At 48.8% G+C, this 275,021-nt stretch overlaps 5 protein-coding genes and 1 long non-coding RNA gene across 13 annotated transcripts; 3 read left to right on the top strand and 3 right to left on the bottom strand.

Moving 5' to 3' along the window:
* Positions 1 to 1,965: 1,965 nt before the first annotated feature.
* LOC123861700 (uncharacterized) lies at positions 1,966 to 7,827 on the bottom strand. Its single transcript, XR_006795102.2, has 3 exons — positions 7,655 to 7,827; positions 6,189 to 6,262; positions 1,966 to 5,603 (listed from the first exon to the last, which is right to left on the bottom strand). It is a non-coding gene; the product is annotated as an uncharacterized LOC123861700 (long non-coding RNA).
* A 3-nt stretch (positions 7,828 to 7,830) lies between these two features.
* RAB15 (RAB15, member RAS oncogene family) lies at positions 7,831 to 31,255 on the top strand. Its single transcript, XM_045901044.3, has 7 exons — positions 7,831 to 8,211; positions 24,910 to 24,970; positions 25,793 to 25,853; positions 26,311 to 26,388; positions 27,050 to 27,139; positions 28,283 to 28,348; positions 28,522 to 31,255. Exons 1-7 carry the CDS (start codon positions 8,088 to 8,090, stop codon positions 28,678 to 28,680), a joined length of 639 nt encoding a protein of 212 aa, XP_045757000.1. The 5' UTR covers positions 7,831 to 8,087; the 3' UTR covers positions 28,681 to 31,255.
* A 1,590-nt stretch (positions 31,256 to 32,845) lies between these two features.
* On the top strand, positions 32,846 to 37,331 carry GPX2 (glutathione peroxidase 2). Its single transcript, XM_064571172.1, has 3 exons — positions 32,846 to 33,712; positions 34,082 to 34,324; positions 36,663 to 37,331. The coding sequence occupies exons 2-3, from the start codon at positions 34,103 to 34,105 to the stop codon at positions 37,011 to 37,013; spliced, it is 573 nt and encodes a 190-aa protein (XP_064427242.1). The 5' UTR covers positions 32,846 to 33,712; positions 34,082 to 34,102; the 3' UTR covers positions 37,014 to 37,331.
* A 3,794-nt stretch (positions 37,332 to 41,125) lies between these two features.
* CHURC1 (churchill domain containing 1) lies at positions 41,126 to 58,417 on the bottom strand. The gene is made up of 4 exons (XM_045901046.3): positions 58,260 to 58,417; positions 53,472 to 53,607; positions 51,950 to 52,020; positions 41,126 to 43,762 (listed from the first exon to the last, which is right to left on the bottom strand). Exons 1-4 carry the CDS (start codon positions 58,377 to 58,379, stop codon positions 43,670 to 43,672), a joined length of 420 nt encoding a protein of 139 aa, XP_045757002.2. The 5' UTR covers positions 58,380 to 58,417; the 3' UTR covers positions 41,126 to 43,669.
* Positions 58,418 to 83,847: 25,430 nt separating this feature from the next.
* Positions 83,848 to 206,905, top strand: SPTB (spectrin beta, erythrocytic). Of its 3 annotated transcripts, XM_045901036.3 has the most exons (37): positions 83,848 to 84,025; positions 141,519 to 141,717; positions 158,486 to 158,637; positions 159,835 to 160,008; positions 161,189 to 161,280; positions 161,665 to 161,745; positions 162,049 to 162,164; positions 162,592 to 162,704; positions 163,484 to 163,671; positions 165,274 to 165,391; positions 166,033 to 166,191; positions 166,888 to 167,190; positions 167,909 to 168,059; positions 168,979 to 169,849; positions 170,923 to 171,060; positions 174,694 to 175,450; positions 176,624 to 176,826; positions 176,938 to 177,028; positions 178,629 to 178,775; positions 180,058 to 180,321; positions 180,680 to 180,886; positions 181,289 to 181,378; positions 184,154 to 184,432; positions 184,900 to 185,030; positions 185,943 to 186,147; positions 186,396 to 186,770; positions 188,187 to 188,431; positions 189,552 to 189,690; positions 190,157 to 190,241; positions 191,074 to 191,270; positions 191,572 to 191,624; positions 192,121 to 192,199; positions 201,584 to 201,831; positions 204,121 to 204,294; positions 204,555 to 204,597; positions 205,193 to 205,295; positions 206,591 to 206,905. In XM_045901036.3, the coding sequence occupies exons 2-36, from the start codon at positions 141,570 to 141,572 to the stop codon at positions 205,259 to 205,261; spliced, it is 6,885 nt and encodes a 2,294-aa protein (XP_045756992.1). In that variant the 5' UTR covers positions 83,848 to 84,025; positions 141,519 to 141,569; the 3' UTR covers positions 205,262 to 205,295; positions 206,591 to 206,905. The 3 variants fall into 3 exon arrangements, with proteins under 3 accessions (XP_045756992.1, XP_045756991.1, XP_045756993.1); XM_045901035.3 differs by lacking the exons at positions 205,193 to 205,295; positions 206,591 to 206,905 and adding an exon at positions 204,719 to 205,126; XM_045901037.3 differs by lacking the exons at positions 201,584 to 201,831; positions 204,121 to 204,294; positions 204,555 to 204,597; positions 205,193 to 205,295; positions 206,591 to 206,905 and adding an exon at positions 200,238 to 200,305.
* Positions 206,906 to 209,197: 2,292 nt separating this feature from the next.
* On the bottom strand, positions 209,198 to 251,217 carry PLEKHG3 (pleckstrin homology and RhoGEF domain containing G3). Of its 6 annotated transcripts, none has more exons than XM_045901038.3 (19): positions 250,970 to 251,217; positions 224,847 to 225,236; positions 223,595 to 223,692; positions 222,298 to 222,367; positions 221,909 to 221,955; positions 221,650 to 221,800; positions 221,431 to 221,562; positions 221,007 to 221,189; positions 220,350 to 220,442; positions 220,029 to 220,115; positions 219,737 to 219,770; positions 219,320 to 219,418; positions 216,738 to 216,827; positions 216,234 to 216,272; positions 215,782 to 215,801; positions 214,937 to 215,290; positions 214,346 to 214,462; positions 211,268 to 212,663; positions 209,198 to 210,576 (listed from the first exon to the last, which is right to left on the bottom strand). In XM_045901038.3, the coding sequence occupies exons 2-19, from the start codon at positions 225,195 to 225,197 to the stop codon at positions 209,843 to 209,845; spliced, it is 4,095 nt and encodes a 1,364-aa protein (XP_045756994.1). In that variant the 5' UTR covers positions 225,198 to 225,236; positions 250,970 to 251,217; the 3' UTR covers positions 209,198 to 209,842. The 6 variants fall into 6 exon arrangements, with proteins under 6 accessions (XP_045756994.1, XP_045756995.1, XP_064427240.1 ...); XM_045901039.3 differs by having other exon boundaries at positions 215,024 to 215,290; XM_064571170.1 differs by lacking the exon at positions 220,350 to 220,442.
* Positions 251,218 to 275,021: the final 23,804 nt, after the last annotated feature.

Raw genomic sequence — 275,021 nt, 5'->3', positions numbered from 1 at the left:
ATTTAATTTACTCAAATGCCTGGTATTTTTCTAAATTGAGCTGTGAGTCGTAATTGTTTCTTTAAAAATAATATAAAATGTGGATAGTACTATTTTGTACATTGAAGAGCAAGGAAACAAGAAAAAAAACTAATGACCTAAATGAACCACTAGAGGTCGCTCCTGACCCTAGAGTAAGCTTACAGAGTAGGCTTTAAAACTGCTCTCACTGCATTACTCACAGAAGCCCATATGTCGGCATGAATTGTTTCTTTTAATATCTTCTGAAAGTATGTAATAATACACATCTTGTAAAGATTAGAAAATGGAAAGAACTCATCCATTATCCTGCTAGATAATTAATTTCCTCCCCACATTTATTCGTCTACCAACATCTGTGGCCTCCTATTCTGTCCTCCCTGTCCCTCCTCTTTCTCTGGACAGAATTACTGCCCAGCTCTTACTGAGAGCCAGCCCCACCCCCTCCCCTCATGCACTACCCGTGGATGTTACCCCAGCAATTCTCCCTTGTCTCTCTTAAAATGTCAAGTACATTATCCCTGTACTTGGTTATGCCCATCACCCTCAAACAGGCTACTTCTCCATTCTTGGGGGAAAAAAGACATTTTTAACCCTCTTGATTCCACCCTCCTGTAGCACCTTCCCATCACTCATTTCCTCCCAGTGTCTCCAATTCCTCTCCTCCAAATATCTCTTGAACCCATTCCCATCTGGCTTCCCCATCAGCTCTTGTCAAGTCCCTGTTAAACTCCATGTTGCTAAGTCCAAGGGCCAGTTCTCAGTCCTCATCTGTCTTCCTGCTTGACTTCCTAGCAATATTTGTTATTAGCAATTCCCTTCTCTAGAAATATTTTCTTGTAGTGTCCAGCACTAGCCTTTGCTACTTCTTCATCTTCCTGACACCTTAACTTTGGAGAACCCCAGGGCTCTGTCTACACTCATCACCTGTGAGCTCAGTTAGTCCTGATGTTTTAAATTCTACCGTTGGGTTGAAAACTCCTTCATTTATATCTCCAGCCTGGATCTCCTGAACTCTGAGTTCATATCTAATATCTAATATCCTGTTTGCATTTCCACTTACATGTCTAACAGGCAGCTCCACACCAGAGCTGCCAGCCTTCCCTTCCAAGCCTCTGCACTCAGTCTTCCCCATCTCAGTTGTGCTAACTCCATCCCTCCACTTGGAGTCCATCCCTGATGCCTCTCTTTCTCTCACTCCCCATAAATCTTGTTGAAGACATATCCAGAATCGGACCACTGCTTATTGATTCCACCGCTAGTGTCCTGGTCCAAGCCACCACCATGTTGCTTGGATTCTTACACTCATCTCTTAACTCCCTGTTTTTCGTGTTTCTGCTCTTGCCTCTCTGCAGCCAAATACAAGCTCAAAAGCCAGAATGAACCTTTTCAGTATGAGCAAAGTTACCCTTTTGCTCAAAGCCTTCTTCTCATCTCACTCAAAGTCAAAATCAAGGTCCTTAACCATGGCCTAGAAGGCCCCGACAACAAAGGCCTTTCCTCCTTGTACTCTCCCGCTTGCTCACACTGTCCCCCCCGCACTGGCTTCATGCTGGCCTCAGAGTGCTTATGCTTGCTACCCCCTCCCTGTGATGCTCTGCCCTCAGGTACAGACAAGATTTGTCCACCCACTTCTTGAAGTCTGACTCAAGTCTTTAGCTTAACTCAAATTCCTTTCCCTTCAGGCCTTTCCTGAGCTCCCCATACAAAGCTGAAATGCCACCATCTTGCACCAACACGCTGTCTTTACTTTTCTCCATTGCACTTATCACCAGCTAACAGACCTTACCTTTAATGTATTTATTTTATTTACAAAAATGTAAGCTCTCAGGGCAGAGATTTTTGTACTGGTCGTTGTTTATTCTTTGGCACATAACAGGCATTGAGTAGGTTAAATGATGTGAGTGATTTGCAGTCATTGTAATACACGTTTTGAGTACTCATTTCTAGAACACACTGTAGAAGATGAAGACAATGAACATAATACTGGCCTTACCCGTCAGGAGCTCGCCAGCTAATTAAAACAGACACTGTATACATACAAAATAAATAAATGTATTTAAGTAAATATAAAATAAAATATTTAAACACATATAAACAAAAAACATATACAAAATGCAGTGGGAGAATAGGAAAGGAGTAATTAATTTTATTCCATTTAATGAGAATAGCACCTTAATATGTAATATTTGTGCTTAGCAATACTTTCTTTTTTTAAAAAGATTTATTTATTTATTTCACAGAGGGAGAGAGCAAGGGACTGGGGGGAGGGGCAAAGAAAGCGGGAGAGAGAGAATCTCAAGCAGACACAGGGCTAATTCCCACGACCCTGAGATCATGACCTGAGCCAAAACCGAGAGTCAGATGGTCAACTGACAACACCACCCAGGCGCCCATTTAGTAATACTTTCAACAGAATAAATATTCTCTGGTAATAATTTTTAAATGACTACATTAGAATTTGGAAACTGTGAAATTTTATTTTTTATTCTTATTTCCTGTAGCACACAAAAGGAAATATAAAAAGTTTCAAATCATTCAAAGAATAGTTTTCTGAATACATGATTTTATGGCACAGGGAACAACTGCACTTCTCAGAAATCAGTAAATCATCAATCACACATACCTGCATTATTTTATTGTGTCATATATTGATACAAAATTTATCAAATTATATAGTATTCATCACAGATACTCCATTACTGAAAACCTGTCCAAAGTATTGACTCTTAGTCCCCTTTGATCATGGCAAGAACTATTTTACGAGCAGATACAAAATAGAAGCCAAATAAGGAGCACTGTTCCCAATGAGAAGGATGAGAAATGATTTTAAAAACTGTTGAGAGACAATGTCAGGGGTACACGCTCCAGAGCATCCCAGTGACTCTCAACCCAGGCTGTGCCTTTGAAAATACAGATTCTCCCAGTCACCAGCCCATGCCCACCGAGTCAGAATCCCTGGGGCCAGAGACCTGGCACCTGCGTTTTTTAAAGCACCACACGTGATGCTCATACACAGGGTTGAGAGCTGCCAGGAATCTTTCTACACAGCAGAAATGCTGGCTGTCCACCAGAGTTCTGTTCCCCTTCCAGAGCAGGGAGTTGCAGCTGGGCACTGGTTGCCCAGCAGCGCCCTTGCATTTAGGCAGGGCCTGGTGACTGAGCTCTGACCAGTGGACCACGGGCAAAAGTGATATCTACCAAATCCAGGCCTGGCCCTTCAAAACCTACTTGATCCTCTATTTCCTCTCTTCCCCTCTCCCCCAGCAGGATGTCAGTGCCCAGGGCAGCCCTCCACATTCAAAAGAACTTCATGCCCTGCGTTCTAAAAGTTCAAGATCTCAAGTAACAAAGAGATCTTCAGTGTTTTCTTCCACTGGACAAATGGCCATAATCCCTTTAGAGATTCCAAATTATTTTCTGGGCAAATATTGTGATCTCTTTCAAATGTGTATTATTACTACTTCAAATAGCCTTTTTGAAGTTTGCCAACTTACTTTTTTAAAGATTTTATTTATTTATTTGACAGAGAAAGAGAGAGAGAGCGCGCACAAACAGGGGGAGTAGCAGAGGGAGAGAGAGAAGCAGGCTTCCCGCTGAGCAGGGAGCCCGACATGGGGCTTGATCCCAGGACCCTGAGATCATGACCTGAGCTGAAGGCAGATGCTTAATGACTGAGCCACCCAGGCGCCCCGAAGTTTGCTAACTTAAGACAACAGGGTCAACTCTCCCCTCCCCTGTTGAGTGTCCCAAAGTTTCATCTTCCCTATAGAGTATCACGCCCCCCCCCCGCCCTCCCCCCCCTGCTGTGTACAAGGCAGTCTTAGAGGGGCGTCTCAGGGGTATAGTTAGAAAAAGAAAGCCTGTAACCTTGAAGTGTGAGGGACTGGAGGGTGGTATTTCCCAATCCTTGCTTGGTGGGCACTTTCCTTGATCCTTCCTGAAAAGCAGATCCTATAAAGAGCATGTCTTGCTTTTAAATTGAGTCCCACAGTGGAAGTCCTTATTGAAGACAGCAAAGCCTCTGCCACCCTGGGTGCCTAAATGACTTTGTAGCACAGAGCCACCCCCATTCCCACCTCCTTGCTGCCCAACACACTTTACATGAGAGGGAAGTCTTTATATGTGAGTGCCTGAGATTGAAGGGTTTATCTGTTACAGTATCTAACATTGCCTTAACTAATACATATAATGAATGATTTTATTCCTACATAGATTCCTAAGTATGGGGTCCCCACCCCACCCCCCAAACATAACTTTGACAGTAAAAGTCTGATATGACATACATTGCCTGGTTGGTGGTTACTAGTTATGTCTTCTCAACTCTAGTCACATAAAGGGAAGAATCTTCTGAGGTTGTCCCATCATGAAATCCTCCCATCGACAGTCTAGACCACCTATTAGGAAGCCACAGGAAAGGTTTAACTTTTACTTCCTATTCCAAGATAATGAAATCATTCCTAAAAACTATCTGTGCATAGGAAATATCTGATGAGGCTCCTGGATTTGTTCTTTATCATGGATTGAATTGTGTCTCTCCCCACTCCCCAATTCATACATTGAAGTCCTAACCTCTAAAGCCTCAGAATGTGACTATTTGGGGAGATAGGAGCTTTAAAGAAGTAATTAAGGTAAAATGAGGTCATATGTTTGGGCCCTAATCCAATGTGACTGATGTCTTTGCAAGAAGAGGAGTAGGACACAGAAAGGCATAGAATGTGAACAGGAAGATGGCCAGGTGGAAGGAGAGAGGCTTCAGAAGAAACCAACCCTGCCAACACCTTGACCTTGGACTTCTAGCCTTGAGAACAGTGAGAAAATAAACTTCTATTGTTTAAGCCACCCATTATGTGGTACTTTGTGATGGCAGCCCAAGCTAATCCAGTCCTGAAGGTGGTGGCCAGGATACCAAGGACAACCTGAAGTGGTGCTGTGGGTCCTTTTGTGTTAGCTTGACTTACCATCAGGATTGTTTCCTTTGGTCCCCAACCCCAAAATGCATGTGTCTCTGAGAACTTGCCTTCCCCCCCCTTCCCTTGTCATTTCAGTCTTCCCCCCTTTCTCTATTTATTAGAGATAGAAAGGAAAAAGGATGGGGGCACCTGCCTGGCTCAGTAGGTAGAGCATGCAACTCTTGATCTCGGGGTGGTTAAGTTCAAGCCCCATGTTGGGTATAGAGATTACTTAAAAATAAAATCTTAAAAAAAAAGAAAGAGGATATGAATGGAGGATAATACTGAGATGATGGGGGGGCGGGGTTCTGTCCTGTTTCTTCTAGTCCTGAAATAAGGTGGAACTCCTTCTACAAGGTGAGCATATCACTTACGTCAGTCAAGGTTGGAAACACAGGTGTGAGTCTGGAAGACACATAGAGTTTTGCTAATGAAGAGCCCCATGGTCCAGCTATGTTGGTCTCAGCAGTGGGCTGTCTATCAGCACATCTCTTCCATTATTCAGCTTTGGCGATGGCAGATCCCACAATGGTGCTCCTGCTGGCTGCTTAAACAGGGAGCATGCTCTGTGTTTGGGCCGGGGCGGGGGAGGGGGGGGGGGGTCGCAGGAAGCAGGGGCAGGCACTTGTCTCCCTGGTAAAAGAATGAGCATAACATAATTGAGAAACTGATTCTTGGAGGCTTCTTGTGGGAGAGACATCCAGCAACCATTCTTAGACATCTCCCAGCTCTACTGAAACCTGTCCCAGTCCAAGTTGACCTCAACTGGGGAGGATGCCAGAATGTCCCACTGAGTGCTGATGTAAGGAGGTGGAATTAGGTATTTCATTTATAAAGTCCCTGGTTAAAGCAAACTGTGTTGTCTTCACTAGTTTATATAGTTCTTTTGCTAACACTGTCCCAAAATCATAGCTCTTCCATCTCATAGTGTGTGAAACACACACACACACACAGACATATTTCTGAAAGCAGCTGAGTCAGGATGTGAATGGACAATCTAGATGTCTAGCTTGGACTTCTAGATGATCCCCTGTTGCTTTTCTGTTTTTAAAACAATGTAAGCTACTGAATAAAGTATAATGAGATATCCTTAATTTTTTTATGAGTATGAGTATTTATTTCCCCAGACTCATTTAGGAAACCTCACTTCTTTTCCTGTCTTGCCTAGGGAAAGCCATTTCCTTCAAAGTGAAGTTTCTTCTTGGACTAGGCACTTACCTCAGGTTGCATCTTCTTTCCTCTTTCTTGGACAGAGGCAAACAGAGAGCCACTCATGGTCCCACTAAGCAGGCCTGCAGAGAATATTTATCACTAGGATGCCAATCAATGGGAAGGCAGCTGAAGTGCCCAAAGGGGGTCAGGCTGAGTTGAACCTGCACTCCACACTGTATGTGGTAGTGTGGATAAGAATCACAGCAGGATGGCTTGAGTTCCTGGAAAACATCCCTGACCATCTGTGGGATACACTTACCATCCATGTATGCATAGGGAAAACATTACGTGGTTTCTGTCCCTCAGCACTTATTGAGTACTGTCAAGTGCTGTGTTAAGTCCTCTCCACACATTATATCATCTTTCCAACAATCCTGTGAAGATATCCCTATTTTACAGATGAGGAAACTGAGGCATGGAGGCATACAGTAACATGCTCAAGGTTGCACAGCCAGTGAGTGGAGGAGCTGTGGTTAGAACCCAGTGTGCCCAACTCCAGAGACCCCACCACGCACCTGAAACCCAGTGTGAATCCAGTGAAGAAAAATACACCTGGAAATCTGAAAAATGTTAATGGAATTCACAGGGTCCATTTTCTCAACTTTTCATATCATCAAAGTAGCTATCCGGTTCCGGAGTTTTTCCTCTTTATTATAAATTTAGACACATTGCCTAAAATACAACTCTTCAAGTGAAGAAGATGGACTTACTGCTTTCCTTAACCTACTACTGAAAAATATATTCTCTATCCAATACTCAGATACACACTTTTGACCACTTTTTAAAGATCTAATGAGCTGGGCTTGTTCACCCCTAATACTGTTTTTAGGAATACACAATTTTCTAGACTCCAGAAAACACGCATTTGCCTCTCTCTGGTGCGAACACATTCAGTGGTAGTAAATTACGTCTTGAAAGAGGCCCATGCGTTCTTTGGTGTCATGGGTGTACACCAGCAGAAATACTTAGTGGTCTGAAATAATGTACTGGCATCCTGAACATCCCGGCATCTAAGCCGCCCAGACCCAAAACAGATACTTTTGCCTGTCTGAAGGATGGTGCATTCGGATATGTTTTTATGATCATCTGTGCTCTCACCCTAGTGGAGGAGATCAGCAGAAATCTTACCCGTTTAAATTAAAATTGGGATGAGGGGTTGGAGGAGGGCAGACACAGCCACACAGGTTTATAGGCAAGCCAGATGGCAGAGAGAGAGAATTCTAGCAACACTCTCGAGTGTTCCTGGAGACAGCGACTTCAAGAATAGATGGGTGTTTGAAAGCAGACCCTGATCAAGGCCTTCCGACCCGGGGTGAGCCAAGCGAGGACCAACTCTGGGAGGCCCGACCCGGCTCGCGCAGGGGCGGGGTGCCGGGGCGGGGCTAGCAGGGCCAGGATCCGGATGGGATCTGGGGAGAAGTGATGAGACCCGAAAGCCGAGTTTGGTAGAGGTGGGCCGGGTGGGAGCTCACCTCAACTCCCGCATTCAGAACGTCCGCACCGTTTCCCCGGGCTCGCGGGTCCGGCACACGGAGGTGGGGAGGGGCCCGGGTTCCAGCCCCGGACGCGCAACCTCGGGCCGGGGAGCGCGCCCGCCTCGCCCCCGCCCGGCCCGCGCCGTGGGGTCGCCGCGCTCCGGCGCGCGCTCCCCGCCCCCTCTCCCGGGACGCGGGCGGGCGGCGGCGGCGGCGCAGGGGAAGGGGCGGGCGGGGGCCGCCGGCGCTCTCTCCTCCCACCCGCGCTCCCGCCGCGCCGCGCTCCCCGGCCCCGAGCGAGCGGGCCGGCCCGGCTTCCTCCTCGCAGCCCGCGGCGTCCGCCCGGCGGAGGCGCGTCGCGATGGCAGCGGCCGAGCGGGGCTGAGCCCGCCGCCCGCCCGCAGCCCCCCGGGCCGCGCCGGCCCCAGCCATGGCGAAGCAGTACGATGTGCTGTTCCGGCTGCTGCTGATCGGGGACTCCGGGGTGGGCAAGACCTGCCTGCTGTGCCGCTTCACCGACAACGAGTTCCACTCCTCGCACATCTCCACCATCGGTAAGGGGCGGTGGCCGGAGGGGCGCCCAACCCTCCCCACCGCCGCGGCTGGCCCGCGCCCCCCCGCCCCCGGCCCCTGCCCCAGCCCGGGAGAACTGCCCGCCTCTCCGGCTGGAGGCATTGGCGCGGGAGGCCAGGACCAGGGGAGAAATCCCGGTGAGGGGCCGCCGCCTGGGGACTTGAGAAGCGGGTCCTGGAGGTGGGGGCGTCCCTGCTGTGGTCCGTGATTAGGGATAGGTTCTCCGGCCTCGCACTGGGGAGCATGCGCATCGGAGCCGAGACCACCCGGGCGAGTCTAGGCCTGGGTACCCCGAGCTGGGCAGCGAGAATCCTAGCCACCGAAATGACTTCCCCACACCCCCAGGTGGAGAGGGGGAGGGGAAGTAAAGCCTGTGCTCCGGAAGAGGGGTTCAGGGTGGGGAGCCGCGTCACTGAGGCACTGGGTGCCCTCAGTTCAGGGGTGACCCAATGTGGAGCCAGGAGGGGGAAGACAGGAGGAAGGGAGGGGCCAAAGGGATTGAGTTTCCAGAGCACAGTTGTGAAGGTAAGCCACAAGATGGGACACCTGGAGGAGGGCAGAGACTCGGTGAGCGTGTTTGCGTGGGAAAGGGGCACTTACTAGCCACCTCCAGAAAAACAGTTGGCAAAAGGTTTGTTTTGAAGGAGGCTGAGGAGGATGGGGAATGTCAGGACTACTGTCCACACCTCGGGTCAGATGGCTGATAGGACCCACCTTCCAGTACATCGCTTTGATCTGGCAATGCTGGAGCCTGTGCTTTAGAGGGACAAGATCTCGTGGCTTCCCAGACTGGACTGTGATGCCATCTCTTGTTCTGGGAGGGCGTGGGTAGCCCCCCTCTGAGGGGGGGCTCTCCCCCTTGGGCCCTGAGGGGCCTCCTCCTCTGGGAGGTCTGAGCTGAGGGAATCCCACCACATCTAACAGCTTCCCCCACTGTTGCCCTGGAGGAGCCTCAGCCCGGCCCAGGTTCCCCCCACCCCACCGCCCCCAGCACTCAGCTCCCACTCGAGGGTGGAAGCCTCCCTCCCAACACACCTTCCCTGCCAAGAGAGAAGAGGGAGCAGGTAGAGCCAGGAGGGACAGAGACCCGTGGTTAAGAGGCAGTCTGTGTTGTCACATAGACCTGGAGACCTCACTTTGGGACAGTGTGACCTTGAATACCACTTAAGCTTTGGAGCTTGCATTTCTCATCTGTAGAATGGGAATAATAACAGTACTTACCTCCTGAGGTGCTGTAAGGATTAAATGAGATTATGTTTGTAAAAGCACTTAACACAAAGTTGGACATGTGTGAAGCTGGATAAATGCTAGTTATTATTGTTGTCATTGTCTTTGAGCTCCCAGGGTCTCATTCTCTCTTTGCTTCACTATCTTCAAGGGACTTAAGGTGAGAGAACAGATACATCCATCCATACAGGCTACTAGGAGTTCTGGAGCTCAGGAGGGGCCACTGCGTGGATGAGAGCTATCTATCTGGGAGGGATGGGCAGGGTACTGGCAGCCAAAGGAGGACTGCATGCCTCTAGGGAAGGCTCAGGGAAGAGGAGGCATTGGGGAAAGGCCTGGGAGTGAGCAGGGGAGGGGCTGAGGAACCAGATGGGATATGGGGACAGGTTGCTGGCTTGGGGACAAAGGGCAGCAGGTTAGCACTTAAGGGAACTTTCAGTGGCTATTTTATGGATGGGCTTGGCGCCAGGAACTGCTGAGGTATCACAGAGGGCTGTGGGCTGCTGGTGGCCCCCAGACTCTGCCTGATGAGCAGTTGTTTGCACGCTGGTGTTCTGGCCACATTTCAAGGCCAAGGAGTGACCTAGGTTTTTTCCCTGGAGCACTTTATTCATCCACCTCATTTCAGAGGGTCTTGGGCTCCTGCTCAGTGTTGTTAGGGGAGCTAGCCTCCCCTAGGAAATGTGTCCCCTTCTCCCACAGACAAATGAGGGAAGCGATGTTTCTGAAATCCCAAGATGGCCCTTCTGAGGCTTGTGTTTTCCTTAAGTCCCATGCCCTCAAATTGCTAACCACCAGCCCTTCTCCTTTTGTCTCTCCCACCTTGTCTTCTCCCTTTTTGGACACCTCCTTCCTGCCAAAGAGACAAATGTGCAATTTCCCCTCACAGGTCACAGGGTCGTCCTCAGAGTCCCCCTGGGGCCGACGACTTTAGAGGCAGTGAGTCAGCGAACTGAGTGGGGGTCTCTCGATAGCACACTCCCCAGCCCATCCCCTCAAGGCCCTTGGTGTATTGACCTAAAACCTGAGCAGGGGCTTCCTCTGCTTCTGATGGTTGGGTCCACCTTTTCCCAGGACGCAGAGGACTGTTTAGGAGTTTGGGTTCATGGGAAAGAAAGAAACCTGTCTTTCTTCCCACTAGCCTTTTCAAATCTGCCCACTGGGCTTCTTGACTGCGTTCTGTCCAACACTACCTAAGGCACTTGGGATTCTATCTGGTCTTGGGCATGTTTTTCAGTAAGAACTACGACGTAGGGACAGAGCTGGATGGTCAAGGAAAGCTTTCCCTGCAGGGTTCCAGAGAGTTTCCCACGGAGTTCGGAAGGGCAGCCAGGAGGCTAATCAAGGAGCCAAGAAAATGGGTACTACCAATTCATAGTCATTAATTTATCCATTCAGAAAAAAATGCCCAGGTCCTATAGCTGGGCTCAGGGCTGAGACCTGGAGATTGCAAGATGAATAAGACACGTCGTCACCTCTCTCAAGCTGCTCCATGTCTCAGACACATTCTTTTACCATGCTGGACACTGATCTAGGCACCTTTCCCGGAGCGACTTTGGTGAAATGGGGAAAACGAGGCATTTCACTAGTTATTGCCAAGACGGAGTTCAGATTCTTGGATCATGTTGATGTGACCTAGGCTGGCACCTTTGTGACTTACTATTGATGGCATTTGCTCTAAAAGCCCGTGACGTTCCAGAGAAGGGCCTGCCAGGAGCAGTGAGGAGACCTCCCAGGTCGGCTGAGGCACTGACTGCCCCTCTTGTTTTTAGTCCGCAGGTAGACAGGTGGCCGTGGGCTGGATCTGTGCCACAAGCCAGCCTTCCCCACGTGGCTATGCCGACCCAGACGGGGGACGTGTGCAGGTGGGCAGCCCGTGCCTTAATGGCTTTTGCTGACTCCTCACCTGTTAAACTAATTAAGGATTCACTGCAAAGCACTGTGCCAGGCATTTTAGCGACCTATTCAGGCCACCTTTTCCTGCACACAAGCAAAAAGAGCTAAGGCCACAACAAGATCTGGAAGCCCTTGGTGAAGCACTCCTCACATGTGGGGGATCAATCAGGATCATTGTTACTGTTACGGAGCTCTTGGGGGGCATTACCAGCAGCTAAATAAGGATGCCAGGGTGCAGGAGGCAGCCAGTGACCGGGGAGGGGACCGAGAGTGCTGTTGCTGTGACAAAGGGCTAGAGGAGGCCAGCCTGACTAGAAGTGGCAAGGAAGGCTCTAGAAGGAAGGGAAGCTAAGGGGAGGCCTTGCAGTGTGGGCTGCTTTTCCGTTCCTGGAGGGGAAGGAGCAGATGGGATAACAGGAGCAGAGACAACAGAGGTGGGAATCCAGGGGGCGTTCCTGGGATTCTGGGCAGTCTGGCTAGAACAGAAGGGAGTTTTTAGGGGAAGAGTGAGAACGTTCCTCTGTTTCTCTTTCTTTGTCTCCCAAACGCTACTTTAAGGGCGTGAGGGTAAAACCAAATCTTAGTCCTCTTCATTTTCATCATCCTGGTATAGGGCCAGGCTCGAGCTTCATACGTGTTGTTGAATTAATGGATGAATGAGGGCAGAGGGCATTGAGGGCCTGGCTAAGGAGGTGGGCCTTGGGCCTCCGCAGTGGAATAGAAGGTTCCTGGGCTGGGGAATGACATGGTGACAGTGGCACTTAGGGTCCTGGCTGGGAGTGGGAGTTAAGACCCGCAGCAGGGAGACCAGTCAAGGGCTGGGGTAGCAGCTCAGTTCTTCTCTCTGCCATACACCCCTCCTGTGGCCGCCACACCAAACTCCACAGTGGCCCCGATTCTCCTTTCCCTCCAGGAAGTGGAGAGCCGTTCGAAACCAGTCAAGCTGGCAACTTCTGAAAGGGCCTCATGTGTCCTGGGCTGCCTGCCCTGGCAGGGAGACTGTGTCCCAGCCTAAGGGACATCCACATGCAGGGGGCCTTTGGTTCGCTTTCTGCACGGTGGCCAGGAATGTCATGTGAGCCACTCATGAAGCTGAAGGAACACCATCCTTGCTCTTCCCGGAGTACATGTGTCACATGGCCTCCAGACCTTCTTGTTTTAAAGGCCACCTGGGTTCCAAGGTGGCTGCCAGGTGATTTTCTGGTTTGACCAGTTGAACCACTGCTGTGGCTTCAGGGCTGCTTCCTGGGGCTGGCTTTGCTGCTGCCAGATCCCCTTTCTCCGGAAAGTTCTGTCTGAGCTGGCTTGGGCTGCCTGGGGCTAGGGCCTCGGGTGACTGAGGGGCAGGGCCAGAGCCAGGGAAGGCCCCGGGGGCGTGGATCCTCCTGCTTGGGCATTGGGCGTCCCGGGGGGGGGGGGGGGGGTGCTGTGCACACTGCGGGCACAGGGTGCCTCACTGCAGGAAGGGGAGAAGCCGTGGGGAGAATGGAAAGAGTGCAGACTTGCACGAGATCCCCCATGGCCCTGCCCATCTCTGCCACCCTCAGACGCTTATTAACAGCTCTTTCCTTAGTCTCCACATCTGTAAACTGAAGAGGGCAACAGACTCTTTCTTAAAGGTCGTTGTGAAGATTACAGAGGCTAATGGATGCAAAGCGCTTGGCCGAGCCCTCAAATGAAATGGTAGCCGCTGTGATTCTATTATTATGCCCATTCTTGTTCTTATTATTTGTTATTCCTAGCTCATAAGAAAGTTGTAGAGATTAATATACTGTCAGTAACGTGTTTTGAGGCCAATCATTCATGCATTCGCTGATTTGGGCACTATTTACTGAACACCCACTGCACTAGGTACCTGTGAGGAGCCGGGGATCCAGCAGTGAACCAACAGGAGTCAGGGCACCAGCTCCCCTCTGGGGGTCACAGGAGTAGGCTGCGGGTTTCATGTTCGATTCTGTGCCAGGTTCCCACCCTTGCCCCAGCAGTGCGAGGCTCGGGGACGGAAGAGTGAGGTGCGGAGGAGGTGGGGAGACAGGTGGCCTGAGAGGATAGGACAGGGGGCTCTGTCTGGTGTCACCCTGCCTCAGGCCCCCCTTCCGCACACCCCACGCCCCAAGGATGTGATCCCTGAGAACAGCTCTGAAACCCTCGGACGCTTTCATTTCAGCTGCTCTGCACACCTGTGCCGCCTTCCCGGCTCCGCACAACCACCCCCGGCTTGGAGGGCCCGGATTCCTGCCCCTTCCCCCCTCCTCCCGTTCTCCTCCTGTTCTCCTCCCATCCTCCCCCGCTCCCCAGACATCTTGGTGATGAGCTTTATAGCACGAAAGTCGATATTTGGCCATTACCCTTCTACCCTGATTGCCAGTTCTTCTCAGAGGGCCTTCTTCTGTAATCTAATATTTGTGCCCGTTTCCTTGTAAAACTGCCAATTTTCTGCACAGGCGTGTGATCTCTCCTTGGCTCTCCTGCCTGGGCAGTGTGCTTTGTCGGGGGCCACGAAGCTTCCTGGACATTTCATTCCTCCCACTGAGGAAGAGAGGATTCATCATCAGCCTGGTTTTATAACAGGGGAAACAAAGGCCCCAAGAACACTGAGCTCACATCTTGCGTGCAGTTGGCCCAAACTTGAACCACCTCCTCTGCAGTTTCTCCAGACCGGCTTGGGGCATGCCCTTGCTCATCCCAGAAGACCCTTCCACAGGCTGCCAAGCGAACCTCTCTCCGGTGCACCAGTGGCTCTGGGACGGAGGGACGTTTGTGCCTCTGCTGTCGGCCAGGTCTGCCTCCTTGACATGACCCACTGGGGAACCGTCAGGGGCTAGGATTGGGGATCTGTCTGGGGGACCTTGGAGGGTGAGAGCTGAGTGTTGCCCTCCCATATCACTATTTTAAGAACATATTTACTGAGAACTCGGTGACTGGGGCCCCATAACCTGAAGAGGCTGACAGTAGGCTTCAAAATGTGGGTCATTCCCCCATCAGTCTCAAAAGTTTTTCTCCCTGATCTTTTCTCCTGGGATGTACTGACTTCATTCATTCACTCATTTATTCTCTCACTCACCCACCCATCCACTTTTTCTTTCCTTTATTCCATTTTGTTGAATAATACGTATGATTATATCTGCCTTCTGCCAGGCAATGGGAATGTGAAATGAATAAGATGCTGTTTTGCCCTCAGGGAGCTCGTAGTGCAGACCGTTGGGAAGTCAGGCATCCAGACAAGCAGAACAGTATGCAAAAGCGATGTCAGGATGCTTGGTGACAAACTCCTCCTGGGTTGGTTGGTGAAGGCTTCACAGAAGGAGTGACATTGGGGTGGTTCCTCAGGGGGCAAAGGGTGGGGGAGGAGGTGCTGTGGAGAACACCTCATAATTTGGGGCTTCTACTCTTCTGCCTGGCTGGGCCAGCTGGTAGGGGCGGGCCGTGGTCGTACCAGCTTTTGTTCAACTAGATCCTCGCTAAGAGTTAGCTTTTTGGCTCTGTGTGAAGGCAGACACATCTGGAGGCCCTGCCCCCTACAAGCCGCTTGCTCCTGAGGCTCCCAACCCCAGTCTTTTTCTCTGGGAACCTCTGCTGCCTGTCAACGTGGCCCTGCCTAGGAAGAGGCTCAGGAGGAGGGCGGAGGGGTGGGTGGTCAGTAGCTTGGCAGGTCTTGGCTGCCTCGGTGGTGCCCACTGACCACTCAGTAGCAGGCTCGGGGAGGCAAGGCCCGGGTCAGGCGTCTGCCAGAGGGGAGCAGGCCAGGGTTAGCTGGAGTGCACGGCACGTATCCCAGAGGCCCTATGTAGGTTTGTGCACGTGGCAGTGGGAAGGGGAAGGAGAAGGGAACTGGCGTGCCCTGAGTACCTACTCAGTGTACCTATATGTGCACAGGAACAGTTGTGCTTTACACATATGAGCCATTCAGTATAGAGATCCTATCATAAAGTGGGGGGCAAGGAGTCCCCAAGTTGGCCCCAAGTTTGAGAAGTTTCTGGTACATTCTTCAGGTTAGATCCTCCAAACAAGTGTATGTGTATGTATATGTGTATATATGTAAGTGTATGTGTATATGTATGTGTATGTGTATATGTATGTGTATATGCAGGTGTGTGTGTATATGCAGGTGTGTGTGTATATGTGTGTATGTGTACGTGCAGAGGTATGTGTGTATATGTGTGTATATGTATGTATATATGTATGTGTGTGTATGTGTATATGTAGATATATGTGTATGTGTATATGCAGGTGTGTGTGTATGTGCAGGTGTGTGTGTAGGTGCAGGTGTGTGTGCAGGTGTGTGTGTATATGTGTGTATGTGTATATGTATGTGTATATGCAGGTGTGTGTATATGCAGGTGTGTGTGTATATGCAGGTGTGTGTGTATATGTGTGTATGTGTACGTGCAGAGGTATGTGTGTATATGTGTGTATATGTATGTATATATGTATGTGTGTATGTGTATATGTAGATATATGTGTATGTGTATATGCAGGTGTGTGTGTATGTGCAGGTGTGTGTGTAGGTGCAGGTGTGTGTGCAGGTGTGTGTATATGTGTGTGTATGTGTATATGTATGTGTATATGCAGGTGTGTGTATATGCAGGTGTGTGTGTATATGCAGGTGTGTGTGTATATGTGTGTATGTGTACGTGTAGAGGTATGTGTGTATATGTGTGTATATGTATGTATATATGTATGTGTGTGTATGTGTGTGCACACACACAAGGCTGGGTCCCTCTGAGATCCCAGAGAAGGGAAGAGTCTTGCTGTGCTTCTCTTCCCACCCCCGCCTCCCCCTTGCCCCAGCCTTTATAACAAAGGAAAGAGTAATGTGGATCCCTCTTCCTTTTCTCTTCTGAGGAACTTCAATTTTGACTGAAGTATGTTCCTGCCTGAGGGATATTTCCTGTTTTTCCTGCCTGGGGCCCTTGTCTCTCAGATCTTTGTGATGGCACCTTCTTGTCACTCAGGTCTCAGCTCAGATGTCACCTACTTTAAAAGGTCTTCGCTGACCAGCCAATCTAAAGCAGCTTTCACATGGTTCTCCTCACTCTTTATTCCATTATTCTGCATTTGCCCCTTAACATCACTCTGAAAGTATTGATTAATTTGCTTATTATCTGTCCTCCCTGCTAGAATGGAAGCTCTCTGAAGACAAGGATCTTTCTGTATTCTTCACGGCTGTGCCTTCTAGTACCTAGCTCAGTTCCTGGCACCTCGTAGGCATTCAACAACAGCGTGTTTGAATGAATGCATAAATGAATGAATGAATGCACGCATGCATTTTCCTCGAGGACTTTTGCTCTTCCCGAGGGCAGCTGCAGCTAGTCCTGGTGACTTGGGACTCAGAGACAACGAGAAACTCACTATGCTACCCTTGTGTTTGGGACTGAGAAGAGGCAGAGAATTCTGCAAGGCTCAAGCAGTTTCCAGTAGCGTCTAGCTCTTCTGCTCAGATATGTGTCCTACGGGGAAGCTCAGACATAGCAGGCAGCCAGAAAGCATGAGCGGGGTACTCTTTGGTGAATGCAGAGATGAGGGGGCCGGCGCTTAGACTAAGGTCAGTATTGCCTGTCGCTTGGAGTCACTGGGGCAATTCCCATCAGCTCAGCCCGGCTGCTGGAGTGACTTCCAGGACCACCCCACTGCCAGGGGATCTGGAGTGGGGAGCACCTAGGGCTCAGGCAGTGGGGACAAGCATTCCTTCCAGCCTCATGGGACTCCATGTTCGACTGGCAAATCCTTCTCCGTGATAATAGCCCCTGGGTTTCTGGGCCCTGGGTTTCCAAAGACTGGCCCTTCAAGATTTTATGTGCAGGTGGTAACCTCTAGAATTGTCCTGGTCCTCATATCACCTCTGATCACATTGAGAGAGAGTGTGTGTGTGCATGCTTTTGTTTGAATCTTAAAAAAAAAGGAGGGTTAGAATATCATTCTGAAATCTGCAGTCTTTCTTGTGGGTGGCATCCAAATCAGAGCCACTGACTCAGGGTCCTGGAGGTTAAAACACGGCCTTGGAGCTCAAGGATCAGGATTCTGTCTGCCAAACACCAGGGCTGCCTCTTTTACTTCTGCCTCCCACCCCTCCCAGAGCGAGCGGGTGCGAATGCTGACTAACGCATTTGCTGAGAGAACCTGGTGCCTCTTCTCCCCAGAGCAAGGCCAGGGTGAGGGACAGTCAGTCTGCGAGTGGGTAAGAGGAGGAGGTCAGGTGGCAGCATGCAGCCCAGCAGACAGTGAGGCCGTGTCCCCAGACAGAAGGAAGAGGAACACAGCAAGTAGCAGGTTTGGGGCAACGACGCTCTCCCCTCTCCCCGCACCTACGTGGTAGGAGGGACTTTGGTGTGCCGGGAGCCTTTGTCTTGAATCTTCTCATGAGATTTGTCTCTTAGCTCACCTTCTGTATTGTTCTTGTCCCCCTTCTTCCCCTCATTTGTCCCTCAGTTAGGGGGACGATGGTGTCATTGGTCTCTTGGTGTTACGGGTTTTCTCTCCTGCCGAGAGAAGTGGGTTTTGAAATGGGGATCACTCTGATGCCTTGTTTGGGGTGGCACCTCCCCACAGGGTCTGCCTTTCCCCAAAGCTTGTTTTGGGGTTGCTCAGGGTGACCTCTTTGGAGGTGACCTCCTGCCACAGCCCACGTGAGCCCCACATGTGCAGCACATGCTGGTTGCCTGCCAGCAAGGGGCGGGGGGCCTTCCTGGGCCTTGGGCTTGGTAACCGGAGCCAGCACGGCTCCAGGGATCAGGTGTCTGCCTTGGGTTTCAGGTGTATTAAGTTGTTCCTGTTGTGGTGTCTCATTGCTAATGAAAAGGTTCGAGTCTCGCTGCTGGTCCTTTGGGCTGTGGTTGATCACAGTGATAACATTTGGCACCCAGAAAGAACCTTATTTCCACTTGAAACATGTGGCACTTGGCAGACAGGCAAGCTGGCACCTGACGTTGACCCATTAGGTGCTGGCCTGCCGATGGGCACACCCGAACTTTGCGGGAAGGGGGACATCTGGGCTCCATGGTGGGTGGCATTATCTCTTTTTGTTGGAACACTGTGGCTGAGCGCTGGCCCCTCGTGTCACCTCCCTGCCCTCCTCCTCCTTCCCAGAGCTCTGTCTGTCTGCCCCGCACTGTGACCCTGGGCTGCCTGATCTCCTCATCCCCTCGGGAGCTGACAGCTTCTTCAGCTAACATTTCATAAAACTCTGTGTGTCAGGCCCCGTGTCATGGGCTTTGCACCTTCTCCCACAACTGGGACTGTCATTCCCATTTTACAGGTGAAGAAACAGCAAAGAGAGGGTAAGAAGACCCCACGGGCATGCGTGGGAAAGGCGGGATCGGAAGCGAACACTGACCACACGCTTGTGTTCTTACCGCCCACGCCGCTCGTCCTCCATGCTTCCCAGGGCTCTCTCTGGAGGCCCATGGTGATGGGAAGGGGTGTTCTTTCCCCCCGAATGTGCCCCGTTCCCTTCTTCCCAGGCTTCTCAGCCCCTCACCGCCAGACTGAGGGCGCCGTAAGTGAGCTGCGGTGTTACCAGCCCCGGTGAGCCGTCCCCGCTGTCCTGTCCCTCTGTCCTGCTCCAGCCCCCAGGACCCACAGGCCAAGCTTGTCCCTCCTCCTGCTCTCGGACAGCGGCCCCGTCACCGCGCTCCACGCTCCGCTTGTGGCCTCGCGGTCTCCGGGGGTGGCTGCTGGAGAGGCAGAGGCTGTCCGGACCGAGCCACGGAAGAGCCGGAGGCCGCCAGCGTAGGAGGGCAGCACGTCCACAGTCCTAGCAGGAGGCACTGAGCTGAGGAGCTTTCCTTGCCGACGCCCGGCCCTCCTCATGCTCTCTGGGCCCCGCGCTCTGCTGGATCGGAGGCAGAGCTTTCCGGAACAAAAAAACATTGTCAGTTACAAAATATACTCTCTGGCCCTTAGCTACTCTACACCTGGTTGGGGCTAGAAGACAAAAACGAGGAGGCAGCACCGAGCAGGGAATTGGGGGGGGGTTCCTCCCAGCCCCAAAGTTGAAACCCCTTGCCCGCCGGCCTCGGTGCAGCTGGGCAGACACAGGCTGTGCGTCTCCAGGCAATCCCAAGGCGCCTTCAGGCTTCACTAGGGAAGGCAGGTGTGCTCTGAGGATACCCAGGAGCTGGACGGTGGGGTCTGTGCCAGGATCCAGCGCCCCCAGCCCCCACTCTGGCCAGCGTGTTCTGTCTTTCGGCATCTCTGCTTCTCTGCACGTCTGCCTCATGTTCTTCTTGTTACCAGCTCACCAATGCCCTCAGCACCGTCTGGAGGGAGCTGGTTTGATCAGCTTAGCTAGATCCCCTTGCCCATGGTGGCCAGGTCCCCCTGGGGGTCCCCAGCAAGCCCAGTGATGGACCGGCCTCCGGTGGTCAGATATCCACCTCTGGTCCAGTTAGGAGCTGCTTCGCCACAGAACACACACTACCCAGCCCTGCTTCCCTGAGCAGAAGCTTTGGGCTGGGCAGTTCCAGCCGGAAGAGACACCACGACTGGCACATCTGAGGTGCTGAGAAAAATGGTGAGCGGCTCACTGTGCTTTCGGTACTTGGTTGGCAGAGGGCCCCCTCTTCCTGACTTTCTCCCCCAGGGCTCCCCGCATCTTCAGGAAAGTCTGCCGGAGCGGTGTGGAGGCGGTGAGCCTGTTTGTTCACACCACAGTGTTCCCTGTGCCTGGGGACAGTGATGTGGCTCTGTGCGGGGTGATGCATCCGGGCTGAGTGCAATCCTGACCTGTCTCAGGGAGCCAGGGGTCCCCTGAAACCAGCCTATGGTGGGCTTGCTCCCCGAGTGCCCAGGGCCTCGCTTCTAGATGCCTCATCAGAGCAGAACAGGTATGAGGCATGCCAGGGCGCGACAGGAAAGGCGGTAAGGTTCTGCAGCTGCTGGTCGAGGGAGCGGTACCCGGGCGGCTGTCAGGAGGCCAGTCCTCCTCCGGTTCTGGCTCAGCCACTGCGTGTGGGAGCAGGAGGGAGTTGCCCGGCCTCCCTGTGCCTCCGGTGGTTGTCACCACTCTTCCCTGCTTCACAGGGCTGGCACGAGGACTGAGGCCTCTGGATTCCTTAGCTGAGGGGTGCGCGGCAAGTGTAATTATGAGGATCATAGATTGGGTGTGGTTCTGCCTTGAGATGGGCTAGACAGTGCTTCTCAAACTAGTCTGGGTGGACCTGGAAAGTGGCTTTTCTGACACACTCCCTGATGATGTTGATCTCTGGGTTGGTTTGCCCGGCCGCTCGCTGGGAAGCAGTTATTCAGCAGAGGGAAGGCAGGAACGAGACGAGTGCCTCCTACTGTGCGCAGGTGCTTCACATCCATGGCCTAATCCACAGCCCACAACAGCCCCGAGGAGGCCAGTGGTATTCTCATTCCACAGGAAAGAAAACTGAGGCTCAGAGAAGTTGAAAGTTGCCCAAAGTCACACAGCAAGTGCCAGAATCTGGATTCAGACCCAGGTCTTTCTGATTCCAAGGCTGACGGATAGCTCTTTCACTATATTATAGCTCAAACTTTCTTCTAAAAATCCCCTGCCACCCTGTTAAAAATAGAGGTCTCTGGCCCTTGCCCTCAGATTCTGATTCAATGGGTCTAGGCCAGTCAAGGTAGCAGCATTTAAAAAACAAATCAGCCCAGGGGATTCTAAAGCTGAGCACCTGCAAAGCACGCCGGGAGAATGGGAGCACGCCATGCCACCTCAGCTGGCACTTCCGGTGGGAAGCTTCAGCCCACATCTCGAACTGCAGCATGCATTAGAATCACCTGGAGAGCTTGTTAAAATGCAGATTCCCGGACCCCGGCCCCAGAGTTTCTGATTCCATCTGTCTGGGGTGGGACTCAAGAATTTGCATTTCTAACAAGCCCCGGCTGATGTTGATGCTGCAGGTCGGGGGACCACACTTTGAGAACCACTGTCTAGAAGCTGCATCTTAACACAGTCCCCGAGTGGTCTGCATGCACTTTGGCGTTTGAGGAGGGCTACCCTGGAGGAGCCGGAGTGAGAACACACAGGGGAGGGAGGTGGGGGGAGAGTATCTCTCCTCCTCAGCAGAAAGGGGCCAGACCGTTAGGACGAGCACCCAGAGGGGGCTGATGAGGGGCTGGGAGCTGAGACTTGGAAAGGATAGAGGTCTCTTCCCCAAGGAAGGTGACGAGAACAGAGGCTCACTCTGAGGAAATGAGGTGGGCCTCAGGACCGGCTTCATCAGGCAGCATTCAGCTCACCCCTGGAGAGTGGAGGAGTCCTGTTGAGTGAGTGGCACTGAGGAGGGGGGGCACGAGGGCTGAAGCCTTCAGCGAGGGGATGGTGGCTGTGGGGAAAGGAATGGGCACCCCCTTATAAATGGGGTATCAGCAGCTACAAAGGCCCCACTGAGGTGAGAAAGCAGGAGCCTGTGGGTGACCATCCAGGCCAGCATCTTGACTGCCCTGCAGTGCTCAACAGCAGGAGAAGACTAACAGCCACACAGATGGAGGGGCCACAGGTGGGCAAGGGCATGGTGGGCTGTGGATTGGTAGGTGCACACAGTGGGAGATCCAGGCTATGGGACCAGGGAGGGTAGAAAGAATAGAGTCCACTAGAAGATCACTGGACTGTTCATCTTTTTTTTTATTATTAAAGAAAAGTGGGGGCACCTGGGTGGCTCAGTCGGTTAAGCGTCTGCCTTCGGCTCAGGTCATAATCTTGGGGTCCTGGGATCCTGCATCAGGCTCCCTGCTCCATGGGGAGTCTGATTCTCCCTCTGCCTCTGCTGCCCCCACTGCTTGTGCTCTTTCTCGCTCTCTCTCTCTCTCTCTGTCAAATAAATAAATAAAATCTTAAAAAAAAAAAAAAAAGGTGGGTGGGAGAAAGAAAATCCCTCAAAAGGCCCAGACTTACTGTTTCTTTTTTTTTTTTTTTTAAGATTTTTATTTATTTATCTGAGAGAGAGCACATGAGAGGGGGGAGGGTCAGAGGGAGAAGCAGACTCCCTGCCGAGCAGGGAGCCTGATGCAGGACTCGATCCCGGGTCTCCAGGATCATGACCTGAGCCGAAGGCAGTCGCTTAACCAACTGAGCCACCCAGGCGCCCTTACTGTGTTTCTTGCTTAGTGCCTATGAATAGCCAAAATGGAAGCATTTTCTCCAAGCTCCACAGATTTTACTGGGTGGTCAGGAAGACCTCTAAGTTGTGAGAGGATGGGTATGGGGGTGCTCTGGGCCGCCCAAATCCCTCAGCCTCAGTCCCTGGCCACACAGCTAAGAAGTGAGGGAAGCAGGAGAAGGAATCCAAGCCCAGCACTCACTCCCAGGGTAGCTGCCTCTTCTAACACCTGCTTACATCCTCGGGTGGAGTCCCCTAGTGCTGGGAGCTCTTCCCTGGCTGGGCCTCAGGACCTACAGAGAAATCAGCATAGATAAGTCTCCGTGTCTCATTAATATACAGCTCTCATTGCCCTGAGAAGCAGTGCTGGGGGTAGCCCGGGCTCTGGCACCAAACAGGCCTGTGTTCAAATCTCTGCCACCTGCTGTGCTGACCTTGGGTTAGTTATCTTACCTCTCTGGTCTTTGTCTCCTTCCCACTCAGCTCTGTAAGATCAGGGATCCTATGTCCTTTCCACCACTCTGCACCTAGTCCTGTGCAGGGCACATAGTAAGTTCCCATAGAAGTGTATGGAATAAAGGGAAGGTAGAACCTTCTGTCTCCCTCCCTGCCACCTTGTGACCCCTCTTTGTAAGGCACTGCCCTGGACCAGGCCTGCTGGACTAATATGATAATGAGCTAGGTTGATTGTAAGATGAACCAAATTGCTGGTTCTCACTGTCCATGAAAGAATAAGAATTTCCTGATTCCCTTCTATGCCAGGGAGGGCGAGAAGCAAATTCTTGACAACCGTCTGTCTGAGGAGGGGGTGAGCACGCCCCTGCCCCCACCCTCGCTTTCTCAGCACACTCGGAAGAATGGCGGCCAGACATTGCCCATTTGGAAGAGTACAGCTCAACAACTATGAATCAGCTTGTGCAGGCGGAAAATGAATCCTGTCTGACCAACCTGGTCCAGTTTGGGTTGCCTGTTCAGAATCTTTCTCTCCCCTCTGGTTAAATGATGGTTGGTCCTGATGGGGAGAGGGAAGAACCTAAATTGGATCCGTCTGTATTTGTGGAAGCCTGGGGACAGGCCAGAGAAGGGGAGAAGCACCCCCATTGGTGAAGAACTAATGCTGAGGGGGACAGCGGGGTGGTGGGGACTCTGGTACCTGGGGCGGGGGGGCTTTGGGGCTGGGCCATGCAGCCTGGTGACTACGTCTCTGTCTGGAACTCTGCCTTGACCGTGTTCTCCACCTGAAAACGCGTTAATGCTGCCCATTCCTGATCTGTCTCCAGGGAGTACACTAAGACTTAAGCTTAATTAACCTACTCGATAGAGCTCCTGCCTCACCGGGCACAGTGCCCGGGCACAGTTGGAGCTGGGAAGAGGCGTGGTGATAAAAATGTCTCCCCTCCTCTCTGTCATCACTGATTCAAGCCTGCGTGCTGCAGCTGCTGACTCGTCCTGCAAGTTTCCCCAAATACGTTTCTGCCTTGGGCCGCTTTGCCAAATGCCGTATGCTTCCTGGGTCTTGTGGCAGCTGAGCTCCTTGAGCCCTTGGGCACATGAGCCTGAGAAGCCTGTCTGTCCTCCCCTCCCTCCCCCAGCAGCATGCTGCCTCACTGCCTGGTCCTCCAGTCACTGGTCGTCACTTACAAGCACCCACAACGGACAAGGACTGTACTAGGTTATGGTGGTAACTGCAGTCAGCTGAGTATCTCCCAGGTCCTGGGCCCTGTATCTCGTCTGGTCTTCTCATCCACCCTCTGAAATGATTGGTGATGTCCCCATTTTGCGGATGAGGAAGTGGAGGCTCAGAGAAGCAACGGGCCTGAAGTCATAGCTATGACCAAAGTGGCTGGAGTCAGGCCTGGCTTCAAAGCCCATGCTCCTTCTAAATAAAGGAGTACAGTGCCTTCTCCAGTAAGCGGGGGCTAGTCAACAGCAGAGCCACCAGGCCTTCTTGGTGGGCCTCTGCTAGGGTCCCTGCGCCTTCCCCACATTCATGACAGCACCACATCCCCTCCTGGTTATTAATAAGGCAGAGAAAGAAAGAAAAAAAAAAGACAAAACAGGCAAACTAGGTAGGTTGCTATTCCTAGGGGTTAGAGTTCCAGGGGGGGATAAATACTCGCAGTTCCCTCCAGAAGTGTAAATAGAAGACCTCACACTGAGGAGAGGGAGACACATTTGGGGGCTGAGTGAGGCAGTGGATGGAGTGGGTTCCCCCGTACTCACTCTGCCCTCCTCCTGTACCCGCTCCCCCTCCCACCCCTGCCCCTTACTGCCGGCAACTCTCAGGTCAAGGAGGAAGGGAAGCCCCATTCAAAGCCCCAGATACTTCCTTAGGGTCAATCTTTGGCTCAAGAAGGCCTTTACCTCATGCCATCTTTCTGCCATATTAAGCCATAGGGAATCCCTTCCAGTACGAGTGCCCTGGGCCTTTACTATTCAGTCCCAGCAGTACTCTTCCTAACCTCCTTGCTCTCTTCCTTTCCCCAGGCGTGGATTTTAAGATGAAGACCATAGAGGTAGACGGCATCAAAGTGAGGATACAGATCTGGTGAGTTGGGGAGGAGGAGAGACATGGGGCTGCTCCCCCAGCCACCACTGCCATGTGTGAAAATCCCGAGGCTGCATCTGGGATAACAGGCCACCTCTTCTACCAAGAGAAGCAAATGTCTCAAAGCCCATCTCCTGCTTCTATGAGCCTTAATCTCTTTTTCTTAGGAAACTTCATGGGATTGGCCACAAGTCACCCAAAGGCAGGAATTAGAAGGAATTGGCAAACTAACGAGTGTGGGTTTGTTTTAGGATGGAAACTTTGCCCCTGGGCCATGCCACAGTGCATGGGAGGGAGGGTTACACCGCACCCAGAGGATGGACCCTGGGGAGAGAACCCCAGGACGGCATGGTGCACTTCCCACCAGTAGCCACAGGGGGCCGCTGTGGCTCTCTGGCCTGAGGTTTCTGCAAGCGCGGCCTTCGCCAGCCTTTGGAACTGCTTCCAGTTTGGAGAATGCTATGGGCGTTGCCTTGAGAGGCCCCAGAGGCCCCACAGGGACGAGAGGTGGAGCAGTCCAACCTGTCTGAACACAGTGGCCCAATTCTAAAGAGAGTTGCCCAAGGCCCAGTTTTGTTTGGGGCTCCTGGCACTGATTGAGTTGACAAGGCCCCCGTAAGCCCTGTCAGCACCCGATCATCAGGCCTCTCTCCTGCAGAGTCGGGTATGTTCAGACCCCTTTGGGGATCAAAGCTCCTGATTTTTCACCCTGTAGCTCCCCAGTCTTTCCTGCAAGGGCACAGGGTCTCCCAGCTCCTGTTCACCCCTTCCCCTCTGGCTCCATGGCCCCTGCCCTTCTGATGGCCTGGCTTTCTACGGCAGGGACACGGCGGGGCAGGAGAGATATCAGACCATCACAAAGCAGTACTACCGACGGGCCCAGGTGAGCCACCATTTTCAGGGTCTGGAGGTGGGATGCTGCCATCCACACTCCCAGCTCTGGGCGTTTGAGGTATTTGTGCCAGCGACGCCCAGAATAGGGCCCTCGGAGTGCCTGCTGGGGAGGGTCGCCATCACACACTCCTCAGTTACTCTCTGAGCACACACCACAGGCAAGTCCCCCAGCCTCATCCCCACCCTCCTCCCTGGGCCAAAGACCCCAGTCAGAAGATTGGGTGCCTTCCTACCTCAGAGAGTTCTGTGGTAGGCCTAGGGCACAATAGCTTTGGGGGTGTGAGAGAGAAGGAGAAGTTTCCGGGTGCCGAGGGATCCTCATTATGCTAAGCAGGGAGAAGGGAGAGTGGGACCCAGCACTTAAGGTACCACACCTGCCTCTGGACCCATGCCTGTGCACTCTGTGTGCATCTCCCTCCCCCGTCTCTCTCTCCTCTCTCTCTCAGGGAATATTTTTAGTCTACGACATTAGCAGCGAGCGCTCTTACCAGCACATCATGAAGTGGGTCAGTGATGTGGATGAGGTAGGAGATGCGGCCTCACCGCTGGGGGTGGGGGAAGGGTGCCTCAGAGGGGAAGGCGATGGGAAGGGCCGAAGCTCTCGGGGTTGGTGAGCAAACACTCCCAGGAGACCTTGCCTTTCCCAGCCCTGGATGAAGACCTCTGGGTGAGTAAGACATGGGGAAGAAGCCCAGGCTGCCACGCCATCCGTGCCCTGCGCCCACCCAGGCCGCCATGGCTGCTTCTTCCTTGGAAATGAGTTAGGTCAGAACCTACCCTGGGACCATTGTCCTTCCTGAAATCTCAGGAGCAGGAGGAATCGTGAGACTGGGGTTCTAGTCCTGGCTCTGGAGCCTTGGGCAAGCCATCTGAATTCTTGGAGTCCCCAGTTTTTCATCTGTAGAATGAGGGGGTGGACTTAAGTGCAACGTCCTTGCCAGTTCAGATACCAGCTATCTAACCCCAGGAAGTACGGGGAGTAGCCAGAGTGTCTCCCACCCTAAGCTGTCCCCGTGACAGCCCTCCAGGCCCCCTGGGGTCAGCCTCGTGCCTGCACCCAGTCTGCCTGCTCTGTCCCTAAGGCTCTGGAGCTTGGTGCTGGTGTGGAGGCCAGAAGCCTGTATGGTGGGGGCTGGGGGGGAAACGCAGCACTCACTGGCGGTTCTGCCTGTCCTCTGTCCCCAGTATGCACCAGAAGGTGTCCAGAAGATCCTTATAGGGAATAAGGCTGATGAAGAGCAGAAGCGGCAGGTGGGAAGGGAGCAAGGGCAGCAGGTAAGTGGAGCAAGCTGGCCTTATCCATTGCTCACGTCTCCTGCGGCCAGGGCCAGTCCTGAGAGCTGGGACCCAGGATTCTGTCCCCGTGCTGAGGCACCCTGCACCTCCCACAGTTCCCCGAGGCTCCGGGCCAGTTGCCATCCTTGAGAGTTTGCTTTCTGTCCTTTGGGACAGTAATTTGGGGCCCATCCTAAAACAAGGACCTCTCGGGCAGCCCCTCTCCCAGCTCTAAGGGCCCCAGAGCAGGATTATCCTCTGCTAAAGAGGTCATCCCAGTGTTCGTGGGGAGGAAGGGCTCCAAGTCGCTGGCTTCCCCAGCAGCATCATGGCACGGCTGCTGTCTACAGGTACCCCACCCCTGTCCTGATACTGGGAAGGGGTAGGGAGGAAAAGCTCACGGTCGGAGAAGCCACGGAGCAGAGAGGGTAGGAAGGTGGTGCCAAGGGACACAGCCCTCCCAGAGGACAGAAGGATGGATACCATGGAGACGAGAGTCATCCACCCACTCTGAGGGCCTCGAGAGCTTTTTTCTCCCTCTTTCTGTCCATAGCGCTTAAAATAAAATGGATTTTTTGGTATACAAAAATAATACAGGATCACTGAAAAATCTGAAAGTAGAGGCAAACCCTACTAGAATAAACCCTCCTAGAATAGTATTTATCAAGCACTGTATGGATGGCAGGCACTAAGCAAGTGCTTTGAGACGCATGACCTCTTTCAGTCACTCCGTGACTTTGGTTGATAGACACCCTCATCCCCCTTTAACAGATGGCAGCGCCGGGCTTAGAGTCAGTGACTTGTCCAAGGTCGTCCGGCTGCTGAGTGGCATCACTGGCCTCTAAGGCTGGGTCTCTTTGACCCCAAAGCCCGGGTTTGTCAATTCCACCTCCTGCACAAGACGGGGATCTTCGTCTCCTGATGCATGTGTGTGCACCGGGAGGTGGCTGGGGGTGCGGGCGGGGCTTTGTGGAGCGTCTTCTCCGTTCTCGGCTGGCCTGTGTCTTGGAAGGAGCTCCCGCCTGGTCTGAGAAGGGACAGTTCAGCATGGGCTGTGAGGGCTGCGGCACAAGTGTGTGCCAGGTGCTGTGGGCACCTCCCTTCCCTTACTGACTCCCTTTCAGGAATGTTCTTTTCTTGCAGCTGGCTAAGGAGTATGGCATGGACTTCTATGAAACAAGTGCCTGCACCAACCTCAACATTAAAGAGGTGAGAGCCCCGAAGCCCCGCAGCCCTGCCTCCGGGGCCCAGTCCCGAGGAGCTACACGGAGCGGGGAGGCGGCGGGTCAGAGGATGAGCACCTGCCTGCCCCGGGGCGGCCACCGGGCTGCAGGGGGAAGAGGAGGCGGCACCCCACTCACCCGCCACCCTTGGTTTCCCAGTCTTTCACGCGGCTGACGGAGCTGGTGCTGCAGGCCCACAGGAAGGAGCTGGATGGTCTCCGGACACGCGCCAGCACCGAGTTGGCATTGGCCGAGCTGGAGGAAGAGGAGGGCAAACCTGAGGGCCCGGCGAACTCTTCAAAAGCCTGCTGGTGCTGAGGGTCCTGCGTGGAGCACCCACCGATCCCCCTCCCCTCGGGAGGCCTGTGGCAGACAGGGAGTCCGGGCTTTGCCCTGCTTCTCCTCTCACTCGGGTAACCCTGTGGAATACCAGTAGCTGCTACTCCCCTGCCTGGCCCTGAGAGCAGCCCCGCTGTCATCTCAGAGCAGCCTCTGCCCCCGCCCTCCAGCCTGGAGGGGCTCCCTCCCGCCTGTTTGCCCGCCACAGGCCCGCCAGGAGCCCCCGGTATGCTGCGGGCGCGGTCTCACCGCCCCAGGCGCCCAGACAGTGGCCCCCTCTGGAGTGAGGCCACTCCAGGGCTCCTTCTTTCTCAGTGCATCCTGTCTCTCTGCTTTTCCTCTCTTCCTCCCACCTCTCTTTCTTGTCCCCTTCCCCCTTCTAGTGTGTTCTGTATCAAAGCCCCTCACACCTCTTGCCCTCGCCGTCCTGCTGTGTGGCTGCCAGGGCAGCTTCTTTCTTTCCTTTCTTCCTAACCCTGTCCAAGGGAATGGACTCAGGCTCATGGGGATGTTCCATACTCTTCTGGGAGAACCGCCCCCCACCCTGCTTTGTGAAGGGGCCAAAGCCTACGGGGTGCTTCTTCCTATCTTCCCCACCCCACCGCCCCTTCCTGTGCCGTGGGCCTGCCTCACCAATGATCAGGGAAAGTGGAACATCAAGGTAGGAAGGAAACACCAAACTGGTGGTCCTCAAGACTGGGGCTGTCCCACCTTTCCCTGCCTGCCCCGCAAATCCCCCCCTCCCAGCTTTGGCCTTGCTTGGCTGCCTACCCACCTGCTTCTTGCGGAAAGTGAGCTCAGAAGCAGGTGCTTCAGAGAAGAAAAAAAATGTCGAGAGGAGGTAGGGATAAAGGTCACCTCCATTCTCTACCTCCCATGCAGTGTGTATACAATTTCTCCCCACCTGGGCTCCTGAATTTAAAGATGTGTACCAAGGCCTCAGGGCACTGCAGGGACAAGGAAAGCCTGGGGGAGGGGGGGCGGGTGGCGAGGCCAGTGATGTTGATGTTGACGAGCCAACCACACACCCCAGAAAGGGGAGTGTTTGGACCTGAAGGACTAGCCCCTGTATATCAGGTGAAAGCGAGGGAGAGGAGACCAGAAGGGAATATGGCAGCAACTTCCCTTTCTGTGTAAGAAGGGCGTTTCCCCACGACCCCCCTGGCACGTGAGAGGTGACATAACCACTAAACCCAGCCTTCCGTGCTCAAGGTTTTCCTGAGACTCAAAGTCTGTGGGAGAAGGGCAGGGGCTTCCCGGGGAGAGAGAAGGAAGGCCCCGGGTAGAAATGCTTGGTGCTGTTCTCTTCAGCCTTCTAGACAAAGCGCTCATCTTGCCCCTCTAGCTCCTTGAAGAGGAGCCACCTGCACTGTGGCTGCAGGAGGAGGGAAGGGGACTCCTTCCTCCAGAGCTCTTTGTTCAGGAAGAAGTTTCTTTAACCCCACATGGCCCAAAGGTGGCTTGAGGGAGGCGCTTTAAAGAAGGGGCAAGTCAGTGACGGGCCCTAGTGGGGTTCTTCCCCACCTTCCCAGGGTTGGAGGCTCCTTCTTAAGCTACATTTTAGCGGCATCACATGGCTCGGGCTGGAGCTAAAACAAAGACTCGAGCACTGAACATTCACCGACGAAGGGCCGAAGTCCAGGGCCCACACGTGTGAAGGATTAAGAGCCCTGCTTCCTTATTCCTCCAAAAAAAAAAAAAAAAAAAAAGGTGGGTAAGAAATCACCAAACCTTTCCTCCTGACTCTTAGAGTAGGAGAGGGTAGCTCAGGATGTAGCACCAGGGATAGGCTAACATAGTGGAAGGAAAAGGAGGGCAGGGATAGTTATAAATTGTTAGCTGATGAGAAACTTAGATAGCAGACTCTTTCGGATGAAGTCATGATATGGCTGGGATGCTTCCTTGAGGACTGACTCCTCGGGTGTCAAGACACGGCGTCACACCAGGGGTGGGGCGACAGTAACCAGCCCTCAGGGTGCCGGCAGCCAGGGGCTTTGGAGAGCAGATGTTTTGCTGGGCACTGGCTCCAACCTGTGGATCCATGTCACAGTGTTCCCTGAAGGTCAGGCAGAGCGCGCGTCTTTCTCTCCCAGCCCCCTCAGGACAGAGGGACTAATTTTTACTATACCTAGGAGTTCTGGAAGGGAAAACGCGGAGTGGAGATTTTATGAACCGATGAGCCCATCCACCAGGGCCACCGCTGGGGAGAGGTATGGGAGCAGGAGGGTTGGAGCTTTAGGGTCAACTACGCTCACCAGGTATCGGAGTCAGCATCGCACCCCTAAACTTGTCCAGTCCGGGAGGTGGCCTGGGATCTGGCCTTAGGCCCAGACTGTTGAGCAGACGCTCCTGCCTGTTTACTCCTCACCATCTCTGCACCTGCTGTCTTGAGACTCAGCCCAGCCCCAGGCATTCCACATGCTCCCAGGCCCCCACCATCTCCCTGTGATGGGTGAACTTCGTGTACCGTGTCTTGGGTCCAATATATGAATTGTGAGCAGGGTTCATCTATTTTAAACACAGATGTTTACAAAATAAAAAATATTTCAAACCACAGGTGTGGCTGCCTGTATGAGCCCCTAGGAGGAGTTCTCACCGGGACCTTGCCAGTTAAGGAGGGAGGGAGAGGCAGTGCTGGGAGAAGAGGCTCCAGAACCTTATAAAGCAACAGCAGAAGGATGACAATGGAAGCAGCAAAGCGTCATCCTTATTGTACCTTTCCCAACACCACCTGCAGGGGAGCCCCAGCAAAGCCCCCAGTGCTCTGTGGTGGGCCTACAAGTGCAGAAAGAAGCCTGCATCGCTGGGAAGGTGCTGAATACCTGTGTCTGAGGGAGTCTTTAAAGCCAAGAAGGTTCTCCTCTATCTGAGATGGAACAGTAACAGGTCTCCCTGAAGTCATGAGGAGGGATTAAATCTTTCAGAAGTTTGTCCTAGCCCCGCGATCGGGTACTCCAGGGAAGCAAGGCAGACTATAATCTCGGGGGCCTGGGGGTGCAAAATACTATCCTTTGGGGCACAGAGCTGATGGAAGAGGCAGAAAATGGGAGTCAGGATAGAATGAAGAAGGAAGGAGTCAAACAAGATGGCGCAATGGTAGCCTAAGATCTTAACCTGCACTTTACAGTTTATGGAAAACTTGCAATACTTTATCTCTTCCATCCTAACACTCCTATCTGTGCGAGATAAGGAGGGTGATTACACAAATTCAGCTGGTAAGGAAATGTGCCTGAGGGCCTCGGGTAACAGTGGCAGAGTCATGGCCCGAAACACCAAAACTGAAATCTCTGGAGGGAAAAGCTTTAGCGTCCGTACTTTAAAAAAAAATCTCCATAAGCAATTCTCCTTTGTAGCTAGAGTTGAGAACCACCTACCTAGACTTTTTGCCTACTAAGCCAGCACAGTTTCCAGAACAACTGTCCCTATGGAAAGCCGTGGGAATCCCATACCTGTTAGTTCATGTCCAAAGTAATAAGCTTCTGGAAAGTGGGCTAGTTTGAGGTCAAGTTGGAGACAGAGGTATTTTAAGAGAGCCCATCAGTTTTTTCAATCATGAAAGGCGAGAGCCTGCATGACAGAGGGTCCTAAGTTCTTAGAGAAAAGGGATGGTGTGGCCCTGAGGAAGAGGGAACCCCCACTTGATCCCCCAGCTCAGGAACTTCCATGGTCTTCCTGGACAGAGGCCCCAGAAGGGCAGCCAATAAGAAGTGTCCAGATGCCCGAGAGTCCTTGGGGAAGCTCTTGGCATGCAGGTGAGTCTGGCAAGTTCACGCTGAAGTTCAGCCCACTGTCAGGGCCAAGTTCTTCTGACTCATTGGCCTGGTAGGGACATTTATTGGCTGTTTCTAGGAACTCTACCCAGTCCAATCGGGGGACACACTTCATTTGCATTTCCTGCCACCTCTTTTAATGGCCAAAGATTCTATTCACCCTCAAGTAAGGGAGCTTGTTTTGAGGGAGCGGCCAGTGGGGACATGGGTTCCCACATGCTATGAACAGCCACGGAACAGGCCACAAAAGACACAAAAGCTGGGCACTCCCTGGTGAGTAGTTCCTCCATCTTCTCAGCAAATCAGATTCTCAATACCAGCTGCTCCCAAGCCTTGCTTATTCTTCGTTCTAGAAGACAGTTCCCAATGGACGCGTACCTGTGAAAACACTCTCTAATAAACAGTTGCATTGTTATTGAAATAACACTCCCAAAATCCCCAAGCCAGGTCAAGCCCGATTGCCAGTCTTCCTGATGGAGAAATCCTGCCATTTTTTTTTTTTAAATCAGATTTATCGAGCTGGTGGTGTTTGGAATAATGAAGTGAAGCACTAGGCCTTCCCTTAGGTCCTCAGCTGTCCCGCAGTACGTTCCATGGCTGGTGCTGAAAACCTGGGCGGCTTGGCTGGGTTTAGAACCATAGCAGCTTTGACTCCCTGCACACTCCCTTTGTAGGGGGGCGGGGGGTGGGCAATGAGCAGCACAAGCCTGCCAGGAGAAGTCATTGGGACCGAGCCTTTGTCTGAGAGGAGGCAGGTGCGGCACATGCCCTGGGAGTTACTCCCCTGCTCTGACTCCTCACCATCACCCCGGCCCCGACTGACGGCAGCCTCCTGAGCCTGTGGAGGCAGAGTGGAGGACCCATAGTACTGGAGTCGGTGCCATGCAAGGGCACCTTGGGGGCAAGGGCAAAGGTCCTCTCCAGCGGAAGTAACATCACTCACCGAAAGACTGATCACGACAAACTTCATCTCTGCAGCCTGGGGCGCGCTGAGCCACTGAAAGCCATTATTTCTAGAAAAATCACACTGTCCTCCTAAGGATCCCTTTGATTGTGTGCTTGTGGAAAACAACAGCCAAAGAAAACTATGTGCACAGTCATATGTATATTTCGGTTATGGTCTAGTTAAGGGGACATGCCCCCCAATTCTCTTCCTCATCTTTCAGATCTTGGCAGACCCTGACCTCTCAGTGGCGCAGATCAGAGGTTGGCCTTCAGCCGACAATACACGTCTGTGCCAAGTGAGAACGACTTGCTGGGGCTGGTCCGAGTCAATCCTGCATCCCTCCCTCCCTTTTTTCCTCCCCATTTGACCTTTGGGGCTCTAGTTTCCTGAAAGTAGTGAATTATTCATGTTTGTACATAGATATCAAATTGGCCCTTCCCAGGTTGCCAGCAGGGTGGGGCAGGTAGGTGGCTTTGTTCAGCGTCTGTAAATAGGAGGAGCCACCTCCCTGTTGAAATAGCACCTACAGGTGGGTGACCATTTTTTGCTAAGTCATCCTGGGGATGCTCAAAGCCCCATTGTGAAATCCTTCCTGTCCTTCCAGGCTCCTCCTTCCTCCCCACCCCTATAACAGACCCTGACGTGGGTTCCTGCCACTCTGCAGGCCTCGCTGTGTCCCTTCACCATGGCTTACATAGCCAAGTCCTTCTACGACCTCAGTGCCACCAGCCTGGACGGGGAGAAGGTAGATTTCAACACATTCCGAGGCAGGGCCGTGCTGATTGAGAACGTGGCCTCGCTCTGAGGCACGACCAGCCGGGACTTCACCCAGCTCAACGAGCTGCAATGCCGCTTTCCCAGGCGCCTGGTGGTTCTCGGCTTCCCTTGCAACCAATTTGGACATCAGGTGAGGGGTGCCTTGTAGTGTACCCAAGGAGGTGGGCTGCCGAAGCTTTGGTCGGCTAAGGGGAGGGGGAGAGGGACTGTGTGTGTCAGAGCGTCTGGAATTGTAGGTATGTTTTGTTAATCTAGGTCTTGGGTACACGTGAATACCAAGAGGAAGGATGTACGGTTCTGTCTGGGCTTCAGCACCAAGGGTGGGGTTTTGTTGTCTACCGTCTTCCCATTATGCTCCATGAGGGCTGGTACCGGGTCTGCTTTTCTCTCCACTGTGGAGAAAGTGCTCGTTAAATAACCGCTGAGTGGATGAGTGGAGGAAATAGAAGATCACCAATCAAACTAGGATGGAACTGACCCGGGAGACCTTAGTTCCAGCTAGACGTGGTTCTGCTATTCCGTGGCTCTGTGCCCTCAGAAGAGTCCCTTGATTTCTCTGTTTTAGTTTCCTTATCTGTAAATGGGGGGACAATGCCACTTATCTCATGGGATAATTGTGAGGTTCAGAGGGTAAGATACACAAAAATAACTTGAAAAATATAAAGTAATATGCAAGTGAAAGCAAAAGCAACTGTATTATTTAGGTTGAAGGACTTTGTTTTAAATCAGCCGAGGGGAGAGTGATTTTGGTGGAAGGCTCAGGGTTTGCAACATGCTCGGATCTCCTCCGGGCCTCACATGCACCCCTCTATCTCTGATTTTTTCCTTTTTTGGGGTATGTGTGTGTGTATGTGTGTGTGTGTGTGTGTGGCCCATACGGGGATCAAATCTCTGTCTCTGATTACTGGGTCAAGTTCTAGATCTTCAGCCCACACACCTCAAGTTCTTTTAGGGATTCTTCTATTTTCACTTATTATTTTAACAGCACCAGCAGACAGAATGTCCTCAAGTGAACCCTCTAATTATAACCCCCTCAGTTCAATTCACAGTGGCATGAAGGCAAGGAATTGGTTAGCAGAGAGACAGCAGGAAGGCCGAAGTGTCATTGGCTGTGACAAACGTAAGCCCAGACCATCCCTGCTGTCACCGTCAGTCTGTCTCTAGGCTTGGCCAGGGAGGGCGAGAGAACCGGCGAAACCCCAGAGGCACCTCCACCCTTACACCATCAGGCCAGCTAGTGGCTGGAGGGAATCCATTACCGGTAGCCAGCCGGTCATTTGCATTGAGAGATAAGGAGTCTAATAGAGATCACCTTTGGGCTCAAGATGTCATGATGGCCTGGAACTGACTGTACTGATTGGTTCTAGTAGGTCAGAGGCAAGAACTTTCTCCCACAGGGAGATATCTGACTCTTAGACCCAGGGGGAGGGGTGGAAAATAAGGGTTTCCATGGGCCTTTGGGGGTTGTCAGGGGTGGAGAATGCCAAGTGGGGATAGGACAGGGATGGCAGGGGGCAGGGAAAGACCGGTAACAGGCTCAGAGCTAAAGCTTTCACAGCTGAGTCCAGTGAGTGAGTGTGAGGAGTCTTGGGAGAGCAGTCTGGAAGTAAAAGGAATGATAACTACACATTTACAACCTTTATCACACACTTAACTTTCCTTCCCCTGGCCTGTTCCAGAACCCTAAACACTATCCTGTTTAATTCATCCCTGTTGGTCACTGAGCAATTCCATTTAGAGTACATCGACTGTCGTCTCTAACTTACTTCGCCTTTGTGGCACCTGAAAGCCAGACTTCCTTGGATGGGGTCTTCCTTCATCAAAGTTTCCTCCTACTTACACTTCAGATCTAGGACAAGGCAAGATGAAAGCAAGAAGCTATAAATCCTATCCCTCTAGTCCCCGATTTCACCCTTAGCTTGAGGAAATGAGCAGAATTGAGACAGAGGCTATACTCAACACTCCCGTGTAATTAGAAGCAACGGAGGCAAAATCAGGGCAGAGGGAAAAGAAGGTTGTGGCTAGACATGTGTGAGTGTGCGTGTGGGCAATGGAAGGGAGAGTTCTAGGTGGCATCACCTGAGCTGCCTTTTCCTTTCTTTCTACTGCCCTGAACTCAAGGTTCCTTGAAGTTTCAGACAGATACCCTAAGAACTGTTCAGGGCAGTTTAGAGAGAGAAGCAGCAGGTCGAAAGTGCTAAATCATTCACTGTAAGAACAGCCACGCTAGGAACTGCAACAATTTTCAGGAATGGCCTAGCAAACCATGAAACAATAACTGTGAGTGGGGAATCTCCAAGTCAAGAGTAAGGCAAAGGTGGTGAAGAAGGAAAAAGAAAGAACAGAGTCAGGGGAGGGTGGAGGCTACACAGAAAAGAATGATCCTGGGAAGGGAGGGTGAAAGATTTTTGTGGATCCTTCATTTCCCCCTTCCCTCTTCCATGCTCTTTGTCTTTTTCCTCCCCCAGGAGAACTGTCAGAATGAGGAGATCCTGAACAGTCTCAAGTATGTCCGCCCTGGGGGTGGATTCCAGCCCACCTTTACCCTTGTCCAAAAGTGTGAGGTGAATGGTCAGAACGAGCATCCTGTCTTCGCCTACCTGAAGGACAAGCTCCCCTACCCTTACGATGACCCATTTTCCCTCATGACCGATCCCAAGTTCATCATCTGGAGCCCCGTGCGCCGCTCGGATGTGGCCTGGAACTTTGAGAAGTTCCTTATTGGGCCGGAGGGGGAGCCCTTCCGCCGCTACAGCCGCACCTTCCAGACCATCAACATTGAGCCTGACATCAAACGCCTCCTCAAAGTTGCCATATAGACACGAGCTGCTCGGCACGCGGATCTACTCCATCCCGCCCCTGGTATCTTTCCTTAGGGTCAGGGTCTCCTGCAGGAGACACTGCTGGACCAAAGCTTCCCCCTGAAGAGCCTTGCCCTTCCAGTCCCCCTGTCTCCCTTCCTTCCCCCAGCCTTCTGGTTGGTGATTCTACTTGGAGCTCCAAGACTTGGGTGGCTCTGGGCCTTCACAGAATGATGGCACCTTCCTAAACCGTACGGGCGGTGTCTGAGAAGTGTGAAGGGCTTAGAGCCAGCCTGCTAGATGGGTCCAATAAAGGGCAGGTGGGCAAACGGCCAAGCTCTGTGTCTTCTTCCTTGATGGAGGGTAGAGGGATGGTACAAAGTCACAGGTGGGACAGAGAGCTGGCAGCACACAAAGGCTTGATAGAGGGAGGCTCTGATCGGGGGACGCCCCAATGACTGTTGAGAGCAGGCTCTGGCTAGGGTCTGTGGGTGCGGGAAGTGTGAATTGTATTATTACTTGATGGCTCCTCCAGAATGGAGGATGGTGGGGGTGCTCAGAGGTGGTAATGTGAGGTAAAGGAGAGGACTAGACAGTGGGCCTTTCAGCGGAGAGTCCTGGGAGGTTCGTTAGAGGACTCCAACCAGGAAGATGTCACTATCACCGCAGGTACTGGGCCAGCCAAGCACTAGCTGCACGTTGAGTTATTGCTGGGACATAAATTTGGTCAACTTTAACTGACAGCAAGGGTATGGAGGGTGCAGTTCCCGGGAACACAAAGAGTACTTATTTTCCTGGTCACCTTGCTGAGTCACATTTGTTTTTGATCCTTTGCTAGACCGACTCCCTCCTTTTCACAGTTCACATGCTACCCTTGTCTTTCTCAAACTCACATATTCACGGATCCAGGCACAAGACAAATCAGTGTAGGCATGAATGATTGATTTCATTTTTTCTTCCATGAGGGTGGGAATGGAAAAGGGCCTCCCTTTAGACAGTCTGACTATTCATAACCTGCCAACAGGACAGCCCTTCTCTGTGAGAACAGGTTTCTGCCAATTGGCTTTGTAAGGACGGTGACCCAGATTCCTCAGCAAGTACAGGCAGACTCCAAAGGCACCAACACCACGAAGGCCAGGTCCTATCATGTTCTGGAAAAGACACCTGCTGAGAAGCCACTGCCCTGTCACTTTGCCTCACAAACCTCTTCCTGGAAACTGCCCACTTCACCTTTCCTTTTTTGACCATTAGTTGGAACATTTTAACTTTCCTCACTGAAGCCCTGAAGGGACAGTTCTCCAAACTGGACACACTGCTTATGAACCCCAATGCTGAGGGGGAGATCCCTTTCCTGTGGTGTTCCCATAACTATTTTCCAAGCACCTGCATCATCTGAGAAGTCAATGTGGAATAGACTGTCTGACCTTCAACTAAAGCCATGCCTTCCATGGTGCTTTATTTCAAAAGGGGTAACCTGAGCATTACAGTGGGAATCCCCTGGCACCCTTTTGCAGGGCCTTCTGCTAAATTAAGGCTACCCTTAACTTGACTCTTGAAAACTCAAGCCTTTCAAGATTCCTGCTCTTAAAGCCAACAGCTGGGGTATGGTTTTTGGAGGGCAGGACCAAGCACTGATGTTAGAGCAGTAACTGCAGAGACAAATCACTTCTCTGAAGAAATGAAATACAGAATTCATACTGGATGCTAGCATGATTTGTTCACCATCTCCATAGTGCTAAAGGCTGTTGCTTTGTCTAGTAAGAGAGCAGCTGTCCTGGATGTTGGCATTATGCCACAGGCAATTGAGAGCTGATATGCCAGTAGATGTGTTGGGTCTTTCCCATGAGGCTCAAGTTGAAGGAATTATTTAAAGATTCCCAAAGGATCGGGAATTAACAGTCTAAGTGATTTTGCAGAGAGTCAACAAGGGCCATAATGCTAGGAAAAGGGCTCCTCACTTGGGCAGGGAAAACGCTACATGCTTCAGAAGGGACCTGACCAGTCTGGCTCAGGAGGGAACAGGGAAGGCAGGACTGGAGGAACTTCTTTTACGAGGACATTCGTTTTTACTAAATCTTTGGTTGTGCTGTTGTTAAAATGAAGAGAAGTGAGAAGTGTTTCCTTTATTCTTCATCTCGTTTGTCTCCCTTTACATCCTCAGAAGTATCAGCTTATGGTCATAAACAGACTTGGCAAAGCTTAATATAATCACCCACTTTCAATCTTTTAATCAAACTTCCCTAGGGGCACTCAGGAAGTAGGAAGGTGTCTCATCAACAAGCTTTTCCAGAGAGCTGAGATAATGCCACTCGATTTAGAGGAGGGACAGAGACAATCACTTCTCTGAGGGCTCTAACAAAAAATAAAGCTTGGGGTTGGGGCGCCTGAGTGGCTCAGTCGTCAAGCATCTGCCTTCAGCTCAGGTCATGGTCCCAGGGTCCTGGGATCGAGCCCCGCACTGAGCCCCACATTGGGCTCCCTGCTCAGCGGGGAGCCTGCTTCTCCCTCTCCCACTCCCCCTGCTTGTGTTCCCTCTCTCACTGTCTCTATCAGATAGGGGCGCCTGGGTGGCTCAGTGGTTAAGCGTCTGCCTTCGGCTCAGGTCATGGTCCCAGGGTCCTGGGATCGAGCCCCACATCGGGCTCTCTGCTTGGCGGAAAGCCTGCTTCTCCCTCTCCCACTCCCCCCGCTTGTGTTCCCTCTCTCGCTGTGTCTCTCTCTGTCAAATAAATAAAATCTTAAAAAAAAAAAACTGTCTCTATCAGATAAATAAAATCTTTAAAAAAAAATAATAAAGCTTGAGGTAAATGATTTTAGGGAACCAAGGTACACAGACTGAAATTTATTATTTCTATGACTATGTTCCCATGCTATACCTCCTTAGTTTCAGAAGCACTGAGCCAAAATCTAATTGATTTCAAATCTGATTTCTTATAATCACCATCACAACTGTCATCCAAACTATCATTTATTATTTACTACACTCACCCACTGCATAAGTACTTTATATATATTAGGTTACTTAATTCTCATACTGACCCTATGAAGAATTTTTCCCTCTGTTTAAAGGTAAGTGAACAAGACATGTGCCAAGGACAAAGGGCTCCAAGTAGCAGAGTTGAAAGTTAAACCCAGGTCAGTCGACTATAAAGCCTGTACTCTTTTTTTTTTTAAGACTTATTTATTTATTTGGGGGGGGGGGGTAAGGCAGAGGGAGAGGGAGAGAATCTCCAGCAGATGCCCCACTAAGCACAGAGCCCAACATGGGGCTCGATCCCACAACCCTGAGATCACGATGCGAGCTGCAATCAAGAGTCAGACGCTTAACCGACTGAGCCAGCCAGGCGCCCCGAAGCCTGAACTCTTTAAGTACAACACAACAGGATTTCCCTCTACCTCCGAGTTCCTTCAGAAAGACCACCGATAGCTGCCTGTACACAGCACTGCACAACTTAAAAACATTTTCACTTACGTTACATCATTTGATTTAAAAACTCTGTGCGGGAAGCATGATTATTTCTATTTTTCCACTGAAGAGCCGAGGTGCATATAAGTTACCTGCTCAATGTCCCAACACGAGCAGGTGGCAAAGCTCATTTCAGACCTAGGTCTCTTGGTTTCCCTTCTATCCAAACCATACTGTACCTCAAAATAGACTGTACTACAGTCAAGAAACACACAACCTAAAATGGAGAGCCTCAAATTCAGTGAAGTAACTTAACCTTGCTCACACAAAAAAAAAGAATCAAAGAATTCTTGATAAAGAGCAGCGAACATACACTTCTTAGTAATTCCTTGTAAGTAACGAACCATATCTGGTTGTGCCCACAATATATCATATATCAATTAATTAGTACTGGGAGAAGCCAAGACCATTTGAGAAAGACTGGGCCAGCTAAAACAACAAAACAAACATGCTGAGCTTTAACTCCAAAAGCCTAAGTATGCAGACTCCGGATCTATACATCATGGAGCAAGTAGACAAAGAACGAGGTGCCAGGACAAGCCCACTTTCCCAATTACATCTATAGATGATTCCTTTTCTTTTTTGTATCTCAGGAAGGAAAGTAAACTGATATTTTTGCCTGGCTCCCCTTTATTTGAACAGAAAAATTTGGATTCAGTAGAACTGGGTTCAAGAGGTCTTTATTTGATTAGATCCATAGAAGAATTCTAGAAAATAAAGTGTCACAAAACACAGCATAAAGTTGGTTTAATAATGACAAATGTGGATAGGATCTTAGGTTTCAAGTTTTGTAATATATAGTCCAAAACAGACAGATAATTATACAGTCTATAATAGACGAAGATATCTGTTGGGGCTTATAAATCATACTCTTGAGCTCCAAATGACTAAGTTGGAAGCATTAGCAAACTCCAAGAAGGGACCATTCAGAGGCTATAATGGGCTTAGTGCTGCTATTTAAAGTAATGAAGCATTTTCTCTGCTTTCTGGATCCATTTCACCAAACGATTTCCTCAGCAGGTCAGATATAGATTTGCAGAAAAGTGGAAAACATTTTCCAGGAATAACACAACTGATCCCTAAGGAGCAGATGACTTAACTTTTCTGAATAACAAATCTTGGTCTGACATGCCTAGATTCCTCAGAGTGTTGTCGCTGACATTCTCAACTTCCTCCTCACCTTGCCAGACCCTTATACTTCGTATGTCGTAAACAACAGTGTTGAGATGAAGTCACCGTACTAGTTGTGTGACCTTAAGTTCCTTAACTTCTTTGTGCTTTAGTTTCTTTGGCTCCAAAATTGGGATAACAATAGTACCTACTTCCTGGAGTTGTTAATGAGGATAAAGTAAGCGTTTAAAAAGGCCTGGGCACATAGTAAGTACTCAATAAACCTCAGCATTATTTTTTTTTTAATTTATTTATTTGACAGAGAGAGAGACAGCAAAGAGGGAACACAAGCAGGGGGAGAGGGAGAGGGAGAAGCAGGCTTCCCGCTGAGCAGGGAGCCCGATGCGGGGCTCGATCCCAGGACCCTGGGATCATGACCCGTGTGGAAGGCAGACGCTTAACGACTGAGCCACCCAGGCGCCCCAAACCTCAGCATTATTATTATTCCTGTTATATAACAAAATTTCCCTGTATCAACGATGGACATTTTACTCACTTTTTTCCCTTACAAGCAAAGCTTTAGTTTAGAATTTCCAAATTTCTTAGATATGAAGAGGAAACAATTTTGTATCTAATGTCTGACCCTTTAAGTTTTGGTCTTAGAAGAACTAACCAAAGCCATCTCATTGCATACAGTACTTTATATGCTTTCTAAAGCATTTTACATTCATTATTCATTTGGATCTTCTAACAATACAGTAAATTTTTATTAGCCCAATCTAAAAGAAATGGGACAATAAAGACGAGAGTTATGCTTTGCTTGATGGTTATACTGCTACCAAGTGGCAGAGAGAACTAAATGCCAGGGTTTCCGATACCCAAGCCAGTGTTCTTTCAACTATACAAGGTGAGATAGTCTAAGATTTCTTTGGAGCAGTTGAAATCATCCTATTTACATATATTGATTAAAGCCCACACTTTACTCAGATTTTGCTAGTTTTAACCCAATGTCCTTTTTCTGTCCTAGGACACTTCGTTACATTTAGTTGTCACGTCTCTTTACACTCTTTTTGGCTGTGTGAGTTTCCCAGACTTGTATTTATGGCCTTGACAATTTTGAGGAGTACTTGTCAGTTATTTTGTAAGCTGGACCTCAAATGGGATTTCTCTGATGTTTTTCTCATGATTAGACTGGGGTTATGGGTTTGGGGGAGGAAAACCACAAAGGTAAAGTACCCTTTCATCACATCATATCAAGGGTACATGCTATTATCGATAGGGTTATCATTGAGGATGTTAATCTTGGTCATCTGGTTGAGCTAGTGTTTGTCAGGTTTTTCCACTGTAAAGGCCCTTTTCTCCCTTGGCACACTCTACTCTTTGGAAGGAAGCTGCTATGCATAAACCACCCTTAAGGAGTGGGAAGTATCTACATATATTATTTGAAATTCTTCAGCATGTCTATTCTTCCAATCTTTGTATTTATTTTTTCAATCATTTATTTATATCAGTAATGACGCATGAATATTTACTGTTTGGGTTATAATTCAATACTACTTTATTTTGTTGCTGAAACCATTCCAGCTTCAGTCACTGGGAGCTCCTTCAGTCGGCTCTTTTGTCCCTTTGACATACTCCCAATCATTGTGTTTTATGGGTTTGTTTTTTGTTTTGGTTTGGTTTGGTTTTTTGGGTTTTTTTTTTTTTTTTTGGCACTTTCCTTGTGGCACAAAATGCTCCAAGCTCATCTTGTGTATTTACTGCCCCAGTCCTAGAATCAATCATTTCTCCAAGGAGCCCTGGTTCCTTTTATTGGAACTAAGACCTGGGCATTAGGTATGCTCCCATTCTAGTTTTATTTTCTAGCCACGTAACTTCTAATAGAGATTCTTCATTCTGATGTGAACTGGGAACTTTAGCAGAAGAGCTCAGCAGAAGAATACAATCCCCTAATTACGTTTTCTTTCAAAGGATAGTTAAGTCTAAGCAGAAAAAAATACGCAAAATAATTTCCATTATAAACAAAGTAAGACAAGCCATGAGGCATGCTGTATTGTGAACCAATACAACATAGTTACTACAGAACTGCAGAAGGATCCTAGAACAACAGAGTCATTTGTCGAGGGTCATCAGGGAGAATACTGATAGAGTCTTCAGCTTTGCCACATAACAGACACAGCATGGTGTACTCCTAGAATAAGATAAAGTGAATAATTACATTGAGGAATAGGGAGAAAGACACTTCATAACTTACTCTGGTAAAGCTATTCTCTACAAATTGGAACGGACATTCCTTCTGCACATTAGATCCATTTCTTCAACACCTATCAGGGATGTCTTAGGTTTATTCTGTGTATCCTGGAGTCTTTTGTTCATGTAAACTGAATACATGCTGATGTTCTATTTACTATGTACACAAGAATGTCATCTTGGAAATGCATGTTGGACTTAAATGTTATATACATATAAATGTTATAACATGGACTTAAAACACATATTGGGCTAGGGGAACCTGGGTGGCTCGGTCAGTTAAGGGTCCAACTCTTGATTTCGGCTCAGGTCATGACCTTGGGGTCGTGAGATGGAGCCCCACATCAGGTACAATGCTTGGCGTGGAGCCTGCTTAGGATTCTCTCTCTCCCTCTGCCCCTTCCCACCTTCCTTCTCTTAAAAAAAAAAAAAAAAATCCAAACACATACTGGGCTTGATTAGTGCTGCTATTAATTATTTGAGAGAGGGTGTGCATGTGCACATTAATGGGGAGGTGGGGGGGCAGAGGGAGAGGAAAAATCTTTTTTTTTTTTAAGATTCTATTTTATTTATTTGAGAGAGCGAGAGCACAAGAGGGGGTAGGGTTAGAGGGAAAAGCAGACTCCCTGCTGAGCAGGAAGCCCAATGCAGGACTCCACCTGGGACTCCGGGATCATGATCTGAGCCAAAGGCAGTTGCTTAACCAACTGAGCCACCCAGGCGCGCTGGGAGAGGAAAATTTTTTTATTGTTATGTTAATCACCATACATTACATCATTAGTTTTTGATGTAGTAGTCCATGATTCATTGTTTGTGTATAACACCCAGTGCTCCATGCAGAACGTGCCCTCTTTAATACCCACCACCAGGCTAACCCATCCTCCCACCCCCCTCCCCTCTAGAACCCTCAGTTTATTTTTCAGAGTCCATCGTCTCTCATGGTTCATCTCCCCCTCCGATTAGTCCCCCCTTCATTCTTCCCCTCCTGCTATCTTCTTCTTCTTCTTTTTTTTAACATATATTGTATTATTTGTTTCAGAGGTATAGATCTGTGATTCAACAGTCTTGCACAATTCACAGTGCTCACCATAGCATATACCTTCCCCTATGTCTATCACCCAGCCATCCCATCCCTCCCATCCCCCACCACTCCAGCAACCCTGTTTGTTTCCTGAGATTAAGAATTCCTCATATCAGTGAGGTCATATGATACATCTCTTTCTCTGATTGACTTATTTCGCTCAGCATAACACCCTCCAGTTCCATCCACGTCATTGCAAATGGCAAGATCTCTCTCATTCCTTTTGATGGCTGCATAATAGTCCATTATATATAGAGAGAGGGAAAATCTTAAGCAGGCTCCACACTCAGCATGGAGCCCCATGGGTTGGGGTGGGGTGGGGTGTGCTCGATCTCACCACCCTGAGATCATGATCTGAGCCAAAACCAAGAGCCAGATGCTCAACTGACAGCCGCCCAGGTGCCCCTAGTGCTGCTATTTAAAGTAGTGAAGTGGGGCACCTGGGTGGCTCAGTCAATTAAGCATCTGCCTTTGGCTCAGGTCATGATCCCAGGGTCCTGGGATCGAGCCCCGCACCGGGCTCCCTGCTCAATAGGGAGCCTGCTTCTCCCTCTCCCACTCCCCCTGCTTGTGCTAGCTCTCTGTCTCACACAAATAAATAAAATCTTAATAAAATATGGGGCACCTGGGTGGCTCAGTTGGTTAAGTGTCTGCTTTCGGCTCAGGTCATGATCCCAGGGTCCTGGGGTTGAGCCCCGTGTCGGGCTTCTTGGTCAGTGGGGAGTCTGCTTCTCCCTCTCCCTCTGCCTCTCTCCCTGCTTATGCACTCTCTCTGTCAAATAAATAGTTTTTTTAAAAAAATAAAATAAAGTAGTGAAGCAATTTGAGTGTGGGTCCCTAAGGACAAATTCCTATTCTAGAGTTGCTCCTTTCTAGATTATTTAAGACTACTAAGCAACAGAAATGATTTTTTAAAATGAAAGAAAGATCCCAAACTAAAACAACTATTTTTATCTACTCCAGGAAAATAAACAATTAAGTTAAATCTACTTGTATGTCATGCCTCATATTTAGATAGCTAGCTGTCTGGATTTGATCTATTTCAGGAGTTTATGCTTCTTGGGCTTAACAAATGTCCAGGCTGATAAAAAAAAAAAAAAAGAAAGAAATCTTGTCATCTGCAATGACATGGATGGACCTAGAGAATATCATGCTAAGTGAAGTCAGTCAAAGAAAGACAAATACCATACGATTTCACTCATATGTGGAATTTAAGAAACAAAACAAATGAGCAAAGGAAAAGAGAGACACAAACCAAGAAACAGACTCTTAACTACAGAGAAGAAACTGATGGCTACCAGAGGGGAGGTGGGTGGGGGAAAGGGGGATGGGGAAAATAGGGATAGGGGATTAATGAGTGCACTTGTTCTGATGAGCACCGGGTGTTGTATGGAAGGGTTGAGTCACTATCTTGTACACCTGAAACTACTATAACACTGCATGTTAATGATACTGGAATTAAAATTTTTAAAAATGTCCAGGCTGGTGATGGAAGAGATTTTGTTTTAGGGAAAACTCCTATGGCAAAGTCCTGTTTTTACAGTTATCCCCTTCTAGAATATTTAATATGGGTCATAAACTATACACACATATTTCCTTTCAAGCTTTTGCTTAAAAACTTTATCTTCTTTAAGAAAACAAACTTAATGCTAAATCTGTTAGTACTTCCACACTTTAAACTGAGATTGTTAGCTGTCTGGGAATTGGTCAGTCAAGGCAGTTTGTGTTTCATGAGTCTGGATAGTCACTAGACAAATGGTCACAGAGATAAACAATGACTACGGTTCAGAGACTCAGAACCCAGACAAGTGCACTTCTGTTTCCTAGAGTGAGTTCAGCAGGGGAGCTTAGTTGTGGCAAGAGAAAGATTGTTTCTTAAAGACCACACTTAATTTCAAGGTCTACTCCACACACACAATAGAGATAAATAGGGGCTAAAGCTCAGAGGACAAATACAGGTCTCATAAATTAAAAAATGAAATAGGGGCGCCTGGGTGACTCAATCAGTTGAGTGTCCAACTCTTGGTTTCGGCTCAGGTCATGGTCTCAGGGTCATGAGATCGAGCCCCATGACAGGGTCTGCACTCAGCAGGGAATCTGCTTGAAGATTCTCTCCCTCTGCCCCACCCCCCCAAAATAAAGAAATCTTTCTAAAACAATGAAATAAAAATCCACCCTCTAAAAGACCTGTACAAGGTCTTTTACTGCTCTCAAATACTTTTGCTTTCACCTGCCAGACATTACTAGTAGGATGTGAACCTCTCACTGGAAATGAAGAACAATAATAAAGTCAAAACGGGAAAATGTGTGAAGCTAGACAAACTTCTGAGTTTTCACCCAATCTATCCATCGACAAGTTTTTATTAAGTGCCTAAATGCTCTGCAATGTGCCAGGGGCACTGGCAGACATGAGAGAAGGCAAGGACAAGGTCTGACCTTGCAAAATTTACAGTCTAACTTGAGAGTAAGAAAAAACCTAACACGTGGTATAATCTGGAAAGGTTTTTAAATAAGTAAGACTGATTACACTTGAAATCTTTAATTTATAGTTGGTCTGGAATCCAAACTTCACTGTAGGTCAATTATTTGTAATTCAAAAGCAGTCTCCCATAGAAACAATGCTGTACACAGCAGTTAGGCTTTCCCCAGGAAATTCCAGGGAGTCTTTTAAACTCATACTGTATAAGTACTATAGAATCTAACCATAAATCATAGTGTTTCTGTGGGAAAACAAGTCTAGAATTCTAACTTGGAAGGTCAGGAACACATCCCCCTGTGCTGCCAGGATCAGGACACCTTTTATCAAAACTGGCCAAGTTGGGACAGTAAGAACTCCCCCCCAGGGCGCCTGGGTAGCTCAGTCATTAAGTGTCTGCCTTCGGCTCAGGTCATGATCCCAGGGTCCTGGGATCGAGCCCCGCATCGGGCTCCCTGCTCCGCGGGAAGCCTGCTTCTCCCTCTCCCACTCCCCCTGCTTGTGTTCCCTCTCTCACTGTGTCTCTCTCTGTCAAATAAATAAATAAATAAAATAAATTTAAAAAAAAGAATTCCCCTCCCCCCCCGCCATCATTCATGGAAAACCTCAAAGGCTCCACCTGGGCAAAGCCCAGGGATAGAGATTTGGAAGGAAAGGTGGAGTGTGTGGGATCACCTTTGGGAAGACCAGATCCTCTGCTTTATTCTGAGGGGCCCACGGCCCTTTTCTTCTATTACTACCTATTAATTCTGACCCCAAGTCCTCTCCTTCCCTAGTCCACAGAGGAACAGAAGGCAGTCTCACAGTTCCCCTTTGGTTTCCTGAGGCAAACACATAGTCCTTTCAGTGGCTTTTGGGGTGATATAAAAAATAAAGGATATCTATAATCATTTATAATGTATTTTCTGTTTAAACTCTGTACTTCTATCTCCCCCCCCCACTTGTGCCATCAGAAAATCTCACTTTAACAATGATATTGTGGTTATTTTTTTTAATTTTTTTAAAGATTTTATTTATTTGACAGAGAGAGACACAGCGAGAGAGGGAACACAAGCAGGGGGAGCGGGAGAGGGAGAAGCAGGCTTCCCGCGGAGCAGGGAGCCCGATGCGAGGCTCGATCCCAGGACCCTGGGATCATGACCTGAGCCGAAGGCAGACGCTTAACGACTGAGCCACCCAGGTGCCCCGATATTGTGGTTATTTTTAAAACAGAATTCTTATCTTTTAGAGATGTGTACTGAAATATTTACAGAAGTAGTGAGTGATATATTTGGGATTTGACTCAAAACAATCCTGTAGGGAGATGTGGGAATAGTGAGATACAAAATAAAGCAAACTGAAGCTGGGTGGTGGAGGTTAAAACACTGTTCTGCCTACTTTTGCCCATAAGACATTTAAAACAAAACATTAGCAATGTGGGGAATCCCACCTTGAACCTGAACTACTGCTAAAGTGAAAAAGGTGCTGGGGTAGGGTGGGGACGAGGAAGTAGGCTGTCCAAGCTGAGAACAAAGAGTTCTTGTGTCCCTCAAGTTGAGAAGGAAGTTCCCAAGCGGCTATTCACATGAGTCAGAGGCCACTGTAGGTACAAGAATGGGCTGGACTATCAAGAGCAAGGAGGAGGGGTGCCTGGGTGGCTCAGTCGTTAAGCATCTGCCTTCGGCTCAGGTCATGATCCCAGGGTCCTGGGATCAAGCCCCACATCGGGCTCCCTGCTCCGCAGGAAGCCTGCTTCTCCCTCTCCCACGCCCCCTGCTTGTGTTCCCTCTCTAGCTGTCTCTTTGTCAAATAAATAAAATCTTAAAAAAGGGGGGGGGCAAGGAGGAGATAGAATTTAAGTTCTGCTTCAAAGAGGTAAGATTTAGTTGACTTGAAGGTAGAGAAAGGAACTAGTCAAGTCAGGGAAAAAGCACGAATAAGGACAGGGATAGGGAAAGAGCAAGCATATCCTATAGGGAGTAGCGAGAGTGCAGTATGATATATTTGAGCAAGATTAATTTGACAGCAGTGAGTAGAACTAGAGTTTGGGGACTGCTGCAGTAATTCAGGTTTGAGTGGGTATGGTCCTTGCCATGAGGTGTGGCAGCAAGGCCAAAAAAGGCAAGAGAAACAAAGGAAGAAAGGAGGGCAGGCAGACTGTTAGTGTTAAAGAAATACACCTGGGAGACAGCTGATAGGTTTCAAGTGAGCCTGAGTGTGTGTGTGCTCACTATTTGAGAAAGTAAAGAGAAGGCTCCAGACTAGAGACCAAAGCTCAGGGGAAAATCAGTTAGGGAACAATAGTAAAGGAAACCAGGGAGAAGGCAAAAGAGGACTCAAAATGACTTAAAAAGAAAGAAAAAAGGCTGGCACTATGGACCTCAAGGGAAGAAATCCTTCAAAAACCACAATGGTTGACACAACCAGACCCAGGAGAGATGTTAAAAGAGCTAAGAACTGAGGCAAGGTCATAGCATTCAGTTACATTATAGGAGACCTCTGAGAGAATAGTTTTAGTAAAGTGAAAATGAAAAGCAGTTTGCAGGTGGTTAAGAGCAGCACAGGGAAATGAGGAGAACAGGGTAAAGACCTATTCAAGTAAAGAAGCAAAAGAAGGACAGAGATGATTAGAAGATGAATCACAGAGGTAACTGAGTGAAATGAAAGGATTTTTAACTTATTTTTTAACAAAAGAAGACTCGAGTATATTTACTGTAAGAAATATTTTAAATCCCAGGGAGACAAAGAAGATGCTGGGTAGAGAGGAGATTGGTGAGGAAATACAGAAAGGGTAGCCTTAGAGAGGAAGGAACAAAAATCTTCCTCTCTACCGGGATGGAGAGAAGAGTCTGAGGTTGGACAATGCTATGTGTGGTGAGCCAAAGAGACTAGTGGGAAAGAAGAGAAAGGGAAGGTGGCCAGCCCCATGATAACCCCGCAATGAGCAGGTCAGATATTACACTGTAGCTAAAATGAGCTATGGAAAGGCCAAAGCAGTGGTCTAAAGCATCGCTTTCAGGAAATGAATCTGATGGAGGGATATAGAATACAGGTGGAGGGAAGCAGATGTTGAGAGAGAAGATGAAGTGTAGAGCCCGGTTTAAGAGTTGGGTTTTTTCCCAAGAGAATTTCACTGACTAGGCATCGTGAATACAAGCCATCTTCCTTTATCATCTTCTTCCTACCCCAGAGTCATTTCTGGGGCAGCTGTGAAAATGGCTGTGTTCAGTCATAAAGGAAAACCAGCTAGACTTGGCTCACCCAGCAGTAAGAGACAATGGCTTCATTACAGCAACCTTAGTACCCATTTAGGGCTCTGAAAAACTCATGGCGGCTTCAGGAGCTTCTGCAAAATGGCTCTAAGCCTCCCTTTCCTCTCATGGAAGGACAGAGCTGCTCCTTTAAGTCCATGATATGCTCCTTCCCCTATTTGGCCACTACTCATTCACTGAGATCTTGATTTTTGCCCTAAGTTACACATAACATATAAACATTTTTCGAGGCATAATTTTTGGATGCTAAGATGTGGTCAAGATGTTGTACAGATTAATCACAACATATCAGACCAGATTCTGACAGGTGAATAAGTGCTTTCTTCTACACTAAAATATGAATGAATGAGAGTGGTTACACTGTAAGATCCTGTTATGGAAGATTATTATTTTTTTCTCATTAAAATCCTACCCAAATTTGAAGGACTTAAAAAAATTCCCCTGTCTGTTAAAAGCTCTAACATGATATTTATATCCTATAGATGAATACACAGTTCACTCTAAGTAAGTAACTCAATCTGAAAGCTTGAAAATGGAGGCAGTAAGGGACAGACACAGGTTCCAGTGTGTCCTTATGGTTTCCAGTTTACCCTTGGCTCTGCCCCACTGTCCAGCTTTTCTTCCCGACCATCAGATCTGTGAATCTTCAACAACTGAGGCATACAGTAGCCTTCTGTACAATTCTTCATGTGCTCTCACGATTGTACAAGGCCTCATCCTTATAATACTTACTCTCTACCCTTATGGTGGTCCAGCTTCTTTCCTCCAACCTTGATACATCCAACCTGTCATTTTACTTAATGAATTATATTAAAATGTCTTACCACAACTGAGACTACAGAGTAGCTCGAGTCTACATGTCTACAGGGGAAGACAAAGATAACCTCCTTAATCAGAATTTCCATGCTCAGCAAGTATGGGGGCAGTGGGCAGGTCAACACTTATAAAACCAACAACTGTGCAATTACATAACTGGACAGGGAAAAAACAGGCACAACTGTAACCTCATAAGAACCCACAATGTGCTGTTCTTCATAAACAAACAGGACAGGCCTAAGATATCATTTGTAAGGTATGCATCTTGACTTGTGACTCTTATGGAGACAGGTTTGAACAGATATACTCACGTCTAAAATGTCTCTCTTAACGTACACAAGTAGAAGAGAAGGATGGTCTCCTTTATTATTTACTAGTACTTCATTTATTAAAACTATATGTTTTAATAATAATTAAGATTTTAATAATAATTAAATAAGATTTGAGAAAGTATTTTTATTATTCCCCCTCCCCCACAATAACATACCACATTTATACATTTACCTGAAATTCATCCATGATACTGAATGTGTACTCATGCCTGGCTATTACGTGATGACAATTCTTACACAGATCTGCCGAAACACAGAGAGACTTAAATTATTAAGTCTTGGAAGGTGTCTTAAGACAGTAAAATTTCTATTTTCAGCATGGTATTGCTTTAAAAGAATCTTAACTGATATATTTAACACAGCAGCGGGAAACCCATTATAATATCTACCTTGATAAGAAATCCAAAATCTATCACATAGCAACGCTACATAATGAAGGGCCTCAACTCAGAGATTTAACAGGCATATATTAATTCTCATTCTCAGGACTTATAGAAACTGTGCTACTAAAAACAATTATAAATAAAAAGCCAATGCTAAACATTAAAGTGAATTTAATAGTAACAAAAGACTATAGTAAAAACACATAATAACTATGATTTATTGAGTGCTTACTGTGTGCCAGATACGCTTTTAAATACTTTTTGTCTGTTTACTTATTCTCAAAACCCAAAGAGGTAGATACTATTGTTACCACCTTTTTAAGGTGAAGAAACAAAGCCACACACCTTTAAGTAATTAGCAAGACTACTGAGGTAGGAAGTGTTGGAAACAGAATTCAAACCCATGCATTCTGGCTCCAGAGCTCTTGCTCTTAACCGCTATGTCCTACTACCTCTTTAAAATAGAGTTTAAAGGGTTATGCCTAAAATAAAGAAAAAGGATTATTCTACGTTAGAACATTTTCAATAGTCTGACTCAATTCTAAAGGCTTAGTATCTTTCATATTCCTTTTAAAAAATATCATTATTTGCACATTTATTCCTCATATTTCAGAACATACCAACATACTCAAACCAGGAGACAGGCAAAAAGGGGATGTGAACAGTTTGATTTCTTGTCACACCTGGGGACTAAAATGTACATATACTTAATTTACTCACAGAAATTCTTAGAGTGCCAACCTCAGAGCTGATTCATTTTTATTATACATAGTTTATTTGGTTCCCCAGTATTGAGGATGAGGAGCAGCAAATGAAGGTAGCACAGCAAAAGAAACAACAGACGGATGATGAGATAGGAGACAAAAAAGGTTATGAGAGCAGAAACAAGATTTAAAAAACCATAACATCCCAGGGTCATTTAGTATGGCAGCAAACAGCCCTAAACACTTCAGGAGCTGTTGGAGAACATCACTGTATTAGACTATAGTAAAAAAAGAAAACTAACACGAACGATCCTAAAAGGTTAAAAAAAAAAGTCTCTCTTGTTTCAGAAGGCATAAAGACTTTTAAAATAAACAAACAAAAAATGCTACCTGAATCATTAGCTTCAGTTATCTACAAAAGTCACTTATGCAGTCTGATGACGCTAGCATCATCTTTATTTTCCTCTTAAAAACCAAACTAGCAACTCTGTTGCAATACAATATTGAAACAGGCCTTATAAAACACAACATATCAGGAGGTACAAACTACTAGCTTTCAAAAGCTGGTATCTGCTCCCAGACTTGCACGAAAATAAAGTCTACTTACGATCGTAGGTAACTATTTCTTCTCCATCTTCCTCTTTCAAAGATTTATTTGTGATCAGCATAAAATCCCGCTTACTGCACACTGCACAGCCTGTAAAGTTCAGCAAGAAAGATCCATTCTCCAGGCAGATGTTACCCTAAAATATTAAAAATAGGAATTTAATTTTCTTCTATTTCAAAACCCTTAGTGAAAATAATTAATAGACTAAAATTTTCTAAAGGCAAAAAAACATGGCCAGAATTTACTTGCTTGAAGTCTGTACCAAGTAATTTTTGAAATTACTAGCTTTCCTCTAGAAGGCTATTTATGGCAAACAAAACTGAAGCAGTGTTAAGCTGTAAGTCTCTGAGGACTGCAACTGTGTTTGAGAGGACTAAATGCAAGTGGATATTTAGAAACCTAATGAAGCTTTAATAATATAAAATGTGAAAAGGAAAAATTAGAAAAATCTAATAGCCAACAATATTAAATGAGGCACAGCACAAAACTAGAATAAAAATTCAATCAAAATGGAAATACTGAACTAATGATAAAAATGATCTTTTACAATGTGATGCTCAGTTGATTGTTGAAATAGCATTTTCTGATGCCTTAAAAAATAACACAAAATAAGCAAACAAGAATAAACTCTCATCTCTACAGATGCCAGTCCTCAAGGGTATGTGTGATTCAGGCAAAGAAGATAAGCTCTGCAATTCATCAGACTGACACCATGGCATTCAAAAGAGAAAGGCATTTGCTTCATCACTAAGAAACTGTAAACAACTTATGCTCCTAGCTCAAGGGAGGTCTTTGCAAAGGCTTACTAATAATTGTTCAGAAAACCATTTTATAAATAATCTAATTCAACCTCATTTCTGACCAATACATAGAGTATTTTTAACAGTTGATGTGACTAAAAATCAATCAACATTTCTCCAATGCAGCTATGTGCCTGATACTGTGCAAAAGCACTGTGAAGGATTAGAGGATGAGTCACCTCTTTCCTCCTCCGAGGAGCTTATGAACTATCAGGAAGACCAGCTTTAAGTGATGCCACAGTGAAGTCTTCCTGGATTCCCAGCGCCACAGTTAACCTCTCCCTTTTGAGTGGCTCCTTGATGCTATATATGAAGGAAGAGATTAACTCTGTAGGGGCGGGGGTGGGTAGAAGCGAAGAAATCAATCTAACTATATAGTTGGGAGATACTAAATCACAAGCACATCAACTTAACTACTGAAGGGGAAAAAAGGCCTTAAGGTTAAAGTATAAATTTCCAGCTACTAAGAACAGGTGCTTTTCTTTGATTTTCTTAAAAATAAACATCACGGAAATGTAGCTCCTATATAATAAAATCCACACACTGTAAGGGTATAGGTGAATGACTTTTTTTAGGTATATATGTATCAGTGTAACCACTATCCCAACCTAGATATAAAAATTTGTCTTCCTAGGAGATCCTTCAGACTTTGCAGTCTGAACCCAACCCCTATCTCACCTTAGGCACCCCTTGATCCGATTCCTATAAAATTTTATATAAATAGAACCATGCAGTATACTCTTCTGCAACCAGTTTCTTTTGTTCTGTCCATATTAATCATCTATGTTGTTGTACTGGTAGCTCATTGCTTTTCATTGCCGAACAGCATGAATTCAGGTTGATAGACTTTTGGGTCGTTTTCAGCTTGGGGCTATTATGAATAAAGCAGCTACGAAGATTCAGTGTAAACATATACCTTTCTCTTCAGTAAACACCTAGAAGTGGAACTGCTGAATCAGATGGTAAAAATATGGTACATACAAACTTTGTAACTGCTTAGTTTTCCATTTTCTAGTCCACCAGCACTGTGTGAGTTCCAGTTGCTCCACATCCTCACCCACCTGAGGTACCATGTCTTTTCTTATTTTAGCTATCTTAATCACGTGGTATCTCACAGTAGTTTTTAATTTGTATTTCCCTCATGACTAATAACGTTAAGCATCTTTTCATGGTGCCTACACGTGTACCTTCTTTTGTGGAGTGTCTAGTCAAGTCTTTTGCCCATTTTTTGAAACTTAGGTTGTTTATCTTATCTAGTTGTAAGAGTCATTGAGTTGGAAGAGTTCTTTATGTATCTTAGATACAAATCCTCTGTCAGATTTGTATTACAAATATCTTCTCCCTATTATTGGTGTGCCATTTTTTAAATAATGTCTTTTGAAGAGCAGATAGTTTTGATTCTTGTTAAGTCCAATTCATCAAACTTTTTCTTCCACTATTTGTGTTTGTCTTCTAAGACTAGTATTCCTCATCTGTGAAAAATATCTACCACAAATCTCCAGAAAATTTTATGAAACCAAAGGTAATTATTTATTACCTACTCATTCCGCACTTAGAACTTCTTGATATGCTAATCCATTATTTTTCTGACAATTTTTTGGATGAGTACACTATACCTGCTACCATCATCTCACTGTCCTTTCCTTTGCTAAGCTCAAAGTGGCTTCTGTTCTTACTGCCCTCAGAAATATCACACGACTTTGAAAACTCCCAGAGTTGGAAGGACCTTTCAGATTTCAAATGATCAGTCTCTACTGAACAACGGGAAGAGAGTTCAATTTCTCCAAGGGTTGCCCATTCTGCTTTTGAAAATCTGTTAGAAAGTTCTTTGTTCTGATTCAAAGCCTCCAACCCAATAACATCCACCCACTAATGATTTCTAAATCTGCCTTCTGAAATTCCGGAATGACAGCCCTTTAATTATTTTGGAACAGAATAAAGTCAGAAAGAAGTGCCAATGAAAGGTACTTTTCTGGTTTCCCAATCACCTCAATCCTTTTCTAACTCATCTGTTTGAATTTCACACCGCAACTGCAATCTTGTATTTTCACTTGACTCCTTGGATGTTACATTCTCAATCTTGGATGAAACATGATAAAAACAATTTGACCATGTGCACCCCAATCTTTGTTCTCTCTCCCATATGCCTCCAATTTCTGTAATGATACTTCCAATTTCCCAATTGCCTAGATTGAAAACCCTAAGGTCATCTATAGCTCCTCCCTCCATTAAATTGGCTCAGTTCTAGTAATTCTTTCCTTGAGATGAGGTCTTCATTATCTCATGCCTACACTACTGTTGCCATGGCTCCCCAAATACCGTAGGGCTCTCCCTTTTACATTTCCCCCCTACCATAACCTAAATATACAGTCATAAGATTCATTCTCCTAAATAACAGATTTCAGAATTATTTCCCTATTTGATTTTCTTGATGGATGCCCAATGCCTGAAGTGTAGAATCTAAACTTAATACAACTTTTTAAGTCTTTTGATTAGCTCAATTCTTAAGAATCCAACCTAATCCCTTTAATACTCTTCACTACAAACACCTCCCTCGTGTGGTCTCTGTAAAGTGCAGTGTTCATTACTGGATTCATAAAAATTTTTTACACTTTTAAAAAAGTATGAAATAGAACACAATAAAGTATATGAAACATAAATAGTATAATGCCTCTACCTACTAGATGTCAGTCGTACCCCCAGGGTGACAACTAAAAATGTCTACAGATAGCGCCAAGTGTCCCTTGGGAGGCAAAATCTCACCTAGTTGAGAACCACTGCTCTAATTAACTCACTTTCATTATTTATTCATGGTGTTCCATTCTGTGACGGTATCACACTTTTCCAGTGTACAACTACAAAAATTGCTGTTCTGAGCATTCTTATACAAGTCTCCAGGAACATATGTAATGCATTTATTTCTCTAGAATGGGAACTGCTGGGTCATTCAGTATGCATATCTTCATTTGATAATGCTAATCCTTTTTCCAAGGAGGTTGTACCATGAGTGTTCTTGTTATATATCCTTCCCCAAAGACTACTTATTACTCAAGATATTAAGAGACAGAAACAACTATAGATTTTCTACCTTCCAATCATTACAAGAATTCTTGTTCTTGTTTTATTCCCCAAGCCTCGGGCTCCGCCTTTCCTTCTTTTCTACCCTCGTCACAGCGAGCCTTCAAGTCCCAAATGAAGTTCACCTTCCTTTTGGGAGAACAGCGCTATTTCTCTCCCCTTTCTCAGAATTCGAACAGAATTTATGAACTGTACTACTCATTTTTTGTTAATCACATACTCCGCAGGAGGCAATGAAAGCTGCCTATTTCTTCTTTGGTATCCCTTTCTGGCCTAGCAAAGTAATCTAGCTACACACATAAATGTTCAATAAGTATACCTTGAATGAATGAGAGTAAACAAGCTTCGGCAACCTCCCGAGCTTGAGAGGAGCCGAGATTTTTCAAAAAGTAACTGCCAGGAAACCTGAATTCTGGCCTTGGCTCTCCTGTTAAGAGAATGTGAACTTGGGCAAGTGATTTCCCCTCTCTGGGCATTAGTTTCATCTGCAAAACTGGGTTATAACATATGGCCTCAGAGGTCCCTTCCAGCGCTAGAATTCAGTAAGAATTTCACCAAATCAAGCTTGAGAATGAGACGGGGCGGGGGGGGGGGGGGGGGGGCGTGTCCCTTTGTCGTCGGACTGGATTGGTGGTGGTGGTGGGGTTTCCTTTGTTGTGCCCCCGGAGCTCAAGAGAAGCGCGGCGACGGCTGATGTCAGCCGCCAGGGTGGGGACCGGCGGAACGGACGGCGACAGGCCGCCCCCGCCGTCAAGTGCCTAAATACAGCTACGGGGTCACTGGAATGGGCAGAGCGGCTGGGTCGGCCCGCGGCCGGCCTCTCAGGGAAGGCCAGCCGAGGGCTACGAGAAGCCCCAGGGGCTGGCCCCGGGCCAAGGGGGCGAGAAGTTCTCGGCGCCCACTCGCTCACCCGGTTGGGATACTCCTTCTCCACACAGCCCCCACACATCCCGACGCCGTTCCCGAGGACGATCCTCCAGTGCTTCCGGGAAGACGAAACCTCGCGATAGCAAAGGGAAGGTTGCCGCATGCGCCCGAACTACTCGACCCTGGAGTATTCGCTCTCGGGAACCAACGCGAAGTCTCCGCCCCTTAGCCACTGTTGTTAGGGCAGGGCCTGGTCTCCTAGGCAACAACGCCAGGGCGAGGAGTGGGACATCAGAAACCTACGGAGGAAGAAGGCGGGACCGTGGACCCTGTGGCGGGAATGCGAAAGGGAGCTCCCACTGAGCAGAGTTCTTATAGGCGCCCTCCTGAGTCTAGGCTGACAGGCGAGTCACAACACACACGAAAGGGAATTGTTTCGCGCTGCCTCAGCTTACCCCGTACATAAAGCTGAAATTATAATAATTTATATACCTTTCCATATCAGTGAGAGTGATAAATCAGCTCTCGGCAGGTGAATAAGCAATAGCCGAAGTGTTGGGGAAGAGGCACTTACAGCTCTGCAGAGAATCTCCTAAAACTCCTAAAAAGAACACTTAAAATGTTAATAATAAATGACCATTATTTATCCCATTAGCGGTGGGAAACGTGTTTCTGTGTCACAGAAGCACCTCCGGGGCATGCACACACTATGCAAATAGAAAATGGCAGGTCGATCCTGCGGAGCTGAAAATGCTTTTGATTGGAGCCCTGCCTCTTCCTTTTCCTCCGTATTGAAAGCAACTTACTTTTCACCATAATATAATTCACCTGAATACGAATATCCACAATCTGTCTTTGTGTTTCTGAACAACCTGTCTTCATCATACCCAGCTACTCCAACGGAGATATTCAATAGGAGCATCAGTATCCTCCCTTAACCCTGCCTGTTGGAGTCAAGTCAGTGAAGAAATCAGGGAGCATATGAGACTGTGGGATCCAGATTCTTTAAAGAAGAGATTAATAACTATTTCAAAGTTCATTCTATTCTTGGAATAATTACAATGCCTTCCACTTGTATGACATTTTCAACCTCCCAAAGCGTCCTCATTTCAGCTTCTAATTTTACGCCTTTACAACCCTAGAAGAATGGTAAGAAAAATGCCTCCCCTTTTCAGATGAGGAAACCAAGAAATAAACGGTGAAAGGTCTTATCTGTGGTAACAAAACTGCTAACAGTCACCCAGGACTAAGACTTGTATTAATACAGTAGCCAGTAGCCACATGTGGCTATAAAGCACTTTTACATGTGGCAAATTTGAACCGAGATGTATTGTCAGTACACCCTAGATTTAGAAGACGGGATTAAAAAAATGTAAAAAATTGTAAAATGTAAAATATTTCATCAGTAATTTTTATATTGATTACATGTTACAATAATCAGGCTAAAAATATATTATTAAAGTTAATTTCATCTATTTTTAAAATCTGGCTACTAGAAAATTTTAAATTACTCAAGTAGTTTGTATTGTATTTCTGCTGGACAAGGCTGGTCTATACAATTCTCTCTCTTGATCCATTTTTAAATGTGTCCTCTGTTTTTAAAACCTAATGCTGACTTTTAATTTTACTAACACCTGTATCTATTTTATTCAATTCGATAGACATTTGTTGAGGCCTTTACCCAAGGAACTGTGTGGACAACAGGAAGATGAAAAAGACATCTTCCTGTTCTCCAGAAACTCACAATAGAGTGTGAGAGATAAGATGGGCGTAAATACCTATAATTACTGGCAGGTTGTGGTTTAAGAGTACAAAATGGAGAGACTGCTTCTAGGTGGGGAATGGGGAAGAGGAATTTGGGCGTTGAAGAATGTATAGGATTTCAAAAAGCAGAGAATTTTAATATAGGGATTTCAGGTGGACCATGGCAAGGAGTTTGGATTTTATCCTGCAGGTGATAGTGAGCCACTGGAAGTTTGAGCAGGAGGGTGATATCAGAGTTGTGGTTTAGGAAGATCATTTTAGCAGTGTTTTATTGGGAATGATTGGAGCTAGAAGAAATTGGACACTGAGAGGCAAACACTAACAGAAACCACAAGGGGGAGATGTATAGCTTTCTGCCTCATCACTAATAGGAACAATAATGATTTTAAAAATTAAATAAATTAAAAATACACTGCAATCAAAGATGTCAAAGAGTAGGTTCTTTGGCATGAAAGACAATCTACATGTTTACTTTTTTTAACTTCCCAGAGTGATATGGTATCTTTTTATTAAAATGAGCACCTGAATTAAAAGGTCATCTATTCTTCGGTATGAACTTTCAAGAGCTAATGGCTAGGGCGCCTGGGTGGCTCAGTTGGTTAAGCGACTGCCTTCAGCTCAGGTCATGATCCTGGAGTCCCGGGATCGAGTCCCGGGATCGAGTCCCGCATCGGGCTCCCTGCTCAGCAGGGAGTCTGCTTCTCCCTCTGACCCTCCCCCCTCTCATGCTCTCGCTCTATCTCATTCTCTCTCTCAAATAAATAAATAAAATCTTTAAAAAAAAAAAAAAAAGAGCTAATGGCTATTCACCCAATGAAATTCTCCATTCAAATCTAAAAATATCCAGGGCAGAGAGGCAGCAAATGAGATGAGAGGAGGTGGGCAGCATCAGAAAATGAAGTGTGATTATTCCTTTTTTTTTTTTAAAGATTTTATTTATTTGACAGAGAGAGAGAGAGACACAGTGAGAGAAGGAACACAAGCAGGGGGAGTCGGAAAGGGGGAAGCAGGCTTCCCACTGAGCAGGGAGCCCGATGTGGGGCTCAATCCCAGGACCCTGGGATCATGACCTGAGCCAAAGACAGGCACTTAACGACTGAGCCACCCAGGCGCCACAAAGCGTGATTATTCCTTAAGGGAATATGAAGGTTTCTGAGGTTGACAGGTGGAAGAAAGGAAAATAGAGGCTACAAAGCAGGAGATTAGCAGTGGAAAGGAATGACCAAGTAGTGGTGTAAAATAAGTAAAAAAAAATTACCAAAAAATCTATTTTCTTTTCTCTTACAGGTAATTATTTAAAATAAAGTTTGTAGGAATCATTTAAGGATTACCTTCTAATAGAATTTTCTCTGTGACAGTACTCTACCCATAGGAATCTTTAGTAAACATATGGTGTCAATAATGTATATTAAGTATGCCATGTGTTGCAGTTTATGCATGAGTTTGTTTCTTGGTAAAAAGAATCCGTTTAAGAAACTAGATGTTAAAACGGTTCAATTACATTTGCTAAACTACATCGCTGGGGCAGGATTACAGTTTTCCCTAAAGAGGTCAGTTTGAATCTTCTTTTAACACCCTCTTTCTAGTACCTTTTGTTTTTTATGATGCCTGAAGCCAAGAGGCTGGAAGGATGCAGTACCTAGAGCATACCTATCATTTTCATCCTTTGTTTAAAGGGGTAAGGAAGCACCCTGGAGCCTTTATGGTACCACCGTCAGACCAGTTTTCACAGATGGTGGGAAACTCATCTCCAAAGAGAAGTTCATCTGCTTAGTGAAGGTATGTGTTATTCTTTCCATTATCTCAAGGGAAGTGTGAAACAGGGGTGGTTGTCTTTACCTGGTTTCACCTGCCTGGGGAGAATGAATTAGCAGCAATTCTGGCGTTTCACTGTGAACACAGGTGAGCCTGACTTGGGGTTGGTTCACCAAAGCACTTAAGAGCTCAGAGCCAGCTTTTTTCTTTTTTTCTCTTTTTTTCTTTTAGTTCAGTGGCCAAGTTGGACTTTCTTTTATTCAGGGTTCTCATGGCTATTCAGATATTAAGCTCCAGCTTCCAAATACATGACATTTTAAAAAAAGAGAATTGCTACTGTTCCCCTTTGCCTCCGTTTCCTCCAGCTGAAATATACAGATGATTATTTCCATATACGATTTTCATAACATATATCAAAATCTCTGATTTTCTTTGGGGGAAATGTTATCCTTCAAATCTTATATGGATTGGGATAGATTTAATCCAAATATAACTGGGTTTTAGATATACTTTATTTTATTCCACGTCTAATGTGTGCCCTAACAATATAGTAAAACTCAGAGCAGCCTTTTGTTTTCTACCGCCTGTATCAACTCTGAGAGGTGAAGGAGTTTGGAATTTTCAGAGAAGCCAAAAGAGGGAGGAAATGGAAGTTAAGAAGCTCCTGTTTTGTCCTAGAGAATGGCCAGCAGAGGGAGGTTTACTTCAAGGAAATTCAGGCGCAAAATCCATAGGAATCAAGAAGGTTGGGTAGTTTTGAAAAGAGTAGTATGACTTGGAATGGAGAAAGGGTACCTAGAAGCTGCAAGGAATATTTGGGAAATAGTATGGTGATTTAAAGTTAAAATTTTAAATTCCGGGGCACCTGGGTGACTCAGTTGGTTAAGCCGCCAACCCTTGTTTTCAGCTCAAGTCATGATCTCATGGGTCGTGGGATCGAGCCCCGGGCGTCAAGCTCCGCACTCAGTGGGGCATCTGCTTGAGGTTCACTCTCCCTCTCCCTCTACCCGTCCCCCCCCTCAAATAAATAAATAAATCTTTAAAAAAATTTTTTTTAAATTCCATTCTAATTGTATCTTAGTAACAGGAGAAGGACCATAAAACAAGTCACTTATTGGCTGGGCTTCAATTTTCTCATCTGTAAAAAGTAATGACAATAATAAATATACCTATCTCTCAGGGTTGTTTTATGAAATAATACCCAATGTTTTAGATATATGAGTATATACATATGACTCAAGGATGCTAAGAAAAATAATTCTAGCCGTAAGCATGAGGTTACCACTGAAGGGTGGAAAATAAATTAGGAAAAGGGGATTGGTAATAATGGCTAATAGCCTGCCCAAGGTGGGAATCTGTGTCTAGCTGAACTGGATATTTTGAGTGTGTTCCTTAATTTGTATAAGGTGGTTTTGTGCATTGGAAAAGACTGAGTGAACATGCTGTCATAGAGAGAACACCATGGGGAAAGAGTTGTGTTAGGGAGGGAAAGCATGAGGTAGAGAGAGAGCAAAAAACCAGGCTCTTCTAGGAAGCTGACTTGGAAAATTTCCCAAAGGCACAAAGAGGCAGGGAGACTTACTTTGGGCTCCTCTGAATTACAGGTTCCCAGTCCTTTTTTTTTTTATTTCATTTTTTTAAAAAAGATTTTATTTATTTATTTGAGAGAGAGAGAGAGAGAACGAGTGGGAGGGAGGGGCACAGGGAGAGGGAGAAGCGGTCTCCCTGCTTGAGCAGGGAGCCTGATGTGGGGCTCAATCACAGGACCCTGAGCCAAAGGCAGACACTTAACCAACTGAGCCACCCAGATGCCCTGGTTCCCAGTCCTTCCAATTCCTTGTACCTTTTTCTCTTGACAAAAGGAAACTTTTGAGAACTAAACCTTACACACCAAGGTTTTAGGGAACTGAGGCATATTATAAAGTGACTATAGAAGACAGTGCCAAGAATGCAACAGTTACAATAAATCACGTTATGTCACTGCCTAAAAGCTCCATGATTCCATATTGCCTTCAGGAAAAAGACCAAGTTCCTTATTACAGTATTCAAAGCCTTTTAAAATATGGCCCCAGTCTACTTCTCCCACCTTGTGCCTGCTGCTCCCCCTCTCTCCTTCTGCTACCTTTCCTTGTCATCACACATTACCTATTTGTAGCCTCACCAAACTACTTATGGCCCTAACCTCACCAAGTTCTTCCAAGTCTTCTTTCTAGCTTTTTGTGTGCTGTTCCCTCTGCCCAGAATGGCCCTTTCTCTGCCTGTTGAGATCATATTCAGTCTCTCAGATATGGTTCCAAGATCACTGCTTCCATGAAGACCAAATACTAGTTTCCTATTTGAAACTCCTGTAATAACACTATTCTTTCCCCTATTATGGAATGCAGTCACCATTGACTACAAACTCCTTTAGCATGATGCTTGCTTCCCAGCTTTTAGCATTATGCCTGACACACAGTGGATGCTCAGGAATGCTTTTTGATTGATTATATAAGCTGACCACATAGTTTCACTCATGCCTCCAGCCTACCCCTAACTCCCCACTTTCATGACCTATTCACTCTAGGCCATTGCTTTCGAGGATTTTAATATTTGAGAAGCAAAACAAAACAAAAAAACTTTTAGGAGAAGGAGTTTTGGTTTAAAAAATTGTCTTACGGCCAATATCTTCTTTATGCACCAATAATCTATTACTTAGTCATGTCTTCATGCTGTGCCCACCAAAAGGAGGATTCTGCCTAAGGCATGGATGACTCAGCAAGAACAAGTACCCTAATATCATTCAATTTAACACCTCATTGCTCTCCAGGAAATGATCTGTAAACTTAGAGTTCAGCTTGTCACCTTATTCCTGGAAGTTTAGCAACAACTTCCTGACTCCAATTGGTTCTATATACTACTTTGTCTTTTTCTTTCATAGATTAATTGAATCCATAATGGTTTGTTGATTTGGATTGAAGTGGAGTAGATGACTCTTCTACCAGTATGGTTTCTTAGTCCTCTCCAACTCAGTTAATACTTGAGATGCCTATATCAGACAGTCTTTCATTACAAAATTTTAAATAGTGCCCAAAATGTAAATGAAGAGGTAATGTGAGAATATTAAAGCTCAGGAATTCAATTTGATTCAATTCATACAATGGTTGGAGTACCTGCTCCATGCTTGCCTTCAAGTAGCTTATAATCTAGGGGGAAAGAAAAACCAGTGATCACAATAGAATGTAATAATTACACTTAGGGATGTTACTGGGGCCCAGAGAAAGGGCAGGCATGTCAGCCTAGGAAAGGTTGGAGAAAGGAGGGATACAATATCAGCAAAGATTTTCCAAAAATTTGATACTTCAGACTTTAAGAACCGGTTTGACATTAGAGGATATTGGGAAGGGTGTTGCCTAGACAGGGGTACAGCATGTGCAGAAGTACAGAGGCACAGGGAAACAGGTTTGGAAGGCTGGTGCATAGAGTAGCATAGATCTAAGAAATGTCCAGTATTTTCATGAGAAGGATAAAATTTTGACCTTTGTGTCAGGGAGGCTAATTTCATAATTACGCCCAGGTGTGGTGGCAGTTATCCTGTGATGAACTTACAAATTGCTCAGTCTTCTTCCTACTATGTATCAGCATCACATTTTCCACCACAGTGGTTGCATGGAGACACACAGATATGGATCACATCCCAGCTCCATCACTTATTAGTTGTGATATATTGGACAAGGTATTTAACTTCTCTGTGCCTTTTCCCTCATTTCCAAATGGACTGAGTTGCTGTGAGAATTAAAGGAGATAATCCACTTAGCACAAGATCTGATATACGTATTAAATATTCCATAAATGGGGGCGCCTAGGTAACTCAGTCATTGGGCATCTGCCTTCGGCTCAGGTCATGGTCCCACGGTCCTGGGACCAAGCCCCGCATCTGGCTCCCTACTCAGTGGGAAGCCTGCTTCTCCCTCTCCTACTCTCCCTGCTTGTGTTCCCTCTCTCGCTGTGTCTCTCTCTGTCAAATAAATAAATAAAATCTTTAAAAAAAAAAAAAAAGGTCTCAAGGTTGTGGGATGGAGCCCTGAGTTGGGCTCCATGCTCAGCGGGGAGTGTGCTGGAGAGTCACTCTCCCTCTCCCTCTGCCCTTCCCCTGCTCCTGCATGTGCTCTCACTCAAATAAATAAATAAATACATAAGTAAATCTTAAAAGAAAAAAAGAAGACTGCTGATATCATGAGGGGCTCAGAAACTGCTGAGAGACTTGGCCTAGGCAAAAACATCAGGCTAAAGGTTTACAGATGAATTCTCTGAGAACCAAATTTTAGAGGAGTAGTCAAAGGCAAACTTCCTTGTATTATTCCACGTAAAAACAGATGAACACTGTCTAACTCTAGTCACAGGCTCGGTAGAAGGAATTTTAGGAAGAGAAGACCTACCCATCAGTAGTTTGAACACAATGGTTTTCCTTCCTGGAGCTTTCCAATAGCCATTCATACCATTTGATTTTGACTTGATGCTCTTTGGTAGCATGGCTCTCTGTTAAGTATTTACTCCCAAGAGATGATTCTGTCCTAATTCTTTCTTTCCCACGTGTCTTTCATTTTTCAGTTTGAGTTCTAGTTTATTTTCGGAGCCTAAGCTATCAAGACTGCCTGCTGTCTTTTTCTGTTTTTAGGCTTTCTTCCTTCTCCTTTGATTACTGAAAGTTTAGCAGGGATAATGCTAAGCTGGGGCCAGATGTTAATTAAGCAAAATAAGTCAAGCAAATAAAAATTTCCAAATATTTGGTTTCAGGTTACTTAGTCACAGTAGCATTTTTTTAGATGTGATTTTGTTTTGATGTGAGTTACATAAACCCTCTGGTTGGGGCTGTCAACTTTCTTCTGTGTGGTGTCATAGCAGAGCAATGGAAAGTGTATGCTGTCAAGACAGAGAGCAAGGACATTAAAAGTAACAAGGCAGCAAGGCAGAACCACATGCTAGAGGCTAAGACCCAGCCCCCACCAAAAACTTGAGGAGATTTTTGGATAAGATCTCTTTCTAGGGACATAGAGAATTTTTCTTCCTACCAGAATGACAATTGGGTGTAAAAAGAAGTTTGAAAGTTTATTCCTAGCCTAGGTTTCATTCCTAAACAGTAAAAACATCATCATGATGAACAAATAATTTTTAGTGTATATTATGTGTAGGACACTGGCCAGGCACCAGGTGAACAAAGAGGGAGAATGCATGATTTGTACTCAGAGGATTTACTGTCTCAAGAAGATAAGGCATGTACATTTAAACACATACATTTAACAAACAAACAAAAACTGCCACATGACACTGAATGTCAAATGAGTAATATATAGGTAGCTGATTATATGTTCCAGTTTGTCCTGGAGAGTCCCAGTTTATGCCTCTCATTCCAGAATAATTATGCCCCCTGTAATTCTCAAACATCACAGTTTGGATTATAAATTATGTGTTCAATTTATATACAGATCTAGGAATTAGGTCTAGGAATTAAGGGGAGAGGTTTTTTATTAATGGCTAGGGTAGTTGGTGGGGAGTTCATGGAGGTGATAGAACTTGAGATGGGCCTTGAAGGAAGAATTAGGGCAGAGGGAGCGGAGAGCGTTCTACGGAGTATATCAAGAACAGAAAGACCAAAATGGATGTGGGAATAAAGACAGTCATGGCACTGCTCCAGGAGACACCGTTCACGTTATGTTCTCTATGAATGGCGCCCCTTGGATTGTGTTAACTGTTGGCTCTAAGCATGTCCTATCTGGGGAGCAATTGGAAGATCGCATCAGCTGGAGAAGAGAATTTGTGTAGAGAATTTGTGTCAGAATAGAAGCAAGCATAGAACAGATATTGGGGGCTATTGAATACCAGAATAAGATTTAAATTTTATCCTGTAGTGGAATGGAATGTAACTGAAGAGTTTTGAGCAGAGAATGATGCTTACAACAAAATGCCTTTGGAAAATTAATATTCCCAACTGAAGTGTTCAGTGTATTGAAAGGAAAGAAAGGGGAAGAACTAGTTCTAAAAGTGTTGAAAATGCCCAAGAGAGAGGTGATAAGAGTCTACAGTAGTGCAGTAATAAGGGATATGAAGAGACAGACTTGAGAGAATTTGCAAAGGCAGAATTGATAGAATGTGGTAACTGGCAAGGAGAGGAAACAATCAAGAATGACTCGGGATTTAGAAACCGAGTACCAAGAAAATGATGGTATCTTTGATGAATGTGGGGGAGTTGAGAGAAGTTAGCTTTTGGGGGGAATAGATGAGCTCTCCCCCAGATATGATTAATTTGAGACATCATTTGGAAATGTCCAAAAGGAAATATTAAGTTGGAGCTGAGACAAGTGGTAACGGCTAGAGATGTGGATTTAGGAATTCTGTGGAATACTGAATGTTCATAAATATCATAAGATCATAAATAGTAGATAGCCCAAGATTATGGCTTAGGTTACAATTACATTTGGTAGAGTAGGAAGGAATACAGCTTGTAAGGATAGCAGAAGAGAGATTCCAGAGGTAGAAGGAAATAGGGCAGACAGTGTATAATCAAGAAGACCAAGGAAAAGAAAGTCTCAAGCTTGAGAAGTTAACCTACAGAGCCAAATGTTGGAAAGCAGTCAAGGAGGACTAAAACTGAGAAAATTCATAGTTTTTGGGTAGTGACATGAGTCCTTTGGAAGGTACGATTTTTTTGTAGTTGTAGAGGTGGGCTCCATGTTACAGGAGTTAAGGAATGAGAGATGGTGATTCAAGGGACATAATGAATGAGGGTTGATCTTGTAAGAAATTTGTCAGTAAAGGGAGGAAAAAAAATATAATGAAAATTCAAGGAATAGCAAGGATTAAGGAAGACTTTTTTAAAAAGGATATGATAAAGAATTTATGTTCTGTGTTAGACTGTAGATAGATAACACTTTATCACTTTATTTGCTTAGAATAAATCTTGATTTTTCAAATTGCTCATACTACCTTTTTTCCTCTGAATTCCAAGGGAGGAAGAAAATACAGCTAGGAAAGAAAAGAACTGATAAAGGATTCAACAGTTAGTGATCAACAGGTAATTAAAATGGACCTAATCTTTTCCATGTAGCTGGGGCTCCTTTCTGTTCAGGCAGAAATTATATGCATTTATAGCTGGGACAGACATTTAGGTTACAAGAGGACATCTCTAAAATATGGAGGAGGTCTTTGTTTGTTTGTTTGTTTGAGGTTTCTCTAAGTCCCCTAATCACCCCCCCACCCCCCACCCCCCCACTGCAGTTAAAAAATCATTTGGTGGCCTACGGATTTTCCAGCCTGATATCCATCCTGCTTTCCACTTCCTTGACCACCATTCTAGGCCCCAGTTACATCTGCCTTTTCACCCTGGCTACTGTAATAGCCTATCTCCTGTCTCTCTCCACTCCAGCTATCTTACCCACTGCTACAAGATTAATTTTCCTAAAGCACAGTTCTGATCCAATCTGTGCCTTGCTTAAAAGCCTTCAATAAATTCCCATTGGGAATTGAATTAGGTACAGTCTCCTCACCCTAGCTTTTCAAAGCCAACCACAACATACTTTTGGTTTATCTTTTCTGTCTAATTTCCACACTTCCTTATATTCAAACTGATTTACAAGCATGAAAAAGAGGGAGTCACTTGGTTCTTCTATCTGGAGTGGCCACATGAAATTTTCCTGTGAAAACAACAGGAGATTCACACAGAAAGGAAGGTAAAAGAAGGTATGGGGGTCATATTTCACATGCTGTTAAATATGATCTTGCTGCCTGAACCCTTCCCCCAAATATTTTGTTTGTAATTTTTATATGGCATTTACCAAATTCTGCATTCTATGAGTCATTTGTGTGTTTCTCCTATCTCTACTCTATTGAAGTGAAAGCACCTTGAAAACAAAGACCTTATGGTCCCCATCTTTGATCCCCTCCAGCATCTAGTACTATACTTTGCACAGAGAACATTAAATACGTTAAAAAAAAAAATCCCTGACTATATTGAAAAGAGGCTGTGGACCCTTAAATAACTCTGCTTCTGCCCACCACCTCTCAGCATGTCCTTACCCCTTCCTATGAGGATGCAAATGTTTTTATTTTTCAATGTAGCAGCTGCATGTCCTTTACATAACTATAATGACATTTTATGTTGGATTATAACTAACTAGAAGACAGGAACTTTTTTTTTTAAAGATTTTATTTATTTATTTATTTGAGAGAGAGAGAATGAGAGAGAGCACATGAGAGGGGGGAGGGTCAGAGGGAGAAGCAGACTCCCTGCCGAGCAGGGAGCCCGACGCGGGACTCGATCCCGGGACTCCAGGATCATGACCTGAGCCAAAGGCAGTCGCTTAACCAACTGAGCCACCCAGGCGCCCGAAGACAGGAACTTTTTATTGTTTAACCTAATGTGTATGTGATGCTAAAATATTTGTGTATATAAGTTTTTAATAAATGTTTTATAATAATTTTAATGATATCCATTTGTAGAAGGTTATTTTATAAATCAAGGGTTCTTTTTTTAAATTGCAATGTAATTGACATATAACCTTATTATTAGTTTCAGATATACAACATGGTTCAAAATTTGTATATATTGTGAAATGATCACCCCATAAGTCTAGTTCACATCTATCACCACATACAGTTACATAATTTATTTTTCTTATGATGAGAATTTTTAAGATCTGCTCTCTTAGGAACTTTCAAATATGCAATACAGGTATTATTAGCTATAGTCACCAAGCTGTATATCACATTCCTATGACCTATTTATTTTATGACTAGAAGGTTGTATCTTTTAATTCTCTTTACCCATTTCACCAACCTCCCCCCCCTCCCCCATCCCCCCACCCCCGGCAACCACCAATCTGTTCTCTGTATCTACGAGCTTGTTTTTGTTTGTTTGTTTTAGGTTCTGCATGTAAGTGAGATCATATCGTATTTGTCTCTAACTTATTTCACTTAACATAATACCTTCAAGGTCCATCTGTGCATTGCAAATGGCAAGATTTCAATTTTTTTAATGACTGAATACTCCTCCATTGTGTATATACCCCATATTTTCTTTATCTATTCATTTAGGTTGTTTCCATATATTGGCTATTTTAAGTAATGCTGTGATGAACATGGGGTTGCATATCTTTTTGAATTATTGTTTTCATTTTCTTTAGGTAGATAGCCAGACATGGAATTACTGGATCATATGGTATTTCTATTTTTATTTTTTTGAGGAAACTCCACACTATTTTCCACAGTGGCTGCACCAGTTTATGTTCTCACCAACAGTACACAAGGGTTCCTTTTTCTCCACATCTTTGTCAACACTTGTCATTTCTTGTCTTTTTGATATTAGCCATTCTAATAAGTGTAAAGTAATATCTAATTGTGGTTTTGATTTGCATTTCCCTGATGATCAGTGATGTTGAGCACCTTTCATTTACTGTAGCCATCTGTGTGTCTAGTGTTCCTAAACTAGGATGGAACTGTATGTAAAATTATGTATTAAAATGTACTTTTTTCCATTAAGGAGGGCATGTGATGTAATCAGCACTGGGTATTATATAAGAGTGATAAATCACTGAACTCTACCTCTGAAACATAATATTCTATATGTTAATTAATTGAACTTAAATTTTTAAAATGTCCATTTTTCCCTGGGGAGAGGGCCTATAACCTTCATCAGATACTCACATGGGTCTGTTGTCCAGAAAAGAGTAAGAACCATTCTTATGAAACAATACCATATGGAAACATTTTTCTTTTTCCCCATTCCTTTCTTGCAAAGGAATTTTTAAAAGTATCAGGAGATATTCCACAACAATAGAACCAGCACAGATAGAATCATTTAGAATAATTCCCAATGCTGCTTCCAAACCTCTACTCTGTCCCCACTTATGCTAAGAGTATTGCCTTTGGCTGGATTGAAGAACTGAATAATGTAATCCCAGATGTGGTATATAAGGACATCACCATCTGTCACATGCATCTTCCTCTACGCTCCTTTTAGTATTAGGAGGCCTCTGCTGTTTTCACAGGGGATTTTTACCCTGATGCTCACTATCAAAATTCCCAAGTGACTCCTTGTTTCTCATGCCAACACTCTGGCTGATTCCACACTTTCGGTTAAGAGTTTAAGAGGAATAAGACCTCTTTTAACAGGGTCAGTCTCAAACATGAGATCACTTTTCCTAGTGAACTTTAGAAAAAAGGAGTGAGAAATAAACTTTTCACTTATTATTAAAAGCCTGGGGCTCCTGGGTGGCTCAGTCAAGTAAGTGTCCAACTCTTGATCTCAGGGTTGTGGGATGGAGCCCCATAGCAGTCTCCCCACTTAGTGAGAGGTCTGCTTGAGATTCTCTCCCTCTGCTCCTCTCTCTGCTCTCTCTCAAATAAATAAATAAAACTTTTTTTAAAAAGCCTACTTCTTGGTTAATTTTCTGCAAAAGCTGTCTCTTGCTGATTATTAATGGTTTTTCTGTGTTTTTCTCCTTTCTCTGTTATTCCCTTTGGGATTCACTGCCCCCCAGTGACTTAATTTAGTTAATGTTCTAATTAGTGCAACTTCTACTCCAGCAGATTTCCTGGGCTTTCACATCAGTGCTTTTCCATATGATAAACTCCATTAACAAGTCTCTGAACATTCACAAAAAGGAAGCAGTTGTTTAATGCAATGGGCTCTACCTCATTTGCCCCCATCTTCTGGTCCAACTTTCTTGGCTGTCTTAGAGCTTCTTCAGCACATAATTCCATCAACAGAGAATTAGGGCTGAGCTGTGACATCAAAGCTGATGGCCTAACAGAATCATTTCTGAGTAAGTACTGTCCACGTCATCACTATAATCAAAAATATATTTTTATACCCAAGGAAGACACCATCCCTTAGAATGGCTTTTTTAAAATGGCATTTTTTCAGTAGTGATGTAGATTTGTCCTGATGCACTCATCATTTTCTTCTAACTTCCAAGGCTTCTCCAGATATGATTAGAAGTATAGTATAATCTGGGCTGTGGAATAAAAAAACTAAGTGAGCCACAACACAGTATTTGATCTGACATTCTGGGCAATGGTTCTCAATCTTTGCTGTACATTGGTAGCAACTGGGGAGCTTTTTAAAAAATTAACACTTGGGTCCCATCCTCAGAGATTCTGATTTAATTGATCAGGAGTATAGCATAGGCAAGTGGGGATTTTTTAAAAACTAATATAGCAGCTCAAGGTTGAGGACCAGCCCTCTAAAGTAATCAATAGGACCAACACAATCAGCTTCAATGAAGCTCAAACAGTGCTAGCTTCATGAGGTCATAATACTGTCATAAGACAGTAGAGGGCAGAGTTGACTTAAACTTACATAGAGATAACCGGTCTTAGGAAATAGCAAGTAGTTAATAATGTAATCTTAACTTTGTACTTTGTGGTCGTCTTTTGCCACAAAGCTTTTGTTTACTGCTAAAGCTGAATTGCCTTTTGTATATTGGAATTTATTAGGAGGCCCCTTAGTGATGCCTGATCAATAGGGTCATTGTGTAACTTGCACACTTTTGAGAGCGCAAGGGAATTAATGATTCTGCCAGGACGACAGGTGTAAACCAGGATTGCCGGAGGTAAACTGGGACATATGCTCACCCTATGATCACCATGTCTTTTGGGGGATCCAGGAGAAGAGCTAGAATCTGTAACATGGCTTTCCTAATTAACCCTTAGTAACTATGTACTTCTGCTCATTACTCTTCAGTATTATTTTTATGTATGCCCATCTGTCATTGTTCAGCATTATGCCAGGCACCTTGAGCAATAGAAAAAAGACTGAAGACATGCTTCTAAGTATCAGGCATTATGCAATCTAGCTGGGAAGAGAAGACTAATACATGAAGCTGCTCTGGTAAATAAAATGCAAGAACCTCCTCAAAATCCTCTCAGGAAACAGAATATGATAAATAAAATAAATGATAAATAAACTCGTAAAAAATACTACCCCTAATTACATATAGGCTGTCCTTGACTTAAAGTGATTCCACTTACAGTTTCCCACTGTGGTCCTTAAACACCTCCAGCACTTCCAGCAGGCAAATACCGGTTGACTTCCTGAGCTGCTGTGGGTCAGAACTTCAGAAATTCTCTTCTACGTGAGCATAGTTCCTCTCGCAGGTGCCTAGCTCCTGGATAGTTAACCCATATAGCCAATGGCCCCGTAAACTGAGAATTAAGGAAACTAATTTTAGCATATAAGGCATGATACATGATACAATTGATGACAAGCAAATAATATAGTAATTTCGGTAATTACTAGTAATTTCGGTTGTCAACAGAAGACTCCCTCAGGAAGAGCACAGCACAGGCTTAGCTTGCTTGGACTCACAGATATCTCATCCCACCCTGAGGTCTCTGCTGGCTGCTACAGCCACGCCCCACACTTTTTGAATGACAACAGCTACAGCGTAGGTCTGTATTTAATTTACAGCCTTCTGCAGCATTTTGTTTTCCTACCAAATTTCAAGTTGGGTCAAAACTATCGTTTTGTATTTAGAAAGCTTAATTCTTCCTCCTTTGCTGAATTATGTATGATTCCCTATTTGGTTTGCTTTAATTTACCTTCAAATACTTAATTCTGCATGTTTTCAAATTTGAGTGATAAGTGACAATTATCAAGATTGATTAGGCAACATTAGGAAACTTAAATAATTAAAGCACAGAGGAGTAAAGAACACAAAGTTATGGGATTAATCACGTCCTAAGATGTTAGCTTTGGATTGGATCCAATGGCCAGTCGGATGGCTTGACAAATCTTCTCATTGGGCATGGGATAAACTGGTAAGGGGAGCAAGCACAGGTCAGGCAAACCCATCTCCCAACACTGACCATAACTGAGATAACTAAGGAAACCAGATCAGCTGAACCCAATCTGTGTAACAACAGTTCTTTACTTTCAGGGCACATATTTATTTCATTATCTGAGTGTTGAAAATATTTAGGCATTGTTTTCCTTTAGGTCACTGCTATTTTGTTCTTGCCTTGGCCCTCTTATCTATCAAAACTTGCTCACAGGAAAGGATATAATATTTGCTATTTACGTTTTACTATATTTTTCCTAAATTGAAAATAACTTTGTTGTTTATTATGAAAATTTTCTCTGCTTATAAAATATCCAAACATTATACAAAAGTAGAGAAAGAAGTAAGAATTACTCTTAATCCCACCATCTAGAAATTACATTTTTAGGAGTATCCTTTCTGATACAAAATTCTTTCTTAGTCAAATTGAAATTAGTGGATGCCTACTTTATTTTTTTAAAAGATTTTATTTATTCATTTGAGAGAGAGACAGAGCACAAACAGGGGGATGGGCAGAGGGAGAGGGAGAAGCAGACTCCCTGCTGAGCTGGGAGCCCACGTGGGTCTCCATCCCAGGACCTGGAGATCATGACCTGAGCTGAAGGCAGACGCTCAACCATCTGAGCCACCCAGGTACTCCTGATGCCTACTTTTAAAAAAATTCAGCAGTATGTCATGGCATCTTTCCCCATAAATAAATATAAAACCACATCATCACTTAACTGACTACCTAGAATTTATATGTAATGTGTGTGTATGCGTGTGCGTCTACACCATACCTGGTTTAACCAATTCCATTTTGATGGACCCTGATTTCCAATTTTTCATTTTAATGAACATTATTATAATGAACATGCAGAATGTTCTTACTATAGGTGTAAAATATAGAGAGCTAGAGCTGTAAGAGTCCTTGAAACTAGCTAGTTCAAGGCCATCATTTTACAGAAGAAAAACTGAGACATAGAGAAGATAAGGGGGAGTAGAATCCAGGTCTTTTGACTATGTCTACTGATTTTTCCATTCCACCCTGCTAACTTCTTTTCAAAAAAATGCTGAGCTATTGAAGTACTACTAAGCGGCACTGACTTTTTCCTACTCCTGTAGCCAAAAAGCTGTACCTTAAAAGTGAACTCTGCCCAGGGTCATGTGCATTTTAACATTTGTTGTTAGTTACGAAATAAGTTTGCGGATTCCTATATAATCTTTGGAATGAGGGCATTCCATATGGTTTCAAGTACCTGAAATCATATGGGGCAAGCTCCTACTTATCAATTTCTGGCAGTATTTGGTAGAGGTAAGGAGTGGGAGTTGAGAAAGGTTTAGCAGGGGTTGGGGTCAGATATGGGATACTGATGTTCAGGCACAGCTTTGAAACCCTTCCAAAAGAGGGCCCATAGCTTTTGCTTTTTTCAGTTTCTGCTATGGAAGGTCCAGAGTGTATGCTTCGTTATGTGTATCTTGATGATTAAGATGATGATAGAATAGAATAAGCAGTATGGAGTTGCTGCTTGCACATGCTCAGCATAATTTGGGGCTAAATTCTTGACTTAATTACTGACTTAAAATATTAGTCTAGGGGCGCCTGGGTGGCTCAATCGGTTAAGCGTCTGCCTTCAGCTTAGGCCATGGTCCCAGGGTCCTGGGATAGAGTCCCATGTCAGGCTCCCTGCTCAGTAGGGAGTCTGCTTTTCCCTCTCCTTCTGCCCCTCCCCCTGGCTCATGCTCTGTCTGTCTCTCTCTCCCTTGCTCTCTCTCTCTCAAGTTAATAAATATTTTAAAAATATATTAGTCTATACTATGAATAATCTACATTAAATATCATGGGAATGTGTTAATTCAAAAACCATGAGATAGTGCTTCCTGGATAACTCTTTAATAAGCAAAGGATTTGGAGTTCTATGTGATTTTTTTTGGAAAATTACTTGAACTCTGAGTTTCTTGGTTTCTTTAGCAATAAGGATAATGATAGCAATTTACTTCATGAAATTGGATAAAAATGATTATATGGCATTTGGTAAAAAGAAAATGATAAGTAATCCTTTAAAAATAGAATTTGTCTTACACAAAGGAAAATGAGGAAAAATGATGTTTTTGATAAGAAGTAGTTATTCTACAAAATAAATCATGTTTGAGTTGAATCATAGTTTCTTGCAGACTTTAAAGCATTGAAGAAATATCCAAACAGAAGTTAAACAGCTGCAGAAATATCCCACAGAATAGAAAATGAGATGAATTTGCAGAGGTAATGAAGTCTTTTATTGCAATATCTTTCCAAACTATTGAAATTTTCCCAAAGGTCTTGGTTAATATTATGAAAAAAATATTTTGAATTTGGAAACTGCTCACTAACAAATAAAAGCCACTAAGACCATTTATGCTGGCAATAATCATCACATAAACAAAAAATTGTTTAATTGTAACTCTTACTGTCATTCTTTATTAACCAACTCAATTTTTAACTTATATTTTCTCCACTTGATTTGAGTTCTTGGCTTGATAAATATCTAAAGGAAAAGAACAAAGTTTCAGGTTTAGGCACTCTAAATTATCCACATACAGATTATACACTTAGTGGAGTACTCAAGATAAGAACGTTAATGTCAAAACAACATCAATTCACTGTTTATAATGCTTTTTGATCTAACTTCCGACGTTCTTAATCTGCACTCAAGGCTTTGGCCTATTGGAGCGTGGCCTTGCTCCAAGGATGAGGTCTGAAAATATCACTGAGAGGTAGGGCAAACAGAGACAAAATTCCATGCTGACCAATCACCACTGTATTTGCTGTCCCCATTATGAATGAGACTTTGGAAGACAGCAGGCCTTTTCCCCTGTAGGTGAACTTGGTGGTAGGTGTGAACATAAAACCTACTTAATTGGCTCCATGTCTCACCCATAGACAGTAAGTTAGGTATGAATGTGCCAAGGTGGCTGAGGAGCTGGTGAAATTCAGGCACAAATATTGCCAATTATTTCTCAGAGAATGTGAATTCATTTAAATAACCTTACTCAAACATAAATAGGAAAGTGGTTCTCCTGAAAAAAAAAAAATCACAAATACATATTTTTAAGCCAAATAGAAAAGACTTTGAATTACCTACTTCTTTGGCTGATCTCAACAATTGCAGCTCTCTTTTAGTTTCCATGATTTGTTTGCTCATTAGTTCATTTATTTACTCATCCCGCCTTTATGAAGTTCATCTTGTAATCAGGAACTGTGCTAGGTGCTGCAAAACTTAAAACTATATCCTGAAAGCAATGGGGAGCCACTGGATGATTTAAAGTAGTGGAGTGACACGATCAGATTTCCTTTTTAGAAAGTGTACTTTGGCTACTATATGGAAGAAGAATTGAAGGAGAATAAAACTAGAGAATGGGAGAGCAGTTAGGAGGCTTACAGAAGCAGTTCATGTGAGAAAAGATGGGGCCTGTGTTATGGGCTCAATTATGTGCCCCCCAAATTCATATGTTGATATCCTAACCCCCAGTACCTCAGGAAGTGACCATATTTGGAGATAGGGCCTTTAAAGAGGTAATGAAGGTAAACTGAGGTCATATGATTGGGCCTAATCCAATATGATAGTGTTCTCATAAGAAGAGGAGATTAGGGGGTGCCTGGGTGGCTCAGTCAGTTAAGCATCTGCCTTCGGCTCAGGTCATGATCCTGGGGTCTTGGGATTGAGCCCCATGTAGGGTCCCTGCTCAGCAGGCAGTCTGCTTCTCCCTCTTCCTCCGGCCCTCCTCCCTGCTCATGCTCTCTTCCTCTTAGATAGATAGATAGATAGATAGATAGATAGATAGATAGATAGATAGATAGATAGATTGATAGATAAATAAAATCTTTTTAAAAAAAGAAGAGGAAGAGATTAGGACAGAGGCACAGAGGAAAGACCATGCCAAGACAGGGAGAAGATGGACATCTACAAGCCAAAGAGAGAAGCCTCTGAAGAAACAACCCTGCCAACACCTTGATCCCAGACTTCTAGCCTCCAGAATTGTGAGAACATCAATTTCTGTTGTTTAAGCCACCCAGTCTGTGGTGAGTGTTACAGAAGCCCTAGCAAACTCCTACAACCCTACAGTGCAACTGTAGAAGAACATTAAGCACCTCCAGGCACACCCCAGGAGAAGTCTGCTATTATATCTGTACAAGCTGGCATCCCTTAGGTGACAATCTAATCCTGAGAAGGGAGGAAAAGCTCAGGATCAACTATAGAAGGAAAGATGCTCGTTTATTTCAAAGCCTGGCTAGGGCTTCCATGGAGGTGAAAATCTAATCCTGAAAAGGGAGGAAAAGCTCAGGATCAACTATAGAAGGAAAGATGCTCGTTTATCCCAAAGCCTGGCTAGGGCTTCCATGGAGGTGACAATCTAATCCTGAAAAGGGAGGAAAAGCTCAGGATCAACTATAGAAGGAAAGATGCTCGTTATTCCAAAGCCTGGCTAGGGCTTCCATGGACTGGTGGATGACAATATGTAAGCCTTGTTCTTGCGGCTCCTTTCTATTATTGGTGGAGGGAAGTTTGAAATTGGTGACACCTGCTCCTTCAGAGGCTGGTCAGTTTGGTATTTGCACACCTGCTGCAGGCTCTCGGGTTCCTTACAGTGACCATTTTGTTTGAGGCATCTGAAGGAGGAGAAGTTTGGTCCTTCATCCTCTATTTCATAAATGGAGGGCTTTTCTAGTTGGTCCTGGTGCTGCTTTGTCTTTGGGAGTTGGAGAGGGCATCGTTCCCCTAAATATTTCCAGAAATGGAATGGAAATTTTAGTTTAGTTTCATGAACTACATCTCTAGTTGGAAGGGTAAAGAGGGGAACTAATGTTTTTTTGAACTCTAGGCACTATTTTGAAGTTTTCTTTACACTACCATGTCCTCTCGATCCCTCCGGTGCTAGCAGGGGTTTGAATGAGTGGAACAACAGGTAGGTTCAGGTTTATTTTGTTTGGCTTTTCCTTTTGTAAGTAGCTTTCTGATATATATGTTCATTTCTAAGTCAAAGTAGTTTTAAATTTCAGGGGCGCCTAGGTGGCTCAGTTTTAAGGTTAAGCGTCTGCCTTCGGCTCAGGTCATGATCCCAGGGTCCTGGGATCGAGCCCTGCATCAGGCTCCCTGCTTTGCAGGAAGCCTGCTTCTCCCTCTCCCACTCCCCCTGCTTGTGTTCCCTCTCTCGCTGTGTCTCTCTGTCAAATAAATAAATAAAATCTTTAAAAAAAAAAAAGGTAGTTTTAAATTTCAAACAAATAACTTCAGTTCTGTGATTCAGTAAAAATAGTCTTTTTTAAAAGAGGTTTTATTTATTTATTTGACAGAGAAAGAGAGAGCACAAGCAGGGGAAGCAGCAGACTGTCATAAAACTAAACTATATTTAAAATTCTTCATCCTCTTCTAAATTTAGGATTTTATAATCTGAAAATATTTTCTTCAATTCTGAGAAATTTTATTCTACTTTCTCATTATTATTATCTCCTCTACTCCCTCTTCTCTTGCCTTGTATAACTTCTATTAGATGGATATTGGACCTTGAGGATCTTGCTTCCATGGCTTTCAACCATTCTTACAAACTTTCCATCTCCTTTTTTTTGGCTCTGTGTTTGGGGAGAATTTCTGTTCCCACTAATCTGCCTTTCAGCTTGGTCAGTTCTGCTTATCAGCTAATAAATTTTCAATTTCAGAAACCACTTTTTAAATTTCCTTGTTTTCTTATTGCTTACTTGTCATGGATGCAATATCCTTTTCAAACCTTGTTGAATAAAATTTAAATTCATTTTAAATTTATCTGTTTCCTTTTATTAACTTAGTTTCCTCTGATATGACTTCTTTCTGTTAGTTGCGTTTTGTGCTTCTCTTTCATGGCATTAGTTCCCCTACCCTGACAAAATCTTTGGTGATCTGGGTTGTTTGATGATCTTTCATTTGAGATTCATTTGCCTGCCCATTCTGTTTACCACAGTCTCTCTTCAGGGATTGTGAAGGAAGGGCACACATGCTATCAGGAGAGAGAGAAGGGTCTCTGTCATTTCCTCCGGTTCCAGGATCTCTGCTCACTTCCTTATCCCATAGGTAAACATCTGATACTTAATGCCAGCAGAGAGAGGAGGCTCCTCAATGAATTATTCTGTCCTAGGGCCCCCTCCTTCTCTTGTATCCTTTGACTCTTGCTTGGAACTTCCCTAAGCTATTCCTTCTCCTGACCTGTTTTGACTTTCTCTTATTTTATTTCTCTCTAGATTAGATCCTGTCTCTCTTTTCTGTATTTCAGAATTTCCTAAAAATGCTTAGAGAGTTGATCAGCCTTTGTCTTATTTCCCTGTGCTGTTAAATTCTTATTGTAAGACATATCCTTTTCTGAGATTTGGGACGGAAGAAAAGGTAAATGCATGGGCTGGATCCATCTTGATCTAATCTCTACCTATTATTGTCCTTATCTCCACTGATTACCCAATAATACAAGCTCAATGTGAAAAATTCAGAGAATACAGGGATAGAAAGTGAAAGTTCCCTGTGTCAGATTCTTCTGTTGCCCCAGTTTACATCTTCTTGTCCTCACCTATTGATATTAGCTGGAGCTGGGTAGGCCATTCTGTGAGTGCTTCCTCTCGCTTTCTGATTTACTGGCTGACAGGATCTAGTCTCAAATGCACCCCTTCCCTTCTGGCCCCAGCACAGCAGATCCCCTATTGGGAGCTTGCTGGGTAGCTTGGAAATGTGAAGTGTCAACATGGATGGGGGTAAAGGAGGTGCTGCCCCTGGACTAAAGAGAATGAGGGCCAATCTCCCACCCTTTAGACAATTCAGGAGGCATTACATACTCTTCTCAGAAAATTCCTGCAGAATTAATCCCTGTTGCCCACAACAATGACCTTGATTATGAACCCATATATTCAGCTTTTCCTTCTTACCTCTTCCTAATTTCTCATTCCCACTCCCTGGGATTTGCTATTTTTTTCCCCCTCCTTCTTTGACAATGCCCTTTCCCTGTGTACTTCTAAACTTCCCCTCTCCCTCAGTTCTGATTTATCGTTTCACTGTAACTCTATTAGCTGTAAAGCATTTGGGGATACTGTCAGGATAACAGGCTCTGTAGCAAATGAGGTTGTATTGAATTATTTAGCTTTCAGCTAAAGTGGAGATAACTAAAGCAGCTGAGCTGGTTTGTAAAATCCTAGGGTAATCTGTCCACTGATTTTGTACTTTTATCATATTAATTTTTCTTGTGGTTGAAAATTATACATTCTAAGGCTACAAAGAAATATGTGTTCAACTTTTCAGGTCGGTGCCACAGACCTATAGCTAAGGAATTATCTGTTTCGTGTAGTACACAATTATGTAGCTGCCGAGCTGCAATCCTCAGGAATCATGAATTTATTTAGTAAGTTTATTCACACAAGGCTTTTAAAAAACATAAATAATTTCTCACCATTTTTTCCTTTCAAAAACAGATCAAGGATTTCTACTTGAGATATATCACACACTCAGCTTTTGAAGTTGGCCTGTTTTTCTTGTTTCCCTTTCCAGAATTTGGTTCTTAAATAATTTTTTAAATGAGAATGATCTTTCTTTAACTTAGTAATAAACAAATGGATTCTTAAATGAATTTTTTTTAAAGATTTTATTTATTTATTTGAGAGAGAGAATGAGACAGAGAGAGAGAGCACGAGATGGGGGAGGGTCAGAGGGAGAAGCAGGCTCCCTGCCGAGCAGGGAGCCCGATGCGGGACTCGATCCCGGGACTCCAGGATCATGACCTGAGCCGAAGGCAGTCGCTTAACCAACTGAGTCACCCAGGTGCCCTAAACAAATGGATTCTTAAATGTTATCAGAAGAGGGGGCATCATTGCTAATCTAATGGATGACCACGAATATTCTGCTATCATCTTATATTACTAGTGTCTCTTGAGAAACTGAGGTTAATAAGGGCCCAGACATCAGGGGGCGTGGGGTGGAGAGTTCTGTGGCTTTGTAGTATCTGTGGAGTTTGCCCCACTTAGCACATCTCAATGTCTAAATGCCCACTCTCGAGAAGTGTGGCTGCAGCAGGAAGTGAAATATCTTTGCATCTATATATAAATGAAGCATGCACATCTGGCAATTAAACACCCTTTTCCTGGTGAATCCTGGAAAACAGCATTACACTCTGAAGCAAATACTCAGGAGTTAAGACTGTTCCGTTAAGAATACCAGGCAGTATCAAAGTTGTAACTCTTTTCTACATCTTTGTGTTTTGAATCTCCACTGTCATCCATAATACCTGAGATCACCTGGGCTGATTCCTGGGTGAGACACCGTCCTGGAAACGACCAATGGAGTAAAGGAGATGAAAGCTACAGCGAAGCGTACCACTAAGTGTTATTGAACAATAACCTTGTATCTTTAAGTCAAGAAAATGACATTTTCTTCTGTGAATCTCTCTCGGGTGACTCGGGAGATGCCTTGTCTTTCCTCTTTGGCACCATAGGTTCTAGTGTTTTCTCTGGCCTACTGCATGCCACCCCATCCAGGCTTGCAGTGAGGAAGCCCCTGCTCACCTGGAAAGCGGGGGCCGGACAGGAGGTGCCGGTGGGCTGGTGTGGCAGTTTGCCTGTTGATTACAATCCTTGCACTATGCGAGCACCCTGCGACTGTGGGCTGCGCCGGGTCAGCAGTGCCGGGTCGCCCCGACCACACCAGGTTTGCAGACAGAAACAGAGACGCTGAGCCCGTGGGCTGGGGGCGGGGGCCTCCCAGCGTCTGTTCACGCTGCCTGCCAAGTGAAGTCCGCCCCGGAGCGTGCTTTCTAACACACCAGCGCCGGGGAACAATCTCTCCTTCCCAAACCCGCCGCAACCGGGGCGCAGGGCCGAGGGCGCCCGCCTCGCCCACCCTACGGTCTAAGCGTGTGTTTTAATATATTTTAAAAACCGGAGAGTACACAGTGGGGACGCGGGGCGGGAAAGGCTGGAGGGTTCATTTTCGTGGTCAGGCTCGGTGCTCAGGGCGCACGAATTAGGCCTGAGCTGCGGAGTGAAACCCTTTTCCCGCCGCAGGGAGCTCGCGGTGGCGCGCGGTTAGGGGAGGTGAACGACGATGGGGGCGCTGCGGGCGGCTCGAGCTTCTGGCGTCCCGGGCCCAGGCGGCCAGCCAGGAGGCGGAGGCCGGCAGCGGGAGCCGGGGCGGAGGCCTGGCAGGTGCCCCCCAACGCGGAGGCTGATTGGCAGGTGCGGGAGTGGGTGGGGAAGGCGGGGGCTGGGCCTGGCGCTGCGGGAGGCTGCGGCCCCGCCTCCCCGCCCCCGCCGCGGGACTATCTAGTCCCGGCAGCAGCGATGTCCCCCGGCAGGAATGTCCCTCCTCAGATAATGTTATTTATATCTCTGGGCGGGTCCGCGGCTCGGCAGCACCAGGCGCCCGGCGGCCGCTGTGCTAGGAGCACCGTGCTGCCCTCTTTCCCCTGCGCCCCCGCCCCTGGGCTCGGGGTGGCCGCCGCTACAGCCCCAGCGCAGGTGAGTCCCGGGAGGGCCCAGCGGCCGGCGGGGGCTGGGTGCGGGTGCGGATGCGCGAGGCTGGGGCGCGCGGCGCGAGCGCAGAGGAGGCGCTGGGCCCAGGGGGCTCGTGACGCGCGTAGCCCAGGGGGCCGGGTGGGGGCTTAGCCCCGGGTGCGGGTAGTGGGGCCCGGGAGGCCCTGGCGGCTGCGGCAGCGAACATCCTGGGGCGCGGGAATCCGCGTGGGCTTTGGAGGCACTTGGCGAGTCGGGCGCTCTGCTTTGGAGAGCCGGATTCTGGAGCGTCGCCCCGGGGCTCTGGGAGGGCGGGGGCGGGGGGCGCGGTGCGTGTTCAAGTCCCGGGCCACCTCCTCCAGGACCCCGGCATGGGAGCCAAGGGGATTCTGCCTCCTGCCTGTCGGACCTGCCCTCTCTGCCTCCTGCCGCCGGGCTTCTCAGCCCGGAGCCGCTCAGATTTTCTTCTGGGGAACTTGTCCGCGCGCTCCCCGGGCAGCCCAGCGCCCAGGCAGGGAGGACAGGACAGGTCAGCGAAGGGGGCCTGATCCCCGGACGGTGGGAACGACGCGGAGAGAGTGACCGGGTGCAGACCCGAGGAGGAAAGATCAGAATGCCCGAGGCATACTCCAAGGACCTCCTGCCCTCCTCTCCCAAAGAGTTCTTCAAGCTGCTACGGTCCACTCTACTCTCACCTGCCTCATCAGTTCCTCTTTCTTTAATAACTTGGCCCTGAGAAATAGCAGAAAGTGGGAGAAACAACAGGAGCTTTTTTTTTTTTTTTTTTTTTTTTGAAACAACAGGAGCTTTAAAACCATCCCCAACTCCCACCAACTCGCCCAGACTTCCCGAGGGTGGGGAAGTCGCTGTGGGCTTGAGTACAGTTTCCGTGACAACGAGCCCCAGGTAGGGCCTTGATTTATAGCCTATTAATATCCAAACCACTGTTTTCAGTGAGCAATTAGAGGCGCCAGGAGTTGATGATAACGCGCTAAACTGGCTGAAGGGAAATGAAAATCCACTTATTAGAAAAAATTTTAGATACATCAGATTGGGGGTGGGGGGAGATAGTGACAGGATTTTTGTACCCATAACTTCTGTGAAGAACCTAGGCGGTCACCTCCACGTAGGAGGTAGCAATGCAAAACGCATAGCCTTGAGGTAGCCCTGGTCAGTACTTCAGTTTCTAGGGAAAATGATTCAGGTGGTTCCTGAATGAGAGGAGTCTGCAAATCAAAATTTTTAGGCATTCTCTCTACCGTCCCACTAACCTATCCTTAGCTTCACAAACGGCTCTGAATTTTATTCTAGAATTCCCTCTTTGACCACCCTATGACCCAGGGCAGGTTATTTCTTATTCCAGGGTCAGACTTTTACTCTTCTGCTAGGAGCCCTGGGTTCCAGAAAGTCTTTGAAAACTTTTTTTTAAGTGCAAAATGTTTAAGTGTACTGAATGCCCAACACCCAATACAGCTAGGTTTGTACTTGCCTGGAGGCTTTGGGCTAGTTAGGAAAAGGAATGTTGGGCTCACACTGAAGAAGAGCCTACAGCCTTGAAACCAATGGACTCCTCAGAGGTGGATCATTTATACAGAACTTTATCAAACTCTGAGTAAAGCACAGCTGAAAACCATAAACCCTGCATTATGAAAACATGGCTTTTAGACCCCTTAGCTGTTGCTCTTAGCTTTATCAGTGGCCCAGTCACAAAGACTGGGGATGAGCCAGAGCTGTTAATCCTAAATTCTCAGAAGACTCAGAGTCCGATCGTGGAATTGAAAGCACCCAAAAACTCCCAGGCATCCAGGACGTGTCTTGTAGCACAGGCATATCGAGTTTTCCTGAGTGGCTTATCCAGCTGAGAGCTGGGATACCACCTTTTGCTCTGCTTGTTGCTGCTCCCGAGCATTCTGAAGGTGTCCTCTGGCCAAACACCTGCTAGGTGATTAGCTTTGAGGTGTGTAAAGGTAAGGTGGTAGGTGCACTCCCATGTGGGATCATACCTGATTAACTACAAATGACGATTTTAGTCATGAAAGTTTTGAACTAAAGTCACAATTGGATGGTTCTGCCACAATTCTGGAAACAGACTATTTGGGTAAATAAAAGTAATAATAGCTTTCATTTTTTTCCCATCTTTTATGTACTGGTGCCTGACTGGTTGTGGACAATCTTTGTTGAATGAATGGGAGAACAAACAAATGAATGCTCAGAGGTGCCTTTTTTGTTGTTGTTGTTGTTGTTTTTAATCCTATTGTCACAGTAACTCTGCAACGTAGTTCATATAACCAGCATTTTACAAGTCAGGAAACAGCCTCAAGGAAATTAAATAATTTGCCTCACATCATACACAGCTGATGAGAGGTGGGGCCTGGATTCAAACTCAGCTGTTAGGTACCTACCTGCTTTTTAAGGTTAGACATTCGGCAGGGAATAGAAGAGTACAAGTTGCAAAGATTTGGTTGTAGGATGGTCTATTAGCTTCACGGTCTTTCACTCCCAAGGCCTTGGGTTATAATTCTGCATATATCAGAGAAGTCTTAAAAAATATTGCCTGAAGATGGTATTGAGCACTTCTTTGCTCAGAGGTGTTTAGCCTGGCCCATTATGTTCAGGTCATTCTTTCAAGGACAGAACTATAATTCTGGCAGTAGTCAAAGCATGGATTTTTTTTTTTTTTTAAACAGATTTTCCTTTCAGTCGTGGAAGTGGCCAGGAGGGCTTGATGATGCATGGGGACAGTGTGATAGGACAGAGGATGACTATAAAAAATTCATGAGGCAAACGCTATTGGAGTGGGAAGGGACCTTAGAGGTCACCGAGTCCAGCTTCTGTTTGTGTGGCTGGTTGCTTAAAGGGGAGACCTAAGTGCAGTTTACCTGGTCATCTCGGTACAGATATGGTACGTGCCTTCCATGTTTCTTATCATTCTTGCCCATTTCAGTCCTTTCTCTCTCTCAAGACCAATATTGGGTTTATCTCCTGGTTCTGCCTAACCAAACCACTGAAGTTTTCTTTCCTTTGAGGGAGATTTGTGAGCGGATATTTTTTAATCTTAGTACAATCTTAAAAAAAAAACAGGTTTTGGAGACAGGTGAGAAGACATCAGTGAGCATTAAACTCTAAACTGTTCCATAACTTTCCCATTGCTTGTTAGGCATAGAGATGTATGCATTTTTAAAGTTTTGTTTTTTGTTTTTTTTTTTTTTTGAGACAGAGAGAACGAGAGAGAGCGAGCATATGAGAGGGGGGAGGGTCAGAGGGAGAAGCAGGTTCCTTGCTGAGCAGGGAGCCCGATGCGGGACTCGATCCAGGGACTCCAGGATCATGACCTGAGCCGAAGGTAGTCGCTTAACCAACTGAGCCACCCAGGCGCCCGAGATGTATGCATTTTTATACAATAGGTTTGTACATTACTATCTTTTTTTTTTTTTTAAGATTTATTTATTTGACAGAGAGAGACACAGCGAGAGAGGGAACACAAGCAGGGGGAGTGGGAGAGGGAGAAGCAGGCTCCCCACTGAGCAGGGAGCCCAACGCGGGGCTCGATCCCAGGACCCTGAGGTCATGACCTGAGCCGAAGGCAGACGCTTAACGACTGAGCCACCCAGGCGCCCCATGTACATTACTATCTTGAGATAAATAATTATGTAGCATTTCTGGGGCAGTGGGGAAAGAAAGGACTTTGGGGATTCATTGGGACTGTCAGATACCTGTTTTAATCTAAACCCACTCACCAAATTGCTCTTGAAGTATGTTATTTCAGATTTTAAAAGCAAATGCAAAATTATACTCTCCGTATAAGACTTGAAAGTGTAGGAAACATGACCAGCAGGAAGTTTAAAGTGACATAAAGTACATTTCTTCATTATCCGTAATGGTTTGTTTTTTTTTTTTGTTTTTTTTTTTTAAATAACCTCAGACCTGCAGATTGATGTTTACCAATTGACCTGGGAGGATCAGGAATGCAAATGTGTGGGCTGATGAGAAATTTGATTTTATGATGAGGACTGGCAGGGACTGTTCATGGATATTGGGTTCTGAAACCATATGGATATTACTGGTCAGAAATTGCTGTACAAAGAAGTATTTTATCTTAGAAGTAGTTTGTATTGTTGTTTTTATAGATAGCTCTTTGGTTGCTCCTCTACTTCAGATAAGAGATCTGGGAGGAGGGATAAATGCAGTGATCCGTGGGCCTGAATCACCATGTAGCATTTGCCGGGTTTTCACAAAGAAGCTGCTTGTTTCTGCCAACCCCAAGAGGTGAAGTTCACCTGGTTTTGGAGTTGGAGATGGAGATGGTGATCGAGGGAAGGCATAGGAGGCAGGCAGAATTCACTGTCAGATCTGGCTCCAGCCAATGAATTGTCAACTCCCCTTGGTAAATATTTAGAAAATGTCATAGCATGTTTCCCTTTGTTGCTGTGTTTGTTTCTTAATTCGCAGCCAAGCAATCCAAGTTCTGCCATTTTCATCCAGCCTTAGCTGAATATCAAACCACCAGGGGATCCCCAGCCTTACAGCTCACACAGTTTTAGAGGTGGTCATAGACAGAAAATGCTTCCTCAGTGGAGATTGCTGGCTAGCTTATGACATTCCCAGACCACCTTTCATTTTTCTTTCCTTCTCCTGGGGGCAGGAAATCTTACAAAGCCAGCATCTTCCAACCTCTGTGAGGCCTTCTCAGGCTTTGCTATAATGTTTAATTTCTACACCATACTTGTGCAGAGCTGGACAAGGGTATAATTACAAGGGCAATTAAAACCCATATATCATGTTCCCAATGGGGGCAAAATGGGGCTTCCTTTCTTCCTTTCATGTGAATGCTATAAATTTAGCAAATGAAAAGGTACAGAGCTAGAAAAAAATAGACTTTGCACTGGACTGGGCTCAGATCATCCAGGATAGTTATGAAAAGACTAACAGGGCACCTTGGCAGCTAAAGAACAATAATTGCTTTGAATTATAGTCAATCCAGGAGTTTCCACCATCGTGAAGAGGAACAGAAACTTGAATAATCCTGAAAATGGGTAAGTTGAAAATCATTTCCATTTGTATTAGGGTGTGCCTCATTTGAGAATTCATAGCACTTCCAGTAAAACGAAGCACGCTTTAAAGATATAACTTATGAGGCCTGGAGAGAGGTCCCTAGCTTCATTCTGTCCCTCTGCTTAGTTCCAGCCTGTTTCCGGAAGCCCCTAGGAGTGGTCAGTCAGCGGCATCTTCCAGCATATTTCCTCAGGAGTAGAAAAGTAGGAGAAGCCCCTTCCTAATAGTGCCTCCAAGCCATAAGTCAGAGAAAGAGCTGGAAAGGCCTGAGAGAGTCATCTGAGAAATGTTGAGAGAGAGCAAGCATTGAACACCTACGTGCATTACACCACTCTATGCTGAGGACTCGAAAAAGGATCAGATGGAGACCTGCTGGTCTGGTGGGGAAAGAGTCTTGCAAACAAGCAGTGATTCAACAGGGTGCCTGAGAGAAAGCCCACGGGAGGAAAAGTCTGATTCAGGTTGGGGAGTGCCTAGGGTTTCTCCAACAGAAGAAGGGAGGTTGGGGGAGGGGCTTAGGCACATCGCCCAGACAGATGTGCGTAAAGGGGGATGAAATTAGGGAATGCGGAGCAATTCTGTGTGGCTGGAATGTAGGGCACAGCCCAGGAACGGGCCAAAATATGACTGGAAAGGTGTTTTGGGTTCAGTTTGTGAAGAAGCTTGAACCATTGGAGGTTCAAGTTGAAAATCTGTAAAGATTTTTGAGCAGGGGAGGGACCAGATCAGATCCTTGTTTAGACAAAGTTCACCAGTGGCAGGCAAGGGAAGGTGAACTAGAGATTAGCACAGGACGACAATCACACAGATGATGTATAGTCACTCAGCTTTCAGGATACCTGTGTGTATGCATCATCTGATTTTACAGGGACCACGTGAAGAAGCTTTACGATAGAGAAAACGGGATTAGAAGCAAACAATGCTTTGCCCAAGCTCCCTCTCATAGTTTATGGCAGAACCTGACTTTGACCCAATTTCCTAGTTCCAAGGCTGGGGCTTTGTCCAGATCTTCTCCTCAATGGAATAATTGAATATTCTGGGCCTTCTGGTTGAGACAGTGATTGCTTTCTTTCTTCAGAACTATCAGTCTCAGTTCGTTGGAGAGAGGGAGGAGGAAACTTGTTACGGTATTTACTATTTAAGCACAAAACCTCAAGAGTAGCCCTCCAGCCTGTACACAGATGATGTCCCAATGTATGAATTAATATCAAGCGTGCGTGTGGATTCCCAGTATGCTGTAGATAAGTGATAGGTTTACATACCTGTCAATTGATGTGTTGGCTTTTTCACTCCTTTACCCCAAATTTACTGGGTATTATTATGCTTATGCCTCATTTTGGACTTTGACAACCTCTTTTTGTCCAGTATCTTAGGTGTTTTGATTTGTACTTCAATCTTCAACAAATATTTATTAAGCTTTCATTTATTTGCCAGACATATTCTAGGTCCAGGGGATAGAGGAGTGAAAATGGAAAAAAAAAAAAAAAAAGTTTGATGTCATGGAGCATCCATACTCATTGGGTGAGACAGGAATAAACAATAAAAACAACAAACAGGGGTGCCTGGGTGGCTCAGTTGGTTAAGCGACTGCCTTCGGCTCGGGTCATGATCCCAGGGTCCTGGGATCAAGTCCCACATCGGGCTCCCCTTGCTCTGCAGGGAGCCTGCTTCTCCCTCTGCCTCTGCCTGCCATTCCCCCTGCTTGTGCTTGCTCTCTCTGTCAAATAAATAAATAAAATCTTAAAAAAAAAAGACTATATATTATAATTTGCTGTAAAGAAAAAGCAGTGTGAAGAGAAAGAGAGGCGATTCTACTATTTGAGGTAGGATGGTGGGGAAAGACCTCTCTGATGAGGTTTCATTTGAGCAGAGAGCCAAACCAAGTGAGGGAGGGGAATGCGTGTGTTTGGGGGAAGAGATTTAGATCGAGGGTGAAGGCCCTGAAGTGGGGTCACTGCTATGTCCAAGGAATGGGCAGGAAGCCAGCCTGACTGAAGAGGAGGGACAAGGGGTGAGCGCAGGACGTGACATTGGAGAGGAAATGGGGTCTGGATCATGCAGGCTTTGCAGCCATGCAAGTCTTTGGGTTTTAGCCATGCAATAGGAAGCCACCGGAAGTTGTGGTCAGAGGAGTGATGTGTTCAGATTTGTGTATTAGGAAGATCTCTCTGGCTGTCCTGTAGAAGACTGACTGTAGGGAACAAGAGTGGATACAGGGAGTAGGATGAAAGCTACTCTAGTGGGCCGGGTTAGAGATGATGGACCAGCACGATGGTGGTGGGGTGGGAAATGCAGCTGGCGTCTGGATAGAGTTGAAGATAGAGCTCATGGGATTTGGGGATAGAGGAGGAGAGAAAAAGAATAAGTCATGGATGACTCCGTTGATTTTGGCCTGAGCAACTCTAAGAATGAAAAAGCCATTTACCGAGAAGGGATATATCTTGTCAAATGTACTATGGGCTATTCTTTTTTATTTTTGTTGTTATCAAGGAGTTTATTTGGAATAGATTCAGGCAGACTTTTCATTGAAATACACCTGAAAGAAGGTGTTTTATGGTGAATGACTCAGGACATCTGTTTGTTTTGAAGTAGAGCTTTAGAAGTGCAGTTAGTTCTGTGTACTTTTTACTGTTACTTTTAGGGTATTCTTACAACATCTCTACTATGTGATAGAGATTAAGATATAATACAAACAGGATTGAAATATATTTCACTTTATAAATAGAAATGTTTTGAATGTGTTCTTTACAGCCTAAACATCTTTTAACCCTTCCTGGTTGCCATATTTTAAAAAATTATTTTAAATTATAAAATGAATTCATGCACATGATTAAGAAGGGTATCCACATTGTACAAGGGTATACGATGAAAAGTAAGAGTCTTCCTTCCCCTACCTCCAGTTCTACTCCTAGGAAGTTACCAATGTCAACAGTTTCCTGCATATCCTTCAAGAAAAATTCATTGCATATATAAGCATTTGGCCATATTTTAAAGTCCTAGCTTTAACCTACTAAAAGCACACATTTGGTTTCATTTTTTGTGACTTAGTAGCCCTCAGGCCTGGAGTCCAGCTTTCTGTCAATTAGGGGTCCCCTTCCAAGCCATCCTGCACCCTGTGTTTGTCCTGTAATACTCCTTCTCAAAAACCTCCAGTGGTAGAAGTGGAAATCCAGACTTACAACGTTGACTTTTAAGAGCCATTGTAATCTAGCTCCAATGTCTTTTTCTATCTTTATCTCTTACCAATTCCCATCACAGACCTTTTATTTGAGCCAGGTTTGTCTGCTTCTACTCGTTCAGTCCTGAACATTTCTCCCAGATTTGGAGAGGTTTCCATCAGTCTTCCTGGAACATTCCAGCCCCTAGTGATCTCTCCCTTCTACAGATTTGTTAACGGTCTAGTTACATAACCATAGACTTCATTTATTACTATTATTATTATTTGACTTATGTCTATCTATTACTTGCTCCACTTGTTCTCTTAAAGGCCAGAACTGATTTATGAATTACAGTCACAGGTCTTACATAAAGCCCTGCATAATGCTTTTTCACATAGAAGTTCAGCTAGTAATTTTTGGAATGTGTGCTTTGACAGTCATCCCCTAACAGGGTGGTGCTGGTGCACAGGGATTATATTAAGTAAAAAATCTCAAATGATGGCTGCCAACAAAGTCCTCTCCTTAGTGGGTTACATAGGTGTCCATTCCCAGAAAATGGTAAATGGACTCTGCTCCTTTAGATGTAGACCTTTCTAAGGGGCCTGGTCTCATACTCTTGTCCCCTCTTCAGATGGCACTGCATCTCAATGTCAGAAACAAGGTGTTTTCATTTGCTCCTAAATGACGAGGTATAGTTATTTAATGGACATGGCAACCATGTCATTTTTTAAAAATGTATAACAAAATGTACCATTTTAACTAGCTTTAAGTATTCGGTTCAGTGGGGTAAGTACAGGTACGTTGTTGTGTAGCCACCATCACCATCCATCTCTAGAACTTTTGTCATCTTTTTTTTTTTTTTAAAGATTTTATTTATTTATTCATGAGAGAGAGAGGCAGAGGGAGGAGCAGGCTCCCAAGGAGCAGGGAGCCTGATGCGGGACTCAATCCCGGGATTCCAGGATCATGACCTGAGCCGAAGGCAGACGCTTAACCATCTGAGCCACCCAGGCGCCCCTTTTGTCATCTTCTAAAACTCAAACTCTGTACCCATTAAACATAACTCCCCTCATCGCCCCAGCACCTGGCAATCACCATGTCACTTTCGGTCTCTATGAATTTGACTACTCTAGGTACCTCATATAAATGGAATCATACAGTATTTGTCTTTTTGTGTCTGGCTTATTTCAGCCAGCATAATGTTTTCAGGATTCATCCATGTTGCAGCATGCGTCAGAATTTCCTTTTTAAGGCTGAATAATATTCCATTGTATGTATTTTTCACATTTTATTCATCCATTCATCCATCTACCTGAGTCACTTCCATCCCTTGGCTATTATGAAAAATGGTGCTATGAACATGGATATACAAATCTCTCTTTGATACTCTGCTTTCACTTTTTCCAGGTGTATACTCAGAACTATAGGCTCCAATTTATTGCTGAATCATATGGTAATTCTGTTTTTAATTTTTGAGGAACCAAACCATGCCATTTTAATATTTCTCCCTGGTCCCCAAAGGGAAGGGCAAAATTTATTAACATCCTCACCTTTGGAACCAAACTGAACTTGAGAATTGTTTATTTGAGAACACTGTCTTTGGGGGATAGTTTTTCATCAAAGTTCTTGCATTTGTCCATATACTAGTTTGCCTGTTTTAAAATTGTAGACTTTTAGAGGACAGGTAGGAGATGTTTAATTTGCTTTGTAAAACATGTAATAACCCAAACTCAGGTGGGGAAAGGTGTAAATATTATGTGATGATGTATTTCAACCAAAATATCTCCTTGAGCTGGATGACAAGAGTCTGGGTTGCTTCCAGCTCCTTTTCTCTTGCTGTTTGCCCTTGGGCAAAGAGCTTCCTCTTTCTCTAATATTTTTTTTTTCAGGGATTTGTGTGTGTGTGTGATGGCACCTTAATATTTATTATTATCCTTAAAAATGTCTTTGCAGAGTCCTTGTAATGCCTAAAGTGTTGTCTCCTCTTCATGGCCTTGCCTGACAACCCCTCTCCCTCCCAGGTCCTGGAGTAGCACAGGACCCTTTCTCCTGCATGGTTTTTGCAGTACCTTTCTTGCTCCTTTCTCAGGGGATGGATCATCTTGTCTTGAAATTGTCAACTTGCCTTCTACATCATTAGGCTATGCTTCTTATGATGGAGAGCTAGGTCTCTCTCTCTCTCTCTTTTTTTTTTTTTTTTAATTCCCAGCACCTAGAGTCATGCTTGGTATACAGCCCCCCAAATAGCTATTGATTAAAAAATTAACAAGTGAATGTTTGAAATTATATATGATTGAGATATATATATATGTATAGTGGAAATGAATATTATTATAATGAGTTATAATAATAAGTCAACATTTATAAGTCTCTCAGCAGAGAGAGAGATGCTGAGAGCTTTTATATGTGTTTGTCATTTCTGTTGTTATCCTAATATGACAGATGAAAAATATCAGGCTTAAAGAAGTTTATTTACCCAGAATTATACACTGAGAAGATCAAAGCGGAACTTGAGACCTAATGTATTTATTCTAGAGTGCTTGCTTAGAATCACTGTGCCCACCATATTTGGGGGGAGGTCAATATTCCATGGCTCTTAATTCTAAGAGTTTCTTTTTTTCTTTTATCTTGCATCTATAATGGCCTGAAATTAAAGAGGTAATTAGTTGTATACCTTTATATGTTGCTTTATATTTGCAATGATTTAACCTAATAGGCTTGAATTCCCCTTATTAGCTTTTAATTAATAATTAATGTTCTGAATCCTATTTCCAACATAGTTCTTTGACATCTGAGGATGAAGATGCTAATTAGTACTGTACAATATACCCAGTCATAAGACAGCTCTCCGTAACTGTGCTAAAATTGCTTCAAAAGAGGTCTGATATTGTCAAATGAGGTAGCCCCCTTCCGGACCCAGGTCCCAAGTTCTCTGCAATATTGGACTTTGTTAACCACTCTTGCTTTGAAAGTAAGCCCTCCCTTACTCCTGGGATCCAGGCTCTCCTTCTTCTCCTCCCAGTTTGCTTACAGTGCAGGCTGGCTTGCTTTCTCTTTCTTTCTTGCCTTCTCTTTTCTTTCTTTTTTGTTCCTTCTTCTCTACCAGCTTTTCATTGTTGGGGTTGCCAGTGTGTCTAAATCCTCATCTCTAGCCCCAATCTCTGCCTTCATTTGGTTGTAACAAGATGTGTCAAACTCCTTATGTAGCAGTAGGACCTCTCAGCTCCCCCCTTCACGCAAACGTGCTCTTCTACCTGTTTTCATAGCCAGGTTCCTGTTGTTGCCATCGTCCCAAGTACGAGTGTCAGCAACTTTTTTGGGTTTTCTTCGTTTCACGCTTGTGCATCTAGTTGGCTGCCTGTTCATTTTTCCTCCAAAATTTTCAAACTAGTTTCTTTCTTTCAATTTTCACTGTCTCATGTTTGAATAATTGGCCTTTAGTCTCTCTCTCTCTCTATCCCATCTTACACCCTGATCTCCGAATTTTTTTTTTTAAGATTTTATTTATTTATTTGAGACAGAGAGAATGAGAGAGAGCATGAGAGGGAGGAGGGTCAGAGGGAGAAGCAGATTCCCTGCCGAGCAGGGAGCCCGATGCGGGACTCGATCCCGGGACTCCAGGATCATGACCTGAGCCAAAGGCAGTTGCTTAACCAGCTGAGCCACCCAGGCGCCCCTCAGAATTATTTTTAAAAACATGATTGTGAGTCATTCAACTACTTTAAAACCTCATTGGTTCCCTGTTGCCCCAAAATAAAGTTTAAACAGGCAGGCAGTCTGTTCCAGCATCCCTCCTGGCTTCATTCCCTTTCTATTTACTTTACATTGGATGTTTGTGACTGTGTCAGCTCAGGGTGCGTTTTCACATCCGTGAGTTTACTTCTCTGTTTTCTGGTCCTGCAGTGTCTTTCTCTCTTTCTGTAGCTGTGAACTCTTATGTATCTTTTAAGGCCCCACTCGAACAGTACCCCTCTGGTGCTTCCCCTTGTTCCCTAATGCACCAAGACATCCACTCACTCCTGTGAGCCCTCAAGCTGTCACTTTTCACGTCGTACCCTGGTTGGGTTGGTTGTGTACAGGTCTGACTCTCCTCTGGATTATGGGTTCCTTGAAGAAGGGACATTTCTCTGGTGCCTCTATGCTCACTGGTGCCCGACAGCCTCTGGCTCACATGCGGTGCTCAAGAAATGCGGATTGAATTGAGTGACAGGGCAAGTTTCAAGAATGTTCACCACTGAAAATAATCCCCGAAATGGTGATCTACATAGCAGATTATGAAGAAGGGTTAACAGATGTCGCTCAGTGTTGATGGCACAGGGGTAAGGAGTGAAGAGGAATGTTTTAGACCTGGGTGGAGGCTGTCTTCCCACCTCTGTATTCTACAATTGCTTTCCACTTATCGGACACAGAAGTAACAGCTGATTTTTAACTTACATCATCAGAATATGTCTATTGCTAGAAAAATTTAGTTATTCATCCAGAATACAGTCACTCCCACCTCATTTTTTAGCAAATGTTTGAGTCTGACCCTCAGAAAACAGCTATGAAAGGCTCTTTGAGTGGGTGTTTCAGACTGATATACACAAGATTTGTTTTATAATGGTGAAGAGTTAAGAAAAACATTTCAGAAAAGAGACCAGAAGTTCCCATATAGAGGTTTGGTTTTTTTTGTTTTTGTTTTTTTTCTGGGTGCACATAACCTTTTTTGTTTGCTGTCATTAAGGTATGTCAGAGTAGAAAGTATCTTGTAAAATATTATAGCACTATTAGTTGGTTTGTTCTGCCCTCATTTTTGCCTTACCCAGACAAAAAGTGAGTTTCACCAATGGACAGACTCACCAGAATACTGCTTGCTCAGGCCTTTGAGAGCATTTTTGTTTCTTTTAACAAAACTCTCTGTCATGGACACACTCCCACTACAGTCCAACTGCTCTCTTCTTCTACTGTGTTCTGTGCCCAGCGATTGATAGGAGGTGGGTTTTAGCTTCCAGAGGCAGTGAGTGGAGCTGCTAGGTTTTTATAAATACTTAGGTGGGTCTGAGATGAACTGATGAACGGAAGGCCTTCAGGAGGTCTTAGGAAGATATGTCCAGGATAAAGAAGGGCAAAGGACAAAGTTAGGCCTTGTGCAGGGGACCTGAAGGTAGAGAGATAAAGGAAGGGGTTCAGCCAAGACAACTGAAGGTCCTAGTGAGTTCTAAGGGGCACAGTGAAGCCAGTGGTAAGCAGGCAACAGTGAGCAAACTTGACCCAGAGGTGACAGCAAGAGTGGGGTCAATAAATAGCAGCTTCTAGAAGCTCTAGGATGGCACAGATGCTGGTGATCATTATCCCGTCTCACAGATTACTAGGTGCCATAGCAAAGGTTACCAGCAGGCTGACTACTAGTTAGTAGCCCAGCTGCACACTTTTTGAATGAGCCATCTTTTTCATTTTGGGGGATGGTTTACTTTGGAGTATTTTAGCCATGCTTGGGTCTTGGTTTTGCACATTCCAAATCTAGGCTACTGCTTGTAGGGTCGGTGGGTCAGGCTCTGCCTCTCTTTGCGAGGTGCTGTGTGCATTCCGTATGTGCTTTCTGCAGCCATTGAGAAATCTTGTTGCCCAGACATCAGGCAGGAGGGTCCCTCACAGTGTGACGTTATCAGAAGAATGGAAGGTGTTTACACACACACAGAATGAGATTCTATAGTAGAACCAAAGTAAGCTGCCCTGGAGGAGGAAGTCAGTGCCCTCTACAAGACGGAGACTCATACCTGTGAGGACAAATGAGGTTGTTTGCCTTCAAAGCTGAGTGAAGTCACTTTGCCCAGAAGACTGGAAAAACACTCGCCAGGCGGGTTGCTAGATGAGCTGGGTGGGTGCGTGGTAGAGCAGGTAACTCAGTACCATGCCCTCAATGTAGCAACTCCATCATCAGCCTCGGTTTAGCTGCTCTCCCTGCTTCTGACCCAGAAAACGCTCAGAAAATGACTGCAGTGAAATGCATCTTCAAGGTGAAGCTGCTGGCCCAGGTGGGGGAGGGGTGTGGAGTCCATCCCAGGGGTTCGATACTTACTTCCTAAGTGTGCTGGGAGTGAGCTCTGTTTATGCTCTGACCCAGAGGAAGTCACTTTACATACCAGCAGAGTGCCTTCTGCTTGTTTTGCATAAGCCTTGTGCCCCCTCTGCTCTGCAGAAGAGGCACGAATGAACTGGGAGCTATAAAACTCCTGGCTTCATAATTCTTGGCAAACAGCAGAGTCTAGTGAGCAGTGGATTTGGTCAGTAAATGATCATTATAGTATATACTTGGTTTCTCTGCCTGTAAAATGGTGGAAATGCTTTCTCATTGAAATGTGAAGGAGGTCAAAACAAAATCGTTTATGTATTTTCCTTTGCAAAAACCTGATCCTTAAAGCATCAAAACATCTCAGACAGAGATGTTCTATGGGTAAAATGTACTCAGAGGACCTTGCAGACATCATCTAATAACCTAGACATCTTCTCCGAAGAGTGCCTGGTTCAACGCCCCTATTTTACCAGTAAGGGAGATCTGCAGAAGGGAGGTGATTTGCCTGAGGCTGGGAAGTTAGCTAACGTGGGACTCTAACAGAGCCCAGATCTCTGGGTCCGTGGCCCAGTCCTTCTTCCCTCCCTGCCTCTCCCCTCCTTCTCCTCCTTCTCCAGCAGATTTTAAAAACTGGTTTTAAATAATTTTAACATGAATGCATACTCATGGTAAAAATTATTCAAACAGTGCAGAAGAGTATAAATGGCATTCCTAGACCCATTACTAGAGGTAACCACTGTTAACAATTTCTCATATATCCTTCTAGAGATTCTCTAGGCACATACAGACATACATGCATAGAGGAACGTAAGTGTGTAGGTGTATATATGTGTTACATATGTTACATATACACATCCACATGCATATATATATGCATGTATGTTATGGTAGTTCATGTTTCATTCTGTACTGCAACTTGCCCTTTTCACCTAATAATGAAACACTTTGGGCATTTTTCTACATCGGGACATAGAGATTGATCTCTTTCATTTTTAATAGCTGCGTAGTATCTTATGCTACTATTTCTCCATGATGACTTTAGGATATATAAGCAGCACCGTGAAGTTTGCGTCCTGAATTCATAATGCTGATGTAAGGATCTCTATTTTATGTGACTATCCAGGAAGGGGGATGACTGCTGACTAGATCACTTGGTTTGTGAAGCCTGAGACCCTGCTTCTGGGTCCTGCTGCTACTTACTTACAGGTGCCTGTCAGATACTGGTTGCCATGCCGGGGACTTCAAACGCCTTAACGCATTTCATTCTCCCAACAGTCCACTGAGTTAGGTGTGCTTTCCTTTTTACCGGTGAGGAGGTTGAGGCTAGTTAAGCCACCTTTGCTTAAGGGTCACATGGTCAATTAAGTCCAGACTTCAGATTGAGGCCACTTGACCCCAGGGTCTTTTTCTCACTGTCTGAAATCTAGGACATGAGGAAGAATGGTTATGGTGGGTTTGAAGCTCAGGATTTTTCATAGCTTCCTAAGTTTGTTGGTTTAGACCTGGCTAAGTGTCTCCTCCATACACAGCAATGACACGGAGGGCCAAGTAGTGGCGGAGCAGAAACAGAGTGATGCGGGGAGGAGGGACAAGAGTTGGCCGCTCTCCGGGAGGCATTGTTGTCTGTTTTGTGCTAGGCTGTGTGGCAAGCGCAGAGGAGACCGACTACAACACAGCTCTCTGCTCTTGAGAGGCTTATGATTTCGCAGTGGGGACAGACACACGAGACTGAGTGTAGTGCAAGGCAGAGTGAGGCAGGTGCCCCATGGGGCTGCAAACTGCTGCAGGGTCTCTGGGAAGCTCAAACTGGTTTGAGCCGGGGATCCTGGGAAGGCAACCTTCACAGAGGAGCGGCCATCTGAACTGATCCTTGAGACAAGGATGTTTTTCACTGGCCAAGCTGGGGAGAGGGCATTCCATGGGGCAGATAGGGCATGTGGGATAGGAGTCTGGTGTGGCTGCAGCAGATGAATGAGAGTATATAGTGGTGGAGAGGACCAAGAGGTAGGTTGGAGGTAGGTTGTAGCAGGCCTTGAATGCCAGAGAAAGAGCTTATAGTTTATAGGTCAGGTCCTGCGGGCACTATCAAAATTTTTGAATAGGGGAATGATGTGCTGTCAGGTGTGTTTTAGGATATCCTGCCAAAATACAATGAAAGGCTCAAGAAGATCTATACCAGGGCAGTGGAAATGGAAGGGAGGAGGTTAATCCAAGTGATTCAGAGAAGTCAGAGTATCTAGACTTTCTGTCTGAGGTAGGACTGACCCATTGTCATTTTTCATGGACCCTACCACATAAAGGACCAAACATATTAAAAGTATCAGTATCTCATGTTAAATATAATGTTTTTGCCATCAAAAGTATTTGAAGGGATTTTGGAATTATTCTTAATTTTGAGTTTATAGCCTTAATTGGCACCTTTTTTTTTTTTCAAGTCTTAAAGCATTTTGAAGGTCCTTAAAAGTCACTTGTAGGTGCATTGTGCCCAGTGGCACTGAAGTGGGGGGAAGAGAGCTGTTGAATATGACTTACAGTTTTCCAGCTCAGGTATCTGGGAGGTTGGCGGTTGCTAATTTACTGAGATTTAAGTCTTAAAAGAAGGAGCAACTCTGAGGGTGGGGAGGGGGTACAAAGAAGGAGTTCAGTGTTGACTAGGTCAAGTGGGAGGGGTCAGTGGTGCTACTTAGCTGATGTGGAGCCCGGGAGGGGCTGGGCACGGGGGGTGTCGATCTGACAGCCTCAGTCCGCACAGAAAGGAGAGAGGATGGGATGAGGGAAGAGAACAAACTTTAACTTGGGGGAATCCTACATTGAGGGTATGGTTGGAGGTAGAGGATCTACAGAATGATTGTGATGTAACAACATACTGTGGGTGAAGAACCAAGAGAATCCAAAGCCATGGGAATCCAGCTGCAAGAAAAGGATGGTCAATAGCATCTAACGTGGGAGAAGGATGACCGGAAAGGATCAAAGGAGGCTGTTAGCCTTGTAAGAGACTCAAGTGACCCTCAAGAAAGCAATTTTAGTGGAGAGTCAAACTCAATTATCAGGAATTAGAGTGAAGCCATGGTGAGGAGGAGAAAGCAGTGAATTCAGAGCTTGTCTGAGAACTTGATGGGAAAAGGATGGTTTGAGACAGGTCAAGGGAAGTTTTATGTGATGGAGAGCTGAGTTTTGGGGCTGAGCGGGTGAGGAGCCCTTGGAATGGAAGTTGGCATGAGAAGGCAACAAGGGGTAAGAGAGGATTGGTGGTTGATGGAAGTCTCTGGGAGGCTGGAAAGCATCAGGTGGCAGGGGAGCCAATCAGCACAGTCATGCCTGTGTGCTGATGAAGAGTTGTCACAACCTACCGCATTCAGGCACCATGATAGGTGGCACAGTGGCGTCCCGCACTTCTGTGGGTCTCAGGGTGACTCTGCGCTCCTCAAGGATGGGGATTTTATGTTAACTGTTCTCTGTGCCTTGAATAGTGCCTGGCACAGAGGATGATGCATCAGTGCATATTTGTCAAGACACTGGCAGATTTCCCACACCTGTCCTGCAACATCCTGAGGCAGGCTCCATCCTTTCTCTCTTCCTTTTTAATGGGACGTAGGTATGTGACAGGCAGGTAAGTTTGGAAGCGGTTATAAAGCAAACATTCTTGCCTTCACACTGCAAAAGTGTGCATGCAGCCACCAGCATGCTCCTCCCCTTTTCTCTGTGCCCTGCCATCTCAGGTCCTGTTTCTCTGGAAAATGTGGACAAGTAAGTTTGTATTAGGACTCCTCGGCCTCTCAGTGCCCAATTCTGGGGCACTTGGGCTTTCTGTAGAAGGAGAGAAAGAATATATGATGATCCTTTAGGGGAAACAAAGGGGCTCATTCAATGAACTGGTGAAAGATGAGTCTCCTTGTTGAAGGCGATAAGAGAGGATCTTGTTTCCTGAAAGCTCTCTGGGTGTGAATGTACTTTCTTCCCTTGGTTCATGTCACTGGGAGATTTCCTTCATGCCCAGTGAATGAGAGGGCTCTTTGCTAGGAAGTCCAGCTCCTGTCATTCCAAACTGTATTTTTGGGAAGGGTAGAAGCCCAAGGATCAGGCCATAGTTGTAATTATCTTAGATTCTAGCCATATGAAGTATTTTAATGAGCAGGAAGTATCTGACTTATGTTTTTGGCAATTGTACCTTTTGTCATTGAGATGAGATGGGAGAGTTACTCAGTCTTTTCAGAGACACTTAAATTTTTTCTTTTTTCCTATTTTCAAATGTAATACAAAGCTTAACTAACGTAAAATTTTGCAGAAATACAGACCGTAGAAAATGAAAGTTCTTTATCACCTCCCTTCATTATTCCCTAGATAATCATTCACTACAATTCGATGCATATTCTTTCAACTTTAAAAAAATACGTATATTAATAAAACATGCGATTGCTCTTTATTTTTCAGAAAAAGATTTATGCTATGAATACTATTTAATAACTTGTTTTACTCGTCAATACACAAGGTCATCTTTCCACACATACACACTTGTAGATTTTCCTCATTCAAAATTGTTCCACTGTATGGAAGAATCATACTTTATTTAACCAATTTTTAAGTGATGCTAAATTAGATTGGTTTGTGTGTCTGTGTATCTTTGCTCTACCCAATAATATGAAGCCAGTTTTAAACTGCTAGGGTAGATGGTGTGTTCAAGCTAAGGGAGCTAGTAAAATGAGGTCAAGTTTGTTGGGAAATGGAAAGCTGACCTCCATGACTCCCTCCATTCTCTCCTGACAGGATGGGGAAAGACCTCTCCTGTAGCCCAGAGAAGTCCCCTGTGCCTTCTCCCAAGCCGCATCCAGGCACCAACCTTTTGTTATGAAGCATACTTAGACCAAATTACACTGCCATTTTGTTTTGTTTTCTGCCTTTTCCTTTCTCTCGCTCCTTCCTTCCTTCCTTCCTTCCTTCCTTCCTTCCTTCCTTCCTTCCTTCCTTCCTTTTACTAACTTGGTGTCCAGTTGCAGCTTCCCCTCTAGTTCTCATTTCCAGTCACCTCTGACTGTTCCTGCTCGACAAGCCTTCCCCTCCCCCAGTAGGGCCTCCCACAGCTCCCGACTTTGATCTCATTTTATCCCCTGCTCAAGTTTCCAGTTTCTCTAGATGGTGCCCTTGTTAACATCTGCTGGCTTCCGCTGTAGTCTCATCTGCAAAATATATCTGCTTCCCCAAATCACTTACCCTACCTTTTAAAGGATTTAAATACAAACCAAGCTTAATACAGCTGCCCCTTTGCCTTATGTTACCTGGTACTTACCCTCACCCTCTGTTCACAGTAAATTTCCATTCCTTGCCAGGAGACTTCATTTCTAGTGGAAACTCCTGCCCTGTGGTGTGGCAGAGAGACACCTGCTTTGGCTACAGCCAGACCTGGCTTCGTAGCTGTGTGACCTCAGCAGATAATTTCATCTTTTAGATCTTCATTTTCTTCATCAGTAAGATGCGGAATAGTGATACCCACCTTGCAGATAGGATTGTGCCATGGACTGGACAAAAGTATATGTCACATGTCTGGCACATGGTAGGTGAGCAAAAATGAGAGGTACTCTTGTCATTATAGCTTGGTTTCTCTTTAGCTAACTTGTTCATTTTTAGCTACTCTCATACGTTATAAGGGGTCAAAGAATCAATACATCAAATGTCCTATTAGAAGGGAATCCTATAATGATGTAAAATTTTGAACATAGTATTTTTGCCAATTGATGTCTCTTATTCTTGGCAATAGTAAATAAAATAATAAACATAAATTTAGGCCAAACTTTAGGTGTCTCCTTGAAGTCCCTCGTGCTAGAAATAATTTATATTTTCCAGAGAAAACCTGTTTTTATTTATGCCAAATGGCTCTTAGAATCTGGATTCTTTTTTTCTCTGAGGTCTAGCAACTAAGTTGAGGGAAACTCTTTGTAGTTTGATCATTGCCACAAACGTGCAGCAAAGGGTTTCTAAGCAGAGACTTTCCTCCATTCATTTGTGAGTTTGTCATAGATTGTAATGGTGGTGGTTTTCTGGTTTTCTCTGAAATCTGTGTACCCCGGTTCCCTGCAGAAGGCATGCTGCATTTTTGGGTTTCATACTCAGCATTCTGGAGTTACTTGTGTGGAGTCTAGCCTTCGTTTACTGGTTTCTGGTGCCAATCCCTCAAGGTGATGTACTGGACCATATAGACAAATGATAAGGAAATTAGAACATGGACTCAAATTTTCTTTGAGTCCCAAAGGGAAACGAAGAACTTTGTTCCCCGCACACAGAAGTGGTGAACTTGTCCAGGATCCCACAGCATATCAACAACTGCTGCCCCTTGCTTTTCATCTCTTACGCCTTGTGGCCTCTCAACAGTGGGCTCTCCCATACTTGGGGCCATCTTTCCCTCCTCTGTGCCCACAAGGGAACACATTCTTGAGGACTCCTGCCCTTTAGGCAGAGCCCTCTCTTCGAAGGCATTTTGAACTCCTGTATGAACAGGTATAAACACTAGGAACCTTCTATCACCCTGGATCGAGGGATTAGAAAACCAAAGGCATTCTCTTTGCAAAGTTTGCTCCTTCTAATCCTTTTGGGGAAGGTTGGGTAGTATGATCTCTTTCTTTCCAAATGAAAGAAGGCTTTGTGAGTAAGAGAAATGACTTGCCCAGAGCATCCCGTTACTAGCGGGACTAAATTTTCCCTTCCAAACCCAGCTATTCTTGCTCCCTTGCTGAACTTGGCTAAGCCTCCTGAGGGGCGTCCTGCTGAGCTTGTTTAGCAGATGGCTCAAAGGCAGGTCAGTCAGCAGTGTCGAGAAAGTTGGATGGTCTGGTGCTGAAGGAAAGAACCTGGCGGTGACTCTGCCCCCCTCCCACCGGATCTTCCCTCTCTGGTGGCAAACTGTGGAGAGCCCAGGTGAGGAGGTTCAGGAAGGGCTCCTGGCCCAACCTAGTAACATGAGCGTCAGGAAGCTCCTCTCTCATTGGGGAAGCTGCCATGTAAAACAGCAGTCCTGTCTCTCCATCCCCCACCCCCCCAACCCAAGCAGGATGCCTAGAGAGACAGCCTCCCAGGCTTTACTGCATTTTGCCTGCTTAAGCTGGTGGCAGCTACAGACCCCAGCATTAGCACATGGCTTCCTTTTCTTCCCTCCCCGGAACCGGGCAAGGCGACTTCAAAGCCAGCTGGGCTGTGTGTCTTGCCATCTGCCAGGCCGCACTCCTTGGGCCGGAGCCTGGGCTTCGGCCAGTGCTTCCGCAGCTCTGCCCAGTGCCCTAGCCCTTTCGAGCCTCTCAGTGCCCTGTGCGGGTGTCCTACCAGGGTCCTGCTCCAGCCCTGCAGGGCAGTATTCCTGGGAGGAGACAGGAAGGGGTAGGGCTCAAGCAGTTCCCTCTGAGGTGGTGGGTCATGAGTCATGGTGGGGAAGGAGCTCTGGAATCTCCTAAGTTCCTCTTTGGTGATAGGCCAGGGTCTCTCTGTTAGTGCACCCCTACTGAACTGCCCAGACTTTTCTTCTCATAGGCTGGCTGTCCGTCCGTCTGTCCTTTCTCTCTCTCTCTCACACATGCATGCACGCACACAAACGCAAGTTCTTTCCCTCTTTTTTAGCTTTTTCCAAGATGCTGGTGACTTGGGGGGTTTATTCATTGCTGCTCAAAGTGTTCTCTGCTGGTTGAGAAGCCCTTTGCCTGTTTAGTGGAGCATCAGGGCTGCCCATGTCTTCTACAGAACCTACTGGTTCCAGGCATCCCTGCTGTTATTTGACCACAGAGTGGTTGCGAGAGGCGCCTGCTTTCTGGTGAGTTGCCACAAATTAAGGGCAAGGGCCCCAAAGATGATCTCAGGCAGGTGCCACTTCCTGAAAGGGGTGATCACGGAGCCAGGCCCATCTGAGGGGTATCAGCAGCCCTTCTCTGCCAGCCTCTCTGTGTTCACAGAGAACTCATTCGTAGGAAAATTTCTGGGCTGAGGTAGTGCTATTTTGTTCACCAGGAAATAATACTGAGTTTCTCAGTTTTCTCCTTAAGGAAGGGCAAGGCCTTGGCCTGGAGGAGGGAGTGAGTCTCCCAGCATCCTGGAGGATGGGATGGGAATTTGAGGTTTCCTCCCATGCATGTGGCTTTCTGGGCCTGGTCAAGCTAGTGGAAATTCTATAGGACCAGCTGAGACATAATTGGTCTAGGGAGTCCAGTGTTGTACCCTCTGGGGGAGAGAGACAAAGCCATATCCAATCAAGGATCTGGAAAGCTATTGAATGTTTTTGCCCAATGGTAAGTGTTAAATTCTCTTAAATTCCCACTGTGTGAGAGATCCCAAGCTCTTCTGAGTCTTCCATCCTTCTCTCTTTCTTGCTATTTTCCTAGAGCCTAGAGACAAACTCAGGTTTCTACCATTAGGCAAAACTGTCCTTTGGCCCTGCATCTCTGTCTACCTCCTGTCAAAGTCCCATCAAATATTTCGAAGGAATGTGCTACACATTATTTTGCCCTCATTTATTCAACTTCCCACTTCAGTTGGGCTTGTGCTGCCATGATTTGACAGAAACTGTTCTCAGTGTTGTCGGCAATTGTGAATAAAGCTCTGTGGGGTTTTAAAAACTGTTGTTCACTCCCTGCTTCTGGAAATTTTCTCTCCCAAGGCTTCCAGACATAGTAATCTGACTTGCCTTGTTCTTTGTTGGCTTCTTTTTCTTAGCATGCCCCAAGGAAGGGGTTGCAGAGGGTCCATCCTCAGCCTCATCCAGTCTCTTTTGGAACAGTCTTGCCCACTTCTGGTGTTTTTGCTGCCACCTATTTATTGCTGATGACTTTAAATATCCCTAGACTGTTTCCCCAGGACTTGGATACCCACCCGCAAGCTAAGCATTTCCACCTGGATATCCCACAGGATGTCTGAGACTCCTACTGCTGTCCTTCACATGCTCTTCCCCATTCTTGGCCTGTCTAAATCATATTTGTCCCATAGGTATCCATTTAAAGGCCACTTGCTCTGGAAGACTTCCCATATCCCACAGGCTAGGTGAGACCTCCCTGTTAACCTTCATTTAATATGCATACTTCTCCTCTGCAGCACTTTGCAATTTGTAAATTATAAATTATTTGTAATAATTCCTAGACTGTGTTCCCCACTAGGCGAAAGCACCATGAGAGCAGAGAGCCTCTCCATTTTGCTTCATGATTGCATACCCAACTTACAAGACCATGGCTATCACAGAATATTTCTGACCCACTGAAATCATCATTCCTTCCCCTAAACCTCCTTCTCTTGTAATTGCCATCCTGGTTGATAAAACCACCATCCACCATCACCCAACATGGAGGAGTCATTCTAGATGCTTTCCTTCCTCTAACTTGCCATTCCCACCGGCCCACCAGTATCTTAGTTTTGTAACCTCATTGAGCTTCACCATCTTGACTACCAAAACCCTAGTTCACACCCACATCATCTCTTGCCTCAACTACTATAGTCCCATCTTAATCATTTTCCCTGCTTGTAATTGTGTTTCTTCCCCTTTAAATTGATTCCTTCATATACCTGCCAAAGGGAGCTTCCTAGAAGGCAAATCTAGCCACTTTGTCCATTTAGAACCCTTCACTGACTCCCCACTGCTCAGCTTCCTCAGCACAACACACAAAGGCTGACTGGGATGTGGCCCTTGTCTGTCTCCCAGCCCTCATCATGCTCCCGGCAGGTTTTCCCATGAACAGGCTGTTCCTTCCTTCCTTCCTTTCGTGCCTTGTGTATACTTTCCTCTTACTTTAAATACCCCTGCTTGCCATGCTTACCTCTTCTCTATCTCCCTCAACTATATCTGAAAAACTCCTCTTCTTCCTATAAGATTCAACTCTGAGTCCGACCTACCCACCTTGGCAGAAGGCCATCTCTGTTGTGCTCCTGGAAGGCCTGGGTATTTCTCTCCACATTAGGACCTAGCCTGTTTTTATGACTGTCAGCTCCTGAGGGCAAGAACAAGGTTTAATCATCTTTGTAACCCCCATGCCTAGCAAAGTCCCTGGCATATATCAAGCTTTTTTTTTTTTTAAGTAGGCTCCATGCCCAGTATGGCACCCAACATGGGGCTTGAACTCACAATCCTGACATCAAGACCTGAGCTGAGATCAAGAGTCAGGCACTTAACTGCCTGAGCCAGCCAGCTGCCTCACGCATATCATGGTTTTTGAAGAAAAGAATGAGCTCAAAACAATGGGATTGAGGGACAGACTTGTACTACTACTACTACTGATATTAATAGGTATTTCCTGTATTCCTTCTAAGTGCTAAGCATTGTTCCCTAGGTATTCTACATATATGAAGCTTCATGTATATAAATCTTCACAACCGCCCTGTAAATTCGGTAATGTTAGTATCCTCGCTTTATAGATGAAGAAACCAAGGCCCAAGGTTGCACAGCTAATTCGTGGCAGAGCTAAGACTTGAACCTCAGCAGTCTGCTTCAGAGCCCTGGCTCTTAATCTCGTCATTGTATGGCCTTTCCACTAGTGAGATAACATATAAGGACTTTAAAAATTTTTACTTCTCTTTGTGTTGCTTACTAATCTGGTAGGGTTCTTTGTCCTCGGAGGGGAAAAAAAATCCAAAAGTGGTCAGCAGGGCAAGCAGAGGGGTATCTCTGGACATTTTTATGGGAAGTAGGTTATTACCAGGGCAGTGTGTCAGGTTCATGAAGAGTATGACATGTAGGTAGACAGAAAGATGACCAAATTAGGGCCAGCTGAGTCCCACGTTTAATATTTCTTCTATCTCCAGTGTCTCAAAGACCACATTTAATCATCTGGTTCTCTGCCATGTTGTTGAATGAGGGTGGAAGCATATTAAACTCTGGCTATCATTAGTCCCTCAGAACAGAGTCTGACTGGAGGACAGGAGAGGTGGGGAGGGAGCAGAAAGGGTGATGGCATCCTTGGGAAAGGAGGTCATTGAGGAAAAGGGAAGACTGGAGGCACCATTAAAAAAAAAAAACAAGAAAAGAAAAAACCTTTATTTACTTACATTTTCACACAGACTGGTAGCCTAAAGAATAAGAAGAAAACACAAAGTGCTCTTGTTCCACCTGTCTGGCTTCTCCCAACAATTGAAACCTTCACTTGGGGAGGGGACACCAGCGCTTTGGCCCAGGCTGTGGTGACGGCTCGGGCCTGGGCTCTGAATGCAGCCTGGTTTGTCAGTGGGCCCTTGGTGAGGGACCTGAAGCCTGGAGATGTTTGCCCGTGTCATGCCTGTATTGGTGTGATGGGGGGAAGGCAGGCTGTTTTGAAAATAGAAAAAAGCAGGCTGGGTTTTTTGGGGGTTTTTTTTGTTTTTTTTAAAGAATTTTTTATTGTTATATTAATCGCCATACATTACATCATTAGTTTTTGATGTAGCGTTCCATGATTCATTGTGCGTAACACCCAGTGCTCCATGCAGAATGTGCCCTCTTTAATACCTATCACCAGGCTAACCCATCCTCCCACTGCCCTCCCCTCTAGAACCCTCAGTTTGTTTTTCAGAGTCCGTTGTCTCTCATGGTTCATCTCCCTCTCTGATTCCCCCCCCTTCATTCTTTCCCTCCTGCTGTCTTCTTCTTTTTTTTTTTCTTAACATATATTGCATTATTTGTTTCAGAGGTACAGATCTGTGATTCAACAGTCTTGCACAATTCACAGCGCTCACCATAGCACTTACCCTCCCCAGTGTCTATCACCCAGACACCCCATCCCTCCCACCCCACCCCCCACTCCAGCAACCCTCAGTTTGTTTCCTGAGATTAAGAATTCCTCATATCAGTGAGGTCATATGATACATGTCTTTCTCTGATTGACTTATTTCGCTCAGCATAACACCCTCCAGTTCCATCCACATCGTTGCAAATGGCAAGATCTCATTCCTTTTGTTGGCTGCATAATATTCCATTGTATATATATACCACATCTTCTTTATCCATTCATCTGTCAATGGACATCTTGGCTCTTTCCACAGTTTGGCTATTGTGGACATTGCTGCTATAAACATCGGGGTGCACGTACGCCTTCAGATCCCTACATTTGTATCTTTGGGGTAAATACCCAGTAGTGCAATTGCTGGATCGTATGGTAGAAAAGCAGGCTGTTTTGAAAATCTGAGGTTAGGGGCGCCTGGGTGGCTCAGTCGTTAAGCATCTGCCTTCAGCTCAGGTCATGATCTCAGGGTCCTGGGATCGAGCCCCAACATCGGGCTCCCTGCTCAGTGGTGAGCCTACTTCTCCCTCTCCCTCTACCCCTCCCCCTGCCCCTGCTTGTGCTTTCTCTCTTGCGCTCTCTCTCTCTCTCTAATAAATAAATAAAATCTTTAAAAAAAAAAAAAGAAATCTGAGGTTGAATCAATTTGTTCTGAAATCCTGCTGGGGAGTTCCAAGTTGGGATTCTTAAAAAAATCATTCACAGGTGTGTGTGGACAGGGTCTGGGGAGGCCCTTTCCTGCTGCCATATATAGGACACGTGGTGTCTGACAGTCAGCATTCAGACATTGAACCCTTCTCCCAGGCCTCTTCGTGGGAGAGAAAGCAGGGGTCAGCAGACTTTTTCTGTAAATATTTTTGATTTTGTGGGTCTCGTACATTCTGTCACATTCTTGTTTGTTTTACAACCCTTTAAAAATGTAGAATCTGGGCGCCTGGGTGGCTCAGTTGGTTGAGCGACTGCCTTCGGCTCAGGTCATGATCCTGGAGTCCCGGGATCGAGTCCCGCATCGGGCTCCCTGTTCAGCGGGGGGTCTGCTTCTCCCTCTGACCCTCCTCCTTCTCATGCTCTCTGTCTCTCATTCTCTGTCTTAAATAAATAAATAAAATCTTTAAAAAAAAATAATAAAAAAAATAAAAATAAAAATGTAGAATCTACTCTTAGCTCAGGGACTGTCCAAAAACAGGCTGGAGGCTATCGTTTGATGGCTCCTGGTCAAGCGTCATAACCTAGCTTCAGGCTCTGCCGTGTGCAGAGTGAGTGCTCCAAGAGAGCCCAGGTTATGTTGAACTTTGAGTAGTAGAGCTCTCATGGCATGAGCTGGATTAGTACTGTAGACCAGGGGTTTGCAAATCCCCGCACCACAAGTCAAACCGGAACTCGGGCTTCTAGTTAGTGCTGAAAGTGAGCAGGAGATCTTGACCACAAAGCCCGCCTTCCAGGCCTCCTGATTACAGTGGCAACAAGGGGGGAGTTTTGGTTAATGAAAACAGCAAAGGTCCCACTTTACTTGAGGGTGACTTCATACTTGGAAGGGCTCTAATCTTAGTGACTGAGATGGGAATCCCTGACATTGGAGGGCGAATGACTTGAAACGACCAAGATTCTATTCAATAGGTGAAAAAGCAAAGTTCTCATAAAAAGGAGATGCACAAATATTACTATGTCTGGATTGAGTTAGGTCCAAGTGTCTAAGTTTTAATAAAATGGGGCCCAAACTTCCAATTACATTGATTGTCCCTATCTCTTTCCAAGGGACTAAGTTAATTTAGATATTGCCTGACACTCATTTGTCCCAGAGTAGATTTTTAGCGGTATTGAGAGCTAAGAGAGTATCAGTCTAACCTGCCTTTTGCCTAATCCCTCACTCAATGTTTGGAGTAACTGGCTTGTGTTGTTTCCTTTCTTGTGTGAGTTTTCAGGTCTATGGTCAACTTATTTGAAGCCATTAGAAAATATGTTTTGGGGCGCCTGGGTGGCTCAGTTGGTTAAGCGTCTGCCTTCGGCTCAGGTCATGATCCCAGGGTCCTGGGATCGAGTCCCGCATCGGGCTCCCTGCTCGGCAGGGAGTCTGCTTCTCCCTCTGACCCTCCTCGCTCTCATGCTCTCTGTCTCTCATTCTCTCTGTCTCAAATAAATAAATAAAATCTTTAAAAAAAAAAAAAAAGAAAATATGTTTTGAATTCAGAATCTTCTAGATCTAACATTACACAGTGGGGCAACATCCTATAGTCAAACATGTTGTTATTTTTGCAGCAAAGCTAATATTTACATGAAGAAGGATAAATGAAGGCTATAAATCAGCCTAACCTCAGAATAGTGCCACCAAATGAATTACAAATCTCTTTGTGTTCAGAACTTTTTGAATTTCAGAATTGTTGCATAAGGGTTTACGATCCATATCATGTTTCTTAAATTAGACTAGAAGCTCTATGAGTGTAGAGGCTGTATCTTCCACAATGCCTCCCTAGTATGGTGCATGTACATAGCAGGTGCTCATTGAAAATCAATTCTTTTTTTCTTGATTAACAGGAAGATGATGATATAAGTCAAGAGTGTTTCATGGCTATTAAACAACTAGCCCTTATTTTTCCATTTTTCTAATTTCAAAATGTATTTTCAAAAATGTTGGACTTCTCCTATAAGCTATAGTTAAACCAAAAGCTGCCCTGATGGATCATAGGTTAGAAAGTAATAAATAGGGCGCCTGGGTGGCTCAGTTGGTTGAGTGACTGCCTTCGGCTCAGGTCATGATCCTGGAGTCCCGGGATCGAGTCCCGCATCGGGCTCCCTGCTCGGCAGGGAGTCTGCTTCTCCCTCTCCCACTCCCCGTTTGTGTTCCCTCTCTCGCTGTGTCTTTCTCTGTCAAATAAATAAATAAAATCTTAAAAAAAAAAAGAAGAAAGTAATAAAGTCAAAGCCGTTGGACTCTGTGCATCTTGGTGGGTGAGTGCATGACGGACTGGCTAATTTGTGGAGGTGTCTTGCAGTTTTATAATTCAGTAACTGTAATATGCATAATAATTAGCTTATTAGCAATAGTGATGAAGTTAAGTATCAGAGAAGTTTCATTGTGCCATAACCTTAACTACTTATTTAAACCATGAACTGAAAATGACTAAGTGCTGTACTAACAATACTGAAAACATTGCCAACAATGAGGTCATCCTCAGTGAACATCTGGCCAACTCTTTACGCGGGGCTGAGTCTCATTTGGGAGCTCCTAGTTCTAGAGAAAGGAGGGGAATTGGGAGTAGGTGTTAAGAGCAAAGAAAATGAATGTGATTTTTAAAATGGAATCCACAATAAAAGGCTGTGAAGGTATTTTTATTGTATTAAAAAACAAGAAGATGCATGTGTGGAGGCAAGGAGAATATGGGAAATCTCTACCGTCCTCTTAATTTTGTTATAAACCTAAAATTGCTCTTAAAAAAAAGCCTTGGGGGGGGGGGAAGGCAAGAGGAGTGCAAATGACTTCTTTAAGTTTGTGCCTATAATTCTATCTTTGTATTGAAGGTAAAATTGGATGAACCATCATTTAGTTATTTTTTTTAAAGATTTTATTTAGGGGTGCCTGGGTGGCTCAGTCGTTAAGCGTCTGCCCTCAGCTCAGGTCATGATACCGGGGTCCTGGGATCGAGCCCCGCATCGGGCTCCCTGCTCGGCAGGAGGCCTGCTTCTCCCTCTCCCACTTCCCCTGCTTATGTTCCCTCTCTCGCTGTGTCTCTCTGACAAATAAATAAAATCTTAAAAAAAATATAAAGATTTTATTTATTTATTTGACACAGAGAGAGATAGCTAGGGACACAAACAGGGGGAGTGGGAGAGGGAGAAGCAGGCTTCCTGCAGAACAGGGAGCCCGATGTGGGGCTCGATCGCAGGACCCTGGGATCATGACCTGAGCCGAAGGCAGATGCTTAATGACTGAGCCACCCAGGCACCCCTAGTTATTTTTTTTTAAAGGAGATTTGAGGGGCACCTGGGTGGCTCAGTCGGTTGAGCATCTGCCCTTGGCTCAGGTTGTGATCTTAGGCTTGTGGGATCGAGCCCTGCATCGGGCTCCCTGCTCAGCGAGGAGTCTGCTTCTCCCTCTGCCTCTGCTGCTCCCCCTGCTTGTGTGCGCGTTCTCTCTCTCTCTCTTTCTCTGTCAAATAAATGAAGTCTTTTAAAAAAAATTAAAAATAAAAGGGAGATTTGAATGGCAAGTAAAAGAATGAAAGTAAAACCTAAAACATATGATTGAGATGCTGTGAGTCACCAGAAGACATCATCAAAAAGTGTCATGGAAGCCTCCATGGCTTAAGAGTGGCCTTAAATATCTTATCTTGACCAGTATAAATGTGAGGACACAGATAGGAGGGATGAAAGCACTTTGAAGGGAAAGGATGTATATGATCACTGGTCAGGCACGGAGGACCGGGTGAAGGGGTGAGGGCTCTGTGGACCAGGTGGAGGGGTGAGGGCACTGAGGACGAAGTGGAGGGGTGAGGGTGCTATGGAGTGCCTCCCTTTGTCTCAGCCATGGAGAGGGTAGCAGTAAGGAAAATGGGGTACACTTCTTTTCAAGAGCTGGTCTGTGTTATTGATACAACAGCAGAGGCTGGGACAGCCCCTTAGGCATGAACTCCGTAGTGAGTTTCAAGTGGTTTATTTAGAATCTGGCCTAAAAAGGAAGGGAATATAATAGGTCAGTATTTCCCACCAGCTGGCCAGTTATCTCATGGAAGTAAATGCTTTCATCATAGACTCTTCTTGCTCTTTGGGCTGAAGAGTTGGCAGTTCCTCCCAACCCCAGATCTTCACTTCTGAGTTGATGTTCTGACTCAAAGCCAGTGCGGCTTGGAGCTGTAGCCAACCTGGCAAGGTACCTGAAGGATAGATGAATAGGCTTTTCCCTACTCATCCACCCAGTGCCCACTGGACACAGGTTGAAAAAGTCTCCCTAGCTGCCCACATTAGGTTCCTCTTAGCAAGACCCTATACTGGGAAAAAGGCTATGTTCTGCCCATCTTCTTTCATGTGGACGGAACACACCTCATGTGTTTATTCTTATGTTAATCCCCATACATTACATCATTAGTTCTAGATGAAGTGTTCCATGATTCATTGTTTGTGCATAACACCCAGTGCTCCATGCAGAATGTGCCCTCCTCAATACCCACCACCAGGCTAACCCATCCTCCCACCCCCTTCCCCTCTAGAACCCTCAGTTTGTTTTTCAGAGTCCGTCGTCTCTCATGGTTCGTCCACCCCTCCGATTTCCCCCGCTTCATTCTTCCCCTCCCGCTACCTTCTTCTTTTTTTTTTCTTAACATATATTGCATTATTTGTTTCAGAGGTACAGATCTGAGATTCAACAGTCTTGCACAATTCACAGCGCTTACCAGAGCACATACCCTCCCCAGTGTCTATCACCCAGTCACCCCATCCCTCCCACCCCACCCCCCACTCCAACAACCCTCAGTTTGTTTCCTGCGATTAAGAATTCCTCATATCAGTGAGATCATATGATACATGTCTTTCTCTGTTTGACTTATTTCACTCAACATAATACCCTCCAGTTCCATCCACGTCATTGGAAATGGCAAGATCTCATTCCTTTTTATGGCTGCATAATATTCCATTGTATATATATACCACATCTTCTTTATCCATTCATCTGTCAATGGACATCTTGGCTCTTTCCACAGTTGGCCAGGATGTTTTTTAGGACTGACGACGTGCAGCCAACTTGGGCTCTCTTCACAGGCCTGTTGGACCATTGTTTCCTCATGAATTTCTGTTTTAACTTTCTGAGGCTTTGAGGACTGGATGCCTGTCTCAAAAGTGGTTAGGCTCAAGACGCAAAGCCTGTGCAGAACTAGGGAGATCACACTCTGAAGTGATTCTACACACAGACAAGTGGCTTTTATGGCTGTTAGGTAATGTCAGGATGTAGACCTACTCAGGGGTGATTGTTCTTGGTAGCTTAGCAGGTTGACTGCAGGCCAGCCTGGACTTAGACATCCGTGCCTTTGGCGAGTGTTTCTCTCTCCAAACACACAGGTTCCTCTGCTCTGAGGCTATGGCTGGAGTCCCTGATGTCCCTTTCACTTTATCAGCAAAATGCTGGAGGAGATTGGAATCTAATTGTTGAGTTGACCTCTTGCTGCCAGCATTCAAGAATGTGAAGGGTCAGTGAGACAAAGGCCATTTCTGACCTATTTAGACCCAATTTAAACAAGCCATGCATATGTATGGTTCATACAGTATCAGAGCATATTCAGTTATATCATCTCCCTGTCACTGTCTTACTGTAACAAGATCATGAGTTTTTTTTCAAGACAGAGGATACTTCCTTTCCCCCACAGTATATTGCCATGAGCCCTGCAGGTGCTCAATAAATATTAATTGAATTAATCATCTGCGACAACACAGGTGCACACATTTATCTGCCTTGCGTTTTCATCCAGCTACAAATATAACCTGTGCATTAAGCTGCCCTTGTGGGAGCATAGGCTCTACACCTCCCCCACCCCTGTACCTGCACAGGGTTTCTGCAGCTGTGCATCGTCTGGTCCCCTTTAGCCAAACATGCTTTGCTCAATACGAGGCCTGCTAGCCCTTATACACATGGTCTTTGTCATACATACACCCAGCTTTGCGGGTCCTTACAACTCCCTCTTTCTCTCCCACCCCCAGTGTTTTCTGTTGTTTCCAAAGGCTTAAAGAGAATGAGGTCCGTTCCCCACTCCACTTCTGGGGCAGGGTTTTTAATTACCATGTAGGCTTTGTTCTCTTGTTGAGATCAGGCTTCTCTGTGTAGGGAGAAGGGAATTCCAGTCGTCCTGATGCATTATAATCAAGTTACTTACCACAAGTCTGGAGTAACTGTTCTCTGCTTTCATTCTGATCACAGCAGGTGATACAGGAACATAGCATCTCGTATTTCGCTAGGTGCTTTAGGCTCTTTAGGTTGCAATATTGCCTTATAGTGATGGTTTTCAGTATTTTAAGAACCGTGAAGCCATTAAAAACTTTATCTCAACTCCATGGTCTACCTATTTTATACATAAAATAAAGAGTGTATTTTTTTAGAAATCAATATTGACCCAAAATACCTAACCACAAAATATACTCAACAGACAACACACACAATAAAAACAAAATGAGGGGCACCTGGCCGGCTCACCCGGTGGAACATGTGACTCGATCTCAGGGCTGTAAGTTCAAGCCCCATGTTGGCTGTAGAGTTTACTTTAAAAAAAAAGTCTTAAAAATACATATATACCAAAATGATAAACTTTAAAAAGAGTAAAAAATAATTTGACTCAAAAATGAAGACCGTAGATAAACCTATTGCTGCTGATCATCCAGGTGATCATTTCACAGTGTTAGATACATGGATGGGAAGCTCTGATTCCTAAAAAAAAATGATAAATTCATGTCGTCAAAGGCTGTTACATATTGTTAAGTCTGGAAGATGGGTGATCCTGCTGCCTCCTAAGACCAGTGTCACAAGCTTTTCATCTCCAGAATCCTGAGTGCAGCACAATGCTCAGAAAATATTTGTGGAATGAATGAATGCAAATTATTCACAGAGCAGCAACTTCTGTTTTCTACAATTTCTAGTTGACAGAGAGGAGGGGAGTGGCAGGTATTTTAGTTGAAGGGCTCAGATTGGCAGCTTGTAAGTAGGTGGGCAGTTCCCAAAGACACATGCCGCTTGGCCCTGCAGTCCATGCCTGTGCCGAGTTCATGAGCTCCACGTGTGCCTTTGTAATACACATACCAAGAAGCCTGCACCGACTTACTGACATTTGGCGGGCTAAACATCTACTTCTGTTCAAAGGCAAACACTTGTTAAGTGGCTATTTTCTGATAAGGGTGTCTACATGCAGTGGGTGTAGCAAACTGTGTAGGGCCCCCAAAGAGATAAGGGGAGCGGGCCAGTTCTGCCATGCCCAGATAATGGGTGGGGGCTCACGGGTTTCTTTCACACAGGCGGTCCTGGGCTGGCTTGCTTACGGATTACTTTGGATCTTTCATTTTCCAGTGTGTAGCTTGTTTTCCATGTATGTCTAGCCATCTGTCTCTTTAATAAGGCGGGATTATTTATTATATATAGTGAGAGCAACAGTTCAAGGACTCGGGACTTGCAGGTCTTCTTTCTGGGTGGGTTAATGACCCGAAATGCTCAGGCCTGTTAGGAATAGCAGCTGCTGTTCCATTCTGAAGTAGCATGCTGTGGTCACAAAGGGAACACAGAAGCCAGATGGCTTTCTAAACACCGGCGTCTTAAATTAGGTGGGACCCCTAGAACACAGTTTGGATATATTTTGGAAGTGGTTGGCTATTTTTTTTTAAAGATTTTATTTATTTGACAGACCTAGCGAGAGAGGGAACACAAGCAGGGGGAGTGGGAGAGGGAGAAGCAGGCTCAGCCCAATGTGGGGCTCGATCCCAGGACCCTGGGATCATGACCTGAGCTGAAGGCAGACCCTTAACCACTGAGCCACCCAGGCGCCCTGGAAGTGGTTGGCTATTTTTGGAAGAAATAGGATGGGGAATGGGAGAAGAGTAAATCTGACTTTTATAAATAGGAGGTGCTTCTGGGAAACCCTAGCGTCTTCATGTTTCTTTTCAATTGAAACCCTGCTAAATGTCGATGTGAATTAGTGGACTGTTAACAAAGTTGAAATTTATCATTAGCAGCAATTCATCCAAGAGTTATGCTGTTGGACTCGTGGCAGGCATGTGGAGGTCCCACTTCACCCCTTGCTTCTCATGGTTCTGTGGCCTGGGGCAAGTTCCTGAACCTCTGTAAGCTTTTTACGTTTCTTCAGTTATAAAATGGAGAAAGTGAAACTCACTCCCAGGAGTCTATTGATACTGAAATGAGCTATGTGTACTAGGCATGTAGCAGAGAGCCTGCCATATACTAAGCCCTCACAAAGCCGATTATTGTTGTTGTTGTTGCTATTTTCTATAGATCTATTTTCCATAGATGTCTGTTGAAGATACAGCAATGTCTGTTGTGTGTTGGGACCTGATCCCCTCACATGTGAGGAGCCAGTGGTTTGGCTGCCTGGAATGCAGGGCGAGGGTGCGGAGGAGAATAGCTGTGGACAGTTCACACCTGAGGGCATTCATTCTCTGGTGATCAGGGGACTCTGTAGAAATCAGGGAAGGTTGGGTTTTCTAGCCCACAATGTTTACAGAGGGACTCTTGCTGCCCCCACTTGGCGAGCACAGCATTCAGCTATTCACATGAGGATTCTCTGCTCAGTTTGGATGCACTGTTTTGAGGATAGGGGCACTCTACTGTTGTTGGATCTCCACGGCAGGCTTTTCTGTTGGGATCTTCTAAAAGCCAAGCAGACATCACTTTTCTAACTCAAAAGAATCCAATAAAACATATTAGGTTGGCTGAAAGGAAATACACCTAATTAATAAGGGTCCTGCCTAGGCTAAACAGCTCCATTCTGGGATGGGAGGCTGGGGGTGGTTGTGGAGTGGTTTGGGTCAAGGCACATGAGCGTATGTATGTTAAGAAGGTCAATGTTGCTATTTTCTGAGCCTGCCACTGACCATGGAGGGTAAGCTGCTAAGACGAGCCAGGCAGCATTCCCCTCTATGCACCTCCACTCTTCTCTCAGAGCCCAGCTGCTCAGGTTGGCTTGACAGCTGAGCACCTTCATCCAGAGAAGGCAGCCTATACTAACTCTCAGCAGAAAGCCACTCCCACCCGTTTTTTCTAGGATGAGAAGCTAGATGAGGCTGTGGCCACGTAGAAATGAGAAAGTAAGGAAGTTACTGCTGTGTTTGTTGTGAACAATTGTGGCAAACCTTCAGACCCTGATGTGTTGTTTCTCCCCAATGGAGTAAAACCATTTCCCCCTCCACTGGAGGGAAGGGAGTGGAGGGGGTGTCCCATGACAAATCTTGGGCAGCAACAGCCCAACTGTTCCGCATCTTTCCCAAGTATCTCTTCTACACACGTCTGGGACTTCCTGGGAGATGTTTGCTTTCTTGGGCCTGCTCCTGGCACCACGAAAGCCTTGAGAAGTGCAAAAGCATTGCTTGCTTGTTTTACTCAGAAATATGTCATCCAACATTTAGAGGATCTACATGGATACCCCAAAAGGGTAAGATGGCCAGTACCCATGTAGATACCATGTAAACACTGGATAACACTGGATAACATTTCTGATAATTTTTTAAAAATCCCTCAATTTGTACATGTCCCCAGCTTTTAAGTGCCACAAGCAGGAGTGGGGCGGGGCAGGGGGAGACTAATTGCTGTTTTTTTACTGGAGCACAAAGAGGGGCTAAGAATTCATTCTTCTGAGCTATGGAAGCAGCCAGACCCCGGGCACCCAGTGCTGTTGGCATGCACGTATTCAGGGCTGCACTCTGTGCCAGGCGCTCTGTGAAGGACCCTAAATATGTTATTTCACTCGATCCAAACAGCAGTGCTGTAAGGTGATGACTGTTATTAACTCCACTTTATACATAAAGGAAGGGAGGCTTAGAGTTGAAATAAATGGCCTAAGGCCACACACCCAGGGAGCGGCTAAGTCTAAGTCCGGAGTCCTTCCTGGTAGTACCACTCCGGATGCCTCTAACCATTAGGCCACACTGCCTGGTTCACTTCCCCAGATCAAAGTCACCTTAGTCTACTGTTCCTGGCACTAAATCCCTTGTGTGTCACCCTCTGGTTCTTTCTGGAAGCTGGCTCAAGTCCTTGCTGAATGGAGGAGTGTTGCCACCACGTACTAGGGAACATTGAGGCGTGGCAAGCTTGCAGACTATTTTAGCAATGACCACTCACTTCTCTGCACCTTTCAGATGACCTACCCTGGCTTATGTGTCCACCGACCTGGCCACACACACGCCTCCCTAGAAACGGTCGGCACTCAATAGCTCTTCCTGCCCCAGCCCTAGCCAAGCTATTTGGAGTCAGGCCTCTTTAAGAGAGGAATGTGGTAGCAGTTACTTTGCAAGCAGCTCAGCCTGATTACAGGGTGAGGCGCTAATGTGCTGTCATTGGAAGCTTCTGGGTGGCCCATTTACAGTGCTCAGAACTGGGGTACCCTTGCCCCAGGTGCTTTCAGATGATAACATTTGCCGCGCTCTTTAACAGAGATGAGAGAGTGTTATCAAACCAGGGCACTTTGGGAAACCTTCTGCAAGAAACCCTTTTCAGTTGTACACATTGGAATTTCCCTTCTTCTGTAAATAGATAGATGTGTACGGTGTTAAGGAGGGACCCTAAAAATAGAGTGAGACTTACGAAGGGAGTTGGGGAATTAGGTGTGAACAGTTCCCTTCTGACTCTGCCACTTGTTTGTCTTGGGAAAGTTACCCTACCTTGTTTCCCTGTCTTCTCTATGTCTCTCATGATTTGGGGTTTGGAGGTGCTTGGAGATCCCCGGAGGAAATGTGGGTCTGATGCAGGCTAGAAACCAGGCGTATTCATGTTCTGAAATCTCAAAGTTGAATTAACTGTGACCCTGCAGGGCCCCTTTGGCCTCCCAACATAGATCATCTTTCTTTCCTGTTGCCTTTCTTGATGTTCTTGTTGCCTTGTGTTGAGCTGGTTGTGGAAGAGTCTGTCCCAGATGATTTAAACACATTTAAAGCACCCTGCTCCTTTGATGTCCACATTCCTTCCTGCAGAGGGCTCAGGTCAGGCAGGGGCTCTGAGCCAGACTGCCTGGGTTTGAGTCCTGGCTCCATCCCTTACTGGCTAAGGGACTGGGGTGATCAAGGATCCCTCTAAAGCCTAGGTGTTCTCACCGATAAAATGGGGAGGAGAGTGGCTGCCTCACAGCTTTGCTCTACGGATTTGATGTGATGGTGTTTGTAAGTCCAGTGCCTGATCACTTCTCGGCCTTTTGGGTAGATCGAGTGTAGTAAGTCCAGTGCCTGGCACCAGGTACGCTCTCAGTAAATATTTGATGACAGCAGCTTTACAGCTGGAGAAATTCATTCCCTCCTACCCAGGTGAGAAAACTAGAGCACGGAAAGGAGAAAGCAGTTTCTCCAGTTGTGCCAGGGAGGAATGTTTAAATTACCTGTAAGCAACTTTAGGACAAGGGCCATCTCATTATGAGCACTTACGTAGTATCCATTCAGGAAATTTTTGGTTAGCTAGCTGATGTGCAGAGTGGCACTGTCTTGTTATTTTTTAAGTTTGCAGTGGACAAAAAAGATGGAGACAGCAGCAAAATGTCGAGGCCATATATATCTCCCCAGTAATAGGTTTCTTCCCTAGAGAAAGATGATCTCTAGCCCAGTGGTTAGCACATAGATAAAGCAAGGAGCTAAGTAGGTGTGTGCCGGATGAACTCCCAGATGTGTGAAGGAATGATGAAGAAAGGGGTCTGTGGGTCATGGCTAAGCCAGGTGAAGTGTGTGAACAGGTATTCTCCTTCAAGTCGCAAGGAGGCTTCTTGGGATAGCCTTCGTTCTTTCGAGGAGCTGATCCCCTCCAAGAGTGAACGCAGCTTTCTTAATTTGCCCTACAAGGTCTAGGGTCACATCTTAAACAATTTCAGGGTTATGTATATGGCCATGCATTTGAGGCAGTCAATATTATCTTTGTAACTTTCAAAGCTCTTGCTTTTTTAGTGTTTATAAAGGACATTTTGAGACCTTTAAACCATGAATTTAAACAAATGCCATAGAAAATTCCCCTCTGCTGGCTCTCATTCATATGCAGTAAACTCGAATAAGCATGTTAACCTTGTAGGGTATTCTCAATGTCCAGAAAGGCTAGAAGTGGCCCATTCTCTTGGAGAGATCCTAAGGTGGAAATGGGCCATTAGCAGTCTCTCTCTCTCTTATGAGAAGGCAGAGCTTTTCTTCTGGATGGGTATAGCGTGGAGCAGAGCATGAACCAAACTCTCAGACCTAAGTTCAAGCCTTAACTTTTTGCCACTCAAGTGTGGGCAAGGAACTTGATCTCTAAGTCTTAGTTTGTTTAACTGAAACTGAGGATGAATAGTGCCTCCCCCACCTTTCTCACAGGGTTGTTAGGAGGATCAAAGAGAAATTGCATGAGAAAACTTTCAGATAAACATTGTTTACCCCAAAAATAAAACCGTAACTCCCTGTCATCAGCACCTAACTAAATGCCATCTCTCCTTGAAAACTTCTCTTGTTTCTCCAGCATTCAGTATTCTGTCCTGCCTCTGAAGTCCCATGGCATTTTATTTATGCCTCCCTTTTGACACTTACCTAATTCTGTCTTATTGTATCATTACTTATATCCATATCTTAGGCAACCTGAGGGCAGAATCCATGCCTACACCATATTTATATCCTCCATTCTAGTACCTTGCTTGAGAAAAAGCTCTCATTTCAAAATAAATTGTAATAATTATCCTACATCATTATTATCAAAGCGGTTCCTAACAGTGGACCTGTACATAGTAGGTACATAATAAATATGTTTTTAGTATTTTTATTTAAGCTTATAATTTTAGTTTTAATACTTTGTTTTTAGGTTTACTGAGGTATAATTTACATACAGTAAAATTCACTCTTTTCAGTGTACATTTCTGTAAGTTTTAACAAATGCATGCAGTATATAACCAGCACCACAATCACCCCCGAGAATTCCCTGATACTCCTTTATTGTCAGCCCTTTCCCCAGCCCTAACCCCTGGCAGCCACTGATTGGTTTTCTATGCTTATAGTTTTGTCTTTTCCAGAGTGTCACATAAATTGAATCATGCAGTATGTAGTGTAGCCTTTTGAGACCAGCTTCTTTCACTTAGCATAATGTATTTGTGATTCATTCATGTTATATTTATATCAGTTCTTTCTTTTTTTTTCACTGAATACATTCCATTGTGTACCATAGTTTATCTGTTCACCAGCTAAGGAACTTTTAGGTTGTTTCTAGTTTTTGGACATTATGAATAAAGAAGCTTTTGTGTGAACCTATGAGTAGGATCACTGGGTCTTATGGTAAATATGTGTTTAATTTTATAAGAAACTGCCAAACTCTTTTCCAAAGTGTCTGTACTATTTTGTAGTCCCACCAGCGATGTTTGAGAGATTAGTTGCTCTGCATTCCAACCAGCACTTGTTATTGTCAGTTTTTTTTTTTTTTAAGATTTTATTTATTTTTTAGAGAGCGAGCGAGAGAGAAACAGCATGAGAGGGGAGAGGGTCAGAGGGAGAAGCAGGCTCCCCGCTGAGCTGGGAGCCCGATGTGGGACTCGATCCCAGGACCCTGGGATCATGACCTGAGCTGAAGGCAGATGCTTAACCATCTGAGCCACCTAGGCGCCCTGTCAGTTTCTATTAAAAAAAAAAAAAAAGTTATACTGGCACAGCCACTGTGGAAGACAGTATGGAGGTTCTTTCAAAAAATTAAAAAGAGTGGGGCGCCTGGGTGGCTCAGTCAGTTAAGCGTCAGACTCTTGATCTCCGCTCAGGTCTTGATCTCAGGGTCGTGTGAGTTCAAGCTCCACGATGAAAAAAAATTAAAAAGAGAAATACAATGTGACCCAGTAATTCCACCATGGGAATTTACTCAAAGAAAATGGAAACAAATTTGAAAGGACATATGCACCCCTAAGTTTGTTACAGTATCATTTACAGTACCCGAGATACGGAAGCAACCCAAGTGCCCATTGATAGATGAAGGATAAAGATGAGATGTGGTGCGTATATGCAATGGAATATTACGCAGCCATAAAGAATGAGATCTTACCATTTGCAGCAACGTGATGGACCTAGAGGATATTATGCTAAGTGAAATAAATGAGACAGAGGAAGACACATACCACATGATTTCACTTATATGTGGACTCTAAAAAACAGGAAAAATAAACAAAGCAGAAACAGATGCATAAATATGGAGAACAAACTGATGGTTGCCAGAGGGAAGGAGGGTAGGAAGATTAGCAAAATGGGTGAAGGGGAGTGTGAGGTACAGGCTTCAGTTATTGAATGAATAGGTCATGGAGATGAAAGGTACAGCATCGGTAATATAGTCAGTGGTATTTTAATAGCACTGAAAAAATTCTAATAGGTATATAGTAGTTTCTTATAGTGGTTTTAATTTGCATTTCCCTAATGATAAATGAAATTGAGCATCTTTTCATGTGCTTTTTTGCCTTCCATATCTTCTTTTTTTTTTTTTTTAAGATTTTATTTATTTATTTGAGACAGAGAGAATGAGAGAGAGAGAGAGCACATGAGAGGGGGGAGGGTCAGAGGGAGAAGCAGGCTCCCCGCCGAGCAGGGAGCCCGATGCGGGACTCGATCCAGGGACTCCAGGATCATGACCTGAGCCGAAGGCAGTCGCTTAACCAACTGAGCCACCCAGGCGCCCCATATCTTCCTTTTAATGAAACATCTGTACAAATCTTTTGCTCATTTTTAATTGAGGTCTTGTTTTTTAATCGAGAGCTCTTTTTATATTCTAGATAAAAGTCCTTTATCAGACATGTGTTTTGCAAATAATTTCTCCCAGTCTGAAGCTTATATTTTCATTCTCTTAACACTGTCTTTTGGGGTGCCTGAGTGGCTCAGTTGTTAAGCGTCTGCCTTCGACTCAGGTCATGATCCCAGGGTCCTGGGATCGAGCCCCACATCGGGCTCCCTGCTCAGCGGGAAGCCTGCCTCTCCTTCTCCCACTCCCCCGCTTGTGTTCCCTCTCTCACTCTCTCTCTCTCTCTCTCTCTCTGTCAAATAAATAAATAAAATCTTAAAAAAAAAAAAAACTGTCTTTTGAAGAGCAGACATTTTTACTTGTGGTGGCCAAATTTATCCTTTTTTTTCTTTTAGGATACCTGATTTTTTTATACTTTTGGTATTATATCTAAAATATTAAACCAGGGCGCCTAGGTGGCTCAGTCGGTTAAGCGGCTGCCTTCGGCTCAGGTCATGATCCTGGGGTCCTGGGATCGAGCCCCACATCCGGCTCCCTGCTCAGCGGAGAGCCTGCTTTTCCCTCTCCCTCTGCCTACTTGTGCTCTCTATCTCTCTGTCAAATAAGTAAATAAAATCTTGTAAAAAAATAAATAAAATATTAAGCCAACATTACAAAGATTTTCTCCTGTTATTTTTTTTCTGGAAGTTTCAGACCTACATGTAGGCCTATGATCCATTGTGAGTTAATTTCTGTTTGTGGTATGGGTCAAGATTCGTTCTCTTTTTTTATATGATGTCCAGTTGTTTGGCACCATTTGTTGAAAAGACTGTCCTTCTTCATTAAATGGTTTTTGCACCTTTGTTGAAAATCATTTGCCCATATATATGTCAGTCTACTTCTGGACATTATTCCATTGACCTATATGTCTATCCTTTTGCCATACGATGCTATCTTGATGACTGTAGCTTTGTGGTAAATCTTAAAGTCAGGTAATGTAAGTCCTTAAGTTTTGTTATTTTTTTCAAAATGACTTTACTGTTCTATTTTCTTTACCTTGCCATAGAAATTTTAGAATCAGCTTGTTAATTTCTACCAAAAAAAAAAAAAAACCCAATTCCATGGGGATTTTGACTGGTATTGCATTGATTTCTAGATCCATTTGAGGAAAATTGACATCTTAATAATTTTGAATCTTTCAGTCCATGAGCATGGTATATCTCTCCACTTATTTAGATCTTTAATTTCTTTCATTAGTATTTTGTATTTTCAGCCTAAGATTTTGCAAATATTTTGTTCTATTTGTACCTAAGTATTTCATAGCTTTGTAAAGAGCTTTGTTCAATAAAAATTTGTGGAATTAATGAATAAACAATCTCTACTTGTGAATGTTTGCCTTGATGCTGTAGTCAAATACAAGATGCTAGAATAGGATTAGAAATTCATCAAAGCCCTTGATTATGGCCAGGACAGCAGTGAGGCTAAGAGGTCTGAGTATAACGCTAGAAGGCAGGAAATATGGGCTTCATTCTGACCCTCTCTCCACATTCTTTAACCTTGGACAGCTCCTCCTGCCTGCCCAGGATCTGCCTCCTAGCACAAGTTTTATATTGAATTAAGTCTATACTTTTCAGGAACTCTATAGGAAGAGCAGGCTGTCCCAAAGATACAATACACAGTTGATTCTCTTGCATGGTTTAGATGTGCTACTCATTTTACCCATCAGCCTGGTTTGGTTCCTAAACTGTCTCTTTCCTACCCCTCCTTTGGATGAGATATTATATTTCCATAAGGCCCATACTAAGATGTGTTCCCTGGGAGGTATAGTCTGGCACCTTGGGAGGCTAGATATATCTGTTTCACCCAATTAACATGTACCAAATGAGTACCTACCAAGTGCAAGGACCTCCAAGGTGAAAATGGCATCCTTCCCTTTGAGTTTACAATGATAGGGAATTCAGTTGTCAAAGTCAATTTTGTTTTGAAGTAGAGATAGAAGTAGGTCTGAAGAAGGAGTTCCATTTGGATCATTCAACTCAATGGGAGCACCTGGCATCAAGGGAGGTTGGGAGAGCATGGATGCTTAAGACGGGGTGACAAGGGAAGGAGAGTTGCAGAAGGGGCAATAGGGTAATGACATAGACTCCATCTACTGTACACTTTCCTTTTTGCTATGAGAACATGCACATTGAGCAGACCCACAGATCTGATACAAGGAGATACTGTATATTATTTGTAAGTAATAATACCTTGGGGCTATTTCGTACTATAGAGTTTTTACATAATTTTCATATAAATTCATTTAATCTGTAAAACAGCTTTGTGTGGTAAGTGATGGGTACACTAATTAGGGTACCCTAACTGCTCAAATAAAGAACTATAAAATAACATTTTATTTCTCACATCATATATGAGTAAATGGGTGTAAAGTGAGGCAGAAGTTTTGCTTCTTCATAGTTATCCAGGGTGTCAGACTCCTTCCATCTTGGCCCAGTAGGCTAGGTTCTAGGAGTTTAGGGAAGAATAAGACAATTATGGGAAAAGTTTTATGGCAAAAGCCTTGAAGGCCTTTTCTACAAAAAAAAACAAAAAACAAAAAACAAAAAAAAGCAGAATTCCATGGGGATTTTGACTGGTATTACATTGATTTCTAGATCCATTTGAGGAAAATTGACATCTTAATAATTTTGAATCTTTCAATTCATGAGCATGGTATATCTCTCCATTTATTTAGATCATTTAATATGCTCATTTAATCACACAATCACACCCAGCCACCAAGGTGACAGGAAGATGCCTCCAAGCTGTCTGGAGAAAGAGTAGAAATCAGACGTTGGTAGACCCAAGCAGTCTCCACCAGAGACGCACAGGGTGTTTCCCCCTTTTTACAGACGGAGAAATAGGTACAGAGTAGTTAAGTGACTTATAGAAGAATACATTACTACAGGAGTTAGGATTTCAACTGTTTTGATAGAACAGGAACAATAATAATAATAACAATAATTACAATAATATTTAACAGTTGTGAGTGTGGGTATGTATTAAATGGAGAAATATGCATAAAGATCTTAATAAATTCCAGGTTCCCTTCCTAGCCCTGGGCTTTGCTACACAGTCCTATCAAGAGCCAAGCATTTTTCCTGAAGACTGTGGGCAGCAGAGTGCATGATCTAGCGGCTGGTGCTTACCTATCAGCAGAACCCAGGGAAGGGGCTTAATAGACTCTAGTGGCTGAGAGGTGTTCTTTCTGCAGGCCTGGGAGATTATGCATGTTGGGAACTGCCAGGCCTAAAGGAGCTGCACTTGTTTTTGCTGCAAGACTGGAGCTGCCCCTTGCAGGCAACTTCCCGTATGTCTCCAGAGGACATTCCCACTGTATCAGGCTTGTGTCCTAGCCAAGGATGGGAAAATCCTCTGGCCAACATCTATTCCCTGAGGAGACTTTGTGGGCCTGAGCAACTTTTGAAAGGTTAATTTTTATTTAATTATTTTAAAAGCTCCAACATGAATGAGTAATTAAATTGGCACCCATAACTTATATATTATTTATAGGTTCAACTTTTAAAATAGCTCTTTTCATTTGCATGGCAGAGATGTATGGATAGAAACCATTCTTTGACTGACATTTCTGTGACACAAGAAAGAATAAATAAAAGACTTCTCAACTAAGTGGGCTAGGGTTCCCTGTCTAGAGGAGTTCTGAGTGAGAAGCTGCTGCTTTCATCATTGTTTTGGGTGAGGAAATTGAGGCATGGTTGGGTCAGAGCTACTCTAAAGGGTGTCAAGATTTGTAGGAACTTGGGCCCTGTTGCCATTGTCCATCCCTCGTGCCACCACAGTCCAGCCAGAAAGGAGAAGATGGCAGAAGTGTGTGGGTGGGGCAGCAGGGGCAACAGTGACAAACATCAGGGCATTGATGCCCAGCTTGAACCCATGGCACTGCTGCTTCATGCCATGTTTCCAGCCCCCTCGCCACTTTCACCTCCAAATTAGGCTTCAAATGGTGTGTCCTTAGCAGGAGCCACTCTTATGCTCTTAAAGAGCAGTGCTCTGCATTTCTTAGTGTTCATCTATTTGTTCAACATTTTGTAGCCTCAAATTTCACACACCTGGCAGTATGCTAGGCTAATTGAGACAAAAAGAATGAATAAGGATGTCCCTGGTTTCAAGTAGAGTAGAGTCTATTAGGAAAGAAGAGAAATAGATTATTATCCTACAATGTAGTTAAGCACTTTGATGAACATGAGCACTGAGTGTGATGGGAACCTAGAAGAAGCACCCCTGCCTCCCACAGCTGCAGGGGATGGTGGTAGAAATGGGGAAGTTTCTCTTTTGTTGTTTGTTTGTTTGTTTTATTAAGTGGGCTCCACACCCAATGCAGGGCTCAAATTCATGACCCTGAGATCAAGAGTTGGACCGTCAACCAATTGAACCACCCAGGTGCCCAGTAGAGAAGTTTCTTGAAGGAAATGATGGCTAAGATAGTTCTGAAGAACCAGGAGTTGTTTTAAGGGACGCCTGAGTGGGGCAGTTGGTTAAGTGTCTGACTCTTGGTTTCAGCTCTGGCCATGATCTCAGGGTCCTGGGATCAAGCCCCATGTCGGGCTCCGTGCTCAGCGCAGAGTCTGCTTGAGATTATCTCTCTCTCTCTTTCTCCTTCTGCCCCTCCTGTTCATGCTCTCTCTCTCTCTCCCTCTAAAATAAATAAATAAAATCTTTCTTTAAAAAAAGAAATTATTCCAAAAAAGAGGGAGGGTTTTCTGGGCTTAGCATGTGCAAAGAGCATGACCAGAGAGAGCCAGGGATCTGATTAGAGTTCATTATGGTGGGGATGTGAGACTGGGGAAGTTGGGAGGAAGGTTTGGATGGAAATGGTGTGCAGTTAAGTGATAGATCATGGAGGTCTTTGACTACAGTTTATTATGGGTTTTAAACTTTCTTCTGCACTAGAGAAGAGCTATTAAAGTATAGAAGTAACACCATCATATTTGTATTCTAAAATGATCTTTCTGGCTACAGTATAGAGGATGGGTTGATATAAAAGACAAAATGGCAAATATAGATCCAAAGAAATCAGCAGGAAACCATTAGACTTGAGATGATGGTGGCCAGAAGTGAGGAAAAGTAGACAGAGAATAGAGATTTGGGAGATATTGAGGGGACTGAGTTGGTGAGATACTGGAAAAGAAAGAGAGGGGTAGAGCATGACCCCAGCTTTTAGTTTGAGCTATTGGGATATTGATGGACAAGGAACATGACAGGAGAGACTGGAACAGGGATGGTCATAGAGTCAATTAAGGATCATGTTGAGTGTGAGAGGCCTGTAGGTCTTCAGGGTGGATGTTCTGAAGGCAGTTGGATGTGATGGATGGGAGTTGAGGAGATAGATTCAGAAGCCACTAGCTTGAGATGGAAATTCAGGTCATGAGTGTGAAGGGGATAGCCTAGAAGAGTGTGTAGACAGAGGAAGAAGGGGAAGAGGGCCCAAGGTAGAACTCTGGGGAACATCACCATTCAAGGGACAGGTAGAGGAAGAATAGCCCTCTTGGTTTCAGCTCTCAGAACAGAGCAGGCCAAGGAGGAAGGACCAGAAAGTTAAGAGAGAACAAGGAGCATGTCCTGGAAGACAAAGGATGAGATTTCAGGAAATTTTTGAATGGCCCACAGAGCTTAATGCTGCTGAGAAGTCAAGGTAAGACCTGAAAAGCATCTATGATTTTAATCAACAAGGAAGGGAGGTTTCAGTGACCTTTGGAGAGAATAGTTTCATGAAGTGATTGGGGAAACCAGATTTCAATGAATTGAAGAGTGAGTTTGGTATGGGATGAGGAAGCTCTCTTGAATGTAAATATTTACATCTATTTTTACCCTAGGGGCAGAGGTCATCATACATCTCCGTTTCTAGGCAAGGCCCCTCTCCTGGTTGATTGATTTCCTTTTCTTTCTTTTATTTTTTAACAAGTCTTTTTTAATTTAAGTATGGTTGACACACAATGTTATATTAGCTTTGGGTGTACTGCTCAGTGATTTGACAAGTTTATACATTACTCTGTGTTCACCACAAGTATAGCCCCCATCTGGCTCATTACATCACTGTCACAATATCACTGACTGCACTCCCCATGCTCTGCTCTTCATTCCTGTGACCTACTCATTCCATAACTGGAGGCCTACCTCCCCTCCACTTCACCCATCTTGCCCAAGCCCCCACCTCTCTCCCCTTTGGCAACCATTAGTTTGTTCTCTGTATTTATAGTTCTGGGTCTGCTTTTTGTTTATTTTTTTAGATTCCATTTATGAATTCAATCATATGGTATTTGTCTTTCTCAGTCTGACTTATCTCAGCGTAATACCCTCTGGGTCCATCCATGTTGTCACAAATGGCATGATCTCATCCTTTTTTATGGCTGTGCAATATTCGTGTGTGTGTGTGTGTGTGAGAGAGAGAGAGAGACATTTTCTTATCCATTGGCCTATTGATGGACACTTAGGTTGCTTCCATGTCTTGGCTTTTGTAAATAATGCTGCAGTAAACGTAGGGTTGCACATATCTTCTTGAGTTAGTGTTTTTGTTTTCCCCCAGGTAAATACCCAGTAGTGGAATTGTTAAATCATATGATATTTCTGTTTTTAATTTTTTGAGGAACCTCCATACTGTTTTCTACAGTGGCTGTACCAATTCACATTCCTACCAGCAGTGCACAAGTTTCCTTTTTCTCCACATGCTCCCCAACACTTGTTTCTTGTCTTCTTGATTTCAGCATTCTAACAGGTGTGAGGTGGTATCATTATGGGTTTGATTTGCATTTCCCTAATGATGAGAGATGTTGAGCATCTTTTCATGTGTCTGTTGGCCATCTGTATGTTTTCTTTGGAAAAATGTCTACTTGGGGGCGCCTGGGTGGCTCAGTCGGTTAAGCGACTGCCTTCGGCTCAGGTCATGATCCTGGAGTCCCGGGATCGAGTCCCGCATCAGGCTCCCTGCTCAGCGGGGGGTCTGCTTCTCTCTCTGACCCTCCTCCCTCTCGTGCTGTCTCTCGTTCTCTCTCGCAAATAAATAAATAAAATCTTAAAATAAATAAATAAATAAATAAATAAAAAGAAAAATGTCTACTTGGGTCCTCTGCCCATTTTTTAACCATATTGTTTGTTTTTTTGGTGTTGGTTTTCTTTTATTTTCATTTTCCTTCTCCATTCCCCTCATTCCAACCTAGAAGTGGCCATTTTCATGTGTTTAAGAGTTTTTCTCTTGTTTATAATGTGCTCTTATATATATTGTTTTATATGCATGTATTTAAAAAATTATGTCAGTGGTGTGTTATAGATCTCATTCTGTTTCTTATTTATTTTATCCAGCACTGTGTTTTTAAGATCCTTCAGTGCTGCCATGTGTCCTCCATGTATACATTCACCACATTTTATCATTCATCCCCCAGTGACAGACACACAAGTTATCTCCACCTGCCCCCCCCCCCCCCAATCAATATTGCAATGAGCATCCTTGCGTATGTCCCCTTTCAGACCTGCATGAGAGTTTTGGTCTCTAGGCCCAGGAACAGAGTTACAGATATGTAACCTGCCTGAGAACTGGCAGACTGCCCTCTGGAATGGCTAGGCCAATCCACTCTCCCACCAGCAGTGCCCAAGGTTCCTGCTCTGCACATCACCACCTAAACCTCACATTATCCAGCTTGATAATGTTTGCCTATAGGATCTCCTTCTTGCTTTAATCTGCATTTCTTGGGTAACTAGTAACCTTGAGTATCTCTTCATAGACGTTTATTTTTTTGTATTTCCTCTTTGTCAGTCACCTGTTCATATTCTTGGTATATTTGTCAAGAAGTTTAGCTCTGAGAGAGGGGAGAGAAAGTATGGCAAGGAGGAGTTTTATTTAAGATGAGAAAGATTTGAGTATGTTAAAATGAAAATGGAAGGGAGAAAAAGCTAAAGACTCATCTTCCTCCCAAGGTTGGCAGGATGGACAGAAGGCAAGACAGTGAGGATCTGGCCTCACCTGAAAATAGCCATGAGACTTGGGAGGATGTGGGACTGACCAGGGAGAGTCTGTGCACAGATCACCGTCAGCTTTCCCTGAGCCCATCTCCACTGCCCTCTCCACTTGGATGTAGAGGCGGGGGAGGATCCATGGGGTGGGATAGGAGGGGAAAGGTGACCTTACTCAGATTCTAGGAAAATGTTGTATATTGTGATTCTAAGTGTTTGGAAATTGTTTTAAATTGCCAAGAGAGAGGAAAGATGCCTAAATTTCAGCATATGGAATGTGGCACAAATAAAGTTGTAGAGGCACCTAACACAGTGGTGGGGGTTGAGGGGACATGGGTACCCTCTTGGTTGGAGCAGAGTTAGCATAAAAGAAAGTATGACTCAGCACTGGACAGTGTAGGGCTTTGGTAGACTGTGTGTGATAGACTTGTTACAGAGTAGAGGCATGTCGTCATGAGAAGGGCCATGCAGGGTGTATTGAAAGGGCCAAGCCTGGACAGAGATGGACCATTACACAAGTCCAGGTGGGAAGTCATAAGGGCCTGAAGTGAAGTGGAAGCTTTAGAACATAAAGGAATGATGAAAGGAAGACACTTTAAAGGGCATAATGACTGGCTTTGATGATGAATAAATATTGAATAAGTGCCCAATGCACCTAAGCGGGATAACTGAATGAGTAGATCAAGGAATATGGTGGGACAGAGGGTTTAAAGAGGCTCTAGGGTTTGAGCTTAGGTCCCTAAGAGGAAGAGAATATTGTGTGTCCATTTGTCCCAAGCACAATGCTAGGCACTGGAATATAATAATGAATAAGACTGACATGGCTGCTGCCTGCGAGGAACCTATAGTCTAGGCAGAGAGAAGCAAAAACAAAAACTAGCAGATGTATGAGTAATTACTATTATGAGTGCTAGGAGAAAGGGTCAAGCAGGGTGCCCAGATTGAAGCTGACAAAGGATTTACCTGAGATAGGGTGCTTTGGAGGACTTCTACAAGGGGATGATATCTAAGAGGAGACCCAGGGGCGCCAGGGTGGATCAGTCGGTTAAGCATCTGCCTTCAACTCAGGACATGATCCCAGGGTCCCGGGATCAAGCCCCACGTTGGGCTCTCTGCTCAGTGGGGAGTCTGCTTCTCCCTCTCCCTCTGCCTGCCACTCTGCCTGTTTGTGCGCTCTCTCTCTCTCTTTCTCTGTGTTAAATAAATAAATAAATAAATTTTTTTAAAAAATAAAAGGAGACCTAAAGGACCAGACCTGCAAAGATACTCCAGAAAGTGTCCCAGGTCAAGGGCACAGCATGCACAAGAGCCTGAACTGGGGAAGAAATGGCAAGTTGGAAGAACTGAAAGGCTTGCAGGTTGCAGGTAGTGAGTATGGGGAGATGTGCTTGGAGAGGGAGGCAGAAGCCAAACCATGCTGGGGATTAAGGCCATGATAAGGGGTTGACTTTTATTCTAAGTTCCAGTTGTACCTAGGGCATATGACTTTTTATAATAAAATTGATAAAATTTAACTTTAATGGTAACTGAACATTTTTATTGTACAGATTTTCAAACATATACCCAAAGTAGAATAGTATCATGAACCCCCACATGTGTAGATCATCCCAAGTCAACAGTTAGGGGTTTTCTACTTCATCTGCTTCCCACTTTGTTGTAGCATATTTAAGCAAATCCCAGATGACCTGTCCTGTCCGCTACCCCCTCCCCCACAACTACATTCTTCACCTCTAAAAAAGGTTTATTTTCTTAGATAACCACAATGCCATTATCACACCTAACATAATTGAATATAATTTCTGGTTATCATCCAATATTGAGTCTACAATCCGGATATCCCTCATTGTCTCAAAAATGTGTTTTAATAATCGTTTGATTCAAGAGCCAAACAAGGTACACATTACATTACTTATTACATCTCCTAAGTCTCTTTTGATCTACGGCAGTCCCTGCTCTTTGCCTCCTTTTTGTTTGTTTTAATGCCATTGACTTATTGAAGAAATGGAGTCAGTTGTCTGCAGAATGTCCCAACTTGTGGGTCTGTCTCTTGCTTCCTCATATTGTCATTTAAATTGTCTTTTGGTCTCCTATAATTCCTATAAGGGGGAACTTAACTCTAAAGATTGATCAGATTGAGGTTCAACCTTTTTGGCAAGAATGTCATTGGTTGTGATATCCTTCATACTGCATCATATCAGGAGACACCCAATATCTATTGTTAGTGATACTAAGATTCGTCAGTGAATTCAAACGTTGGGAACTTGATTCTGTTGTGTAGTTCTCCATTTACCTATCTAATTATTTTATTTTTTGATGATATTTTTCTGAATCAATTATTTCATTAGAAATATCTCAACAGTTATTTCAAATCAATTATTTCAACTTATTCTTAACCACCTCCCGACACTGAGACTTTACTACCTCCCTGACAATTTTCATCAGAGAAGAGAGAGGTCACTGTGGGTGTTCTAGAAAAGTCTTAATGGAAGAGGAGAAATTGGGCATTCAACTTTTAATTCAACTAGCATAGAATATTACTTATTCTGGGCGGGGAGGCCAGTAGCTATCCTGAAAGGAAGTGAATTGGGAAAGATAAGAGGTAGGACTGGGTTGTAATAGATTTCCGTAAATGTAGATACTGAGCCCAAGAATCCCAATAGAGGATAGTTGTTGAAAACGATGTATATTAAGAGTATCATCTCTCCTGTCTCCTTTAATCATTCCCAGTGGACATTTGCCTCTGTGTAGGACATGATAGATGCTATTAAGATAGAGGACTGAGGTGGCAATCCCTCTCTATATCAATGCTGAGCTGCACCTGTTTCCCAACCAAATCCCTAGAAGAACTATTGGGGTCATGATCCCACCATACCCCCACTCCCATTCCACAGCTGCAGCTTAACTGGAGCCAGTTCTTAGTAGGAGATTTTTCCATGATGAGAGTGGACAAGTTGGGACATGTGGACCTCAGGTCCCTGCCTGGTGACAGAAATTGGAGCAGAAGGCTCTGGGGAAGTGGTGGGCTAGAATGGCCAGGGTATTGCAAATGCATGGGGATCCTTGATGGTGGCAACCATGGATAGGAATCTTGACACTTGAAGAACACCTGACTATTCTCTGCTGCTCATGGCCTGGCAGCCAGGGCCATTCAGGATGGGAACTGCAGAGTGTGCAAAAGCAGAGTGTGCTCTGGGGAGGGGAAGCAGCTTGATCCAGGTGCTGCTGCTGATGTCCATCTGCTGGAACGGTCACCCACAGGTGGCATGCTTACCTCACTGGGCCTCAGTGTCACCTCCTGGTCCTAAAACTCCCCCGTTCTGTCCTGGGAGCCATGTGCTCCGGTTTAGCCATATTGAGACAGAGCTGTAATTTCTAGGTGGCGATATCTGGTAGACAGATGGAGGTGCCAGACTAGAGCTTGCGGGGGGGTGGGCAGGAGGTTAGGGTTTGAGATAGAGTTAGTGTACTCTGTGCTGGGCGTCTCATTGGTTCTCCTGCTATTTTAGTATATATATAGATACCTTCTATAAGGTATCTGTGAATATGCAGTGAGATTACTACCCGAGGGAGTAGGAGGATGTTCTGTTTTAGTAAATGCACTGGCAGAAAAGTTACCAGGGAAACTTCAGGATTTAATCTCCTGACCTGGGTTGCCATAGTACCAAAATACGTTAAAAACAGGTTTAGGGTAGCATAAAGGGGCAGGACAAAATAGAAAGCAGAGGAAGAGTCCAACCTTACAGCTAGAGAGAAAACTAAAGGTAGGAAGGGTCTAAATTCTCTGCTGAAGGAAGAGCGCATCGAAGCCTTTGCAGCAGCCTGTGACCTGCGAAGGAAGAGCAGCATTGCCCTGTATCCGCCCCCCCCCCCCCAACCTCCCCCTCCTGAAGTAGAGCTTTGGGCTCTGTTGCTTCTCTGGTGCTATGCCACCCAGGGAAGAGGAGGCGGGGTGGGGAAGAAAAGAGCAGCGCATCCCTCGCATCCCCTGTCTGCTCCTCGGTGCCCGCAGGAGGGCTGAAGCGAGAGCTAGCTGGGCTCCTGCGGGCAGGAGAGAAGCCACCACCGCCCTGGGGATTAGGGGGGCATAGCGCATGAGGTTGAGATTCTGAGACCTCACACCTGATCTCAGAAGCGGATGAGGTCCTGGGCTCACCGTGAAGGGTGGAGCTATGGGTTTCGGCCGTGAAATTGTGAAATCCATTTACCAAGCAGGCGCTCCTTCTATGAGTGAATGCCCTGTACGATCAGATGAGCTTTTCGGTCCTGAGCTGTGGGCCAGTCTTCTAGGAACTCATCCTGATCAAAATGTAACCTGGCACTGGGGGGTGGCCGAAGCTCAGCAGGTGAGGGTAAGCCTGAGGCCTGTGCATTTGGAGACAGGTCTGTCCCGTTGCGATAGGCAGGTAGGTGGACAGGGAAGGTGGCCTTTCCTGGGCACAGAGTCACACAGGCCAGAGAGGAGCCACCTACACTTTGACAGGGCTCTCATGGGTTGCGAAAAGGACTTCTTAAGAGCTTGAGGGTTCATTGGGGGCAGTGAAAGGACAAGGAACTATTTCTTATGCCCTTTCTCCTGGGTTTGCTGGCAGGGGACTGAGGTGCAGGTTGAGGTCAAATGTTAGCCATGTACTTGCTGCCGTCCATACTTATGGAAGGCCACTCTAGATGCATAGATGACTTATATCCTTCAAATGTGACCGATTACCTGAGTTCCAGCTTCCCCTGAGGTATCAACTTAAGTATTTCCATGACTCCCCATTTGGTTAGGTGTCTCCCCCACGAGCCCCCACCATATGCTGCTCTTTTCAGTCATGTTGGTTTCTTTATTGCCAGCCTTCAAAGGGATATTATGACAGTAATGAAAATTGACATGGGTGACCCTGGAAAAGCTCTGGGTCAAATTTGGTTGTAGGCATCATCTGGGGTTTTATTTTTGCTCTTGTTTTGTTTTCCTGGAATAACCATCCATAGCTTTCCTGTTTTCAGATTTTCTTTTCTTCTGTCTCTCACACCTGATTCTCCGATTCCCCCCTTGCTGACCCACTGAACACACCACCACCACCCCCTCCCTTGGCTCTGACGGAATGCAGTCTTGTCAGGCCACTGGGGGCAGGAGAAAGAGGGCTTTCCTTTAGTTTCGGAATCTTCTTTCTTTGGTGGTTGTCTTCAGGGACCTGACATCCTAAAAACAAAACAAAACAAAACCCCCCAAAACCCTAGACTTGTGTATTTAGACATACACATGTGTTTTATCACTTCCCAGCCAAGCCACTGCCCGGCCGCTGCCCTCTCTAAGCCACAGCGGCAGGGGGCATGGCGTTTTTGTTTTTTGTTTTTAAAGATTTTATTTATTTATTTGACAGAGAGATAGCGAGACCGGGAACACAAGCAGGGGGAGTGGGAGAGGGAGAAGCAGGCTTCCCATGGAGCAGGGAGCCCGATGCGGGGCTCGATCCAAGGACCCTGGATCATGACCTGAGCCGAAGGCAGACGCTTAACGACTGAGCCACCCAGGCGCCCCAGGCATGGTGTTTTTAAGTAGGATGAATTGCTGTCTAGTAGTTGTTCTTCTGCACCTGGGGCCATCAATCTTGTCTTGAATGCTGGCTGGCTGGTGTGCCTGCTCAGGCTCATCTTTCTGGGGCAGACTTATTTACGGAGCCCTGGCAAAGGTAATCTCACCCCCACCCTCCCACCGGCCCGTGGCCTGGGCCTCTCTCAGCCGCTCTTAAAAATAGCCCAGAACAAGGAGAGCCAGCGTCCGATTACCTCCTGCAAGCAGGATCTGATCTTACTTCACTTCCTGCGTCTGGCAGCCCGGCCCTTCTCAGGGGGCTACTGGACAGGCTTGAGGCCCAGCAGGAGGTGGTCAGGCTGTCAGTCTGTCTCCTGCCCAGAGCTGGGAGCCAGCAGTAGCTCCCCTTCAGGGAAGCTGGGGGGAGCATGGGGAGGAGGGTGTCCTTCCCAGCTCTTTGCCCAACCAGTTGAGTGAGAAATCTCAGCCCTGGAAGTCGTGTGTCCATTTGTAGAAGACGACAGGCTATCTAAGGGATGAGGGTGTTCTTGGGCACAGGCCTGGCATTGTGGGGTGATGACTGGCTTCCCCACCCTCCGCCTCCCCTTCGCTGAGAAGCAAACACCTTTGCCGGGTCCTGGAAGCTGCAGAATGCCCTCTGTCCCCATGTGCTGTGTTCTCCCTCCTAAATCTAATCTGCTTCCCTAAAATCTGCCTAGTAGAGGGGAATAAATGGGCTACGGCTTGGCCTTTAGCCCTAGCTATAGCAAGAATTCCCTAGATGACCTTGGGGAGGCCTCATCCAATGTGAGGCCTTGGTTTTCTTCCTTGTGCAATTAAGATGGATAATTCTGGCTCCTGTCTTACCTCAAAGGGATGTGGTGGGATTGATTAATCAGCCTGGGGAAAAAGGAGTCTGAAGTGATTCTGTGTCTGAAAAATAAGGGCGACAGCCCTGCGTTTACACTTGGATTGGTGAGCTTGTATCATTTCTTCAAACTTATGCCTGTTTGGGTGTGTGAGTGTGTGTGTTAGATGTATGTGTCTGTGTGGGATGTCAGTGCACGTGTGTGTGTGCACATTCATGGAGGGAGTGGTTTACCTCACAGCTCACTGGTTGTCCCCACTTGTCATTTTGCTGCCTCATGGCCTCCCCACCTCCACCCCCTTTTGTTCTGTTGGATCCAAGACTCTGGGCTCCCTGTTGACTCTTACGGACTTGATCTCCCGAATCCCTTTAGCTTCCTGGGGAGATGCCTAAAAGGAAGGTATTGGTGAGGAAATTAAGGCTGAAGAAAAGCTAGTCATTTTCCAAAGGCCCAAGACATTCAAGACCTAGCCCTGCATCTCGAGCTCCTGTCCCCCTTTTCTCCCTGACCTTGCCCTCACCCTCTAGTAACATTGTCAGGTTCCGAAATTTTGCCATGTTCTTTCTCACCTTCAGAACTCTCTACCTGCTCTTTATCCCCTCACAGAATGCCTCTAGGCTCCCTTTAGGAACCAGCTTACACTTCCCTCCCCTGACCTCCCGCCCCGGCCAAGAGTCCGCCACCATTCCTCGTTCTTTCCCAGCGGTGGCACACACCATACCTTACTGGAGCTGCTTATTTAATTGGGTGTCTTGCTGCCAGAGTGTAAACTCTATGAGGACAGGGCCCTTCCTGTCTTACTCCTAACTGCCTAGCACAGTGCCTGCCCTCTGGCTGGGCTTCGGTACATATTTGAAGTAATCACGGATGAATGAGCAAATATAAATGACAGGCGAGTGAGAACACAGTGCTCACGTGCATTGCACAGATGAACACACGTGGCTCCACCATCCATGAGATCCCCTCACCACCACCCCCACATCACACTGATGAGCCTGACAGGACAGCAGGTCATCTGGGCTCCTTGGGCTGACTGGGGATTCAACAGAAGACCTTGTCCACGTACCTGGCTGCATTTCAGAGAAGACAAAACCAAGAGCTCAGCTTTGTAAATATGTGCTGCTGGGAAAGCCCTGGAAGGGATGTTGGGCAGCCCCCGAGAGGAGCCCACTTTCCCCAGTGCAGCTGCCAGGGCTGGTGGCATCCGTGGCGTCTCACGTTTGTCTCTCTCCCCACTGATTCACGTTTGAGTGGGACTCCGCCAACTTCCAGCTTCTCACCTCTCCTTCCTGCCCCCACCTCCCGTCCAGGTTTGGTCCTGGCCCCAGTCCAAAGGGCGGAGCTGCTCTTCTGCCCATGCCCCCCGAGCCCCCACGCCATCGCCCGCCCTGCCCAGTCCCCTGGCTCCCAGAAGAGCCGCCCCTCTCCCCGATCCCTCCGGAGCTCCCGCAGCTGTGGTGGCTGCAGGTTTGGAGGAAGCGGGCTTGCTGCGACTGACGTCTCCACCTGCTGGCCGTCCCAACCCCTTCTGCATGCAGCTCTCCATCCTTGCTGCCACTGTTGCCCTTCCTGGGGCTGCCGCTGCGGCTGCCGCTGCAATATTTTCTAACCCAGGGACCCCGGGGAAGGGGGGGAGCATGGCCCGACAGCTGGCAGGGTGTGCCACTCCTGCAAGGACCTACCCCGTTGGATGCTCCGAGTAAGTTTCCCCTGAGAAGAAGTCCAAGGGAGGGGAGTTAACCCTCTGACTGTGTTGCTGTCCCCCCAGGGACCCTTCCATGAAGACTGAGGCAGGCGAAACTGCTGAGAGCCTGCTGACATGACATCGGCCACGGAGTTTGAAAACGTGGGCAACCAGCCACCGTACAGCCGGATCAATGCCCGCTGGGCTGCCCCGGACGATGAGCTGGATAATGACAACAGCTCAGCCAGGCTGTTTGAGAGGTCCCGGATCAAGGCCTTGGCAGGTACCATTGGGGGCTCTGGGGGCTAGAGGAGCTGGTCTCACAGTCCCAAGCTTCAGTCCCCTCCCTGCCGGTGGTCAGTCTTCCGTGTGCACTGGCGAGAGCCCTGGCAGGGACATGATGGAGACACGGTTGTGTGGCTTCGAGAGACCTGGCCCTGCTGGGAGGGAGCACAGGCTCAGGGAGCCTCTGCTCCCGAGCATCCCTCACCTCGTCCCAGGTGGGAGGCGGTGCCAGCGAGGCCCTGCCCTCTGCCTCTGTCCTGAATGACCTGTGGCCAAAGAGCGAAGAGAAAGTCTGGGTGAAGGAGTGTCTGAGGGGCTGGCCGGCCAGGTAGGGGTGCATGGGGCTTCATGATGCACCTCAGTCCCCTAGGCAGAGATAGAGAAATTATCATCATCCTCGCTGTGGTCCCAAAAGAAAAGACTGATTTGATAGGAAATTGAGAACAGATAACATCTTCCCCACAGTGGCTCAGGAAGCTGGATTTTCTGGACTAAACCTCTTATCCTTAAACTGGAATTAGATTTTTACTTAGCAGGTTCATAATCGATTTCTGTGTGTGTGTGTGTGTTTGTGTGTGTGTGTGTGTGTGTGTGTGTGTGTGAGAGAGAGAGAGAGAGAGAGAGAGAGAGAGAGAGAGAGAGAGTGCACTTAAATATCCAGCAGAAATGGTTTCTCCTCCACCCTGCTGGCTGAGATCTGATTCTTGGGATTTTTTTCCTACCAACCCCTGAGACCATTGCCTCCCTGGATCCTGGCCAAGGGTAGCTATGCTCTGGCACGAAGTCCTTGGCCAATAAGGGAAGTTTGAGTTCTGTGGGGTATTGTGTGTGTAGAAGGGCTGGGGGTAGATTCCATCACCTGCTCCACCAGTCATGAACCCAAATCAGATTTGTTTCCCCATCATCAGTTGTCCCCATCTTCACTTTGTAAGAAGGACCCAGCCTCTCCCACAGGCACTTTCTAGAGCGATTCTCCCAGTGCCCCATCACTCAGTGGCCCTATCCGAAGTTCCTGGTAGTACTCTTCTACCTTCTGTCCCTCCACTGTGCTCCCAGATGCCTCAGTCTCCAGCTGACCTTGAGTCATGAGCAGGGCCCTCGGCCCCTCTGGGACCATAATGGCCTTTCATCTTAGGAGTATCTGGGTTTCCCATTCTGTAAAAGAAACGGGGTGTCTCATTCCCTTGTCATGATGGAGAATCCATTCAGGGCTCAGCCATCAGCTTTTGTGTCCTTGTTCTTTGTAGGAAACTCCCTTTCTTCTTCCTTCATCCCCTCCTCCCCATTCCCTACCCTTAAAAAGTCCTTCCTTGGTTTTCCTTGAGGACAGATAACAGCACCAATCCCTTGCTTTGCTTATATAATCTTAACCTCTTTAAATAAGCAAACTAGGAACGCTTGTCTTTGCCAGTCTGGTTTTACCGTCTTTAGATCTCAGAGCCAAATGAGCCTGACTGCAGTGACCCTGGTGATAGAGGGGGAGAGGGATTCCAAAAGTCTTGTCAAAGGACAGTACAAGGAATGGGACTGTCTTTTGTGCAGGGATCCTTTGATATGTTTCACAGATACCCTGTTTTTTAAGAAACCAAGGTAAATTCCATTTTAACGTGATTTATTATACTCCTACTATGTGTAAAGGTAAAACCCCTGACCAGACATGAAAATGGAGAAGAAACCACAGAGATGAATTCAACATAGTATCTGTCTCTAAGGAGTTTATGATCTATTAGGGAAAATGAAGGATGTTCATAATTAATTAGCACAAGTAGAATTAGAGAAGAACCATAGGAAAGTCACATAATTAAATGGCAACGAGAGAGCAAAGGAGGATGCGCAAGGAGAATCAGCGACTCGTGTGTGGAGAATGCTCTCGGAAGTGAAGGGTGACACGCAGGCGGGACATGTCATCCGGTTGGACAGTGTGAATGGCAGCAAGGTCTGATGAGCAGGTTGGGAACCTGGTGAAAGTAAGTTGATCAGGTTGATGGGGAAAGAGCCTCCACCCGCCTTGCCTGTGTCTCACCAAGAGGTTGCTGCTCATCTACAGAGAATCTGTATGCCCCACCCCCCAGGTGGGGCACCACGGAGTATAGAACTACATGCCTGGACCTTAATGATCTAGACCCATCTGACCAACAGGTAACCATGGCAGTTTGGGAATTTGGGGTCCGTTCAGGATTTTGAAAAACAAACAGCCCTAAGCAGTCTACTGACTTTCCTGAGAATCCACTCTGAGTGACCTGTGGGAGAAGCCAAAGCTTTGGAAGGGTCCAAAGTAGAGAGGTCAGATGAACCCGTTCTGGTGGGTAGGCAGAGCAGAGAAAGGGGCTGTCAGGCTCCACCAGTTTTCTTGACCTTTTTCTCTTCGGTATTATCTTCGGGGGTGCCTTCGCAGCCTAGGCAGGGGTCAGTGTTTCCACAGAGGCTGAGGAATCGGAAGTGCCTCTGGTTCCTCTCATTTCAGCCACTCCCTCACGCCTAAGAGCATTCTGGCAAGGAAGGCGTTCAGTCCTGTGTTTCTTACAAGATGGCAGTCATCTGCTTTGTAGGTGTATATGGCAAGGTTGGAGAGATTGGTTTGGCCTTTTCTTTCTGAAATTGAAGGTCTTGAGATGAGGAGAAAAATGTCACAAGACCCAGGTTCCACCTCAAATGCTACTGCCATGAAGGTTGAATCAATTTTCTGTTTTATAAAATGTGGATGGTAGTACTTTCCCAAGGGTGTTGTGAAGGTCAAGTAAGATAAAGTTTATGGAAGTTTTTTATTAGTAATAAAATACTAGGTGAATGTTAGTATTTACAGGAAATCTTAGTAATATCTTTCTGTCCTTTCTCTTAACTTCAGACATTCAGGATCATTAGCTCAGTCATTGTCCCAGTTATCTTGGCCTGTTTCTTCCTTCTTAACCCCACCCTCCTTTGTCTTAGAAGGCCTGGATTGGAAGAAGGAGCCAGGGACCAGGGAAAATTCTGCTAATGCTTGTGCTTGGAGCTCTTGGCTCAGTCCCCAGAGACCCAGTACACAAAGGGATGAGGCCCCATGCTTTGTAGATCTTTCTCTTTTAAGGCTGCCCAGCCATGTCTCTGCCATCAGCCAGGTGACCCAGAAGGCCCAAGAAACCAAAGGATGATGAGGCTTGTTAGATGTTCTTCCTCATGTGTCAGCTTTTCTGGTCCTTCTCCACTTAGTGACCTGTGGTTAGAAGACTTGCAGTTGGTTAACTGGACTCCATTTTTTTCTGCCTCTTAAGTCAACTTCCTCTCAGTTCCAAAGGAAATACTCCCTATTCTGCCTTTCAGACCATTCCTAGCTCTTGCTCCCTGGACTGAAATAAACAAGCCATCTGGTTATTCCGTGTGGAAACTGCCACAGTGATATACAAATACCTGACCTCTGTCCAAATGAATCACTGGATTTGACACTGTGGATCACCCTGACTGAAATGAAGGGGGAGGTGGGCAAGAAAATGCTGCAGAAGGGAATGTACGGGGATAGATTTGACCTTAGCAGTGCCCAGGGGAGGGGTGGTGGGTCCAGCAGGAATATTTGCCTAGTAGGTCCCTGGGCAGATGTTAGCTCTCAGCATCAGCATCTTAAAGCTGACAGCACCTCATGAGGTTAAGTGCTGGGTAGCCCTGAGGCTTCTGCCTGAACAGGGATTGTTCTCTGCTTTGATGACTGCCTCTAGCACCTTCCTACTTTTTTGAAAGATTAGGGGAAGGGGAGCAGTTGAGAAGCTCAAGTTCTGCAACACCCCCCCCCCCCAAGAGGTTCCAGCCTTCACGTCTCAGTAGAAAGGCTTCCAGTGTTTCCTAGAGCCACCCTCATTTCTACTCACTCCCCATTTCCTGTCCTTCCCCCTTTTCATCCTGGGAGCCATTCGGTAAACATTTGTGGCTGTCTGGATGAGGGATGAGGCACAGCAGGCTGCAGGGAATTTACCAGCCAGAAAAGCCCGTCCTCTGTGCTCTCCCCTCATCCCAGAGGCGGCCTCTGCCTGCCTGCCTGTCCCTTCACACCTGGCTGGGCACCCCACTGATTCAGGTGAGGACACTGCCTCAGGGTGGATGTGGCCCACGTGGGAGAGGAGGAATGCAACAGAAAGGTTCCCCCCAAAAGAGAAACCTTGTGCATCAGCCTCCCCCCTCCTTGCCCACACACTCAGATTGGCATCTGGGCATCCCAAGTGCCACCCACTGCAGGATTTCCAGCTCCTCAGAGCACAGAGGCGCCTGGAAGGTTGCAGTACAGAGAGCAGTCCAGGGCCCCTTGTGATGATCTGTGAGAAGGAGAGAGCCCAACATGCCCTTCGTCCTCATCTGCGGCCTATTGAACACAGTCATCCTTTTCAAACAAAGGGCACAAATTGGTGTAGCCCACTCTGGTTTTGCCTTTAAATCAGAATCCAAGTGATGTTTCAAACTAGAGATGCTTTTCCTTTCTGCATTCTGTCTTTGTAGCCTCCTTATTAGATAGGAGGTGAGGTCACGTGGTGAGGTTGGTTGAGGACAATTCAGAGAACACAACAGGGCAGCAGGTGCACAGCGGGCTGTGTCCCTTGCTCTGCACAGAGTTGCTGCCACTTTGAACCTTGAAAGTCTTCCAGACCCACTTTGCCCAGGCCCCAAGGTTAAGTTCTGTGCCTGGCAGATAGTCCATCAGAGCCTTAGGACAATGGCCCTCAGACCCCGCTGCTCCCTGCCCACCCATGTTGGCTCCCTGGAAACTCCATAGAAAGAGGGTGGTATGGGCTTCTTCCTGACTTTGGTAGCCAAAGGTAATGCATGACCTTTCCCTGGGCCTCTTCCCCACCTGCACCAGGATCACAATGATCCCAGGTGCCCCAGAGGTGCCCCCGTTGCCTGAGAAGGGCTTTGTGTCCAGAGGGTGAATGATGCCTTTCAGAGAGCAGGATTTCACCACAGTGTGTGTGTGCGGAGGGGGGTGGAGCACAGGCACAGGGATTCAGCAGCTTCTTGGCATCCTATTAAGTTGACAAGTTCACATACAGCTGCTGGAGACCAAGGCATCAGGTGTTAATGGTCTGAATGTCTCTCTTAAGCTACCTGTGAGAACAAAGATGGTGTCATTAATGAGGGGTTTTAAAAATGTTTTCTTCTCAGATTTCAAAACATGAGTTGGAGTTCTATGGAGAGACTATATTTTGGGAAAATATACTATTCATAGAAATATGTATAATCATCAGCAATCATTTTAGTATACCGTCAGAAGAAAAAATAATTGGCTCAGCAGCTTTTTCTGGGAGGTCAGCCATTGTGAGTTTCCCCTCCTTTCCTGAGACGCCACTGCTCAGATAAACCTGCTGGTGACTGGTGCAGACAAATCCATGAGAGGCCAGCCTCGTCCCCCCCCTCCTCCGGCACCCCCTTGCTGTGAGGTCCGGGGCAGTCTCCCTGGCCCAGGACATAACACCTTCTCCCACTGGCTTCCCTCCCCTCTCCAGAAAAGCTGTTCTTCCTCTGAGAATGCTTTGCAGAACCAAGGCTGTCCCCATTTCTGGGTGACTGCTATCTATCATTGTGAAGATTGTTTTCAAATATTAATACGCCGAGGTTAATAATAAGACTCTTCCCTCCCCATGCCGTGCAGTCTGAGTGAGCCACGGTAATAGCCTCCTCCATCTTTGGGACATTCCTGTGGGCTGTCCGCTTCGTTCCCAAGGGCAGGCCGTGACCCTAGACCTTGACGGCCTGACGGTTCCCAGGCAGCTGGTATCCGCTTCCCCCTCCTCCACCTGGGCACCCCCTGCATGCTGCCAGGCTGAAGAGGCGCCAGGAGTGGTGTTTGTTTCCAAACATCTGTAGCGGTTGCTCATTTTCCCTTTTTATTGTGTCACTGAGAGAGAATGACAGGGAAGCTGGTAGCAGCTGAGTCTCTGGGAGCATTTTGTCTCTAAACCCTTTGGCCTTCAGACTCTGGAAACCGGATCAACAGGGGATCTCATTTTACAGTCCAGTGAGAAGGAAGTAGATCAAATAATCACACGTGTGTCTCTGTACATGTAGACATATGTTCATGATGACGAATTAGGATGAATTCCATAAAGATTTACTGAGAACTACAAGTTTCTAACATAACCTACGGCCTATAACTCACCCAAGGAGGAGTGGGCTTGTTGGAGTGAGTGCATGGGGAAGGAGGGGTGGAGATGGGAGGGGCAGGCAGGAGCTGCATCACAGGGGCCTCACAGGCCATGGGTATCTTCAGGGTCCTGGCAGGAAGCAGCCGGCAACTCAGAAAGGTGGCTGAGGAGTTTACTGAGGAGACTATTTGCAAAGGAGTGGCTTGGTCAAAGGACCAAAGGGTGGGAGCCTGCAGCAGGGAGAGCTGGAGGCTCTCAGGATGAAGGACGGAGCCACTCCTACAGCCATCAAAGGGCTCTTGCAGGGAAGTGGCATGCTTACATTTGGGTTGTTAAACATCCCTGACTTCAGTGGGGGGAGCAGGTCATGGGGAGGCTGGGCAAAAGTCTGGGAAGATGGCAGCGCGAGCCAGCTTGGGGGCCATAGACAGGGAGAAGTGGCCCATCCTCACATTGTCATCCTTCTGCTCTTGCAGCCATCATGGGCTTTCCCGAGTTAGGTGACCTTGGCCAAGTCACTTTTCTGCTCCTCACCTGGAAAACAAGGGGCTTGAGCCAGATGATGCACAAAGACTTTCCAGCTCTGGCCGCCCGGGAAGAAACCACCTGTTAGAGTAGCGCTGACCACATGCCTCAACCCTGAAGCCTGGAGCTTCGGTTCCTGGCTTAGGGAAAGGGAATAATCAGTCCTTTTTAGGAAATCAGTAGATTCCCCAGAAATTCTCTTGGTTCACTAAAGGCTAGGCTGAAACCGAGTCCTGGACCATCTCGACTTCCGTGGCCTCATGTTCTCAAGGAGTGTCATCTCTCCTTACAGCCACCACCTGCATGCATGACAGTGCTTGGTGCTCACACAGCTGCTGAGTGGTCTCAGGGCTCTTTATCCAGATGATCTCACTGGCCCCTACCCACTCTGAAGTAAGCAGGGGAGAGCTATCACCACGCCCCTTCATAGATGCGGGAGGCTGCCCAGCAGGAAGCGCCAGGACAGAATCCCAGGGACTTAAAATCATCCCAGTGCCTTTAGGGCAACCGCACGTGGGCTTTCTTGAATGCCCTTCAGACCTGCGTTATCTCCTCCTTTGCATCCCACCCAGGACACCCCTCCCCATTTTTCTTCCCTTTCTCCTTCCGTCTTACAGCCTCTGAATGCTAGCATCTGCGGGCCAGCCGACCCTTGCTCCGCCTTGTCCCGCTCAGCTCTGGCCATTTCGTTTCCACAGGTCACGTGTCAGTTGGGGCCGTGGCACCTCAAGCAGAGACTTCTGCAGCTGCCTCCCAGCTGGTGCCCTGGCCTCTCCTCACCCAGTCCCATTTCCACAGGGCACTTAGAAGCATTGTCCTCCAACAAATTTTTAGTGAGGTGTTGCTTCACTTAAGAACCTCCAGGGGCGCCTGGGTGGCTCAGTTGTTAAGTGTCTGCCTTCAGATCCCAGGGTCCTGGGATCAAGCCCCGCATCGGGCTCCCTGTTCGGGGGAAGGCGGGGCCTGCTTCTCCCTCTCCCTCTGCCTGCAGCTCCCCCTGCTTGTGCGCTCGCTCGCTCTCTCTTTCTGTCAAATAAATAAATAAAATCTTAAAAAAAAAAAAAAAGACCTCCAGGCTTTTCTTTACCTGGAGTATAAGGTTCAAATTCCCTAGACTGTCCTTCAGATTCTTTGCTCTGGGTCTCACCCTCACCCCCTGTCCGTGCACACGTGTACGTGCACACGCATGCACACACACACACATTTGCCAGTGTCTACCTTGAGGCCTTTGAACAAGACCCCCCCCCTTCCTTCCCTGCCATTCTAAAACCATGATCATCTTCGAACCTCACATCCAAATTAACCTTCTTCAGAAACATTTTTTAAAACTCTAAACTGGATATAATAACTTGCTTTCTTTTCCTACTATATGTAAAGACCCTATTTTATTTTAAAAACAATAGGATGAATACTTCTATATCTTTAAACATTTTTATTTCCCAAAAATATGTATTTAGTATAGAAAAATAGATAAAAAAGGGAAAACTAGGGACATTGTTAATGATCCATACAGATATTTTAATGCCTATAAATACATGACTATGTGTAAAGTGTGTAAATATTTAAACATTATCTATAATATTATAATCTTAGAATTCTTCTCACTGAGCAGTATACTGTGAATCTTTTTTTTTTTTTTAAGATTTTATTTATTTGACAGAAAGAGACCCAGTGAGAGAGGGAACACAAGCAGGGGGAGTGGGAGAGGGAGAAGCAGGCTTCCTGCTGAGCAGGGAGCCCAATGTGGGGACGAAGGCAGACGCTTAACAACTGAGCCACCCAGGCACCCCGTGAATATCTTTTCATGTCTGTAAACACGCAGATTATAATTTTCATGGCCATATGGTCTTCCTTTGTATTACTGTACACCAGTCTAGTTAACCAGCATCTTAGTGTCCAGCTCTGCTCACTTTTAAAGTCAGTCTTATGTGCTGTATTCTTGCCTTTGCACATATGTAATAAGCATCCTAGAGTTCTCTCTCAGAATCAACCCTAGCTAGATTTTAGGTCTTGTAGGTGGGGGAATCCTGTTCTAGCCTTTCACAATACTAGTGTTATGAAAGTTGGTTGGCTGAAAGAAAAGTTCCTCTCCAAACAAACTATAGGGTAAAATTTGTACTACCAACACCGTTTATGATGTGTCCCTGAGGATCTGCCCCTCCGCTCGGCTTTATAGGATTGCCGTCTGTATCTTCGAGGTTTGTCACAAGTTCATGGGAGTTCAAGTATCACTCACTCAGGTTCCCAAAGCTCTTGGCTTCCTGGCATGAGAAGGAGAGAGATCTGAAGCTGTAAACCTACAAAGGGCTCAACGTTAAATGATTGGCTTCAGGCCCAGGCTAGTGGTCCATGGGCCTTGCATGGTGCCTCTTCTCCCTCTTTTCTTTCTGACCACCCAGCCTTACCCATACCTTAGGCCTGGGTGCTGGTAAAAATGCAGGCTTCCTCAAAAAAACAAAAACAAAAAACCTCTGTAACTTTTCATCAATCATTTATTCCTCAGGGTTTATGAGCTTTATATCCTATTTTTCTCCATGACATCTGTTGTTTCTTATTATGAAAGGAATACATGTTCATTGCAGCAATTTTAGAAACTATAGATAAGCAAAAAGAAAAGTCACCCACAGTGTTACCGCTCAGCTGTAACAACATCCAGCTGAAGCTTTCATTTTTAAATGGATTTTAAAAATTATAAAACCGGGGTCCTATTATGCATATAATTTTATAATCTGAACTTTCCCTTAAAATGTATTCTAATATCCTTTCTTGCCACTGAAAGGTCTTCTACAACCTTATTAATATCTTTATAAGTACCAAAATGATCATATAATCCTGTTTTGAATACTTAGGTTGCTATTCTCTATTCTTGAGAGCAGATTTTTTTTTAAATTTTATTATGTTATGTTAGTCATCATACAATACATCATTGGTTTTTGGTGTAGTGATTCACGATCCATTGTTTTCATATAACACCCAGTGCTCCATGCAGTACGTGCCCTCCTTAATACCCATCACCGGGCTAACCCATCCCCCTTCCCCCCTCCCCTCTAAAACCCTGTTTGTCTCTCAGAGTCCATAGTGAGGGCAGATTTTTAACAGACAAAAGAGGGAGAGAGATGAAGCACTCAAGGAATTTTATAGGAAGCTATGGCAGGAATGACTAGATGGACCTAGACCTGGGTGATTAAGGTAGATGTTTCAACCTTACCATTTGACTTAAGAACAGCCAATATGTAATAAAGCTTCTATTTTAAAACAGCCCCACCTGGGACTTCTGAAAACAAACTTGCCAGATGCCCATGATGTCAGGAAGTGAAGCAGGTACCGCAGTAGGTGGGGCCAGTGACAGGTGTGCTGTGGCCAAGGGGGGAGGGAAGTTGAAGGAAGAGCCGAGAGGAAGCCTAGAGAAGGCATCACACAGGAGAGGGAAAGAGCCTTGACCCCAGGAGGAGAGCTAAGTGCTTTAAAACAACCGTTGGGGATATTCAGAGGGCCAGACCTCAGAGAGTAGCTCTGTGGTGGTCAGGGAGGCAGAGGGAAACTCTCCCTCCTGGGCTCTGTTCTCAGGAGGTGGGGGGGGTGTTCCTCACCTCGTAAACCTTCTCCCTCTCTCCCTTCCCCCTCTCTTGTGGCTCAGCTGGTTAACCATGCTTGTGATTTTTGTCTGGTGAAAAGTTCTGAGGCAAGACACAAGGCAACTGGGCTATCTTGGAGAGAGGAGGAGAAAAAACAGTTTAATATTTTCTTTAGAAAAGGAAAAATGGGGGGGCACCTGAGTGGCTCAGTCGTTAAGCGTCTGCCTTCGGCTCAGGTCATGATCCCAGGGTCCTGGGATCGAGCCTCACATCGAGCGCTCTGCTCCGCGGGTAGCCTGCTTCGCCCTCTCCCACTCCCCTTGCTTGTGTTCCCTCTCTCACTGTGTCTTTCTGTCAAATAAATAAACAAAATAGTGAAGAAAAAAGAAAAGGAAAAATGTATTTCTCTATTGAATAAATAATATGTACATCCAGTGGGTAACACTCAAAAGATGCATAAAATAGTTTTATTCCCACCTTGGTCCCCCCAGATACCCAATTCTTTTCCCATAACCAGTGTTATCAGTTTCTCATGTAACTTTCCAGGAATATTTGATGCATATATTACCAAATGGTCTATATTATTTCTCCCAGCTTTTTTTTTTTTTACTATACATTGTTCTATAATGTGCTTTCCCCCCACCCAAGATATATTGAAGATTGTTTTATTGATATTAATACATAAACAACCTCATTTTTTTAATAGCAATTAAGTATTCCAGTGTATGGACATACAGTTTTAATTTAACCAGTCTCCTATTGGTGAACATTTTCATTGCTTCCAGTCTTTGTCTCTTTTTAAAAATGCAATGAATAAACTTATATATCGATTATTTCCCAATGTATGAGTTTATCTGTAGGACATATTCCTAGAAGTGGAATTACTGAATATATAATTCTGACCATTCTTGGCAATATTGTTTCTTATACCTTCTCTAGCAACATATGAATGTTTTCTTTCCCCACACCCTTAACCAAACACTGTATTTTATCAGACTTTCCATCTGTGCCCACCCGATAAGTGAAACAGTGTCTTGATGTACTGTCATTGTACTTTTTGGCTTTTAATATGAAAAATTTCAAACATACAAAAAAAATACAGATGAAAGTATAATGAATCATCACCTCGACTTAACAGCTGTTCACTTTTTGCCATATTTGCTTGTCCATTTAGGGGGTTTGAAGTATTTTTAAAGTAAATTGAAGATTGTCACATTTTACCCCTAATACTTTAATATGTACCTCTGAAAAACAAGAACATTTCCCACCTAACCATAATACCACTATTACACCAAGCTTTACCCCTAGCTTAAAGCTATGTGCTGGCAAAAATGCAGACTGAATAAAATTAACATCAACTCTAATATAACCTAATACCCACTTAATATTCAAATTTTCCCAGTTGTCTCAAAAATGTCTTTTATGATTAATGTGCTCAGACTAATTAAGGACCATTTATTAAAATTTTTGTATATGTTTATACTTTTAATTTGTACTTCTATGAATAGCTTGGACAATTTTCTACACATTTAAGAGATTTTACAGTTTTTTAACTTTTTGTTCACATACATATGTCCATTTTGCTATTGGATTGTGGGTCCTTTTCCTCATTAATTTGTATATGTTCCTTATATCCTAAGTGAATTGGCTCTTTGTGATATAAGTTACAAATATCTTTAGTCATTTGTTTGACTTTGCTTACAGTATTCTAACCCACACAAGTTTTTTGTGTTGTTTTTTAATTTTAATTAAGAGGAGCAGAAATTTTGCCTGAAGTTTTTTTTTAATGTAGTTGAACTTTTCAATATTTTATTTTATGCCTTTTGAATTTTGTGTCCTATACCAGCATTATTAAAAAAATACATTCAACCATGATTTGTTTTGGTATTTTTATGGTTTCATTTTTACATTTCAGTTTTTATCCAAATGAAATTATCCTGGACCATGAGGTATATATTTAAGTTAATTTTTCCTGGATGGCATCTAGTTTTGTCCACACCTTTTATCCAATAATCCTTCTTTCCCCTTTATATCTGAAATACCATGTCTATCAGATATCAAATGCCTATCTGTGCTTGGAACTATTTCTGTTCCATCAATGTGTCTATTCATATTCTATCTAGTAGCACAAGTTTTATCATTGTACCTTTATGCTGTGCTTTACTATCTGATAGAAAAAGCACTTGGGAAGGTCTGTACTCTTCTTTAGGAATTTTCCTAGCTATTTTTGTTTTCCCAATGAATTTCTCATAGCTTCTCTAGTTTTCCCCAAATTATAGAATTTAAATATAGCTAAAATAATATTCAATATATAGATTAATTTAGGGTAAACTGACAACTTTGTGATATTGAGTTTTCCTATTCAAGATTCGGATGTGCCTTTCTACACACATGTTCAAATCTTTTGTATGCCTCGGGGGCCTTTTCAGGTTTTCTTTATGTAGGTTTTACACACTTCTTTTTAAGCTGAAACACTGTTTTTTGGGTTTGTTTTTTTTTTAAGATTTTATTTATTTATTTGACAGAGACAGTGAGAGAGGGAACACAAGCAGGGGGAGTGGGAGAGGGAGAAGCAGGCTTCTCACCAAGCAGGGAGCCCGATGCGGGGCTCGATCCCAGGACTCTGGGACCGTGACCTGAGCCGAAGGCAGACGCTTAACGACTGAGCCACCCAGGCGCCCCTGAAACACTGTTTTTTTTTTTTTAATTATCACTGAGGGCCTTATAAACTAGTATTTCAGAAAAAGATCCTGCCATCCCTTCAGTGGTATCTTTTGCCTCTAGGATTAAATCTAAACTTAGCCTTTCATTCAGGGCTTTCCATATTCAGCTAAAAACCTATTTTCCACATGATTCCTGCTTACCTGTAGCTACCCAGTGGCCCCCGAAAAAGCTCCATCCTTCCATGCCTCTCTGTCTGGGAACGTCTTGCCTCCCTGGCTCCCCTCCTCCTCTGCTTGTCCAAAGTGGTTTTCTTCATGAGACCACCCCCACCCACCACCACCACCTACCGCTTGACTATTCCAATTAGAAATGACCTCTTTCCTCTTTGGCCCATGACCATTTATCTGGTAATTAATCCAGTATCACCTTGTGACAGCTTTTGTGTTATTAAAATGAACTGCCTTTTAGCTCTTGTGTGGTTGCAAAATTAACTGCTTGTGGGTTTTTGTCTTGTTTCCTCAACGAGATCATGAGCCTCTTGAGGAGAGGGAGCCTGCCTTGTGCACCGCACAGCATCCAGGACAGGGCCCTACATGTTGTAATCGCAGTAGTAGTGATGTTAACAGTGATGAGGACGTTTACAGCTAGCTTTCTGCGTGCCAGGCACTGTTCTGAACACTTTCCGTGTATAAACTCACTTACTAGTGGCTAAATATTTGAGTTTTGGTAGTGTGGGTTTATTTGACCTCAAACCAAACCTTTGAAAAGGAGTGTAAAAGGAAGAGCACCCAGTGACAATATCCAGACACTTACTCTAGCTGGCTCTTCAGAGAAGAGGGTGAGTTTTCTAGGAGAAGCCCTGACATGTAGGGGAGGACTGAGGATGGCCACAGCCTGGGAAGGAAAGAAAGAGGAAGAAGAACAGGCAGGAATGGAGATGCCCTAAGCTTGAGGGCAGCAGAAGCACCAGGGTTTTCCGAGGCTCTGGCTTTGAGTTGAGCCATGCTGGTGGATTTGCTCCCTTTTCCTGCACTGGCAGGCTTAGGAGTCTGGAAATAAGGTCTGACCCCTAGCCGGACCTTGCTGAACCTCCATTCCACAGAGGGTCACTGCAAGCTGGCCCAGGTTCCCTGGGGATAGCAAGCCCCATGCATGGCCACTGCCCCAGGCTGTCCCCACCAGCTGGGTTCCCACCCCAGCTGGCCCTGGACCACCCGCCTCTCCTGCACTTGGAAGGCTCCGGATGAGCGCCTGGGCCATGCTCGGAGTGAATGTGCTGCGCATGCCGATGTGGGACAGCCAGAGCAAACAGCTAATGGAAATTAATTCCCACCCCTGGGCCTTTTCTCTCCTCAGGCTCATCATTAGCTTCTCAGAATCTTTCCCGTGTCTCTACACTGCAGAATGTTTCGGGTGCTGGGGATTCTGGGCAATTTCACCCTAGCCTCCAAGTAAAAGGCAGCCAGGAAGCTGCCTCCCTGAGCTCTAAACTGTGGCCCCAACATTTTGGGGTCCAGGAGGCTTCATTTGTGTGTTGAAAACTGGGGAGGTCTAAGGGTCAGTTAGGACACATCAGTACCAGTCTGTGTGCCAGGCCAGCAGCCAAGAATTAAATCCCACATCCCCGGCTAAAAGCACTTCCTTACCCTTTGTCAAGCACAAATAAAAGGGTTTCAGCACCTGTGTAATGAAATTTTTGGATTCTTAAAAACAGGAAAAGGAGAAAGGAAGAAAGCACTTTAGGTTTTTGATACACTGATCTCTAGAGGGGCTAAAACTTTCAGCCCCTTGGTCAAAGCTCCACAATCAGTTGGAAGAGCTAACGCCTTCTTTAAACAGACCTAGTTTCTAGGGAAGGCACCATGGGGTTGTGGCTGGCCCTGCTGAATCCAGACATGCCCCAGAATAAATGCCAGTGCATCATTGAATCTTCAGTTACATTTTACTGAACAGTCCTTGAAATCAGGAAAGTGGTTTAATTTGTTGCCAACAAAAGAGTAAGTAAGGAGAGTTTTTCCCCTGAAACTCTGCCCAGAGGTCCAGGTTGAATGGATTGCCATTTTAATTTTATATGTGAGACTTAGAGAGTAGTGGCATTTTTCCTCTTTGTGGAAGTCTTATTTAGATGGCTGCCATTGAAGTCTTTCTATGGGACTCCAGGGCTCGTCTTCTTTATAATAGAGTGTGTCTGCCTCAAGGAGAGGACTGTCTTTCCTGTCCTTGAGTCCCACCTCCCCCCAGAGCCTGGTACCTCTCCGTTATACAGTAAACATTGGCTGAATGAATGAAGAAGTGAATAAAGTGTCTGAGTTCCTAACACCAAAATAGCAGTGCAATAGGAAGCATCTGACGCTGTGCGCCTCAGGAACCGCGAAAAATTATACCCTTGAGCCCACGCTGTTGGGCTCCTCTTTTTGTTGTTGTTCAGTCAGGTATTTAATAATTCAACAAGCCAACCCTGCCACGGTTTGGGCTCGGCCGAGCGGACATTTAGTCTGCTCCCAAGGCGCTGGCATCCCTCCTGGCTGGGCTGCTCTGAGTCTGCCCTCGCTGTGCCCGACCCCCCACACGCCCTCCCCAGGGATCCTCTGTGGCCAGAGGCCCAGCCCCACTGCCAGGTCAGCTCCTGCACCAGACTGCCTGCAGCCTCTTGCCACAAACTCTTCACTGAAGCCAGCAGAACAAGAGTTCACCCCTCCTCCCCTCTTCTCTCCCTTTGTTTCTCTTTTCTGCCACTCTCCTCGCTCTCGCTTTACCTTCCACCCCTCCCCCACTCATTCTGCCATCCTAGTTTTCGCCCTCTGTCCGGCATCTTGTTCAAGCCTCCCAGCCCTAACTGGACAGGTTACCAGCATCTAACTTACAGAGATGCGAAGAGGTACCTCTCCTGAGCTGGGACAGCATGGGTGAGAAGCCTGCTTTGGGCTGGTGCTGATTTAGAGTGGGGATGTCATGTCAGCTTCTCAGGTCTGAAGATGGAGAACCCCTGCCTGCCATTCTGGGGGTGAGAGATCCAGCATAACGCAATGGCTAGCCCCCAACCCAAGCCTCCCTTATCCCTAACCTCATGTGGATCACACATTCCCCTTGCCTTGCTCATCATTCTTCTCTGCCTACCAGGAGCTCCTTGAGGGCAGGCAGTTGGTTTTACTTTTATGAATTATCAGACCTAGCCCAAGCCTGCCACCAACAGGAGCTGAATAAATGTGCAATCGACTACAATACAGCTCTGGAGCGCTTACTGTATACCAGGCTCTGGGCCTTAGGGATATAGAAGTGAACCAGACAAGACTTCGCTAGGCTGGAGATACCTACACTCTTGCAGGAGAGATGGGCTTTCAACTCTTATGAATGTGAAGCGAGATCTTAATAAGAAATGCATATGCAGGGATGAGGGCACGCACGGGGAGGCCTAACCTCGCCAAAGGGTCAGGAAAAGCTTTTCAGAGAAGCTCTGACTCCTACCAGACAAATAGGAGTTGGGTGGAGGGGGCTGGAGAGGGGAAGGGCAAGAGAGACCATTCTAGGCAGAGGGAATATTGGTTGGATGGGTAGATGGGTGACCCTGGCATTGAAATCCGAGCTCGCCGCTACAGCGGGACAGCATTCTGTCAGGCACAGGAAACAGGTGGCTGAATGAGGGGTGCATAGCCATCGTGCTTAGAATGTGGTGGTGGAATTTATCTCTTCATTGTCCCAGTCACGGCACATGGACCCATGTCGCCCAAGGCTACAGCCTGATCCCAAATGTTCCTAGGAAGGGAGTGGGATAGACACATCCACCTCCCCTGACAAGGAGAGACAGGGGACCCTGGAATTAAGAGAAAACCCTTCAGCCCGTTGCACATTGACACTGCTAACCTTGGGCACCTCACCCAAGACTCCTCTCCCCACTCAGATGAGCGGGAAGTTGTTCAGAAGAAGACCTTCACGAAATGGGTGAACTCGAACCTGGCTCGCGTGCCCTGCCGCATCACTGACCTCTACAAGGACCTGCGGGATGGGCGGATGCTCATCAAGCTGCTGGAGGTGCTCTCTGGAGAGATGCTGGTAAAAGCCCCTTTCCCCGAACCCTGTGGCTGGTGTTGTGCCCCCTCTTTAGAAAAGACATGACTGGGGATGTTTCCAGTTCTCATGGCCTTCGAGGTTTCTCCCTCTTCTTTTGGGAGGTTTCATTACTTACTGATGTGAGATGTCCGTGTGGCTTACTGAGTTGTCTGACCTCTTGTCAGAATGTATTGCCTCTTGGCCATTCCCACCTCTTCATGCTTCTCCCAGAAGCCATGCAGAGCTCTTGATTCCTCCACTGGGGGGCAAGGCATCTGTGGCTGGCCTGCAGTGGACCCACCCTCAGCCTCCTCACGCAGGCTAAGATGGATTTTGTTACCCAGCTGGAGAAATTGACATCCTTCTTGGAACCAAGAGAAGAGCATGGAAGATATTTTCCTGTGTGTCCTATCACTCTTACAAGTGGAAATGTAGTATAGGCCCGCTCCATTGTGACCCACCTGGCAGTAATGTTGTCTCTGAGGGAGAACCAGATTAAGGTTCAAGTTTTGCTCAGTCACTTCCATCATAACCTTGGGTCTGTCAGTCAGGAACTTCTTTTCCTTGTTTCCCCTAAGTATAAAATGATACCTGTACCTGATGAGGTACTAAGATCCTCGGGGTTTGAATGAAAACGTACCACATTCTTCCACTGGCTTTTTCAACTCCAGGCTGCTGCCTCTTATAGAAGGAGTTACCACTGGGAACCCTTCACATGATGTGGTTACTTCTCGGTGGTGGTCCCCTTAAGTTTTGGCTGGAGCCATTCAGAGGTGGGGAGGGAGGAGGCTGGATGGTGGGATGGCCCCCGTTATCAATTCCCCAAACAAAAAGCCACTCTTACCACCGGCAGTTAATAGTTCTTAGAACTGTGCCTGGCATGTAATAAGTGCTCAATTAACTATTTGTTGTGTCAGTGCTTTTGAACGGCATTTATTACCCCCTCAGAAGTCTTTGTTCCAACCCAGGAATAGTACCGAAGCAGCCCAATTACAGAGCTCTGGGTACCCAAGGAAAGGGGAGCATCTGAACTTTGCAGAAAGGATGGATTGAAAAGTGTCAAGGAGTGAACCTGAGAGTTGGAGGTTGGCCGGGAGGGTGGAGGGTGGATGCTGATGACAGGAGTTGATCCAGGCTGCAATCACCTCTGGGGTGACTGTGAGGTCCCTCCATGCCCATGGGGCCAATGCCATCCCTCAGCCAAAGCCCACGAAGGGGAAGATGCGCATCCACTGCCTGGAGAATGTGGACAAGGCCCTACAGTTCCTCAAGGAGCAGCGTGTGCACCTGGAAAACATGGGCTCCCATGACATCGTGGATGGCAACCACCGCCTGGTCCTGGGCCTCATCTGGACCATCATCCTTCGCTTCCAGGTGGGTTCCTGGGGGAGCAGAGGGAGCCTCCCTGGGCCAGGAAGGCGAATGAAGTGTATTTGTGCACATTCTGGGAGGCTAGAAACCTGTCCTATGGGGCAGTGTTTATAGGAAGAAGTGACCATCCTCTGCACTAATTGCTGAAGCTCAGGGTGAGCCATTCAGTCAACAGTAGTCTTTTGAGGGAGAAGATAGAAATTAGTAGCTGGGGTGAGGTCTGGCTGGGAGATCTGCTTTTGTCACTTTCCCCCAATGTGTAAATTTTTGGGTTTTTTAAAATCGTTTGATTCAGAAGTTGCAAAAACAATACAGAAGATCTATATTAAGTTTTTCAATCAGAAACTTTTTTCTTCCCACCCTGAAATTCAAGGTCCGTTATTTGTAAAGGGAATTTAGAAAGTGCAAGGGAAGGAAAGCGGGGCCTTCCACCGGCTGGCTTGGGGACAGGAAGAATCTAGTCCCGGGATGCCTGAGTGGCTCAGTCAGTTGGGCGGCTGCCTTCGGCTCAGGCCATGATCCCAGGGTTCTGGGATCGAGCCCCACGTCGGGCTCTTCACTACATGGGGAGCCGCTTCTCCCTCTGCCAGCCTCTCCCCCGGCTTGTGCTCTCTCTCGGTCTCTCTCTCCCTTTCTCTCTGACAAAAAAATAAAATCTTAAAAAAAAAAAGAAGAATCTAGTCCTGAGGTCAGGGAGGGCAAGGAGAAAGAAGATAGCACACAGCTCACAGATTGAAGATCTCATCCGAGGGGTGTTGGGGATCCAATTTCACTCTGTGGGTGTGGACAATGAAACAGTATTGACCACAGAATTGGGAAGAATGAAAAGAGGCGCTACTAATCAAAACAGAATACCTTTCAATATTCATGTTGTCCCTTGCAGGGCATTGTTCCTCAGAGGAGGATTTGGGGCATCTTGTTTATTCTCACTATCCCATTAGTTATCAAGTTAGGGCTGTCTCCTCTGACATGAGGAGGCCATCCCTGGCCCATTATAGCTGACTAAGGCGGGGAAACAGGCCATGGGGACCCAGGGCCTTGCACTCTGGTTGTGTTGCAGGGCCGGCGAGGCAGATGGATGGCGAAGAAGGAAGAGAGCGGGAGGGAGCTTCCCAGGGAGAGCAGGAAGGCACGGAGCCAGATGCAAATCTCGTTTCTCCCTCTCTCGTTCCCGCACCCCTAGATTCAGGACATTGTCGTGCAAACTCAAGAAGGTCGTGAGACGCGCTCTGCCAAGGATGCGCTACTGTTGTGGTGTCAGATGAAGACAGCAGGGTATGTCCTGGGAACCCATTCGCTGCTCCGGTCCTCACTCCCCTCCTCCTTCCCCCACGTACTGCCACAGCCAAGGGACACACATGCCATCGCCCAGAACTATAGCAGCTTCGGCGTAACCAATGCAAGATGTATCCGGACCTGATTCTGGGAGGCCTGGAATTCGGGATTCCTTTCCAGAGTTGCCTGGGTCGGACCGTGGTGTCTGTTGGGTGTGCGAGTCTCTTGGGCCCACCTTATGGAGGAACCTGTTCGTCTGTTGCTGAAGGGGCTCAAGAAGGGACAGATCCATTTCTCTCCTGTGTATTGGTCCTTCAGTTCATACACTTTTGGGGACCCCAAAATAATCTGTTTCTTAGGTCTTGATGTTTCTCTTGGATGCAGCTACCCCCAGGTCAATGTCACCAACTTCACCTCCAGCTGGAAGGACGGCCTGGCCTTTAACGCCCTGATACATAAGCACCGGTAAGCAGAATGGGGAGGGCTGAGGGCAGAACCCCTGGGCTATTGGGATACATCGCGCACAACGTGTAGGTCCCTGTTTAAGCCTTCTCTCACCCGCAGCTTCTCTGCCTCCCTGAAATTCCAGGCATGCCCTCTGCCCCTTCCCCACGTTCTGGTGCTCACCGCTGCCCCTCCCCTGCTTTCTGTCTCCTCCTTTCACTTCTGCCCAGCTATCTGTCCAGTGTCTTTGCTTCGTGCTGGGGCTGCCCTGTAGGTGGGGGATGCTGCGGCCACCGCCTTTTAGCAGTCTGGCCTTGTCCCCAGGCCTGACCTGATCGACTTTGATAAGCTGAAGGACTCGAACGCGCGGCACAACCTAGAGCATGCATTCAAGGTAGCTGAGCGTCAGCTGGGCATCATCCCGCTCCTCGACCCCGAAGGTGAGCTGCACCTGCTCCAGCCCTTCGCTGCTGTGAGGGAGGTAGCGTTCCTGCCGGAGGGAGCCCCAGACTGACAGGACACTGAGAGGAGTCTAGGCCCAGTGCCGGGCCAGTCGCGGACACAGCGAGGGGCCAGTGGCCGGGTCAGCGCTCTGCTCTGGGCCTGCTCTTCAGATCCAAGACGGTTCCTGACCCTCACCCATTTGTAGTCTCTGGATCCTTCTTTTTCACTCCTTTCACTCCCTTTGTGGTCCAAATATGGATTTCATCCTCTTGCGAAAATCGCACTCTTTCATTCTCACCCCTCTGGTTGTCTCTTGGTGCCTGGAGTTGAATTTCATGCTGGAGGAACAGGGAGATAAACCCTCTGAGCCTGACAGTTCCAGCTTCCAGCAGGGTCCTGAGCATGCACTCTTTCCCCTTGCAGATGTCTTCACGGAAAACCCTGATGAGAAATCCATCATTACCTATGTGGTGGCATTTTACCACTACTTCTCCAAGATGAAGGTGCTCGCGGTGGAGGGCAAGCGCGTGGGCAAGGTACAGAGCTCTTTCACAGAGTGTCACCTCATTTCCCTGTTCGCCACACTGTGATCCTCCTTTTCCATCCTGAGAGCTCTGAGTCTGGGCCCCAGTTGCAGGTGGGGGAGACAGATCACCCCCCACCAACTTCCTCTGAAGCCAAGCACTGCCGCGTTAATGGTTCCCAAGCTCAATTCCAAAACAAGTTGATGGTCTGTCCTGACCAATGTCCTCGCCCCTGTTCCCCATCTCATGAACATTTCCACGGGATATGATGGGCTTTTATGTGTTGGTCTGTTGTGGTTCTGGGCCTCTTCACTCTGTGGTGGATCAGGAACCCATCCCACTGTACAGACCCTCCTGCCAGATGCCTTTCCCCTGCTGGTCCACAGCTCCCCAAGGGTAGAGACCATTTCTCATTCGTCCTTGTGTGCCTGGTGGTTAGCAAAGGCAGTGCCTAGAAGCCCTGGATTCCTAATAATGCATTTTAAAATAAACAAGACCTCGGCCCTTCTAGCGGCTGATGTCCTGGCACAACAAGCTTACCAGTGTTTATAGGCTTAGGGGGAGGGTGGAGCTGCCCCTGCACCCTAGCAGAGCTAGCTCCCTGCTAATGTTGCCAGTCCACTTCCAGTCCACTCCTCCTGCCTTAGCACTGCTTTTGGGCTCAGGGAACAAACCCACCGTGGGACTCTCCAGGGCTGGAGAGGGGGACCGCCTTCCCTGTGGTCCCCGCCGGGGGCCTCGTTGGTGTCATTGCTCTTCTGATAAGGACAAGTAATGAAGTGATTCCCTAGGTCATTGACCACGCCATTGAGACCGAGAAGATGATTGAGAAGTACAGTGGGCTGGCCTCAGAGCTGCTCACCTGGATCGAGCAGACCGTTGCCGTCCTGAACAGCCGCAAGTTTGCCAACTCCCTGGCAGGCGTCCAGCAGCAGCTACAGGCCTTCAGCACCTACCGCACCGTGGAGAAGCCCCCTAAGTAAGGGCCTGGGCTCTGGGAGGCTGGGCATCCGTGGCTGGGACACTGACTGCCAAAGGTAGAGCCAGGCGCTGGGCCTTGAGAAGTACCTCCAGGAGGTATAATAACCTAGAGGCCAGAGAGCTTCACCTCTGTCATCTCCTTCACCCCCACCTTGCGTTCCTGCTCCCAAGCCATCAGCCTGCAGGAAAGGGGCATTGATGAGTAACCAGAGAAAGTACTGGAAAGTTTCTCTCTCCTCTGTGCACCGAGCCATGCGTTTGTCGTCTGGTAATGACCTCTGTATTCTCAGCGCCAGAGCTCTCTGTATGGGGTCTTGTTGATCATCAGGTACATCCTGTTTCTCTCCCATCTGTCGCTGCTCACCAGCAGAGCATTTGGGGACCTCTCAGGACCTCTGCTTCACCCCGTGTGTGCAGGCTCTGTGCACATGTGCGCACACATCTGCACGACCACACCCATGCGTGTGCATGCGCGTACAGACACACCAACAGAAACATGCACGCTTGGACGCACAAAGAGAGGGCTCATTCCGGCTCACCTGCCCTTAGCCTGTCCAGCTCTTCAGAAACAGATTTCTGGCTCATTGGTGGTACCCTCAGCCTTGTTCCTCCCCCTCACCTCCCACACTCTTCATTCATGACTCTCAAACAGGGAAAGGTGAGACACAGAGTCTAGAATGTACTATAAACAAGTATCGCATTTCTGGCCTGACACTAACCCACTTTTAAAGTCCTAAATTCAGTACAGATAACCTCCCCTGGGCTTTTCTCAAGCCGAGCACCACAGGGGTGCTATCTCTTGGCTGAGTGGATGGTGCTCTGGGCCCCAGCCCTCTTTAAACAACTGTGAGTGGTCAGCTCTGTCAGGCTGGCCTCAGGGTGGGGACCTGGTTGACAGCCCATCTTTGGCTGCTACGTGGAGGATGAAGAAGTAGGTAGATACCGGTGTCCATGCGGAAATGTAAAAGTATGCAGTTCCCTTGAGCTGAGCCCCCGGGCTCTAGATGGTCACCCTGCTGCCAGTTCTCATCTACACCTGCTCTCTTCCTGGAGCGCAGTCTTTCCTCTCCCCGCAGAAGCAGCGGCCCTTTAGGACTTGTCTGGAGGGCTGGCTCATTAGTACTCAGGTGAAGGTTGCTTTCAGTACAATATGTTCCTACGTGAATAATGCTACTTCTAAGGTGTTCGTGGCTCGTCAATAAAAAACTGACTAAAGAGCTAGTCAGAGCCTTCGTCATTCGCAGAACAGGGAAGAGCTTTCTTTGTGTCTACTGGTAAAACTCTTGGTATCTGCAGGAATTACTAGAATGCTCCAGTTAGCCATTCCCCTGTGGAAGCAGATGATAAGCAAACACTGTGGTGACTGTTGTGTTTTTTCTGGTTTGTATTTTAAAGACTCACCCCTAGTAGATCACAGTTGGTGAGTATGATAGATGTTTTAACAGGTAAGTTGACCTAGATATCCTCTTTACCTTTTGTTTTTAAGGAGAATATGTTTCACTATCCAAGCTCCAAATGCCAGGCTTCCATGTTGACTTAAGCAAAAAAATTGGCAATGGAGACCTCGACACTGATCTCCCTACCTCTGCTTTCACAACAGGTTCCAGGAGAAGGGGAATCTGGAAGTCCTACTTTTTACCATCCAGTCCCGGATGAGAGCCAACAATCAGAAAGTGTATACCCCTCACGACGGGAAGCTGGTGTCTGACATCAACCGGGTACCGCAGTCTTTTCCATTATACATAGCCAGCGGGTTGGCTGGGTTTCTGACAAGGGGGCAGAAAATGGTTACTGGACAGGGTTAAACCAAGCCACTTGCTGTTGTGCTATTAACTAACTACACATGCTGGCTATTTGGGGGTACCCTCTGAACCTAGTTCTGAGAGGTCTGACACCAGCCACTGCCCATTAGCTCAGCCCCTGGCTCAGATGCCCAGAGTCCATTTTGGGAGCCAGTTTTATAGCTTAGTCTCTATACATTCTTGAGTTTTTCTGACTATTGAATGAATATTAACTGCTTATGACAGAAGGGAAATGCCTTCCGATATTTGAGAAATTTGGAGGCTTAGCACCACTTGGACGTTCTAACAGAATGAAAGTAGCCATTGAGTCAGTGAGAACGTACTGAACACCCACAGAGACAAGTAACATTAGGCCAAGAGTCTAAGGCAGGTTTAGGGGAGGAGGGAACTGGGGGGTCAGGACCAGTGCTCCCCAAATCTTTGGTAGCCAAAAGATTTACTGAACTTTAGGCTCTGCCTAGATTCCTGAAATCACTCAGTGTTGGGTGAAAGAGACGGAATCCCCAAACCCAGGTGTTCCCCTGTGCCCCAAAAATTCCCCTCTGTCCCCCACACAGGCCTGGGAAAGCCTGGAGGAGGCTGAGTATCAGCGGGAGCTGGCCCTGAGAAACGAGCTCATTCGGCAAGAGAAGCTGGAACAGGTAGCCCGGCGCTTTGACCGAAAGGCCGCCATGAGAGAGACGTGGCTCAATGAAAACCAGCGCCTCGTGGCTCAGGTAGTGGGAGACACACCGGGCATGGCAGGAGGCAGAAGCCTTCCAGAGCCCCCAGCAGGCAACTGGGCTGCAGACCCAGCTGGCCTCTCGGTGGCAGCAGGATAAGCCTCTCCACAGGCCTTGCAGCCCTGCTCCCCAGGCCTGGGTAGATTGGGATTCACATTTGAGGAAGAACTCTCCATGGACTCTGGCCTCTAGGGCGTCAGATTTCACTAGCTAAAAATTGACCCCAGGGCTGATGCTCCATAAGAGCATCTATTGCTTCCCACTTAGAGTTTGGACTCAAATGTCCAGGCGGGGCGAAGCCAGTGTTCTGCGAGGATTGGAGAGTGTGCGTGCAGACTCGAAGGCATGGGGGTGAGCCGTCTGTTTACAGCTGCAGGGCTCCTGAGTTAGGAGCAGCGCCTTCCTGCCCACAGTCGGGCACGTCCCTCCTAGGCAGGGTGGCGGGCACCAGCAGGCCGTGGAAGGGCACAGGGAATAACATTATGAGCTGCTTTTAAAGGTTCTTGGAAGACATTTGGTCTTTGGAACTTGGCTCTGATAAGATTGGCTGAAAAAGACAGCAGACTGGGCTCCTTGGGACTGGGCTTTCCCAGCGAGCGGTGGTTCTGAAGGGACCGCCGTTTCTCTGTGTTTGAGGGGACTAGCCAGGGCGGCCCGACTAAGTTGCCCGCTTTTCTCCCTGGGGGCCAGGATAACTTTGGGTTTGACCTGGCAGCCGTGGAGGCCGCCAAAAAGAAGCACGAGGCCATCGAGACCGACACAGCCGCTTATGAGGAGCGGGTGAAGGCCCTGGAGGACCTGGCCCAGGAGCTGGAACAGGAGAATTACCATGACCAGAAACGCATCACTGCCCGCAAGGACAACATCCTGCGCCTATGGAGCTACCTGCAGGAGCTGCTGAGGTCCCGGCGCCAGAGGCTCGAGATGACCCTGGCCCTGCAGAAACTCTTCCAGGACATGCTGCACAGCATCGACTGGATGGACGAGATCAAGGTGGGCCCTTGGAGGCTGCCCATCCCCCGCACCCCCCCCAGGCCCGCCTTGGTGCGGGCGGTGCCGTTAGCTCTGCTTCCTTAGATGCCTCCCAGCCAAGCACAACCCTGAGCCAGAATGGAGAAACTGAGGCAGTACAGTGCCTGGCTGCTCCCCCTGCCTGGTTCCCTCTGCTCCAGACAAGTCACTAGCCCGGGTCCTCTGTATTTCGGGTGATCAAGACATCTTAGGTTCACGGTAGCACAGATGCCAACCTACAGGACCTAGAAATGATAGGCAGGAATCAGGAACCAGGAAAATCAGGCTCTGAGTAATCACAGTTTGAGTCTGGTTAGAATCCAGACCTCCCAGCATAGGGGCAACCAAGAAGTCGGAATCTCCTCTCCTTCTACTGCAGTGGGTCTCATTGAGGATGCCCAGCAGACCGGCCACGGAGCTTTCTAAAAATGCACATGCCCAGGCCCCAAACCTTGAGACAGATGCAGGAGATCGAGTGTGAGGCTTGAGCTTCTGAAAAACGTTCCATGCCTGACTCTGAAAGGCACTCCCAGTAGGAAGTCCTGCCCTATAGCTCCCGTGCTGAGCAGTGCCCATTTCCAGCTGCATCTGACTTCCTGGCCCAGATACGATGGACACTCCCTTCGGAAGGGTCTCTTCTCCTCGCAGGTATGTCTTCAGCTCTCCTCGTCCCCTCTACCTGGTCTTTCCTCTTTGCCAGGCTCACCTCTTATCTGCCGAGTTCGGGAAGCACTTGTTGGAGGTCGAGGACTTGTTACAGAAGCACAAGCTGATGGAAGCTGACATCGCCATCCAAGGGGACAAAGTGAAGGCCATCACTGCAGCCACCCTGCAGTTCACTGAGGAGAAAGGTGAGGCCGCAGCTGTCTCTCCAGCCTCTGGCTCAGCGTTCTAGCACCCCAGCTTGGATAAGTCTCCTAGCTTTAGAATTCCGCTTCTTCCCTCCACTGATGGTGCCAGAAAGAAGCTTGAAGGATAATAGAATTCTCCAGAGAGCAGGCAGCTGCTTGGGTGATCTATACTCAGAAGGTGTTTATAAGCACCAATAACGCATCATCTGCCTTTCATTTACTCTACTAGTTCAAGATACAACAGAGACAATTTAGGTTTCTAGCTTGGGGTCTTTTTTTAAAAAATAAAGTTTTATTTAAGTAATCTCTACACCCAGTGTGGGGCTCAAACTCATGACCTGGAGATCAAGAGTCCCACACTCTTCCAATTGAGCCAACCAGGCGCCCCTCTAGCTTTGGGTCTTAAAAGACCCTGTTGCCTCCTTGAAGAGTCATCTTGAAATTTGTGTCTGGGCCTTTTTATTTTATTTTATTTTATTTTTAAGATTAATTTATTTATTTGAGAGAGAGAGAGAGGAGGGACAGAGGGAGAGGGAGAGAGTTTTAAACAGACTTTGTGTGGAGCACATAGCCCAACATGGGGCTCAATCTCACGACCCTGAGCTGAAACCAAGAGTCGGACGCTTAACCAGCTGTGCCACCGAGGCGCCCTGGTGTCTGGGCCTTTTAAAAAAAATAATTTCTTGTTGTGCATTTCTCCTGAGAGCTGACCCAACTTATTCATGAAGTGTTAGTGGTAACGAATTATAAAGAACCTGACCTGCCCTCTGAGCAACTGCCCCTCCCCCATATGCAATCCCAAAGCCCCCATAGGATGGCAGGTTCTAGATCATGTGGTTTTAGCCTGGCAACTGACCTGAAGCTTGCCCACAAGCAAAGCCCTTACCTCTTTTGTCTTCCCTTCTTTCATTCCTCCCAGGATACCAGCCTTGTGACCCCCAGGTTATCCAGGACCGGGTCAGCCACCTGGAGCAGTGCTTTGAGGAGCTGAGCAACATGGCAGCTGGGCGGAAGGCCCAGCTAGAGCAGTCTAAGCGGCTCTGGAAGTTCTTCTGGGAGATGGATGAGGCCGAGAGCTGGATCAAGGAGAAGGAGCAGATCTACTCTTCCCTGGACTATGGCAAAGACCTGACGAGCGTGCTCATCTTACAGCGCAAGCATAAGGCCTTTGAGGATGAGCTCCGAGGGCTGGACACCCACCTGGAGCAGATCTTCCAGGAGGCAGAGGGCATGGTGGCACGTAAGCAGTTTGGGCACCCGCAGATTGAGGCCCGAATCAAGGAGGTGTCCGCCCAGTGGGACCAGCTGAAGGAGCTGGCTGCCTTTCGCAAGAAGAACCTCCAGGACGCTGAGAACTTCTTCCAGTTCCAGGGTGACGCTGACGACCTGAAGGCCTGGCTGCAAGATGCCCACCGGCTGCTCTCAGGCGAAGACGTGGGGCAGGATGAGGGGGCCACGCGGGCCCTGGGGAAGAAGCACAAGGACTTCCTGGCAGAGCTGGAGGAGAGCCGCGGGGTGATGGAGCATCTGGAACAGCAGGCCCAGGGCTTCCCCCAAGAGTTTCGGGATTCCCCAGATGTGACCAACCGGCTGCAGGCCCTTCGGGAGCTCTACCAGCAGGTGGTGGCCCAGGCAGACCTGCGTCGGCAGAGGCTACAGGATGCCCTGGACCTGTACACGGTGTTTGGGGAGACGGACGCCTGTGAGCTGTGGATGGGGGAGAAGGAGAAGTGGCTAGCCCAGATGGAGATCCCAGACACACTGGAGGACCTGGAGGTGGCACAGCACAGGTCAGAGCCTGACTTTGTCTTCCTCGCCTCCCTCCGCTATGGCCTGCACTCCATCCCCGCCGAGGGGGGATCCACCTCTAGATCAGCAAGGTTCTCTTTGAGAGGTGATGGGATGCCCTTTATGGCTCAGGCCATGCACCAGAGCCATGGGTTTCAATCAGGCTCTGTGACTTTGGGTCCTTTACCCCATGGGGCCTTCCTTAAAATAAGTAGGGGACCTTTCTAGTCCAGTTATTCAATTCCTTTTCAGCCATAGCGGTCTTTGTTCAAATGAATTGTAGACAGAACCCCTAACATAGAACACAGAGGAAAGCAGAACCATTTAGTGAAGTAGAGGGTGAGAAGTCAGAACCCCACCAGCTCTCGCTTTCCATGGCAGCCCCTCAGCCACAGAACCCCGAAGGACCCCAGGGACCAGTTTGCAAAGCCCTGGGCTACAAGGCCCGCTCCTTTCCAGTACTCTGATTGTGTCCATGCTGTGGCATGGGGGAGTGTGCACCCCATTCATGTGGCCCTCTTAAGTATAGAACTAGAGAGTTGAGGAGCATGAGAGGTCACTCCCTAGAGCATGCTGAGGTGGGCCCAGGCTGCCGGAGGGAAGGGTCCGCTTTCAGAACTATACCCTGGCCCCTGGCAGCGTCCTCTTCTCCTACCCAGGGACAGAGCACCTGGCTGGGGAGGGGATCCTTCAGGGCAAGGTCAAGGCAACGGAATTAGGGCCCAAGGGCAGCAGCTGTGGCTGTGGAGGTATGGCGGGTGTTCTCTGAGGTGATCAACACCCCCCTCTCCCCAGACACACCTCTTCGTTCCCTTGTACCTTTCCATTGAAAGGTGGCCCATGGAGTAAGCAACCAGCTCTTTACTAGCCTGGTCCAAGAAATGCTAAACCATGAAATTGGACCCATGAACCAGAAAATAGGGTATGTCAGCGTATCTTTTTTCTTTCTACCCCCTTCCCTAGTCAAATGTATTCTGGAGATGGAAGGAGAAAGCAAGAGATCCACATTCCAGAGACTGGGTGGTAGGCAAAGTGCCCATGCTTCCTCTCCAGTCCTCTTCTCTGTCCATATCAGGTTTGACATCCTGGACCAGGAGATGAAGACCTTGATGACGCAGATTGACGGCGTGAACCTCGCTGCCAATAGCCTGGTAGACAGTGGCCACCCTCGCAGTGGGGAAGTGAAACAGTACCAGGACCACCTGAATGACAGGTGGGGCGTGGGTAGGGCTGGGGGCTGAGGGCGCCTTCTCTCGACAACTGACAACCTCTGGGGTGTGACCCCGACGTCAGGACGCCTGCTGTGCACTGCCAGTTTGTCCCCTCCGAGCTCCTGTCTTTCTCAGCCTGTCTCCTTCTGACTCTGGAGCGCTAGCAGCAAGGTGGAAGGCCCTGCGTGGTGAACAGAGTGGTGAATGCTGTCGGGCTTGGGGGGGCATCTCCTGGGGGATGGAGGAGCTGCTCTGAGTGCACGTGTAGTTAGAATCAGGCCGTGTGCTACTCAGGCCACATTTCCCCAGACATTCGTAGGCCGGGAAAATTGCTTTCTGAGAGCTCTTAAGTACTGTCCATAAAAGAAAGCTCCAGCCTGTGCCAAAATGCAGGATCGATAATGAGGCTGGCTTGAATGCAGAGGAGAATTAGCAGGAAGCCTTGAGCACACTTTGTGGCTGGAACAAAAAACAGGCCCTGAGGAGCCTTTGGAGAGGGGGTGCTTTCAGTCTGAGGTGTAATTGCCATGAGTTCCCCAAGGATCTCTGAGGACAGCACACACTTCTGTGTTCCTGTTTGTTACCCGGGGCCCCGTGCACACAATACCACGTGTTCACCAGCTCCCCACTGCCCCAGCTCCTTTCCCCACACTTGTGTCTGAGCCTTGCTCTGCCTGAAGCAATCTGGGAGGTGGAGTTAGGCAAGACCCTGTTGTGTGGGGGGAAGAAAGGGAGGTCAGCACAGTAGAGACTCTGATGGGGGCCCAGCAGGAGGCAGGAGGGTGATAAGGATACTTCAGAGCCACTAGAAAGGGGCTGATGATCTCAGCATCCAGAGATGGGTACTGTAGTTCAGAAGATTCCTCTGTAATCTGAGGTTTATGCAGAAGGGGAAGATGTCTCTTTGTTCTTCTTTAGGCTTGGAGGTAATGGGGGGGAGTATGTTGTGTGTGTGTGAGTGTGCATGTGAGTGTGTGCATGTGCAAGACAGGAGAAACTTGTTAGCTAGCTATCTGTTGCCTTAATGAGCTATAGTCAGAGGACGATCTTTACAGATCCCTAAGCTTTGTACCATCCTAAGTGAAATACATCAAGGCACTTGCCATCCTTAGGTGAGAGAGAACCGGGGGCATGAAATGCTAAGATGGTTTTCTTGAGAGTTGAAACGTACCTGAGAAGTCATCGAGTCCAGCCAAATACCCCCAGACTGCTGTGTCTCGTACAAACACTTCCAGGGGTGGGGAGCTCACCTGTTCACGGTGCAGCCCATCCCATACGGAGGCAACTCCTTTTGGTTAAAAGGTTTGACCTCCTATTGAATGGAAATCTCCCTCCTTGCAATTTGTACACACTGGTTTTGGCCCTGCCCTTTAGAGAGAACAAAACTGATTCTGATTCTTCCTCCATGTGATAGCTCTTCAAATATTTTTTAGAACAACAGTCATTCTTCACCTTTGCCCGAAGTCCTGCCTCCAAGCCTCCACTGTTCTGTCCATCAGACCCCTCCTTTGGTCCATTCAGGTTCCTCTTTCTCCCTGTGTCCAAGATGAAAAACTTTCTTTCCCTCCTTTGTACTGGTTTAGAGCTTTACATTCTACCTTGTATTATAATGACTTCTATCCTGAAGAACTTTCCTACTAGGCTATAAGCAAATGAAGAGTAATATCTTTATCTACTGCCCACAGTGCTTTGAGCATCAAGCACATAATTGTCTGAGCTTTCCTCTGTTTGGAATATTCTTTTCTTAGATAGCCACATGCCTACTTCCTTACATTATTAAGATCTCAGCTCACATGTCAGCTTACTGGAGCAGCCTTCACTGAGCCGGTTGAAAACATCACTGCCTCCTTCCCACCCAGCCACTGGGCCCCTATCTCGTTACCTTGCTTTATTTTTTTCATTGCACTTGTCACCACTTGGATGAATTATGGACTTATTTATTTGTCTCTACCCACTCAAATGAGAGCAAGCACTTTGCTTTGTTCGTTGCTACCTCCCTAGAGCCTAGAACAGTGCGTGGCACAAGGCGCATGATAGTTGCATGATAAATGCTTAGTGAATGAGTGAACAGGGACAAGACTGAAGTATCTTCTGCCAAGCTTGGCACATACGAGTCATTCACTTACTGAATAAGTGATTACCTTCCACAGTATGCATTCCAGTTGACCAACATTTTTTTTTATTATGTTATGTTAATCACCATACATTACATCATTAGTTTTTGATGTAGTGTTCCATGATTCATTGTTTGTGCATAACACCCAGTGCTCCATGCAGAATGTGCCCTCCTTAATACCCACCACCAGGCTAACCCATCCCCCACCCCCCTCCCCTCTAGAACCCTCAACCAACATTTTTTTTTTTTAAATCTTGGGCCCAGGACCAAACCTGAGGTTCTGACATGGCCTGGTCAGGGCTGACTGGAGTGGTTCTATCAACTTCTTTTATCTTGGAGACAGTGCAGCAAGGGGAACCAGACTTAATTCCCAGTCCATCCTCTCTGTAGCCTTTGCTGGTGGCTGCAGTGAGGCCACACCAGGAAAGACCTAGAAGGGTGAGATACTCAGGGCCCCATCCTTAAATAGATCACTACAGTGGCAGAGAGGTGCTCATTGAGATCCCGCTCCGATGGCCGCCACGAGACCTGCCCCCATCACCCTTGTCACCCTCACAGCTCCCTTCATCCTCTCTGCCTGGTGTGTGCTGTATACATAGCACTTTATACTACAGTTAGTTTGTGAGCTTGTCTTAATTTCTCTCTCAATCATACACTCCATAAGGCAAAGTCTAGCTATGACTACATCCTCCCGACAGCTAACATAATGCTTATACCTTGTGGGTGTTCAGGAAAGAATGGCTCAGCAAATGAGCGGCCAGCACACTCTTAGGTGCTTACATGTTACTTACATATTACATGTCACTCGGAATGAGTCAGCTTGGGTCCATGGAAAGGGTCCCTGGTGGTCTCGGCCCAGGCTGATGTACAGCTCTTTAGAAGAGGCTGATTAGAAGCTGCCGACCAACCCCAGGCCCCAGAGCATGTGCCAGACCTTTGCATATTTCCCATTTCCATGCCAGCACTGCATCTGAAGGTTAAGGTTATGCTATCCATTTCAGTTATAACCCCAGCTTCTCCCTTCCCCCTCCTCCTCCTCCTTCATAAGGCCTCTTTTCCTTTAGAGCCAAGGTGACGTTTTTAGGCCTTGGGTACTTTGAACATGGTCTTGGGCATTTGTATGGTTCTTCTAGGGCCACTGGGACCCTATGTCCTGATACTGTCTTTAAGTCGATAAATGTAAGCTTTCTAATTATTTTCAGCATTTCAAAAAATCTGGGGAAGTTTTATGTTTGTCCAAAATTTGACTACATACAGAGCCAAGCTAAGAGTCATTTTGGTGTCTTTACTTATGGTTGGAATCACATCACTGCTCGCCCCCGGCTGATGGAAAGATCTGATTGGCAGTTTATATTGTCTTGGGTAAAATTGGATGAATGAATTTTACTCATCACAGTGTGTTGGGTAGATGATTTTTTTAGGGTGCAAGATCTATGGAGAGAGACTCTGGTGGGAATCTGTGTAGGGAGGCCCTGTGGGAAGTGTTACGAAAGAGGGTGTCTCCTGTCCCACTTGGCAGGTGGCAGGCATTCCAGACCATAGTGTCAGACCGGCGGGAGGCAGTGAACGCAGCCCTCCGGGTGCGTAACTACTGCGTGGACTGTGAAGAGACTAGCAAGTGGATCGAGGACAAGATGCAGGTGGTGCAGGCCACTAAGGAACTGGGCCAGGACCTGGCGGGCATCATTGCCATCCAGCGGAAGCTGTCGGGGCTGGAGCGCGATGTGGCCGCCATCCGGGACCGGGTGGGTGCCCTGGAGCGTGAGTCGCAGCAGCTGATGGCCTCACACCCCGAGCAGGGAGAGGACATTGGCCAGCGGCAGGCATGTGTGGAGAAGCTGTGGCAGGAGTTGCAGGAAGCCCTGCTGGAGCAGGAAGCCTCGCTGGGGGAAGCCAGCCAGCTCCAGGCTTTCCTGCAGAATATGGATGACTTCCAGGCCTGGCTGTCCATGGCCCAGAAGGCCGTGGCCTCCGAGGACATGCCTGAGTCCCTCCCGGAGGCCGAGCAGCTCCTACAGCAGCACGTGGCCATCAAAGACGACATTGACAGGCACCAAGAGATCTTCCAGAATGTCAAGGTATCCGGGGAGAATGTGATCCGTGATCAGACGGACCCCGAGTACCTGCTCCTGGGCCAGAGGCTGGAGGGCCTGGATGCTGGCTGGGATGCCCTGTGCCGGATGTGGGAGAGCCGCAACCACTCCCTCGCCCAGTGCCTCGGCTTCCGGGAGTTCCAGAGAGATGCCAAGCAAGCTGAAGCCATCCTCAGCAATCAGGTAGGGAGAGGCATACAGGGCTGGTGGGGGGGGGCGGGGGGAGGTTGTCTCTTAGGGCAATAGCACTGGTGAATCCATGAATGTCCTCAGAGCCCAAATTCTACCTTTTTTCAAATCTAAATAGTTAACATACAATGCAATATTGGTTTCAGGAGTAGAATTCAGTGATTCATCACTTACATACAACACCCAGTGCTCATCCAAGCGAGTGCCCTCTTTCATCCCCATCATCCATTTAGCCCATCCCCCATCCCCCTTCCTCCATCAACCCTCAGTTTGTTCTAATCGGTAAGAGTCTCTTATGGCTTGTTTCCCTCTCTCCTTTTTTTCTTTTCCCCCCTTCCCATACATTCATCTGTTTTCTTTCTTAAATTCCACATATGAGTGAGATCTTATGGTGTTTGTCTTTCTCTGACTGACTTATTTTGCTTAGCATAATACCCTCTAGATCTATCCACAGTGTTACAAATGGCTAGATTTCATTGTTATTGATGGCTGAGTAATATTCCATTGTGTGTGTGTGTGTGTGTGTGTGTATCACATCTTCTTTATCCATTCATCTGTCGATGGACATCTGGGTTCTTTCCATAGTTTGGCTATTGTGGACATTGCTGCTATAAACATTGGGGTGCATGTACCCCTTCAAACCTGTATTTTTGTATCCTTTGTGTAAATACCTAGTAATGCAATTGCTGGATCGTAGGGTAGTTCTATTTTTAACTTGGTGAGGAACCTCCATCCTGTTCTTCAGAGTGGCTGCACCAGCTTGCATTCCCACCAACAGTGTAGGAGGGTTCCCCTTTCTCCTCAAATTCTACATTTTGGGGACTCTCTCCAGCCATGAATTGGGGGGAAATCCTCTTTCTTCCTTATCACATGCCTTTTCCAGCCCAGTTTCCTAACCTATGCCTTGTTCTTGGGTCAGTTACAGGTTGGAAAGGTGAATTTTCCCCTGAGCCGTTACCCTTCCATATGCCTTTAGGCTCACTGTTAATTGGGTGCCTCTGGGGTGTGGATGGGGGCAAGGCCTAGGGTGCCTCTTCCTTGTACAGCTCCAGCAAGCACCAGTCATGCTGTAGCCCAGATGGCTGTACGGGGTGCTTGTGCTTGGCAGGTGCCCTCGTTGCCTTCCCAGCTTGTCTTCATGCCTTGTCTGGAAACTTGCTTCGACAGGAATATACTCTGGCTCACTTGGAGCCCCCAGACTCCCTAGAAGCTGCAGAGGTTGGGATCCGGAAGTTTGAGGATTTCTTGGTGTCTATGGAGAACAACCAGGATAAGGTCTTGAGTCCTGTGGACTCTGGAAACAAGCTGATAGCTGAAGAAAACCTCTACTCAGACAAGATCCTGGAGAAGGTGCAGCTGATTGAGGACAGGTACTCTTGGCCCCCAAGGTCACGGGGCCAGACCCAGGTAGGGCTGGTGGTGGTGTTCAAGGTACCCGGGCGCAGCCCTGTGGTGATGACAGCCTCCGGCTTCCCTTCTAGGCACAGGAAAAACAAGGAGAAGGCTGAGGAAACTTCCGTCATTCTGAAAGACAACTTGGAGCTCCAGCACTTCCTCCAGAACTGCCAGGAGGTAAGGCTCCAGCAAGGCAGGACACTTTGCAGGAGGTTCCCTTCTAGGAGCAAAGTGCCCTAGAGGTAGAAAGTTCCTCGGGGCAGGCAGGGGGGGAACACCGGGCTGGCTCAGTCAGAGGAGTGTGTGGCTCTTGATCTCGGGATCATGGGTTTGAGCACCGCATTGGGTGTAGAGATTACTAAAAAAAATAAGGAAGGGAAGGGGAAGGGAAAGGAAGGGAATGGAAGTCCACAGGGATCCTTTCTAAGTTGGGAGTCTGGAATTTTCTCTCTCCCGTCCTCATACCCCTTTCCTCTCGGCCCAAACAACTTTTTTTTCATCTGCCTCTGCCCTTGGCACCATCCAGGCTTGGTATGCCGCTAGGTCATCTTGGAAACATTGGATGTTCATCAGAGTTCTTCCCTCATTGTTAATTACAGGTTCTGCCCTTGGCTTCTTCCTCAGATAACATTTTCTCTGTGTTTATTAATGATTTCATGAGGGAAACTCTGGGTATTTGATAGCTTAGGTCATCCTCTAGAATCTTTGGTTCTATTATTTTTTTCCCCAAATCTATAAATTTTAATTTGCCTACTCCAGGGCAGCGTTTCTCAAAGAGGGCTATCTACATAAAGAGTCCCCTAGGGCCCTGATCAAGGCTGGCCTCAAGGACAGCCCGCCTGTGCATTCATCTAGGGCCCCATGCTTGGTTTAATGCTCTGTGGCTGCCGTCTTGAAATTCTTAATAATTTTGAGCATTTCCATTTTACACTGGGCCTCTGCAAATTATGGAGCCAGTCCTGGCCCTTGTTAAATGCAAAGTCCTGGGCCCCACTCAGGCCCAGATGAATCAGAACCTCAAGGGGTGAGAGAGAGAGAGCAGCGTTTTCAACAAGTCTCCCAGTTGGAGAGCTGACTCAGAAGGCCCTTGCTCAGCCTGGGGTGAGTTGTGCAAGGAAGGTTTTTAACGTGCACTCCTGAGTCCCTCCATGAGTGGTACCTCTGTGTGGAATGGTGCTTTCTCTGACTTCTTTCTCTCTCCCGTCCTCATACCCCTTTCCTCTCGGCCCAAACAACTTTGTTTTCATCTGCCTCTGCCCTTGGCACCATCCAGGCTTGGTATGCCGCCAGGTCATCTTGGAAACATTGGATGTTCATCAGAGTTCTTCCCTCATTGTTAATTACAGGTTCTGCCCTTGGCTTCTTCCTCAGATAACATTTTCTCTGTGTTTATTAATGATTTCTCACCTTACTGCCAAAGGGTGGATTTATCTATCCATCCAGTAAACACTCACTTCTTATAGTAGGCCAGGCCCTGTCCTAGGTCCTGGAAAAATGGAGAGAAGCATAAATATCCTTGGTGTCACACTGCATACACTTGGCTAGAGCGTATGAGAAGACACTCAGGGGCTGATATTTTAGCCCTGAAACAACACAGATGAAGTTGCTTGTGCTGAGAGTTAGGGACCCAGAGTTTTGGAGAGTAGTACTCTGCTGTATTCATACTTCCTCCCCTGGGCCGCCTTCTGCAGCCAGAGGTGGGCAGCACGTCCTGCCCTGAGCCCCTGGCCAAAGAGGTCCACTCAGAGACTGTTGGACTCCCTCTTTCTGTCCACAGCTCACTCTCTGGATCAATGACAAGCTGCTAACATCTCAGGATGTCTCCTATGACGATGCAAGAAACCTGCAAAACAAGTGGGCAAAGCACCAGGCATTTATGGCAGACCTGGCTTCCCACCAGGGGTGGCTAGACAGCATTGATGCGGTAAGTGAGGCGAGTGGTGAGTGCCGGGGGCTCTCTGCTCAGATGTGCGTGCCTGAATGGGGCTTCACGTGGGGCATAGGCACCGTCTGAACCTTACTGGACAGTACAGAACCTGCAAATGAAAAACTTCTCTAATTAGTAGTCCAGCCTTCAGAGCTCCTGATTTATCCAGTCCCGTCAGGCCTGGTCAGAAGTGGTGCGTCCTCTAGGGCACCTGAGTCTGGAGACAGTCCAGACCCTGAGGATACCTGAGGGAGTGCCTCAGCCTCTGCTGCCCCCAGGACACCAGTTATGTCCGTGTGCCTCCCATTATCCTCACCAGGGCCCCAGCACTGTCCTGCCCGAGGGCAGGGGGATATGGCAGATGAGCAGAGTGGTCCAGGGGACCATGGGCCCTCATCGTTTGGATGGGCAAGACCACCAGGGAGTGGTCATTCACACCCCTCATAGATGGGGGACCCTAAAAGGATGACCCCCTTATAACAGGCCTGCTCCAGGGCCCAAGTCAAAATGTAGCTGGCGTTCAATCCGGGAATCCCTTACCTTTGCTCCTCCCTGCTGTGGCTGTCCAGGAAGAAGCAGGCGTAGGGTCCACACGGGGCAACATCCATAGTGGTCGAAGGTGCAGACTCTGAACCAGACTGTCTGACTCCTCAACCTCCCTGGGCCTCAGTTTCTTCGTCTGAAAAATGGGGATAATAACAGTACCTACCCAAGGGAATTGTGGACATTAAAGCACTTAGCATACATAGTACTTGGCACTTATGGGGCATCCAGTAAATATTGATTGTTATTAGCAACATATATTCCTAGGCCCAAGTCATATCATACTGTATCCACCTGAAAGGGTACATTTATGCAGGTGAAAACCCAGTAAGACAAACCCAGTAACGAAAAGATATCACCAAAGGCTAGTGCACAGCCCCTGGGAAGACAGTTGAGAGAGTGGAGGCCTTTCCATGCTGGCTGTACCTGGGTGGATCTTGAATCTTTTTTTTTTTTTAATTAAAAAATAATTTAACATCAGCTGGTCCTGGCCTGCAAGAACTGCCCATACTACAGTCTCCCTGAGTCCTTTGCCCCAAACACACCCCTCCCTGTCCCACCTTCTCCTGCAAATAACTCTGAGGGTGCAGAGTCTTTCAGTGGAGCCTCACCTGAGTTCTAGGCAGATTCTGCGCCTCCGTGATCTCCCCTCGGTGAACCCCCGGCAACCCCACGGAGCAGGACCGCTTCAAGGCTGCCGGGCCTCAGAGGTGAGCGCTCCTGCTGCCCCACGCAGGAGGGAAAGCAGCTGATGGAGGAGAAGACCCAGTGTAGAGCCCTGGTGTCCCAGAGGCTGGAAGATTTGCACCGGCTCTGGGATGAGCTTCAAGCCACCACCCAGGAGAGGGCCCAGCACCTCTCGGCTGCCAGGAGCTCCTACCTGCGCTCACAGACCCACGCTGACCTCAACAAGTGGATCAGCGCTATGGAGGACCAGCTGCGGTCTGATGACCCGGGCAAGGACCTGACCAGCGTCAACCGGATGTTGGCTAAGCTGAAGGCACGTGAGTGGGTTGTAGACTGGGAATGTTGGACTAGGAGATCTGGGGGAGCAAATCTGAAACCTGAAAGTGCTCCTTCTGTTCCTCTGAGCTGGGCTGGAGCAAAAATGTCTCCTGGTTCATAACCCATCTCCTACTCCTTTGCAGTGGGTAAGAGAGGGATCCTGGGTTAAAAATAAAGCATGCACGAGAAGTATAGGACAGGCACTTATGGGAAGGATGAGTGGGGGCATCCAGGGAGACTTCCTGGGGGAGGCTGGGCCTTTAAGGATGGATAGGATATGGATGATGAAGAGGACATGGGACTACCCAGGTGCCAAGGCTGTTACTAACAGACTCTGTCCCCTTGTGTCCCAGCGTGTGGAGGACCAAGTGAACGTGCGGAAAGAGGAGCTGGGGGAGCTGCTTGCCCAGGTGCCCTCACTGGGAGAGGAGGCAGGAGACACAGACATGAGCATCGAGAGGCGGTTCCTGGACCTCCTGGAGCCCCTGGAGAGGAGGAAGAAGCAGCTGGAATCATCCCGAGCCAAGCTGCAGATCAGCAGGGACTTAGAGGATGAGACAGTGAGTTGGCCGCAGACCTCACCCCCAGGGGCTGAGCCGGCAGCTGCCATCAGGATGACTGGCTGCCGCCCAGGGTGGTTCTTAGCACATGTCTGGTCCTCTCACCTCCTGATCGCAGAGCTGTTGTGATGATTACATTAAATATGAAAGTGAAGCCAGTGCTTTTTGGACGGTAACTCAGTCACAGACTTTGGGACAGACAGACTTGGGTTCAAGATCCACCTATATTACCTTCCCCTTGTATGACCAGAAGCAAGTTATTTGGAACCTCAATTCAAAATATCTATGTGTCCCCATCTGTAAAATGGGGACAGGAGAGAGCTCTGTCTGACCCAGGGTGAGTGCTTGGAAGAGGGTGGCCATGACTGTCACCAGCTGACCCCTGCCTTCTGGTCTCTATAGCTCTGGGTGGAAGAGAGGCTGCCTCTGGCCCAGTCAGCCGACTATGGCACGAATCTGCAAACTGTGCAGCTGCTAATGAAGAAGAATCAGGTGAGTCCTGCTTCACCTGGTTAGTCCCCCCACCTGCCCCCTCCCTGCCCCTGCCCCTGCCCTGTACAGGGTGGAATGCCCAGCCCTGACCTGCAGAAGGCCAGCACCAGCAGATTATTGTTCCTGTTGGTAGCTGTGGGGCCCCCAGATCCCGTGAAAAGAGCAGCTTTGGGGATGGCAGAGAGAATTCTGGGAAGTCCATGGCAGGGCCAGGGCTGGTAGGGGGGTGTCCAGATACTTCGGGATTCGGAGCCATTCAGACCCATCGGAGCCTCGGTGAGCGCAGCACCCTGGCCCGGGGTGTCATGTGCTTTATCGCTTCTGTATCCGTGGCCTCCCTGAAAGGAAGCCCATTAGCTCCTGGTTTCTTTCCCAAGACAGACTGAGCCTGGCTGGTTGGGTATCCTCGGGGCAAGTAGGCCCCATTTCTTCTGCCACATGAGGATACTCATGGGAAGCCACTAAACTTGGTCCCTGAGCCTATTGGAGCAACATCCATTTGCTCTTCTGCTCTTTCTTAAGCCTGATGGGTCATTCCTGAGGCCCCGGTCAGACTCCTGGAAGTGAGCAGATGCAATACTTCCTCCTGTATCAGGAGTACAAGCATCCTCTCATATCTTCCAAGAAGGCCAGCTGCATGGGCTCATCGAGCCCTGCTCTTGGGCAGAGAGTCGCCCTTCCTGCCTGCTCTACTCTCTGGGTCAGGAAGTGGGGGGCGCCACAGCCAAGAGCAACACGAGCCTGCAAACTGGTCCCCGAGAAGAGCAGTGTGTCCCAGCACGCCAGGCAGCATTGCAGCTCCCTGGGGAAGAAAGGCCGTGGCAGCGGGTCCTTCCTCAGAATAACAGCAGCTGACATCTGCTCACAGAGCCCAGCGACTGGGCACGCGGCTGAGTTACGTTCAAAGAGGTGTCCGAACGTTTCTCAGACCTTTGCTTCCAGTTGACGTGACCTAGTCATAAAGGCTCCAGTGTGCACAGGCAGGGTCTTGGGCTAGAAGGTAGTAGGTAGGGGTTCAATTAATGCCACAACCTGCAGTTACAGGAAGGAGACTGGTAGAAGATAGTACCCTGGGGCCGCAGTTTCCTCAACTGTAAAATGAGCTGACATCAGTCCTTCCAACACCAAAGACTTTGGCTCTGTCTGGCCTCGGTGTGATTGCCAAGAGACTCTCAGCTCCCCTGGATGAAGGTTGCTATTTCAGGAAAAGGGCAACACAAGTATATTTTCCCTAACCAAGAAGGGAAAGACAGTCTCTTGGCAGAGCATGGCTGCCCTAGCCAAGACTACGCTAAGCTAGATGAGCTACAGCTTAAATCTCATTTTATCATTCTCTCTATTGCGGTGGTTCTCAAACTTCAGTATGCACCAGACTCACCCAGAGGGCTTTGTTAAAACACAGTCGACCAGGCTCCATCTCAGGTCTACTGATTCAAACTCTCGGAGTAGAGCCTGATAACTTGCACATCTACCAAGATCCTAGGTGACGCTGATGCTCTTGGTGTGGGATCCCACTTTGAGAACCACTGCTCTAATGGTTATCCATTGCAACTAGAACCAATCCTGCAAGGTACCACATGAATGGTTCTTGGCTTGGGCTGCACAGTAGAATCACCTGGAGGGCTCCCTCCATGATAGTGTAAGCTTTATGAAGGCAGGGGTTTTGTTGATCTTGTTTCCATGTTGTCCCTAGAGCCTAGAACCAGACCCAGGACCTAGGAAATTACTTCATAGCTCTGTGTTGGACACATGATGTAGTAAGAATACATCATAAGGAAGCACACTGCACGGGAGCCTAGAAAGGAGTTGCTTAAAAAGAGAGAAATAGATTTTAGGATCCCTTGCAGAAGTTATAGGATCTCAGGGAAAGAAAGAGGCACACAGAGCTGACACCGTGGGTTGTTTGAATTCAACTGCATGGACCACGAAAAATTGTCAGGATTGAGATTCTGAGTATAAAGGGTAAGAAGGCATTTCGGCAAGTTAGGTGACTTGTGACTCTCGCTGGTTCTGTGTATTTTCAATGCTGACAGTCCCTGTGTGGCTTGTGTGTATGCCCTCCGGATGGTTTTAAAGGCCACGGGGACATTGCAGAAAGGGAGGAGATGAGGTGTAAGGAGCCGAGAGCCCACATGCAAGAAGCAGCGAGGCCCGGGCCTCTAGGACCCCGAAAGTGAGCCACACATGGGGAATGGCCCACCCAAGAAAAAGGCGACCCCATCACCAGAGAGAGGAGAATGCCCTCTTCATGACCAAATGCTTAAACAGCAAATAATACAGAGCTCACAAAAGATTTAAGAAATAGAAATGGGGGGTGGAAAGCCAAAATCCTAAAATCTGAGCAAGGAGCCACCATCAACTCTTGTCTCCCAAGGAGCCAGAGGTGCTAAAATAAGATATCAAAGGCCATTTAACAATCGTTCTCTGTTCCTCCAACCCGTCCAGCTAAGAAGCAAGCTGTGCTGAGACGCAGGAGGACTAGGGAGCAGGGAGAGCCCCGCTCAAAGGCCAGCACTGCCACTCACTGGGCACGAGTTACCCCGCTGCGGGCTGCCCCCCCCAACCCTCCCCTCTCCAAAGGCTGTAGGGGTGAAGGCAGGGGGCACGGATGCAGGGCGCTGTGCAGTCAGGGCCAGTTTTTATGGCCACTGCCCGCTCCACACTCACTTCCCAGAGCGGGGGCCTGCCAGAGGTGCCGAAAGTGGCCCTGGGTGACCCGCTGCACGCGGGCCCGGCCACCCTCCCTCACCTCCCAGCCTTTCCCTCCGGCCACAGACGCTGCAGAACGAGATCCTGGGCCACGCACCGCGGGTGGAGGACGTGCTGCAGAGAGGGCAGCGGCTGGTGGAGGCGGCTGAGATTGACTTCGGGGACATGGAGGAGCGCCTGGGGCACCTGCAGGCCTCATGGGACGCGCTGCGGGAGGCAGCAGCCCGGAGGCTGCAGCGCCTGCAGGACACCAGCGAGGCCCAGCAGTACTACCTGGACGCAGGCGAGGCCGAGGCCTGGATCAGTGAGCAGGAGCTCTACATCATCTCCGACGAGACCCCCAAGGTTGGCCGGGGCTGGGAGCCAAGGCCAAGAGGAAGAGCTGGGGCGGGGCAGCCAGGGGGCAGTGACACATTGTAAGCCCCCGTGTACGAGGACACCCGCCACAACGTACGTCCTGCAGCCAGGTGCCCCATTTGCCGACTTAGATGTGATTGAACCCAAGATTTCCCCACCTTTTTGGTGCCATGGATTCTGTCCTGAGGGGCTACCGGGAGGGAGGGAGACATGAGCTGAGGCGTCTCTAGGGAAGTTTTCGTGGGGTCAGAAGATTGGAGCTGGGCCTGGGAGGGTAGGTATCAGAAAGGAATCAAGAGGAAGGTAGGGTATTGTTGGGAAACGAGTAGCAGGAAGGACTCGTGCCCCGTTCTCTTGGGAGGGTCCCACGAGCCTGGCTGCAGCCACCGCCCCTGCCCCCACCCCAGTCTCAGGCGCCTCCAGGAGCAGGTGCCCTGAGAGTCGCTGCCTCCTAGGACGAAGAGGGCGCCATCGTGATGCTGAAGAGGCATGTGAGGCAACAACACGCGCTGGAGGAATACGGAAGGAATATCAAGCAGCTGGCCGCCAGGGCCCAGAGCCTGCTGTCTGCGGGCCACCCTGAGGGGTGAGTGTGCCGGGTCATGGACATCAGGCCAGGGGCCCCGCCAACCAGGACCCCTTCAGGTCCAAGTGGGAAAACAGCAACAGTCTTGGGGATAACTGGGTTTGAGGCCACTGCTTTCTGGACTGCTGGCTGGCCCAGTTCCATCTCATGCCTTGGTTTTGCATGAGGAACTTCAAACAGGGCCAACTAAGGCCTGGTTTGCAAAAAGATCAGAAAATGGAATAGCGAAAGTACCCTCTTGGTGAACCAAGAGCTCCAATCTTTTGAAGAATTAGATTATGCTAAGAGACACTGAAGAGTAACTTTGCTTTTCTCTTTATGGTCCAGAAGGTACTTCAGGATCTCCCAGTGTCCCAGCAAAAATCATTATATAGGCATGAAGGTAGAAAACCTACACCCATCTAGTATGTGGGTCTGCCTGGGCCAGACACGACAGGCTGCACCCCCAGGCGTGGCCTGGTCCTCAGCTGCCTGCAGGGCATCCACAGCTGTGGGGCTTCATCAGCCACCCCAGTATCTCCCAAGGAGCCCCAAGAATTGAGCCCCTGGTTCTACAGGCCCCATCCTTGCTGCCTCTGGAGCCGGGCTCACAGTGCTGCTCCATCAGCCTCCTTGGGAGAATAATGGAGGAGTTCCCTTTTGTCTCCCTGAGCTTCCCCGAGTGAGAGATGATGGTGGGAGGCACCCTGTCCGGAGGGGACACATTTCGGTCATCCCCTGAGGCATTCTGGTCTAAGGGATGGTTCTTTTTCTCCCCAGCACTTCCCAGGAAAAGCTGCTGTCATTTCTCCTAGTTTCCTTTCCCCAGCTCTCCCTGCCATGGGGCTGGGGAGGAGCAGATCGGCCCCTCTGAGCTGGCTGCTCTGTGCTCTCTGACTTCGTCTCTGAGTGCTCTCTGGTTTTGAATTCCAGGGAGCAGATCATCCGACTTCAGGGGCAAGTGGACAAGCAGTACGCAGGGCTGAAGGACATAGCCGAAGAACGCAGGCGGAAGCTGGAGAACATGTATCACCTGTTCCAGCTGAAGCGGGAGGCAGATGACTTGGAGCAGTGGATTTCAGAAAAGGAGCTGGTGGCCTCTTCCCCTGAGATGGGGCAAGACTTTGACCATGTTACAGTGAGTACTCACGGTGACTGCTCTCTCTGTCCTCCTCGAAGGCCAGAGACGCAGGAGCAGTCATGCCAGGCGCGCGCACGCACGCAGTGCTGCACAGAGATGGAGACGCGCCGGCGTGAGCTCAGGCTGCCCTGGGGAGCTGTGGCCCCGGGGGGGGGGTTCCCGCCCTGCGGAAGTCTGCAGCTGGGGCGATCACACCACCCCACCCCTGGGCCCCAGTAACCGCCTTTCTGTTCCCCCACGTCCAGCTGCTGCGGGACAAGTTCCGGGACTTTGCCCGGGAGACGGGGGCGATTGGGCAGGAGCGGGTGGACAACGTGAACGTCGTCATTGAGCGGCTCATCGACGCAGGCCACAGCGAAGCGGCCACGATCGCCGAGTGGAAGGATGGGCTGAACGAAATGTGGGCGGACCTGCTGGAGCTCATTGACACGCGCATGCAGCTGCTGGCCGCCTCCTATGACCTGCACCGCTACTTCTACACGGGCACGGAGATCCTGGGCCTCATCGACGAGAAGCACCGAGAGCTGCCGGAGGACGTGGGGCTGGACGCCAGCACCGCCGAGTCTTTCCACCGGGTGCACACGGCCTTCGAGCGGGAGCTGCACCTGCTGGGCGTGCAGGTGCCGTCTTGTCCCCTGCTGCCCACCCCCCCCCACCGCCCCCGCAGGCTCCAGGGCCCTGCCATCCACCTCTTCCCCAGGGGCCCGGGGGTGTCACCCTCTGCAATGGACACCAGGAAATGTCACCTCTTTAGAAAGGCAGCAGCTCGGGCTGCTGTGGGCGGGAGCTGTGGCCTTCGGTCGTTCTTTAGCTTCAGAAGTAGTTCTTCAAACTGAAACCTCACAAAAACCCAAGGCATAAAATACCTTAAAATGCTGTCTCTGGTTGTGCAACAGGGCTCCTAGGGAACACATATATGGTGCATTTCTAGCACCAAGTATTGGTATCAGCATTACATTTAGTCACTGACTCCTCATGGCCACGCTCTGAGCTAGGTACTAACATCATCTGCACTTTATAGATGAGGAAAGCAAGGCACAGAGAGTAAACAAGTTCCCTGGAACGTGTGGACAAACAGTGGAGCCAGGATTCAGATCTTGGTGTCCTGGCGTCCTGGCTCTAGACTCCATGCCCTTGGCCACCGGGCTGTTCAGTCTTTCTACATGGGAGCTGGGAGTACCCTAGGATCTGCTTAGACCCCCTCCTCCCATCAGTGGGGTGGCCCCCGAGGCACCTCTGCAGGCCCACAGGGCTCCACAGAACTTGGAGTGATGGAAAGGGTGAAGGCAAGGGGACCCCCCTGCCGGGGCTTTGGCAGCCTTCCAGAGGTCCCAGGAGAGACGGGCTGGCTGTGGAGCCCTGCACCCAGCCAGCGGGGTCCAGGGATAGGACGCCAAGGTGGGTTGGGCCCTCGTTCACTCAGAAGAGGACCTCCTAGGAATTTGTCATCCGGCTGGAGGTGAGGCCTGTTGCGGTCCTTGTGCTTTGGGGGTGCCAGAGCCCCTGAGGGGGGCGCAGCCCACTGAAGTCTCAGGAATGAGGCCTCATTGCACTGGGGCCGGCCTCAAAGAGGGGATCTGGTAGAGCTCCTTCCTTGACGGGCAGCATGCAGAGTGGTTAAGAACAGGGACTCCAGTCTGCACCCCTCTTCTAGTGTCAGTGACCTCAGGCCACTCACTCAGGCTCGCTGTGCCTCAGTTTCTTCATCTCAAAAACAGGGATCACAATAGTACCTCTTTCATAGGGTGCCTGTGAAACATGCCTGGCACGTAGTTACTCTTACTACAGTACTTCTGGGGAGATCAAAGGGCAGAGAGTCCCTTTCACTCCCATATTCTCATCAAAGCCCAAAAGATGGCTTGGGTCCATAGAGGCCAAAACGAGGAGACTTCCCTCCCAGCACTGGTGGGAGGCTGAAGATCTTGCCTTCCAGAAGAGCCCTGGGGAGGGAGACCTGGAGGAGACAGACCTCTTGCCCATCAGAGGCCCAGGACACATCTTTCTAGGGAACAACGTCCGGTTTTGCCCAACCACAGGTCCAGCAGTTCCAGGACGTGGCCGGCCGCCTGCAGAAGGCATACGCTGGGGAGAAAGCAGAGACCATCCAGAACAAGGAGCAGGAGGTGTCTGCCGCGTGGCAAGCACTGCTGGACGCCTGTGCCGGCCGCCGCACACAGCTGGTAGACACGGCAGACAAATTCCGCTTCTTCGCCATGGCCCGAGACCTCCTCTCCTGGATGGAGGGCATCATCCGGCAGATCGAGACCCAGGAGAAGCCTAGGTAAGGGGGACATGCTCGGGGCCGCCCCACTCCTCAGCTACTCTGTCCCCAAGCCTGGCAGACCAGGCCGCTGCCCTGGGCCTCCTACTTGGAGAGACCGTCTTGGACTGTGGGGGCACCTGAGGCTGGGTCCAGGCAGAAACAGAGCGGCTCGGCTTCTCCTGGGAGGACCGGCCATCGCAGAATAACGGGAGCCTGGAGAGTGGCGAGAAGGACGTCTGCCGTTCAGACCTGACGGCAGGGCAGTGACCCCAGCTACAGCTGTCAGGGAGAGCAAGCGCTCCACGCATCCAGAGCCGCGCACATCTGAGCCTGTGCATCACCCTCCCCCCCCCCCCGCCCAGTGCTGGGACGAGGCAGCCATTCTCCCCAAGCTCCAGAAGGAGCTCCTTGTCTGGGGCGCGGGGCTCATGCCCATCTCTGTCCCTCTGCCCTGGAGTGCCCGTCCTGATGGCCAAGACTGTATAGTTTCCATCTTGATTCAGAATGCGATTCACATAACATACCATTCAGCCACGTAACATGTCCCATGCAGGGGTTTTCGCACGATCACCGGGTACAACCCTCACTACAGTCTAAGTTTAGAAAACTTTCATCACCCCAGAAAGAAGCCTTGTACCCACTAGCAGTCATCACCCCACAATTCCCTCCTCTCCCCAGCCTCTGGCAACCACAAATCTGCTTTCCATCTCTCTAGCTTTGCCTGTGTCCTAGACTCATCATAGAAGGGGACTCAGACAATATGTGGTCCTCTGTGACCGGCTCCTTTCACTTAGTGCAAACCTTTTAAGGTTCGTCCATGTTGTAGCAAGCATCAGAACTTCATTCCTTTTTATTGTCAAATAATATTCCCAGGCTTCTTTCGGGGTCCCTGAACCCCCAACCCATCCCCTGCCCACTGACCAACAGAAGACACTAGGGCATCAGCGTTCCCACTGGGGCTGGGCTGGCAGAGGAGCCCCTGGCTGGCCAGAGAGAGAGGAGGAAGTGGGGTCAGACTCCCAGGCAGGTGGGGGGCGGCCCTCTCTGGTCTGGACTTGGCATCAGGCAGGCCAGAGTCACCCCGAGTTTCCTTCTTCCCCAAACTCCCTCCCCGACCCATGGCCCGCCCACCCCCCAGGGACGTCTCCTCGGTGGAGCTGCTCATGAAGTATCACCAGGGCATCAGGGCAGAGATCGACACCCGGAGCAAGAACTTCAGTGCCTGCCTGGAGCTGGGGGGGTCCCTGCTGGAGAGACAGCACCAGGCCTCGGAGGAGGTGAGAGGACAGTGGGGTGAAGAGGAGCCCCTCCCTGTCCTTGCCTGCATTCCTGCCGGGCCACACAGCTTCCTGGGAGGGAGCTCTGGGCCATGGTTTCTCTGAGAGACTCTTTCTTTCACTCCTGGAGCATCAGGGCTGTGTGCAAGCCCAGGGACGAAAGCCCCAGCAACCCCACCCAAGGTTGGCAGCTTAGTAGGGGAGAGCAGGCTCATAACCCACCTAACCACCCACATGTGTGCATGCTTTGGCGTTGGCAACACCCATGTCCTAGGAGAAGCACACGTGCCTCAGAGAGGTTAAGTAACTTGCCCAAGGTTGCACGTCTGGCAAGGGGAAGGGCCAAGATGTGAAGCGAGGTCCTTATGACCAAACCCAGCATGCTTTGCAGGACCCATTTGCACACCCCCTCAGACAAAAGGAAGGTTTACCAAAAGCCTGAGCTATTCTCCCTTCCTTCCCACAGATTAGGGAGAAACTGAAGCAGGTGCTATCCAGGAGGAAGGAGATGGATGAGAAGTGGGAGAACCGCCAGGAACAGCTCCGCATGTGTGAGTGCACCTGCGACCCAGAACTTGGGAAAGGGGGCAGACTCCTGCTGAGGTGGGGACAGGGAGGAGGTGATTTTCACTGCCTAGAGAAGAGCCCCCAGAATGCCACCCATCAGCAAGGTTCTGGGGCCAAGGGCCTCGGGCGTCCGCACAGAAGAGTCACATGGACACACTGCTGGCAGCCCACCTCTTACCAGCCAGCATGCCCTCTCCGTGCCTGCCCTCTGCCCCACCTGGGTCCAGGCAGAACCTGAGTGGCTCGGCTTCTACTGGGAGGACACCGCCGCCTTGTGCCAGGCTGGTGTCCTTGTAGCCTGGGGAGGGGTCAGGTTAAGGCTCTGGCGCCTCCCACATGTTTGATCTGAAGCATGTCAGGCACAGAGAGGGCTCTGTCTCCTGCAGCTGGAGACTAAGGAGAGGTGGAAAACCCACCACTCCTGGCTACACACGAGCCAGGAAGGCCTGACGGCCCCTGGTTGCTTGTGCACGATTATGTGGGGCAGCCAAGGGCTGGGAAGAGGGCGTTCAAGGCCAATGGCTGCTCCTCAAAAGGAGACGGCTGAATCCTATTTTGCTTTCAAACTAGTGTTTGTGCTAATTCATGTGTTTTTCCAGTATGACTGTGGGTAGGGATGAGGAAACCCTCCCCCCACATGGCGTGGGACAGAGTGGTCTCAGGCAGCAGGGCACCGCTGAACAGGGTGTCCGCGAGGTTCAGGGCCCCTGTGCGGGCCTCCTGCCCGGCCAGCCCCTTGTCTGCGGAGCGGCCCACTGCTGAGCGCTAACAGGCCCTGGGGCCTGCGGGTGGGTCTGTGGCTTGGTCCCCGCACAGCCCTGGAAGTGTGCCAGTTCTCGAGGGACGCCTCTGTGGCCGAAGCGTGGCTGATCGCCCAGGAGCCCTACCTGGCCAGTCGGGACTTTGGACACACGGTGGATGGTGTGGAGAAGCTTATCAAGAGGCACGAGGCTTTTGAGAAATCCACAGCCCCCTGGGCCGAGCGCTTTGCCGCCCTGGAGAAGCCCACCACGGTGAGCTGGGAACAGGCACGGGGAGGCCCCGCAGCTGCGCCTCGGGTGGGGGATCCCTAGTCAAGAACTCTGAGCCTGTTATTAGGCGCCCACGGACAGCGTAAAAGGCTCGGTGAGGGGCAGAGTGGGAAGGAAAGAGGAGACGTAGAAAGTACTTCTGAATGCAAAAGACTAAAGGGGTGACTTCTAAAAAAACAAACACCAGGTGTGTGGGGAGGCATCTTTAGGGAAAGCTGGTCTAACAGCAAGCAGGCTCTTCTCTGTGGCTACTCTGATACCCTGGGCCTTTCCTTCCCCTTAGCTTGAGCTAAAAGAACGCCAGACCCCAGAGAGACCCGAGGAGGAGGAGAGTGGGTAAGTGTGGGGAGGGCCAGGCAGTGGATTTAGCAGGAGCGTTCTGCCAAGGAGGATGGGTGGGAAGGGGGAGGGAGGGTACTTTTCATCAGAAACGGGCTCCCTGACGTCTTAACAATACCTGGGCCACTAGCCAGAGAAATCTGGAGTGTCTGCAGCCTAAAGGCGGAGAAGAGCTTTTGTTTCCCCCAAAACACGGGTGGCCTGAAGGCCTGGTACAGGCAGAAACGCGCCCCGCCCCCCACTCCACCCGCCCCGTTCTGGGAGCCACCTGAACACGTGCCCCCAGAGGCCATTCTGCCTCCAACCATGTCCATTTCTGAAGGGTCTGCCGTACGTTTCAGATTAAGCAGTTCCTTGCTAAGTGCCTTTGCGAGGAGACCCGGACCGGGAGAGAGTTGACATGTTCCTGGTGGGGAGAGTGGGAAGCCAGGTCCTAGGGGTAGGCATTGGCCTTGGGGAGATGGTTTCTAAAGGAGGGCTATGTCTTCCATAGGCCTCAAGAGGAAGAAGGCGAGACAGCAGGGGAGGCTCCCCGAGGTCCACATCGTGCAGCCACTGAGAGAACATCCCCGGTCAGTTTCCTGTCCTATCTGTCTGGTTCCTGGGAGTCCTTGCTGCCAGAACCCTCTCATCCCTACTAGGCTCAGCCGGGGCAGAATGCGAGGACAGGCATGCACCACCCACGCTTCCAGACTCCTCCTTCAGATCAGTCTTCTTTTTTACTTAGGTTTCCTTAATTTCTAGAATAATTCCCCTCCTCGCTTCAACCCAGAAGAAACTGACATGCCAGCCCACTGACATGACTCTTACTAGTTTGATTTTATCTAGTCTAATAAATTTTATTGTATAAATACATCACCATCTACAAATTCATCTACATTAGGAGAAACAGTTGATCCAGGGAAGACTTATTTTTATATACCGTTCTTCTCCCATTTTCCCTCTCACTCCACCCTTAACACAGCATGCCCTACACACACATTCACACACACGCGCGCGCACACACACACACTCTTTCTCTCACACATGCACAAACAGACCATCTGATCTTGCCTGTCTCAGCCACGGGCATTCAGGGCAGTGAAGGGGGGACACCCAACCCTCTAGCCCATCCCTCCCTCCTACACAGAGCACCCTCCTCTTTGCTCCCTCCCCCACCCCCTCTGGGCCTGATGCCTGTGGGTCGGTTTGAAGGTGGAGCTGGCTCTGAAGCAGGAGTGAAGGAGAGCCCCAGGGCTTCTGGGTCACAGGGCCAGTCCCCCCCTCCCCCCCGGCCTTGTAGAAAAGGAGGGTGCAGCAGAGACCTGGCTGACAGAAGTGTTGGGAGGGTCCAAGACAGACCAGCTGCCGAAGGCGTGGGGCACATGGCTTCAGGAAGGAATAGGTCCATTAACTGAAAAGACCCAAGGTGCCCGTGCAGGGAGCCCGGGAGGCTGTAACCCGGATTTTGGAGAAATGCCCTGGGGAGCAGCTAAGAAGAAGACAAAACATCAGCACGTGCCTTGCATGGCTCCCCAGTGCATGTACCCCTACCTGTCCAGCTGCCCGATTGAGCTTGCATGAACCTTTAGGGAGATTGGTATTCTAGGTGGAAATTTCTGATACACCAGCCACCCCAGAAAAATGCACATACAATGAGTATGCAGAATCTCTGTCAGGTCTGTATTTCGGCCGTTCTCACACTTCTGAGAGTCACACACACACCCTCTCCCACGCTGAGCTCCCTCTGCTGCCTCCAGCCTGGCCAGAGTCCTCGCTTTCTGAGCTGCACCGGCCCGTCATGTCCAGCAGAGGGCATTCCTGGGCTCCCGATGGAGGGCCTCTCCCAGAAGTGCCCTCTGAAGCTCCCATCAGCGCATGTGGGGTCTCTGGTGGACTTCGTCCCAGCCCCTTTTTCCCAGAGACAGCCCCTACTGGAAGGAGAGAGAACTCTGGGGGCTGGCCCGAACTGTGGACGCTGGGGCTGGGACTGTCCCCCACGGCCCACGCTTCAGCTGCGCGTCCCTGTGTGTCTCCGTGCAGTGGTGTCCCTGGTCTGCGGGCTCCTTTGTGACCTCCTGCGCGACTCCGTGGTTTGTCATGTTCGTCTGTGTGAATGTAATTACACGTGCATCCGAGCTGCCTCCGTCCAGCCCCTGAATGTCACTGGGTTTGGGGGAATAAAATCTGCTTGGGCCTGAGCATCTCTGGAAGGAGGGAATGAGCCTACAGTGGAGACCCTTCCCAGAGAGCCGGCCACTGCGCCAGAGGGGGAAATGCCTGGGTTTGGTACAGGAAGAAACCAGATGGCAAATCCAATGAACACCAGGCCCGGGGCCCGAGGCCTCATGGAAACAGCCACGAGGCTGCAGCTTCTCCTTTCTGAGCCCTTTGCTGGGCTTTATGAGGATCTCCAAAACTCCACGGGAGGGCACAATCTCCAATTGGTCTTGGGTCTGAGAAGAGAGGACAGTGGGTCCCATGCAGGCTGGGACACCTTTGCAGAAACCGCAGGCCTGTCCCGAGAAGGGCTGACATTGTGCTGCCCCTTCTCTCCGGCCTGGCCTGGGGCACGGTGGCTCTCCTGCTGTCCCCTGTGTGTGTGGCCCGGTGTGGGCGCCCTGTAGAATAGATCCATGTGGTGTTGCTTTCTGTGAAACCCATCACTAGTGCATGCTGGCTTCCTGCCTGGGGGAGTGGATAGGAGTGGACCAGGCACCTGAACCCCTGCCTAGCTGGCTCCACAGCCTGGGGGGGGAGGGCAGCCTACCAGCCCCAGCCCAGTCCTCCCCTCCCCGGGTGCGTCCATGCTGTTCCACGTCAGTCTTTTCCTCAAGCACATCATCGTACAATGAATTGTCTCCCTCACCGCTTTTCCACATTAGAGCACGTTCTGGTAAAAAAAAAAAAAAAAAAAAAATCCATTCATACCGGTAAGTGTGTAGGTGTGTGTGAGGCCAAGCAGAAAAAACAAGGTATCAAAAAAGCCAAAACTTCTGGAGTGGAAGTCAGGACATTGCGTCCTAGTCCATGATTCTGCCGGAGCTTTCCTGCATGATTTTAGACAAACCACCTAATCCTCCTGGGTCTCCTCACCTTTATAAAGCCCTCTTGTAGGGATTACAGAAAGTCCAGAACATTCCTGTGTGTCAAAAATGTACCTAAGTAAAGGGAGAGGCTGGGAGAGTTGGGTTTCCCCCCTTTCCTCGGGTCTCATCCTTAGTTCTAAGGAGCCTGTTCGCTTGTCGGGTGCTAGTTGGTGTGAGGCTGGAGATGGGAAAGAAGAGGTAAAGGGCTGGGATATTTGCCTTTGTCCTTGTTTGGGGAAGAGAGGCAGGGTTGGGCCTCAGCTCCTGCGGAGGTCTGGACCCTGAAGATGGCCCCAGGGTGCTGGATGGGGCCTGGTGGCAGGCTGAGCCATTCCCCTTCCTCTTAGTGCCTGGGGCACTGTCACCCTAATACCCCCTACCTTGTGTGTCTCCCCTTCATCCCAGATGTGGCTCTGGAAAGGGCTTGGGGGTCTTGTCAAGTATCCTCATCTTCCAGACCCTGGGTGCCTCAGAATCCCCGGTGTAACATCTGTGGTGAGATGTGATGATCGATTTCACGGAGGGAAAATGGTATTGCAGGGGATCCAAGTCCCTCCAGGCTTAGGGGGCCCCAGCCAACAGCGCTGGGTGTCTTCTGCCCACCGCATCTGTTTCTTGGCTTTGGGGTGGGAATTGGGGCCTGCTTGAGGAACTCTCCCAGCGGGGCAGCTGTGATTAGTGAGAGACATCCCTGACAGGGACTGGTGTTCCTAGGGGCTGTGACAACAAGAAAGAGTCAGTCTTCAGGGTCACGGTGTGGGTAGTCATGCCCTACCCACCTCAGGGACGTGAGGCTACTCCGGAAAGCAACTGCTGGGTGCTGTTCGTTATCAGGCCCCTTCATCAGAGGGTCAGGGAAAACTCTTACCCAAGTGCAACTCACAGACGTCACTCTTAGTGTGACCCTTCAAGACTGCCTGCCCCTGGCTGCCCTGGAAAGGACTGGGCATCTCAGCAGGGACAAGGGAGGGGAGTCGAGCCACCCAGGTCCCTTGCCTCTCCCATAGTCTCAGAGGTTGCTGTGGCTTTAGGGAAGTAACCAGTCCTTGCAAATGTGAGGGACGTGCCCCAGGCGCTGGGGGTGCTGGGTCGCCGCCAGGATACCTTTCAGACTGGCACCCCCTTGGCCAGCTGGGCAGCTCCCCTCAGAGCAGCCTCCCTGGTGGGCGGCCTGGAGCTTTACTCAGCGGCCAGAGGCCGGGCTCCACTGTCCTTGGATGGAAGGGATGTGGGTGTGTGTGGAGGAAGCAGCTGTGTTTCTTCTTGCCTGAGCACGCTTTCCCGATCCTTCCTCCCCCACCCTGTGAGGCCCAGCGGAGCTGCCGCTTCAGGCATTTTCAGCCCATGCGAATCATATGTGTTCATAATGAGCAGAAGGGGCCTGGAAAGGACTCTGTTTTCCCCTAAACCCGGGCATGGCCCCGTCTCCCCAGGATGCCTGAATCCGCATTGCCGGGGGTGGGGTCTGCCGGCCATCTGGCACTGCACCCTGATACTCCAGGCTCCGTCTGGATCCGTATCCCCCACCCAGCTCTCTCTGCTGTGGCCACGTGTGATCTTCCGGGCCCGGCTGCTGCAAAGTTCTTTTTTAGGCTGCCCCGAAATTCTTTCTTGCAAGCTGTGTTTCGGAGCATCGCAGATACTGACGGACTCGGGACGGAACCCAGTTAACATTGGAGGCGATCTCAGAAATGGGGTTTGAGGGCGCCAACTTAACCACTGGGCGTCGGATCTGGGTGGGGGAGTGGGCATCTTCTCTCTCTAACCTTTCTGAGTGGCTGGCTTAGAGTCACCATGGGATGGAGCGGCCACCAGCTTCTCCAGGGCAGAGGGACCAGAAGAGCCCACACTGATGGCAGGAATGGTGAAGACTGCTCCCAAGGAAGCCTCATTCTCCTCCCGCCCGTGATGGTGGTGGACCATGTCTCCCCATCCCTGTCTGAGGGGACCCTGCACATTCCCCTCTTCTCTCTTCTTTCCCCTCACTTCACCTGGTGCCCTCCCACCCCCATCATCTTCCCTGGTGTCCCAGTTGTCATCTCGGATGGATGACTGGCCCCCGGGGTCTGGTGTGGAGCCACTCTGCCCCCCATCCCACCTCTCATGAGAGCTCTCCACCCCAGCCACTCCTGCCTTCCTTCTCCTCTCTGTAGGCATTTGTCTCTGCTCACCCTGAGTTGCCATCTCTTCATTTCTTCTTTCAACTCAACAAAGCATCTCTTTTTCTTCTCTGGTAAACAATTGTCTTCTGAACTGTCTTCCCAAGCTGCCTGCCCACATTCCTTCCCACCCCTTTCCCAGAGGACAAGCGCCCAGACATCAGACACTGGGGGAGCATGCAGTTCTCAGCGGCAGAAGTGGCCGGCTTCCCCCACCTCCGTTTCAAAGCCTTGTTGGATTGCCTCAGGCATCCGGCCATAGGTCTCGTGTGGCCCCACGCCCCTCCGCCGGCCCCTTCAGGTGTTCTCTGACTCATCCCATATCAGCGGGCTCGGCTCATTTCGACCAAGAACTGCACTGGGTAGGTGCTCTCCTCCAGAGCAGTAGTCCCCGCCCCTCATGCAGCAGGATTCCATAGGAAGAGCTCGGAGTTTGGGACCAGACAGATCTGCTGCCTCGACTTTCCACTCACTAGATGTGTGGCTGAGCAAGCTGCTCATTTTCCCTGACCCCCACTTTCCTGAGTCTCTAAAATAGGGGTGGTGATGATACCTGCCTCACAGGTGTATCAGGAGAGAGAACATAGGTAGAACTGGCATCGAGGAGATGACCTCAGCCTTCATTTTTCCCTTCATTTTTTCTCTGTCCCTCACTGCAGTCCTTCATCTCTTAAAAGCAGCCTTCTCCATATGAATGCCAAAGCCCTTCCAAACCAACCTCCCTGGAGTGCCTCCCCCTGGACCCGCCTACGTACACGTTCCAGGCTCAGTCCTTGCTGTGAGATCAGTGGGCAAAAACCATCACATCTAAAGGTGGAATGCTCTCTTCCCAGGATGCACCCTCATGCCCTGGTTCTCGCTTATCAGCATCTCCTTTAGAGAGAAGCCCCCTTACTTGTGTTTCCTTGCTTGTTAATACATCTGGGTTCACCGAGCATCTTCTAGAACCTCCAAAACACCCTGTGGTCCCAAGCCAGGTGATTTTTCTCGTGGGAGTTCCTCATCTCTGTGCTGTCTTCTACACCAGCAGCTGGCTGGGCCTGGAAGTACACCTTCAACCCGTTTAGTCCAGAGTAGAAATGTACCCATCTTGCCCCCTTTCTTCTCCCCCCTTCTTGAACCTCCTTTGTGGCCCTCTGTCTATTTTGCCTGCCCAAGCCAGCTTCCTAGCCAGGCAGGACCCTAAAAGGTCAAGCTTACAAGACTCTGAAAAGAGGTGGCCATCCCCTGCCCACCAGGAACTGAGGCCTCTGTTTGACTACAGTCCTGTGAGATCCTAAAAGCCTCTCCTGTCCATGCCCTTTCCTCCCCTGATGTCCCCCATCCCGCAGCCAGTACTGCCTGTCCCCTGCCCTCCTCTGACCCCACGATCCCAGCAGCCGGCACACACACGCCTTCCTCTCAGATGCCCCCACTTCAGCCACCTATTCCCCAAAGCGAAGAACCTGGCTCCACCCTGCACACAGCACCTCCCCCGATTCCAGCTCCCACCGCGGGCCATTCTCCCTCAGGCTGTCACTCCCATTTATCGGCTAGACTGCCCAGCTGCTCCAGCCTGCCACCGAGAATTTCCTCCAGGCCCCCTCTTTCAGCCCCTCTGGGTGGCGTCCTCAGGCTCGACCCCCTCAGCAGTATAGGCGTAATCTGTGCATCGTCCTCATGAGCCAGGGCTGAAGCAGTGGGCCTCCTGCCTTACAACATGGAGGACAGAAGGGAATGAGATCATCTCCTTTCTCCAGGGCCCTTTGGCAGAACCTGCCTGTCTCTACAGCCACACGAGTAGCCAGCCCTGGGCCCCAGCTTCTCACCTAGAACCCCCTCCCGATGTCCTGCTCTCCACTGGTCCCACCCTTGTAGGGCAAGGCAGACTCTCATATCCGAGTATGGCACGGTTCCAGGGGCAGCAGGAACACGGTCCCCACCTCCTGTCCCTCCCCTCGCTTTCTTTTAGAAGACAGCACAAAGCACATTTACCCCTGGGGCCTGGGAAAGGAAGGTCCTTCTGGCCAAACCATGCCCCATCTTTCTCATCTGTGGCTCCTCCCTTAGCCCTGGAGAGCAGGTCTGCTTCCCTGGACCTGGGGGTGCGGGGTGGGGGGCAACAGCTGCCAAACACTTCTCTCACCCTCTTTCTGGGCTCTTCCTCAGGCCTTGGCCTTCTGGGCAAACGGGACAGATTGGCTTTTAAATTGTCTCCACATGAATAGTCAAGAGCACAGAAGAAATCTTTGCAGACATTGGAAAACCCCCATTTTCCAAAACCCATGACCTGGCCATTTAACTTTTGACCTTGACGGCCATGGCCTCTGAACGTCCCTGCTAAGGGAGTGGGGGTCAGGCACTCAGGAGGAGGAAGCAGAAGAAAGGTTAAGATGAAGTTGGGAGGCAGTCCTGGAAAAATCTGCCTTTACTTACAGGGGACAGTTCCAAAAAGGAAGGAGAATGGCAGTATGGGAAGAATATGGGGACACAGTCCCTAATGAAACCAGTCCGTGGAGGGCAGAGGCTGAGCAAGAGAGGCACACACGGTCGTGAGGGTCTTCTCTGACCCGCCCCTCCCCGGCAGGTGCAGGGAAAGCACTGGCCCATGACCAAGAGGAACAGTACAGCCAGATGGAGAGGTGGGGGATGAAAAGAGGCTTCACTTTCTGCATTAATAATCTACCCCCCGACCAAGCTTTATACCCAAGTCAGAAGGGTGGCCTGATCAAGTCCACAGAAAAAGCCCAAAGCCAGGCACCCACGCTCCCAGTCTCATCCCTGCCAATCTTGCCCTTCCTCCCTCTGGGAGGACGATCCAGGTCTCTAGATCCTTGTGGCCAATGCTAGCTCATTGCAGACACTTGCAGATACCAAGTACTACAGTTGAGTAAAGATGAGTATGAGCCACAGTTCTCGTGGGGCTGTAAGACAGGAAAAAATGAAAGACCTAAAGATGTGATTTAAAAAAACAAAATCCTTGCCTTCTAATTCTGGAGTGCATGCTCTCAATCACTTCTGATACTTACTTGCTGTGTGGCCTTGGGTAAATCACTTAACCTCTCTGAGCATAGATTTACTTGTAAATTGAAGGTATTACACTAGGTTAGTGGTTTTCAAACTTTTCAGTCCCGTTATCTTTTCTTTAAGAGAGATCTTACTGGAACTCCAACTTAAAACTGTGTATTGGACAGTCCTGATTTGATGGGACCCAAACATGACCAGCTTTACCTTTCTTCCAGCCATCCGCATTGAGCCTCTCCTTCCATTGCTTTACTATCATCTCAGGCAGTCCTCGGTCCCCTTCAACTGTTAGAGTCCACCCAGTGTGTCTCAGTTTACTACTTCAGTCCGCTATCCGATGTCACGTCCACCTTCTCCCATCCTCCATTTCTCTATTTCAGGTTTGACCCGTGATCTGAAGGACCCCCAATGGGGAGCACAGGGTCTTCGCTCTTCTCTGGCCCCTCCAGGCCTCCACCTTCAATTGTGGGGCAAGCAGCAGGGAGTAGCAAAGGGGGCGGTGTCTCCCGCCTGGGGCGGCCCTGGTCCTCCTGGGCCGCCGCCCTCGGTCCTTCAGTCCAGACGTGGCCAGCTGCAGGACCTGCAGGAGCCTTCCCACCCGGTGCTGTAAGGTCTGCAGCAGGCGGGCCTTGGAGACAGGGCTCTGACGAGCCGGCTCGAGCTAGGCTGCCTTCGTTGGAGCTCGTTTGGCACACGGAAGACCCACCTGTGCCCGACCTGGCCGACCTGGCCGACCTGGCGGTGGGAAGCTGGCTACCCCTGCTGCTCCCTTCTGTCCTGCCTGCTTCTGTGGTAGGGGGTGGGCACAAAGGCAGATCGCAAAGGCCTCTGCAGATGGGGACCGGAAGGCCTGCTCCCCTTCTCGTGGACATCTGCCTCCACTGGAGGCCCCTCACTGGGCTGGGCAGGGGCCGGAGCGCCCCACGCCCCCCAGGGAAGTGCAGGGAGGTAAAAGCCACAGCTTTTCCCGGAAGCAGGGACTCCTTCTGTGGGGATTCTCAACTCCAGCTGCTCATTAGAGAGTGTGAAAAGCTTATTCAGAAATACAAATGTTCTGACCCCGCACCAGGGTGTATTCTGCTAAAGCTCCTGAGGCGATGGTAAAAGGCAGCCCCGGGTAAGGAAGCACGGCCCTACTCCAGCAAATCGCAGTCCACTGATGGGAGCAGGACCAGTTAGCCCTACACGGCGACCCGGGAGGACCTAGGTTCTCCCTTTGGAAGGTGGTAGAGGAGACTTAGGGCCCGTCCCCTTGGCTTTGGGGCCTTAGACACAAGCAGGTACCAGCAGAGTCCCCATTCAACATCCTATTAGACGTTTTGCACACCTGTGTTAGCAGCACAACCCTTCATAGGAAATCTTGCCGGAGCCCACGTTTAACTCAGCTGGGGTCCCTGTTGCAGCAGGGGGAGGGGCCGGAGCCAGGCAGTGAGCCAGGGCTTGGCCAGCAGCATTGGCATTTGAAACCAACACCCAGGCCCCTCAGCTGACTCGAAGAACCTCCCTCACTGTGCTCGAGGGGGCAGGGAGTGGGGACGGAGCTGGAGGCGTGGGCAGAGTCGAGGGAAGCTGAGCAGGTGGCCCCACAGGTCAAGGGAGAGCCAGACAGGAACCAGGCTGGGGGGGCGGGGGGGGGGGGGCGCTCAGGCTTCCCAGTCCTGCCGGGTAGCCACCCCTGGGTCTGAACCCCTAGCAAGGTGTGCTCCTCCCGTATGCCCCTGAGCAGGCGGAAGAAGAGAGGCAGTGGCCTCAGGACCTGCAGCCGCCACCCCCTCCGGGGCCGCAGGAGAAATCCAGTGGGGATGAGAGGCCCGCCACCGAGCCTCTCTTTAAGGTCCTGGACACGCCTCTGAGCGAGGGTGAGGAGCCCACAACGCTGCCGGCCCAGCGGGACCACGGGTACAGTGTGCAGATGGAGGGCTACCTGGGACGCAAGCATGACCTGGAGGGGCCCAACAAGAAGGCATCCAACAGGTGTGTGGGGGACAGGCCACCTGGTGGGAGGGGTGGGCGGCTCCCAGGGACTTCCCCCCTACAGAGCCTCGGCAACACAGGCAGGGGAGGGAAGAGGGTGCCTTCTGCCTCTTCTGAGAGCTCCCGGGCACCTGGGCATGATGGGGAAAGGCCTGAGTTCAAATCCTATGCCCTTGTACAAGTTACTCAGCCTTTGTTTCCCCATTTGTAAAATGGGGATGATGGGGAGAACCTGCCTCTTTGGTACAGATCCCAAGCCTGGCAGAGTAGGTTCTCCGTGAACACTCGCGGTTATTTTTATCCCAGGCCTGGGTAACAGGTAGGTAGGTCTTGGCAGCAACAACATATCCTTGACCAAGTCCCACTTTTTAACCAATCTGGGCCTGTTTCCCTAGCTGTAAAATGGGAGAGGAGAATGGGGTTGGCATATGTGCCTTCTGGTGGTCCCTCCCAGTGCTGTCCTATAGCAACTCTGTGCCCCTGAGGAACTCATTCGAAGGCTATGTCCTTTCCCGGCCCCGAGGCAGTTACGTCCTTGAGTGCAGTCCGTCCAGGGCTGCTTCTACCCAAGGTCCCCGGGGGCCTGTGTTTCCAGGCAGCATTCCATTCGCAGGGACACTGGGCAGCATCGAGAACCAGCCATATTCTCAGGGCCAAGTGGCAGCATACCGAGCCTGGGCTGAGGGGGCTGGAGGTGGGACATGCTAAAGCTCATTCAAATCCCAAAAATGAATTTGGGGGCCCAAGCACCCTGAAGAAGTTTATTATTTATACAGAGTCCACCTTTAGAAAAGGGGAAACTAGCATCTACTGAGCACCTGCTATGTGCAAGGCATTGTTAGGACTGATTCCATCTTCACAACCACCCTGTGATATCGAGGTTTCTATTGCCCGGAAAGAGAATCAGAATTCCAGGGAAGTCATTTGTTCGAGGCAGGATTTTACTCCAGGGCCCAGCTCCTTCTTAGCAACTGCCTGACTTGGGCTCCAAGCTCAAAGAAGGTGGTGAGGGCTACGGGAAAGATCGGAGCTTTCCTGGAGGATCTTTCTCTGGGTGTCAGAAACCTGGGCCCCGTAAAACAGCTCTGCAGCCAGCCCGTCCTGTACAGGTCAAGTTCTCTCTTTGAGCTTGTAGTCTTTCCTATGAGCCCAACAAGCTCTCCACCTTCCTGCCCTCCAAAGGGAGGAGGAAGAGGAAAAGCTTGCCTTGTTCCCCATCCTTCATTCCTGTGAAGGGTGAAAAGGTGCCCTGTTTCCCATGGCTCGGTCAAGGAGCTCAGGTTAGCCAACCCATGAGCTTCTAAGCTTGTCACCAAACATCAGTTGGGCCTGGATTTGCACAAATGTGTTTCTTTAAAAAGTGCTTGTACAGTATACCGGGCAGATCTCAACAAAATGAAAAATAACCAGAACAAAACGCTGCTCTGCTCACTTCAGTTCTGTAGTGAGAATCACATACACTCATGGTGAGAAGGGCTTTGAAAGTTAAGTTTACACTGTTGGTCTTAGACTCACTAATCCTACTTTTAGAAATGTATCTCAAGGTAAGATCAGAGTTATAGTGAAGATTTACGCGTGAATGTTTCACATTGCTGTTTTAAATTGCACCATTTAAATTTCCAGTAATTACAAGGTACACCAATAAAGGGATTATTTATATATAGGATGGGATACCATCTAACAATTCAAAATTATTTTTAGGAAAGATTTGAAGAATATGTGAAAATATTCATGATATAGCATTAATCTTTTTTTAGATTTATTTATTTTTAGAGAGCAAGCGGGCATGAGTCGGAGGGGCAGGAGAGGGAGAGAGAGAATCTCCAGCAGATTCCCCGCGGAGCCTGGAGCCCAACACAGGGCTCGATCTCAGGACCCTGAGATCATGATGTGAGCTGAAACCAAGAGTTGGATGCTCAACCTGCTGAGCCACCCAGGCACCCTGATATAGTGTTAATTTTAAAAGCAGGATATGAAAAAAATAAAAGCAGGCTATGAAATTGAATATACAATATAACCCAATTTTCATTATATATGTGAATAGAAGAAAATGTGAATATGTGAATAGAAAGACTAGAAGAAAATACATAAAATGTTGACAAAAATAGCTAACTTTCGGTAGTGGAATTATATGCAGATGATTTTCATTTCCTTTTCTAACTGTAAAATGTGTTACTATTTATTGGGGCAAAAATGGTATAATTAAAAAAAAAATGGCAAAGCTGTAAGAATTGATTGCAGAGGTGTTGCACCCGGACGTGCGTGACGAGCCGGCCGCTATCTCCGCAGGTCCTGGAACAACCTCTACTGTGTGCTCCGGAACAGTGAGCTGACCTTCTACAAGGACGCCAAGAACCTGGCGCTGGGGGTGCCCTACCATGGGGAGGAGCCCCTGGCCCTGAGACACGCCATCTGTGAGATTGCGGCCAACTACAAGAAGAAGAAGCATGTCTTCAAGCTGAGGTGAGGCCCCTCCCGGCAGGGCCCCTTCCCTGGCTGCACAGTTTGGCATTAGTGGCTGGACGGGAGTCCCTTGTAGGGGACCAGCTCCATGCCTCAGTTGCCCCTCGGGGACTTTTCAAATCAAAGAGGCTTCGAGTCCAGATTTTCACCTCAGCAGGTGCTGTGCTGCCTGTGAGGGTTCTGGTCCTGGGAAGGCTCTGGGTTCTGGCTTCTCTCCAGCCAGAGGTGGCTGCAGAGCAGGAAACCCTCTTTTGTCTTAGGCTGAGCAATGGCAGTGAGTGGCTCTTCCATGGCAAGGATGAGGTAAGTGCAGGGCGGCCTCACCCAGACCCCAAAAGACCTCAGAGGGGCAGATGTCTCCCTCCCAACAGAAGTCCTAGGGGCAGCCCCCTCCCTGGTGGCCCATGACCCTCCCGCCCTGCAGGAGGAGATGCTGTCCTGGCTGCAGGGCGTGAGCACCGCCATCAACGAATCCCAGAGCATCCGCATCAAGGCACAGAGCTTGCCCCTGCCCTCCAGCACCGGCCCCGACGCCAGCCTTGGCAAGAAAGACAAGGAGAAGAGATTCAGCTTCTTCCCCAAAAAGAAGTAGCCTCTCTGGCGCCCCGTCGGCAGGACTGGGCCGTGTAGGGACTGGCGGGGCGCCCGGGCCCGGTCCTGCCCGCAGCCCGACGCCCGTCCCCCCACCCCGCTGCCTGCACCTGCCTGCTCCGCCTGCCGGCTGATGCCCGCCTCCGCCCAGTGCAGCCCAGGGGCCCCTGGGGCAGGAAACGGTGTCCCAGGCACCCACCCTCCTCTCCCACCTGCCTCTCCTCCCGACTGAGGGCCCTCCAGCCCCCAAACCCCACAAAACTGGAGCAGAAGAGGTTCCTCAGATGCTGCCCCCTTCCCAAAGCAGGTCTTGCTTGGGGCTACCTCCCATTTGGTCATGGCCAGGGAAAGGGAAGAGGACACTGGAAATGCCTGACCTGCCCCTTAGGGGCATGAGGAAGGAGCTTCAGGTAGGCGCCTAGGGCTCTAGCCCTGGCCAAAGGGCTGCTGGGGACCCCGGGGACACAAGGGGCCTCTTCCCCATGGGGCTTCCTCAGAACTAGGACTCACCTCAGGGGCCACCACATCCCTTCCCCGCTCTTCCTCGCACCAAAAAAAAAAAAAAAAAAAAGTGGGGGGAGGCACCTCCCAAGGTTGGTGGGTCCTCAATGCAAGGGCCTCCTGCTGCCTCCGGTGCCCTCTGCTACCACCACAGGTGGTAAAAGGGAGGTAAAAGCTCTCAAGCGGGTCCTCTTAAAACAACAGAACAGCATAGGGCTCAGAGGTGAAGGAGGCAGACAGACCTTGACACTGCCCAAGGCTCTGCCTCTCCACCCTGGGAGCCTCCCCAACTCAGACTCCGGGTCCCTTAGGGATAGTACAGTTCCCCAGATAGAAGATGGCTACCCCAGCTTCTGCAGTAAAGCATCCCAACGCCAAAGGCCCCATGTGTCCTGTCTGTAGCTGCTACCACCTGAGGGTACTGGCTGGACAGACAGCCAAGTTCATGACCTAGCCCTCTAGGGTGGCAAACGGAACCACACCTGGGTACTACCACCCATGTCACACCACCTCTGGACAACTGGGACAAATGCGGGGGCCTGGGCCATGAAGATACGGCACCCCTTGCTCAGCTTCTCCTGAAGGTCCTGGTCTTGGGGAAGTTACATGGGTGCAAAGGCCACCAAACATCTAACACCTCCATCCCCAAGCACAGCTAAAAGGAGCCCTGCACACTATTTCCCCAGGGATAGCCTTCCCCATGCTGGTAAGGTCCGACTTCTGGAGGAAAGAGGGCACTCATCCCAACAAAGATCTCCCCCACCACTCTGAAAGCAATACAGCTCCGGCCTCCATCTTAGCTGGGTTTAGGTCCAAAAGAGGGGTCAAACTGGGGGCAGCAGGTGTTTCCGCCTGAAGAGACCATAAAAGTCCCTGGGGCCTACAGCTGCTGTTCCATCACCTTCCCTGTGAGGAGCCTCAGACACACCGTGATGCTTCCTCTGGAAGGGGCGGAGGTTCAGGTAGCAGCCACAGGGGTAGGCATCCAGAGTTCTCAGGCCTTCCCGGGAGCCCCTAGTGCAGGCAGGCACAGCTCAGAGATCAATACCACCCTGTCAAGGCGTAGCTAACTTCAGACAGGAACAGCAGGAGGCCAGTTCTCCAACGGCGCCTGACATCCCCAGATTGGGCGGGCCCACTTTGTAGCCAGGATCTTCACTTGGCCTCTGTGCATCTAATCCTACATCCCTCTTTGCATCTACAGGGAAGCTAGTATATACCATTCACCAGCCTCTTTCTCCATCTGGGGAAACCAAAGCAGGAGGCAGTGAGGTGACCACACTCACCTGGCAACGAAGAAGGCCTCTGGTGCATCTGAGGGCATGTCCTGCTCCAAGGCAAATAGCACGCTCCTTCCTGAAGAGCAGATAGTGGCAAGAATCTTCCTCAACTCTTCCCCCCGGACCAGTCTTTAGGGAGACAAGGGGCCCCCCTCTCCATTCTATGTGTGCCAAAATAGCAACCGAGGTGAGAAATTTCCAGCAAGGAACTCCATAGTCCAAAGAATGAAAGGGCCCCCCGCAAAGGAAGAGGTAGGAGTTCACCACCCCAGGTCCCCCAGACTGGGCAATGGCAGCCAGCTGCATGTGACCCACCAGCTATTGCCAGTGCCCCAGGCATCCCGCCCACATCATACGGGCCCCAAGACCTTCACCAACAGCACTGAAGCTACACGAGCCCAGCCACACGGGGCTATGCTCCTGGCGCTCTGGCAAGGGTCTTCCCCTCCTTACGTTTTCTACTTTGCAATCTTTTAACAGTATTCCCAAACTAGGTTGACACAGCTCCAGTCCACACCAGCGTAACAGGCTTCCTCCCCAGAACAGCTTAGAGGAAGCTCCTTCTGGGCATGGTCAGGTGGTCCTCCTTCCCTCTCTCCATCCCCTTCATCCCCTGGCCTCAACTGATTGGCTGGGGGGGCGGGGGTATGGAAGGTCCTCAGGCTTCCCCCCGGCCCCCACAACCAGCACCCGTAACAGGAAGCTTGTGGAAGGCTCAGCATCCCCACCACACCACTTCTCTTTCCTATCGGAGGGCAACTAGGGTCCCCAAGGTTGGTCCTGGATCTCTCTCCCCTCCCGTTAGTGGGAGGGGGCAAGGACCCAGAGGACTGTAGGGCCTCATCGCTTGGACAAGCAAGCTCAGGGAGGACACAAGGGAGGAGGCAGCTCCACAAGACTGCAACCCTGTTGGGCACAGATTGCACAATCTGGCACTGGCCCTGGGGCCAGCTGGGCCTTGTCCTCCACCTGCTCAAATGTGCTTCCACCACCAGAGAAAACCCATTTACTAGTTTTTCTAATAAATCGACAATGCTCCATCTTTCTCTCATTTACTTATTTGACTAGTTTTGTTTCCCCATGAATTGGAGCAAGGAGGGGTAGTTGAATGAGCAAAGGCAGGGAGGGACCACCATGGAGACAGAGGGAGAGCCAGTCTCTCGTTTGTCCCTGGAGAGTCTTACGCCCATACCCAGCTGTGTGCCTTGCCTGAGAGCCTGAGTGAAGCTTGCTCATTCACGCATTCAAACATCTTGAGGGTCTGCGGCAAGCCCTTCCCCACAGAGCTCTGGACAGAGATCTTGGCCTTCACTGGACGTCAGAATCACTGGAAGTGCCATGCCTGAGATTCACCTCCGGGAGGGGGGGGCAATTTCTTTTGGTCCAGGTGGATGAAACCGGCATCACCATTTTTCAAAAGGCTCCGCTGACTCTTAGTGGTATCGAGTGAGAACCAGTGAGCTGGTTCAAGGCTCCCAGGCAGACCTAGCAGGTTAAGGATCACCAGGGGAAAGTGCTCACTACAACTTCCCAGGCCCTACCCGCCCCGAAAAGTCTGAGTCAGGGAGTTTGAGAAGCAGTGCATCATCTATTTTTTTCAAGTTGCAGATGAGGAAAAAAAGAGTTCAGGTGACCCAGCTAATTAATGGAAGAGCTGGGACCAGAACCTGGGTGTCCTCACTCTCGCTCCAATACATTCATGGCTCCTGAGCATTATACCCCAAGCCTGGTAGCAGCCAACTATCCTGGTAGGAGCAATAGTGGAAGTGGCCACAGAACACTGAGGACAGCGGGTAGCTCTGCCCTGTCTGCTTCTGTCTAGGAGAGGCCTCCCCTGGCCTGCACTCCTCCCCTGACCTCGTTAGACTCTGTACAACTGCCTTCAGGTTGAGTGCATCCTCCAAGATCAGAAGCTCGCAGAGCCCGGACCCAGCAGACCTGTGGGAACACCTGCCTGGAGGAACAGGGCCAAACAAGGCTGGTCCACCACAGAGAAGGGGCAGAAAGCCCAATCAGAAATAGGCAGGCGCTCCCAGCCCTTTTGAGAAAAGACACTTTGAGAATGGGATGAAAACTGAGGCTCCATCCCAGAAAAAATGCATTTGCTCTCCTCACACGACGCTGCAAGCCACCTCAAGACATGTCTAGGCTCCAAGTTTAGAATCCTTGCCTCCTACAATGTCTCCTGGGAACTAGAGGAGAGAAAAGGCACCAGACATTGGAAATTTCTGCCCATTAGAAAAATGTTCCATTCATTTTCCTCACCTTTTTTAGCCCAACTCTGGTCCTTGAGGATAAGAGCTCGAGGCTGGCACAGCGTCGTTCCCCCCACCAGCTCCCCCACCAGCATAGGATGCCAGGCCGGGGTGGATGGAGAACAGGTTCCCTCCTGCACGTGGCAAGCACCCTGGTGCCTTATGCTTCGTGAGCACGGATGACGCCCGAGGGTATGTGGAAGCAACCACCCCCACGGCCCGCCTCGGCCAGCTCTCCCCACCCCGCAAGGCCCAGTGAGGAGCCACACACAGGTCGGTTGGTGAGCAGCGGATATTGCACCATTGGCAAATAATGAAATGTATATACATTAGCGACAACCACAGGGTCAGCAAGACAACCTACAAAAGTACCTGAACCGAGTCCGTTACATTCTTCATGGGAGAGGAATCAACAACAGAAGAACACACACTCACAAACACGTGCACATACAAAGATACCACAGGATGGAAAGCAATAAATTATGGGCCTTGTTCCTGCCTGGATCCTAAAAAGGCACAATTAAAGAGCAAAGCCTCCCCAGGCCACTTCCACGTCTCCTCTGGGTGGGCTCCTCAGCCTGGCGGTGGACAGCCCAACACCAGAGGCCTGAGCACGGCTTGCTCTCCCTGGAAGAGGAGAGCTTAAATATTCAGCTTCTTACTAGGGAAGAACTATATATATGGGAAGTGGCCACACCGGCCTCAGTGGGGAGAAGGGCTCAGCTGGGCCTATGAAGGTTGCCATGAGCCCCGGGGAGCGCCGGGGCATTCCCAGCAGGTGAAGACACTTGCTGAGCACACCAGAGCATTCTTTCAGGGGCTCATGTGAGCAGGGGGAGCCCAGGCTTGTGGGCAAGCACGCCAAGGTTCCTCTGCGTCCCCGCCCTGCCGCACAGCTCCTCCCTCTCCCAGGACTCAGAGTCAACCTATAGAGTTCAAGGCCTGGAATTTCTCCCTCAGGTTTCTCACTCGGCCCGGCTGGCCTGGGTCCGCTAGGTCCCTGGGACCCTCTTCCTTTGGCCAATACTCTGGACTCCTGGAAATTCCAGACTCCTGGAAATCCAGGCCCTGTCCCACCGTGGCTGCTGGTGAGCTGGGTCCCCGCCCATTGCGCTCCTCCAGCCCCGCAGTGGGGCAGGGCACGGGCCCCCTCTCCATGACAATCACCCGCCGGTTGTTGTCCAGGGTGAGGTCTGCGGTGACATACAGGGTCTCGTCTCCGACCGGCCTGCTGTGGGGCACCCTGCCGGGAGGCTGGGCCCGAACGGCCTCTGGGCCCGCCTGGCCCCTCCTGGCGCCCACGCTGCAGCAGCGGCCCACCCTGCCCGCCAGAGGGGGCTCCACCATGTTCTCGGGCACCGAGCAGCTGCGGCTGACGGGCCGCCCACGGGGCCGGCTGCCCCCAGCCTGCGATGGCTCGTCGTGGGAGGCGTACTTGGAGCAGAGCTCTCGGACGTCAGGCCAGTTGAAGGTCTCAGTGTCGAAGGGGCTGAGGGGGCTTCGGGAGGAGGGCCGGACCCCAGGCGAGGTGGTCCTCGGGCTGGCAGCAGTGGGGCTGAAGGAGAAATGCCGAGGAGAGCCGGGCTTGGGCGGGCTGTGCTCCTGGGCCACCGTCTGCTCAGAGCTGAGGAGGGACAGCACTGGCTTCCTCTTGCCTGTGAAGAGACAGTAAGTGGACTGAATGGCTGGGCGGGAGGGGAGAGGGCAAGTGAGGACTCTGCCCTGCCTTCTGCTCACGCTCCAGCCAAGGCTGCTTGCTGGCGTTTTGGTTGTGAGGGGAGAGAAATCACATTCACCAACCCCAGCCCCGTTATCAAAGGGCAATGGGTGGAGGGGCGCCTGGGTGGCTCAGTCGGTTAAGCGTCTGCCTTCGGCTCAGGTCATGATCCTGGGGTCCTGGGATCGAGCCCCACGTCAGGCTCCTTGCTCAGTGGGGAGCCTGCTTCTGCCCCTCCCGCTATCTGTCAGATAATAAAATCTTAAAAAAAAAAAAAAAAAGCAATGAGAAAAAGAAGAAAAGGCAGTGAACAGAGTCAGGAGTCTAAGGAAAAGACGAGAGCCTCCAGTCTCCTGGAAGAGAGGGCCCATGGCCACGTTTCCTCCCAAGGTCTCTGCTCCACAGGAAGGGCTTGGGGAGGGCAGTGAGGAGGCTCAACCAGGGCCACACACTTGGCCTTGGGCGTTAGACTAACCGCCAGGGCTCACACCACTTCTGTGTGGAGTCCAGCCCTCTCTTTGGTCATGGTTCTACAGGGGTCACTTTCCCCCAGGAGCCGACCTGCTCCTAAAAGGCTCTTCCACCCCAGACTTGTGGGAAGGGCCCACTCCCCACCCATGTAGTTGTACCTTTGCCGCCTGAGAGCGCCCCGGCCTCCTCCTGCAGGCAGGGAATAGTGGGAGCTGCCTTTCCCCACTGGAGAGGCGGCCTGGCTGTCACAGATTTGCTCTTGATCCGGAGGCTGTACTGGCGGGCCAGCTGGTAGACCTTGTTCTTGACCCGCTCGCTCATGTGGCCGTCCATCACGTGGGAGAGCTGGACGATGCGGGGGTGCAGCGGAGTCACCAGCTCCCCCTGGACACCGCTGCTCAGCTCCTTCACCAGCTCCTTCAGCTCCCGGGCCAGGTGGGCTGGGCTGGGCCGCTCCGTGGGGGAGGCGCTCTCAGGGGAGGCGGTGGCCGACTCCTCAGTGATGGCCCCCAGCTCGTGCTCCTCCAGGATGAAGAGCGGCTCGTGCAGGTCAAAACCATTGGCCTGGCCTTGGCCGGGCCCCTGCAGAGAGCTCTCCCCGGGAGACTCCATTCCCTCCCAGATCTTTACAATTTCTGAAGACGGCCGGAACTCAGCATCTGTGATAGGAGCTGGCTCCCCAGCACTCGCCTGGCCGGGTCCTGGGAGGTCAAACAGAGCCCACGAAGGCGGCCGGGAGCCCACCTGCCTCTTGTGCCCCAGCGGAGCCAGGGGCTCTGGGTCCGGCCTGGGAAGGCTGTTGAATCTGGAGACAGAGTTTCTCACCAGCCCCTTGGGGATATAGGAGAGGCTCTCCCGGCGCCGGATGCTAAAGCCCGCGTCATGGTGCTCTGCGTTTTCATAGTAGCTCTTGATTTTGTCCAGCAACAGCCGGTCTCGGGTGGAGAGGGTCGACTCCTTCTTCTTGCAGGAAGACCTGTCGGGCTCTGCTGGGCAGCCCGGACTCGGGGGCTCCGTCCCATTGACCGAAGGGCCACGCTCTGCAGCCACTCCCGCAGTGCTGTCCATCTCTGGGGGCGGCTGCGAGCTGAGGGCGTCCGTGGTGCTGCCATGCCAGGTCGAGCCCTTCTCGCTGCCCTCGAGGCTGAGCACACTGCTGCTTCGGCTCATCAGCCTCGGGGTCCCAAAGCCGCTGGCCTTGCTGTCCTCCAGCGCCAGGCTGCTCCGCCGGGAGAAGCTGCTGACGAAGCGCTCAGCGATGATGCTGGCCTGGTCCAGCACAGAGGGCGGCAGGAGGCGCTCGGTCTCCTGGGTGGCCCCCATGTCCTCCTCCTCCTCCTCACTGCTCAGAGCCTTAAGGTCCTCAGTGCTCTCGGCCCCCACAAAGTCCACCATGTCACCCGGGGAGTCCAGCCCCAGCAGCTCCTGGTGGGCATCAAGCTGTGCTTCCCGGACTTCTGGAGACTGTGTGTCTGAGGGCACCTCCTCAGTGCTGGGAACTTCCATGGCAGCAAATACTTCCTGCTCCATCTCAGGCTCAGGGTCTGGTTCAACCTGGGATAACAGAGCTCCTATGAGCCAAAAGCCTCCCTCGTGAGACCCAAAGGAGAAGGGGACAGCATGACCTGCTCAAAGCCCAGGGAGAGGTTATGCAGTTTAGGACCAAAGGCAATGAGAATGAGCACAACTCCAAAGTGGGAGCGACAGGCCCTTACGGAGAGGAACGTGGTGATGTCCCTCAGTCATCATGCAGCTAGTGGCCTTGGGTTGTAAAACCCAAGGAAAATTCTAGGAACGCAGATGGGGTAGAGTGGTGGCACCTCTCAGTGACAGCCTGCCTGGGAGCTACAGGGACAAGGTGGGAGCACACAACACAGGGTATGCCTGATGGAGAGGCAGCTTTCTAAAGCCCTAGAGACCACATGGGGGTTTTTCTGGGTTCAAACCCAACTACCCCGAGTGGCCACGACCTCCTGTGTGAATGAGGCTCCAGAGGGCAATAGGACCACATGATAGAGTCCCGTCAGAGCGGGTGAAGACAGGGATTTGGCTCCTACCAGCCAGCCTCTGGCCCTAGGCACGACGCTGCCTATGCCCAGGAGACAGGTAAGGAAGGAAGCCAATGTAAGAACCTCGTCCTGACCACCTTGAAGGTCATTTGAACCACGAAACCAGCCAGTACAGGCAGCTTCCCAGAGGGGCTTTAGGAAGAAGAGCAACACTCTCCATTCTGAGGAACCAGACCCGATCCCAACTGTTCTAGTCCAGAGTCTGCAACGCAGGACCCATGGTGGCGGCCTGCACCGCACTGTGCCGAGCCACAAGGGGCTTCTGAGAACCTGCAACGTGGCTAGTCCAAACTGAGAACAGCCGGAAGGGTAAAATACACAGCAGACTGCAAAAACGTCGTACAGAGTATAAAATGTCATTAATAGCTTTTTCCATTGATTACATGTTGAAAGTATAGTTAACATTCAATAATTAAATAATTTGTTTACACGGCTGCTAGAAAATGTAAAGTTATCCATGTGGCTTGCTTCCTGTTATCATGGAACAGCACCACCCTAGACTCCTATCCAGTGTCAGGGTCCTCAGACCCGCCCGGGTGGTGAGGTCTGCCCTGGGGTCAAGGCCTCATACACTTTTTCTGGTAACTTTAGGAAAACAAAGGTATCGGTTCCACCCACAGACAGCGTGGGGTGACAGGAAGTGGAATGTGGGCTTCTAAGTCACAGACTGTGATCTGATCTCAGTTATGCCCCTCAGAAGCTGCCCGACACCAGGCACGTCACTCAGCTTCTCTGAGCCTCTTCCTGCCTGAACTGTTGCAGGGAATAGAAGGAAGAAATAAAACATCGGACGTGTAGGAAGTGCCCAGTAGATGTCAGTACCCAGGGGGGCACAGTCGTGAGTCCAATATCTGGCCAGCTGGCAGGGGCAGGGCCTAGACGAGGAGGCCTGGCTGAAGGGACCTAAAATCTGGTCGCTTCTGCGAATACGGCCCTTGATAAGAGACTGCATCTTGTCAAAAAGGGGTTTCTTTCTCTAATTCATAGGCAGGGGCTACCTGCTTACCCCACCGTAGGCCCAGAGGCCACACAGGCTTCCTAAAGGGCCGAGAGTCCAGAGAGGGGAGTGGGGACCCCTGTGTCCCCAAGGGCCCAAGAGGAGAGCCCACGCCAGCAGCAGCACCCACAGACCTGTGCTCTGGCCCCTTCTGCCCGCCGGCCACTCACCTCTGGCAGGGAAGAGGAGGTGGACTCGAAGCTCACGCGCTTCTCGGCGCTCGTCGGAGACCGGCCGCTGGACCTTCTGCGGCTCTTGGGGCCTTCAGACTCCCTGTGCCCCTTCTCCTGCAGCAAGCAGAGGGCCATCGTCAGCTCCTGGGACAACTGGGAGCTCATCCCTTCTGCAGCCCAACATGGGCGAACCTTCTGAGCCCCAAGGGGGCTGGGCTGTATTGAGAGCCAGCCTGAGACCTGAGCCTGGACCGCCAGGTCTGGGGACACAGAAATCCCTGCCGGGTGTGCAGCCTCCGAAAAGCCCAACCCGCTGGCCCCTTCCAGCCCCACTGGCTTCTCCCCCTTCCCCACCACCCCCACCCCGTTAGTCACGCTCACTGGGTAGGACACTAGTTCATGCCCAGTACTGGAACAGCACATGCCAAGGGCTCACCAGGGCGTGACAGCGGGCAAGGGGTTAGGTGCTGATGACAGGAGTGAGGGAACAGGACAGAGGGGTGGGAGGGCAGGGGAGAGAACTCCCGGATGGGCATGCACTCGCCAGGGAACATGCAAGGAGGTGGGGAGATCAAAGAGACACCTCACCATAGCGCCCCGGGAGAAAAGTAAAGCGTTGGCCCGATAGTGCCAGCAGTGGAGGGCGGCCAGCAGGGAGCTGGCGAAGTCGGCTACCTGCTCCGCCACTGCCAGGCTCTCCTCCTCCTCCTCCTCCTCCTCCTCCGAGCCTGGGGGTTCCAGTCTGGCCCCCTTCTCGCTGCCTTCATGCCCTGCCAAGTCCTCCAGAGACACCTGAAAGGCCTCCTCCTCCTCCACCACCACCACCTCCTCCTCCTCCTCCTCCTCCTCCTCCTCCTGGGCAGCCCCTTCGGCCTCCGGCTGCAGGCCCTGAGCGCGGGGAGGCCGCCCGAAGTCCAGGAGAGCGCCGGCACTGCCTGCATGCTGTTCAGAGCACAAGATCCCCTCGTGACCAGGCTCTGGGCAAGCCCCCTCCTCCTGCCAGTGGCTTGGGGTACGGAGGCTTTACACAGAGAAAGCCGCGCCTAAACACCCAAGCCCTGGTCTCCACCAGGGCCCAGGGAGGACCGAGGTGGGCGTCCTCAAGGTGGGAAGCTGGGACCTGGGAAAGCTGGGGCTGGTGCCTGCTCAGGAACTCAAGACCCAGAGAGGCCTGCCTGCCCCAGAGAGAGAAAATGGAGAAGATCCAGGCTGGGCCACCCCCAGGGTACCATTCCAGGAAAAGGGTAAGGAGGGATCCCCAGGGGGCCATGGCTTATTCATCTCTGTGACTCTGTGACAGCCGAGCACACAGTAGGGGCCTGAAAAGTCTTTGTCAAATGCACGAAGACGACGAGAGCCGAGGGGGCCAGGGCACTGACCTGGCAGTCCCACCCCCCTCTGTCAGGCCAGTCCTCTCTGCCCACTGGCCTTACCTTCATTTCTGCGGCACTGGCTGCACCCACCACGGCCAGGTCCCAGCACACAGGCGGCGGGGAGGGGAAAAGAGATCGGTAAGCAGGAGAAAGAACCTCTTTACAGAGACCAGGAGCCCCCCAGGGAAGGCTTCACTGGGGCTCTTATTCCCAGAACCTGTGCCCAGTCTCCAGGGCTTTCAAAGGAATGACTGACAGAGCAGAGGCCCCGGGGGACACAGGGCAGCACAGGTCTGTGCCCCTTACTGTGGCTGTTACCCGAGGACAGGGTACTAGGAGTGTGTAGGAGGGAGAGCTCAGCCCCCTCGCCACACAGCAAGGGGGGAGGCCCACCTCCAGGGAGGAGGAGAGGCAGGGTCCCCTCTGTCCTCAACACCCAGAGGGTTACCTGTGTCACCTCCCTGCCCCTCCCCTAGAGCTTGCCAGGAAGGGCTGGCCACGCTCACACTCACCTTTCTCACTGAGTTGCCTGAGCAGGTGTCTGGTTGGCTCTGAGAAGGAAAGCGAAGGGACAGTCAGTGCGGGCCTGGAAACAGCTGTGTCTGGCCCTGGTCCCATGCTCACAGCGCCACCGCCACCACCAGCTCCAAGTCCACTCCAGCCTGGCCCCCCTCAGCCCTAGGGCCTGAGGGAGGCTGCCCTCCTACCTACACCACAGGCAGGCAGCGCCCGGGCCACCCCCACCCAGCACCGGAGACCTCTGCTGTGCCTGCCAGCACACCCCCCCTCCCAGGAACAGCGCGGCCCACAATCCCTGCATTAGTGCACCCAGCCCAGGGCCCTCGGTTCTGGGGCTCTAGTCCCAGGCTGCCTCCTTCAGACCAACTCGCCACATCTCCGGAGAAGCTCAGCTCTACCTCCAGCCCCACCCTCCCTGCAATAAGCACATGAGCGCATTAGCTACACCCGAGGCCAAGCCCCCTTGCAGCACCCCGGCTGGAAAGCAGAGGTCGAACCCGATTTCCTACGGCCGTTAAGGCCTGACTCCATGAAGCCTCGCTGCCTGCTGGGGAGTGTGGCCCGGATGAACGAGGACTGACCAGGCTCTGGGAACAGGATACAAAACACACCCATTAGGCTGATGGTGTCACCACCTTGTATCCCAGCCTTTCTGGGAGCAGACCTGAGAGAGGCAGGCAGGGATAAGACGTCACGTGTCCGGGGACCTCTCCACAGAGTCTTGACCTTAGCCTACAGTGTTCTTGCCCAGCTGGTGTTAACCGGGGAGCCCGCTATAAACTCGGAGGCGGAAGGGAATTCTAGCAGGGAGTCACACTGCAGAAGTTTCTTCTACCGACATGCGTGTGTGCGTGCACCCGATCTGCACAACCGAAGTACGCTGTGAATCCGAGTGTTTTTAGAGAATGCTCTATTCTTTCATCTTAACACTTGCAATCAAGAATATTTAACAAGTGGGGCGCCTGGGTGGCTCAGTTGGTTAAGCGACTGCCTTCGGCTCAGGTCATGATCCTGGAGTCCCTGGATCGAGTCCCGCATCGGGCTCCCTGCTTGGCGGGGAGTCTGCTTCTCCCTCTGACCCTCCCCCCTCTCATGTGCTCTCTCTCATTCTCTCTCTCTCAAATAAATAAATAAAATCTTTAAAAAAAAATAAATAAATAAAAAGAAAAAAAAAAGAATATTTAACAAGTGACAAGTGGTGACAGCAGCGCCTCCCTCATCTAGAGCATCCTCTCTGCCCATCTCAGCTCTCTGGGAAAAGGAGGCCTGGAGGCAGAGACTCCAAGCTTGCGTGGAGCCCCATCTCCCTCTCAGCAACTTGCTGGCCTTTTTTTTTTTTTTACATCTTTTTTTTAAGTCATCTCTACACCCAACATGGGGCTCGAACGCACGACCCCGAGATCAAGAGTCGCACACTCCACCGACAGAGCCGGCCAGGCGCCGCTTGCTGGCCTGTCTTTTACCCACACTTGTCACAAGTTCATTCGACTGATTTCAAACAACAGAAGCAGGGAGAAGAGCCACTCCAGGCGAGGACTCTGCGACAGACAAGAACCAACGCTTCCGGGTTAAGGGTGGACTCCACACCTCGGGTGCGCAGCCGCCGTGGCGACCCCCAGCCCCAAGCAGCGCACACGCCCAACGGATGCTGTCGCACCTACACCAGAAAAGGCAAAGTTCAACAGTGGTCGGCATCCTCTACTTTAAGAGGCTCAAGGGATGAAGCATGTTTTAGAGAGATGTTTGTTTCATAACGGTTAGAACTCAAGGACAAAAACAAGCAAACGGAAGCCGACTCCATCAGGGTTCACAGGCGGAAATCTCGGTTCTGTGGAAACTGAGCTCTAAAATGACTCACTGCCCACGTGCCCCAATAGCCACAGTGCGGGCGCTGACGTCACGACAGGCAGTACTGCGGTTCCTATCACCACCACCAGCTCTCCCATGAGCCAGAAGCTTCCAATTCAAAGCTATGGCAGGTTAAAGGGGAATGCTAGAAGGACAGGAAGAGCATCATAGGAGAAGGGAAAACAACGAGGGCCAGAAACTTATGAAGCAACACCCCCCCAACTGGGGGCTTTTCACGTAGGGTGTCATAAAACGTTTGCAACTATCACAAATTTGCCTAGGGTTCAAGGTCCATTGGGCATAATACCAAACCAAACAAAATCACAAAAGCTTTCCAGAGACCACTTGGCTCCATCTTCCAGAAGACCAAAGCCCACATGTCAATCCCCAGAGTCGTTCGGGGGACCCATGGGTCATGGCCAAAGCCCAGTGCACCCAGGAGATCCACACCAGGACAGTGGGCCAGTCACTCCCAAATCTTCTCTCCAGGGGTCTCTGAGACACTTCTCACTCCAACTCTCACCTCGTCTATGTTTGGCAGGTGCCCAGCTGAAGCTAAATCTGTCCCCGGGCCTTGGACTCAAGAGCAGAGCACAAGCAGACGAACAGACGTAGAAAACACACACCCTTATCACCCCCAGAGCTGAGAATAAAAGCAAGGTTTTCTCTTTTTCAACAGACGACTCATTCCAATAAATCCAAGTACATAGTAGCAAGCCCAGTCATGGAAGAAAATCCAGCAGAGGAAAATGGAACTTCTTCCTGAGACCCAAAGTAAATATTTCCCGTCTGGTTTTGGTGCCACTTGATGTCTAACTCGTTTTCCCCACGTCCTGCCTCTGTCCTGCTCCAGAACTGGGCTGGGGATCGCCCATGACGTCTGAGCGCTGCTCCTGGCGGAGTCCCAGGATTCTGAGAGGCAAAGGAGCAAGGCTTTGGTCCCAGGAAAGCTAAGAAGGAGCACGGAGGCCTGAGTGAACAAGCATCCTCAGGGCCCTGGAAAAGGCGGGCTGCCCAGCCCTGGTGGGCAAGAAGGGCCCGAACGGAGGTGCCTGGGAGGGTAGCAGAAGCCCAGGGACAGGACGCGCCACATGTGCCCGGCGACCCTCCCCCTGCCCTTTCCCGGGATGTCCGGGGAGGGGAGAGCCAGCCCCAAACGCTGCTGCAGACAGTCCCCGTCCTGGTCAAGAGCCCTGTAAGGAAGCCTCTGCCCACACAGCCCTGCGCTTACCAGACTGCCGGCGCCCCTGGCGCGCATGCGTGGACACCTCGTCCTGGGAGGACCAAGCCTTCTTCAGGCGCTCTGGGCTGCAGCGGTACCGACTGGGATCTGCCCACGAGACTGACAGTCAGCCTGGGCCTGGACTCTGACCATCCCCGACCCCACCTCTGCTGCCTGCCCCAGCTCCAGGGGCCAGAAGCCTCCAGAGCTCCCTCCTCTTCCAGCTTCCATCCAGAAATGTTAGGCAGTGGGGGTCCCACCTGCCAGCAGGACCACACCCTGGGTCCTGCAGTAGACCCCTAGCCCTTGACAGAAGGAGCATCCCCATTCTCCCTGCTCCCTGGAATAGAAGTACCAGGCAGAGCTTCCCCAGGATCTAGAGATGTGGCCAGTTAGGGAGAAAACAGGCAGAAAGAGTACACTTACAGTAGGAGTCCATTTCCAAGATGGCTTCCTTGGCCTGGAAGGGAAGGAAACGCACCAGTTACCACGTTGCTACGCACATGCCTCTCGTGGCCCACCGACTTGCTCTTGCTGCACTGGGACACCCCACACCCTGTGGGGCTGTGCCGAAGCCCACAGCGCCTACTGCACTGAGCCCCGCTTCGAGTGAAGCCGACGTCCAGCAGTAAGGCCCTGGTGGGCCCCTGGAGCTGGCTGAGGGACACCCTCTCCCTGCACCCCGTCACGGGGCAGGTGGGGCACCCCGGGAACTCACCTTCTGGGGGATGGTGGTGTGGTGGTTCTCCAGGATGAGCCTCTTGATGTGGTGAGTCCAGCTCCGTTTCTCCTCCGCTGTTTTGGCCTGGAAGGACCGAAGGGAGAGGAAGCCAGGGTTATTACCACAGGCCAGGACCCGTCAGCCGTGGGCCATGTCCGGTGCCTCTGCCCTGCCAGGGCGCCTCTGTGAGGTTACCTGAACTCCTCCACACAAACCGAGACACGCCCGCAGGGATCGCTACCTTGCAGAGGGAGACCGTGAGGCCCGGCTCGAGGCGGCGCTGTGTCCCCGGCCCGAGCACCCCGGCCCGCCCCTCACCTGAATATTGTACTGCTGCTTGCTGTGCTTGTAGTGGGTGACGGTGAAGCACAGGGAGTCTCTGGTGCTTTCGATCAGCATCAGGGAGGAGCACTGGGGCAGAGGGAGAGCGTGGTCAAGCACGCGAACGGGTGGGGTGGGGGGGCTGACCTGGGGCCCCAGCCCCTCAAGACCATCCGGGGAGACAGGGAGAGTAATCTCAGAAGGATGGAGCTGGATCCACCCCAACCCGGGTCCTACGAAGAGGTCAAGAAATGGAGCCTGGGGGCGCCTGCTAGGCTCGGACGTTAGAGCCCGAGACTCTTGATCTCAGGGCTGTAAGTTTGAGCTCCACATTGGGTGAAGAGATTACTTAAGTAAAATCTTTAGGGGTGCCTGGGTGGCTCAGTCGTTGAGCGTCTGCCTTCGGCTCAGGTCATGATCCCAGGGTCCTGGGATCGAGCCCCACATCGGGCTCCCTGCCCGGCGGGAAGCCTGCTTCTCCCTCTCCCACTCCCCCTGCTTGTGTTCCCTCTCTCGCTGTGTCTCTGTCAATCAAAATCTTAAAAATAATCAATTAATTAATTAATTAATAATCAAAACTTTAAAAAAAAAGAATGGAGCCTGGCCCACTGCAAGGGGGGAAGAGGGCAGAGGCCGTGACAGCAGCCTGGCTACCGGGATGTGGCCCTTGTAGACAAAGTGATCGCCTCGCTTCTTGGTGATGAGCAGTGCTTTGTCAAAGAGGAAGAAGGTCCTCTCGTTGCGTACACGGTGCACGCGGAACGTGCCCTCCAGGACAAGCTCCCCATAGATGGTCAGGTCCGGCCCCTTCCAGTTGATGAGCAGCGACTGAATCTCCTACAGCAGAGAAGCCCCGACCCCCAGAGTCAGACTACTCGTGACCCTCTGGGGACGACACGAAACCCCAGAAACTCCTAAAGACACAGCCACCACCCGCATCCATCAGATACACGCTGCCACGAGGCCCCCCCCAGAGAAGCCTGCCCCGCAGGGAAACCCACCCTTGGCTCCCCCCAGCAAGGAGGCCGCACCCTGCCCACCAGCCGGCCTGTCCCTCCAGCGACCAGCCCTGGAGCACCTGGAGCCGGACCGCATGCTCGTGTCTCCTCTTCATGTCATTGATGTACCAGGCCACACAGGTCATGGTGTCAATGGCATCCTCCACCACCTCAAAGCCATCCTCTTCTTCATCAAAATGTTTGGCAATTTCCTGTGTGGGAGACAGGAGCGTAGGCAGCCCAGACTCAGTCCTGCCCCTCCCCCGGCCCCGCCATCCTCAGGAAGACCACTGGGCTACCTGGAGCAGCAGGTGGTACTTGAGGATGCGCTGCACGGGCTTCAGCAAGTAAGAGCCCAAGGGCAGAGAGTGTTGTAGTAGCTCCTGCCGGTCCCGAAAGAACTTGGCCTGTTGCTTGTCCCGCATGCACTCGGTCAGGGCGGCCACTGAGCTGGGGGTGGGGGAGAAGGGGCCATCACCACCTGGGAAGGCCTACATAGGGATGTGGGGTGCTCCAGGCCCACAAAATAACTGTCTCCCCCTCCACCCCAATACTCACTTGGGGTAGTTGTTGCAATACTGGGTGTAGATATCAAACTCTTGACTCTAAGAGGAGACCAAACAAAGACGGTGATTTCTGGGAGACTCCCATTTGACTCTAAACTTGGGTATACCCAAGACATGGCCCTGACCCTCTCAGAGCACACTCGGCCCCCCTCTCCCTGAACACCTGCAGATCCATCTTTGGACCCATCTGTCTGGGACATCCCATCCACCTAGTGGCCCCCGGCTCTACCCCAGAATGCCCTTCCCATGAGACAGGGCACCGGGCACTTCCCCTGGACAGAGGCCTCCAGGACTCACACATCCTCTTAAGCTGGGCACGCCTGTGCCTCGGAGCCCCCAGCAAGGCGGGACAAGAGGCAAGGACCCAGCAGCCCCTCTTACCCTTTCCACGAAGCAGCTGGCCACAGCCACGGGATCACCATTGCAGCTGTCCAGGTCTCGGAGTAGCTGGCTGAGGGAGGGGAGAGTGGTCATCAGAACCCAGACAGTGCACAGCCTCCACAGCTACCAACACGCCCCCTCCCCAGCCTCCAGATACACAGGGAGCCCCGGGTGTCATGCCAAAGAGTCGGGGCGTCCATCCTGAGTGAGCCCCGCCCAGGCCAGCAACCACAGAAAGTACCCAGCACTGCCGCAAAGACGGGGAGCAAAGAACACCCACATGCTCAGCAAGCAGGAGAGAGACAGGGGACACCAGTACCCACCTTGGGAGGGGAGACAGCTCCTCTGCAGGCAGAAGGAGTCAAACACACAAAGGCAGAGATTAAAGGGGGGAGAAGAGAGAGAGGAGACTCCCAAAGGAACCAAAGGCCCCCAGTTCAAAAGGATGCACGAAAGGGAAAGAAACAGGGTGAGCCCCAGTACCCCCAGAACTTAGATGGGGCACTATGGGAAACCCTAAACACAACGTTCCCCGGACACCTCCTCCTGTGCACCTCTTTTCCCGACCCCACCACCAGCCAGCCCAAGTCACCCTGCGCCTGTTCTCCCGGACTTCTGCAGCTGGCCCAGCAGGAAGCCCCTCTGGCCCATGTTAAAGGGCCCAGGGTAAGGTTCCTCCTACTACCGATGCTGTCCCCTCAGGCACTGCCCCTCCCAACCAGTGTCCCTTCCCTGGGGAATCTGTGGGCCCAGGCAGCAACATACCAGATCCTCGAGGAGCCCCTGTGCCCTGAAGCAGCCCCTCACCGGGCTTTGCTCAGCCTCCCCCATCACATTCTGCCTGGCCTGTCATTCTCCTAATGGGTCAGATTACCCCCAGGGAGACCTGACTTCCCATGGGGTCCGTGGGAAGGTGAAGAAGAAATAAAGAGATGTGCACGTGGGCAGTGATGATGGGAGAGACAGAGGGGCCACACAGGTACAGGGGGAAGAGCATTACATGCCAGAGGCCAGCAGGTCCCTGAGGGGGTGCTGGCCCAGGCTAGACCCAACATGCACATGGCCTCAAACGATCTAGCACATTAGCCCCAGGGCATGTGGTCCCACATCCCCCTCTCTCCTACAGGGAGCTAACTATTCCGCTCAACAGGGATGGACCACCATTACCCACCCTCGGCGATCAGGCCCCAGGCCCACATATCACAACCCAAGAGACTAAGGACATCCAGGGCTCCTCCTTAGGCCCCGAGATGGGCCTCACAGGCAGAACACGGTGTGTGTTAGGCCCACTCCATACCTGTTCAGTGCATAGATGTTTTCTATGTTCCCAAAGAGGGCACTGACTTGTTCTGGTTTCAGCAGCCCAGGCGTGTCAATGATCTTCAAGAGGTAGTCCTGTGTGGAGGGAGGCATCAGAACCCAGCCCCTCCTGGTGCAGTCCTGTTCCCCCACTTCCCCAGCCACACCTCAGTTCTGTCCTACATTTACAATGACAATGTAACTTCACAGACATCACCTACTGTACTGGGCTGGAGAGCTCTCCTCCCCCCTGACCCCACCCCCCATCCCCCCTGGTCAAAATCAACATCCATTCAGAACCTTGGAAGGTGACCTAATTTGGAAATAGGGTCTTTGCAGATGTAATCAGTCAAGGATCTCAGGACAACAGCATAGTGGATTTAGGGTGGGCCCTAAATCCCATGACAGATGTCCTTATAAGAGGAAAGGACACAGAGTGACACACAGAAGGTGGCAATGGGAAGATGGAGGCAGAGGTCAGGACAGAACATCTACAGGCCAAGGAAATCCAAGCAGCAACCACCTGGCAGAAGCCGGGAGAGAGGCATGGAATGCATTCTCCCCCTCAGACCTTCGGAAGGACCCAATCCTGCCAATATCTTGATTTCTGACTTCTGGCTTCCTAAACCAACATAGAAGAAACTTCTGCATTTTAGCCCCCAGCTTGTGGTGATTTGTTAGAGGCCCGGGAAACAAATACGTCTCTCTCCGCCGCGAACAGAAGGCATCCTCAGTGGCAGCCACCCAGCCACCTGCCCGGGGGCCCCACGGGATGAAGCACGTCGCACTGGTCCTGTGGGGGGCGGGGGGGGGGGCTCTTCATCTCACAGAGGAGGAACCTGAGGCTCAGGGGCTTATGCAGGAGCCCGAGTCCCCGTAGCCAGGAAACAGGAGAGCGGGATCTGGGCACAGACGGGCAACATCCAGGCCAGTTTCCCCACTGTGTTCCGTGTCTGTGAGCACAGCGCTCCCTGCCCCTCCCCACCAACCATGCCCACGCCCCGAGGGTCTGCGGGAGGTTCTGCTGGCCCAAAGTGAGGCAGCACGAGCAGCCTGAGGCTCCCCCCAGAGCAGGAGACATGAGGCCTCCCCACTGCTCCATGGGAAGCAGTCTGCTTCTGACACAAGCTGTCAGGGAGAACTTTCCCTCCAGCGGTGGCAGTGGGTTTACCAGCGAGCTGGGCCACCCGGAGCCAGAGGCCAGCCCCACCGCGGCCTCAGCAAGGCAGCGCTCGGGCGGCGGGCCTCACCTCCACGATGCTGCGCAGGTCCTGCACGTACATCCGCTCCGTCTCCACGATCTCCCGCACCACTCGGCCCAGGTAGCTGAGCTTGTGCGCTGGGGCTGCCGGGGCCCGGCCGCCGAACGGGGACAGCGGCCCCCTCACGCTCAGCCAGCCGCTGGAGCTGCTGCTGCCGTTGGGGGGACGCCTCCTACTACCCGGGGAGCCCGCCCCGTTCTCGGCAGAAGCCTCGGGGCCACTGGGCTCCTCCATGGCACCGCGGCTGTCACGGGAGGAACCCGACGAGGACGTGGTCGAGGTCAGGCTCACCGGCCGCTCCTGGCCACCATCCTGGCGGAGGGAGGCAGAGACGGGCATCCTGGCATCGCTGCCTGGCGAGGGCACTCCGGGGAGGTTCTGGGTGGGGGGGACAAAGAACTAAATCTCAGAATCCTCACAGAAACAGAAAGTAAAAGGCTGCTGGGGGAGGAGGGAATGGGGAGTTAGTATTTAATGGGTACAGAGTTCCCATTTTGCAAGAGAAGAGAAGTCCTGGGGATGGATGGTGGTGATGGAGGAGGAACAATGTGAGTGTACGTATGCCCCTGAACCACCATACACTCTAAAAGGGTTAAAATGGAAATTGCACGTTTGTGTATTTCACCACCGTTTTTGTTGTTTTTTTTAAAGATTTTTTTATTTTTATTTATTTGACAGAGGGAGACACAGCGAGAGAGGGAACACAAGCAGGGGGAGTGGGAGAGGGAGAAGCAGGCTTCCCGCAGAGTGGGGAGCCCGATGCGGGGCTTGATCCCAGGACCCTGGGATCATGACCTGAGCCGAAGGCAGACGCTTAACGACTGAGCCACCCAGGTGCCCCTCACCACAGTTTTAAACACAACAATTCTGAATGTCAAGAAGGTCCCTTCCCTCAGACTCCACAAGTATGCACAAGGATGCCCAAGTAACATCCCTTCCTGACTCCCAACAGCTCCGGCATTCCCAGGAGGAAAGGGTGACCGCATCCAAGACAATAAAGGGCTCAGAAACCCGAGCCCCAGGAGAGCAGAGAGGACAGCTCCGCTAGAGTAGCAGTCGGGGTGCCTTCAGATGGAACCCCAAGCTCAGCCCCGTGGCTCCGGCAAAGCACCCAGCCTCTCAGAACCTACTCCAGGGCTGTGTCCTTGAGGATGCAGCGACCTGCTGCAGCGACAGGTCTGAGCGCGGTGCCTGGCATGGGGCAAGGGCTCCATAAACCATCGAATCAGGGATGATAATAACAATTGTCAAAAAGCACTTCCCAAGTGCCCACTTGCTGGGGCCTGTGCTGGGGTCACCAGCAAGGTCAGCTGAAGATCTTGCTCTTATGATCTAAGATGACACACATGCCAGAGGGTAAGACGCTCCTCAGGATTAGGACATTTCTGGGGGCACCAGCCACTGCACCATGAACGTGAAGCCTTCTAGATACTGACAGGGGAGGCAGAGGAGAGAGGACAAAGGCTCCCCAACCCCCAGCACCCGGTATAGGCCCTGACTCACCCCAGCTCCCAGAGCATAGGAAATGCCCCAGGGCTGAGCCACTGATGAGTCTCTCTAAATTCCCTTTAGCACAGCAAGGTCAGGCAGCCCAGCAGACAGGAAACTGCTCCCAGGTAAGGCAAACGCAGCCTCAGGTGGACTTTAGTCCCTGAGCAGGTGGTGCTGTTCACAGGTAGACCCACCTGGAACAACCTGGAGCAGTTAAGTCTGGGAGGGGCTAAGGCCTCTTGGGAAGGACAGGGACACTTTACCCCAACCCCAGCAGACCACAGCTCACCAACACCACTTTCCAGAATGTATATTTCATTGCTGTTTGCACAAGAACAAAGTTCCAGAGCATCACCCGCACTTTCACGGCCCCAAAGCCTTCCACCCCTGGTTCTAGGGCTCAGAAATTACTAGACCACAGGCTAGAGCTACAAGAAGGATCTAGGTGCCATCACTCTGGTAACCCTGAATTTCCCCCTGCTTTTCTGGCTCTGCTGTGCGAGCACCCCTGGGCCCTGGGCTCTGGCTTTTGCAAATGTTCTCTCTGCCTGGACATTAATCCCAAGTCCCTGCGCACCCCAGCCCCCACCCTGTCTATCCCAAGCCATACCACCCCCCAACCCGTCACTTATACCCAATCCTCAGGTTTCAGATTAGAAGCCAGCCCCCTTCTAGAAACCTACCCCAAAAACAAACCTGGATGCCCCCTTCTGCATACTCTTACAGCACCCCAGGATTACCCCTACCACTACCTGTGTGACTGTGACTAGTTTGAGATCCCCTGCCCTAGACTGTAAGCGACCCAGGCTCAGGGCCTTAAGGGTAATCTGGCAAATGGATGATGGTCAGCAAACTGGTGCGTCTACTGCGCTAACAGTCGAGAGCCCAGCAAGGACCCTCTCCAGCTCAGCACCCTGCCGCAGGTCTCAGCTTGCGCAGAGGGAGGGGTGTCACCTCCCTGCTGATCTACAGGAGCCTCTCATTTTGCAGGTAAGGACACAGGGGCAGCGCTCAAGCCATGCCTGCCTTCTCCCTCCCTTCCAGGTGCAGCAAAGGAGAATTAACAGGCTCATCTTGGTGAAACTCTGAGCATCTCAGAGGAGAGCCCCTTGGGAAATGCAGCACTGTTACTTTTTCCTCCCTCCTCAAAAGAGCCTTTATTTTTTTTATTTTTTATTTTTTAAAGATTTTATTTATTTGACAGAGACACAGCGAGAGAGGGAACACAAGCGGGGGAGTGGGAGACGGAGAAGCAGGCCCCCCGCGGAGCCTGCTTAAAGAGCCTTTAAAATCAACCAGCTGATGGGGCACCTGGGTGGCTCAGTCGGTTGGGCGTCTGCCTTCGGCTCGGGTCATGATCCCGGGTCCTGGGATCGAGTCCCACGGTGGGCTCCCTGCTCAGCGGGGACCCTGCTTCTCCCTCTGCCTCTGCTGCTTCCCCTGCTTGTGCTCTCTCTGTGTCAAATAAATAAATAAAATCTTAAAATAAGTAAATAAATTAAATTAAATTAACCAGCTGGGCCTTTCTACAGAACCAGCCCACAGGGTAACACTGTGTCATTTCCGCACAAAGAAAGACAAAGATCCAAACTCCGCCCCAGTCCTTAACCCCCAGCCCTATGGGACTCTGGTGGGTGTCCTTCAAACCCTGCTGCAGTCAGGGCCCCCCACCCCCGCTGGCAGTCGCAGCTGGAACAATGGGACAGAAACTTACGACCTAAGACCTTTCCCAGATCAAACCTGGGATCAGTCAGCCCCTATGGGGATGCTAAATGGCAAAGGCCCAAGTCCCAGATGGATTTCACAGCTGGCCAGGTCAGTTTTCAAGTAAAAGATTAGCCACAGCCCCCCTCCGCCCCCACCACACTCTCAGGGGGGCCTTCTGAGGGTCACCTTTGGGGACCCCATTGCCCTATGAACCCAGAAACAAAAGGAAAGCATCTTTTCTCCTTGGAGCATTCTCCTGTGGTGGAATGCAGCCGTCTCCCTGCAAAGCAAGCTCACACTGTCCAAGCAGTGCCCCTGCCCAGCAGGCCCCCGGGCTGAGACGAGGCATACCAGCCGAGCGCTGAAGCGTTCTGAGTGCTATGGCACAGCACGCCGCTTTCATCTCCTCACAGCTCTATGAACTCAGTCCCACTGCCACCCCCATTTTACAGACCCAGAAACCTGAGGCCACAGAAGGAGCTTGCGGTGGAGCCTGGACGTGTACTCGGGCACACAGGCTCAGTGTTCCCGCTGCCCTGCCCCTGCCTGCGGTCTCCCTAATGGATTTCACACAAGCCGGGGCCACAGGCAAACGATTAGTCACAGGCCTGGATGCTAGGGCTCTGCCTCAGCCTAAGCTGTGGGGAACTTACTAAGTCTTGAAAGATCGTAGCTTTTAACATGATACTTCATTTACCCTACAAAGGCCGTGGAGGTAAAGGAATGAAAGTGAAGATTCCTTAGAGCTATTTCTAGACCTGCTACTCTGTGACCTCTGGCCATTTACCCTCCTGTTGAACATGGTAAAATACAGATTCCAGGTCAAAGGATGGCAAGTCATGGAAAAGGGAAAAAGCATGAGGTCACCAAGATCTGACTATAATTCCTTGCATGAGACAAGATCTGCAGGGACCAGGAGACCCAGGACCACAAGGCTCTCTAGGACAGGCTTCCTGGAAAAGAATGCAAAGACCCAAAAAGGGATGATGACAAGCATGTGGGGCAGTGAGAGCAAACAAGGCAGAGTCCACGGGGGCTGTTGGTAGGACCATCGCACTCAATTTGAGTGCATTCTGGTCCTAAAAGCCTGAGCGCAACCATTACTGTGTTCTTCAGACTCCCAAAGAGACAGCACTAGCACCTGCCCACATGTCCCGGGCCAGAGGCAACATTTCCTCCCTCTCCACTAGTATCCCCCAAACTGCAAGCTTCCCCTCAAAGACAAGATTAGAACTCAGGTCTTCAAAACTCACCCGGAAGACACAGTCTGGCTGGGGAAGTGGGAGCCTAAAGGAGACAGGCAGAGAGCGGCCTAGCTCCCAAGCCAGATGCACACGCCTACCTCCTCCTACCGCACCCAGTTTCCAGTTTTCCTGAAGTCTCCCCCAGCCGTGACCTCTTCCATCTCTCAACATGAGTCAGTCCAATCATCAATCAGTGAATCAGTCTTCTAGAAAACTCGGTATCTTCAGTCCCACACCTGTGACAGTCCCCCAAGCCTTTCTTTTTGATGGACCCAAGAAGTGGCTCAGACACAAATCTGTCTGGTGGGGGCGGGGTGGGGGAGTCATGACGGGAGAGGAATGTTTCTTTTTTAACACTTTGTATATTTAAACACAATCCGCACCCTTCCTCTGCCCACACCTCCCCAGGTTATCCGTCCTCCCTTCTGAGGACCTTCCCTGAATGTCCCCAGGCGGAGAGGCAGGCTGCAGCAGGCCCCTTGGCTTCCCAGCACAGCTGACTGGGGTCAAGTCCCACATCCTTCTCCTCCTCAGTAGGCTCAGCACCATGCCCCCAACCTAACCCATACCTCTGCCTCCAACAGAAAAAAAATGACAAAACCCATAATTAGCCCCCATGTTCTATCCTCAGGCTTCCGGTCACTGAGGCAAAAGGACCCTGCTCCCCACCCCCAACTTCAGAAAAGATGGTCCCAGGGATGCCTGGGTGGCTCAGTTGGTTAAGTGGCCGACTCTTGATCTCAGCTCAGGTCTTGATCTCAGGGTCATGAGTTCAAGCCCCGTGTTGGGCTCCATGCCCAGTGTGGAGCCTACTTAAAAAAAAAAAAAGAAAAGAAAGTAAGATGGTCCCACAGGGGCACTCGCCTGGAACCTTCTGGAGAACCTCTCCTTTTCTGGTCCTGAGGAATCCCCAGGACTCAGCAACATTCCCTTCTGGCCCTGCCTCCCTGGCCAGCAGGCTGCTGTGGAGAAGGCAGGAGAGGGAGGGGCGCGCTCTCCGGACAGCCCTCTGTGCAGGCCAGCTCTGGAGATGCCCCAGAAAACAGTTTGCTTCCGCCGGCTCCAGGTGCAGAGGAGGCTGATGTCATCCTTTCACCTTCCGCCCCTCCCCCCACCCCTAAGGAGCGGAAGCCGACACACCTGTGCTAGAGGCAGGCCAGGACCGAGCAGGGGGCTCTCCCAAAGGCAACTGCTCCAACATCCGCCAGCCCTGCACACCTCCCCAGGGGCTCTTCCACCTCTCAACTACACCTCCTACACATTCCAAAGGCTCTCCAAACCTGGGCAGCCAGCCGCCTTTGACCTTCCCCAGAACGACGGCCCCCAAGTCCCCCGTCAGGACCTCCTGAGAGGGCACCAGAAGGAAGCAACAGAGAAGAGCTACAGCGCCTCCAGACAAGCACCGCAGGAGCAAGGGGAACGGCCGCCGAGACCTCAAACTGGGGTGCTGAGCTCACTGGGCTGGGCTGTCACCCCCAGCTCAGCGCCGCCCCACGCCCGGCTCTGCCGGTCTGCTCTTGCCACTCCCCCTCGGCCACACCAGCGGGAGGACACCTTTCACCACAGCCCAAGGCTTCCCGGGGCACAGGAGGGTCCCTGAGAGCGTCGGGCTCATTGCCCCTTTCCGGAGCAGTTTGCTCCCTAGGGAGATTCAGGAGCTCTAAGCACCCTAAGACAGGACAAGGGAAGGCTCCCTGGGGAGTGACTGTCTTCGATATGTTCAATGTGAGCGACGTGACTGTCACAGAGGCTGTGCAAACAGTGTGATCAGGGTTTCTGGGCCACAAACCCAGGCCAGCTGGCTCAAACTCATTTCCCCTCATGAATGTAGATTCCCTCGTGAATTCCCTTTCCCACCACCCCAGAACAGCAGGGGCCACCAAGTGTGGCCGGGTCTTTGAAGCGGGACTTCAGCTGCTGGGAAGGAAAGGGATTGTGGCTGCCAGTGGAGCCCTCCCACCTGAATCCTGGGAGGAAGTTTGGGCCTACACACTGAAGTCCAGAAAACTCCCTCAGCCTGGCCCTGCAAGGGAAGGAAAGCCCCTGGTATCTTGTCTCAGTGGGAGGACCACTTGCCCGCACCTCACTGTTCCCACCACCCCACAGCCCCAACATTTGCTCGTGTGGTTTCTCATACCTGAGATGTGTCCCAGACCCTCTCTCCCTACACAAATTTGGTCAGATCTCCTCCTTCAGAAAGGCCTCCTCAGCCACTTCCAGCACATCCAACACACCCAATACTGTAGACTTCGCCCCCCACTTCAAAGAATAAGCACATCCTGGGCGCCTGGGTGGCTCAGTTGCTTAAGCGAGTGCCTTCAGCTCAGGTCATGATCCCGGGGTCCTGGGATCGAGTCCCGCATCGGGCCCCTGCTCTGCAGGGAGCCTGCTTCTCCCTCTCCCATTCCCCCTGCTTGTGTTCCCTCTCTCACTGTGTCTCTCTCTGTCAGATAAATAAATAAAATCTTTAAAAAAAATAAAAATAAAAAATAAGCACATCCTAATCATCCCTGGATATAAAGAACCCACAGATGTTTTTTTTTTTTTTATATTTATTTATTTGACAGAGAGAGACACAGCGAGAGAGGGAACACAAGCAGGGGGAGTGGGAGAGGGAGAAGCAGGCTTCCTGCTGAGCAGGGAGCCCAACGCGGGGCTCGATCCCAGGACCCTGAGATCATGACCTGAGCCGAAGGCAGACATTTAACGACTGAGCCACCCAGGCGCCCCCAGATGTTGTTTTATACGGCAAGAGAGACTTTGCAGATGTGATCAAGTCAAGGATCTCGAGATGGGGAGATTACCCTAGGTTACCTGGGTGGGCCTGATGTAATCAAAAGGGTCCTCACAGGAGGGATGCAGAAGGTGTTGGAAGCTGATGTGACAACAAAAGCAGAGGGACAGACAGAAAGAGGCTGCCGGCTTTGCAGATAGAGGAAAGGGACAGCCAGCAAAAGGATCTGGGCAGCCTCAGGAGGCTAGAAAAGGGGAGGAAACAAATCCCAGAAGGACCACAGCCCTGTGGACCCAGATTCAGTTCAGGACTCCAGAACCATAAGATAATAAATACATGTTGTTTCAAGCCACTAAGTTTGTGTTCCTAGAGGCCCCACCTCTCTCATCACTGGGCCAAAAAGGCTCACAGGACCTCCACGCCTTACCAGCAAACTTCAGGAAACTTGCCCTGCCAATCAGCCATCTTGTCCCCACCGCAGGGGGCAGGGGCTGCTGGTTTGGAGGCCCCTAGGCTGGGGTGGGGGCGGTGAGGAAATGTGAGCCGCACCTTCAATAGTTGCAGCATTTACTGTTGCATCACGTTCAAAGGCACTGGAGAATCTCAGCAGGAAGCAAATGGTAACAGAGGGGTCCCATTAGGACCCTCTGAGTCTCCAGCAGAAGAGGACAGAATGTGCACATGTGTGCACAGGAGTCCACGCACTAAATGGATCCACAGGCTCTGGAGCCAGGCAGATCTGGTCTAAACCCCAGCGACTCCACTTGACTGGCCCCATGTGGGCTTGGGCAAGCCACCCGACCTCGCGGAGCTTCAAGTTCCTCATCTGCAAAATGAAAATAAAAGCACGCACCTGACTGGGTCTCCAAGACCGAGAGGATATAGAGCAATTCGCACGACCTCTGCCACGCAGTAAGCCCACCCTAAGCGGTAGGATGACAAGGACAGATAAATTATTATTTGTTTCACAAGCACTGGGCCAAGAGATCTTTTTTTTCTGATTTGTGCCTATAATTTTTATCCACATCTCAAATCAATAATAAAGATGAAAGTGTTCAACTTGGTGAACTAGCATGACCTAATCCTCGCCCACCAGACATTCATCATGTATAATCCCGACGTTGATTCGAACCACGATCTTATATGGGAAAATATAAAGCAATTCAGCTGGAAAGGAAAACAGTCTGATAGCCATGCCTGACAGAAGGGCAAAGCAGAAGATGAAGTCTAAGTGAGTCAGAGTTCTTTGCTGCGGCAGGCAGGGCACATTCCTCAGGGCTCCACAGGGAAAAACAACGTGTACTGCAAGCAGCTAAAGAGGAACAGAACGACAGAGGACACCAGGCGTAAGCAGGAACAGAACTGCAGGAAATGGAAGGTGGCAAAAGCACAAATAAGTGATCAGTAACAACCATCCTTGACACAGGCCCTTGGGTTTTAAGAAAAAACGAAATCCAGCTGCAAGGTGGACATGTGAAGGACCAGGACATAAGACAAAAATTCAAGGTACGAGGAAAGCCTTGCTGTTCACCCATTTCCTAAATCACAGGGGATATCAAAGCGGGGGAGAGCAGCCAAATGACAAAATGAGTATGAGTGAGCCGGGGAGACCAGCCAGCATGGCTCACTCAGCTCTGCTCTTCAGCAGCTGGGTGATAAGGAGCAAAGCAATGAGCAATCTGTGCCACAGTGTCCACCCTCTCATTTGGGGAGAACAGTCCCTGCCCTGCCTAAGTTGTGAGCTGCAGAATTCACTGGACAAGTATTTTCAAGCACTCACTTTGCACAAAGACACTGTGGCGGCCTTGTGGGAGACAGAGATGAATCACACACACAGCCCGCTCTCAACAGTTGATCCTCTATCAGGAGAAGCAAGACAAGTGCCCCAATAACAAAAGGAAGTAGAGAGTGGGGTCGTGAGCAGTCTGGGACTTCAGGGCTGCCTCCAATTTGGCAATTCGTTCCACACTTCTGAGCATGATGTTAGGCCCTGGGGATACTAAAATGCATAAGACACTGTCTCTGTCTTTGAAGAATCGAATTCTAGAAGGAAAAACAGCCCTATAAACAAATTATCTACCAGGCAGTGCCTTGAGTGCTGTACAGAAGTACAAATACAGAAACTGTGCTAACAGAAGAGGGAGGAGCTGGTGCTACCTGGGGCACCTGGGCAGCTTTAAAGGAGGTGAGACTTCAGCTGAGCCTTGAATGATGAAGCTTGTACTTGCCAAGTGAAGAAGAGACAGGAGGGTCCTAGGGGCAAAGCAGCAGCATGCGACAGCTGAGTCCCAAAAGGACCTGGACCTTCCCAGGACCCGGGGCGGTGGGCAGCAAGAGGCCAGAAGGAAGGAATCAGATAGACTGGAGGACACATGGGCAGTGGCTCTGTGGGAAAGGACACGCCCGAGCCGCGCCTGGGCGAACAACTACCGAGACTCTAGGACTCTAGCAGATGAGGCGTGAGAACGGGCCCTCGACGGCACGTGGGGCTTTGGCAGCAGGTGTCCAGAGCCAAAGAGTGTTCAGGAAGAATCCAGAGGCCCAAGAAGGTGCTGACTGTTCACAGAAGCGTCAGGGAGTAGAAAGAGAGAATGACCCAGGGAAGCATCGGCTAGAAAGAAGAACGAGACCTATTCCAACCCTTGTGTGGCAGGGGGAGCAACGAGGATCCAAGTAAAGGTGAAAGAACAAGCTCCGTGTAAATCACATGCTTCTGAAAGCAGGAAGACTCTAGAAAACTGAGATATGGGGGCTTCGCTGGAAGACAATGTCCCATTGGGATTCCAGGCCAAAGGCTCTCTATTGGGCTGGGGGTTGGTCAGAATACATCTCATCACCTGAGGATTTTCTCCCTTCCCCAAATTCTCACTTTCCCTCCCCAAGCAAGTTAGAATTAGGGGGCAAGGCTGCCAACAGGGCGGCTCCCCCAAACACAACTTCCTCTCTAATTCCAAGCATGACCCTCCAGACCCAGAAAAGTGCGTTCGTTAACGTGAGCAGCCCCCTTTTGTGAACTGCTGCCATCCGGCAAACCACCCTGGCCTGCCCCACTTCTTGGGCATTACGGCAAAAGGGCTCCGATGACCCCCACCCCCGTATTTGCCCCGGATGCTGATCTCAGGCCCGGTGCCTGCCCCAGAGAAGTTAGGCAGACTTCATAGATTCCCACAACAAGTGTCAACTCTCAAAGGCAGCCAGCCCTCAGATAGCAAGTCCTCATGCACTTCCCCTCACATATCCCTCTCCCAGAGCCTCTCAGCTCTCCACCCCACAGCACCTGCCTCCGCCCCCCAGGTCCCTCACCTGCCCTTCTAAGGGGCCTCAACCAGGGAGGCCCAAGAAACTCATCCAACCAGTTCCCAGGCGGGAGGAAAGGAGCTTTCTCCCTTAGCTAAGAGGTTAGGAGACCAGAACGCAGTGGGGAGGGGAGGCTGTCACCAAACCCCAGGTTCTCAGGTGAGGGGATGCACGTGGTGTGGAGCGGCATGGCCCAGGCCGCATGGTCCCGCTCCTGGAAAAGCAAGGCCTTGCTTCAAGGTAAAAAACATTAGCCAAGTCAGGGTGGCAACCTGCCCCCCGACCTCCCTGCTCCTGCGGCCCAGAGCTCCGGAAGTGGTGGGCACAGCCCCTGCCCGGCCTTGTCCATCCAGGATGAAACTGGGTGGGGATAACTTCCTTTCACTCACTGACCTGCCACCACTTAATTTTATCCAAAATAACCACCCTCTGTGGATTCTGGGAAAAAGAAACTTCAGGAAGAAGTAGGAGATTAACTCTGCTTTTCCCAGCATGTGTGCCCTTTTGTCCTGGGTCCCTCCAACAGCGGCCCCTTCTCTAAACCACCCAACTCTGAATGTTCAGAAATCAGAAGACCCTCTGAAACCCCCAGCAGAACTGTCTGCAGTCTCCTCTAAAAACGAACACAGGATTGTCTTGTTCTTACCCAGCCACAACTGACAAATCCACTAGAAGAAACCTGGGCAAGATAGAAGGAAAAAAAAAAAAAAAACCCACAGCTCTCCTATACCTGCATCCATGGGGTTCCTCAGTTTTTGAACCCTCAAGGGAGAAACCTACCTGTTGCCCCCAAACCTGCGGCTGGCCAGGTTTCGCGGGGGAGTTTATAAAGGCCTGGAGGCCCAGAGCTGAGAGTCCTCGTCAGGCCGCTACTGTACCCCCTGGCCTGGCCTCGGCGGGGTACCTACCGCTTTCCTCAAAAGGGCTCCCATCGGAGCACCAGGGGCTGCATCCTCCCAGCCCTGGCAGGCGAGCAGTTAACAGGCCTGGGGCGAGCAGCGCGCTACCACCAACAGCCTCGGGAATTAAAGTGCCCGCCGCCTCCTGCAAAACCTCTTCAATAAATGTCCTATTCAGAACCAGTTCCGCGTGTGGGTCATACTTTCTGCATTTCTCTCATTCCTGATTCCTGGGGGGCCCCTGACGGAGGAAATGAGTCTTCTCACCCTAATTCAGCAGGTGAATGAGGACCCAGGGCACAGTCCAGCAGGTGAGCACTGCGAGCCACTGAGGACAGGCAAGTATCTGAGCCATTAAACACAGGGGGACACTGACTGCAGGAAGTCAAACACTGAAGACACTTGAACAAAGCCAGATCATTCACCAGCACAACAATACTCCATTTATGTGGCTCCTCCCCCACCCCAGGCCCTCCCGGCCCAAGGATATTAACCCTTGTCCTTCCAGCTGCCAGGAGCACAGGGAAGGGGCGCATGGGCAGCAGGCATTATCATCGCTGTTTTGCAGATGAGGAAACTGAGGTACATGTGGCCCCCAAAATGGCAGACTGGAATACCAGCCAGCATGTCATCAGGCAGCACCAGGCATTGTGCTGAACACAAGCCCTGTGTAATCTCCTCACAACAACCCCGAAGTCCAGAGCCCTGTGCTCACTTACCCAAGGGCCCAACAGGGAGTAGGAGGGAAAGCCAGGGTTTCCTGGAATCCCTGCTTCCTGAGTTCACCATCCCTCAACACCGCCTCCCATCAGGGGGCCTTAAGAGATGCAGACCGCACTCCCTCAGCCCACTTTGTACAAACGCCCTCGAGCACTTAAGTTTTACAAGTAACACTCTGCTCAGAACAAGTTCTCTCACTAGGGGGCAACCTCAGAAAGAGGGCAAAATGGAGTCACCTGGGAATGTGTAACTCCCTTCTAGAAGCTTCCAGGAATGGTTTATGTGCCCACTGAGGATGGCCCAAGGACCAGGGCACAGGCTGCCTCTCTCCACCCTGTCACAGCAAGGGGTACTCATCTGCACAGCAGCTCGATGAGTGGCAAGGACCTGAAGTGTCTTCTGTGAATGCTCTATCTTCTTAACACAGTAAGAGCCTCCTACACGTAAGAACCAGATCTTGGGGGCGCCTGGGTGGCTCAGTCGTTAAGCGTCTGCCTTCGGCTCAGGTCATGATCCCAGGGTCCTGGGATCGAGTCCCACATCGGGCTCCGTGCTCGGCGGGAAGCCTGCTTCTCCCTCTCCCACTCCCCCTGCTTGTGTTCCCTCTCTCGCTGCCTCTGTGAAATAAATAAATAAAATCTTTTTTCTTTTAAGATTTTATTTATTTATTTGACAGAGAGAGACATAGCGAGAGCAGGAACACAGGCAGGGGGAATGGGAGAGGAAGAAGCAGGCTTCCCGCCGAGCAGGGAGCCCGATGTGGGACTCGATCCCAGGACCCTGGGATCATGACCTGAGCCGAAGGCAGACGCTTAACGACTGAGCCACCCAGGCGCCCTAAATAAACAAAATCTTAAAAAAAAAAAAATTGATCTTGTTGCACCCTTTTGCCTCCAGGTCTTCTGACACTCAAATGCCTACTGCTGATTTTGGGAGCTGTGCAAACACATGCCAGAAAAAGGCTGAAATGAAGCACACAGCATGGATGGTATTTTCTAAGCTCTTATGGGAGAAAAAGACACCGTCAGTGGAGGCCCAGAAAAAGGTTTGCGAATGGAGAGCCAAGCTGTTCACCTCCTCTTGGCTGCCTGGTCAGACCCAGCCCAGCTGAAAGCTGCAGAATTGAGGCTGAAATGACTTCCTGCTGAAAACAGGATTACTCAAACCCACTAACATTTATTGGCAGTATAAACCATGTGCCAGGTCATGAGAACATAGCAATACATAAGACAAATCCTTGCTATCAGGAGCTTACCTTCCAGTAGGGAAGGACACAAAGGGTAGACAAATTACTAATATATTTCTGGATAGTGATAAAGTGTCATAAAGAAGATAAAGCAGGGGAAAGAGTGGGGCATGCTCGCTCTCTCTAATAAATAAAAATAAAATCTTTTTAAAAAAGGGGGGCAGTGCCTGGATGGCTCAGTCGGTTAAGCAGCTGCCTTTTGCTCACGTCATGATCTCAGGGTCCTGGGATGGAGTCCTGCTCCCTGCTCAGCGGGGATTCTGTTTATCCCTCTCCCTCTGACCCTCCCCAGGCTCCAGCGTGCTCTCGCTCTCTCAAAAAAATAAAAATAAATCGTAAAAAAAAAAAAAAAGTAAGTGGGGGATGGGGATGTTATTTGGTCAAGAGGTCTGGGAAGGCCCTGAGGAAGTGACTCTTGAGCAGAGTCCTGTTTAAGAAGCAGGCAGACATGCAAAGTTCCCAGGAAGAGCCTTCCAACAATCCTTTCCTCTACTCCACCTCAGCCACCACCCACACATTTCGTATGTCCTAGACCTCATCATCACCAGTAAGTACAGACTTCTAAAATATCTTACTTTTAAGCATCCCACTCTTTGCAACCACTGAAGAGGAGCTGAGTATAAACATTGCTAACCATACAACAAAATAAGCCATCACAAGGGAGTAAAAAGATGGAACAAATTGGTACTCCAAGAGCTAAAAAGGAAGAAAAATCTGGGCACCTGGGTGGCTCAGACAGTTGAACATCTGACTCTTGGTTTTGGCTCAGGTCATGATAGAGCTCCATGCTCAGCAGGGAGTCTGCTTGAAGATCCTCTCCCTCTGCCCCTCCCCCCCTCAAATAAATCAATCTTAAAATAAATAAATAAATTTCTCAATAAAGAAAAGCCCAGACTAGATGACCCCACTGGTGAATCCTACCAAACACTTAAAGGAATTAATACCAATTCTTTACAAACTCTTCCAAAAATAGAAGAGGAAGGAATACTTCCCAAATCATTCTATGAGGCCCTATTACCCTGATATCAAGACCAGACAAGATACCACAATAGAAGAAAGCTATAGTCTAAAATCCCTAATAAAGATGCAAAAAATCCCCAGCATAATACTAACAAATAGAAACCAGTAATACATAAAAAGGAGTATACACTATGACCATATGGATTTATCCCAGAAATACAAGATTGGGTTAACATCCAAAAATCAATTAATAGAATTCAAGATATTAATATAGTACAAAACCACCTGATAATCTCAGTAGACCCAGAAGAAACATTTGACAAAATCTAACGCCTTTCCATAATAAAAACACTTCCACAAACTGGGAATAGAAGGGAAAATTCACATTCTTATAAAGAGCATCTACGAAAAACCCATAGGTACTTTATACTTAATGGAGAAAGACTGAATGCCTTTCCCCTAAGATCAGGAGCAAGACAAGGGTGTCCCCTCACGCCATTTCTATTCAACACTGTACTAGAGTTCTAGCCATGGCAATTAAGCAAGAAAAAGAAATAAAAGACATTCAGATTGAAAAGTAAAACTATCTCTATTCACAGATGACATAATCATGTATATAGAAAACCCTGTATCCACTATAAAACCACTAGTACTAATGAAAGAGCTCAGCAACATAGGATACAAGATCAACACACAAAAATAAATTTTATTCCTATAAACGGGCAGTGAACAATCCAAAAATGAAATTAACAAAATAATACCATTTATAATAGCAGCAAAAAGCATTAAATACTGTGGAATACATTTAACAAGAGAAGTGTAAGACTTCTACACTGGAAACCACAAAACACTGTTGAAAGAATTAAAGAAGATTTGAATCAATGGAAAGACATCTCATGTTCTCCTGCATTAGAACACTCAACATTGTTAATCTGGCAATATTTGCCAAATTGATCTACTGGCTCAACACGATCTCTGTGAAAATCTCAGCTGGGTTTTGGTTTTTTGTGGGTTTTTTTGCAGAAACTGACAAGCTGATCCTAAAATTCCTACGGAAAAGCAAGAGACCCAGAAAGACAAAACAATCTTGCAAAAGACCAAAGTTGGGGGCGCCTGGGTGGCTCAGATGGTTAAGCGTCTGCCTTCGGCTCAGGTCATGATCCCAGGGTCCTGGGATCGAGTCCCGCATCGGGCTCCCTGCTCCTTGGGAGCCTGTTTCTCCCTCTGCTTCTCTCTCTCTCTGTCTCTCATGAATAAATAAATAAAATCTTAAAAAAAAAAAAAAAGACCAAAGTTGGAAGACTCACAGTTCCTGATTTCAAAACTAGAAAGCTACACTTCCTATGACCATGCTGTGCTAGCATAAAGCCAGACATCTAGATTAATAGAATTGGGAGTACAGAAATAAAACCTCACATTCACAGTCAAATGATTTTCATCAAGGGTACCAAGATGATTCAATAGGGAAAGAACAGACTTTCAAGATATGGTACCAGGACAACTGGATATTCACATGCAAAGGAATGAATCTGGACATCTAGTTCGCACCATATGCAAAAATCAAGGCAAAACGTATCATGGACCTAAAGGTAAGACCTAAACCTATAAAACTCTTACAAGAAAACATAGGAGTAAATTTTGGTGAATATGGGTGAGCAATGGTTTCTTAAATATCAAAATCACAGGCACCAAAACAAGTAGATAAACTAGACTTTATCAAAATTAAAAACTTTAGTGTTCCAAAGGGCACTCTCAAGAAAGTTTAAAAAAAAAGTGAAAGACAAAGCACAAAATAGAAGAAAATAGCTGTAGGGGCACCTGGGTGGCTCAGTTGGTTGGGCAACTGCCTTTGGCTCAGGTCATGATCCTGGAGTCCCGGGATCGAGTCCCGCATCGGGCTCCCTGCTCGGCAGGGAGTCTGCTTCTCCCTCTGACCCTCCTCCCTCTCATGCTCTCTGTCTCTCATTCTCTCTCTCTCAAATAAATAAATAAAATCTTAAAAAAAAAAAAATAGCTGTAAATCATGTATCTGACGATAGACTTGTAACTAGAATATCTAAGGAACCCTTACAACAACAATAAAACTCAATTTAAAAATGGGCAAAAGGGGCGCCTGGGTGGCTCAGTCGTTAAGCGTCTGCCTTCGGCTCAGGTCATGATCCCAGGGTCCTGGGATCGATCCTTGCATCAGGCTGGCTGCTCTGCGGGAAGCCTCCTTCTCCCTCTCCCACACCCTCTCCTTGTGTTCCCTCTCTCGCTGTGTCTCTGTCAAATAAATAAATAAAATCTTTAAAAATAAATAAAATATTTAAAAAAAATTTTTTTAAATGGGCAAAGATTTGAATAGATATTTCTTTAAAGATATATAAATGGCCAATAAGCACATGAAAATATGCTCAACATTCTAAGTCTTTAGGGAAATGCAATCAAAACCACACTTAATACCACAGCATACCTACTAGGATGGCTAAAATCAAAACAACGTTAAATAACAAGCGTTAGTGAGCTCATGGAGAAATTAGAACCTCTGCACACTGATAGTAAGAATGTAAAATACTGCAGCTTATTTGGAAAACAATTTAGCAGTTCCTCAAAAAGTTAGAGTTATCATGTGGCCGAGCAATTGTACTCCTAGGTATACACCTAAGAGAATTAAAAAAATGTCCTATACGTGGGGCACCTGGGCGGCTCAGTCAGTTAAGCATCTGCCTTGGGCTCAGGTCATGATCCCAGGGTCCTGGGATTGAGCCCCACATCGGGCTCTCTGCTTGGCGGGCAGTCTGCTTCTCCCTCTCCCTTTGCCCCTCCCCCTGACCCTGCTCTGTCTCTCAAATAAATAAAATCTTTTTTTAAAAAATGCCCATACACAAAGCTGTACATAACTGTTCATAGCAGCATTATTCATAATACCAAAATGTGGAAACAGCTCAAATGCCCATCAACTGATGAAAAGATGAACAAAACGCAGTTTATCCGTATGATGGATTTGGCAATAAAAAGAAAGAATGAAGGTCTGATTACATTCCATAACATGCATGACTCTTGAAAACACCATGCTAAGTGAAAGAAGTCATAATAAACTACATATTCGGAGCGCCTGGGTGGCTCAGTCATTAGGTGTCTGCCTTCAGTTCAGGTCATTATACCAGGGTCCTGGGATGGAGCCCCAGTGCATAGAGAAAGTACATCTGTGGTTGCATGGGGATGGCGGATGGGCAGAAAGGGAAATGACTGCTAATGGGTATAGGGTTTCTTTCGGGGAGGATAAAAATGTTTTAGGATTAGATAGTGGTAATGGTTGCAGGACTCTGAATATACTAAAAACCACTAAACACTTTACATGGATGAATTTTTATATGGAATATATCTCAGTTATAAATCAATCAATCAAATCTTAAAAGTATTAAGTCAGCGGGAAAAGTATACACTACTCAACAACTGGTCCTAGAAAATCTGGCTATTCCTCTGGAAAAAATAAAATCAGTTTGATCTTACAAGGTTGAGTGGTTCTCCACTTTGGCTGAACATAAAGTCACCTGGAGCGTTTCATAACCATGCCTGGGTCCCACCCCGAGATATTTTTATTTTATTGGCCTGATCTGAGGTGAGACTCAGACATCAGTACTTTCTTTTTTAAAAGCTCCTCATAAGGCTTTAGTGTGGAGCCAGAGTTGAGACCCAGTTTCATATAAAAAAAAATACATTCCAGGTAAATTTAAAATGTAAGCATGGGAAGCAAAACTTAAAAGAAAATATTTTAATATATTTATAAAATCAGAGTAGGAAAGGATTTCTTGAACAAGAGACATAAAGTACAAAAGATTGGTAAATCTGACATTAAAATTAAAAGTTCCTTATGAAAAAAATGACATTTATGGATAAAGTTAAGACAACCCACAGTTCTATGTAATGAATATAACCTACCAAAGATTAGTTATTTAACATATATATTTTAACTCCTAGAAATCAAAAAGGGGGCGCCTGGGTGGCTCAGTTGGTTTAGGCAACTGCCTTCAGCTTAGGTCATGATCCCAGGGTCCTGGGATTGAGTCCTGCAGGGAGCCTGCTTCTCCCTCTCCCTCTGCCTGCCATTCCCCCTGCTTGTGCACTCTCTGTCAAATTAAAGAAATAAAATCTTAACAAAAAAAAAAAAATCAAGAAGAAAAAGGCAATAGCAATTACAATTTTTTTTAATTTGAGAGCGAGCGAATGAGAGAGAGAGTGCATGTGCCAGTTGATTTAAATACATCAACATGGATAAATCTAGATAACAATGTTGGATAAAAAATCCAAGTTCAAGACCACACTGAACATGATGCTATATATGTCAAAATAAAAACAACACGATACCATATGTTACTTACAAACAGTAAAAAGTATAAAAACATGCAAAGGTATAATAAACACCATATTCGGGAAAATGCTACTTCTGGGGTGGGAGGGAAGAGAAAGGTTTCCCCAAGAAAAAGGAAGCTTCGATTGCGTGTGTAACATTCTATCTGTATGATAAATGAGAGAGGCAAATGGGATGCCATTACCATTTGCCAGGTCTGGACAGTGGGAGCAGGGAGTCGGGTCGGGGTTCCTAGGCGGGGGTGGGCCCCAGGCTGCTGGAGACTGACTGGAACAACCAGCACCAAGACTGCACACCAAAGCACCTTTCAGCAGCATCCAGAACCAAAACAAAGGAACAAAGCTCCTGATGGAAAGAGGCCTGGGATGTTTGAAACTGCACCTCCTCCCTGTCATTTTCTGGCCTCCGAAAAGTGCTGGGTGCGTGCTGTGTGGCAGCCGGAGATGCTTAAAATGTAAATGGACTGAAAGCATTCTTGTTTCTACTAAGGCAAGTGCCCTGTGGGATAACTGGCAATCTACCTGGGTGGAGCTGAGTTAGGGTTGGACCTGTCTCTGCTGCACCATAACACATTAAAACTGCACTGGCTGGGCTCCCCATGGAGACGGCTGTCCAAAAAGCCACATTTTTAAGAGAGTTTTGAAACAGTCTTGGGTAAAGCTGAGCGCCTGTGCCCTGCGGTCATTCAAAAGTTCAAATCTCATTCCTGCCAAGTCTTGGCGAGGGATCCTGGACAAATTTCCAACCTCGTGTGGACTACACTTCCTTATCTGTGGTTCGCGGGAACACCATTCTGCCTTGTTGAGAGGAGCAGGGATATTATTACCTTAAGTATCAACATTTTAAAACCTTTTCGTCAATCTGGTTAGGAATCATTTAAAACTACGGTAAGCGCTTCCTTGCATGCCTTCCTAAACAGTCAAGGGAGCATAATTTAACCTTTTCTGGATGACTCAAGGTCACAATTACAGCAAAGCATCAATTATCAAAATGATAATCCCCCCAAGGGCCCAGGTGTGCCGAGCCATTCCTCCTAGATGAGAGACCCCAGCTTCCACCAGCACTGGCTCTTCCTGCTATTCTGACCTCTCTCCACTCTTACTGTCGACTCTCAGCTCCTCGGGGGTCATTTTTCCTCTCTGTGCTCGTCTCTTTACCGTCTCTCTGCTGCTTCCTTTCAGTTGCCAGCTCGGAAGGAGGATAGCACCACGTATATATAAAAGTAAACAGTCTGCGGGAGCCGGGTGAAAAATAACCTAGGAACTTGCGTCCTGGCGGATCTGAGGCTTGCTGGCCAGACGCAGGTAAGCGAGGCTGCAGAGAGGACAGGTCCTGAAGAGCACAAAAGGTGACACACACACCCCCCCCGCCACTCACTTCGATGGGCTATTATGGGACCTAGCATGAGAGGAACTATACTCGAGACTACAAGCACACCCTCCTGTCCGCTCTGGGCCCAACCTGCATGGGGGCAGAGCCTACAGCACGCCTGGCGGGACTGGTCCCAGGGACTCCAGCAGCCTTGCACTTTTCCAGGCTGCAGAAATACAGAGCCTGCCCCTCTGCTACAGCAGCCGACCACAGGTTAACTTTCCTAACTATCCTAGGCGTCTTTAGACAGGAATAGAACACCTGTGAAGACTGTGAAGCTTTCTTGAATTCCTAAGGTTTCACCACACAGTAGGCTTTCATTTATACAAAAAATATTTATTGGAGGGGTGCCCGAGTGGCTCAGTCGGTTCAGCGCCTGCCTTTGGCTCAGGTCATGATCCTGGGGCCCTGGAATTGAGCCCCGCAACCCCCCACCCCCACCCCCAAAACAGGCTCCCTGCTCAGCGGGGAGTCTGCTTCTCCCTCTCCCTCTGCCCCTCCCCCCCACTCATGTGCTCGCACGCATGCTCTCTCTCTCTCAAATAAATAAAATCTTTAAAAAATCTTCATTGGAATCCTACTATGCAGCAAGCACTGGCAACGTAGCAATATGCAGGACAGATAGAGGCTGCGTGAATACTGGTTCCCTTTTCCTGTTAACAAACACTTGCCAACTATTGCTCAAGAACCTCCAATGTATAAACACAAACACACACGTACACACACAGTCTTGCAGCCTGGAGAGTATAGGATATGCATTTTTAAGAGCTTCCAGTACCTGTAGAACCCCTGTAGATCTCCTCTTGAGATCCTGTTACCACAGTAAGAACTAGACCTCAGCCCTCTTGCGTCTCTCTCTGCATTCTCAGCCAGAACCCAGCAATAATCAGCAACTTCGAGGACTCTCAAACCGGGTTTTCCAAAAGTCTGCATGGACGGCCACCACTGTTCCCATTAGAACCTTGTACAGGTCCTGTGTCCAGGCCCACAATCTGCTCAGCCAGAAACAAGCATTTAAGAGTCCTTAAAAATCCATCCCCTGAGCTTAAACCAGAGATCCCTCCCCAGAGGCCAGCAAGAGAACTGTAAAAAGCCTGGCTCTCCCTTTGCCTGTGTTCCCAGATGGCCACAGCCCACCCAGGTGGGGCCTAACCCCCACCACTGCCTTCTTCCCCCCAGCTTCCATGGAACAAAAGCCAGAGCCAATGAGACCACCAAGCCCAGATTACTCTCAGGCTGGGACCTCAGCACAAGCTCCTCACACCCCTGTTGATTACACTTCATACTGCTCTCTGTGCTATACAGGACCAAAGATGAATCCAGCACAGTTGCTGCCCTCAGACAGCTTCTAATCAAGTAAGGAGCACAGGGGCACCTGGGTGGCTCAGTTACGTTAAGTGTCTGCCTTCGGCTCAGGTCATGATCCCAGGATCGAGCCCCGCATCAGCCTCCCTGCTCGGCAGGAAGTCTGCTTCTCCCTCTCCCCCTGCTTGTGTTCCCTCTCTCGCTGTGTCTCTCTCTGTCAAATAAATAAATAAAATCTTTTAAATAAATAAATAAATAAATAAGGAGCACAGAGCAGAGACCCAGTTAACAAGACCAGCCATCATTCCAGACAGCTAACTCCCAGAGGGACTGCCAAGTGTCTCCAGGTGCACCTCCTTCTGATCACGGGGTAGTGGACCCTGCCCAGTTTTCCTCCTCCTCTAAGGTCACCCAAAAACAAAACGCCTGGGGCTGTTCAGGGCCATCTTTGCAACTTCCTCTGGGGCCAGATTATAATTAGTTTTATGCAGTCTCTAGGCACCAATTGGCAGGCCCAGAAAGTTCCTTCACCACAGGACCTGCCTGGCTGTCCTGTGTGCGCCACAGGGCCCTCAGGGGGTGTGGTCTGGCTGATGACCACTTCCCCGGGCCTCACCCTCCACAGCCCATCCCTGCTTCCTGAGCCAGGGCAGGGCCCCCAGGAAACGGCTCACCACAGCTTTGACAGGAGTCTTAGAGCAGGCCCCTCCTTTTGAAGTCTGAGACTCCACAGACTGGCTGGGTGGACGCAGCACAAAGCTGAGCAGTTAAGAGGTCCAGGCAGAACCCAAGATAAGGCTCCATCAGAATCCTCTTGTCACCTATACAATCTGCCCAGCCCTCCCCTCCCCTCCCCTCCCTCATCTCCCCCACCCCTTTTTCCCTCCATCTCTGAAGGTAACTTTTCTACAGGAGGCTGGGAGAGGGGCCAATAGCCTTCCCTGCTGTGAGGCTGGGCAGAGAGGCCAGGGACCATGGTGTGATTCATCAGGGTTGGTTAGAAGCTGGGGGAATTCCAGAGCAAGGGAAGGCCAGGGCTGCCCCCAGTTCACCCTGTCCCAGGGCAAGTAGCCCACACCTGGGAGTCCTGCATCCTCTCTCAGACCAACCATCGGAAATCTAGGAGAGGGTAGAAAAGTCTCCCTAACTGGGAACTCTGCACTAATTCGGGTTTCTGTTATTATCTCCCTCCAATTCCCCACCCCTGCCCAACACTTGAAATGCAAAGCCTTTTATCCAGAGTCCTTAGCAATGGCATGAAATATCTTGAGCTTCCTCCCCCCTCCAACCCCACACACAATTTGGTTGGAGAAATAATACGACTATCATTTATTGAACACCTCTGTGGGCTTCGCTGAGCATTTAACACACATTCTCACTGTTCATTCTCACACAATACCGTACGTGGTAGGTATGAAGACTAACTCCATTTTACAGGTGAGAAACACAGGCTCAGAGGAGTTCAGCACCAAGGGGCTAGCAAGCTGGAAAGCTGGGATCCGAACCCAGGTGCATCCAATTCCAAACCCTGCCCCTCAATCCTGCAGTGGGTTGCTCCAACTGGGAGTCAAGCAAAGGCGATAAGAGATGAAGGGAAATTCTTCCCTCAGGCATTATCTCCAATAGCCCTCGCTCAGGAGACTTCCCAGGCCACCCCATCTGAAATGCCATCTCACCCCCTGTGGCAATGCACATCCACCACCCCCTTGCCTATCACATGTTTCTACTTATCACTGACATTTTTTTTTTTTAACTGACATGCTTTCTATCATCTATTTCACTTTCTATCTTGCTGTCAGCTTCCCCCACTACAAGTCAGTTCCAGGTCAATATTTGTATATTTTGTTCACTGCATCTATAGTCATATACAATAGGCACTAAATAAATGTTGAATGAATGCTTAAAAATAGAACTAAGAAGCATAATTGTAGGAAGAAAAAAAAGGACGATCCATCCATTCAGGGGAAGGAGATGAGAGAAAGAGTGTGTGGCCAGGAGCAAGTTGGAGGCCCTAAGAGGAGCCCAACAGGAGGAAAGGAGGGTCTGCCAGGTCTCCTGTGGATTCCACTAGAGCCTTTCTGCACAGTAGTGACTTCCAGCTGCCAAGGCTCCAGCCTGAGGGCTTCTGCTGGGGAGGGTGGGCAGGCAGCTTTGGAACAAAGGCCTATGGACATGCAGCTGGCCAGAGAGTCAGACCAGAGCAGAGGCCAGGGCCAGAGGGGCAGCCTGAGGTAATGGGGAGGGAGGCAAATGAGGAGCTGAAGAAGGGCCTCAGTGCAGCTGCAAAGGCAACACGCTCCCAAAGCCCAGAGTCCCCTCAACCCCCAACACAACAGAGAATAACTAGATGGCTTCATAATTAACCCTCCAAAGTCAGCGCCCCAGCCTGAGCTTGTGGCAACCCCTCCAGGCTTGGAGCCAGAGCCTTCACAAGGTTCTGGGAGGGGGTGGAGGTGAAGGGGCAAGCCACACATCTGGAACACAGTCCCTTTTCCCCTCCAGCCCTGCTCATCCCTCAGGCCATGGCCTTTGGCCTCCTCCGGTGTAAACACAGTGACCCTGGGTTAGCTGTGGATTTGGTAAGCCAAATGTTTACTCTGGAGCTGAGATATCACAGGCCACGGATGTAAACTTCCACCATAGGATCCTCGTATTTACCATCTCCTATGGCACACATGGGACATACCAGGAAACTTTAAAAGCTCTCGAGAGCCTCTCCTAGCCACAGTGAGCTCTTTATTTTGTATAAGAGTTTATGGAGCACTTTCCACGTATCTGGCTTCATTTGATCCCTACCACAACCTCTCTAAGGAAGAGAAGGCAAGTACCCTGCTTTACTCATGTGGAAACTGAGTCTGAAAGATATGTGATTTGCCCAGGTCATGTTAGAGAAAACACGGATTAGCCAGAGCAGGAAATCTGAGTTCTAGTCCCTGTTTGGCCAACAGGGACCAGGCTCAAATCACCTCACATCTCTGGGCTCTGCTTCCTTCATGTGTAGATAGGCTAATCAGAGGTGCCTTCCAGCATTAGCAATGCTACCACTCTTTGATGGTATGCAGTAGAGCCAGGATTAAAATTCAAGCAAAATCCCATGCTGGACTCCCAGGACTTCCACTCTTCCTGATAGGCCATGTCTAATAAAAGGCCACATCTAACAAAAGTGGAAAAGCCCCCGAAACAACCCTTAAACCACTCCCTCTGCTTCTAGGACTTGGTTTACCCCATGCTGACTCCCTGCCCTATCCCCAGAGCAAGATACCAGGGAGTCGGGGCGCCCGGGTGGCTCGTCGTTAAGCGCCTGCCTTCGGCTCAGGTCATGATCCCAGGGTCCTGGGATCGAGCCCCGCATCGGGCTCCCTGCTCCGCAGGAAGCCTGCTTCTCCCTCTCCCACTCCCCTTGCTTGTGTTCCCTCTCTCGCTTTGTCTCTCTCTGTCAAATAAATAAAATCTTTAAAAAAAAAAAAAAAGATACCAGGGAGCCAAGGGGTTGCCCAGCCCTTGGGGAAGAGAACGGGTTCAGCAGAAGCAGGAGCATTAACAGCAGGCTTAGAAGGAAGAGATGAGGCACCCCCAGATCACTGGAAGGGGTGAATGACAAAGGGGTACACCTTCCTTTGGTTCTTACTCTCTAGGTTTTCTGCTGGGGATGGTTGGAATGAAGTCATTCCCAGCTTAAAGCAATCAGGATTCCACTCCCAGTCCATCAAGGGAGGTGCTGGAAAGGCACTCTCCTAAAAGGAAGCAGGTGACGTGCTCAGAAGGGAAGCCCTCCTGGGCTGTCATTACTCTCCCTACTTATTATTTCTTAAGCAAGGTCGACGTGATTAGGCTGCATGAAGAGGCAGGGCTGGGGATACTCTAAGAACCCCTAGTCTAGGGTTCCACATAGGAGAACGCAGTCTGAGTCGCCTCCCCAGGGGCTCCAGAGAAGACAGCCTCCTTCATCTGCCAACAGTTTAGCAAGTGACCTGGAGGAAGAAACTCTTACGGCGGCCACTAACACCGCCCCCCCCCCCAAGGCCACACCTCTCCAGCCTACCATTACATTTCCCACTCCGTTCTTTGTTTTCAAAAGCAGCTCCAAAGAGTAAAAGTAGCTACCTTAAAATGTCTTGAAATTTCCAGGTCTCATCCTAGCTTTCCAAACCAAAGGGCTGAGAATGGGGAGAAAAGTAACCAAACAGATTTCAGGAGTAGGCGAGGTCGAGGCCGACAGCGGCAGGCAGTGGCCTCTATGCCTTCGGCTCCCGACATCCCATTTCTGGCACCCACTGTAACCCTTCCAGGACAGGAGCTGAGATTCCCAAGAACGAGCACCGTGTGCACCAACCCGGAACACGCTGCTGGCGCCCCTTGGGCTCCCAGGACCAGAGGATGAGGTCCCTCCCCAGAAGGGTCCACCCTGCCCGCGTCCCACAGTCCGAGGCAAGGGCCAGCCCTCGGGCGCCCGAGCGCGCAGGAGGAGCGGGCGGGCGCAGCCTCGCGGGCTTCCCGGCTTTCAAACGGAGCTTCCCGGAGCCACCTGGCGCGCTCGCTCCTTTTGTTTCCGGGGTGGGGACTACAGGACAGAAAAGGACTCCGTGCACGAGCCTCCCGCGCTCCGGTCCTCGGCCGGGGGGCTCGCCCCGGAAGGCGCCAACACAGCCCCGGGCCCTCCTCAGCCGCCCGGAGTCCTCACCCCGCGGGGGGCTGCGGCGAGGGCCCGGGAGGGTGGGGGCCGCGGAGGGGCTCTGGGCGCTGCCACTGGCCGAGGGAGAGGGGAGAAGCGAGGGCCACTCACCGCGCGGTCGCCGCCCCGCCGGGTCCCGCACGCTCGGCGCGCGAGGCTGCCCAGGTGCGGCCGCGACGCAGGCGCGAGTTTGAAAGTCGCTCTCGGCAGGCGCTGAGGCTGCCGGCCGCTCCCGCCCACTGCCCAGCCCCTCGGCTGCCGGGGACGCGGCCGGCTGCTGACGCGGCCCCTGGGGACCCCAGCCCGCGCGCGCCTTCCCAGCGCCGGGCAGGAAGTCGGGGCCGGGCGAGCGGAGCCGGAGCTGCCGCGGGAGGGAGGAGAGAGGGAGGGGCGGGCCAGGAATTTTTCCAGTGGGTGGAGACTCAGGCCAGTCGCTGGAATCCAGCAATTGGCGGCTCCGCGGGGACCCGGAGAACCTTCGCGTCGCGGCGAGCCGGAGCCCGGGGTGAAAGGGATCGTGTGCCACTAATGATTAACGCCCGCAGGTGGGGCGAGCGCGCCGCCCAGCCGGTGACCGTCCCGCCGCGCGTGAGCCTCTCCCCCGCCGCCTAGGTGCCCGCAGATACAAAGACGCACGTGGTGGGGGTCACCCCGGTGTCACAGCCAGACACCCCCCATTGTGCGGATAGGAAAGGGGGCTTTCTAGGAAGACAGTTGGGATCGGCTTTGGGGGTCTCGATCCTACCAGAGCAGGTCATCTTGGCTTTTCTGAGTCAGAAAGGCACTTACATGAATTTCTCGCCGCAACTCGGTCCCTGTGATCCTTTACAAATGTAAATCCAAGCCTCGAGGAAGCTGAAGAGATGAAGAACGGGTAACTTGGCAGGAGCCCACCAAAAGACTGCTAGGGAGATAAAGCAAGATGCAGAAACCTGTGTTAATAGAGAATCACGTTTTTGTAAAACGAAGACAGAGAACGTGTCTCTTGTTTTTATGTCTCTATGTAATCCTTTGGGCATGGGAAGGTACACACCTGGAAGGGGGTCACGGACACTGAATAAGGACAGGCTGGGTTTTGAGCAAGATCGCAAGTTTTAAAACGCAAAATAATTCATCAATAAAGATGGAAAAAAGATGCTGTCCCCGCACAAGTCAGGAGAAAAGCCCAGGGTGGGGCCCCAGAAGAGATCCCACTGGTTAGACATTATCACCAGTTCCTAGGGAGGAGGAATGGAACACTGATAACCGAATCACTGGGTTCTGTGTAGACAAGTGTGTATAGTAAACGGCAAATAGAGTTCTTGTTAAAAAGAAAACAAGCTTAAAAAAAAACAAAACACCTGCTCCAGGCCAATGCAAACTCCAGGTGATTTACATGGGGCGGGGTGGGGGGAACGGCCGCGGAAGGAAATGGCTTTCAGGTGACCTTGAAACAGGATCCAGGCAGAGGGTGGGGTGGAGACAGCGGGGTTCCTGGCTCCCGACTGCCGGGGAAGAGGTGAGCGCGGGGCCTCTTCGGCCCCGGAAGCAGGACCCACATTCCTCGGGGAGGGAGGGTAGGCTCCAACCTTGCCAAGCCCTGCGTTCGCCTCCGGTAAAGGTGAAAGCCGATATTACGGAAGGAGTTTGGGGGTAAACAGCCGCCGCGGCTCCACCAGATATAGCCAGTCAGGCCCCCCACTGAAGAGAAAAGTGAGAAGCCCCAAGTCCCTTCCTGCCTTGCAGCGGCGGGGGGGGGGGGGGGGGGGGGGGGGGCGTTGTCCTTCCTCATACTTCAGCCTTTCTGTGAGCCTGCTTTCTTCTCTGATCACCTGAATGCTATCCCGTTCTGTCCATCTCAAATTCCAGGTTCCAAAGAAGGCCCTTGACTTAACTAAGCCATTACTGAGTGCACCCCTCACTCCTCGGGCAGGGAATAGTGTCAATTACAGTAATAATAACTCATTTAGTGAATGCTTACCATTTGTAGGGCCCAGTGCTATGCTATTTACATTATCTCCCTCCATCCTCACAATTAACCTTGTGAGCCAGTCAGTGTCCTTATCCCCATTTTACAGAACGGATAAGTGAGGATCAGAAGGTACCTAGCAACTTGACCAAGATTACATAACCAGCAAAAGCAGACCCTGACAAGATTCCAGATAGGTCCAACATTTGAGTGCTTACTATGTGCTTACCATTATTCTAAGCCCTTTGTACAGTTATGGTCACAGAAGAAATGGAGGCAAGGTCACGCAGTTAGTGTGTGATAGACCTGGGCAAAGCTGATCTTCACCATCTATTCTGGTTTCTTTTTTGACACCTGTTATATTCAATTCAGCACTTCATTATAATGCCTTGCATTGCTTAATTGTTTTAATGTACATAACCTATTTCCTAAAAAGATTGTAATCTTTCCTTATGGCAGAGTCATATAGGAAGCACTCCGTAAAGCAATGCTGAATTCAGATGAAATAACCCAAACAGTTTGTGAGAAATCATATCTCGCCTCTAAAGATAAAAACCTGTGTCTGGGCCCAGACTTTAGCGATCAGAGCCTCTCTCCTTCCTGCCCCTTCAGGGATCCTTGCTTTAGTGGCTGCACTCTCCCTATTAAATCATTTATTATTATAATAATACCTTGTGCTCCAGTAATGCCTTTAATCCAAGATCTCAAAGTGTTTTAACAAATACAGATTAATGCATCTTCACAGTATCCCCACTAAGATAGGCAGATGGAGGTATTCTCACCCATAAAATGGGGGACAGCACAGAGAATTGAAATGGCTCGCTATGGAAATCAGTGGAAGGGTTTCTTCTCCCAGCCCTTCCCCTTCTCCTTCCTAACTCTTGGCTGCCAACATCTGCATCAAAATTTCAAATCCCAGAGACAAAGACCATTGAGTTTTTACAATAAGGGACATTTCCAAACTGTCATTTCAGCTGCTCTATTGTGGTAGACCTCAGGAGAGGGAGGGGATGTAAAGACTGCCAAGGTCCTGAGGCTCTGTGCTTCCAGCCCTGAGAAGAAACTCAGGCTTGCTGGGGTTGGGGAGGAAGTCCTCCTCCAAGGTGACCTAAAAAGCCCAACCAAGCTTTGAGGTCTCAAAACTTCCAGAGTTTCGAGTTGCATTTTAGTAATGTTTCTCAAAGTGTGCACCACAAGCAACAAGAGAATAAACATCATCAAAATCTAAAATCTTTATGCCTCAAAGGGGCATCAAGTAAAAAAAAAAAACCAAAAAAGAAAATTGTTGCAAATCATATCTGATAAGAGATTTTATCTAGAATATGTAAAGAATCCCTACAAGCAAATAACCCAAATAAAAAAGCAACCAATTTAAAAATGGGCAAAAAATCTAAATAGACATTTCTCCAAAGATATACAGATGGCCAATAAGTACATGAAAAGACGCTCAGCAACCTTAGCCACCACAGAAATGCAAATCAAACAACAACAACAACAATGAGGGGCACCTGGCTAACCTAGTCGGTGGAGCATGTGACTCTTGATCTCTGGGGTCATGATTTCAAGCCCCATGTTGGGTGTGGAGCCTACTTTAAAAAAAAGTAAAAAAAAATTTTTTTTTAAATGAGGGGTGCCTGGGAGCCTCAGTCGGTTAAGCCTGTTTAAGATTTTCTCTCTCCTTTTCTTTCTCCCTCTGCCCCTTCTCCTTTTCTCTCAAAAAAAAAAATTGGGGGGTGCCTGGGTGGGTCAGTTGGTTAAGCCACTGCCTTCGGCTCAGGTCATGATCCTGGAGTCCCGGGATCGAGTCCTGCATCGGGCTCCCTGCTCAGCAGGGAGTCTGCTTCTCCTTCTGACCCTCCCCCTTCTCCCTCTGACCCTCCCCCTTCTCATGCTCTATCTCATTCTCTCTCTCAAATAAATAAATGTTTAAAAAAAAATTTTTTTTTAATGAAATTTCACTGTATACCCGTTAGGATGGCTAAAATCAAAAACGTATAATAATTAGTGTTAATGAGGTTATGGAGAAATTAGAACTCTCATACATAAAAGATTAAACCGAGTGAACATATGACTCAGCAATTCCATTCCCAGGTATGTATGTATGTATGTGTGTGTGTATATATACACATACAAGAGAATTGAAAACATCTGTCCACACAAAACCTTGTACACGAATGTTCATAGCATCATTATTCATAATAACCAGAAGGTAGGCACAACCCAAATGTCCATCAGTTAATGATGAATGGATAAATAAAATGTGTATCTCTACAATGGAATATTCAGTCATAAAAAGGAATGAGGCTGGGCGCCTGGGTGGCTCAGTTGGTTGGGCGACTGCCTTCGGCTCAGGTCATGATCCTGGAGTCCCTGGATCGAGTCCCGCATCGGGCTCCCTGCTCGGCAGGGAGCCTGCTTCTCCCTCTGACCCTCCCCCCTCTCATGTGCTCTCTCTCTCTCATTCTCTCTGTCTCAAATAAATGAATGAAATCTTTAAAAAAAAAAAAAAAAAAAGGAATGAGGTACGGTTGATGCTACAACATAGATGAACTTTGAAATCATTGTGCTAAGTGAAAGAAGTCAGCCACCAAAGACCACATCTGTATCATTCCACGTATATGAACTGTCCAGAATAAGCAAATCTATACAGACAGAGAGTCGATTTGTGGCTTAGAGCTGGAGTGGGCGTGGACGGAAGTTGGAGGAGATAGGGAGTGACTGCTCATGGGTTCGGGGTTTCTTTTAGGAATGCTGTAAACACTAAAAATGAGTAAGGGACAGGAGGGGCCAGGTAGGGAGAGATAGGTAGGAGGCTGTGTGATCAGGCTCACCAAAAATCCCAGAAATGCTGACACGTAAGGAAACCAGAGATAGGGAACAGAACCAGACCACCTCGTTTGCCTTAAACATCAGAGATGAGATATTTGAAGGAGAAGTCATCATGGTGCTATCAGTGTTGACGTCAAGAAGATCTCAGTTCCCTGGTCAGTCTTCTATAAAACACTGACCATAAAAGACCTCAGTGGCAACCGGCTCGGGACCCCTCTCACTCTAGAGAGTTTTTTCTTTCCTTCCTGTTCTCACCTTCTCTTAATAAACTTTCACTTCACCTCACCTTTTTGTGTCCGCAAGATTCATCGACTCCGTGAGACAAGGACCCTGCAACCCTGCAACAAAAAGAGTGATTATACAAAACACACACACACACGCACATTGTATATTTTAAATGGGTGAACTGTGTGGTATGTGCAATCTCTCTTTTTTTAAAGATTTTATTTATTTATTTGACAGAGAGAGACAGCAAGAGAGGGAACACAAGCAGGGGGAGTGGGAGAGGGAGAAGCAGGCTTCCTGACGAGCAGGGAGCCTGATGCCGAACTCGATCCCAGGACCTGAGATCATAACCTGAGCTGAAGGCAGACGCTTAACAACCGAGCTACCCAGGCGCCCCTTGTGCAATATATCTCAATAAAGCTGTTAATTTTTTTTTAACTGTTCAGAATTACCAGGCTCCCTGTTAATCAGAATCCTGTCAGAATCTTTGGTGGGCAGGCCCCAGCTCTGCATTTCCCCAGAACACACTGAATGAAGTTCAGCCTAACAGTGTGCCTTACAAGACTATGATTCAGAGTCTTGTGGCTCCGGGCTTCCTGAAATGAATGAAATGGAAGGTCTGTAACTCACTCTGAAAGGGCAAAGGCCTGGGGATTGGGAGGGTGGGGAGAATAGGAATCCCCTTCCTGAAGTTCTTTATCAATTGCTTCTTTCCCCCAGTCTAAACTCCATAGTGTCAGAAAAGGGGATGAAGGGGGATGCCTGGTTGGCTCAGTCGGTTAAGCGTCTGCCTTCAGCTCAGTTCATGATCCCAGGGTACTGGGATCGAGTCCCAAGTCTGACTCCCTGCTCAGCGGGGAACCTGCTTCTCCCTCTGCCTGCCACTCCCCCTGTTTGTGCTCTCTCTCTCTCTCTGGCAAATAATAAAATCTTAAAAAAAAAAAAAAAAAAAAAGATGAGAGACAGAGACAGGCAGAGGCACTCCAATAAATAAAATCTTAAAAAAAAAAAAAAGAAAGGGGAAGAAGGTATGGGGGAAGGAAGAGGAAGACTTCCCCCCTCCTTACTACCTTCAGGCTCCAGCCACTGCTGTGTGGAGCTCTTGAAGGAAATGAGCTGTTTGTTTGAGTTTGTGTCTGCAATAGAAACATTTGCCAATCACTTGTGGTTTTTCAAGAACCTGGGAGCCACGTGTGAACCATTTTTGGAGATCCTCTTACGGTCACCTTCGTTATCGGCAGATAAGGGGGCTGTAAGTCAGCATTTCCAACACCTGAGGCCAGAGAATCGCACTAAGACATCAGCCTTTAATGGTCTAGGGGTTGGTTAATACACTGACTGTTCCTTCTTGGACTTCTGGCCTTTGGGCCAGATGTTTTTCTATTTACAGCATTGCCTGGAGATAGACAAAGTATAAATGTGGAATAGTCAAGCTTTCCCCAGCTTAATGCTAAAGTGAAAGATTTTCTGGGTGGGTTCAGAAACTATTAGCTGAAATGGTGTTGAGCTGTCTGTGTACTTCTTTATCTATGCTGTTAATATCCCATAAGACTTTCTGCTGCCATTGGAGATTTTCAGACCTCGGTATTCATAAGCAGCATCTGGGAAGTTTCTGACTCACAATTGAAACTGACCCCAGGACTCTGCATTTTTTTTTTAAAGATTTTATTTATTTATTTGAGAGAGAGAGAATGAGAGAGAACACATGAGAGGGGATAGGGTCAGAGGGCAAAGCAGACTCCCTGCCGAGCAGGGAGCCCGATGCGGGACTCGATCCCCGGACTCCAGGATCATGACCTGAGCCGAAGGCAGTCGCTTAACCAACTGAGCCACCCAGGCGCCCAGGAATCTGCATTTTAACAGTAAATGATTCAGATGCAAGGGAGACCCATAGACCATACTTGGGAAAACAGTGGTCCGAATTCTGCCTTTTGTCTTTTCCCCTCCTGGTGCTTCCTCTTCCTCCCCTGAAACTAAGGACTCAAAATAGAAACCCTGCAAACCCAGTGCTCCAAAGATGAAAGGGTATGGCTTTTAAGACCTCATGATGTTGGGGGGCGCCTGGGTGGCTCAGTCGTTAAGCGGCTGCCTTCGGCTCAGGTCATGATCCCAGGGTCCTGGGATCGAGCCCCACATCGGGCTCCCTGCTCAGTGGGAGGCCTGCTTCTCCCTCTCCCACTCCCCCTGCTTGTGTTCCCTCTCTCGCTGTCTCTGTCTCTGTCAAAGAAATAAATTAAAAAATCTAAAAAAAAAAAGACCTCATGATGCTGGAACAAATCAGGCTCTTATATTCAATCAGATGAAAGGGTTCTACCTTGATTCATGTGAAATGCCTAATCTTCCACACCCTGGTGACAAGTAGGGCGGGGTGCACCTACCAAGTACTATCCTGTAACACCCGGAAAACAAATTAATAAGAGCTTAATTAGGAGATAATTGCCCAGTTACTTGCAGATGGAAGCAGTTCTTCCCAACTGTAATTTTTGTTGTTGATGTTTTCCTCCTCGACAGGGGCCTATAATAGGTAGATTCAGCCCTGGCTTCCCTAAGAGTATTCTGCTCAAAGAGGACAGAGCAGTTGTTCCAAGAAACCAATGGGGCCCAGATTGGCCTACTCTTTCTTTTTTTTTTTTTACATTTTATTTTATTTTTTATTATTTTATTATTTTTAAAGATTTTATTTATTTATTTGACAGAGACAGAGATAGCGAGAGCAGGAACACAAGCAGCGGGAGTGGGAGAGAGAGAAGCAGGTGTCCCCCTGAGAAGGGAGCCCGATGTGGGACTTGATCCCAGGACCCTGGGATCATGACCTGAGCCGAAGGCAGACACTCAACCAACTGAGCCACCCAGGCACCCTGGCATACTCTTTCTTTGGTTTCTGTGCCAGACCCTACAGGAAAGAGGGGTCGGTAATAACCAGATTAGGGCAACTGGGACCCAGTCCATCTATTTTCCTAAGTCACCAGCATCTCCTCCAGGAGAAATGAGGAACTGACCCAGGGGTAGAAGGAATAACGGTTCCTCCACCAGAGCAGTGAGCTCATGGAGCCCACACAGTCCTATCCTATTCTTGGCTGCCAGGCATTCCCATGGAAACCTCACCTCCCTTCACAGGTGGTGCTTTGTGGCAGTCACCCAGGCCCAGTCTCTTCTTCACTCTCCTGCTACATAACTGCATTCTTCTCAGTCTTAGAGGATTGCCAGGGTTTCTTCCAATCCTAAAAATCTTGGATTCTCTCATTTAAGGAATCCCAAACTGATCATTCAGCTACAAGCTCTCTTTTCTCTTCACCTCCCAGCTTGACTAGGGAGACAAGTCTGGCTTCATAACCCTTGACACCATAATCTGAATACCCTTATCTCAGGCCTGTGGTTGTCCTCAGCCTGCTAGGAAGAGTATGGAGATAGCACTGTGCCAGGAGCAGTGCTAAGTGCTCCACGAGTATTCTCATTCCCTCCTCCCAACAATCCTTAGAGGCAAGTAATAGTTCTCTCCCATTTTACAGGTGAGAGCATCAAGGCTCAGAGAGGTCAAGTCACATGTTCCAGGTGTGTAGCTCTTAACAGCAGACCCAAGACATGTTCCCAGGCCCCTCTGCAGCCTGAACTTGTACTCTTAACTGGCAGCCTGCCACCAAAATACCCCACCCCATTCCCGAGGCGCCACTGGACTCCAGCAGATGGGAGCAACTTAAGTAAATTAAACGCAAGAAAAGAAACGTCCCCTCCCTGTTCTGCCCAACCAAACTGCTGCAAATTGCCTCACGACTGACTGGAAAGCCTACTCGGCTCACAAGTGAGTTACAGACTTGTTCAAGGGGCTGGCAAATCAAGTGATGGAGAGAGAAGGAGGAATGTGGTTCAGGGTCATAAAGAGAATGAGAAGGGGAAAAATGCAAAAATCTCTAAGGAGTTGTGACATCTCGAGCAAGCCAGCCATAAAAGGTAAGGCAGGACATCTGCCTGGCAAGCAGAGTCTCTGGGGCCCGAATCATGGCTCTGCCACCTGTTCCCTAGGAGTCGTCAGGCTGCTGGAACTCAGAGAACATCCTGTCCTGCCTGCCCCTGGAGAGACAGGAGCAAAGCTGAAGTTTACCAAGTGCTGCTGAAGGGAGTGGGGAGTCGGCTTCCTGCTGGGCTCAGAGACTCCTGCAGAACTGCCTCCAGAACCTGCACCAGCCCCAGCTGCCCTGCCTGCCAGCCGTCCTCACAGTGGAACTTGCTGTTCCTATGACAACACTCCTCTGCCCTCTCTCTCCCTCAGCTCACCCCCCCAACTCCCCGCACGGCCTCACGGGAGGGCGACTTCTCAGGCATCCAGACCAGACATGGAGGGCTTGGCAGTCCCTCTGCAAGCAGGGTGGTTAAGAGCACAAGCTTTGGAGTCAACAGACCTGAACACTTGCTGTTTAGTCAAGCCATTAACCTCGCAGGGCCTCAGTTTCCTCATCTGAAAATGGGGTGAGTAGTGATACCTATCTCACAGGGTGTTTTCCAGGAATTAGTGAGAAAAATACCTGTAAGGAACACATAGTTCCTAGTCCACAGAAAGAGATGGCTTATAATGCTATTTGTACTTCTGCTTCTTAGTGTTAGATTCCCAAGCACCACCTCAACATCCTAGTTTCTCTAATGCCGAATCAAGTCAAAGAATCTTACAACTGGAATAGACTAGAAGTCACCTAAGATAACTATTGTTTCCTTAGGTTGTTTTCATACATCTCTCTCCAAGGATGAAATAATATCAGTAAAGTATTTAGCACATGACTGGGAAATAGTAAATGCTTAGTAAAGGTTAGGGTTTGTGCAGTTAGTGGTATTTGTCAACTTGACTGGATCACATGATGCCCAGACATCTGATTAAATGTTATTTCTGGGTGTGTCTTCAAGAGTGTTTCCAGAAGAGACTAGCATTTGAATGGGTCAGCTGAGTAAAGTGGATTGCCCTCCCCAGGGTGGGTGAGCATCATCCTTCAAATGATTATAATGGCTTTAATATTGGCAAATCCTGGGCTTCAAATGTTGGGGTAGGATGTTTGGGAAATAGCCAAATCCCATTCAAACCCAAGGAAAATGTAATCTCTAGCTGCATTAAAATGGATCCAGAATGAGGAGTGACAGTGGAGTGAGGACCCTAGTTTCTCCCATGTGGCCCCTGAGCCAGTTCTAAAGGCAGTTCCAGAGAGGAGTTGATGCCCACTGTGCCCGTCCCCACCTGCACCCACCCTCCAGGTCTGCTCTCCTCTCCCAGGACAGAGAAGTTGAGAGAAGTCTGAGGCCCAGAGTCATTTCTAGTGACCTAGGGACCCTTCCCTGGGAGGTTCAGCCATCAAGCAAAGATCTACATTCTCACTTCCTCTCCATTTCCTTCCCGGGCTCCTCCTCTCCCTCCATCCTGACTCCTTGACGTGAGAAAGAATTTTTTGGTAGACCACACATCTTACTAGGGGAATGCAACCCACCCCCCACCCTCCTGGGCATTTAAGTGGAGTACTTATTTCCCACTGAGGACAAGCTGTCCTGACTCCTATGCTCTCACACTTGTTTCCACAAGTTTCTCATCCACATTCATCGCGGTTCTATTATGTGCCAGCCAATATGCTGGCTCTTGTCAGGGACATAAAAGCATCAGACCCCATCTCTGACCTCAGCCAGGTGGGAGAAGGTGACAAACTCTAAACATATAACAAACTATAAACATATAAACATATAAAAATCTTTAAAGTGCCATTCTAGACAATAAAAGCAGACATGGTATAAGACAGTTTACAATTTTTTAATAATTCTAATTGGTACTAAAAGCCAGAAGGCAGAGAGCTTACTGTAGGCTAGAGGCTAGAGTGGTCAGGAAAGACTTCTTGGAGGAGGCGGCCTCTGAGAGTCTTGAGAGACAGAGCGGATTTGGGGGAGCTGAAGAGGAGAGGAAATATGAGGAACAGAAGACAGCGCTGGGAAGGCAAACCTCTGGTCAAGATTGGTCTGTGTGTGGTGCTGGTATACATGTGAGCTATCTCTGGTTCACTGGTATTCCAGTCTAGTCATTCTTTTCAGGGGTCTTGGCAAAGACCTGAACTTGATCATCAAGTAGGGGCTTCCTCCTTCCAAATATTCAGATCTAATGACTCTGTATTAGTTAGAATTCTTTGGGTTGCAAGTGACAGAGACTCAACACAAAACTAACTTAAGCAGAAAGGGCTTTGTCTTTTAGAACGGGAAAATCCAGCTATGGAGGTACATTAGTTTACAAGACTGTTAAGGCACAGCTGCCTCTAGGCGATCTAATACTATCTCAGGGCTCTGTCTTCTCTCCCTTTTTCTACTCTACTCAGAACCACCTTATAGGCTGGCTCTCACAATGAGGCAGGGAAAATGGCTGTCAGTCACCTGAAATTCATATTCTCTGAACTTATAAACACTAATGGAAAGAGTAGAAGTTTCCCTCCTACTTCCTCTTCATAGTCCCTTGTTGGCATCCCTGACAAAGGAGGTAAAATAGATTCACTGATAGGGTCCCAAAGTTAGCTGTCATGTGGGGAGATACCTGTGCTGTGGGGTAGACCCAAAAGACTAAAAGGACAATATGGGGCTGGCCTGGGGAAGAAGGCAAGGCTGTGTTGCATTATTCTGGAAAACCCCATTCCCTGTTATGGACTCCCAGATAGATACATGTGCCCCCTTCCTCCCAACCCTAATAGCCAGACTCTTTCCATAGGGAAACAAATGGTTAATTGCTAGGAGGGCTTGTGTAGGGACAACAGCTACCTATCACAGGACACTGCGGCAGGGTTAGTAACTGGATAAACATCCAAAGGGATGTAGGTGTCTTAGGAGTGGGATCAGCTCAGAAGACCGGGTTAGGCTGGTATACCCTTACACCGTGGAAAACTCATGAAATGGATTAGGTGGTGAGCAGAACAGAATCCTCGCTGCAGGCCAGCACTCCCTTAAAGGGCTTGGGTGGTGTTTTCAGGACTGTAGGTGTCATACTAGGAAGAGCAAGGACGCAGTAGGTGTCCTACTCAGGAAGAGCAAGATTTCCGAGCCTCAGGCTGCCCTGGACTCGATATTGAGTGGAGACTGAAGGCATTTCCAGCCTGCTCATTCTCTGCTCTTGAATTCTCAGTAGGCAGCCTGCTCTGGGGGCCCCAGTGTCAGGGGCCAGCAGCTATCAATCACTCCAGATCAGAATCATAGAGGGAAAAAGAGAGATGAGGCTTAGGGCAGTGCTGGCCAAAAGACCCTTCTGTGTTGATGCAAATGTTCTGTACCTGCAGTGTCCCTTATTGGAGCCGCATACGGCTACCGAGCGCTTACAGTGTGGCTAGCATAACTGAGAGACTGAAGTTTTAATTTTACTTAATTGAAATGAATTTAAATTTCAATGGCCACATGTGGCTAGTGGCTATGTATTAGATACTAAGTCTTAGAGAACATCCTTCCTCCGTGCACCTCTGGGGCTTGGAAGGGAAAAAGGCAGGATAAATTGGAATGGAACATCCCAATCAATGATCTACGTCAGGCAAGGCAGATGGTGCAGAATTGGGAAATGAAGAAGACCCCTGGTGTCAACCTCCTTCCTAGACACAGACATCAGTTGCCTGAACTCTGGCAACTGTCCCTCAGCCTTTCCCTCTGAGAGCCACTGCCTCTGAAAAGAACCTCACAAAAGGTCATCTGAGGCTACCAGGTGGCTCTAAAGCCACAGTCCAGTGAGGAAGGAAATAACTTCCACACCTCGCAATAGCCCCATAGGGAACACCCTCCCCGCATTGATATGGGAGACCCCGTATCCCACTACTCTTCCCTCACTATGGAAAGTATCTCACACTATGCCTAGGGACCCCATAAATGGCCAGATCCCTAAGGGATCTCAGTTCCACATGTGTTGACTGAATGCCTCGTAGATCATCAGAGGAAAAGCTGAACTTAAATAATTTCCTGTCCAAGAACAATCTGTCACCTAGCACAGTGGGAAACCATCCAGGGAGCCTGCGGGGTGACACGGCCCCACCCACAGCCTCCAGCCTAGAAAGGGATCTGCGCTATCAGGATAGTCAGGGACTAGGTAAAGGGGTCCTGACCAACCCCAGAGAAACCTAAACCAGCCCCGCACATGAGCACCGAGGCACGGGCCCAAGACCAAAAGAGGACAGTGAGCTTGCGGAAAAGGCAGCCGGTTAATCAAGTGGAGACTTGTCTTCCCACTGAACTCGGATTGCAGGGACACACAGCTACCGGAAGCCAGGCCAGGGCCCTGGGTAGATTCAGCAGGGCTGCAAGCCCACCCAGAGGCGGGCGGATGGCAGAGTGGACGATGTGCCAGGCCTCTGCCAAGTTGGTGCCTTTCTGTGCACTTTTCATGCTATTCCATGACTTTATCTCACACTTCCTCCAACTTGTAGACCATCCCAAGAGCTCAGGCCTCTACCAACTTCCCAGCTGTCAGGAGGGGGAAGGCAGGAAGCCCCTAGGCTTGCTCTGGCCCAGGAGGGACTTCAACAAATTCGGGGCTTCCACATCTATTTGGGGTGTCCTTTTTATTTATTTATTTTTAAGATTTTATTTACTTATTTGACAGAGACATAGAGAGAGAGTACAGATAGGCCGAGTGCCAGGCAGAGGGAGAGGGAAAAGCAGGCTCCCCGCTGAGCAAGGAGCCTGATGCAGGGCTTGATCCCAGGACCATGGCCTGAGCCGAAGGCAGCCGCTTAACCAACTGAGCCACCCGGGCGCCCCTGGGGTGTCCTTTTTAAAAAATAAATTAAGCTTGTGTGCACATTCATTGCAACATTATTTGCAATACCCAAGAGGTGGAAGTAACTCAAATGTTCATCCATAGGAAAATGGATAAAGAAAATGTGGTCTACATACACAATGGAATATTATTCAACCATAAAAAAAGAAGGAAATCATGTTACATGCTACAACATGGATGGACCTTGAGGACATTATGCTAAGTGAAACGAGACAAATATTGCATGATTCCACTTATGTGAGGTATCTAAAGTAGTAAATTCATAAAAACAGAAAGTAGCATGTGGTTGCCAGGGGCTGTGGGGCAGGAGAACTGGAGAATTGTTGTTCGATGGGCACAGCGTTAGTTCTAGAGATTTGTTGCACAAGAACGTGAATATGGCGAACACTGCTGGACTGTATACATCACCGTGGTTGAGATGGTAAATTTTGGTCATGTGTTTTTCACACAATTACAAATTTTGAAATAAATAATTAAAAAACAAATTAAGCTTTTCATATATTGTCTTATCACACATTATCATTGTCCTACATGCCCGTTAGGGAAAATACGGAAAATTGAGAAGGCTTTTCTTGTAAGTTTTGTGAAAGTAAAGACTGCCCATAATTGAAACGTGACCTAATAGGGATTGCAGAGAAAAGCAACAGATCCCTGCCCCCCTCTGGCCCTCCTTTCCTGAGACTTTTCTGCTTTTAGATGGTCATCAACCTAACACTAAGCAGTTTGCTGCAAAACTTTTATCTATCAACTTTAGCTGTGACTCCTGCCTGAGAAACAGGAGGATTTAGCTCCTAATCCAACCCCCACCTCCTTCCCCAATCCTCCCGGGTTTAGTCATTACAATTGTCAGTTCTTCTATTGGTTATCTTTGTAACTGTAAACAATGCACTTAAAGCTCATTGGGTTTCTGATTGGGTCCATCTGTGTTCAACACTCCCCTTGCTCAATTAAATGAGCTCCTTATCTGTCTTCCCACAGAGATGTCCCCTCCACCCCCGACTTCTACCAGCTGTATTTCTACATGTATATCGCTATAGTTGATGGCATCTCATACCAGCTTTCTCTTTCCCAGTAGATTGATACTAGAAGTTGAACAGTAACCCTCTGTGCTTACAGAATTGTGACTTTGTGGGTGTGGTTCTCTCCGTGTAGCCAGGCTATCCTTCCCACTGCATGGGTCCACTGTCATGATGGAAAGGACCTTTTAAAAGGCGTGGAGAAGAGCTGGTTAGGAAGGTGTTGGGTGCAGATGAGGGCTCCGAACATGAGGGACTCCCACACCTAAGCAAATGTTTCATTTTTACAGATTCCTCCCAGTTAAAACAACAATGAAATCAGGGCAGAGATTATGGAGTATACCATCCTAAACGAAGTAAACTGTTGCCAATATGGGAAGGTCCCCTGTGATCCACCCAAATAAAATCTTCCCACCAGCCAGCCTGCGTGGCCTGTATAATTAGCAATTCCCTCCTTTGCAAGAAGCAAAGTCCTCATCTGGTGTCATCTACTATGCAAATATTTCTGGGAGGGCTACCACATTAATGACTGACCCCTCGGTGCAATCCAGTTTATCAGATAGCCACTTTCCTGTGTGTCAGGAAGACGAGCCTGCTTTGGCCCCGATAAGGACAGCCCCAAGCAGCTGCCACGGCCTGAGCCAGCCCTCCCTGGAAACTGGAGTGGGTGACAGCTGAGCTCTCCTCACTTTATAGCCCCCACTCTCACCAGTGACGCAGGCCATTCTGCCAGGCCTGGGAGGCCAATGTCAGGCAGCTGTGGAGAAGCCTGAGGCACCTCAACCCAGGCCACAGGCCTCTGCCTGCCCAGAGCCAGGGAGGGAAAGGAGGGGACAGACAGAAAGATAACCAGGGAAGAAGGCGGAGGCACCGGGGTGGTTCCAGGGAAAACCTGTAGGGGCTTCCGGAAAGAAGTCAAGGGGTGCCCCTGCCTGTCTCAGAATTCTGGGGTTGGCCCAAACTGAGGAATGCTCTTTCCACTCCCTACTTTTCCTTCACAGCTGGGGTGAGAATTATTTGCTTTGTATCTGTCTCCACCATACACTGCAGGCTCCCTGAAGGCAGGGCCTGCCCTGTCTTGTCTGCACACGTCCCATCATCCCCAGCACAGTGCGTAGCAGGTGGTGTGTGTCCAGTGGGTACGTGCTGGCTGAAGCCACAGGCGAATGCACCAGCACTATGCTGTTTGGTTTGCAAATGCCCTGCTCCTCAGCAGATAATAGAACTTCTTTTTCGCAGTCCTTCCACCTCCAGGCAGTGTTGGCCCACTACCCGTGGATTGAATCCAATAGAAGTGCGGAAAAAAGGGGCGCCTGGGTGGCTCAGTCGTTAAACGTCTGCCTTCGGCTCAGGTCGTGATCCCAGGGTCCTGGGATCGAGCCCCACATCGGGCTCCCTGCTCCGTGGGAAGCCTGATTCTCCCTCTCCCACTCCCCCTGCTTGTGTTCCGTCTCTCGCTGTGTCTCTCTCTGTCAAATAAATAAAATCTTAAAAAAAAAAAAAGAAGTGCGGAAAATGGAAAGGAAAGGATTGCCTCTTTAGCCAAAGCGAGGGTCTTTGGGTTGCTCTAGGGCACGCATGGAGGGCTGCTCATCAGACTTCTTGTAGCCCGAAGTTGCCTATGTGAGACGAGGAATGACCCACGTGCCAGGAAAAGCGGCTTTTTGGTGTCCGTTTGAGGGTATTTACAGTATTAATGGATAGCCTCAGACCTGTGGGAAATGATGTCTATACAAGATTTTTTTGCTGCAACTTTGTTTGAAATAGCAAGACTGGAAACCTCCTAAATGTCTCATCCATTGAGAAGTGGTTAAATACATGATGGTACCTCCATATGGTGGAATTCAGGGCAGCCATAAAACAGGGAAGAAGCCCTTTACGTACTGACACTAAACATTCTCCAGGATAGATTGGATGGTTGTTTTTTTTTTAAGATTTATTTATGTATTTATTTGAGAGAGAGAGAGAAACAGAGTGTGTGAGTGGGGGAAGGGACAGAGGGAGAAACTATCCAAGCAGACTCCTTGTTGAGCACAGAGCCAGACATGGGGCTCGATCCCACAACACTGACATCATGACCTGAGCTGAAATCAAGAGTCAGACGGTCAAATGACCGAGCCACCCAGGTCCCCCTCCAAGATATATTGTTGAGTAAGAAGAGTAAGGCACAGAACAGTGTGTAGAGTACATACCATTTGTGGAAAAAAGGAAGAACAGTAATATATGCATACATAGTTACTCATTATATTAAAATCTTTCTGGAAAGAAACATAAGAATCTGGTAACACTAGTTGGGGGAAAAGAGGCCAGGTGGTTTGGGGACAGGGTAGAAGGGAAACATCACTGTATACCCTTTTCTGCCTTTTGAATTTTAAATCATGTAACTGCTACTTTTTTTAAAATGTAAATGCAATTAAATTTTTGAATAAATAATAACAAATGCCTCTTGTATGCCAGGCTGTATCTTTCAAATGCATTTTCTAGTTTTAGCACAACTCTGTGAAACGCATAACCTAATCCCCATTTTCCAAGTAAGAAAATTGAGACTTGGAGAAATAAAGCAAGTACCTCAGTTCCTGCGGACATACAACAGTGGAGCTGGCTGGGGTTTAACCAGAAAGTCGGGCAGGCTTCTCATCCCCTATGCTTCCATCTCAGGGCCCAACCGCTTCCTGTCTGTTCTCATTCTCCTAGCAATGGGTGCTTTACCCCAGGGGGCCCATTTATAAGCCCTCTACAGAGCCAACTCCAGGAAGGCCCTGCTTAGCCATGGCAGAATCCTAAGCAGGGAGGTTCTGGGAGCTTGTATGAGGCTGTGTGTGTGTGTATGTGTATGTGTATGTGTATGAGGATGTGTGTAAGAGAGTATTATGGGTGTGAGTGTGTGGGCATGTGTGAATGTATGCACATGTGTGAGCGTGCAAGCCATGTGAGTGTGTGAGCATGTGACTTGTAAAGTGTGGGGGGGTGTGAACATGTGTGTGAGTGATTGTACTGAGGCCCAGGAGGCCTGACACGGGGGAAACCAGTCACTGAGGTGGGCGGGAAGCTGAGAGGACAGAAAGTTGAATGGAGGCCTCTGTGGGGAGTGGGAAGAGGCAGGGGGCATGGGCTGGACAGGCCTGGGTGGAGCTGAGGGGAGAGGCTGCGAGAGAAGGCCCCACGGCAGCCTGCCAGGGCGCTGCAAGAGCACCTCCCCGCCTGGGGGCTGAAAGGCCTCCACTGCCCCCCTCAAGCCAGGGACCCCGGAAGCAACATCCCTATCCCCTCATTCCGTTTCCCTGGCCCCACTAACAGGATGAGACCCAGCAGGGGTAGTCAGTAAGCGGGCGGGATCGCTTGGGTGTAGCTGGACTCACAGAAGGAGGAGTCAACGTCCCCTCAGGCAGGCTGCCTCCCTCCGCCCTCCACGCCCCATAAATTGTCACTCCTGCGCCAAATGCTCGCGCTGCAGAGTCCGCCCGGCCCCCTGCCTCCACCCTCATCAGACTGCAGGCAGGGCTGAGGCCGAGGGAGGGGAGGTGAAGGGGGATGAGTCTGGGAAGGGCAGAGGGATTGGAGGGGAAAGGGGGGTGTTTTAAGAACAGATTTGCTGTGGCTGTGTGCAAACTGCGGGGCTCAGAGGGCTGAGTGCTCTGCCGGCTCCTTCCTCCGTAGCCCGCCAGAGCACCTGGCCCCTCCACGGCTCGCCCCGGCCGCATGTGCCAGCGGCACCACTGGCTCCAGAAGGTGATGTGGCAGTCCGGCCCCCGCCCTCCCCGGCCGGACCTCTGCAGCCACTGTGCACCGCGCGCGTGCGCGCACGTAGGCGTACACTGCGTGAGCAAGGGAAAAGGGGTCCTGACAAGACATGTCCTTGCCCTTGGAGCTGACGGAAACATCACCTCCTTTTAATGGTCTTAAAAAAGCCTGGGTCACCAGGGAACTGAGCAGAGAAGGGCACTGCTATGGGTTGAACTAGGATTCCCCAAAAGATGTTGAAATCCTAACCCCCAGTACCTGTGAAGGGGACTTTATTTGGAAATGAGGTCTTACAGATGATCAAATTAAAATAAGGTCATGAGGATGGGCTCTCATCCAGTACAACGGATATGCTAACAATCAGGGGAGACTGGGATACAGAGACAGACATGCACACAGGGAGGACGCCATGTGAGGATTTGGCAGACGCGGGACGATGCGTCTACAAGCCAAGGAGCAGGAAAGATTGCCGGCAAACTACCAGAAGCTAGGCAAGAGGCACGGAACAGATGCTCCCTCAGAGCCCTCAAAAGGAACCAACCTTATCAACATCTTGATCTCAGACTTCGAGCCTCCAGAACGGTGAGACAATACGTGTCTGTTGTTCCAGGCCACCCAGTTTTGGGTACTGTTACGGCAGCCCCGGGAAGCTAAGACTGGCACAATCACTAAGTGTTTGTACCTAAGTGAGTGGACATAAACTCAGCACGGAGTCTGATTCCCAGCTGTGCCATTTACTCATTTTGCTGTTTTGGTCAAGACACTCCGGTCCTCTGAGCCTTCATTTCTGACACTCAACGTGGGACTGGAAAGAGCAAGGCCCACCCGGAGCTGTCGTGAGGATTTGGGTTTGGCCGGGTGCCAGGCACCAGCTAGGGCTGTTATTAAGAACACACTTGTTTTTCAGGGTCTCTGTCAAAATTCCTGATGACAAAATTATCTCCCAAACAGAAGAAAAAGTCACAGTTGGGGAGAGCCTGTTGTACCGGGCACAGTGCTGCATGCTTTCCAGAATAATCTAAATTTGAGCACTCGAAGACTTGGAAGTGTGAGATGTGCAACCAGGGAAGGGCCTCCCAGAGGGGCTGGAACATGAGGGGCCAAGTCTGACGGGGCAGGCAAGACAGGAGCCTCAAGAGGAAGAAGGGACTCTCAGGCCCCGAGGGCACCCCCCCGCCCCCGCCTCTGGCCAACCCACTGGAGTGGGGAGGTGTGGGGTGGGGGATGTGCAGACCACAGACATCACCCCAGCAGAGTCCGAGTCACCCGACCGCAATAATGCGCCTTTCTGCCCCGGTGGAGACAGAGGGCATTGTGTGCGGGCGCTGCAGCCTGAGATGCGCCCCTCAGAAAGGCAGGATTGTCTCGGGCAACCTCTGTGGCCTGGGGCTGCCATCCTGAACGTCACAACAAACCCAGAGCAGGCAAAGGGACAGCCACTGTCCCAGGGCAGGGCGCCTTCGAGACTCCAAGCTTCACAACCCCACAGAGCCAGGGTAGAGAAGGGAAGAGGGAACTTTGGGACAAACTGGATCATTCAGAGCTGAGAGACCATTTCGGAGGCCCCAGGTTGGAGCCTCACAAAACCTACATTCAGAATCTCTGTTGGGAAAAATTGATGGTTAAGGGCAGGGGGTGGTGGGGTCAGAGAGTCTGGGTTCAAATCCTAGCTGGCACATTTCCTGGCTAAGTGACATAGGGCAAAACTAAATTACAGATGAGGCAATGGTTTCCCTCACCCGGTCGACAGGGGGGTTGTGAGGATTAAATAAATGGATGTGTGTTACCTCGGTAGGCACTCAAGAATTATTAGCTATCACGATGATTATTAATCTATATTGTTCCAAGTGAAATCAGAAGTGCAAAATGCTTAGCACGAAGCCTGGTACCTCACAGTTGTTTAATAAATGTTGGCCCGTGCTCTGCACCCCTGACTTCTGGCTGAGAAGCCCCCCAGGTTTCTGCAGCAAACGGGTGGCCTCTCAAGAGGCCTCCTTTCTCCAGTAGGGAAAGGCGCTCAGCAAACCTGCCTAGAATTGCTCAAGGCAAATTACCCTGTTTGGGGCTGGGCCACAGCCAGCCTGCGGGCAGCTTCTGTTTTGCAGGTGGGAACTGGTAGCCAAGTACACACAAGGAGGCTCTCCTCGCCTGCCTCCCAGTGAATCCACATCCTGTGTTCTGCCCGAGCCTCAGCCCGGCCCAGTTCTTGGGAGATTATCTTTCCTCTACCTCACATCCAGGTGTCGGAAGAGCCAACACCCTCACCCCAGTCAGCAACCAGATGAGCTTCCAAAGGCTCAGGCCAGCCAGGCACAGCCCTCCCTGCATCACGGCTCAGGACCCTGCAGGAATCGGGAGGGAATGTGCCTCCTGGGCCCATGCCCAGTCCCGACTGAGGCTGGGCTGAGGGCCTCTCCTCATCCCTCCCCCACAGACACACAGGGCTTTATAGTCAGATTATGCCATGGAAACTATGCACACGGCCAGCCCCGTTCACATGGCCTCAGCAGAAAAAATAACAGAGCCTTCTCTCTCTGCCAAGACCCACAGTACTAGCAGGCCTGAACTACCAGAGCAGGCCTCTTATGTGAAACAGGTCCCTGCAAAGATCTCAGGAGGACTTGTCTGGGGGTGCCCTCAAGTCACCCACCCTCTCTCCTCAGATCTCCAGAGAGCTCCACTGGCTAGGAATATGCAGCCTCATATGGCAGTTTCCTTTTGAGAACAAATCTCATTTCCCTTTCCAGTATCTTCCTGAGCCCTGGGAGCTCCGCTCTGATCCTCCTGCAGGCGCCCACCCCCCTCCATGGAATGAAGTCAACAGAGTCAACAGGACGTGTCCATTCAGAGCCAACCCCACCCCGCCACGTTGCAGACCCATGCTACCTAATATGGCAGCCACTAGCTACATGTGAAATTTAAACTTAAGTGTTACTTAACTAAAAATGTTTAATTAAAAATTCAGTTCCTCAGGTGCACTAGCCACATTTCAAGGGCTCAATTGCCACCTGAGGATAGTGACTACCATATAGGACAGTGCAGATATGGAACATTTCCAGTACATAGAATGGTCTATCATAGAGCACTGCTCTGGACCATGCTCCGGAACTCCCTGGTCAGAAGGTCACTAGCCCCTCTGGGCCTGTGATGATGGATGTCTTCCTTGGGTCTAACTCCCCGAGAGCAGACCCCACCACCAGTGTGCACATCCCTACTCATGAGAGTGGCCGGGGGGGCGGGCCTGTGGCTGGATCTGGAACCCAAGAACTAGAGTCCACTGGCATGCTTGAAGCTCTCGAGGTGCAAGGCCAGTGTTGGCATGGGGAGACGGAGGGGCAGCGGGGAGGACCAGACCAGCTCTCCCTGTGTGGCCGGATTCCCGTGCACAATTCCAAGCACTCTGAGGACTCTTCACTTCCGACCTGGCTTTCCAGGTGATTATGAAGGAATACTTTCATGATAGGAAGATAGAATATATTTACTTAACTGTTAACGTTTTAAATTTTTAAACAGCTTTATCAAGGTTTAATTCACATACTATATAATTGACCCATTTGAAGTCTAGAATCCAGTGGTTTTTAGTATATTCACAGATGTGTACAACCTTCACTGCAATCATTGTTTTTTTATTTGACAGAGACAGAGAGAGAGAGAGCAAACGCAGGAGGAACGGCAGGCAGAGGGAGAGGGAGAAGCAGGCTCCCCACAGAGCAGGAAGCCAGATGTGGGGCTCGATCCCAGGACTGTTAAACTTTTACTATTAGGTATATGGCAGGTGGCCCCCATTGGCCTGCAAATGTGAGCTGTCTCCCTCTCACCTCTATGGTCAGCTCCCAGAGGACAGAGACTAGGTGCGATACCTGATGCTTCCCCACCATCCCCTCACCCCCCCCACCTGCTGAGATGCCTGCCACACAATAGGTCCCTAAATATTTGCTGGCTTTGCTGTTATCATTCATGGGCAGAATGGGGAAGGGTCTGGAAATCATGTTATGTGAGGAACCATGAGAGTGTTCAGCCTGGAGAAGTAGGGGGTGTTAGGGGGATGGAGTGCGTAGGATAATTGCTCAAACCGACCATCACATGGGAAAGAGTCTAGGAGCACTGGGTCAAAGTCCCAGAAGCTGCATTTCCTGCAGGCGGAGGGGCTTGGCAATGGCACGGGCAGGGTGGAAAGGTAGTGAGCTCTCTATTACAGAGCACATTCACGCAGGGCCTGGAAGACCACCTGTCTGGGATGCCATAATGCAGCCTTTTGCTTCTGATGAGGCAAGAGCGGGCCTCGAGGAGTTCTAACATCTCTTCTAATTCTGGAATCCTGGGCCTGGAACTACCACAAAGCAAAGGAGCTTCCAAGAGACACAGAACCAGGACCTGCAGACCTGGACTGTCTTTGTTTTCAAATTCTCGTGGGCAGCCAGGTTCAGGCTCCTCCTCTTCCCAGTTCAGGGTCTAGCCCCTGTCCTCCCCGACCCTGCCCCCACCTCCCTCCACCAGCCCCAGGGCTGCAGCAGGGGGCTGGGGCTGGCCTTCCCTCTCAGAGTCTGGGGTGTGTCCAGATGGAGGAGGCGACTGGCATTGGCATGCAGAGCTGAGAGGCGAGCAAGTGAGCTGAGACTAATAAACCCAAGAAAAAACAGGTCCAAGCAAGCCTCAGGGAGGTTTCAGGAGCCAGGGCCCAGGCCACAGAACTGAACAATGCGCCCTGAGTCAAGCCAGACAGGAGGCCACATGGTTCTAGACCTGGGAGCAGGGGCCAGCCCTGGACTGGGCTTGTACTTGTCATCCCTGATATGCACACCGGAGGGTGGGGAGAGAGCAGGCTCTACCCACAGGGTCGGGGTGGGCCAGCCGGTGGTGACTGCAGGGACCAACAAAAAAGCTTATATGTCATTAACTCCACAGGGAAGGCTTGGTTTCTCCAGATTTACCACAAGCTGACACAGGGTGGTCTGAGGGCACAGGCCAGGGTCCTGAGAACCCATCAGATGGATGCACACACAGCTTCCCTCCGGGAGGGCAGAAGAAAAGAATGATCACATATTATGTGCCTGCACAGGGCTGGGTATTTTCACTAAGTGGGCACCATCCGAGGGCCACATGGATACTAAGTACCAAAGAGAGGAAACTGAGTTGCCGAGAGGATAAGTAACGTGTCTGAGGTCACACGTCTTGCAAGGTGTATAGCCAAATTCAAACCTGGACCCTCTGGCCCCAGGGCCAGGCTTTCTCCACTCTGCTGGCCGCTTCCTGGTGCCTTCTTCTCATGCCCATGACAACCATGGGGAGCACTAGATGGCCTCTATTTGTAGAAACATAAAAGCAGTTAAATGACTTGCCCTAAATCCTGCCGTAAGTAAGCTACAGACCCAAGAGCCTGTGTCCCCAGAGTTCTTTCTATCACCCCGCACTGAGTCTCCAGGAATAAACAAGGCGAGGGCTTAGTATGTATGGCTGCTTTTTTTTTTTTAATTTTTAAAAAAAGTTTTATTTATTTATTTGTCAGAGAGAGAGAGAGAGCACAAGCGGGGGAGGGGGAGAGGGAGAGGGAGAAGCATGCTCTCCACTGAGCCAGGAGCCCGATGTGGGGCTCGATCCCAGGACCCCGGGATCAAGACCTGAGCCGAAGGCAGACGCTTAACAGAC

This window comes from Mirounga angustirostris, unplaced genomic scaffold, assembly GCF_029215605.1.
Source record: "Mirounga angustirostris isolate CCGP_5_RB_7025 unplaced genomic scaffold, mMirAng1.0.hap1 SCAF_9, whole genome shotgun sequence".
In the NCBI taxonomy this organism is placed as follows: Eukaryota; Metazoa; Chordata; class Mammalia; order Carnivora; family Phocidae; genus Mirounga; species Mirounga angustirostris.
The sequence above is the reverse complement of the archived record's forward strand: the minus strand, read 5'-3'. Positions and strand labels throughout refer to the sequence as shown.

Excerpts from the sequence above, each read along its gene's own strand:
- PLEKHG3 (XM_045901038.3), bottom strand. The coding sequence starts at position 225,197 with ATGCCCGTCTCTGCCTCCCTCCGCCAGGATGGTGGCCAGGAGCGGCCG. Across the intron at positions 223,693-224,846 it reads ACCTGCGCAGCATCGTGGAG|GACTACCTCTTGAAGATCAT; the intron begins GTGAGGCCCGCC and ends CCCTCCACACAG. Across the intron at positions 221,563-221,649 it reads AGTACCACCTGCTGCTCCAG|GAAATTGCCAAACATTTTGA; the intron begins GTAGCCCAGTGG and ends TCTCCCACACAG.
- RAB15 (XM_045901044.3), top strand. The coding sequence starts at position 8,088 with ATGGCGAAGCAGTACGATGTGCTGTTCCGGCTGCTGCTGATCGGGGAC. Across the intron at positions 24,971-25,792 it reads AAAGTGAGGATACAGATCTG|GGACACGGCGGGGCAGGAGA; the intron begins GTGAGTTGGGGA and ends TTTCTACGGCAG. Across the intron at positions 26,389-27,049 it reads GGGTCAGTGATGTGGATGAG|TATGCACCAGAAGGTGTCCA; the intron begins GTAGGAGATGCG and ends CTCTGTCCCCAG.
- CHURC1 (XM_045901046.3), bottom strand. The coding sequence starts at position 58,379 with ATGCGGCAACCTTCCCTTTGCTATCGCGAGGTTTCGTCTTCCCGGAAG. Across the intron at positions 53,608-58,259 it reads AGAAGGAGTATCCCAACCGG|GGTAACATCTGCCTGGAGAA; the intron begins GTGAGCGAGTGG and ends TTAATATTTTAG. Across the intron at positions 52,021-53,471 it reads AGAAATAGTTACCTACGATC|ATCTGTGTAAGAATTGTCAT; the intron begins GTAAGTAGACTT and ends GTGTTTCGGCAG.
- SPTB (XM_045901035.3), top strand. The coding sequence starts at position 141,570 with ATGACATCGGCCACGGAGTTTGAAAACGTGGGCAACCAGCCACCGTAC. Across the intron at positions 162,705-163,483 it reads AGGGCAAGCGCGTGGGCAAG|GTCATTGACCACGCCATTGA; the intron begins GTACAGAGCTCT and ends GTGATTCCCTAG. Across the intron at positions 180,322-180,679 it reads GGATGTTGGCTAAGCTGAAG|CGTGTGGAGGACCAAGTGAA; the intron begins GCACGTGAGTGG and ends CTTGTGTCCCAG.